Below are 255,821 nucleotides of genomic sequence, written 5' to 3' on the forward strand. Positions count from 1 at the left end.
TTCCATTTCAATATTATCGCTTGCACAGTGCTCCTTGGGGTGTTTAAAGCTTGGGAAATCTTTTTGTATCCAAATCCGGCTTTAAACTTCTTCACAACAGTATCTCGGACCTGCCTGGTGTGTTCCTTGTTCTTCATGATGCTCTCTGCGCTTTTAACGGACCTCTGAGACTATCACAGTGCAGGTGAATTTATACGCAGACTTGATTACACACAGGTGGATTGTATTTATCATCATTAGTCATTTAGGTCAACATTGGATCATTCAGAGATCCTCACTGAACTTCTGGAGAGAGTTTGCTGCACTGAAAGTAAAGGGGCTGAATAATTTTGCACGCCCAATTTTTCAGTTTTTGATTTGTTAAAAAAGTTTGAAATATCCAATAAATGTCGTTCCACTTCATGATTGTGTCCCACTTGTTGTTGATTCTTCACAAAAAAAATACAGTTTTATATCTTTATGTTTGAAGCCTGAAATGTGGCAAAAGGTCGCAAAGTTCAAGGGGGCCGAATACTTTCGCAAGGCACTGTATATATATATATATTTACAACTTTTTTCATACTTTTTTTATTAAAATTTTCCATAAACTCATCCTCAAAACACTCTCCTTACAACCCGCCTCACCAATTTATATTTATAAAAAAGTATAAAAAAGTATTATTTACCTCAAGTCTGAAATCATCCAAGAAGCTAGCCAGAAACTCCAAACTCCAAGAAGCTAGCCAGAAACTAGCCAGAAGCTAGCCAGGAGCTAGCCAGAAGCTAGCCAGGAGCTAGCCAGGAGCTAATCCAGAAGCTAATCACAAGCTGGGTCAGGAGCTGGCCTGAAACTGGCCAGAAGCTAGCCAGGAGCTAGCCAGAAGCTAATCCAGAAGCTAATCGGAAGCTAGTTGGAGTTTTCGTCGATTCTGGAGCGAGCATCGGTTGTTCCGGAGCTAGCCAGCTGAGGAGTTCCACCAGCTCCTGGGCTGCGGTCACCTGTACGGACCCGTTTTGCTGCCTGCGCGGAGCCCCGCCGGGCCTTCACGGCTGGACTGCCGACGTTGTCTACCCGAGGGAGTTATCCGTCTGGTTCCTCCATCGCGACGTTGCCTGGGCGCCCATCTGCGGCCTGCTAGCCATTAGCTGTCTTATCGGCTGCTATCTGAATAGATAATCGGACAATTTATTTATTTATTTTTATTGTTATTGTTATTTTTTTCTTCTTCTGGGCCTCTAGCTATATCTATTGTTTTTATTTTTGTTGTTGTTGTGTGATTTGGATTGGTCCCCTCTACCACACGGAACCCCACTAATCTACTGACGGAGCGCAAGAGGTGGCTAATAACAGACGTCCATCCTATGCTAGCTTGCTACCAATGGCCTGGCTGGCTGTCTGGATCGCCGTGACCCCCAACCAACCTCTCCACTCTGGACCCTTTTGATCACTCGACTAAGCATGCCTCTCCTTAATGTCAATATGCCTTGTCCATTGCTGTTCTGGTTAATGTTTATTGGCTTATTTCACTGTAGAGCCTCTAGTCCTGCTTACCTTATCCAACCTATTAGTTCCACCACCCACACACGCAATGACATCTCCTGGTTTCAATGATGTTTCTAGAGACAATATCTCTCTCTTAATCACTCAATACCTAGGTTTACCTCCACTGTATTCACATCCTACCATACCTTTGTCTGTACATTATACCTTGATGCTATTTTATCGCCCCCAGAAACCTTCTTTTACTCTCTGTTCCAGATGTTCTAGACGACCAATTCTTATTGCTTTCAGCCCCACCCTTATTCTACTCCTCCTCTGTTCCTCTGGCGATGTAGAGGTGAATCCAGGCCCTACAGTGCCTTGTTCCACTCCATTCCCCAGGCGCTCTCTTTTGACGACTTCTGTAACCGTAATAGCCTTGGTTTCATGCATGTTAACATTAAATACCTCCTCCCTAAGTTTGTTCTATTCACTGCTTTAGCACACTCTGCCAACCCGGATGTTCTAGCTGTGTCTGAATCCTGGCTTAGGAAGACTACCAAAAATTTTAATTCCAAACTACAACCTTTTCAGACAAGATAGAACTGCCAAAGGGGGCGGTGTTGCAATCTACTGCAAAGATAGCCTGCAGAGTTCTGTCCTACTATCCAGGTCTGTACCAGGTCTGTACCCAAACAATTTGAACTTCTACTTTTAAAAATCCACCTCTCTAAAAACAAGTCTCTCACCGTTGCAGTCTGCTATAGACCACCCTCTGCCCCCAGTTGTGCTCTGGACACCATATGTGAACTGATTGCCCCCCATCTATCTTCAGAGCTCGTGCTGCTAGGCGACCTAAACTGGAACATGCTTAACACCCCAGCCATCCTACAATCTAAACTTGATGCCCTCAATCTCACACAAATTATCAATGAACCTACCAGGTACCTCCCCAAAGCCTTAAACACGGGCACCCTCATAGATATCATCCTAACCAACTTGCCCTCTAAATACACCTCTGCTGTCTTCAACCAAGATCTCAGCGATCACTGCCTCATTGCCTGCATCCGTAATGGGTCAGCGGTCAAACGACCCCCACTCATCACTGTAAAACGCTCACTTCAGCGAGCAGGCCTTTCTAATCGACCTGGCCGGGGTATCCTGGAAGGATATTGATCTCATCCCGTCAGTAGAGGATGCCTGGATATTTTTTTTAAATGCCTTCCTAACCATCTTAAATAAACATGCCCCATTCAAGAAATTTAGAACCAGGAACAGATATAGCCCTTGGTTCTCCCCAGACCTGACTGCCCTTAACCAACACAAAAACATCCTATGGCGTTCTGCATTAGCATCGAACAGCCCCGTGATATGCAGCTGTTCAGGGAAGCTAGAAACCATTATACACAGGCAGTTAGAAAAGCCAAGGCTAGCTTTTTCAAGCAGAAATTTGCTTCCTGCAACACTAACTCAAAAAGTTCTGGGACACTGTAAAGTCCATGGAGAATAAGAACACCTCCTCCCAGCTGCCCACTGCACTGAAGATAGGAAACACTGTCACCACTGATAAATCCACCATAATTGAGAATTTCAATAAGCATTTTTCTACTGCTGGCCATGCTTTCCACCTGGCTACTCCTACCCCGGTCAACAGCACTGCACCCCCCACAGCAACTCGCCCAAGCCTTCCCCATTTCTCCTTCTCCCAAATCCGTTCAGCTGATGTTCTGAAAGAGCTGCAAAATCTGGACCCCTACAAATCAGCCGGGCTAGACAATCTGGACCCTTTCTTTCTAAAATGATCTGCCCGAAATTGTTGCCACCCCTATTACTAGCCTGTTCAACCTTTCTTTCGTGTCGTCTGAGATCCCCAAAGATTGGAAAGCAGCTGCGGTCATCCCCCTCTTCAAAGGGGGGGACACTCTTGACCCAAACTGCTACAGACCTATATCTATCCTACCATGCCTTTCTAAGGTCTTCAAAAGCCAAGTCAACAAACAGATTACCGACCATTTCGAATCTCACCATACCTTCTCTGCTATGCAATCTGGTTTCAGAGCTGGTCATGGGTGCACCTCAGCCACACTCAAGGTCCTAAACAATATCTTAACCGCCATCGATAAGAAACATTACTGTGCAGCCGTGTTCATTGATCTGGCCAAGGCTTTCGACTCTGTCAATCACCACAACCTCATCGGCAGACTCGACAGCCTTGGTTTCTCAAATGATTGCCTCGCCTGGTTCACCAACTACTTCTCTGATAGAGTTCAGTGTGTCAAATAGGAGGGTCTGCTGTCCGGACCTCTGGCAGTCTCTATGGGGGTGCCACAGGTTTCAATTCTTGGACCGACTCTCTTCTCTGTATACATCAATGAGGTCGCTCTTGCTGCTGGTGAGTCTCTGATCCACCTCTACGCAGACGACACCATTCTGTTTACTTCTGGCCCTTCTTTGGACACTGTGTTAACAACCCTCCAGGCAAGCTTCAATGCCATACAACTCTCCTTCCGTGGCCTCCAATTGCTCTTAAATACAAGTACAACTAAATGCATGCTCTTCAACCGATCGCTACCCGCTCCTACCCGCCTGTCCAACATCACTACTCTGGACGCCTCTGATTTAGAATACGTGGACAACTACAAATACTTAGGTGTCTGGTTAGACTGTAAACTCTCCTTCCAGACCCATATCAAATATCTCCAATCCAAAGTCAAATCTAGAATTGGCTTCCTATTTCGCAACAAAGCATTCTTCACTCATGCTGCCAAACATACCCTTGTAAAACTGACCATCCTACCAATCCTCGACTTTGGCGATGTTATTTACAAAATAGCCTCCAATACCCTACTCAACAAATTGGATGCAGTCTATCACAGTGCAATCCGTTTTGTCACCAAAGCCCCATATACTACCCACCATTGCGACCTGTACGCTCTCGTTGGCTGGCCCTCGCTTCATACTCGTCGCCAAACCCACTGGCTCCATGTCATCTACAAGACCCTGCTAGGTAAAGTCCCCCCTTATCTCAGCTCGCTGGTCACCATAGCATCTCCCACCTGTAGCACACGCTCCAGCGTTATATCTCTCTAGTCACCCCCAAAACCAATTCTTTCTTTGGCCTCCTCTCCTTCCAGTTCTCTGCTGCCAATGACTGGAACGAACTGCAAAAAGCACTGAAACTGGAAACACTTATCTCCCTCACTAGCTTTAAGCACCAACTGTCAGAGCAGCTCACAGATTACTGCACCTGTACATAGCCCACCTATATTTTAGCCCAAACAACTACCTCTTTCCCTACTGTATTTAATTTATTTATTTTGCTCCTTTGCACCCCATTATTTTTATTTCTACTTTGCACATTCTTCCATTGCAGATCTACCATTCCATTGTTTTACTTGCTATATTGTATTTACTTTGCCACCATGGCATTTTTTTTAACTTTACCTCCCTTGTCTCACCTCATTTGCTCACATCATACATAGACTTGTTTATACTGTATTATTGACTGTATGTTTGTTTTGCTCCATGTGTAACTCTGTGTCGTTGTAAGTATCAAACTGCTTTGCTTTATCTTGGCCAGGTCGCAATTGTAAATGAGAACTTGTTCTCAACTTGCCTACCTGGTTAAATAAAGGTGAAATAAATAAATAAATAAAAAAATAAAAATGCATTTACAGTGCCTTGCGAAAGTATTCGGCCACCTTGAACATGGCGACCTTTTGCCACATTTCAGGCTTCAAACATAAAGATATAAAACTGTATTTTTTTGTGAAGAATCAACAACAAGTGGGACACAATCATGAAGTGGAACAACATTTATTGGATATTTCAAACTTTTTTAACAAATCAAAAACTGAAAAATTGGGCGTGCAAAATTATTCAGCCCCTTTACTTTCAGTGCAGCAAACTCTCTGCAGAAGTTCAGTGAGGATCTCTGAATGATCCAATGTTGACCTAAATGACTAATGATGATAAATACAATCCACCTGTGTGTAATCAAGTCTCCGTATAAATTCACCTGCACTGTGATAGTCTCAGAGGTCCGTTAAAAGCACAGAGAGCATCATGAAGAACAAGGAACACACCAGGCAGGTCCGAGATACTGTTGTGAAGAAGTTTAAAACCTCTTACATCTATGGGGGCGCTATTTCATTATTGGTTAAAAAAACATGCACGTTTTAAGCGCAATATTTTGTCACAAAAAGATGCTCGACTATGCATATAATTGACAGCTTTGGAAAGAGAACACTCTGACGTTTCCAAAACTGCAAAGATATTGTCTGTGAGTGCCCCAGAACTGATGCTACAGGCGAAACGAAGATGAAACTTCAAACAGGAAATGAGCAGGATTTTTGAGGCTCTGTTTTTCATTGTCTCCTTAAATGGCTGTGAATGCGCAAGGAATGAGCCTGCCCGATCAATCGTTTCCCCAAGGTGTCTGCAGCATTGTGACGTATTTGTAGGCATATCATTGGAAGATTGACCATAAGAGACTACATTTGCCAGGTGTCCGCCCGGTGTCCTCCGTCGAAATTGGTGCGTCATCTTCAACTGCACGTCTTTTTCCAAGCGATTCAGTGGAGAAAGTAGACATCCACGAACGATATATCAATGAAGAGAAATGTGAAAAACACCTTGAGGATTGATTCTAAACAGTGTTTGCCGTGTTTCAGTCGATATTATGGAGTTAATTTGGAAAACAGTTCGCCGTTTTGATGACTGAATTTTCGTTTTGTTTTTGGTACCCAAACGTGATGGACAAAACGGAGCGATTTCTCCTACACAAAGAATCTTTCAGGAAAAACTGAACATTTGCAATGTAACTGAGTCTCCTCATTGAAAACATCCGAAGTTCTTCAAAGGTAAATGATTTTATTTGAATCCTTTTCTGGTTTTTGTGCAAATGTTGCCCGCTAAATGCTACGCTAAATGCTACGCTAGCTATCAATACTCTTACACAAATGCTTGTTTTGCTATGGTTCAAAAGCATATTTTGAACATCTGAGATGACAGTGTTGTTAAGAAAAGGCTTATCTTGAGAGCGAGCACATTCATTTCATTTAATTTGCGATTTTCATAAATAGTTAACGTTACGATATGCTAATGAGCTTGAGGCTATAACTGGATACAGGTTTTTTTCATAGCCAAACGTGACCAAAACGGAGCGATTTGTCCTACACAAATAATATTTTTTGAAAAACGGAACATTTGCTATCGAACTGAGAGTCTCGTCATTGAAAACATCTGAAGTTCTTCAAAGGTAAATTATTTTACTTGAATGATTTTCTTGTTTTTGTGAAAATGTTGCTGGCTGAATTATAGGCTTATAGCTATGCTAGCTATCAATACTCTTACACAAATGCTTGTTTAGCTATGGTTGAAAAGCATATTTTGAAAATCTGAGATGACAGTGTTGTTAACAAGTCTAAGCTTGAGAGCAAATCTATTTATTTCATTTCATTTGCGATTTTCATGAATAGTTAATGTTGCGTTATGCTAATGAGCTTGAGGCTATAAATAGGATCCCGGATCCGGGATTGCACGACGCAAGAAGTTAAAGCCGGATTTGGATACAATAAGATTTCCCAAGCTTTAAACATCCCAAGGAGCACTGTGCAAGCGATAATATTGAAATGGAAGGAGTATCAGACCACTGCAAATCTACCAAGACCTGGCCATCACTCTAAACTTTCAGCTCATACAAGGAGAAGACTGATCAGAGATGCAGCCAAGAGGCCCATGATCACTCTGGATGAACTGCAGAGATCTACAGCTGAGGTGGGAGACTCTGTCCATAGGACCACAATTAGTCGTATATTGCACAAATCTGGCCTTTATGGAAGTGGCAAGAAGAAAGCCATTTCTTAAAGATATCCATAAAAAGTGTCGTTTAAAGTTTGCCACGAGCCACCTGGGAGACACACCAAACATGTGGAAGAAGGTGCTCTGGTCAGATGAAACCAAAATTGAACTTTTTGGCAACAATGCAAAACGTAATGTTTGGCGTAAAAGCAACACAGCGCATCACCCTGAACACATCATCCCCTCTGTCAAACATGGTGGTGGCAGCATCATGGTTTGAGCCTGCTTTTCTTCAGCAGGGACAGGGAAGATGGTTAGAATTGATGGGAAGATGGATGGAGCCAAATACAGGACCATTCTGGAAGAAAACCTGATGGAGTCTGCAAAAGACCTGAGACTGGGACGCAGATTTGTCTTCCAACAAGACAATGATCCAAAACATAAAGCAAAATCTACAATGGAATGGTTCAAAAATAAACATATCCAGGTGTTAGAATGGCCAAGTCAAAGTCCAGACCTGAATCCAATCGAGAATCTGTGGAAAGAACTGAAAACTGCTGTTCACAAATGCTCTCCATCCAACCTCACTGAGCTCGAGCTGTTTTGCAAGGAGGAATGGGAAAAAAGTCTCTCGATGTGCAAAACTGATAGAGACATACCCCAAGCGACTTACAGCTGTAATCGCAGCAAAAGGTGGCGCTACAAAGTATTAACTTAAGGGGGCTGAATAATTTTGCACGCCCAATTTTTCAGTTTTTGAGTTGTTAAAAAAGTTTGAAATATCCAATAAATGTCGTTCCACTTCATGATTGTGTCCCACTTGTTGTTGATTCTTCACAAAAAAATACAGTTTTATATCTTTATGTTTGAAGCCTGAAATGTGGCAAAAGGTTGCAAAGTTCAAGGAGGCCGAATACTTTCGCAAGGCACTATACTATTAAATGTCTTTGTTCGCCGTGGATCTCTGTTGGAACCAGCTCTCCTTAGGAAGGGTGTTGGGCCTTTCAGTGGCACGCTTGTAAGGCTCTGATTGTCCAAAAGGGATCACCCCTCCCCAGTCTTCTACTGTTGTTCACTCTGGAAGATGCTCCTTGGAAGATAGGCTAGTGTTGACGATTACCATTGGTGATACGAGTAGTAGAATAAGGTGATTCGAGAAGAGTAGTAGAATAGGATGGTTTGAAGAGTAGTAGAATGGTCCTACATAAATTAATTTTTCTAGATATTTAACTAAGGACAGCTTATCAGCCGTACTGTGATTGTCCGGGGGGCGAGCTTCTCACGTCTTTCGGGGCTTGGATACCAACTGTGCAAATTTTATAGAAGACAAATCATCTCTTTAAATCACATTCTTATCTTAACAAAAATAATTTGAAAATGTTTCATATTTCATTTACGAAGTATAGGATGGAGACTTTGTACATGTAGTGTATACTGTATATACAGTATTTCCTTTATAACCTTTAATGACATCACAAAATAACAACCTATATGACATTATTATTATTTAGATTACCACTGACCATTCCCCACGTTGTTATGTTAGAAATATTGTTCCAGTATTCGCTTTAGAATGTGTTAGAGTTTCGGGTGGATTTGGAGAGGGATGTTCTCTGGATTTCCTCTCCTTTTATTAATCTACAACAGGGCGGAAGGTGTCAACCCTCCACCAGCTCCCTCCTCTCCCCCTCTATGGGTGAGAGAGAGTCTGGTTACTGTCATCCATTGCACAGCTGATCTGACCCATTCGGATCCTCACAGGACAGTCATGACAGTCTCCCTCTGGTAGGTTAAATCTTGGAAGGATTCTGCAAGTTGAAATTAACACAAAAAATGACAACAGGATGTCCTGTATTGAAGGGCGACTCCGCAAACGCCGGAGTGAAGGGCGGGTCCCGCAGCTCCTGACTGACGAGCGGCTCCGTCAGCTCCTGACTGACGGGCGGCTCCGGCAGTTCCTGACTGATGGGCGGCTCCGGCCGCTCCTGACTGATGGGTGGCTCCGGCCGCTCCTGACTGACTGGCGGCTCTGGCAGCTCCTGACTGACGTGCGGCTCCGGCAGCTCCTGACTGACGGGTGGCTCTGGCAGCTCAGGACAGACGGGCGGCTCTGGCAGCTCATAACAGATGGGCGGCTCTGGCAGCTCAGGACAGACGGGCGGCTCTGGCAGCTCAGGACAGACAGGCGGCTCTGGACAGACAGGCAGCTCTGGCAGCTCAGGACAGATGGGCGGCTCTGGGAGCTCAGGACAGACTGGCGGCTCTGGGAGCTCATGACAGACAGGCGGCTCTGGCAGCTCAGGACAGACGGGCGGCTCTGGCAGCTTAGGACAGGCGGGTGGCTCTGGCAGCTCAGGACAGGCGGGGGCGGCTCTGGCAACTCAGGACAGACGGGCGGCTCTGGCAGCTCAGGGCAGACGGGCGAACCTGGACGGAGGAGATGGAGAGACAGCCTGGTGGGTCCTGTGGCAGCCCCACGCACCAGTCTGTCTCTCCGTCTCCTCACCCCAGGTTCGCCCGGGCTGTGGGTGTGCACTGGAGATCTGGTGCATACCACTCTCACCTCTCCCTTAGGCTCAATGCCCACATTCGCCCGGCATGGGCAGATCGCAGGCATAGGACACACTGCACCCTCCCAGCGCCCCGGAGACACAGCACGCAGAGCCGGCGGGGGATACCCTGGGCCGAAACGACGTACCGGAGACCAGACACGCTGAGCCGGCACAACACGCCCTGGCTGGATGCCCACACTCGCATGGCACTTGCGGGTGGCTGGCCTATAGTGCACCGGGCTATGAGGGCATACTGGCGACACCGTGCGCTTGACCGCATAACACGGTGCCTGACCAGTACTGCGCTTCCTCCGGTAAGCACGAGGAGTGGGCTCAGGTCTCCAACAACCCCCCCCCATATTTTGGGGCTCCCTCTCGTGCCTGTCATGCTGCCATGCTACCTCTTTATATCGCCACCGCTCAGCTTTCGCTGTCTCCAGTTCTTCCTTGGGCACCGATATTCCCCAGCCTGTGCCCAGGGTCCTTTAGCGTCTAAAATCTCCTCCCATGTCCATGGGTCCAGAGAACGCTGCTGCTCTATACCACACTGCTTGGTGCTTGGTATTGGGTGTTTCTGTAACGATTCTCATTGGTGGAAGGAGAGGAGGACTATAACAACATAGAAAAAATAACCTAGACTACCCACCCCAACTCACGCCCTGACCAACCTAACACAAAGACATAAAAAAGGAACTAAGGTCAGAATGTGACACCTATCCCTGATAACGCACCCCCTACCTGAAGTGAGTGCTCCTGTTCAATGTTCAAAACCGAGATGCCAGGGCTCTTAGCGTGGCTCACTTTTGATGCCTCAAAAGCTGTGCTCGCAAGCTCTCTGAGTTTTGAGATTGGCAAACCAACGTGGGCTGTAGGGCCCAAGTCGTTAATGAATGATACGTGTTCGATAGAAACATTTTTTGAATGGCAATAGCTCTTCCATTCCTGTTTCAGTGAGTAGGCCGAAGTAAGCTGATCGAAGCCTATGATAGTATGCTTGTGGGTGTTAATTCCAAGCTTGTTTGACAGTGTTAGCCAGCGAGCTGCTGTGTTTGGGAGTCGCAGAACCTCTGAATTCTATTTTCAAAGCTGTGGCAAGTTTCGCATAGTCGTTTTGCACGTGCTGCTGTTGTAGACGGATTAACCCTGTCACATGTCTATTCGACATTTGCTTCAACAGGTAAAGCCTGTCAGTACCAGTAGCGTTAGGGTAGCCATCCAAAACGTACTCTATGTCTGCTAATAATGTCTCCATGTCATTTGGCTTCCCTGGAACGGGATCAAAGGTGTGGAGGTTTTTGGCGATTTTTGTCAGTGTTCCTTGCAAAGTGCGCAGAGAGGGTTGGCTTCATCCTGTGGGGAAGTATGGGCCGAAAAGCCAAGAGGAGAAGCCAAGCTTTGGTATTGTTGGCAAGGAGGCGCCATATTACTCTGTGCCGAATGGCCAAGAGGAAAAGACTGAGGGACACCTGAGAGAGGCAAAGTCTGAAACCTTCTATCGTCTACACTCCTTTTTGTACCGAGCTCCAGTTGCGAGCTTGATTGTGTAGGGTAGTCATGCTGTAATGCGTGACTGTTCTGGAATTCCTCCAGATGGTACCTGCTACATCGCAGGGTCCACTTGGGTGCTTAGAGTACTTATTTTAGACATGTGAGTGTCGCACTTATCTGTCATGGTTTGCAGGTAGAGGTCTTGAGTGCGGAGCAAGAGATTCAGTGATGAGATGTCCTCCGCTTGCTTAGAGATCATTTTGTTCACCTGGGTTCTCTCATCATTCATTTGGTCAGCGACTTCAATGAGTTCCGCGGTTTAGTCATCCAACTTGGTTATTGTGTTCATAAGCTGATCGTCTTTGGTCTGCAGCATACCAGACGAGAACATTATTTCTTTGAATGTTGTTTATCAAAACTGCATGCATTCTATCAAGTTGTGTGCCCCTGTTCATAGATATCTCAACAGATTTATCTAGGTTGAGGATTGTGTTCCTGCAGAAGATGATTTTGTTGAAGAGTTTGTGCTCATTCGTCATCATAAGGTTTTGCTATTTCTTTAAAATGTTCCGTTTTCAAACACAGTTCCCTGGATAGCGGTATTTTGCCCTTTACTGTGGTTGTCATTAGTTTCCTGGTTCTCTCCACCTGTCCCTTCATGTCAACCGTGTTTTGCTCGTGCTTCTGCTGTGCACTGTGGTACTGGAACAATGTTAATCTCTGATGGCGGCCATGTATCAGGGTTGAACTGGAGAGAACCTTTACAAGGCTTGCGCCTTGTAAGAGAGAGATATACTCCTCCCACTGGGGTCCATCCGTTAGCACTCATGGAGCTCACCCACCCTCTTCATGTAAGTAATCGCTACCAAGAAAGCCACCTTCATAAAGAGGTGTTTCAGGGAGGCAGACTACAACGTTTCGAAAGGCAGCTTTGCCAAAGCTGAAAAGACCACATTCAAATCCTAGCTCGCCATTGACCAGGTCCTAGCTGGTCGCAGGCGACGAACCCCCTTCATAAACCTGGAGACCAAGGGATGGAGACCACCCTACTGGCATGTCCATCCACCCCACATGGCAAGCAGATATAGCAGCCAAATACCCTCAGTGTAGAGGCTGCTAAGCCTTCATCCAAGCGAGACTGCAGGTATTGGAGGACATACTGTACCCCGCATGACTCAGGCACCACCTCAATACCAGTGCACCAAGAGCAGAACAATCACCAGCTCAACTGGTATGCCGCGGTTGTATCCGGTGCCCTTGCACTCTGAATGGAGTTCATTACACCCTCCTGTAGTCCTAACATGGACCATTGGCACCGTTCAGTGGCCAAGCCCACCGACTGAGACAGCGGGTCCGGTCTCAGGGGAAGTAGCCAAGGTGTCCCAGACAACAGGGAATAGGAGAAGGCTGAACCAGGCTTGTCTGGGCCAGTATGGGGCCACCAGAAGCAGACAATGCTCTGCCATGCTGGTCCTGTCCAGCACAGCCTGGAACAGGGGAAAAAGGGGGGAATGCGTAAAGCTCCAATGTTAGCCAGTTAGTTTGGATGCTTCACTACTGTGATGTCAAAACGTTCTGATCAACCCTACTCATCGGTCATAGCGTCCAGTGTGCGCTCTGAATGCTCCGAGAGCGAAACGCTCTGAAGAATGGACAATCTGACAGCACAGTCGCAGTCACCAAAGCTCTGGATAACATAACAGCCTAACCAGCTCTGCTAGGGCGAGTAATGTTGAGTGAGCTGTTCTCTCATTTGTGTCTGGAAGTAACTAGCAAGTTAGCTTGGGTGCTTGATTGCTGTTGATACTACAGAAAGCTTGGATCAACCCTTAAAGAGATGGGTGGGGCTAAAGCTTAAGAGGTTGTGAACGATGCCGAAGGGGTGTTGACAAAGAAGGGTTCTCCAGTAGTAGTTCCAAAACATTCAAAGGACATTTTCTCAAAAGTGAGTTTACAAGTTTATCAGATTTCAAAGCAAAATTACTTTCCCATTGTTCCTCAACTGTAGTGTATGATATACCATTTTGTCTCTACTTTTATCCAATGTAAAAAACGCAATTTCAAATGTTGCTACATAAGCCCGATTTGAGCCTATCGGTCACATTTGTGAATCACAAAATCCAAAAGACATTGGTTTGATTCATTCTGAAAAGTGCCACATTCAGTTATTCAAGGGAAAGGGGATACCTAGTCAGTTGCACAACTGAATGCATTCAACCGAAATGTGTCTTCAACATTTAACCCAAGAGGTGCGTGGGATGCCTTAAACAACATCATCGGCACCCGGGGAGCAATTGTTGTTGGGGGTTAACTGCCTTGCTCAAGGGCAGAATGGCAGATGTGTTGTTATTAAGCCTACTGACTGTCAATACTGATAGTGGCTAATATTTAACACAATAGAAATAGGAAACAGAGAAAGTTGGGGTAGCCTATAATTAAGATATTCAAGAGGGCCCATCCCTGCAAGTTAAAAGGCTGTACAATTAAAATTCTGCATAATGCATTTCATACTCTTTAATGTGACAAAGTTGATATATCGATATGCTTAATTTTGTTGCCATATGACTGGTTTCACAATTGTCTCCAGTGATTATAGGATAAAATATATCTAAAACAAGTATCATTAATATTTACAATCCCCTTATCCAAATGGATTACTATTTTACCTAGCTCTTTTCAATAGCTCTCATGAAATTGTAAATTACACTGCATGGAGAATGATGTTATTTCTAACGGAAAATATTGAGTAGATACTTTTTCCCCTTGCGTAAAGGTGGCTGAATGATTAGGACATTAAGTCGATGTGAGAATATGGCAAATCTATAGACACCTCTGCCACACCTTCATTAGATATTAGATATCCACCCAAAAAGAAAATCAGGTGAATAGTGTGCTATTCTCATGCCTAAATTCAAGGTTAGAATACGTGTTGAGAGAAAATTGTTTAAAAAGGGAATCATCCCCTTTGAGTATCATAAGGAGCAGAGTCAGCATTCTTGGGCATTCTGGATAGAACTAGGAGTTGGAGGTGCATTACAGATCAAAATTGGTTTGGCGTTCGTACCGTTGTGGTCGTGACCTGGGCACAATGCCAGGTGGAGACAGTCCTTGAACGCCCCCACACAAAACGAGAACAGAGGGGTCATGCTCTCCGCCCCCAGGAAAGACACTAGGCCCGCTGGGAAACTACACAGGACCCCAATACGGCTTAAGTGTTTCGTGACAGGCAGCTGGTGGGGCACCCCACCATGCCAGGCTGTGTACTCCCCGTCAAAGAATTCCATGGCCCAGGAGTCAGAGCCGCGACCCAGCCAGCAGTCCTCGGCCCGGCCCTTGCGGGAGATGGTGGGGTAGGTGAGGCCCAGCTCCCAGTAAGTCTTCCCAGCCACATCTATCTCCCAGTAGTGACGCCCGGAGCTGAAGCCCTGCAGGCTGATCACGTTGAGGGTGGTGTCAAAGCGTCCTGGGAGCTCTGGTAGTTCCTGCCAGGTGTCTGTGTAGGTGACACTGTCACCATGCAGGGAGATGACCAGCTTGGGGTGCGCTGTCTCTGGGTCCAGGGACACCTCTGTAGAATCTGTTGACAGAGGTGTAATTTTCCCATGAGAAAATACTATATTTAAAATACTATATTATAATTGGCTGGATGTTTCAAGGCATAACCACTTTCAAGGCATAACCAGTTTTAATAACATGCAACATGTTTTTAAGTACAAAAACATGCTGTATGTTATAACGGCTTACCTTCACTTATAAATTATAGATGTAAGAAATGTATCCATAATGAAATACACTTTTTGAATTGTTTTAGAATTTCTACAGTATTCTGATAGACCACTAGGTGTAGAGGATCCATGGTACAAAAAGATCCTGCCTATCTCTCCACTTCCAGTTGTACTTAGCTATGTTTCCATTAACCTGTCCAGTAACTTTTTTTGGAAAGAAAGATTGCATTGAAAATAGATGCAACAATTGCCTGCTACGGTGCGTTTCCATTGAACTATCCTGTGTCAATAAAAACAGCTGGATGTAATGATGCCCCCCCCCCCACGAAAGCCACATTTGACATATTCTAATAATTCTCATGTGCCAACGTATCGTCACGTTCCATGCCATGGTGAAACTTGCACTCCTGTAGATCTGAAACAATTGGATCATGAAACTTGCATCTCGCCAACAAGAAAAGCAAGAAGAAGTAATTCAGATATTATTGAAAGTCAGGACAATCCTTGTCCTGCAAAGAAACATATATCTTTTTTAATAGTTTACAGCAGTATACATTTAGAATGGAATGTGGAGTGGATCTTTATAATTACATGATGGCATCATGTATTCCCGAATACCTTAAAAATAATTTGGCAATCATCATTTATTTGTCACCAAAAGCACTCACAAACTTCTACAGATGCACAATCGAGAGCATCCTGGCGGGCTGTATCACCGCCTGGTACGGCAACTGCTCCGCCCTCAACCGTAAGGCTCTCCAGAGGGTAGTGAGGTCTGCACAACGCATCACCGGGGGCAAACTACCTGCCCTCCAGGACACCTACACCACCCGATGTTACAGGAAGGCCATAAAGATCATCAAGGACATCAACCACCCGAGCCACTGCCTGTTCACCCCGCTATCATCCAGAAGGCGAGGTCAGTACAGGTGCATCAAAGCTGGGACCGAGAGACTGAAAAACAGCTTCTATCTCAAGGCCATCAGACTGTTAAACAGCCACCACTAACATTGAGTGGCTGCTGCCAACACACTGACACTGACTCAACTCCAGCCACTTTAATAATGGGAATTGATGGGAAATGATGTAAATATATCACTAGCCACTTTAAACAATGCTACCTTATATAATGTTACTTACCCTACATTATTCATCTCATATGCATACGTATATACTGTACTCTATATCATCGACTGCATCCTTATGTAATACATGTATCACTAGCCACTTTAACTATGCCACTTTGTTTACATACTCATCTCATATGTATATACTGTACTCGATACTTGTATCTTGCCTATGCTGCTTTGTACCATCACTCATTCATATATCCTTATGTACATATTCTTTATCCTCTTACACTGTGTATAAGACAGTAGTTTAGGAATTGTTAGTTAGATTACTTGGTTATTACTGCATTGTCGGAACTAGAAGCACAAGCATTTCGCTACACTCGCATTAACATCTGCTAACCATGTGTATGTGACAAATAAAATTTGATTTGTTTTGATTTGATTTATTTGAAAAACTGTTTCAATCATTATTTGTCACAATAAAGAAACTTAGACAAAATAAAAATCCCCCCTGTCGAATGGATACAAATGTTGTATCTTTAGAAAATGTCTCCTATATCTGCCGTTTACATTACACATGTTGCAAAGATTTGTTTTGCAACATTGCTTTTGTTGAAAAAAACCTGTGTCAATGGAATCCTGCCTAGTTACATCATAGCATCTTGAGATATAAATCATAAAATTGAAAAGATGTCATGGAATACTAAGGGTACTCACAGCTCTTGATGAGTCTCTTGGTAATGGGGGTCTGGGAGTGGATGAGTAGCAGCATATTGTTGGTGAGGGTGAGAATTTGGTCAGCTTTAGGCTCATCCAGGTTCACTTTGCTTGGGTCTGTCCTGCTCAGCAGATCCATCACTCTGGGTGAGAGAGAGGACAATTACCAACATTTAAAGCCTGGTCTCATAGACTAAATGTAACATAGTAAATGTAAATCAAATCAATCAAATGAGTGTGATATGTTACGTTTGGTATGGTTAAATAAGACAGATGGTTACTTAATAAGGCAAAAACAAAAGTAGGGTGGATGGGTTGGCGTATAATGCAAACATCTAGAAACTGAAAGGTTGAGAGTTTGAAATCTCATCACAGACAGTTTTAGCTAACCCTTCCAATGTTAACTAATTAGCAACTTGTCAACTACTTACTACTTTTTAGCTACTTTGCATGTTAGCTATCTCATCTCCGAACCCTAAACTTAACCCTTTTAGCTAACCCTTCCACTAACCTTAACCCTTTCACATAACTCCTAAACTTATCCCTAACCCCAAGCCTAGCTAAATTTAACTAGCTAGCTAACGTTAGCCACCTAGCTAGAATTCGTAACATATCATACATTTTGCAAATTTGTAATATATAACACAATTGTAATTCGTAACATGTCATACGAAATAGGTAATGGACATCCACAAATTAATACATACCACGCCATTCGAAACATATCATACTAAATTGAATGTTCCGGATATACATACAGAATAATATGAAATGCTCTGAGACCAGGTTGTCATTTACTGCAGTGGCTCTCGCATGAACAGTAGGCAGGTTTCCATTGACCCAAAAAGACATGTGTCATGGAAACGGCAGATATAGGATAAATGTTCTAAAGATTGATACCATTTGTATCTGTTCAACAGGGGTGGATTTTTCTTTAGTAGAACTTTATTGCGACAAATGATGATGGAAACAGTGTTTTTCGAACAACTGATGATTGCCGAATGAATCCTTTTGAAGGTATACGTAATTATAAAGCACCACTTCACATTTACTTAATGTCTACTGCTGTAATGGCTTTCCTCCTCTTCGTCTGAAAAGGAGAGGCGAGAAGGATCGGAGGCCCAATATGCGGCGTGTCCATGGTATTTATTTAAACACATAAACTGAACACTCCATGCAAAAACAATAAACTCTACACTCCATACAAAAACAATAAACGTAACGTGAATAACCGAAACCGAAAACAGTACCGTGTGGTGTAAAACACAGACACGGAAACAATCACCCACAAAACATCAGTGAAACCCAGGCTACCTAAGTATGATTCTCAATCAGAGACAACTAACGACACCTGCCTCTGATTGAGAACCATACTAGGCCGAACACAGAAAAACAACCTAGACACACAAAACATAGAATGCCCACCCAACTCGAGTCCTGACCAACTAAAACAAACAATTGACACAAATACTAGGGTCAGAACGTGACAGTACCCCCCTCCCAAGGTGCCGACTCCGGCCGCAAAACCTGAACCTATAGGGGAGGGTCTGGGTGGGCATCTGTCCGCGGTGGCGGCTCTGGCGCTGGACGTGGACCCCGATCCACCATAGTCTTAGTCCGCCTCTGTGGTCTCCTAGGAACGGCGACCCTTGCCGCCGACCCTGACCTGGGAACCCTAAACAACAGGCCCACCGGACTGAGGGACACCTCTGGACTTAAGGGGTAGCTCAGGACTGAGTGGTAGCTCAGGACTGAGGGGTAGCTCAGGACTGAGGGGTAGCTCAGGACTGATAGGTAGCTCAGGACTGAGGGGTAACTCAGGACTGATAGGTAGCTCAGGACTGAGGGGTAACTCAGGACTGAGGGGAAGCTCAGGACTGAAGGGAAGCTCAGGACTGATAAGTAGCTTAGGACTGAGGGGTAATTCAGGACTGAGGGGTAGCTCAGGACTGAGAGATAACTCAGGACTGATGGGTAGCTCAGGACTGAGAGATAGCTCAGGCTGGTTGACGGCTCTGGCAGATCCTGGCTGACTGGCGGCTCTGGCAGATCCTGGCTGACTGGCGGCTCTGGCGGCTCCACGCTGACTGGCGGCTCCACACTGACTGGCGGCTCTGGCGGCTCCACGCTGACTGCCGGCTCTGGCGGCTCCACGCTGACTGCCGGCTCTGGCGGCTCATGACAGACGGGAGGCTCTAGCGGCTCTGGACAGATGGGAGACTCTAGCAGCTCTGGACAGACGGGAGACTCTAGCAGCTCTGGACAGACGGTAGACTCTAGCAGCTCTGGACAGACGGAAGACTCTAGCAGCTCTGGACAGACGGGAGACTCTAGCAGCTCTGGACAGACGGGAGACTCTAGCAGCTCTGGACAGACGGGAGACTCTAGCAGCTCTGGACAGACGGGCAGCTCAGGTGGTGCTGGGCAGACGGGCAGCTCAGACGGCGCTGGGCAGATGGCCAGCTCAGGCGGCTCTGGGCAGACTGGAGACTCCGGCAGCGCTGGAGAGGAGGAAGGCTCTGGCAGCGCTGGACAGAGGAGCTCTGGCGCCCCTGGACTGAGGGGCTCTGGCGCCTCTGGACTGAGGGGCTCTGGCAGCTCTGGACAGACGGGAGACACCGACAGCGCTGGAGAGGAGGAAGGCTCTGGCTGCACTGGACAGAGGGGCTCTGGCTCCTCTGGACTGAGGGGCTCTGGCGCCTCTGGACTGAGGGGCGGAAACTCTGGTAGCGCCGGACAGGCGGGAGCACCTGTATTGATGGGACGGAGAGACAGCCTGGTGCGGGGTGCCGGCACTGGTGATACCGGGCTGGGGACACGCATCTCAGGGCGAATGCCTTGCATACTACGCCAAATCAACAGCTCTCCTCCAATTCTATTAACACTTCCTCGAGTGTCTGTTCATCTTCCATCCGTTCACACTCCTCCAATCTGTCCAATAACTCCTCGACACTCTCAGACTCAGCCAGCCCTCAGCTTTGCCGACAGCTCCAAGTGCCACCCCCCAAGAAAATTTTGGGGCTGCCTCTCGGGCTTCCTTGCCAGTCGCGTTCCCTCGTATCGATGGCTCCTCTCTCCGGGCTGCCTCTGCTCTCCTCAATGCCTCCACCTGTTCCCATGGTAGGCGATCCCTACCAGCCTGGATCTCCTCCCATGTGTAGCAACCCTTGCCATCCAAAACATCATCCCATGTCCAGGAATCCTGACATTTCTGCTTCTTCTGCTGCTGTTGCCTCTCCTGCTGCTGCTTTTGCTGCACTCCCCTGGTTTTTCCCAGGGTCCTCTCCCGTCAAGGATTTCCTCCCACGTCCAGGAGTCTTGTGTCTTTGGCCGCTGTTGCTGCTCATTCCCACGCCACTTGGTCCTTGTTTGGTGGGTGATTCTGTAATGGCTTTCCTCCTCTTCTTCTGAAGAGGAGAGGCGAGAAGGATCGGAGGACCAATACACGGCGTGGTAAGTGTCCATGGTATTTATTTAAACACATAAACTGAACAGTCCATACAAAAACAATAAACATAACGTGAATAACCGAAACCGAAAACAGTACCTTGTGTTGTAAAACACAGACACGGAAACAATCACCCACAAAACTACAGTGAAACCCAGGCTACCTACGTATGATTCTCAATCAGAGTCAACTAACGACACCTGCCTCTGATTGAGAACCATACTAGGCCGAACACAGAAAAACAACCTAGACACACAAAACATAGAATGCCCACCCAACTCACGTCCTGACCAACTAAAACAATCAATAAACACAAATACTAGGGTCTGAACGTGACAACTGCTTGCAAAATCACATTTTTTCAAGTATATAAATAATGTTTCTTTGCAAGAAAAGGATTGTCCTGACTTTGAAAATTCCTGAAATTCTTGAAGGTATATTTGTCAATTATTGCATTCTGTCCATGCTGGCTTTCGCAGGCTACTTGAGACATGAAACAGATAGGTGGGAGGGCATACAGGCTGTCGCCAAATTATTAATGCGCAATTTGCCTAAATTAGTAATGGAAATATTTCAACCACTACATTTTTATTTGACAGGCTTTTGCAGAAAAGTGCTTTGGTTGTTGGTGTAACTTCACTATATCCAACTGTTTTTATTGACACAGCTGGAAACACATTCATTTTCTATGAAAACTTTCTACGTGTCGACAGAAAATCGCCGGACAAGTTAATGGAACCATAGCTATTGACAGTTTATGATCAATAATGATGATTGTAAACATCTTTGTCAATAAAATGATTTATATAAAATATATGTGCATGCGGTATTAGAAACAACAGATGTATTTGGATCAAATTACATACCTGCCTTCTATCTCTGTGTCCTAGAGTCGATGTGGAGGAAATAAAGACAGTGATAGTGAATACAACAGCATCAATATCCATTCAATTCGTTTATGTTGAATAGAACTGAAGAGCCAAATCACCATTGTATCAGGCCGAATGATGTCCTTCTGGGCCAGCTCAGTGGTGAGCCTGGCCAGATCCTGCTCTATCTCCTGGATGATGATACAATTATTTTCCATCAGGTCCTCCAGGGCTGTGACTGCAGCTCTCTCCTCCATCTCCAGCTGGGTCAGAGTTATCCTGAGGTCCTCATTCAGAACCCTCTGGATGTCCTCATACTTCTTCTTTATACTCTCCTTCATCGCTGAGGACTTTTTCTGGTTGTGGGACACAGAACCAGTCAATGCGAAAGTCATTGCAACATTTCACATCTTAGAGTTTATATGCTACCATGTTGTGCATGTTTTTCACCACAAATAGATGCCATAGAAATATAAATGTCAGATGTGACCATAGAAATATAATTACTAGAAGGGACAAAGCCCCTCAGACCACTTCAATTTGACTGGAACACTCATGTGTGCATTCAATATGTCTGACATTTTATTGTGATGCTTGTGACCTCTGTTCACACAGATGAAGCCCCGTGCTGTTTACTTACAATGATTTCAGTTTGCTTTGCACTTAGTTTCTTCATTCGGAGCTTCACAGCCTCTCTTTGCCTCTTCAGACATTCCTGGTGCTTCAACTGCATCTCCTGAGGAGTGAAAAAAAGTAGCACACACCTGATCCTGAGTCTTCATCTTCAAGGCCTTACTCTAAGTGAGATGATCAGTTATACCAATGAAGAAAAGCTGACAAAATTGCAAAGGGAAGTTGTAATAAACCAAAGACTTCTAGTCCTGTGTCAATTAGTCTTAAATCAATATAGACTACCTGGCACTCTTTAACAATACCACGCTTCTAGTTTCACAAGCTCAGGTACTAGAGTATAGTGGGTAGGGTTGTGTCCTTAGAAATACGGGGATGGCCCATTCAATGAGCCATATTGGGTGTACCCATGAGGGTGCAGTCAAATTGCTGTGGTCTGAGGGGATTATCCTTTCTAGTTATTATATTTATATGGTTATGTCAATGGGGCCCTTCATTCTCCCCTAGAAAGTATTCACCTTGACTCCACAGGTACATTATCCATTAGGGAAAGGGGGTTTTCAAGCCAGTTGTACAACTGAAATGTGTCTTCCACATTTAAACCAATCCCTCTGAATCAGAGAGGTGCGGGGGGCTGCCTTAATCGACATCCATATCGTCGGCACCTGGGGAACAGTGGGTTAACTGACTTGCTCAGGGGAAGAACGACAGATTTTTACCTTGTCAACTTGGGGATTTGATTCAGCAAACTTTTGATTTACTGTCTTAACGCCCTAACCACTAGGCTACCTGCCACCCCATTGTGTACCTGTAGGCTGCCACTCAAAAGAAGAAGAAAACAACCCCAGTAAGAAATACATACAGAGTTTAAGTGATAATAAATTCTGTATCAACAGGAAAAGAAAACCCTCCCCATACCACCCCTTCCACATGGGCCTGAAAGCAAAGAACATAAAAAAGGTATATTGATATATATATCCAGCACAAGTCAAAAGTTGGGAGACACCTACTCATTCATTCAAGGGTTTTTCTTTATTATTTACTATTTTTTACATGTAGAATAAAAACTATGAAATAAAACATGGAATTATGTAGTAACCAAAAGTGTTTAAAAAATCAAAACATATTTTATATTTCAGATTCTTCAAATTGGCCACACTTTGCCTGGATTACAGCTTTTCACAGCCTTGGCATTCTCCCAGCCAGCTTCACCTGGAATGCTTTTCCAACAGTCTTGAAGGAGTTCCCACATATGCTGAGCACGTGTTGGCTGCTTCTCCTTCACTCAGCGGTTCAACTCATAACCAAACCATCTCAATGTGGGCGGCAGGTAGCCTAGTGGTTAGAGTGTTGGCCTAGTAACCAAAAGGTTGCAAGATCAAATCCCTGAGCTGACAGGGTAAAAAGCTATGTTCCTAGGCTGTCATTAAAAATAAGAAATTGTTCTTAACTGACTTGCCTAGTTAAATAAAGGTAAAATAAAAAATTGGGTTGAGGTTGGGTGATTGTGGAGGACAGGTCATCTGATGCAGCACTCTTGGTCATATAGCCCTTACACAGTCTGGAAGTGTGTTTTGGGTCATTCTCCTGTTGAAAAACAAATGATAGTCACACTAAGCGCAAACCAGATGTGATGGCATATCACTGCAGAATGCTGTGGTAGCCATGCTGACTAAAGGACAGATTTACACCTGTCGAATGTCCATTGCTCGTGTTTCTTGGCCCAAGCAAGTCTCTTCTTCTTATTGGTGTCCTTTTGTAGTGTTTATTTTTCAGCAATTCGATCATGAAGGCCTGATTCACGCAGTCTCCTCTGAACAGTTGATGTTGAGATGCATTTATTTGGGCTGCAATCTGAGGTGCAGTTAACTCAAATGAACTTATCCTCTGCAGCAGAGGTAACTCTGGGTCTTCCTTCCCGTGGCAGTCCTCATGAGAGCCAGTTTCATCATAGCACTTGATGGTTTTTGTGACTGCACTTTCAAAGTTCTTGAAATTTTCAGGCTTGACTGACCATCATGTCCCAATGTAATGATGGACTGTCGTTTTTCTTTGCTTATTTGAGCTGTTCTTGCCATAATATGGATTTCATCTTTTACCAAATAGGGGTATCTTCTGTATACCACCCCTACCTGTCACAACAAAACTGGCTCAAATGCATTAAATAGGAAAGAAATTCCACAAATGAACTTTTAACAAGGCACACCTGTTAATTAATTGAAATGCATTCCAGATGACTACTGCATGAAGCTGGTTGAGAGAATTCCAAGAGTGTGCATAGCTGTCATCAAGGCAAAGGGTGGTTACTTTGAAGAATCTCAAATATAAAATATATTTTGATTTGTTTAACACTTTTTTTGGTTACTACATGATTCCCTATGTGGTATTTCATAGTTTTTATGAGGTGAGATCACCTTGCCTGTTACTTCTAGTTATTCTGAACAGAACAGAGCCGGTATCGCCTGTTATTACTATGGCTGAGGGATTGGCATATACTGTAGTATTTGAATCATATTAATGAAAACAGAGCCAAGTACCATGTCACAAAACCAGCCAAAGATGACAATTCTCATCTATCAAAAGCTTTTTCTGCATCAAGAGATAGAAGTGCCCAAGGAGCTTTGGTTTCTGATGAAGCATGTAAAATATGTATTTGAAAATAGTTAAATATCTGTGTTTATCAAAGAAAGAGGGTGATAATGAGAGCACTGAATGGATTTTACCTTTTAAAAAAATTGCAAAATTAGTCCTGCATTTACATCCCTTCCAAAATGAACCTTTGTGAACGGCTGTGTTAATCATTGCAAGTATGACGTAATTGGTTCCACATTTTTAAATAGACCTCAGGAGGAACTGGGTGATTTACCTTTATTCATGTTATCCAATGACCTTTTGAGTTCATGTAGAGATTTAGGCTCCCAGCTTCCTCAGTTGCGAAAAGAGGAGATATCTTTTAAAAAGGACTTGATCTGGCTTGGTGTTTGATTTACAATCAGAGGTGTACAATTCTTTATAGAAACTGGATAATTTTTGGTTAATTAATTTGGATTCAACAGTTGCAATTTTCACTAATTGATCATTGATGAAAAACTTGTTAGCCAATAGACGACTGGGTCGATTACCATGGAAGTAATGGTTAAGTCTAACCCGAAGGATGGCAAATTCTCCTCTCTGTCTTGTCAATAGATTTAGTTATATATTTTAGTTATCTTCTGACTTTGAAGAGAGTAGTTGTTACCTCGTCGTTTGTTGACAACTTTTCCAATTCTGATATCTTCTTTATGATTTATTCCACCCAGATGCAAATGCAGTTGCATTGTTTGTTTTTTGTTAAACCTTTAATGGCGTCCCATAAAAATCAGTGGATCAGATTTAATTTTTGTTAATCATTATAAATTCAAAATGTACAAAACGTAGGATTTTGTACTAAGGAAGCGTTAAAGTGCCATCTTGTGGTTATTTTAGGAAATTATGACATTTGTATCTGTCAGAAGCATGTTGATGAGATAGACTCATATGTCGAATTTCTATTTTCTTGATCAAAGAAAATAGAGTAGATTCTAGTACGTAATGGATTCGGGAGAATGTTTTGTGCCTGTTTGAATAGAAAGTGTGCTCTTTTGCTTCAGGGATATGAGCTCGCCAGGCATCAAGGGTTGTAATCAGAGAGCATATGTTGGAGAGCCTTGGTTGCCTTTGGATTGTAGTTGGTCTTATTAGAGTCGTCCCGCATATCCAGAATGGCATTCATGTCTGTCCTGATAACCAGTTGGAATTCAGTTAATTCTAACATAAGCTAACAGAAGTTATTATCCAATTTGATACATAGATATTTAGCAATACTGTATTTCCTCCATTCATACCATACTTTAAAACTATAGGCCTACTATAAACCTGGGTGTTTGTGTATCAGTATGTGTGTGTGTGTTTGAGAGAGAAAGAGACAGTTCCATGGGTGTCTGCCTCTTTATTGGCTGAAGTCCAAGAAGTCAACGGAACACACTGTCTGATTTGTTCCATAAAACTTGACAGGAGAGTCCTCATATTACATTACACACTGTAGTTCCTTGAACAACATATATGAACCACAGTGTTTATTATAGTTTAATAGCTGAGAGGAGAACAGGTAAACTAATACAGGCGATACCTTTGGAGTAGCTGAGGATTAACATACACAGTGATTTAAAGCTTTATTTTTTGCTTATATTTTAGTACAACAAATGGCAGTGTGGGTTTCATTTATAAAACAGTCATTTCAAATAGTATTTCATTTTTATTTTTTACATTTAATGTGTTTGTTAGTAAAATAGGAATTGCTACTCCAATGGGAGCCTGAGAGGCGAAACTGAGTCGAACTCATTTGGCATCAAACCAAAGAAAACAGACTGAAACAGGGAGGGACTACTTGGACTCATCCAATAATGAAGGCTCATTTCCGTTTTCTGTTGAAAAGCAGTTTAAAATGTTTTCCGTTTCATGCCCTAAAGAATATGACCCGGATCTATACGTAAACCCCATTATATTGTTTTGAATAGCAGCTTTTCCAGACTCTGATGCCAGTGAGAGTAACATAGTTAGGAGCTTAGTCTAGCTGGTATGTACTAGGGCCATAAAGAAATGGCAAGACCCAATATTTCCCATGATGAAGACAGCCATTTGATTTGACTTGATAGCCCAAATGAGGGCAAACTGACCATTGACATGTGAAGCTGACAGACATTCAATTTTTGCATGTGAACAGCATGTTTCATATGGTGCCATGAAATTCTACTAACAAGGTTCCACAGGAATCAACAGCAACAAATATGAGGAAACAAGCAGGTCAAGGAAAGCAGTTCCATTCAAAGCAAAGCCAGAAATTAAAACAAGCGCAGCAATCAAAAAGAACATGACTTAATTCATAATTCTTTCTAATTTTTGAACATGGAAGAAATTGTTTTATTTTCTTTCCTTGTAGCCTTTCAAATGTATCTAATAGTAATCACATCATGTATTCAGTCTGCAGAGGAGGCATCGTGAAAAAAGAAAGAAGAGTCTCCATTGCCTTCTTGAACATGTCAGAAAAAAAGGTTGACAAAAATCTAAACAAACTTTACATCTATATTACAGTGTTAAAGTAGAGTGCTATCTGAAAGGATGGGATGAGTGCATTCTGCTCTGACTGCTAGAAGAGATTGGCCTTCTTTTTCATGTTGTTGCGTTTCCACAGTGGAAGCCTGTCAAACTCCTGGATCTCCATCCCAAAGATGTCAAAGAACGTTTCTGGGGCTAAGTGGCGCTAGAGTGAGAAGAGAGGTTGAGAAAAGAAGGAGGGGAAGGGGGGATGTTGTGGTTAACATTTCCGCTCCTATATGGTCATTGAAAAACTCAAGAAGCTATATGGATCTACGGATTCTGTACTTTCCTTGCTAAGTATTTGTGTAGCATTCATGCACACACATGCAGAAATCAAATGATACCTCCAGTCTTGTTCTGTCCACCTCCCTTGGCAGTTTAGCTCGCCCTCTACTGGTTATCATGAGCATTTCATATGGTACAACCTTCAAAACGGAGACACTCATCAGTAAAGGATGTCAATACTGAATTAAGCTTCAAAAGGAGATTGTTGCAAGATGGACCCTTGGGCCATCAAAACGGACTGAGGACCCAATTCAATCAAACCTGGATACTAGGTTTTAACATACAGTGCATTCGGAAAGTATTCTGACCCTTTGACTTTTTCCACGTTTTGTTACAGCCTTATTCTAAAATGGATTAAATAAAACATTTTCCACATCAATCTACACACAAAATACCCCAGAAATCTAATGCTTGCACATTTATTAAAAATAGAACATAAATACCCTATTTACATAAGTATTCAGACCCTTTGCTATGAGACTCAAAATGGAGCTCATTGATCATCCTTGAGATGTTTCTACAACTTGGAGTCCACCTGTGGTAAATTCAATTGATTGGACATGATTTGGAAAGGCACACACCTGTCTATATAAGGTCCCACAGTTGACAGTGCATGTCAGAGCAAAAACCAAGCCATGAGGTCGAAGGAATTGTCCGTAGAGCTCAGAGACAGGATTGTGTCGAGGCACAGATCGGGGGAAGGGTACCAACACATTTATGGAGCATTGAAGGTCCCCAAGAACACAGTGGCATCCATCATTCTTAAATGGAAGAAGTTTGGAACCACCAAGACCTTTCTGAGAGCTGGGCACCCTGCAAACTGAGCAATTGGGAGAGAAGGGCTTTGGTCAGGGAGGCGACCAAGAACCCTATGGTCTCTCTGACAGAGCTCAAGAGTTCCTCTCTGAAAATGGGAGAGCCTTCCAGAAGGACAACCATCTCTGCAGCACTCTACCAATCAGGCCTTTGTGGTAGAGTGGCCAGACAAAATCCACTCCTCATTAAATGGCACATGACAGCCTGCTTGAAGCTTGCCAAAAGGCACCTAAAGGACTCTGACCATGAGAAACAAGATTCTCTGGTCTGATGAAACCAAGATTGAGTTCTTTGGCCTGAATATAAAGCGTCACGTCTGGAGGAAACCTGTCACCATCCCTACGGTGAAGAATGGTGGTGGCAGTATCATGCTGTGGGGATGTTTTTCAGCGGCAGGGACTTGGAGACTAGTCAGGATCGAGGCAAAGAAATGGAGTAAAGTACAGAGAGATCCTTGATGAAAACCTGCTCCAGAGCGCTCAGGACCTCAGACTGGGACGAAGATTCACCTTCCAACAGGACAACGACCCTAAGCACACAGCCAAGACATTGCAGGAGTGGCTTCTGAATGTGCTTGAGTGGCCCAGCCAGAGCCCGGAATTGAACCCGAGCGAACATCTCTGGAGAGACCTGAAAAAATCTGTACAGCGACGCTCCCCATCCAAACTGACAGAGCTTGAGATGATCTGCAGAGAAGAACGGGAGAAAGTCCCCAAATACAGGTGTGCCAAGCTTGTAGCATCATTCCCAAGAAGACCCGAGGCTGTAATCAGTGCCAAAAAAATGTTTTTGATTCGTCATTACAAGGTATTGTCCATAGATTGAGAGGCAAAAAAACAATTAATTCAATTTTACAATAAGGCTGTAACTTAACAAAAGTCATTGGGTCTTAATATTTTCTGAATACACTGTATATCCAAAAAGGGGAAAGAAAGAATACTTATGCTGTAATTATTTTATTGAGTACATGAATCCACACATTCATCGCTGCAGACAACGCATTATCATATTTGAGATCCCACGGAAACCAGGTATCCAAGTTTGATTTGACAGGGCATCGTTTTTACAGTTATAGCATGTTCAAAACTGATAGTCTTGACTGAGACAGGGGAACACTGGGTAGGGACAACAAGTGTGACAGGAGATTGTGAGTGAGGGCTGATGGGGCTATAGACCCTGGGAGCTCAACTATAAGGGTATCAGTTGGTGGGGAGGTGCATGATGCCAGTATCGTTGTGTAGGTACGTGCATTACTGCGCTCATTACTACCAAAACATCTACAATGAGTGTACAAAACATTCAGAACACCTGTTCTTTCCATGATATAGACTGAACATGGGAATCCAGATGAAAGCTATGATCCATTATTGATGGTCACTTGTTAAATCCCCTTCAGTGTAGATGAAGGGGATGAGACAGGTTAGAGAAGTATTTAAGCCTTGAGACAATTGAGACATGGATTGTGTATGTGTGCCATTCAGAGGGTGAATGGTAAGACAACATATTTAAGTGTCTTTGAATGGGGTATAGTAGGTGCCAGGTGCACCGGTTTGTGTCAAGAACTGTAACGCTGCTGGGTTTTTCATGCTCAACAATTTCCCGTGTGTATCAAGAATGGTCCACCACCAAAGGATATCCAGCCAACTTGACACAACTGTGGGAAGCATTGGAGTCAACATGAGCGAGCATCCCTGTGGAACGCTTTTGACACCTTGTATAGTCCATGCCCTGACGAATTGAGACTGTTCTGAGGGCAAGGGGGGGTATATCAGTTAAAATGTGAATATGTTGGAATATCTGACCAGACAAGATTAGGCTTACAGATCGTCATTTTCAAAGAACTGTGGCCCTAAAATAATGCTAAGTTACAAAATAGAGACAGTACGTGTTAAGCAATTTGTTTAAATTAAATTGTCAAGTCATAGATCGAGTCATGGGAAGCAGCTATACTGTGGGCTTTACAGCAAACGTATGTTAGGCCCAGTACACAAACACACCTAGATGAGATCGATTGAAATTTAGAGGAAGAGTTTTGCAAGATCTTATTGAAATGCTATAATAAGCAACCAGGGGAGTGATTTGTGCTTTTTTTCCCGCCCTCTATCTGATCAACTCATAGTAGTCAAACCAGTCATGAAAATCCAACAATGAAGGTGTCTCCTCTTCATTAAGTTGTATCAAAGACACATTTGGTATTGGATTTTCCACTGTATGTTACATACAGTCTGTATTGAAGCCATGTGCGAATGAGCATGGAGAAGCCGGCATGCTAAGCGAGAGGTGACTCAGTTCACTAGCCCCTGTCTAGACTGCAGCACAGCCATAGCCTCATGGGAGATTTAGTACTTTAGAGGGGCTGCCTTTGGTTACAGGAACCCATGAAGGGACTGACTACCAGCTGCATACTGTAGGTAGTTAGTGGTGATATGAGACACCAATCATATACAGTTGAAGTTGGAAGTTTACATACACTTAGGTTGGAGTCATTAAAACTAGTTTTTCAACCACTCCACAAATTTCTTGTTAACAAACTGTAGTTTTGGCAAGTCGGTTAGGATATCTACTTTGTGCATGTAATTTTTCCAACAATTGTTTACAGACAGATTATTTCACTGTTTCATAATTGCGGTGGGTCAGAGGTTTACATACCATGAGTTGACTGTGCCTTTAAACTTCTTCAGGCTAGGGTCTATTTTTATCCAGTTCCTGTCTGACTGACGTGCCCAAAGTAAACTGCCTGTTACTCAGGTCCAGAAGCCAGGAACTGCATATAATTGGTACCATTGGATAGGAAACACTTTGAAGTTTGTAGAAATGTTAAAATAATGTATGAGACTAAAACACAATTGATATGGTAGGAGGAAATCAAATGAAAAACTAACCAGGTTTTTTTTTGAGAGCCATGCTCTTTCAATGGAAAGTTATGGGTCCTATGAAATTCCAGCTCCCAGATTGCAATTTCTATGGCTTCCACTAGATGCCAACAGTCTTTGTTCAAGCTTTCAGGCTTGTTTCTTCCCAAACAAGGAAGAATTTTGAGTTTTGGTACTGGGAGTCAGAGTTGGAAATCAGTCTGTGTGCGCACGACAGAGGACGCGCACTTGCTAATTTTACTTTTCTATTGAACAAACTTCTTTCCGGTATGAAATATTATAGTTAAATTAAATTTTAGGGTACCGGAGGATTAAATATAAATGTATTTTGACTTGTTTTAACAAAGTTTAGGGGTAGCTTTTTGTATTCCTTTGCATGTTGAACGAGTGGACTACTCAAAACGATGGCGCCAACTAAACTGACTTTTTGGCATATAAAAGATTTTATCTATCAAAACGACCATGCATGATGTAGCTGGGACCCTTGGGATTGCAAATCAGAGGAAGATTTTCAAAAAGTAAGTGAACATTTAGTTGCTATTTGTGATTTTACGAAGCCTGTGTTGGTTGAAAACAATTTTGATGTGGGAGCAGTCCTCAAACAATAGCATGCCTTTGCTGTGAAGCCTATTATAATTCGGACAATTCCATTAGATTAACAAGAATTTAAGATTTTAACTGACATAAGACACTTGTACATACCTAGATGTTTAATATTCATAATATCTTCCAATTTCACTGGAAGTTGTCAACAGGTGTCCCGCTGGCGGGACGCCTATCCTCGAGAGGTTTTAAACAGCTTGGAAAATTCCAGAAAATGTCATGGCTTTAGAAGCTTCTGACAAATTATGTCAATTAGCCTGAGTCAATTGGAGGTGTACCTGTGGATGTATTTCAAGGCCTACCTTCAAACCTAGTGCCTCCTTGATTGACATCATGGGAAAATCAAAAGAAAATCAGCCAAGACCTCAGAAAAAAAATTGTAGACCTCCAAAAGTCTGGTTCATCCTTGGGAGCAATTTCCAAACGCCTGAAGGTACCATATTCATCTGTACAAACAATAGTACGCAAGTATAAACACCATGGGACCATGTAGCCGTCATACCGTTCAGGAAGGAGATGTGTTCTGTCTCCTAGAGATGAACATACTTTGGTGAGAAACGTGCAAATCCATCCCAGAACAGCAAAGGACCTTGTGAAGATGCTGGAAGAAACAGGTACAACAGTATCTATATCCACAATAAAAAGAGTCCTATATTGACATAAACTGAAAGGCCACTCAGCAAGGAAGAAGCCACTGCTCCAAAACCATCATATAAAGCCAGACTACGGTTAGCAACTGCACATAGGGACAAAGATTGTACTTTTTGGAGAAATGTCCTCTGGTCTGATGAAACAAAAATATAACTGTTTGGCCATAATGACCATCCTTATGTTTGGAGGAAAAAGGGGAAGGTTTGCAAGCCAAAGAATACCATCCCAACTATGAAGCATGGGGGTGGCAGCATCATGTTGTGGGGGTGCTTTGCTGCAGGAGGGACTAGTGCACTTCAAAATAGATGGCATCATGAGGTACGAAAATTATGTGGTTACAGTGGGGCAAAAAAGTATTTTGTCAGCCACCAATTGTGCAAGTTCTCCCACTTAAAAAGATGAGAGGCCTGTCATTGTCATCATAGGTACACTTCATCTATGACAGACAAAATGAAAAAAAAAATCCAGAAAATCACATTGTAGGATTTTTAATTAATTTATTTGCAAATTATGGTGGAAAATAAGTATTTGTTCACCTACAAACAAGCAAGATTTCTGGCTCTCACAGACCTGTAACTTCTTCTTTAAGAGGCTCCTCTGTCCTCCACTCATTACCTGTATTAATGGCACCTGTTTGAACTTGTTATCAGTGTAAAAGACACCTGTCCACAACCTCAAACAGTGACACTCCAAACTCCACTATGGCCAAGACCAAAGAGCTGTCAAAGGACACCAGAAACAAAATTGTAGACCTGCACCAGGCTGGGAAGACTGAATCTGCAATAGGTAAGCAGCTTGGTTTGAAGAAATCAACTGTGGGAGCAATTATTAAGAAATGGAAGACATACAAGACCACTGATAATCTCCCTCGATCTGGTGCTCCACGCAAGACCTCACGCTGTGGGGTCAAAAATCCCAGAACCACACGGGGGGACCTAGTGAATGACCTGCAGAGAGCTGGGACCAAAGTAACAAAGCCTACCATCAGTAACACACTACGCCGCCAGGGACTCAAATCCTGCAGTGCCAGACGTGTCCCCCTGCTTAAGCCAGTACATGTCCAGGCCCATCTGAAGTTTGCTAGAGAGCATTTGGATGTTCCAGAAGAGAATGTCATATGGTCAGATGAAACCAAAATATAACTTTTTGGTTAAAACTCAGCTTGTCGTGTTTGGAGGACAAAGAATGCTGAGTTGCATCCAAAGAACACCATACCTACTGTGAAGCATGGGGGGGAAACATCATGGTTTGGGCTGTTTTCTGCAAAGGGGACAGGACGACTGATCCGTGTAAAGGAAAGAATGAATGGGGCCATGTATCGTGAGATTTGAGTGAAAACCTCCTTCCATCAGCAAGGGCATTGAAGATGAAACGTGGCTGGGTCTTTCAGCATGACAATGATCCCAAACACACAGCCCGGGCAATGAAGGAGTGGCTTTGTAAGAAGCATTTCAAGGTCCTGGAGTGACCAAGCCAGTCTCCAGATCTCAACCCCATAGAAAATCTTTGGAGGGAGTTGAAAGTCCGTGTTGCCCAGCAACAGCCCCAAAACATCACTGCTCTAGAGGAGATCTGCATGGAGGAATGTGTGAAAACCTTGTGAAGACTGACAGAAAACGTTTGACCTCTGTCATTGCCAACAAAGGGTATATAACAAAGTATTGAGATAAACTTTTGTTATTGACCAAATACTTATTTTCCACCATAATTTGCAAATAAATTCATTAAAAATCCTACAATGTGATTTTCTGGATTTTACTTTCTCATTTTGTCTATCATAGTTGAAGTGTACCTATGATGAAAATTACAGGCCTCTCTTATCTTTTTAAGTGGGAGAACTTGCACAATTGGTGGCTGACTAAATACTTTTGTGCCCCACTGTATATTGAAGCATCATCTCAAGACATCAGTCAGGAAGTTAAAGCTTGGTCGCAAATGGGTCTTCCAAATGGACAATGACCCCAAGCATACTTCCAAAGTTGTGGCAAAATGGACAACAAAGTCAAGATATTGGAGTGGTCAAAAAGCCATCACAATTTGTGGGAAGAACTGAAAAAGTGCGTGCGAGCGAGCAAGGAGCCCTACAAACCTGGCTCAGTTACACCAGCTCTGTCAGGAGGAATGAGCCAATATTCACCCAACTTATTGTGGGGAGTTTGTGGAAGGCTTACCAAAACATTTAACCCAATTAAGCAATTTAAAGGCAATGCTACCAAATACATATTGAGTGTATGTAAACTTCTGACCCACTTGGAATGTGATGAAAGAAATAAAAGCTTAAATAAATCATTCTCCACTATTATTCTGCCATTTCACATTCTTAATATAAAGTGGTGATCCGAACTGACCTAAAACAGGGATTTTTTACTCGGATTAAATGTCAGGAATTGTGAAAAACTGAGTTTAAATGTATTTGGCTAAGGTGTATGTAAACTTCCGACTTCAACTGTACCTCCTGTTATCGGTACCGAGGTTTACCTCACTATTCCTTCTATTATATCACCCAATGGTTGCGGTGGCTCCGATGTGCCAAGCTCACTTGAAGCTCTCTTTACTGACTCAGCATATTTGTTTTTGTAGCGTACACATTTTTGTAGTAAAGTATAAAAAAACTTGGAATGTCGGTCAAATATACTAATAAGGATAGGGCACATACATCAGGTAAATTCAAAATCTTTATAAAGAAATTATATAAAAAAATAAAAGATACTTGCTTTTGTTTCCAACATATTAGGCATAGACACTCCCCTGTCCATTCTTGTTACTGCAGCACTGCCATCCCTAATGTGCTACAGGATAGAACATACAGTACACACACACACACATGTAATATAGTGGTATGGAACTGAGATATATCTACTATCGCTGTCTACTACTATCCCAGCTACCGTATCTTATTCCTATCATATAGAGCAGCATACTGGTACTTATGGTCACTGCAGTACTTTTGTCTTTCGGTAATAGGTCATGGCACTTAAAGATTGGCATTCTTTTAATACAATTACTATCAATAGCATCTTAGGTTACCTACACTTGTGACACCTCGACCTTACAGTGAAGAGGACTGTTACAGTTTAAAATTGAATATGTAAATAAATGAGACATTTCGTGACAACTGGAGACATTTCGCAACAATAAAACAAGCAATGATACAAAGATCATTCTACGTTGCATGTACAGTACAGTGGTTCCATCTAGTCACAGTGAGACTGAACATGTCTGAGCAATGTTGTATGTGTTCCTTGACAAGAACATGCAGGGTCACTGCAATGCATTCACTACAGTTTGGGATAGCTAATAGTGATGCAGGCATTTAACAGGAGTGGGTTGACATTCAGGATAACATGAAGTTTGCGACCCTAGGTATAGAGTGAGCAAACGCATGCAAAATGAAATTGCATAATGAAAGATATTTGTGGATAAGCAAATGAGCGACATACCTGAAACTCTGCAAAACAACATGGGACAGAAAATGAGACTCAGTTAGATTTTCCTGTACTATTTAGATCTGAAAGATATACTCCATTATTTCCAAATCTGACTGTTCAATAATTGGGTCGCTTATTTACAATGTATTATCAGTTAAAGGTACAATCTGGGAGGGGTTACATTTCCCAAGCCCCATTCCTCAACTGTATACCAAAAGTAGTGTCATTTTGCTGAAAAACAAATTTCTAGATTGTAGTTTTAAGAATATTGAAATTGTATGTAGATGTAGAAGTAGCTGTGAACACAACCACAGCTGTATTTGTTGAGCAACACTCACCTCTTCCTCCCCCACACATGTTGCCATGGCTGTTGTAAGGAGTGAAATCTGCGGACTGAGGCTGTATGGGCAGAGACAGTATTGTAACAGCGATCACATGTGTCTATGAACAATATGATCAACAACACTTTGTCAATCAAAGCCTATAAGGGGAAACCATCCACATTAATCAATTATTTTGATTTTAATGTTGGAGTGAATAAATAGTTGTGATATCTGATATGTGAAGCATCTGATCTTACCCTGTGTAATCCATTCCGTCCATAACCAGGCAGCGATGACGTTTTGGAATTATCTGAAAAGTTGAAACTAAAGTAAGCATAATTTCGATGAAACATCTAAGATCGATTTGTCTGTCCGATAATTTGAATGGTTCATGCTGTTTATTTGATAGGGTTGCTTTTGAGGTTGGATCTGACCAGGATATTATGTATTGGTGCACACCATATCAAAAGGTTTCAAAACGTTTTGCGGTGGAAAACCAAAACATTTGTGTTTGTTATGTTAACTTCTTCGATATAGGGGGCGCTCTTTTAATTTTTGGATAAAAAAACATTCCCGTTTTAAACAAGATATTTTGTCACGAAAAGATGCTCAACTACGGGGCAGCAGTGTAGCCTAGTGGTTAGAGCATTGGACTAGTAACCGAAAGGTTGCAAGTTCGAATCCCCGAGCTGACAAGGTACAAAATCTGTCGTTCTGCCCCTGTACAGGCAGTTAACCCACTGTTCCTAGGCTATCATTGAAAATAAGAACTTGTTATAGTAAAATAAAGGTAAAAAATAAAGAAAAAAAAAAAAAAACTATACATATAATTGACAGCTTTGGAAAGAAAACACTCTGACATTTCCAAAACTGCAAAGATATCTGTGAGTGCCACAGAACTGATGCTACAGGCGATTGCGTTATGCTAATGAGCTTGAGGCTATGATTACGCTCCCGGATACGGGATTGCTCGACTCTAGAGGTTATCCAGGTAGGCCAGTTGAGAACAAGTTCTCATTTACAACTGCGACCTGGCCAAGATAAAGCAAAGGGACAAAAACAACATAGTCAATAACACAATAGAAAAATCTATGTACAATGTGTTCAAATGAAGAAGAGTAGGGAGGTAAGGCAATAAATAGGCCAAAGAGGTGAAATAGTTACAGTTTAGAATTAACCCTGGAGTGAGATGTGCAAGTAGAGATAATTGGATGCAAAAGAGCAAGAGGATACATAATATGGGAATGAGGTAGTCGGGAGTGCCATTTACAGATTGGCTGTGTACAGGTAGAGTGATCGGTAAGCTGCTCTGACAGCTGATGCTTAAAGTTAGAGGGAGATATAAGACTCAAGCTCCAGAGATTTTTGCAATTCGTTCCAGTCATTGGCAGCAGAGAACTGGAAGGAAAGGCGGTCAAAGGAAGTGTTGGCTTTGGGGATGACCTGTGAAATATACCTGCTGGAGCGAGTGATACGGGTGGGTGTTGCTATGGTGACCAGTGAGCTGAGATAAGGCAGGGCTTTACCTAGCAAAGACTGAAAGATGACCTGGAGCCAGTGGGTTTGGTGATGAATATGTAGTGAGGGCCAGCCAACGAGAGCATACAGGTCGCAGTGGTGGGTAGTATATGGGGCTTTGGTGATAAAACAGATGGCACTGTGATAGACTGCATCCAATTTACTGAGTAGAGTGTTGGAGGCTATTTTGTAAATGACATCGCCATAGTCAAGTATCGGTAGAATAGTCAGTTTTACGAGGGTGTATTTGGCAGCATGAGTGAAGGAGGCTTTGTTTGCAAAACAGGAAGCCGATTCTAGATTTAATTTTGGATTGGAGATGCTTAATGTGAGTCTGGAAGGAGAGCTTACAGTCTCGACAGACACCTAGATATTTGTAGTTGTCCACATTCTAGGTCAGAACCGTCCAGAGTAGTGATGCTAGTCGGGCAACAATCGGTTGAAGAGCCTGCATTTAGTTTTACTAGCATTTAAATGCAGTTGGAGGCCACGGAAGAGGTGTTGTATGGCATTGAAGCGCGTTTGGAGGTTTGTTACCAGTGTCCAAAGAAGGGCCAAGTGTATACTGAATGGTGTCATCTGCGTAGAGGTGGATCAGAGAATCATCAGCAGCAAGAGCGACATCATTGATATATACAGAGAAAATAGTCGGCCCGAGAATTGAACTCTGTGGCACATAGAGACTGCCAGAGGTCCGGACAACAGGCCCTCCGATTTGACTCACTGAACTCTGTCTGAGAAGTAGTTGGTGAACCAGGCGGGGCAGTCATTTGAGGAACCAAGGCTATTGAGTCTGCCGATAAGAATGCAGTGATTGACAGAGATGAGAGGCTTGGCCAGGACGATGAAGACGGCTGCACAGTACTGTCTTTTATCAAAGGCAGTTATATCATTTAGGACCTTGACCGTGGCTGAGGTGCACCCATGACCAGCTCAGAAACCAGATTGCATTAGTGGAGAAGGTACATTGGGATTCTAAATGGTTGGAGATCTGTTTATTAACTTGGTTTTTGAAGATTTTAGAAAGGCAGGGCGGATATACAGTTGAAGTCAGAAGTTTGCATACACTTAGGTTGGAGTCATTAAAACTTGTTTTTCAACCACTCCACAAATCTGATGTTAACAAACTATAATTTTGGTTGGTTAGGACATCTACTTTGTGCATGACACAAGTAATTTTTCAAACAATTGTTTACAGAGATTATTTCACTGTATCACAATTCCAGTGGGTCAGAAGTTACTTACACTAAAGTTGACTGTGCCTTTAAACAGCTTGTAAAATTTTAGAAAATGATGTGATGGCTTTAGAAGCTTCTGATAGGCTAATTGACATTATTTGAGTCAATTGGAGGTGTACCTGTGGATGTATTTCAAGGCCTACCTTCAAACTCAGTGCCTCTTTGCTTGACGTCATGGGAAAATCAGAAGAAATCAGCCAAGACCTCAGAAAATAATTGTAGACCTCCACAAGTCTGGTTCATCCTTGGGAGCAATTTCTGAATGCCTAAAGGTACCACGTTCATCTGTACAAATAATAGTACGCAAGTATAAACACCATGGGACCATGCAGCCATCATTGCACTCAGGAAGGAGACGCACTCTGTCTCCTAGAGATGAACGTACTTTGGTGCGAAAAGTGCAAACCAATCCCAGAACAGGGACCTTGTGAAGATGCTGGAGGAAACAGGTAGAAAATTATCTATATCCACAATAAAACGAGTCCTATAACGAAATAACCTGAAAGGCCACTTAGCAAGGAAGCAGCCACTGCTCCAAAACCGCCATGAAAAAGCCAGACTAGGGTTTGCAACTGCACATGGGGACAAAGATTGTACTTGAGAAATGTCCTCTGGTCTGATGAAACAAAAATAGAACTGCTTGGCCATAATGACCATCGTTATGTTAGGAGGAAAAAGGGAGAGGCTTGCAAGCCGAAGAACACCATCCCAACCATAAACCACAGGGGTTGCAGTATCATGTTGTTGGGGTGCTTTGCTGCAGGAGGGACTGGTGCACTTCACAAAATAGATGGGAAAGGAAAAAGATGAGGAAAGGAAAATTATGTGGATATACTGAAGTAACATCTCAAGACATCAGTCAGGAAGTTAAAGCTTGGTTGCAAATGGACAATGACTCCAAGCATACTTCCAAAGTTGTGGAAAAATGGCTTAAGGACAACAAAGTCAGGGTATTGGAGTGGCCATCACAAAGCCCTGACCTCAATCCCATAGAAAATGTGTGGGCAGAACTGAAAAAGTGTGTGAGAGCCAGGAGGCCTACAAATCTGACTCAGTTACACAGGCTCTGTCAGGAGGAATGGGCCAAAATTCACCCAACTTATTCTGGGAAGCTTGTGCAAGGCTACCCGAAGCATTTGACCCAAGTTAAACAATTTCGAGGCAATGCTACCAAATACTAATTGAGTCTATGTAAACTGACCCACTGGGAATGCGATGAAAGAAATAAAAGCTGAAATAAATCACTCTGATTATGCTGACATTTAACATTTTTAATATGAAGTAATCCTAACTGACCTAAGAAAGAAAATTTAAATGAGTTTAAATGCATTTGGCTAAGGTGTATGTAAACTAAAATTGTGCAGCTCTTTCAGAACATCAGCTGTCTGGATTTGGGTGAAGAAGAAGCGGGCGGGATTGGACAAGTTTCTGCAGGGGGTGTCGAGCTGTTGGCCCGGGTAGGGGTAGCCAGGTGGAAAGCATGGCCAGCCGTAGAAAAATGCTTATTGAAACTGAAGATAGATGGGGTCGATCAATTCACATATGGTGTCCAAGACAGCTTGGGGGCTGAATGGGGCCAATAACAAGTGGCAACGGTGAGAGACTTGTTTCTGGAAAGGTGGATTTTTTTAAAGCAGAAACTCAAATTGTTTGAGCACAGACCTGGATAATATGACAGCTTGCAGAGTTCTCTGCAGTAGATTGCAATTCCGCCCCCTTTGGCAGTTCTATCTTATCGGAAAATGTAATAGATAGGGATGGAAATTTCAGGATTGTTTGTGGCCTTCCTAAGCCACGATTCAGACAAGTCTAGCACATCAGGGTTGGCGGAGTGTGCTAAAGCAGTGAATAAAACAAACATAGGGAGGAGGCTTCTAATGTTAACATGCATGAAACCAAGGCTTTTACGGTTACAGAAGTCAACAAATGAGGGTGCCTGGGGAATGGGAGTGATGTTGTGGGCTGCAGGGCCTGGGTTAACCTATATATCAGCAGAGGAGGAGTAGGATAAGGGTACGGCTAAAGGCTATAAGAACTGGTCGTCTAGTGCATTCGGAACAGAGAGTAAAAGGAGCAGGTTTCTGGGCACGGAAGAGTAGAATCAAGGCATAATGTACAGACAAGGGTATGATAGGATGTGAGTACAGTGTTGGTAAACCTAGGCATTGAGTGACAATGAGAGGTTTTGTCGGCAGGGGCTCCGTGTCGGCAGTAAAGTTTCCAGGCCAATTGGCAAAATAGGAATTGTAGCCCAAGAATTGGCTGGTGGACCTCTTTGGCTAGCCGGGAAATGGGCCTAGCTCGAGGCTAGCTTCAGGCTAACTGGTGCTTGCTTCGGGACAGAGACGTTAGCCAGGAGTAGCCACTCGAGTAGCAGCTAGCTAGTTGCGATGATCCGGTGTAAAGGTTCAGAGCTTGCGGTAGAATCTGGAGATGTGGCAGAGAAAAAGCAGTCCGATATACTCTGGGTTGATATTGCGCTGTGCAGACTGGCAGGAATTGATCGGGTTGAGGCTGGCTGATGTCCGAGTTAACGGTGAGGACCGTAGATGGGAAGTGAGATTAAAATATATACGAAGAAAACAATATATACATGGGACAGGACAAGACAGACACACGTCTGACTGCTACTCCATCTTGGACGTGTCACGGGATTCTTCCTGGGAAGGAGAGGAGGACCAGAATGCAGCGTGGTTTGTGTTCATCTTGATATTTAATAAAGAAAACACTAAACACTGAAACACACTATACAAAAACAATAAACAAAATAACGACCGCGAAGCTAATGAGAACTGTGCTGACACAAGCACTCAACATAGACAATCACCCACAAACAAACAGTGAAACCCAGGCTACCTAAGTATGATTCTCAATCAGAGACAACTAATGACACCTGCCTCTGATTGAGAACCATACTAGGCCGAAACATAGAAATCCCCAAATCACAGAAAAACAAACAGACTGCCCACCCCAACTCACGCCCTGACCATACTAAATAAATACAAAACAAAGGAAATAAAGGTCAGAACGTGACAGTAACCCCCCCCCCTCCAAAGGTGTGGACTCCGGCCGAAAAAACCTTTACCTATAGAGGAGGGTCTGGGTGGGCGTCTGTCCGCGGTGGCGGCTCTGGCGCGGGACGTGGACCCCACTTCACCATAGTCTTAGTCCGCCTCATTGTCCGGCTCCATGGCTTCCTAACTAACCTTCTAAATGACCCCACTGGACTGAGGGGCAGCTCGGGACAGAGGGGCAGCTCGGGACAGAAGGGCAGCTCGGGACAGAGGGGCAGCTCGGGACAGAGGGGTAGCTCCGTACTGGCTGACGACTCTGGCAGATCCTGGCTGACTGGCGGCTCTGGCCGATCCTGGCTGACTGGCGGCTCTGGCAGATCCTGGCTGACTGGCGGCTCTGGCAGATCCTGGCTGAATGGCAGCTCTGGCAGATTCTGGCTGAATGGCGGCTCTGGCAGATCCTGGCTGACTGGCGGCTCTGGCTGAATGGCGGCACTGGCGGCTCCTGGCTGACTGGCGGCTCCTGGCTGACTGGCGGCTCCCGGCTGACTGGCGGCACTGGCGGCTCCTTGCAGACTGGCGGCACTGGTGGCTCCTTGCAGACTGGTGGCACTGGCGGCTCCTTGCAGACTGGCGGCTCTGATGGCGCTAGGCAGACGGGTAGCTCAGCGGCGCTGGCCAGACTGGAGTCTCCGGCAGCGCTGAATGGAGGAGCTCTGGCGCCTCTGGACTGAGGGGTGGAAGCTCTGGCAGCGCCGGACAGGCGGGAGACTCCAGCAGCGCCGGCGAGGAGGAAGGCTCCGGCAGCACTGGACAGACGGGAGCACCTGTAGGGAGGAGACGGAGAGACAGCCTGGTGCGGGGGGCTGCCACCGGAGGGCTGGTGCGTGGAGGTGGTACCGGATAGACAGGACCGTGCAGGCGCACTGGAGCTCTTGAGCACCGAGCCTGCCCAACCTTACCTGGTTGAATGCTCCCGGTCGCCCTGCCAGTGCGGCGAGGTGGAATAGCCCGCACTGGGCTGTGCAGGCGAACCGGGGACACCATGCGCAAGGCTGGTGACATGTACGCCGGCCCATGGAGACGCACTGGAGACCAGATGCATAGAGCCGGCTTCATGGCACTTGGCTCGATGTCCACTCTAGCCCGGCCGATACGCGGAGCTGGTATGTACCGCACCGGGCTATGCACCCGCACTGGGGACACCATGCGCTCTACCGCATAACACGGTGCCTGCCCGGTCTCTCTCACCCTCCGGTAAGCACACGAAGTTGGCTCAGGTCTCCTACCTGGCTTCGCCACACTTCCTGTGTGCCCCCTCCCAATAAATTTTTGGGGCTGCCTCTCGGGCTTCCTTGCCAGCCGTGTTCCCTCGATTCCTCTCTCCGGCTGCCTCTGCTCTCCTAGCTAGCTCCACCTGTTCCCATGGGAGGCGATCCTTTCCCGCCAGGATCTCCTCGCATGTGTAGCAACCCTTACCGTCCAAAACGTCATCCCATGTCCATTCCCCCTTGCGCTGCTCCTGCTTCCGCTGCCCGTCACCACGCCGCTTGGTCCTGTTGTGGTGTGTGATTGTCTATGTTGATTGCTTGTGTCAGCACAGTTCTCATTAGCTTCACGGTCGTTATTTCGTTTATTGTTTTGTATAGTGTGTTTCAGTGTTCAGTGTTCTCTTTATAAAAATTCAAGATGAACACAAACCACCGATCCTCCGATCCTTCTTGCCTCTCCTCTTCAGATAAAGAGGAGGAAGACCGTGACAGGAAGTGGTGTTGTGAAATAAAGTAGCAGCATCATTGGTATGAATAAACTCTGAACCAACTATATTAATTTGGGGACAGGTTGAAACATTCATGGACACTTAGCTAGCTAGCTTGTTGTTATTTTACCCGAAATGCACAAGGTGCTTTTTTTCTGGATCGTTGTTGAATTGGGACCTATTTTGAGTCACAAAATCGTATGTTCTCTAGGTGCATTACCGGTACTAACTGGACTGGAGTGTGGACCTTGTTTCATCTTTTAAATCACCCACACGACTTTATGCTCCTAAAAACCAATGAGGAGATGGGACTTTCAGCGAGTCAAGCATCAAAAATAGAACCTAGTTCTATTTTAGTGCCTGGCTACGCAGACACTCGTTGAATTGCGCAAACTTATTAACGCGGGCAGTATGGTCAGCATGTTAGTCGTAAGTCAGACTCAAGGTGCAATCCATTCAGAGAGACTCCCAGCATCCCTTATATGATGAATTTACAATGCTTCCCTCAGAGGGCAGATACAGGCTGCCTAAGTTTAAAACGAACAGGTCTAAACTGTCATCCCAGCTGCTGTCAGCTTCCACAAACAAACTGTATCGTGTGCTGTGTACAGATTGCTGTATATACTGGTTTTGTTTTTGTGTAAATGTATTGCTATGTGCTCATTGTGTTTTGTTAACTACGTGCTAAAAAATTAATTGCACCTCAGGGATAATAAAGACTCTATATATAGAGGTACTATTTCAATTCGCTTCTGATCGCTTTCTTCAATTTGGTGCCTAATGAACACCACCATAATTTACAGCTCCTTTGATGTGGTTCTTCTAAACAATGTGCTAATTACTATATGGTGAGGTTGGTTAGAACATACCTCCATCACAGTTCGTCTGATGGGGATCATAGCGCTGAGCTGATTGGCTGTGTTCCCTGATCTGCTCCTTCTCATTCTCCTCCTTCATTATCAGCTTCCCCAAACCAGACTGGATCTGTGGACCCACAGAACATTATGGTAAAATGTAACTTAAAGAGAAACTGTCTATAAAAAGCAATGAATCATTTTGAAAACAGCCTACGTGGCATCAATATGAGTCAGAAACAGTTATTCTAGTATGTACAATGTAATAAAGTGTAAATAGGATAATTTGGGTCATAGTCAGTTTTGTCTAAAACGGAGTTTGGAACATCCGTGTGACACAACGGGTAAATGAAGGTTGGGTTTTGATTTGACCCACTAAGATGGGGTGAACAGCTGCGGTGATAGCTCTCTATCCAATAGCATAGATAGAGAGATAGACCTGCCCAGCAGCCTGACTTTGTTTACATAAGACAACACATTGCACATTTTCTACTTGAGAAATACTGCACCAAACACCTTAGTTAGATGTCCATTCTGTGGATTTTGAGTAAGTGAAATAAGCTTCTGCGTCTACAGTGCCTCATGGGGGAGAAAAATCATTTACCAAATGCGGAATCGGACAGGAAACACACCCCCAAGACCGAAATCTCCATTTTCAAATGAGCAACAGAAAAATGCCAAACGGCGTGATCAGTGCCTTTTTAAAGCCTGTAGGTATAATGCATTATGATCAAGTTATAACGCACTGTAACACTTGTCCTAAGCACGTATGACCATCTTCTGTTTTTTGATCTCATAATGATCCTTACTAAACACCAGATATTTTGAGTCAGTTAAAATGTTGAAACATAACGTAGTGTAAACATTATTATGAGACAGTATGAAGGCTTGATCATGCTTCTAAGCATTATACCTGCAGGAAAAATGTTTTTCAAACATACTGTACAATAGTCTGGCTGAGCTGCCTATCTGGACCAGTGTGTGTTTGTGGGAACAGGTTATTAATGTGCCTTCTCTAACCTTGTTGATATGCTCCTCCTGGAGCTGCTTTCTCTTCAGGGCCTCCTCTTCCTCCTCTTCCCTAGACCATCTCCTTCCTCCTTCTGATCCTAGGTGTAGCATACACAACCCACGAATAAGCCAACAGAAAAACATGCAGGCACACTGACACACAGGTCCATATCTATCAAGGCACAAGGTGAGACACAGATGCAGACTCAGGAGGCAGATGGTTGGAGTCTTACAATGTTTATTAATCCAAAGGGGTAGGCAAGAGAATATTTGTGGACAGGCAAAAGGTCAAAACCAGATCAGAATCCAGGAGGTACAGAGTGGCAGACAGGCAGAAAGGTCAGGCAGGTGGGTACAAAGTCCAGACACAGGCAAGGGTCAAAACCGGGAGGACTAGAAAAAGGAGAATGCAAAAAGCAGGAGAACAGGAAATCCGCTGGTTGACTTGGAAACATACAAGAGGAACTGGCACAGAGAGACAGGAAACACAGGGATAAATACACTAGGAGAAATCGACACCTGGTGGGGGTGAAGACACCTGGTGGGGGTGAAGACAATCACAAGGACAGGTGAAACAGATCAGGAAGGGACACCCCCTCCCCCAGGGACGCCTCCTACCTGGGCGCATACCTGGCTGACCGGGGTGTCGGCAGTGGAAATCGGCGATGAGGGCCGGGTCCAAGATCTCTTTAGCAGGAACCCAGCACCTCTCCTCCAGGCCATAACCCTCCCAGTCAACCAGGTACTGGAAACCCCTGCCCCAAGGTCGAACCTTCAGGAGGCGTCTCACCGTATACACTGGCTGGCCATCGATTACCCAGGGGGGCGAGATGGGCCTGGAAACAGAAGACAAAGGACAGTGAGACACAGGCTTAATTCTGGACAAATGGAAGGTAGGGTGGATACGGAGGGTAAGGGGTAACAAGACGGACAGCAGTGGAACTCACGACTCTGGAGATGGGAAAAGGACCAATGAACCGGGGAGACAATCTGCGGGACTCTACCCGCAGGGGCAGGTTCCAAGTGGAAAGCCATACCCTCTGCCCAATGCGGTAGCGGGGAGCTGGGGTCCGGCGACGGTGCGCTTGTCGACGATACCTGGAGTTGGTCTTGAGAATTGCCGCCCTGGCTCTTCTCCAGGTACGTCGACAGTGTCGGACAAACATCTGGGCCAGGGGTATGCTGACCTCCTGCTCTTGTTCTGGGAAGAATGGAGGCTGATACCCCATGGAGCACTCGGAAGGGCAGAGTCCCGTGGCAGAGCAGCGAAGGGTGTTCCGGGCATACACCACCCAGACTAGTTGGCTCCAGGTAGTGGAATTGGTTGAGACTAGGCATCTAAGTGTGGTTTCCAGGGCTTGGTTGGCTCGCTCCGACTGACTTGGGTTGGGGATGGAATCCGAATGACAGGCTGGCCGATAACCCAATAAGGGTGCAGAATGCCTTCTAGAGCTGAGACGAGAACCTCGATCAGAGACCATGTCTACCTGGAGTCCATGGATCCGGAAGACATGCTGCACCATAAGCTGAGCCATCTCCTTGGCAGAAGGTAGTTTGGGGAGAGGGATGAAATGGGCAGCCTTGGTGATTAGGGAATGGTAGTGGCTACCAGAAGGAGCTTGACGTGGAGTCTTGTCTTGAGCATACACTGGGCATGCGGCAATGAAGGCAGAGATGTCAGGCACCATTGTGGGCCACCAGAAGTATTGTCAAAGGAAAGCCAGTATACGACAGGACCCTGGATGACAGGTCAGCCTGAAGGAATGAGCCCATTCCAGGACCGGATTTTGATTATGGACAAACAGCCGGTTTGCCGGGCCACCTTCAGGTCCAGGCTAGGAGCGTTGTGCCTCGCGGACCAGGTTCTCAATACCCCAATCCAGTGGCAGCAAAGCATGAGGTAGGGAGAATGGTTTCAGAGGTCAAGGGTGTGGCAGAGGAACTGTATAAGCGGGAGAGGGCTTCAGGCTTCACATTCTTTGACCCTGGATGGTAGGAAATGGTGAAGTTAAATCTGGTGAACATGAGGGCCACCGGGCATGCCTGGAGTTGAGGCGCTTGTCTGTATGAAGATATTCCAGGTTTTTATGGTCGGTCCAGACCAGGAATGGCTGTTCTGCTCCTTCCAGCCAGTGCCTCGACTCTTCCAACGCCATCTTCACGGCCAGGGGTTCATGGTTGCCAACATCGTAGTTCCTTTCAGCAGGATTGAGACAATGGGACAGGAAGGTACAGGGATGAAGCTTCTGGTCCTGGGCAGATTGCATTGACAGGATGGCCCCCACTCCAACTTCTGAAACATCCAAATGTGAACCGATGCTTCAGATCCACAAAGGCTTTGTCGACAGCTGGAGAACATTTAAACGGAACCTTGGGAGAGGTGAGTGCCGAGAAGGGGGCCGCCAGGGTGCTATAGTCCCGAATGAAACGGCAGTAGAAGTCTGCAAAACCAAGAAACCGTTGCAACTGCACCCTGGAAGTTGGGTGAGGCCAATCCACCACTACTTTCACCTTCCCAGGATCCATCCTAACATTTCCTTCAATGACATATCCCAGAAAGGTGATTGATGAGTGGTGGAACTCACATTTCTCGGCTTTCATGAACAGTTGGTTCTCCAGGAGGCGCTGACGGACCTGTCTGACATGAACATTTTCCTCTGCGGATTGGGGAAAAAAACAGGACATCGTCAAGGTAAACAAACACAAACTGGTTAAGCATGTCCCGAAGCAAGTCATTGATAAATGCCTGGAAAACAGTGGGGCCGTTGGTGAGTCCAAATGGTATGATAATGTCCACTGGCTGTGTTGAAGGCTGTCTTTCACTCATCGCCCTCGCGTATCCGAACCAGGTGGTAGGTATTACGAAGGTCCAACTTGAAAAATATGGTGGCCCCCTGGAGAGGTTCAAACACAGAGGAGAGGAGAGGTAGGGGGTAACATCTCTTGACAGTAATGTCGTTAAGTCCCGGGTAGTCAATGCATGGACGCAGGGTATTGTCCTTCTCCACAAAGAAAAGGCTGTGCTGATCGAAGGCTAGTGGGAATGGCAAAAAGGACTCCAACCGAGGATGGAGCTTGTGGTCCAGTCAATCACAAGATTGTGCTTTTGAAGCCAGGAAAATCCAAAAACAACTGGAACATGGGGAGATGCAATGAGGAGGAACTGTATGGTCTCACTGTGGTTACCAGAAACCCGTAATTGAATGGGCACAGTACTATGGGTGACTTCCCCTAGAGAGCGGCCGTCCAGTGCACTAGCATCCATGTGAACAGAGAGAGGCTGAGTGGGAATACCATGCTCCGAAGCAATAGTGGCATCCATAAAACTTCCATCAGCCCCAGAGTCAATGAGCACTCAGAGACTTAGATTGGTCTCCCCAGAGTACAAGCACAAAAAAAGGTGTGCAGGTGATGGGAATTAGGGAAATCCCAGTCTGACTCACCATGGTGCTGGTACCCATTAGAGACAAGGGTTTCCTAATAGGGCAGCTATAAAATGACCTGCCCCTCCACAGTACAGACAACAGTTACTGTTCATCCTCCGTGAGTGTTCCCCAAATGATAACCTCGCTCATACCAACTGCATAGGCTCAGGAGTATCCAACTCACCCATTGTAGATTCACGAGACGTCTCGGGTGGCTTCGAATCCTCTCGGAAGAGGATTCCCTTGGAGGTGAACACGCTATAGCGGGTGCACGAGTGTGCCTGAGACCAGACCTCCTCTCACTCTTGCGTTCCCTTAGGTGTCCATCAATTTTAATGGTTAGGGCGATAAGGGAGTCAAGATCAATTCGGCAATTCCCGAGCAGCTACCTCATCCTTTACCTCAGATAATCTGTGCAAAAAAGTATCGAAAAGAGACTCCGGATTCCAGGCACTCTTGGCGGCCAAAATGCGAAAATCAACCGCGTACTGGCAGTCTTTCTCCCAGAAACGGGAGATTCAAATACCTTTCTCACTTCTGCCGTAAATTCCTCCAGATGACCACAAATGGCAGATTGTTGCTCCCAAACTGCCATAGCCCAGAAGTGTGCCCTTCCCGACATTAGTGTAATAATATACACCATCTTTGATCTGTCTGAAGGACACAAAGATGGCTGTAGCACAAAAATAAGCGAGCACTGAAATAGAAAACCCCGGTAGGTATTAAGATTACCTGAATATTGCTCCCGGAGGTGGTAAGCAGGGTTCTCGGGGAGCCGGGATAGGCTGTACAAACTCACTACAGATAAGGGAAATATTACTGGGTGATTGTGGTTTTTCCAGAGTTGACAGGCAACCTCTGAGCTAACTCCCCGATTTGCTCCATAATAGCCTTTAACCCATGGTCATGGTGTACCGTCAAGGACCTGAGCCCTTCCAAATGGCCCTGTACCAACTCCTCATTTCTCCTAATGGTGACTTCCTGCAGGTAGACCACGTGGCAGAGCTGGTCCAAGTCTGCTGGGTCTGTCATGGCCAGTTCGTACTATCAAGGCACAAGGTGAGACCCAGATGTAGACTCAGGAGGCAGATGGTTGGAGTCTTACAATGTGTATTCATCCAAAGGGGTAGGCAAGAGAATGGTCGTGGACAGGCAAAAGGTCAAAACCAGATCAGAATCCAGGAGGTACAGAGTGACAGACAGGCTCAGGGTCAAGGCAGGCAGAAAGGTCAGGCAGGTGGGTACAAAGTCCAGAAACTGGCAAGGGTCAAAACCGGGAGGACTAGAAAAAGGAGAATGCAAAAAGCAGACCGGGAAAACCGCTGGTTGACTTGGAAACATACAAGAGGAACTGGCACAGAGAGACAGGAAACACAGGGATAAATACACTAGGGAAAGTCAGTGACACCTGGAGGGGTGGAGACAATCACAAGGACAGGTGAAACAGATAAGGGAGTGACACTTATCACTGTGTGTGAACTACGGGCATCTTGACCAAGGAGCAGTGCTAGAAACAGTAAAATGAGACTGTCCAAAACTATAACAGAATGCATAATAGAATGCTTCCATCTGTGGTCATCACATTCACAAAAGTACTGTCCAGGATTTTAAAATGGATTTACAAAAGTACTGTAGGATTTATCTTTCCAGCCATTTCAGTGGGATTGAAGAACAGGAGTGTTGGAGAACACAAATGAGAGACATAGTTGACTAGACATAGACAACACCAGGGCAGTACAACTACTCAGCTAAACTGAATGTTTAATGGAGACATTACAACAGTCTTCACAAGATGGACTTTCTACTATTAGTTTAATACACAGAAAAACAGTGTAGGAAAACAGGTCAGTTTGAGACCAGTCTCAGTTACAGTAGTTCTGTCCAAGTAATTTGTGAATGGTGTAGAGACAGGTAACAGTCAAAATAAAGGAAACACCAATATAAAGTGTCTTAATAGGGCGTTGGGCCACCACGAGCCGCCAGAACAGCTGTATTGCGCCTTAGCATAGATTCTACAAGTGTCAGGAACTCTATTGGAGGGATGCTACACCAATTTTCCATGAGAAATTCCATCATTTGGTGTTTGGTTGATGGTGGTGGAAAACGCAGGCGCCGCTCCAGAATTGACCATAAGTATTCAATTGGCTTGAGATCTGGTGACTGAGACACACACAGCCCCTTCAACAACAGAAAATACTAAAATTATAATGTGCAACTGGGCATTTTATACATGACCCTAAGCATGATGGGATGTTAATTCCTTAATTAACTCAGGAACCACACCTGTGTTGAAGCACCTGTTATCAATAAACTAAAAGTGGTTCCATTATTTTGGTAATTACCTGTATATCAATCAATTGATTGATTGTATAGGTAGCTGTAAACGAAAGTAAAACTGGTAAGCAAAAAGTGACATGACGCCAACAACAACAGCCTTTCAAAGAGACACTATTCAGCATCAGCAAAAATAATTGTAAAAGTCTGTGTTCCAGAGTCAAATTCTAGTGAGAGCAGGGATGCAATAAAACTTAGTGGTGGGGTTAAGCTACAAGTGCACAAAAGTGATATTCTGCCCTATTCATAAAGAACCCCAACCACTACATCCTAGACACTTGTTGAAATCTGAGAGAATATGGCAGAAATTATACCTAGTATATCAGAGTGAGCTATTGGCATATTGCTCAAACCTATCAAATCCTCTTGGTTCTCCACAAATGTCTAGGGGGTAGTGAGCCTCTAAGGGGTGGGAGGTAGGGCAGTGCAAGCATGCTCATAGGGAGCCTACTGTACCTAAGGCAACCAGGGCCAGGGAGAGAGCGCAGGGGGACCAGTGGTCGCTCTTGCTCGGTGACGTGTCATCCAGAGGGGGGACATGGGCAGCAGGAAACGTAGCGGATCTGATGATTTCATCAGCAGACTTTCTTTTTGGTGCAGGTGAATCTAGGTTGGAAACCAGGGGAACTGGACTATCAGTGTCTGAGTAAGTCATTTGAAACACAGCTGAACATTTCTACACGGTAAAGATCAAAGTAATCCCGCAACCTTACACTTACACCTACACCTTACACTTATGCTTGTACCTAATTGTACATAGATTATATACAGTGCATTCGGAAAGTAGTCAGACCTCTTGACTTTTTCCACATTTTGTTACATTACAGCCCAATTCTAAAATTGATTAAATTGTTTTCCCCCCTCATCAATCTACACACAATACCCCATAATGACAAAGCAAAAACTGTTTTTATACAATTTGCTAAATAAAATACAACACATTTACATAAGTATTCAGACCCTTTATTCAGTACTTGATGCAACTTTGACAGCGATTACAGCCTCGAGTCATCTTGGATATGACGCTATAAGCTTTACACACATGTATTTGGGGAGTTTCTCTAATTCTTCTCTGCAGATCCTCTCAAACTCTGTAAGATTGGATGGGGAGCTTTGTTGCACAGCTACTTTCAGGTCTCTCCAGTGATCAGGTTCAAGTCCAGGCTCTGGCTGGGCCACTCAAGCACATTCAGAGACTTGTACCAAAGACACTCCTGCATTGTCTTGGCTGTGTGCTTAGGGTCGTTCTCCTGTTGGAAGGTGAACATTCGCACCCTGTCTGCTGTCCTGAGCACTCTGGAGCAGGTTTTCATCAAGGATCTCTCTGTACTTTTCTCCGTTCATCTTTCCCTCAATCCTGAATATTCTCACAGTCCCTGTCGCTGAAAAACATCCCTACAGCATGATGATGCCACCACAATGCTTCACCATAGGGATGGTGACAAGTTTCCTCCAGACGTGAAGCTTGGCATTCAATTTCAAATTTCATAGCAAAGTGTCTGAATAATTATGTAAATCATGTATTTCAGATTTTTATTTTTAATACATTTCCAAAAATGTTTTCTGTTTTCGCTGTAATGTAACAAAATGTGGATAAAGTCAAGGGGTCTGAATTCTTTCCAAATGCACTGTAGATAGTTGTTGTGTGCACCGCTGCAGGGGTGCTCCGTCCTCGGAGTTCAATGTTACAATGAAATCTTGAAAGATGGTTCAGGATGGCAACTTAGGCCTCGATGCAATCAGATTGAGCGTTAACCCGTGTTGGACGACATCCGAATTGCGGATGTTTTGGCTGTGTTGGTGAGTGGCTACTCTTGTGTGTCATCAACCACTCCCTTCCATATTATCCCTACTGCGTTATAAGTTCTAAACGGCAATATAAAGTGTAGGCTCTTATTGATGATAGAAATAATGATAGGTTAATGCATGTTTCCATGTTAATTTGGATGGGGGGGATTTATAACTTATCAGTGTAATCGGGGTGTAGACAATAGAAGATCACGCATTTAAGTGTTTGAACTTGTAACACGGCTGCGTGGGATTTGTCTGAAATAAAGTTGGATGTGGTTTCGCTGTATCCAATGGCAGTGTCCATGATAAGGTAACGCAAGGAGCCGTTTGTTGATTTGACAGCTCTAACGCAGTTCCACCTCAGTCACCATTAAAACAACCTCCATGCAGAGGTCGGCTAGCGCGGATCTGATAAAATCTAGACCTTATTTCCATTAAATATTTATTAGTGACGTGTTTCGAAGCATACTCATTCGTCAATGCACCACTAGTGGGGAAGGAGCAGGCTTCAAAACATGTCAGGATTAAGCATTATTGAAGGGAATTAAGTTGCCATCCTGAAACTTCTTTTTAGATTTTTGTATATGCTGTAGGCTCACATGCCTTGATATTTTGCTTAGGCATTAGATGCTCAGAAGAGAGACTTCAAACAGTATTGACACATTGACATTGGAGGTGGTTACAGTAAGGTGGTGTACAATCAGAGATCAACGTGGTGATCACACGATTTCAATCCAAACAAATAAACCATAATTGAAAGGACCCTATACCTTTAAAAGGTTAGGTGCTGCTTTGTATAGCTAATAATGATGTGTGGGTCAGGTGTTTGTTCACCCACACCCGCCCGAAAATTGTTAATAACACATTCGCAACCGCCCGACTATATGTGATAGTGAAAATCTGAGGCCTGCACCCGACCCTAACCCGTAAATATAGAAAATGCATTGTACAGTCTAAGATGTCTTTACTTTTTTTTGACAGGCATTTTAGATAGGCCCATGTTTCTGCTTATAATTTCAAATATTTTGGTTGGCTTGTTGTTAGTCAACTTGTCTATAATTAGATACATGCAGCTTCTCTTCGGTCATTAGTTTTTGCCCTAGAAGACTAAATAAACCCTATGTCAAAAATCACTAGAATGAATGCTTCAATCTAGTTGACATCGGTAAAGTTTGTTTTCTCTTTCCTCTCCGCAAAGATGTTTATCGGGACTGAAAAGAAAATGCACAACAAAAATAGAAATGGCAAAGATCTTTCGTGCTAAATTTCCAAATTACAACAGTTTGACCAGTTTTAAGGAAAGTCAAAGCTGTTAAAATGACCCAACATCTTTTTGATAAAATTTCAGTTTGGCTTAGATACATATTTTATGTGGTGAATACCCTCAGCTTTTAGCCTACATTTAGCCACATTTTCTATATTAGCGGGTAAGGGTTAGGTATGGGCCGCAGATTTTAACTTTATCACATATAGTCGGGTTGCAGGCGGGTGAACAAACAGCTGATCCACACAGTATTTAATGACCCTAAACCCGCCCCACAGATATAACCGCAGGGACTGAGGGTTATGAGTCAACCCGCGCATCAATAAGCTAAGCTTATCGATTTGTTATAGCCAACGAGGCTCATGACACTATTTGGGAATAATAGTATCAGTATAAGTATTCATAACAATAATGATGCTGTTAATGCTGGTGAAACCAGGTCGGGAGAGTGAATGTACCGTGTTGTTTGTAGATGGGTGGTTTCCTGTAAATGTTGATCCCCTGATCTGAAAGGATACAGGGAGAAAGACAAAACTCAGTCTTTTGCATTTCATGTATACGTATCAAACACTTTTCCTGTGACACAGAGGGCATTGTGAAATGACCAATGAAAAATACCACAGAGGGAGGGTGTCTTCACAATCACACACTGTAAACCAATAAACATCAGCATTTACAATAAAATTGACATTAAAATCAATTATTATTTTATACAGAGAGTCTTATATTCGTGATGTGTCTGGTGAAAAGAGCACACTAAGTGCCAGCATCCTTTAATGGAATGAATCAAAAGCATTATTGAAATGGAAAAAGTGGTAGACAGAAGTGGTGAGGGAGCGATAAGAGAGAGATATAAAAGATCTCATGTGACCAGTAGCAGTGACAGTGACAGGGTGCGCTCCGTGTGTCTCCTACCTGGGAGGTGGAAATGTTTAGGGGTCAGAGAGAGAGGCGGAGTGACAGGCCGGCTGTCTGGCCTTTGGGGTGTAGGGGAGCTCCGCCCGCTATGTGGATCAGTGCCTCCAATGAGAAGAACCAAGAACAAAACATAAGCAGCGCAATGATACAGAAAACATAAGTTTGGGAAAAGCTAATCTCGCAGAGCCAGACGAGGGACTATTGCATATAACTGTAAAGTCTGGCATGTGAGATTAGGATAAAGCATAAAAATGGACGCAAGGAGATTGAAAGAGTAATCTAATTTTGAGAATTATTGAATAATCCCGTGTTAGCAAATCAGTTAGTCACACTATGGAGCTCAGTTACATCTAGAGCTGTTACGGTATTACTGCCACATCGGTGATCACGAGTCATGACGACAGTCAAATTCCATGTGACCGTTTAGTCATGGTAGCTAGGCTTCTCCAAATCTGCGCTCTGATGCCGCTGATGGTCATTAGTAGCCTACCAAACTTTCTAACTGCAAGTCGCTAATGGCCTGGTACTCAGCACTCTATATAAGCAATAAGGCTCAAGGGATTTTATTACCAAAGTCCGCATCACTGGCTTGCATGGAAGCCAGGAGATGCTAAATGTGTTTATGTTAATTAATGGTCAATTACCATAGCCTAGTGTATCCACGGCAGGTAGCCTAGTGATTAGAGTGTTGGGCCAGTAACTGAAAGGTGCTGGATCGAATCCCCGAGCTGACAAGGTAAAAATATGTAATTCTGCCTCTGAAAAATGCAGTTATTCTAAATAAGAATTTGTTCTTAACTGACTTGCCTAGTTAAATAAAGGTTCAACAAATTTTTATTTTTAATTTTTTTAAATACAGTGAGACTGGCAGTTATTTGCATGACAATCACTGGCTGATGAAATGTAATGACAGACCTAGTTACATCCTGTATCCATGAGGTAATACAAGATCTATCAATAGCATGCAGCCAGACATAATGGACATTGATCATTAAACAGGCAGAATGCCAGTAATGTGACTTGGGTAACATTTAAGTGCATGCATGGCCATCACCACTGCCAAATACAAACACTCAGAACAAAAATAAAATATGACATGAACCAAAATGTCCAGAGGTCCAGTAAAGGTCTCTGGACACTTGGTTGGTGTAAGTGAGCTGGGCTGCATGTCTATGTCATCTTATGACTTTGACAGCAGATGAGACGTCTCTAGCTTGGTCCCAGATCTCCTTGCCAGCCTATGGTCATTTGGCAAGAAAAGCACAAACAGATTTTGGACCAGGTTACTCAGCTTCTGACAGCTGTTTTACATCAAATGTGCATGGCTACAGTATACAGGGGCTGGAGATGAGGGTAAGAACATGAGTTAAGCCATAGAGTCTGAGGCAGTAAGACTTGAATGAGGTGACATAGCTTGCCTGGGGAGTGGGGACAGTGACGGGACGATGGGGTCTAAGGCCCTGTCTTACCTTGGCTATGGGGAAAGGAGTGGTGTCTGAAAGGTGAGGTGGGACGGGAGTCACTATGGCTGGAGGAGCCCATACTGTTACTACACAGGGCGGAGCAGAGCTTCTGCATGCCTGTCAAAGCTTCTGCAGGGGAGAGGGAGGGCAGGTGGGACAGAGCCATTGGGGAGACATCATTAAGATGATGTGGAGGGGAGTTGGAGGAGGAAGACCGAGGTGTGGATGGGAAAAGGGAGTGAGACAGTCAGTAGACACACCATCACAGATAGACACAAGGAGGCAGGGAGGGAGGACCGTAGGAGGGAAGAGTTAGAGGATAGGTAAGAGTGGAGACAGAGCCAGTGGATACACACCACCACAGTTAGGGAGGGAGAGGAGGTGAGGTGAAAGAGGGTGAAGAAAAGAAGGAGAAAAGGGAGAAAATCGGAATCATGTCAAAACTAGAAATGAAGAAACTTCAAACAAGGAGGAAGGATTATTTGAGTGAGATGGGGATAAGGAATAAGGGAAAATTGGTATTATCTCTACATTAAAGTGGAACTGGCAGCATTTTAGCAATATGAATGACACATTTTTCTATACATTGTTTTTACAAGCGAACACTTACATGGTCATTTTCACATTTTCATACTTTCATAGAATGTTTGGGAATGACATAGAGGCAAGGCATTTGTGAAAATTTGATAGCAATATAGAGTGGGAAAGCAGATGTGCGTTTGGACAATTAACAGACATTGCGGTAAATAAAAGCTAATAAAAACATCTGTCTTGTCCAGGACCGGACTCAGACAGGTGCACCATAGTCTGTGCACCACACAGACCGGTGCACCATAGCCAATCAGAGCTACAGTAGGCCTATATGCAAATAACCCATTTCCCACATGGGCCTGCCATCATTCACTTTGAACTGGACTGTGTGTTCACAGGCAGTAGCAACAGTGTGACTTTAGATAATAAGAAAGCATTTGCCAAAAGCCACAAAATACATGTAATACCCTTGTTAGAACCAAGTATTTAGTTTATTTGTTATAATTAATTGGTAATGTATAAGTGAATAGGTTGGTTTACTTTTAAGTTTAAGTTTTGACCAATGAGGTCTCTTGTTAATAAGCTGTGGCCAATGGGAGTGGACCTGGTTAACGGAGGGCCTGGGAAAAAAGAGAGGGAGGGAGACGTTGAGAAAAGGATGGGCATTACATTATGACTGTTGGTGAAGAAAAATGATAAAAGAAGACAATAAAAATAGAACAAAACCCATAACTGCCGAGTGTTGAAGGGAAATACAGAATTTATTTTAAAGAGGGTTGTTATAATTTTTGTTAAGAAAAACTTAGTACAGACTGAAGCTACCATCTCATCATGGAGGTATTTGGCAGCCTTGAGGTTAGCCTAGCATTGTGTGTGTAATGGATTTCTTCATGTGAAGGAGAGTCGGACCAAAATGCGGCGTGGCTATTGAAATTCATGTTTAATAAAACAAAGGAAACACGAATCAATACAAAAACAATAAACGTAACGTGAAAACCGAAACAGCCTATACTGGTGCAAAGTAACACAGAGACAGAAACAAGGACAATCACCCACAAAACCCAACACCAAACAGGCTACCTAAATATGGTTCCCAATCAGAGACAATGACTAACACCTGCCTCTGATTGAGAACCATATCAGGCCAAACATAGAACTAGACAAACTAGACATGTAACATAGAATGCCCACTCAGTTCACACCCTGACCAACCAAAACATAGAAACATACAAAGCAAACTATGGTCAGGGTGTGACAGTACCCCCCCCCCCCCAAGGTGCGGACTCCGGCCGCAAAACCTGAACCTATTGGGGAGGATCTGGGTGGGCATCTGTCCACGGTGGCGGCTCTGGTGCTGGACATGGCCCCCACTTCACCATAGTTTTAGTCCTCCACCTTGTCCGCTTCCGTGGCCTCCGAACCACGGCGACCCTACTTAATGACCCCACTGGACTGAGGGGCAGCTCGGGACCGAGGGGCGGCAGCTCTGGACAGAGGGGCAGCTCGGGACAGAGGGGCGGCAGCTCGGGACAGAGGGGCAGCTCGGGGCAGAGGGACAGCTCGGGGCAGAGGGGGTCTGGCGCCTCTGGGCAGAGGGGGTCTGGCGCCTCTGGGCAGAGGGGGTCTGGCGCCTCTGGGCAGAGGGGCTCTGCCGGCTCTGGGCAGAGGGGCTCTTCAGACTCCGGCAGCAGCGCCGGACAGGCGGGAGACTCCGGCAGCAGCGCCGGACAGGCGGGAGACTCCGGCAGCAGCGCCGGACAGGCGGGAGACTCCGGCAGCAGCGCCGGACAGGCGGGAGACTCCGGCAGCAGCGCCGGACAGGCGGGAGACTCCGGCAGCAGCGCCGGACAGGCGGGAGACTCCGGCAGCAGCGCCGGACAGGCGGAAGACTCCGGCAGCAGCGCCGGACAGGCGGGAGACCCCGACAGCATCGCCGGACAGGTGGGAGACTCCGACAGCAGTGTAGAGGAGGAAGGCTCCGGCAGCGCTGGAAAGACGGGAGCACCTGTACGGATGAGCCGGAGAGACAGCCTCGTGCGGGGGGCTGCCACCAGAGGTCTGGTGCGTGGAGGTGGTGACGGATAGACCGGACCGTGCAGGCGCACTGGAGCTCTTGAGCACCGAGCCTGCCCAACCCTACCTGGTTGCATGCTCCCGGTCGCCCTGCCAGTGCGGCGAGGTGGAATAGCCCGCACTGGGCTATGCAGGCGAACCGGGGACACCATGCGCAAGGCTGGTGCCATGTAAGCCGGCCCAAGGAGACGCACTGGAGACCAGATGCGTAGAGCCGGCTTCATGACACTTGGCTCGATGCCCACTCTTGCCCGGCCGATACGCAGAGCTGGAATGTATCGCACCGGGCTATGCACCCGCACTGGGGACACCGTGCGCTTCACAGCATAACACGGTGCCTGCCCGGTCTCTCTAGCCCCCCGGTAAACACAGGAAGTTGACGCAGGTCTCCTACCTATCTTCGCCATACTTCCTGTGAGCCCCCCCCAATACATTTTTGGGGCTGACTCTCGGGCTTCCATCCACGTCGCCGTGCTTGTTTCTCCAACTCCATTCTCTTGTAACCCTCTTCGGCACTGCTCCAGCGAATCCCAGGCGGGCACCGGCACTCTCCCTGGGTCGACCGTTCATGTTCCCATGGAATATCGTTTACTGCGAAGGAGTACTGTCTGCATTGATAGCTGTACTTGCTGTGGATCTTGTGAGGAAACCTTCACGGAAATGCCATACTTCGCTGAGGGAAGAGTAGTGATTAACCACAGCGGTTGCTTTGGGACTTTATGTGCGTCGTCATTTTTTTTAGCTCCAATGCGCGCCAACGGGTTAAGCAAGCTCAAAATCATTTGGAAATGGGTTGTGCACGACTCATTGGCGTTTATTATTTTTATTTATTTTGATGTGGTGCTTTGTAAATGTAATAATACACATCTTGAACCTTATGTATTTTGTCTTGGTGCAGTCATTTCCTGTTTAAATGTAATTTAATGCATGGGAAAGCATATCCTTATACAATAACAAAAATCTATAGTCATTCTATCTGAAGTTAATACCCTAAGTTGTCATCACCCTTGATAGTTTACAATAGGGATTCTTATTGGAGATGTTCTTCTCACCTAACATCCCATGCGGTTGAGATATTCTATATAAGGTAACATTGTGAGAGTCAAATTCGAGCCTGGTGAGAGGGTTACATACATATTTGCAGAAATCCATGTGTAAATACCACAGGAGTCCTCTTACATTTGGAAACTTTACAGTCCTTTTGATCAAACAACCACGAACAGGTAGGCTATCTATCTCTGTTACCTATGCACATCAACAACAGCAAGATCAACAACTAATGCTAGCAAGAGTGAGATTCGCTCAAATCCAACAAGGGAACAGTAGATAAACCCTCTCAAACCTTTTCGGCATGCAGGCCGATAAATGATGGGAAAAGCAGCCTGCTCGCCTTTCTGCAGCTTGCCTGCCAATGCATGCTTGTCCCAACCCACATTTTGACAACTAGGTGGGAAATTTCCTGCCCACCCATTTGAAATATGCCAAATACATTTGACTGACAACTAAGAGATATGCTAACTGTGGATAACAGTTGTTCAAGTTCAGCATAACTACCTAGCAAAGTGATTCACATTTCTTGTTCGCTAACCAAATGACACCTGCATCTCAAGCTGCAGGCAACAAAAAACTATATGGGGTGGGCACTCACCCACTCGTCCAATGACATGACATCCTCCCAGCAGCTCGCTAGCTAACGTAAGGCTCCGTGTTTTCAGCTTGCTAAATAAAAGCTAGCCTATTAGCCACATTATGACTGGCTTGTGATCATTGCAACAAAGCCTCCTTCACTCATGCCGCCAAACTTACCCTAGTAAAACTGACTATCCTACCGTACCTCAACTTAGGCGATGTCATCTACAAAATAGCTTCCAATACTCTACTCAGGAAACTGGATGCAGTCTATCACAGTGCCATCTGTTTTGTTACCAAAGCCCCTTATACCACCCACCACTGCGACCTGTATGCTCTAGTCGGCTGGCCCTTGCTACATATTTGTCGCCAGACCCACTGGCTCCAGGTCATCTATAAGTCTATGCTAGGTAAAGCTCCGCCTTATCTCAGCTCACTGGTCACAATAACAACACCCACCCATAGCACGCGCTCCAGCAGGTATATCTCACTGGACATCCTCAAAGCCAACACCTCCTTTGGCCGCCTTTCCTTCCAGTTCTCTGCTGCCAGTGACTGGAACAAATCACTGAAGCTGGAGACTTATATTTCCCTCACTAACTTTAAACATCAGCTATCTGAGCAGCTAACCGATCTCTGCAGCTGAACATAGTCCATCTGTAAATATCTCACCCAATCTACCTACCTCATCCCCATATTGTTTTTTATTTAATTTTCTGCTCTTTTGCAGACCAGTATCTCTACTTGCCCATCACCATCTGCTCATTTATCACTCCAGTGTTAATCTGCTAAATTGTAATTATTCCGCTACTATGGCCTATTTATTGCCTACCTCCTCACGCCATTTGCACATGCTGTATATAGACTTTCTTTTTTCCTATTGTGTTATTGACTGTACTTTTGTTTATCCCATGTGTAACTCTGTGTTGTTGTTTGTGTTGCACTGCTTTGCTTGGCCAGGTCGCAGTTGTAAATTAGAACTCTCATCTAGTTTACCTGGTTAAATAAAGGTGAAATAAATTAAAAATTACAAATTGCCCTTGCTCGTTTGATTGTATTGACATTCCCAGTCTTCTTTACATTTGTCAGATTTTGTCCAAAATATTGAGTAATTGAAACTGAAACAGTGTATCCCGAATGGCTAGAGGCAGCAAACAATGTACCAGGACAGCTGTGATTTATAACCTGATAGCAATATTTGTTGGACTACCAAGAAAAGTATTGGTGAATAATATGAATCATGCATTGAACTGCATCCATCTATTCTGCCAACATGCATTACTCTACGTCATGGATTTTCTTGTCAAATATAATCTATTTTTAAAACTTCTTATAAAGTTGTTTTTTTAACATAAACTGGGGATTTTATATTTTTGACTGATGTTAAGATTGTCTGTTTGTTTCAAATCTGCAAAGGAGTTAAAACACTCAGTTCCACTTCAATAATAAATATTTAATTATTAGATTATACACCATGTTATAGCATTTATAATGGTAGGCTGTCATTGTAAAAAATAATTTGTTCTTAAATGACTTGTCTAGTTAAATAAAGGTTAAATAAAATAAAAATAATACAAATAAATATAATGGCTTATTCATGACAGTTATTATAAAGTGTCATCAGAGTGGTCAGTGAAGAGTAAAGATATAGGAGGACAGCAACAGAGCAGCTGCAGTGGGGAGTTAAGATTAAGGTGGGGTTAAGAAAGAGTGACAGGCACGAATGATACTCCTGTGAGATGTGAACAAGTGGTATTATGTTCTTGTTAAAATAGTCAAGGAAGAGTGTTGAGGCAGTGCCTACTGAACATCTCAGACTATTTTAAATGATTTTCAAATTACTTTTCTGTGTAACCTGTAAAGACTAACAATACAAACCATACATGCATGCATGCTCGCACGCACACAAAGATGTGTTCGCACACACACCTCTCACCTGGTCTGTGAAAATGCTGTGGTGAGCGTGACAACGGGGTGTAACTATGACGATTGTAGACAGGTGAGCCAATGGAGCCCTGACTGGTAGACCTCTGAAGGATGCGTTCTCTTATGTCATAGCAGCTCTACAGGGACAACACAGTTACATCACCTGTCAATCACTATCAAACCATAGTCAAGAGCTTCCTTTCTTTGTAATTCGATCGGAACATTTACAGTTAAACATGTACAGTTTATTACTGTGTAATGCAGTACCACCTACAGCAGATGGTGTAGGTGACATGTTTCTTGAGGACTGAAAGAGAAAAAAATTGTATTTTTTTTTCAAACTAACTTAGCTAAGAATCCTGACCGTACTGTAAGCAAAGAAACGCCATACAACATACTTTTAAGCACACACCAACACTATGTAATTATCAATGAGAATAGTTGGTGGCTGTCTTACCTTGTCATCTGGCATGGGGGAACGCTCCCTTCTCGCAGTATGGAGCTGTAGACACAGAAAAATTACTGAGCACTCTCGTGTCAATAATAGGTTTCCTTTATAAGGGTGAGTTTGCCATGAACCTGAGTGTGACAATAACACTACACTTTGGATCCTTGAAAAAGTGCTGTATAATTATAATGTATTATTATTACTAAATACGAAATGTACACTAAGTGTTTGCCTTCCACCCTGCAACAACAGATATATTTATTGCTTGACACATGACTCTCTGGGGGGGAGAGATGGAGAAAATCGATATGATTTAGGATAATATAATTTATGCATCACAGCTGTTTTCTCTCAAACCAATACTTACCCGGCACAGCTCGCAACTTCAGAATGAGGGTTTGTTCATTTCAACATGATGCGTCACACATGCACAAGCACATACACGGTCATGCATGGTTGCATGCTAATTACCTCTCCCACACTCTCCTTCCTCTCCTCCCTCTCGTCAAGGGACAAAGTGTACAAAGGCTCGTAGGTAATCAGATCAGGGCGGTCTATATCATAAATGGCTTTGACTTTGGGAATGGCAGCTAGGTCCCTGTATTCAAGGATCTCATTGTCTACTTTTGCCTAGGGACACAGACAGAAAGATAGACAGATCGATACATACATAGAGACAGAGCGAGAGAGGTTATACACAACTAAAAGCACACATCTACTAGCCAGTATTAGCGCAGCTAAAAAGTTCCTCTATAGACCCTGACCACTGGGGTTGCAAAAAAACAACAACCCCAGTTGTCAGGGTCTATAAAGGAACTATAAGAGAGTCTGATAAGCATAGGGCTCCTTCCACTTTAGATGTAAGGCTGACAGAAAATGTATGTATCGGTAAGAATAAGGTCTACAACTAATATGCTGACCAGACCGGCCATTTCGCGTGCGCGAGCATTGCAAAATAAATGTACACATACATGTTATTCAATCATACTGCTCGCGAGCGTCTGCGTGGCCAGGTGCTAAAATAGAACTTGGTTCTATTTATGACACTCGACGCGCTGCAAGTCCTGCCTCTCCCATCTCCTACCCACGTGTCATATCCTCATTGATTTTTAGGAGCATATACCCATGTTATTGCAAGATGAACTGAGGTTGACATTCCAGTCGGTTGTGGTAATGCACTTTTTAAAGTCCAAAGAAGAAGAAGAAGCCTGAAGGAGGAGCAATTACTATTCTGTGGATTAGCTTTTCTGGTAAAATAACAACCCAATGTTTATATCCCAGGACAAATTAGCTAGCAAAAACATGCTAACTAGCTAAATTGCCATAAATGTTTATTGCTTTTCAACCTGTCCCCAAATTAATATAATTGGTTCAGAGTTTGTTTTAATAATTCAACCTGCGTGTCCTGATGGTGTCTGGTGTGGGGGGACAAAAACAACATGCGTGCAATGCTACACGCGATCTGGTCAGCATGTTAGACAAAGTTTACACATGGAATGACAATTTATCTTATGCTTCCCTAGGGATGTGGCCTATAAAAAATGTAAGCAGTACATCCAGAACTCACATATATGGTATGACCTGGTGAGCCATGTATGCTTGAACCAGGTCTGGAACAGATACTATCGGATGACGACCTTGAAGGCTGCAAGAGGAGAACAGAAAAGGAAGTCAAGACAACATCCCAACAACCTCTTGATGAGTTTTATAGGTGTTGGATCAAAGTTGCTACAGTATTGTGTTCGCCTCAATTTGCAAATGAGGAATGAAATGTGTCACGCAATCACTGCTTCATCAAAAGGAGGGGGAAATAAGAATTCATCAGGCCATCATTTTAAAGAACTTGTTCTTAATGAACTCGCCTGGATAAATAAAGGTTCAAGAAAGAAAATACAGTTTAAAACCTAACTTTGTTTTTGAAATTCCACCACATTGTAACATGACAAGTAGATTCAATCTTTAAATAAAATACAATGACATTATCTTGCAATGATGTCATTAATTTGCATCTTGCAAAGTGAATGAGGGTATTTGCATTGTGACTTAGTAATATCCTTAACACTGTAAATACCACATGCAGTCCTGAATTCATGTATTGATTGACATGAATCATGTTTTCACAACCACATGGTTACTATAAATGGAGGCTTTGTAAAGAGTTTTAGGGTGAAAACAACCATCACTATATATTGTTTGATATGTACAGTGCCTTGCGAAAGTATTCGGCCCCCTTGAACTTTGCGACCTTTTGCAACATTTCAGGCTTGAAACATAAAGATATAAAACTGTATTTTTTTGTGAAGAATCAACAACAAGTGGGACACAATCATGAAGTGGAACGACATTTATTGGATATTTCAAACTTTTTTAACAAATCAAAAACTGAAAAATTGGGCGTGCAAAATTATTCAGCCCCTTTACTTTCAGTGCAGCAAACTCTCTCCAGAAGTTCAGTGAGGATCTCTGAACGATCCAATGCTGACCTAAATGACTAATGATGATAAATACAATCCACCTGTGTGTAATCAAGTCTCCGTATAAATGCACCTGCACTGTGATAGTCTCAGAGGTCCGTTAAAAGCGCAGAGAGCATCATGAAGAACAAGGAACACACCAGGCAGGTTCGAGATACTGTTGTGAAGAAGTTTAAAGCCGGATTTGGATACAAAAAGATTTCCCAAGCTTTAAACATCCCAAGGAGCACTGTGCAAGCGATAATATTGAAATGGAAGGAGTATCAGACCACTGCAAATCTACCAAGACCTGGCCGTCCCTCTAAACTTTCAGCTCATACAAGGAGAAGACTGATCAGAGATGCAGCCAAGAGGCCCATGATCACTCTGGATGAACTGCAGAGATCTACAGCTGAGGTGGGAGACTCTGTCCATAGCACAACAATCAGTCGTATATTGCACAAATCTGGCCTTTATGGAAGAGTGGCAAGAAGAAAGCCATTTCTTAAAGATATCCATAAAAAGTGTCGTTTAAAGTTTGCCACAAGCCACTTGGGAGACACACCAAGCATGTGGAAGAATGTGCTCTGGTCAGATGAAACGAAAATTGAACTTTTTGGCAACAATGCAAAATGTTATGTTTGGCGTAAAAGCAACACAGCGCATCACCATGAACACACCATACCCACTGTCAAACATGGTGGTGGCAGCATCATGGTTTGGGCCTGCTTTTCTTCAGCAGGGACAGGGAAGATGGTTAAAATTGATGGGAAGATGGATGGAGCCAAATACAGGACCATTCTGGAAGAAAACCTGATGGAGTCTGCAAAAGACCTGAGACTGGGACGGAGATTTGTCTTCCAACAAGACAATGATCCAAAACATAAAGCAAAATCTACAATGGAATGGTTCAAAAATAAACATATCCAGGTGTTAGAATGGCCAAGTCAAAGTCCAGACCTGAATCCAATCGAGAATCTGTGGAAAGAACTGAAAACTGCTGTTTATTTTTTATTTTTCCTTTATTTTACTAGGCAAGTCAGTTAAGAAGAAATTCTTATTTTCAATGACGGCCTAGGAACAGTGGGTTAACTGCCTGTTCTGGGGCAGAACAACAGATTTGTACCTTGTCAGCTCAGGGATTCGAACTTGCAACCTTTCGGTTACTAGTCCAACACTCTAACCACTAGGCTACCCTGCTGTTCACAAATGCTCTCCATCCAACCTCAATGAGCTCGAGCTGTTTTGCAAGGAGGAATGGGAAAAATTTTCAGTCTCTCGATGTGCAACTGATAGAGACATACCCCAAGCGACTTACAGCTGTAATCGCAGCAAAAGGTGGCGCTACAAAGTATTAACTTAAGGGGGCTGAATAATTTTGCACGCCCAATTTTTCAGTTTTTGATTTGTTAAAAAAAGTTTGAAATATCCAATAAATGTCGTTCCACTTCATGATTGTGTCCCACTTGTTGTTGATTCTTCACAAAAAATACAGTTTTATATCTTTATGTTTGAAGCCTGAAATGTGGCAAAAGGTCGCAAAGTTCAAGGGGGCCGAATACTTTCGCAAGGCACTGTATCTTCATGGCTCAAATTACAGGGGTGGCTGGGTGCCCCCATAACAAATCGGGTATCCTCAAGAGACATTGAGCATCTCCAAAAGTTAATGTATAACTTGAACCATTTTTATGTCGACTTCTCAAATATTTCCTTGTCTTTAACCTTTATTCTATCCATATGAGTGTGTCAGAGAGGGGCTGTCCCGTGCCTCCTTGTCATGCCTTGGTCTTAGTATTGTGTGTTTTAGTTTATTAGTTAGTCAGACCAGGGTGTGACATGGGGTTATTTTGTATTGTATTTTCATATTGGGGTTTTGTAGTAGTTGGGATTGTAGCTGGTTAGGGGTGTGTGTGTGTGTTAATTAGGTTGGCTGCCTGAGGCGGTTCTCAATCAGAGTCAGGTGCTTCTCGTTGTCGCTGATTGGGAACCGTATTTAGGTAGCCTGTTTTTCGCTTTGCATTTCGTGGGTGATTGTCCCTGTCTCTGTGTAGGTTTCACCAGTCAGGCTGTATTAGGTTTCGTTCTGTTTGTTGTTTTTTTTGTATTTATTTTGTTATTCGTGTTAGTTCGTTCGTTTTGTCTTCTTTAAATAAACATGAGTAACTTACACGCTGCATTTCGGTCCGACTCTCCTTCAACAACAAAAGAACGCCGTTACAGAATCACCCACCAAACTCGGACCGAGCAGCGTGTCAACAGGCAGGAGCAGCGCAAAGAAGAGCCGCGCAAAGAGGGGCCTCGTTATAAGGATTTCTGGACATGGGAGGAAATCCTGGACGGAAGAGGACCCTGGGCTAAACCAGAAGAGTGTAGCCGCCCTAAAGCGCAGCAGGCGAAGAGTAAACAGGAGCAGCGTGTCAACAGACAGGAGCAGCGCGTCAACAGGCAGGAGCAGCGCAAACGGGAGCTACACGAGAAACAACAGAAGCAGCTTCAGTGGGAGAGGCTACACCATTTGGAGAATTGGACATGGGAGGAGGAACTGGACGGAAAAGGACCCTGGGCTCAGCCTGGTGATTATCGCCTCCCCAAGGAAGAATTAGAAGCGGCTAAAGCGGAGAGGCGCAAATATGAGGAGGCAGCACAGCGATGTGGATGGAAGCCCGAAAAGCAGCCCCAAATTTTTTGGGGGGGGCAATCAGGGGGAGTGGCTGAGTCAGGAGACAGACCTGAGTCAACTCTCCCTGTGTATTGTGAAGAGCCAAGGAGGAGGTCAGAACCAGTGTTGGAGGTGAGCGAAGCAGAGACTGTGAAGGAGTTAATGGGAAAATTGGAGGAGAGTCTAATGAGGGAGTTGCTAGTTTGGTGCTTTAGATATAATATTCGGCCGACGGAGCGTGTCGGGGATTTGATGGCACCTGGGTCAGCACTCCATACTAGTCCTGAGGTGCGTGTTAGTCGGCTGGTGGAAAGTGTGCCAGCCTCACGCACTAAGCCTCCTGAGTACCAGCCTAGCCTTGCACGTCCTGTGCCAGTCCTGCATTCAGGCTCTTCAGTACTCCTTCACGGTCCAGTCCATCCTGTGCCACCTTCACACACCAGTCCTCCGGTAGTAGCTCCTCACACCAGGCTTCCTGTGCCTGTCCTTTATCCAGAACCACCTCCACACCCCAGCCCTCCAGTAGCAGCTCCCCGCACTAGGCTTCCTGTGCGTGTCCTCGGCCAAATACCACCAGTGCCAGAACCACGCATCAGGCCTTCAGTGCGCCTCGCCTGTTCAGCGCTTTCTCCCTCTCCTGCGCTGTCGGAGTCTCCCGTTTATTCAGCGGTTCTAGAGCCTTCCTCCTCTACAGCGCTGCTGGAGTCTCCTGTCTGTTCAGCGCAGCCAGCGCTTTCTCCCTCTCCTGCGCTGTCGGAGTCTCCCGTCTGTTCAGCGGTTCTAGAGCCTTCCTCCTCTACAGCGCTGCCGGAGCCTCCTGTTTGTATAGAACAGCCTGAGCTGCCAGTCTACCTTGAGCAGCCAGAGCTGTCAGTTTGCATAGATCAGCCTGAGCTGCTAGTCTGCATGGAGCAGCTAGTCTGCATGGAGCAGCCAGAGCTGCCAGTCTGCAAAGAGCTGCCAGTCTGCATGGAGTTGCCAGTCTGCATGGAGCTGCCAATCTGCAAGAAGCCGCCAGAGCTGTCAATCTGCATGGAGCAGCCTGAGCCGTCAGTCAGCATGAAGCAGCCAGATCTGCCAGTCAGCCAGACTCTTCCAGATCTGCCAGTCAGCCAGACCATTCCAGTCAGCCAGACTCTTCCAGATCTGCCAGTCAGCCAGACCATTCCAGTCAGCCAGACTCTTCCAGATCTGCCAGTCAACCAGACTCTTCCAGATCTGCCAGTCAACCAGACTCTTCCAGATCTGCTAGTCTGCATGGAGTTGCCAGTCTGCATGGAGCTGCCAATCTGCAGGAAGCCGCCAGAGCTGTCAATCTGCATGGAGCAGCCTGAGCCGTCAGTCAGCATGAAGCAGCCAGATCTGCCAGTCAGCCAGACTCTTCCAGATCTGCCAGTCAGCCAGACCATTCCAGTCAGCCAGACTCTTCCAGATCTGCCAGTCAACCAGACTCTTCCAGATCTGCCAGTCAACCAGACTCTTCCAGATCTGCCAGTCGACCAGACTCTTCCAGATCTGCCAGTCGACCAGACTCTTCCAGATCTGCCAGTCGACCAGACTCTTCCAGATCTGCCAGTCAGCCAGACTCTTCCAGATCTGCCAGTCAGCCAGACTCTTCCAGATCTGCCAGTCAGCCAGACTCTTCCAGATCTGCCAGTCAGCCAGACTCTTCCAGATCTGCCAGTCAGCCAGACTCTTCCAGATCTGCCAGTCAGCCAGACTCTTCCAGATCTGCCAGTCATCCAGACTCTTCCAGATCTGCCAGTCATCCAGACTCTTCCAGATCTGCCAGTCATCCAGACTCTTCCAGATCTGCCAGTCAACCAGACCCTTCCAGATCTGCCAGTCAACCAGACTCTTCCAGATCTGCTAGTCAGCCAGGATCCGCCAGTAAACCAGGATCTGCCAGTCAGCCAGGATCCGCCAGTCAGCCAGGATCCGCCAGTCAGCCAGGATCCGCCAGTCAGCCAGGATCCGCCAGTCAACCAGGATCCGCCAGTCAGCCAGGATCCGCCAGTCAGCCTGGATCTGCCGGATTCAACTTCCTGGCTGGGCTTCATCTCAGTACTGGGCTTTTTCTCAGTGATGAGCTGCCTCTCAGTGCTGAGCTGCCCCTCAGTCCTGAGCTGCCCCTCAGTCCCGAGCTGCCCCTCTGTCCCGAGCTGCCCCTCAGTCCCGAGCTGTCCCTCAGTCCCGAGCTGCCTCAGTCCCGAGCTGCCCCTCAGTCATGAGCTGCTCTTCTATTATGTAGGGTTCTGGGTGAGGACTATTCGGCCATGGTCGGCGGTTAGGGTGGATTATCTATGGACGCGAAGGGGAGGAACATTGACATTTATGAAGTGGGGTCCACGTCCGGAGCCGCCACCATGGACAGACGCCCACCCGGACCCTCCCTATGGTTTTGAGGTGCGTTCGGGAGTCCGCACCTTAGGGGGGGGGGGTTCTGTCACGCCTTGGTCTTAGTATTGTGTGTTTTAGTTTATTAGTTAGTCAGACCAGGGTGTGACATGGGGTTATTTTGTATTGTATTTTCATATTGGGGTTTTGTAGTAGTTGGGATTGTAGCTGGTTAGGGGTGTGTGTGTGTGTGTTAATTAGGTTGGCTGCCTGAGGCGGTTCTCAATCAGAGTCAGGTGCTTCTCGTTGTCGCTGATTGGGAACCGTATTTAGGTAGCCTGTTTTTCGCTTTGCATTTCGTGGGTGATTGTCCCTGTCTCTGTGTAGGTTTCACCAGTCAGGCTGTATTAGGTTTCGTTCTGTTTGTTGTTTTTTTTGTATTTATTTTGTTATTCGTGTTAGTTCGTTCGTTTTGTCTTCTTTAAATAAACATGAGTAACTTACACGCTGCATTTCGGTCCGACTCTCCTTCAACAACAAAAGAACGCCGTTACACTCCTCTCCAACGTGACTTAGATGGAGCCCATTCAGCGGTCCAAGTCACAGCTCACCGGGGATGGGGTCAATTCCATTTCAATTCAATCAATTACGGAAATAAACATTTTAATTCCAATAAAAAAAATATCAATGCTTTTCAATCGGAATTTCAGTTAATTCAATACCTCATGAATTCACTGAAATTAAATGTAATTGACCCCAAACCTGCAGCTCACACGCACACAACCACTACAGAGTGAGGGACACACACTACATACAGAGGTAGACATAAGACGGACTAAGATTAAAGGGGAGGTGTCTGTACAGCCTAGAAATACATTTTAGCCACCTAAAAACCAGTAACACAGACACAGCCAGTCTCAGTTTGCTCCTTACCCCTTCCTTTTAACCCCAACTCTTTGATTTTTGCAGATCTGAGAGGTCTGGGTAGGTATAGGCCGTGTAGTGGTGGAGCTTCCACCATACTCTTCTGTAGGGCTGCATCACCACCTGTTACGGAAACTGCATCAGGATCAACCACATGGCTCTACAGAGGGTGGTGCAGCACCGGGGGCACGCTGCCTGCCCTCCAGGACATTTAAAACACTCAGTGTTGAAGGAAGGCCAATAAGAACTTTATTAAGGACCTCAGGCACCCAAGCCACGGTCTGTTCACCCTGCTACCATCTAGCAGACAGAGACGGTACAGGCGCATCGGCCGGGACAGAGACTGAGAAACAGCTTTTATGACCAGGCCATCAGACTATTGAACAACCATCACTAGCCGGCTACCTGTCTGGTACTCAGTCCTGCACATTGAGACTAATGCCCCATGTATAAAGTCATTGAATGCTGGTCACCTCATTCATTTAATATACTGTTGTTTACTCACTCTGTCTGTATATACTGTATTCTCGACATAGCTCATCCTAAATATACTGTACCAACTACTGTACATACCATTATCTTTTCAAAATTATATATTGTCTATAGCCACCATGTATTTACAGTATATTCTCAAACATGCTCACTGTAATATATCTACTTTGGATTGTTATTTCTTGATTTTTTGTTTAGATTTTTTTTTTAATATTTGTGCATTTACGAGACATTCTACTGTACTATTGGAGCGAGTAACATAAGCATTTCGTTGGACCTGCTATAAGACCTACAAATCTGTGTAAGCGACCAATCAACTTTGTTTTGATTTATTACTTACACATCTGCACACATCGAAGGTTTAAGTCCAATGGGAAGGGGTATTGGGAGCAAATTGGGACTGGCTGACAACAGAAGAGACACTTGAACAATGCAAACAAGGTCAAGGTACAAGAGGTCATTCATGTCTAGAAAGATTCCTACCTGTTCCCTCTGTTGCACCTCTGTTCTGGTTGTGTTCTTACAGCCAGGGTGCCACACGGTTGATCCTGTGGAACAGAACAGAGACAGATGGTCTTAGAGAACAAAGACATCCAAACCGAACCTTATCCCAGATATGTTTGTGCTATCTTGCCAACATGTATGTTCAAACATAAAAGTTGGCTATACAGCAGATCTGGGACCAGCCAAAACCAACCCAGCTATACTGTAATAACGCTTAAAATGCTTCAATCATAATGTCAGCCCTTTTAGCTACTTACCTTGCAGGTACATCTCTTCTCCTTCTGTGAACATCTGGTTGCACCTGCTGCATCGTGCACAGCTGGGATGGTAGTGTTTGTCCCCTGCCTGGAAACAACACAACACACACAAAACACACACAGATATCATTAAGGACTGGAATATATGATCCACCTGAGGCCATGCAGACTCACTATTCCATCCAGGGCATGGTTTAGTGTAATGTCCAGTGTATGTACATTTCTTCGCAAGAGCAGTCAAGAGACATTTACATTACATCAATGTAGTATACAAACTGTATACAGTTAACTGATTAAATCAACCTTTCATTCACCCATTAATCCAGGCACACTACCAAGGGTTCACTGTCAAGCATGGGGCGGCAGGGTAGCCTAGTAGTTAGAGCGTTGGACTAGTAACCGCAAGGTTGCAAGTTCAAACCCCCGAGCTGACAAGGTACAAATCTGTCGTTCTGCCCCTGAACAGGCAGTTAACCCACTGTTCCTAGGCCGTCATTGAAAATAAGAATTTGTTCTTAACTGACTTGCCTAGTAAAATAAAGGTAAAAAAAGAAAAAAAAGCATGATCATTCAACTTGCCTTCAAATATAGGAGCGGTCTTCCCTTTGTACAGTACTTAAGTCAAAAGTATCCTCCCCTGAAACTGCATAATGAGGTGCTTTGCATACACAGTGACATTTCACTAATGCATTTAGGAACGGGACACTGACCAGAAGAGATACATACCCAAATGGAGCAGCAAACAGCCTTTACCAACCACCCTTCCCACTCACCAGCACTCTAACAGACAAGTGTCACGGATATGGGGCTATGGCCTGGGAAATGTGTCTTTAACCATCCCTGTTGGATCAGGACCACATACACACACACACAAACCACACTAATCAAAACTCTAGTATCGATGTGTTTACACAAAATTCATCTTTAGCAGAATTGTGAAATGCTCGTAAGTAATCTCCTGATTAATCTTCTGCACACACACTCTGTAATGGCCAAATCCCTTGGGAATGGAAGAGTAGCAATGGCTCCATTTCATGTATCCAGAATTGAACAAACCAGCATATCTGTCTGCCTCAATGTAAGTGACACAAATCCTTCTGCTTGCCCACTCTCTCATCTGCTGCTGTTATTACTCTCTGTCTCTCTATCCCACTCCTCTCTCTCTTTCCTGCCATAGTAGGTGTCAGCGTGTCTGCAGACAGAGATGCAATCAGACTATGAGTTATGGGAAATCAAATATTTGGATAATGTCACTGCCTTCCAGGCTTACAGTAATCGTGTCATAAGGCTTCTCTTGGTGATAGATAATAGGAAAATGTATCATCCCTCTGTGTAGCCAGTGGATAAACAAGGCTAAAGCACTCATAACCCATTAGAGAGGTCCCATACCCAGTAAACACTCATTGGCCTGAATGACATATTGTCTGCAGCAGCTAAGGCCATTCTCAGAGCACAATGTAATCGTGATAATAAAATTACTCCTTAAACATTACATGTCACCTGTTGCTAAAGAGGATCTGAAAACTTAGAAAACCATTGGCTGCAAATGAAGGGTCTAATATACCCCATGAATACTCTCTCATTTACTGTATTGTCAAAACAACTCTGATTTTCAGGGTCACTTCCCTTCAGGTAAAAGTAGGTATTGGAAAAATAGTAAAGGATACACAGAGAGAACAGAACATACTGAAATGTATATCAAACAATAAGACCAGACTAATAACCCCAAATAATAATTCAAAAATAAAGAAAACAATATTCAGAATGCAATTTACTTTAAAATATCTATGCCCAGAGAATCAAAAACGACATAGTTCACTCACCACATAAATAATGGCAAGTCGGTTAGGACATCTACTTTGTGCATGACACAAGTCATTTTCCAACAATTGTTTACAGACAGATTATTTCACTTATAATTCACTGTATCACAATTCACATGGGTCAGAAGTTCACACACTAAGTTGACTGCGCCTTTAAACAGCTTGGAAAATTCCAGAAAATGATATCATGGTTTTAGAAGCTTCATTTGAGTCAATTGGAGGTGTACATAAGGATGTATTTCAAGGCCTACCATCAGACTCAGTGCCTCTTTGCTTGACATCATGGGAAAATCAAACAAAATCCGCAAAGACCTCAGATAAAAATTTGTAGACCTCCACAAGTCTGGCTCATTCTTGGGAGGTACAAAAGTATCTATATCCACAGTAAAACGAGTCCTATATTGGCATAACCTGAAAGGCCGCTCAACAAGGAAGAAGCCACTGCTCCAAAACCGCCACAAAAAGCCAGACTACGGTTTTCATCTGCACATGGGGACAAAGATCGTACGTTTTGGAGAAATGTCCTCTGGTTTGATGAAACAAAAATAGAACTGTTTGGCCCTAATCACCATCGTTATGTTTGGTGGAAAAAGGAGTAGTTTGCAAGCCGAAGAACATCATCCCAACCGTGAAGCACGGGGGTGGCAGCATCATGTTGTGTGGGTGCTTTGCTGCAGGAGGGAATGGTGCAAGTCATAAAATAGATGACATCATGAGGTAGGAAAATAATGTGGATATATTGAAGCAACATCTCAAGACATCAGTCAGGAAGTTAAAGCTTGGTCGCAATTGGGTCTTCCAAATGGACAATGACCTTAAGCATACTTCCAAAGTTGTGGCAAATTAAGGACAACAAAGTCAAGGTAATGGAGGGTCCATCACAAAGCACTGACCACAATCCTATAGAAAATTTGTGGGCAGAACTGAAAAAGCGTGTGCGAGCAAGGAGGCCTACAAAGCTGACCCAGTTACACCAGCTCTGTCAGGACGAATCGGCCAAAATTCACCCAACTTATTGTGGTAATCTTTACTAGGATTACATGTCAGGAATTGTGAAACAACTGAGTTTAAATGTATTTGGCTAAGGTGTATGTAAACTTCTGACTTCAACTGTATAAACATGTATTTCTAGTACTTATAGTACAAATCAAAAGTTTGGACACACCTACTCATTCCATGATTTTTCTAAGTGTTTTACTATTTTTTACATTGTAGAATAATAGTGAAGACATCAAAACTATGAAATAACACATATGGAATCATGTAGTAGCCAAAAAAGTGTTATTATATATTATATTATATATTCAAGATTCTTCAAAGTAGCCACCCTTTGCCTTCATGACAGCTTTGCACACTTGGCATTCTCTCAACCAGTTTCATGAGGTAGTCACCTGGAATGCATTTCAATTAACAGGTGTGCCTTGTTAAAAGTTAATTTGTGGAATGTCTTTCCTTCTTTATGCGTTTGAGCCAATCAGTTGTGTTGTGACAAGGTAGGGTTGGCATACAGAAGATAGCCCTATTTGGTAAAATACCAAGTCCATATTATTGCAAGAACAGCTCAAATAAGCAAAGAGAAATTAGAGTCCATCATTAAGTTAGGACATTCATTAGAGTTAACTGCACCTCAGATTGTTGCCCAAATAAATGCTTCACAGAGTTAAAGTAACAGACATCTCAACTATGTGAATCAGGCCTTCATGATCGAATTGCTGCAAAGAAACCACTACTAAAGGACACCAATAAGAAGAGACTTGCTTGGGCCCCGTCTTCTTTTTCTCTGCGCACTCCTGAGAGGATTCTCTTGGTAAGTTCTTAGAGTGTATAAGCGCAGATGTACAGTATATCCAGATATCAATAGCATAGAGAACCTTGCTAGCTTGCCTCTCTATCTGGGTGCTCTGCTGTCCCCCCACTCGGTTTGGCATGTGGCATCTTGTTCGGGTTTGTCCTTCGTTTAATTACTTGTGACAGTGTACCAACCTGGGTGATACTCGTATTGCGGTGCTGAGGGTTGGTTCTAGTTGTCTTTGTCTTGGTTTGTCCACCGGTACTCTCCCGGTTTTTGTTAAGCCCTCGGGCTCCACGCCTACCCTTGCCAAGATCGAGATGCTTTGCATGTTTCCCTCGTGCAGACTTGCAGCTCTCCCCGGTGACGCAAGGCGCGCCACGTTTATCTCCATGGTGAACAAGCTATGCAAAGTAACTAACTTAATGAGAGTTGACCATTGCAGGACTAAGTACTAAGTTGCTAAACATACTTCCCTTACGTCCTGCCAACTTGAACCCCAACAAATAAGCAAGAATAAGCTTATACGTGGCGTGAGTTTACATCTGACCCACACATGCAAAGCTAGGACTAAGCTATAAACAAGTGCGAGTTCCCATGCTCTCCCCGCATTGTCAGGCAGTTCACACTCCATTTACATCTCCTATACTTCAGATAGTGTATGACTTGAGTATTATACAGTATTGCACAGTGTGTACTATAGACATAGTATATTACACTCTTGGCTTAGCATTTACAACTTTGGATGACTCGCGGAGAGCGGTATAAAGCAAACAGATACAAACATCCATTGAAGTATAGTCAATGTGTTGACAGAGATGGATCATTTTTACATATGGTAGCCAGGGAGAGGTGAGGAGGGTAATGTGATTAGTCTAGATCAGTTGTATCCAACCTTCTCTTAGTCAAGATCACTTTCACAATCAAAAAGCAAGCCGAGACCTAGCGTTCAGGTAATTGATTTAAACATTGTTTATTTTTTTTTACATTAACCTAATAAAAACTTACATAGGAATGAGGTTTGTGCAGTAGCCCTAATGCATTATCACAGCATATTGGCTATATGCCTGGCCTTTCAAAACTCTAGCTTTGATAACAAAATGTGTAGCACTTTCGAGGCACAGCTAAGCATACATTTGAATAATTTGCAAATAATTATCTGTTTTATTTTACTGGACTGGTGGTACCTGCATCTGATGGTCATGGTGCTTTCATGGTGCTGGGAACTCTTGGAAAAAGGTAAAATCATGAAGTCAGTGATCTTCAGGTCGGAAAGTCAGACCTCTAGAAAGATGCCAGAGTATCCGACTTGGAATTCCGAGTCGGATGACCTTTCAAAACGATTTTTTCCAGTCAGATAATATTTCCCACCAGTGTTCCAGGTTGTCTTGAACGCATTAAAGTTGGAAGTCGGAGATTTCTGAGTTCCCAGTTGTTTTGAACACGGCATTACTCTCAGCAGAGGGTCCTGTCTTTCCTTCGTTGAGACTTTATTTTCAAGGAATGAAAGCCTTTATCGTTAGCTTTTCTACAGAAATGTCTGGTGATCGTCTAGGAATGCCTTGACTGGTCTAGATAGAACACCATTTCTTAATCCTGGTCCTGGGCACCCAAAGGGGGACACATTTGTTTTTTTGTCATAGCACTACAATGCCAATTTCAATGATCAATTATTATCATGTGTTGATGATTTGAATCAGGTGTGTAGTGCTAATGCAAAAACAATATATCTTCCTCCACTGTCCCACACTGGGCACAAACCAGTTATCCTCTGCTCGCAAACACACAACTGTCCTCCTTGACAACGTACCAACAGTTTGAGCCACAAATTGGATGGCTTCATCCGCAACATTTCAAGCTAGCTGCGGAGTGAGCTTACAGCACATTCTTAACACTGTTACACGTCTGTATGTGATCACGTATTAGTGTAAGTCTGCGATTCCTCTCGTGACACATCTGCCCTCAGCACTACTCATTCATGTCACCTCTCTCTTAGACCATGGTACTGTACTTGTACTCTTGCCTTCTTTCCCTTGGACCTATTCATCCAAGACAGGCCTCTCCAGAGGAAAACTGAGGGGGAGAGAGTGATAGATTGACATTAGAGGGTGACCGATTAGATTAGCATGGACAATTAATTAGGGCCGATTTCAAGTTTTCATAACAATCGGTAATCTGCATTTTTGGACGCCGATTATGGCCTATTACATTACACTCCACGAAGAGACGAGGAAACTCCAGTTTGGGCCACCTGGCTCATTGCGAACTGTGTGAAGACCATTTCTTCCTAACAAAGACCAGAATTTTACATAATTATGACATAACATTGAAGGTTGTACAATGTAACAGCAATACTTATGAATGCCACATTTCACTGAAAGAATAAACATTTTGTTTTCTAAATGATAGTTTCTGGATTTGACCATATTAATGAACTAAGGCTCGTATTTCTGTGTGTTTATTATATTATAATTAAGTCTATGATTTGCTATTTGATAGAGCAGTCTTTCTGAGCGGAGGTAGGCAGCAGCAGGCTCGTAAGCATTCATTCAAACAGTACTTTCCTGTGTTTTCCAGCAACTCTTCGCAATGCTTGAAGCACAGCGCTGTTTATGACTTCAAGCCTATCAACTCCCAAGATTAGGCTGGCAATACTATAGTGCCTATAAGAACATCCAATAGTCAAAGGTATATGAAATACAAATGGTATAGAGAGAAATGGTCCTATAATTCCTATAATAACTACAACCTAGAACTTTTTAAATTGGAATATTGAAGACTCATGTTAAAAGGAACCACCAGCTTTCATATGTTCTCATGTTCTGAGCAAGGAACTTAAACTTGGAATAACCTTTCTGGCGCAGGGGTCGCGCTAGTGACCCACCTCGACAACATCTGGTGAAATTGCAGAGTGCCAAATTCAAAACACAGAAAACGTAATATTAAACCTTCATGATAATACAAGTGTCATACATTATTATTTAGCTTAGAATCTTGGCAATCTAACCAAATCGTCAGATTCAAAAAGGCCTTACGGCGAAAGCTTAGCATTCGATTATCTGAGGTCAGCACCCCACAACAGCATATTATCCAAACAAGCACAGGCGTCACAAAATCCCAAATAGCAATAAAATAAGTGACTTACTTTTGAAGATATTCCACTGATCGCAATCACAAGAGTCCCAGGAACACAATGAATGGTCGTTTTGTTTGATAAATTCCTTCTTTATATCCCAAATAGTCTATTTAGTAGGCGTCATTGAGTTCAGTAATCCACCCATTCAGAATGCAGACATAAGAGTTCCAAACATTACTAGTAAAGTTCATCCAAACAAATCAAACAACGTTTCTAATTCATTATTAGGTACTGTAATATCTAATAAATGATCCTATTTCAAATATTGTCAATAGGAAAGGAAAAGAACGCAGCGCGCTCCTTCGGTCATGCGTGCAATTAGACTAGTTTTGCCATGGGACTTCCTGAGGATAAACAACTTTTCCTCATTGGTTTTTCAGAATACAAGCCTGAAACCATGTCTAAAGACTGTTGACATCTAGTGGAAACCATAGGAACTGCAGTTTGGGAGGCGGAAGTCTTTGGTTTCAATAGCTTAAGCTTGGAATTGGCTGGCAGGTCAACAGGGAAAAAAATTGGTCCTCAGGTTTTCTGCCAAATCAGTTCTGTTATACTCACAGGCATAAACAGTTTTAGAAACTTTAGAGTGTTCTATCCAATACTATCATGCATATGCGTATCCTAGCTTCTGGGCTTGAGTAACAGGCAGTTTACTTTGGACACCTCAGTCATCTAAAATTCTGAATGCTGCCCTCTGTCTCTAACAAGTTTTAAAAGTTAGCTTTTTTACATGGCACATATTGCACTTTGTGGCGAAATCCTGCACGGAGCCTTCACCGTGCGCTGCTACTTTAAGGGTGCATCAGCAATAAGGAAGGAGGAAATAAAGACAGCTCTTTCAGCTCTCTGGGAGGGAGCTCTTGGTTGGCGCCACAGTTTGATTGTGTGTGCTATGCTGCAGAAGTTTTGTTTATTTTCAGTGTGTTTAGTTTATAAAATGTTAAACTTAATCATCGGTGTGACCTCTCTAGGTCGTGGATGTTATCATTTGGGACCGCACCGGTTATGGATCGCATGGATTAGTAGCAACATTGTTGCGAAGCTTTGACATACAAACCAACAAACCATCAGGTGATCAGACAGTACAACTGCACGCCTGGAGACCACAGCTAAGATCTCTCTTGTTCTCTTTCTCTTCCCTCTATCATTCCAGTGCTTTACCCTGCAGCAGTCTTTCTATTTTTCAAATGCACTTCCTGTTGATGTTGATTAGAGCTGTATTATTATTGCCCTGTCAGAAGTATTTGGTTTGGCATTTTAGTTAAAAGGGAGACTGCTTGCAAGTTGAGTATTGTTATTTGAACTGTATTGAGGTGGGGTGTACTAAAGACCTGTGGCCGAAAAGATTGTGGATATTTTTTAAAGGCCTTTAAGGCATTTTGTCTATGTACACCCCCCACATTCATTAGCTTGCACTCCTCCACTGGAAGGGAATACAGAATATTGCAAATCCTCTGTTGATGACTGGGTTCTTTCTTCTAAATTGTTTCAATGAAGTTGCTGTTCAATTGCTCTGCCATTATTATTATATTATGAGGTGTTATTGGTGGGGTTACCCCTGTGCTGTGACGTGGGTTTATATGTGTATCTTCTCTTTTCTCTCCACTGGCTTCTGGCAAACAGGCTATACTCTAGACAGTCTCTTCTGCTGATGTGTGTGGGTCGGGTAGTGGTACTCTATCTATTCTATTCTCTCTATTCTACTCTACTCATTTTTCCCCCCCGGCCTGGTTAATACCTGCCTGGCGCCCGAACAAAATCTTTCTCAAAGCTCAACAAGACAGTCTTGCCATTGCCACTAGGTTTACGTCTCACCAAATGGCAGGCTTCACAAACAAATATTCCTTTTAATTTGATCCACCACTACACTCAACGCTACCCCACAAAGCACACCACAGGTTGTCCCCGGGCCGCGTGACTCGAAGCACACGTTTCCTCGGAGTCGGATAGACAAAAAAATCGAAACAATTCCACTTACCAAAATGCCGCCACCTACTGTACTCGAGTCAATCACACCATATAGACTAAATTAATTAAAAAAAACATGCATTAAGAAAAGCTACCCTCCTACCTAATCCTGTACTACTACCATTTAAAAAAAGCCCTACTTACTATCTTCTAACAAACTATCTCTTCCACATATCGGTACTTACAACAACACATCAACACATGCTTCACGGTTTCATCAACCATACACTCCACACAACTGGCCTTTTCAACTAAATTCTTACAGGGGCCAGATGTAAACAAGTTTAATTGCAGGGAGGACAGACATTTTCCACGTGTGATTATTCTTTAAAAGAACTGTATAAAAACAAAAAAGCAATGAGCACGCACACACCAATAAAGCACTTTTATTAAAGTTAAATGCTGCTAAAATTAATTAGGAAACCAACATGAGTCAAACAAATTTGATAATCATTGAAAATGAAAATGCAATTTTCTTTTTTAAATTTAAACATCTATTTAAAAGCTTCTTAAAAGTAATTGGGTAATTTTAAAATCATCAAAAAATGAAGCATCGCAGTTAATAATACAGAGATATGTAAAATCAGATAATGCCAAATTCCAGTCTGAAGAAAGTATGCTTTGAATTAATTTCCCTCAGTCATAGGTGCATTTTGTCACACTCTCATCTAACGAGTCCTTGTGAGCATCAGAGAGGAAAACAGAAGGCACGTACGTGTCCTGACAGTCATAGCTTTCAGGAATGGGGTCATAATATTTTGTAGCTTAAAGCGTTTAAACACTAGAGCCCAATTCAACATACCACATATTTGCTTTGAAACCCAGGGCCGGCCCAAAGCAGGTCGCTAGCGAACTTGCCACATTGAAACAACTAGCCTATTCCGGGCCTTCCGAAATTGCTGTGCTAATGAGTTTGGGACAGTTTTTAAATTATGTTTCCACTGGATGTATGATATCATCAGATTAGAGTATTTTGCTCTTGGTGATTATCAAGGCCGGGAGGGCTGGAAAGGTTTTTTGAAATACTGAGGAACTATCAATCGCAATGGATGTTACACAAGTTAACAAAGTCTGTTTTTTTGAGGCGAAGAAAACATGACCGAGAAGCTCAGGTTGTTAGTGGTGTACGTGGTGAGTTAAGACAATCAGACATTGCCAAATGTGTCACGACTCATTGACTTGGCTATCCGTCTCGACAACCTGCTGGCTGCCCGCGGGCGTTCGGATCAGGTCCTGTCGTTTCCATTTCCCAGCCCTCCTGCCCCTATCCCTATGGAGTTAGGAGGGGCGGCTTCGAGGGGGACCGGAGGAGGAGTGTCCTCCTGCACCAGTTGTTGTCGGCGACCGGTGCTGGAGGAACTCGTCTGGGAGTCGGGAGGGCAGGCGGAGCACTACTCGATCACCCCAGGTGAGTAAGCACCAGACTCACCCAGAGCTTCCTGTCGGTCATATGTATGTGTTAACTTCTTTCCCTGGGTTTCTTCCCTCTCTACAGCATAAGGCGCTATGGGAATTTCAGGCGCAGCTGGGAATTTCATGGATCGTGGGCTCGCGTTAAGGCTAGGGATTCCCCTGGTGTCGTTAGACCTACCTTTCCCCGTGCACTCCTTAGATAGCCGACCATTAGGGTCAGGAGTAGATAGGGAGGCTACGGTGCCGCTGGACATGGTAACGCAGGGGGTCATAAGGAGCAACTCCGACCACGGTGAAAGAAGTGCAGCGGTTTTTAGGGTTTGCCAATTACTACCGGAGGTTTATCCGGGGTTTTGGTCAGGTGGCTGCTCCCATCACCTCACTGCTGAAGGGAGGACCGGTGCGCTTGCGTTGGTCAGCAGAGGCGGGCAGAGCTTTCAGTCGTTTGAAGGAGCTGTTCACCAATGCGCTCGTGTTGGCGCATCTGGACCCCTCTTTAGCGTTCATAGTGGAGGTGGATGCGTCCGAGGCGGGGGTCGGGGCCGTGCTTTCCCAGCGCTCGGGCGTGCCTCCCAAGCTCCGCCCTTGTGCCTTCTTTTCGAGAAAGCTTGGTCCAGCGGAGCGAAACTATGACGTGGGAGACCGGGAGTTGTTAGCTGTAGTCAAGGCTCTGAAGGTGCGGCGACATTGGCTTGAGGGGGCGAAACACCCTTTTCTCATCTGGACTGACCATTGTAATCTCGAGTATATCCGGGCAGCGAGGATACTAAATCCACGGCACGCTAGAGGGGCCATGTTTTTCACCAGGTTTTCGGTTTACCATCTCATACCGGCCAGGCTCCCAAAACACCAAAGCCGACGCGCTGTCCCGCCTCTATGATACCGAGTAGCGGTCCCTTGAGCCAACTCCCATCATTCCACCTTCATGTCTCGTGGCACCGGCGGTATGGGAGGTGGATGCGGAGATGTAGAGGGCCTCACGGTTAGAGTTGGCCCCCCCTAGCTGTCCAGCGGGGACTCAGTATGTGCCGAGGGGGGTCCGGGATAAGCTGATCCGGTGGGCTCATACTCTCTCCTCCTCGGGTCATCCTGGCATCGAGAGGACAGTGCGGAGTCTTAGAGGGAGATACTGGTGGCCCACGCTGCCTAAGGACGTGAGATTTTATGTCTCCTCCTGCTCAGTGTGCACTCAGAGCAAGGCTCCTCGGCACTTGCCTAGAGGGAAGTTTACAACCCCTCCCCATTCCACAACGGCCGTGGACACACTTATCGGTGGACTTTCTTACCGACCTTCCCCCGTCCCAGGGAAGTACTACGATCCTGGTCGTTGTGGATCAGTTTTCTAAGTCCTGTCGTCTCATCCCGTTGCCCGGTCTCCCTACGGCCCTGCAGATTGCGGAGGCCTTGTTTACCCATGTCTTCCGGCACTATGGGGTGCCTGGGGACATCGTTTCTGATCGGGGTCCCCAATTCACGTCCAGAGTGTGGAGGGCATTTATGGAGAGACTGGGAGTCTCGGTCAGCTTAACCTCAGGTTTTCACCCCCAGAGTAATGGGCAGGTGGAGCGCGTAAACCAGGATGTGGGCAGGTTTCTGCGGTCCTATTGTCGGGACCGGCCTGGTGAGTGGGCACGGTATGTTCCTTGGGCTGAGCTCGCTCAGAACTCCCTACGCCACTCCTCAACTAATTTGTCCCCTTTTGAGTGTGCGTTAGGTTACCAGCCGGTCCTGGCCCATGGCATCAGAGCCAGACCGAGGCTCCTGCGGTTGAGGAATGGGTACAGCGCTCCAAGGACACCTGGAAAGCCGTCCAGGCCTCGCTACGGTTAGCGGGAGAACGGCAGAATAGGAGCGCTTACCAGCACCGCAGTGAGGCCCCCATGTTTGCACCGGGGGACAGGGTCTGGCTCTCGACCCAAAACCTGCCCCTCCGACTGCCCTGTCGGAAGCTGGGGCCGCAGTGTGTGGGGCCGTTCAAAGTCCTGAGGAGAATAGACGAAGTGTGTTACAGGTTACAACTTCCTAGGTATTACCGTATTAACCCCTCGTTTCATGTGTCTCTCCTCAGGCCGGTAGTGGCTGGTCCCCTGCAAGAAGGTGAGGTGCCTGAGGTCCCTCCACCCCCTCTGGACATTGAGGGGTCCCCGGCATACACGGTTTGTAGCATTCTGGATTTGAGATGCCGGGTGGGGGGCCTACAGTACCTCGTGGACTGGGAGGGGTACGTTCCGGAGGAGAGATGCTGGGTTCCGGTGGGGGACATTTTGGACCGTTCTCTCCTGAGAGATTTCCACCGCCTCCACCCGGATCGCCCGGCGCCTCGTCCTCCGGGTCGTCCTCGAGGCCGGTGGCGGCACGCGGCGGGGTGCTGTCACGACTTCCGCCGAAGTTGGCTCCCCTGCCTGTTCGGGCGGTGCTCGGCAGTCGTCTACCGATCCCTTTTTTGTTTGTCTGTTGGTTTTGTCTTATTAGTTCCACCTGTGTGTATTTTGATTTAATTAGCTTCCCTATATGTAGTAGTTTGACCCGCCCTTGTTTTGTGCGGGATTGTTTTTTGTTACTCTGTTGGTTGTGGTTTTCATATTTTTATTCTCCGGACTGTTTGGTCCTGTGTTTGGGCTGGTCTGTTTTATGCGCCCTGTATGTTGGCGTGACCTTTTTTTGGCCAGAGAATAAATCACGATTTACTGAACCCTTAAATCCTGCTCTCTGCGCCTGATTCCAACCCACCACTCCTGGTAGGCTGTGACAAAATGGCCACTTTCCTACATATGCATGTATTCTGGAGAGAGACACACCATATCTTTGCCACACACCACTCTTCTTGATGCAACATAAGTTATACTCGAGACACATTATCTTCACACACATTTTAGACGCTTTTCACTGACAACCGCAACTCAATCAGCTAGACTTATTGCCAGGTGCACTATCCAAATGTCAGGCTTCCCATTTTTAAAGAAGCTAATGATCCTCTGTGGCTAAGTCATGCTCCCTGGTGAAGAATTTTGAATAATTTTGCTTAGACAAGAGTAATTATATAATTTTGGCAAAAAATCTATTTACTTTAGGGCAATCCAGCGTCCTAACTGTGCACTGTGCAACCACCAATTTTACTTTCCAATTCGCAGGAGGCGGAAAACAGATATCTGTATATAATGATGATATGTCTCCACCCTAATTTATTTCATTCTTAATGCATTTGAGGCAATGAGTTGTGTTCTGACAAGGTAGTGGTGGTATACAGAATATAGCCATATTTGATAAAATACCAAGTCCATATTGATGGGTCCTGAGTTCTAAATGTGAAAATATGAAGTATCCTTATTCATGACAGAGGGAGAGAGGCCAATGTAGAATGTTTACATTATGTCAGAATATGTTATTGTTATTTTAGACATCAGGGATATTATGGGGAGGAGTGAGGAATTTGGAGCCGAAGGCAGATGAAGTGAGGAAGAACCGATATCTCTAAGGTTCTGTCTAGCAACGGAGATGTATTGGCTGTTCAGATGTGTAGAAGGAGACTCAGCATAGGAGAAAGGGTTAAATAGCAGTACTTGTGCGAATATGTTTCTCGTCTGTTCAGCTGTCCAACCCTTTGGGTGAATAAACTTGGTTTGGGCATTTATAGTTCCCCGTCAGTTCTTACCTAACAATATTATGTCAAGAACAGCTGAAATAAGCAACGAGAAATGACAGTTCATTACTTTAAGACATAAAGTTCAATTAATCGGACAATTTCAAGAGATTTGAAAGTTTCTTCAAGTCGCAAAAACCATCAACCGCTATGATAAAACTGGCTCTCATGAGGACCACCACATGAAAGGAGGAGCCAGAGTTACCTCTGCTGCAGAGGATAAGTTCGTTAGAGTTACCAGCCTCAGAAATTGCAGGCCAAATAAATGCTTCAGAGTTCAGGTAACAGACACATCTCAACATCAACTGTTCAGAGGAGACTGCGTGAATCAGGCCTTCATGGTCGAATTGCTGCAAATAAACCACTACTAAAGGACACCAATAAGAAGATAATTGCTTGGGCCAAGAAACACTAGCAATTGACATAAGACTGGTGGAAATGTGAGATTTTTGGTTCCAACTGCTGTGTCTCTGAGACGCAGAGTAGGTGAACGGATGATCTCTGCATGTGTGGTTCCCACCATGAAGCATAGAGGAGATGGTGTGATTGTGCTTTGCTAGTGGCACTGTCAGTGATATTATTTAGAATTCAAGGCACACTTAACCAGCATGGCTACCACAGCATTCTGCAGCAATACGCCATCCCATCTGGGTTGTGCTTAGTTGGACTATCATTTGTTTTTCAACCGGACAATGACCCAAAACACCTTCAGGCTGTGTAAGGGCAATTTGACCAAGAAGGAGAGTGATGGAGTGCTACATCAGATGACTTGGCCTCCACAATCACCCGACCTCAACCTAATTGAGATGGTTTGGGATGAGTTGGACCGCAGAGTGAAGGAAAAGCAGCCAACAAGTGCTCAACATTTGTAGACTGTTTGAAAAGCATTCCTCATGAAGCTGGTTGAGAGAATGCCAACATTGTGTAAAGCTGTCATCAGGCAAAGGGTGGTCACTTTGAAGAATCTAAAATGTTTTTGGTTTTAACACTTTTTTGTTTACTACATGATTCCATATGTATTATTTCATAGATTGTGTTACTTCATTTCTACAATGTAGAAAATAGTACAAATAAAGGAAACCCCTTGAATGAGTAGGTATGTCCAAACTTTTGACTAGTACTGTAAATGTAGTCCATGTATATGAAATATTATGACATGCCATAATCTTTTGGTCCAGACAGCCTAGGATACATGGTCTACACATACTGAAACAGAGGGGTGCTGTTTCGCTCGCTCGTATACTTTAACTGAGATTGATGCGTCTTTTTGTCTGAGCGCATCTCAGTCAATTAAATTATCAATATTTTATTTGGACAGACAAACGCCGGCCCTGTAGAAACCACAAAAAAACGCCAGAATACACACTAGACAACCACAATGGTGTTATTCAAATCACATGTTATTGTTGACTGTTACGGATACAGTTATCCTGTGTGTGTGTTTCTTTTCTCTCCTTCTCCCCTCACAGGTGAAAATCATCACTCCCCAATCAGTCAACAATCAATCATCAATCAGAAGACACACCTCCTCATATTTCCTAAACCTATCACAGTTCTTTCCCCATGGTTTAAAAACCCCATCATTTGTTTGTTCTAGAGCTCAGCCCAGCTCAGCTCAGCTCAATCTCTCTGTAAATGCCATGTCTGTAGGTCTCTGTGTTTCACTCTCGCTTTGTGTCGTAACCTCTCTTTTGTTTAAGCACCTCATACCACTTTGTCATCACCTGTGAGTATTGTTTTTGGTTATGGTGTTTGTGTTTGATTGCTGGTGGAAAAGGGGGAAACCAAGACAAGTCGCCCATGGGCATACACTACCCGTAGGTGAACTTTGTTAAATACACTAGTTAGAACTGGGCGGACCACCCACTGTATTTTTGGTTAGTTAGTTAGCTGTTGTTAAAGTAGGCTAGTCTAGCTTAGGGGTGTTTTTGAATACTTATTGTTTCTTTCCTTGGGTCCAGCTCAGCCCCTTTCCCTGCTCCCCCCATTACCGTGTGTTTATAAATAAACCTAGAGTTTGACGGTAGATTTCAGTTGTCGTGCTTATTTCGTTCACACTTTTCCTTTGTCACAATAATAATTTGCATGAGTTATGTTACGAGTCTCATTACCATCCCCCTAGACTGTCGGGCCAAAAGGGATTCGTAACATTGACATTCACATATTTAACAGATGTTATTGCGGGTGTAGCGAAATGCTTGTATTCCTAGCGCCAACAGTGCAGTAGTATCTAACAAAACGAAATATTGCAAAGTTGCTTAGGAGCCAGAAGCAGAGCTGCCATATCTGTCCGCACCATTTTAGTATTATTTTGCCACTGCATGTCGGATTTTGGCTTGGAATATTTGGGAGATCTTTTATTCATGTCCAGAATTTATCAAACGGCAAGTCTAAATTTAATAAACGGGCCGGATCTGGCCCGTGGGCCACCAGTTGAATAGCCCTGCCATACACACAGTTCACATGCTTACCAACCAGATGTAATGATGAGTTAAATGTACAATGTTCTAGACTCAACCGAGCAAACACCACCTCTTCCTGCCTAATCTGACCTTTAAATGACCCCCCCCCCCCCTTAATGATTTAGATGCACTATTGTAAAGTGGCTGTTCCACTGGATGTCAGAAGGTGAATTCACCAATTTGTAAGTCGCTCTGGATAAGAGCGTCTGCTAAATGACTTATGTAAATGTAAATGGACCTTTCTTTGGAAAACATATAAATGCCATCTCTTGGGCTCGCTGTCCCACGTCTTCTGCCACACATCTATCATAATGGCTCTAACCTTACATTTGACGTCACCTACCTGTGGCTATAAAGAAATAGGCTGAAGTTTTCTTACTGCCGTGTAATGTTAAATGCATCTCTATCATTAAAGACTAGGGTGGGATGATTTCTTTTTGTACATTTTCTCAATTGAAACAACGTTTTAAGTGAAATATTAGCTTTTGATTAAAGCCGAAAAAGACCGGAAATTCAAAAGCAAAATTTGACCTATGCACTAACAAGGCTTTTCAGCATAAGCAGCTTGACGACAATACTAAAAACAAAATATGTACTCACATTGGATGTGTTGATTAGGATTCAAACCTTCTCTCATTTATTATACAGTGCATTTGGAAAGTATTCAGACCCCTTTTTCTAAATTTAGTTACATTACAGCCTTATTCTAAAATGGATTGAATAAAAATGCCAATCTACACGAAATACCCCATAATGACAAAGCAAAAACGTGGTTTTATCAATACCGTATTTACCTAAGTATTCAGACCCTTTGCTATGAGACTTGAAATTGAGCTCAGGTGCATCCTGTTTCCATCGATCATCCAGGAGATATTTCTACAACTTGATTGTTGATTGGAGTCCACCTGTTTTAAATTCAATTGATTGGACATGATTTGGAAAGGCGCTCACCTGTCTATATAAAGTCCCAAAGTGGACAGTGCATGTCAGAGCAAAAACCAAGCCATGAGGTCGAAGGAATTGTTTGTAGAGCTCCGAGACAGGATTGTGTCGAGGCACAGATCTGGGGAAGGGTCTCAAAAAATGTTGGCAGCATTGAAGGTCCCCAAGAACACAGTGGCCTCCAACATTCTTAAAAGGAAGAACCACCAAGACTCTTCCGAGAGCTGGCTGCCCGGCCAAACCGCAATCGGGGGAGAAGGGCTTTGGTCAGGCAGTTAACCAAGAACCTGATGGTCAGTCTGACAGAGCTCTAAAGTTCCTCTGTGGAGATGGGAGAACCTTCCAGAAGGACATCCATCTCTGCAGCACTCCACCAATCAGGCCTTAATGGTAGTGGCTCGACAGAGCCACTCCTCAGTAAAAGGCACATGACAGCCTGCTTGGAGTTTGCCAAAAGGCACCTAAAGGACTCAGACCATGAGAAACAAGATTATCTGGTCTGATGACACCAAGATTGAACACTTTGGCCTGAATGACAAGTGTCATGTCTGGAGGAAAGCTAGCACCATCCCAACAGCGAAGGTGGTGGCAGCATCATGCTGTGGGGATGTTTTTTATTTAAATTTTAGCCCCTTTTTCTCCCCAATTTCGTAGTATCAAATTGTTAGTAGTTACTATCTTGTCTCATCGCTACAACTCCCGTACGGGCTCGGGAGAGATGAAGGTTGAAAGCCATGCGTCCTCCGAAACACAACCCTACCAAGCCGCGCTGCTTAACACAGTGCGCATCCAACCCGGAAGCCAGCAGCACCAATGTGTCGGAGGAAACACCGTGCACCTGGCAACCTGGTTAGCGTGCACTGCACCCGGCCGGCCACAGGAGTCGCTAGTGCACGATGAGACAAGGATATCCCTACCGGCCAAACCCTCCCTAACCCGGACAACGCTAGGCCAAATGTGCGTTGCCCCATGGACCTCCCGGTCGCGACCGGCTGCAACAGAGCCTGGGCTCGAACTCAGAGTCTCTGGTGGCACAGCCCTAGACCACCGCGCCACCCGGGAGGCTCATGGGGATGTTTTTCAGCGGCAGGGACTGGGAGTGTAGTCAGGATCGAGGGGAAGATGAACAGAGCAAAGTACAGAGAGATCCTTGATGAAAATCTGCTCCATATGCTCAACATATGTAGACTGTTGGAAAAGGATTCCTCATGAAGCTGGTTGAAAGAACGCCAAGTGTGTAAAGCTATCATCAAGGCAATGGGTGGCTACTTTGAAGAATATAAAATATATTTTGATTTGCTTACTACATGTGTTATTTCATAGTTTTGATGTCTTCACTATTATTCTACAATGTAAAAATAAAGGAAAACCCTTGATTGAGTAGGTATGTCAACTTTTAACTGGTACTCTATTCGTAGTCCATGCTGTCTGGCCAGAAAGAGTATGTCATGCCATACTCTTTTGGTCCAGACAGCCGTAGATACATGTTCTAAGGCTGTTTCAGCGGCAGGGACTGGGAGAGTAGTCAGGATCGAGGGAAAGATGAATGGCGCAAAGTACAGAGATCTTTGATGATAACCTGCTCCAGAGCGCTCAGGATCTCAGACTGGGGCGAACGTTCACCTTCTAACAGGACAATGACCCTAAGCACACAGCCAAGACAATGCAGGAGTGGCTTCAGAACAAGTCTCTGATTGTTCTTGAGTGGCCCGGGCTTGAACCCGATTGAACATCTCTGGAGAGACCTGAAAATAGCTCTGCAGCGACACTCCCCATCCAACCTGACCGAGCTTGAAATGATCTGCAGAGAATAGGAGAAACTCCCCAAATATAGCTGTGCCAAGCTTGTAGCGTCATACCCAAGGCTGTAATCGCTGCCAAAGTTTCTTAAAAAATGCCCGGAGTAAAACATCTGAATACAAAAAAAATCTACAAATTCTACAAAATGTTTAAGGCTGTAACGTAACGAAAATTGAAAATAAATCAAGGGGTCTGAATACTTTCCGAATTCACTGTATAAGTTATATCATATAATAATCAATGAGTGTAAATCATTTAAAACTTTTAAAAAATGATGACAGATTGACGCTTTAATATCAGAACCACCGGAAAACGTGTGGCGAGACCACATTTGCCCATTACTTCTCACCACTTTCAAAGAAAGCATCAGCACCGACCGGGCCAGTACTCTGCACATTTTTGCATTCCAGTTCAACATTTACCTGATCTGTCAGTCTACTATTGAAAACTACATGTACAAAAGTTATGCCATTTGTATTTGAGCAATATAATTGGATGTTCATTCAAGCACCACTACGTTCCCGCAAGTAACATCTTCTAGATCACTTGAGCATCACAGAAATTGAATTACGTTAACACAGCACGCGCTAGCTGTCCTGAGTAAAAAGAAGCGCCCATCAATCTCACTGAGTTTATTTATTTTAGAGAAACTGATTTACAAGAGTAAACCTTCAATAGTGAACATACTGGCAATATGCTGGCTACTGTTGATAGTCTACAAAAAAGCTACAAAAAAACACTTCAGCATTTCTTTTGTCTAGCCTGCTGTAGCCAGGTCTTTTGGAATGAAGTTCTCTTTAAAGGGGCATCGTCCTATTTTGAGACGTGAAAGAACTGTTCTCAAAATGACATTTTAGAAACAAAAATGAATGCAATTAATAAACTCAGCAAAAAAATCCCTTTTTCAGGACCATGTCTTTCAAAGATAATTCGGAAAAATCCAAATCACTTCACTGATCTTCATTGTAAAGGGTTTAAACACTGTTTCCCATGCTTGCTCAATGAACCATAAAAACTAAATGAACATGCACCTGTGGAACGGTCGTTAAGACACTAACAGCTTACAGACGGTTGGCAATTAAGGTCACAGTTATGAACATTCAGGACACTAAAGAGGCCTTTCTACTGACTTTGACAAACACCAAAATAAAATACCCAGGGTTCCTGCTCATCTGCGTGAGCGTGCCTTAGGCATGCAGCAAGGAGGCATGAGGACTGCAGGACTGCAGAGATTGCAATACATTGCAATGTCCATACTGTGAGACGCCTAAGAGAGCGCTACAGGGAGACGGACAGCTGATCGTCCTCACAGTGGCAGACCACGTGTAACAACACCTGCACAGGATCGGTACATCCGAACATCACACCTGAGGGACAGGTACAAGATGGCAACAACAACTGCCCAAGATACACCAGGAACACACAATCCCTCCATCAGTGCTCAGACTGTCCTCAATAGGCTGAGAAAGCCTAGACTGAGGGCTTGTAGGCCTGTTGTAAGGCAGGTCTTCACCAGACATCACCGGCTATGATGTTGACTATGGGCACAAACCCACCATTGCTGGACCAGACAGGACTGGCAAAAAGTGCTCTTCACTGACGAGTTGCGGTTTTGTCTCACCAGGGGTGATGGTTGGATTTGCATTTATCATTGAAGGAATGAGCGTTACACTGAGGCCTGTATTTGGAGGTCGAGCGTCCGTCATAGTCTGGGGCGGTGTGTCACAGCATCATCGGACTGAGCTTGTTGTCATTGCAGGCAATCTCAACGCTGTGCATTACAGGGAAGACATCCTCCTCCCTCATGTGGTACCCTTCCTGCAGGATCATCCTGACGTGACACTCCAGCATGACAATGTCACCAGCCATACTGCTTGTTCTGTGTGTGATTTCCTGCAGGACAGGAATGTCAGTGTTCTGCCATGGCCAGCGAAGAGTCCGGATCTCAATCCCATTTAACACGTCTGGTACCGTTTGAATAGGAGGGTGAGGGCTAGGGCTATTCCCCCAAGCAATGTCTGTGAACTTGCAGGTGCCTTGGTGGAAGAGTGAGGTAACATCCCACAGCAAGAACTGGCAAATCTGGTGCAGTCCATGAGGAGGAGGTACACTGCAGTATTTAATGCAGCTGTTGGCCAAACCAGATACGGACTGACTTTTGATTTTGACCCCTCCCCCCCTTTGTTCGGGGACACATTATCCATTTCTGTTAGCCACATATCCGTGGAAATTGTTCAGTTCATGTCTCAGTTGTTGAATCTTATGTTCATACAAATATTTACACGTAAAGTTTGATGAAAATAAACACAGTTGACAGGGAGAGGATGTTTCTTAAACAGCTTCATAATAACCAAAGGTGATGGCAGGTAGCCTAGCGGTTAGTGTTGGGCAAGTTGTTCGAATTCATGAGCCGACAAGGTGAAAAATCTGCCAATGTACCCTTGACCAAGGCACTTAACCCTCATTGCTCTAGGGTTGCTGTTAATAATGGCAGACCCCACACTCAGGGAGAGATGGGATATGCAAAAAACATTTCAATTTCACACATGTACATATGTGAAATAGGCCAAATATATGCACCAACCAAATGATTTTATTTATTTTTTATAAATATAGCATATTAATAGCTGCATATAGAGAGAAAGCATGCCAAACTATAGGCCCTGCATGACTCCAATGCATTAAAAACTACACCATGTCCGGGCCAGTAGATTTTTGGCGAACTGGCCTGGTCGTGCCAGCGAGGAAAAAAAGTTAGCGTCGGACCCTGTCAGAGCGTACGAATACGATCCAGAGGTTTACCTGACTAGGCCATGAGATGAGGAAGAAGTCCATGTTTAGATTCAAAATAGAAAATCAAATTGTATTTGTCAAATGTGCCGAATACAACCTTACCATGAAATGCTTCCTTACAAGCCCTTAACCAACAATGCAGTTCAAGAAATAGAGTTATGAAAATATTTACTAAATAAACTAAAGTAAAATAATGCAATATAGACTACTGTTGGTACTGAGTCAATGTGTGGGGGTGTAGGTTAGTTGAGGTCATTTGGCGTAAAGTGACTATGCATATATAAATAGTCTGGATGGCCATTTTGATTAATAGTTCAGCAGTCTTATGGCTTGGGGGTAAAAGCTGTTTAAGGAGCCTTTTGGACCAAGACTTGGTGCCCCGGTATCGCATGCCGTGCGGTAGCAGGGAGAACAGTCTATGACTTGGGTGTCCTGGATGGCAGGAAGCTTGGCCCCAGTGATGTACTGAGCCGTATGCACTACCCTCTGTAGCGCCTTACGATCGGATGCTGAGCAGTTGCCCTACTAAGCTGTGATGCAACCGGTCAGGATGCTCTCAATGGTGCAGCTGTGGAACTTTGAGGATCTGAGGACCCATGCCAAATCTTTTCAGTCTCCTGAGGGATAAAGGTGTTATCGTGCCCTCTTCACAACTGTCTTGGAGTGTTTTGGACCATGATAGTTTGTTGGTGATGTGGACACCAAGGAACTTGAAACTCTAGACCCGCTCCACTACAGCCCCGTCAATGTTAATGAGGGCCTGTTCATAATCTGTCAACTACCTTGGCCATTTCCAATCTGAGTAGGCTACTGTGTTAGGCTACATCAAATATAGGGTTAACCTGTTGAAACTCCCCATCCCGGATCCGGGATCGTGACTAAAGCCTGAGGCTCATTAGCATAACGCAACGTTAACGATTTCTGAAAATCGCAAATAAAATGAAAATAATGTGTCTGCTCTCAAGCCTAGCCTTTTCTTAACAACACTGTCATCTCAGATTTTCAAAATATGCTTTTGAACCATAGAAATTGACTAATTTGTGTAAGAGTATGCAAAGCTAGCTTAGCATTTTGAGTAGCATTTAGCACGCAACATTTTCACAAAAACCAGATAACCAAATAAATAAAATCATTTACCTTTGAAGAGCTTCGGATGTTTTCAATGAGGAGACTCTCAGTTACATACCAAATGCTCAGTTTTTCCTGAAAGCGTCTGTGTGTAGGAGAAATCGTTCCGTTTTGTACATCGCATCTGGCTACCGAAACGAACCGAAAATTCAGTCACCTACAACGTCAAACTTTTACCGAATTAACTCCATAATATCGACCGAAACATGGCAAACGCTGTTTGGAATCAATCCTCAAGGTGTTTTTTCACATATCTCTTCATTGATATATCGTTCGTGGAAGCTTGCTTTCCTCTCTGAATCCCATGGAAAAATACTTGCAGCTGACTTTTGCGCACCAATTTCGGCGCAGGACACCGGGCGGACACGTGGTAAATGTGGTCTCTTATTGTCAATCTTCCAATGATCTGCCTACAAATACGTCACAATGCTGCAGACACCTTGGGGAAACGACAGAAAGGGCAGACTTACTCCTCTCGCATTCACAGCCATATAAGGAGACAATGGAAAACAGAGCCTCAAAAATCCTTGTCATTTCCTGGATGCCGTCTCATCTTGGTTTTGCCTGAAGCTCACGTTCTAGGGCACGCACAGAAAATATCTTGGTAGTTCTGGACACGTCAGAGTGTTTTCTTTCGAAAGCTATCAATTATATGCATAGTCGAGCATCTTTTTGTGACAAAATATCTTGATTAAAACGGGAACGTTTTTCATCCAAAAATGAAATAGCGCCCCCAGAGCATCAAGAGGTTAAGGAGCGGTTTTGCAGCCATACACTGAACAAAAATCATAATTTCATGAGCTTTCGTAAAATATCCCTAAAATGTTCTATATGCGCAAAAGTCTTATTTCTCTCACATTTTGTGCACATTTTTTTCACGTACCTGTTAGTGAGTATTTCTCCTGTGCCAAAATAATCAATTTACCTGACAGGTGTGCCATATCAAGAAGCTGCATGATCATTACAAAGGTGCACATTGTGCTGGGGACAATAAAAGGCCACTCTAAAATGTGCAGTTTTGTCACACAACACAACAGATGTCTCAAGGTTTGAGAGGGCATGCAATTGGCATTCTGACCTCAGTAATGTCCACCAGAGCTGTTGCCAGAGAATTGAATGTTCATTTCTCTACAATAAGCTGCCCTCCAATGTCATTTCAGAAAATTTGGCAGTACATCCAACCGGCCTCACAACCGCAGACCACGTGTATGGCAAAGTGTGAGGGAGTAGTTTGCTGATGTCAACATTGTGAACCCATTGTCACCCATTGAGCATGTTTGTGATGCTCTGGATCGATGTGTACTACAGCGTGTTCCAGTTCCAGCCAATATCCAGCAACTTCACACGGCCATTGATGAGGAGTGGGACAACATTTCACAGGCCACAATCAACAGCCTCATTATCAATATGCGAAGGAAATGTCTCGCTGTGTCAGGCAAATGGTGGTCACACCAGATACGGACTGGTTTTCTGATCCACACCACTACTTTAATATATATATATACTGTATATAAACTGGATGGATTTCAGATGACTGGGAATACAGATAAGCATCTGTTGGTCACAAATATATCTATATATACATATATATATATATATATATATATATATATATATATATATATATATATATATATATATATATATATATATATATATATATATATATATACACTGTATATATAAATATATATATATACTGTATATATATATATATATATATATATATATATATTTGTGACCCAACAGATGCTTATCTGTATTCCCAGTCATCTGAAATCCATATCTTAATGAATTTATTTCAACTGACTGATTTCCTTATGAACTGTTACTCATTCAAATCTTCTGTTGAATGTTGCATTTATATTTTTCTTCAGTATAGATTACACCTAGTCCTTGAACTAGAAATTATTCCATTGATCTTGGTTTTTAGTCCAGGACTAGGTTTAATCTGTGTCCAGGAAAACATTCCCATAATGTTTAAATTAGTGTAATCAGATTGCATGAAAAAGCAAGTTTTCATTACCAAGTACATCAATAGGGTAAACCTATTCTAGGAGAATGTATTAGGCTGTTTGAGAGGAGGCTTGAATGTTTGAGTACATCTGTTGTTGAAGTACATTAGATCAATAAAGCTACATTATTCTAGCAGTAGCCAAGCAGCTTTTGCTGAAAAGTCTTGTTTGTGCATAGGTCAAATTTCCTGTTTTTTTTTCTTTAGACAAAAGCTAATATTTCTTATTTAAATGTAATTTCAATTGAGAATATCTACAAAAGAAATTGACCCACCCTAATTGATAGTGTTTCAGGTGACATTACTCACACATTAAGCATACTTCATCTTATTTATTTCTAACCAATATCAGTATCATTTCAACTAACCTGTGTTGGGGAGTAGTGAACTACATGTAGTTCAACTAGTAATGTAGCTACATTTTACAGTAGCTTGGTGGTAGTTGAACTAAATTCAAATCTAGGTAGTGTTTCCAGCAGTTTTTTTGTTTTGCCATGTAGGGTTGTAGCTAACAACTGGAACTACACACTACTTTTTGGGAAATAGAAAATAAAATATGGGTGATGTAGACAATATTTCCTTTCTTTTTCAGCATCACCCATGTCTAATTCTCACTTGAAACAAAGTTTTTGTATTTAAAATGCTAAAATACACATTCTGTTAACATCTTACTCCAGAGTTATTTGTTCTTGCAATTTGTAGTCAATGACACATCTGATTTAGATATGATAATTTATTACGAAGTTGTTTAGATGTAGTAGACTACTTTCTTAAAGTAACTATATTTTTATCTTTATTAAAGGATGCTGACTTTTTAAAAATATATATATATTTTTTTTAGTGGTGGATCAGCTTAATATTGTGGAAAGAATGTTGCTTCCATCAATGTAATTGTCTGCATCATTTCCAATCCTCCATATATGTTTTTGGTAAATGTATATATCCATATACATGCACGCATGCATACATGTACACATACAGTGCCTTGCGAAAGTATTCGGCCCCCTTGAACTTTGCAACCTTTTGCCACATTTCAGGCTTCAAACATAAAGATATAAAACTGTATTTTTTTGTGAAGAATCAACAACAAGTGGGACACAATCATGAAGTGGAACAACATTTATTGGATACTTTTTTAACAAATCAAAAACTGAAAAATTGGGCGTGCAAAATTATTCAGCCCCATTAAGTTAATACTTTGTAGCGCCACCTTTTGCTGCGATTACAGCTGTAAGTCGCTTGGGGTATGTCTCTATCAGTTTTGCACATCGAGAGACTGAAATTTTTTCCCATTCCTCCTTGCAAAACAGCACGAGCTCAGTGAGGTTGGATGGAGAGCATTTGTGAACAGCAGTTTTCAGTTCTTTCCACAGATTCTCGATTGGATTCAGGTCTGGACTTTGACTTGGCCATTCTAACACCTGGATATGTTTATTTTTGAACCATTCCATTGTAGATTTTGCTTTATGTTTTGGATCATTGTCTTGTTGGAAGACAAATCTCTGTCCCAGTCTCAGGTCTTTTGCAGACTCCATCAGGTTTTCTTCCAGAATGGTCCTGTATTTGGCTCCATCCATGTTCCCATCAATTTTAACCATCTTCCCTGTCCCTGCTGAAGAAAAGCAGGCCCAAACCATGATGCTGCCACCACCATGTTTGACAGTGGGGATGGTGTGGTCAGGGTGATGGGCTGTGTTGCTTTTACGCCAAACATAACGTTTTGCATCGTTGCCAAAAAGTTCAATTTTGGTTTCATCTGACCAGAGCACCTTCTTCCACATGTTTGGTGTGTCTCCCAGGTGGCTTGTGGCAAACTTTAAACAACACTTTTTATGGATATCTTTAAGAAATGGCTTTCTTCTTGCCACTCTTCCATAAAGGCCAGATTTGTGCAATATACGACTGATTGTTGTCCTATGGACAGAGTCTCCCACCTCAGCTGTAGATCTCTGCAGTTAATCCAGAGTGATCATGGGCCTCTTGGCTGCATCAATATTATCGCTTGCACAGAGCTCCTTGGGATGTTTAAAGCTTGGGAAATCTTTTTGTATCCAAATCCGGCTTTAAACTTCTTCACAACAGTATCTCGGACCTGCCTGGTGTGTTCCTTGTTCTTCATGATGCTCTCTGCGCTTTTAACGGACCTCTGAGACTATCACAGTGCAGGTGCATTTATACGGAGACTTGATTACACACAGGTGGATTGTATTTATCATCATTAGTCATTTAGGTCAACATTTGATCATTCAGAGATCCTCGCTGAACTTCTGGAGAGAGTTTGCTGCACTGAAAGTAAAGGGGCTGAATAATTTTGCACGCCCAATTTTTCAGTTTTGATTTGTTAAAAAAGTTTGAAATATCCAATAAATGTCGTTCCACTTCATGATTGTGTCCCACTTGTTGCTGATTCTTCACAAAAAAATACAGTTTTATATCTTTATGTTTGAAGCCTGAAATGTGGCAAAAGGTCGCAAAGTTCAAGGGGGCCGAATACTTTCGCAAGGCACTGTATATACATACCTATATAGACACATACTTTTTTTCAGAATATACCTTTATTATTCCCCGCAAACCCTACCACCCTTCCCCCAATTGGAGAAAACCAATAAACACTTAGGCTTCTACATTCAGTTTATACACATTTTACAGACACAATCTATTTTACAATAGTTATATTTTGTTTGTTTTTAGCCCTTCCTCTATTTCTGATGTCCATCCAGTTTGATTTCTATTTGTAACTGCTATTTCACAAAAGTCCTGAACCTATATACATTTTACAGACCCCGTATGTTTTACATTGGTTCTTGTTATTTGTCTCACCCTTCAGCTCCATTCAACCCCTCCCATCTATCTGTCAACATAATCTATTTTGGATTTCTATTTGCCATATATTTTTCAACTGTACAATGATGCTTCACAAATATATTGCACCTTTCTATTCTCATAGCATTCTACAGATTGTAAATTAAAAATACATATTTTTAAAATGAAATTGCAACCAACTTTCTAAGGCTTGTTTAAAAAATAATGATATTTTGGAGATAATTTCCTTTTCAAACAACCGAAAGTGAGCAGGTGTAATCTGAATAAAGAGAAAAATGCCCTCTTGAACATAGCATGAGACATTCTTATCAATTTACTAGAGAACCAGTTTGGACTGAAGTCTTAAGTGAGAGGTCTAATGCTTTAATATTTAATAATTTCTGCCCTCCGAATTCACATTCGTTATTTAAATAGGCCTTTCAATTTTGTCTGGCTTGCCATTCCAAATACAATTGAATATTTTTTGTTCATATAATTTAAAAAGCAGGTCACTAAGGTGTAGGCAAAACCATAAGCAAATAGGTCAACTGTGATATGACTAAAGAGTTAATCAGGGTGATTTTTCAACAAATAGACAGGTATTTTCCATTTCATGGTAGCAAGATCTTATCTATTTTTGCTAACTTTCTATAAAAATGTAATGGTGTGAGATAATTTATTTTGGGATTTGTATACTGAGTATGTCCACATCTCCGTCAGACCATTTAATTGGTAAACTACATGGTAATGTAAAATTAGCAGTTTTTTTGTGATCCAATACTTAACGTAATTTGGTTTTAATCCAGAGAGGATAGCAAAAGTATCTAGGTCCTCTGAGGCTGTGGAGAGATTCTAATTGTGGTTTTAAGAGAACATGAATCATCAGCGTACATTGACACCCGTTTTTAAGACACGGATTTCTAATCCCTTAATATTATTGTTTGATCTAATGTTATCAGCTAACACTTTGATGGCAATAATAAATAGATATGCCAATAGTGGACAACCTTGTTTTCCTTCTCTAGATAGTTTTAAACTTTCTGAGATGTAGCCATTATTTACTATTTTACACCTAGGGTTAATATACATAATTTCAACCCATTTTATAAGAGATTCCCCCAAAATTAAAATATTCTAGGCATTTATATATAAACTCCAGTTGTACTTTATCAAAAGCCTTTTCAAAATCAGCTATGTAAACCAGGCCTGGTGTCCCCAATATTTCATAGTATTCTATTGTTTCCAGGACTTGTCTTATATTATCTCCAATGTATCGTCCATGTAAACAACTGTCTGATTAGGATGAATAATATCTGACAATGCTTTATTAATTCTATGTGCCAAACATTTTGCTAGGATTTTTGCATCACAACACTGAAGTGTAAGAGGTCTCAATTTTTTTTAAATGGACTGGATCTTTATATATAGCATTTGGGTCCTGTTTCAGTAATAATGATATCAGACCTTGTCTGATAATCTACCATTTATATAGGAGTGGCTAAAACATGTTAATAATGGTCCTCTGAGTATTTCAAAAACTGTTTTGTATACTTCCACTGGTATGCCATCCATCCCTGGAGTATTCCCATCCTTAAAGGCCAAAATTGCATCAATAAGTTCCTCTGTCATTTGGCCTTCACATGAGTCTTTCTGTACAGATGTTAATTTTACATTATTATTAGGAACAAAATCCATACAATTAATTTTAGTTAGTGGAGATGGAGGAGACTGAAACAAAAATATATTCTTAAAGTACTTTCTCTTCCAAAATATCATTCAGTGAATCATGCGTGACTCCATTTGTAACAAGTTTGAATACATTTTCTTTGGTAGCATTTCTAAATTGAAGATTGAAAAATAATTTGGTGCCCAAGTCCTCACGTCCTTGGAACAGAAAGTTTAATTTTCGTCAACAGGTTTATATAGTTGTGAAAGAAGGGAGTGTTTAATAGTTTACAACCAATGTCTGTTCACTTGGGTGGGGCCTCTGAGTGAGCAGAGTTTACGCTATGACAACCAATTCTCTCCTTTAGAAGCGAAAATTACATTTAATCTTTTCACAAATAGTTTAATATTAAACATTTAATTTGCCCAACATTTCCATGTGAATCTGATAACTAGCATGTGTAGACTTTCCCAGATACAGTTTGTCGTCCTATCATCAGTAATAATGTCTCAGACGCCAACTGATATGACATCATATTCATTAAGTACCAAAGCATATTTCCAACTGGTTGGATTACTGAAATACGGTTCTGTTTCCCACCTTCTGATGTTACCAGACTCTCTATGCTAACAAAGGGATCTTCAATAGTCACATCGGTAAAGAGAGGGAAAAGGGGGTGGATATTTATGGGGGTCATAAACCTCCCCCAATTGGCCAACGTCATGACACCCCTTTTGAATTTCTTTACCCATGGGAGAAATTTATTTCACCCCCAGTCCATTTTCCACAAAACTTAATCTAAAATTGTTGAATGGGTTTCCTGTAAACAATATATATTATATTCCTTCTCTTTGAGCCAGGTAAATACTGATCGCCTTTTCTTATTATCTGCTAGGCCATTACAATTGTAACTGGCTATACTTATTTCACCACTTACCATTATGAGACACAATTTTCAATTTTATTTATCAAAATATATGTTTGTAAACGTACCATTAAAAAGTAACATGATTGAGTGTCTATGATGTTTGCATTGCTACTAAGTAAACCTCCAATTGGTCCCCACTATTCCACCTTCTAAAAGCCCTCCTCATCCTGAGGTGGGTTGTCATCTCAATGCCCGGCATACCCACCAACACCCCGTATCCCATAGCCCTGAAAAGACTGGGATCCATCCTTCGCCATTTACAGAACAGAAGTAGATCAAATGCCAAATGCATTTCCATCTCCCTCACCTCAATTTGTATTATATATAGCCATAAAAATATGTATATTTTAAGAACCTTGTTTCTTATTTTACATAATTTGCTAATCATATTTGTAGTAATGTAGACCATTTATGGAAAGGATTTTACCTCTCACCAGTCTCGCCATTATCAAAATTACATTATTACAAGCAATTATTATATTAGCAAACAATTGTTGTGAATAATCCTCTATTGTCCCTAACATCTTTTACTCCTTCGCAACAGTTGTGGGATACACACATACACACTCAACCCTTTCCCCCCACACAACCATAGGCTCACATTCTCAACAGTTGCACCATCCCAGAGCCAAACTCAAGAAAGGTCTCGATTTACAGTTGCAGCAAGTAAGGCTTCTCTCAGAACGATGTTCTCCTTTTTAAGTTCATTCACCTCGGTTTCAATCTTATTGACTGTCCCTTTTTAGGTTGTGTGTTTCCTTCTCCAATGTCACAGCTTTTTCATCACTCACCTCGAGGCTTGCCTTCAATTCTTTTCTATCCTTACTGACTAATTCAAGTATACTCAGTTTGTCATTTATTGATTTTATCAGATCGGTTTCGACCTTATTAAATATATTAAATAAATTAAAAGTCATGTTTTCGTTTAGAAATCGGTTCCCCTGTCTTACTCTCCGTCATGTTTGGGTGTTGCTTGTTTTCTTAATATTTTTCGATAATGTCTTAAGATTTGTTTTGTGTTATTATCCAGACCGAAGGTTATCACTCACCAGATTGTGTAGTGCTAATATTTAGTCTAACTTGCCGATATTGAATATTACGTTTTTATCTCGAGGTGCTCTACATAACTTTGTTCAGTCCGCCAATACCTTTCTCAGTCCCACCTCCTCCTGTTAGGTGATTGGTGATTGGCTTACCTCCAGCACTTTGCCTGTGATAAACTGCTGGCATGCCTCGCACTGGACCCCAAAATGGATCTGGTAGTCCTTCTCACAATAGGGTGCGCCATCCCTGAGCAAAGAGATAGGAGAATACAGAAAGACTGCATTAGAATAGGATAAAATAGAATAGTATATTTCACTGTGACTGCAAGTATGCTGTGTGTATAAAATAATATAATAGTGGGTTTTACTTTGTCTGCAAGTACACTGTGTATTTCATTATGTGTGTAAGCATTTCATGTGTATAATAGTTGTTAGACTTACTTGCTGATGTACTCCCCAGTGAGGACTTTTTGACAGGCCTTACACTTAAAGCAGCCCAGGTGCCACTGTCTCTCCAGTGCTAAGAGAGCCTGACCATTCTTAATGTCTCTACCACAGCCCCTACAGCCTGTAAAACACACACACGCACAAACAATAGTTTCCATCTATTCAAAACCTATACGCTAGATGGTGGCATAGGGTCAACAGCCATGGCTTATTAATGGGTGCTTCAATCTTCCGTTAAGGTATATTGAAGTGATAATGCTGAGAAGCCTGTGTTTGTTGGATATATTGGCACCAAAGCCCATCTCATTCCTTGTAAAAACAGACGAGAACGGTCTAAGGTATGTTGTTCATAGCCTGTTTGTGTTATTTCTAAGTTCACTTGTAATTAGGCTACTGGAAAACAATATTATAACAATTACTTCGTCTCGGGCCTAACACCCGTGCCAATATATCCAACAAACACCGGCTTCTCGGGCATTATCACTTAATTACCAAAAGCTTATCCAGGCGATCTACAAAGAAATAAATCACCTCTTCCTAAGCTCCCAGTCATGGCATAGGATCCCAGTGTCATCCCATGACATGTGTGACACACTGAGTATAAAGAGCTTGAAATTATGCCATGAGGAGAATCAGCACCCTTATTTATGGATACCCCTGTATATAAGCTAACTAGCAACACAGAGAGAAACCAGGTTCGTGTTCATCTGACACCTAACAGAAGAAAACAAACAAACAGGAAATGACTGCCTGGACTTGGTACACTCAGCTCTTTCTAAAGTTCCAATGCAGCCTTTTTAATCTCAATATCAAATCATTGCTGTGTAACAATTCACTTTATGCATGCCCACTAGCCTATGTATTTCGGCAAAAATTACAGCTTGATTACCAGTATTGCGCACTCATCATCTTTGATACAATAGCTAGCTAGCAGGGAAAGCATAAATTGTCAGTCTAACAAATCTTATATTTTTATTAGTACCGTTTGTTATATATTTTTGTTCCATTATAGCATAACCTCAAATTAGTTCAAGCAAGGTTTTTACAATTTTACGACAGGTAGCAGTACAGCTGAGCATTGCTGTCTCCCACTGTGTGCGACTTCCTCCAAGATATATGTTGAGCTTTCTCACCTGCACTGGAAAATTTGATGTGAGATTCAACATCACCTCCCATACAAGGGTCTGCAGCTGCCACTTCCAAAGTGATGACTTTATCGAGCCTTTAACCCCCACTGGACGTTGGCTACTCAGAAAGGGAGCTCTCCCCACCCTGTTCCAGTGGAATGACTATTAAGTTACAGTGCCAAGACCTGGGGTACGGCAAAGGAGAGAACAACCAACTTATGAGCTGGCTCAGGTGGTTGAATGACTTCCTCCACCTGTATCATGATTATTGTTCAGCTGCTGACCTGGCACTGGAGCAAGGCAAAGATCTTCATAAGGAGGTAGAGAAACTGAGGAGACAGATGGAGGAAATATCTGTCTGTCAGCGATTTCTGTTTGGAGCGATTTTGCTACCTCTGATACACGGTTCTAGAAAAGGTAGGTTATGGTAATGATAATAATATAGAGAGGATAAAGAGTGCTGCTTTGCTTCTATAAAATGAATAACATATGGTATCAAAAGGTCATTTAAAACAAGGTCTAAATAGACTGAGACCAAAACAGTGTTGTGGCTTGAATAGAAACAATGTGTAAAAATAAGCATGCAACAAATTAAGTAAAAACAACATAAATAAATGCTTTGTTTAATAAAGGCTTTAAAATGTTTGCACAAAAGCATTGCCTTGATCTTTGTTGTAGGTAACAATAATATTTTATTTTCTCATCATTCCTTAATTTATCTGCATTTGTCTGGTGTTATTTTGTTGCCCTGGTGGCAGTAAAAGGATCTTGTGTTCTGTGTAGTGCATACTGTACGTTGGATTTGTACAGTATGCTTCAAATTGTATGCGTCGATGAGTTGACAGAAATGGTAGTAGAATGTGGATGTTAAACTTTTGTGGTACACATATCCAGATGATGCTGCGTACCATGTTGCGCAATGACGCTGTAGGTGTTATTGACGCGTTATATACTCCTGGGTAGTACTTCCCTCTGGAGGCAGTAACAGCACCTAGGATTAGATATAAATTACGTCATTCTCCTCATTCATCATATTTCCCACTTCTGACATATACACTCACAGGCAAGTTTATTAGGTACACCACCCCGTTCACGAAAATGCATCGCATGACAACAAGTTCAGTTTACTTGAGTGGCCTGCACAGTCCCAGACGTCAACCCAATAGAGCATCTTTCGGATGACAGAACGGGCTGTTATCAGCATGAATGTACCACCGTCCAATCTGAACCAACATCCCTGTGGAACATTTCCGACACCTTGTAGAATGACCCAGTACTATATGGGTGTACCTAATAAACTGAGTATAGGTTTGCGAAGTATTCCCACCTAATGGCCTCCCGGAAGCTCATCGAACCGGCATCCCATAACATGGTACGTGTGACCATAGCAAGGGCAGCTGCAAAGAGGAATGAGGTCACACTACTTGAATTTACTATTTACCAGGAAATGCAGTGGTACTTATCAAAGCTACAACTGACCTTAGACAAACACAGAAGGGCCAAATGCCACTTTGACAAGCTTGTTGCTACTTGAATCTACTTTAAGCCATTAAACCAATCGTGATAATGAATCTTTTAGGGGGGGGGGGAGATAAATCATAAACCTATAACAGTGAATAATTTCTGCCCCCTGGAGGCTTGATCATTTCAGTTATAATTTTGCATATTCATGCATCGTAATCCTTTTTTTTCATAATCCTTTTTTTCTGCAGTCCATATACATGTTTTCCTTTTCATGACCCATCTTTCACCAAGTCTGAAGTAGAGGGATCCGGCCCACAGATTCAACATCCACCAGTCGACTGTGAGATGCATCGTGACAACATGGGGCGACTTTCTTTACACAATTCTTGGGTCAGTGTGTATCTGGATGTCCGAGGAAGCAGTCAAGGCTCACCTGCGAGAGGAATTTAAGGAATACACAGACACACGTGGTGATTAGCAACACAACTCTGTGCAGTCTAACACGATCTTCTCTCCTGCTTCAGAATGAAGTCCCACTGCACTTTCAAGGTGATGATTGGCATGGCACCACATAGTAAAGGGCTGCAACAAAGGTGTTTGCACTGAGGTTCTGTAAGTGACAAGGAGATCCTGAAGCAGTCGGGTATCGTGCCTGTGCTGAAAGCAGGGATGTCCATAATCGTGGACGACTGTGTGCCCTGCAATGTCCTACGACCGGCTTTCCTCTCAGAGGCTACAGATGCCAGCAGCAGAAGTCAAGGAGACGCAAGCCATTGCTCGGCTGAGGGTCCAAGTGGAGCGACTGATTCGCAGAGTGAACGAGGACAAGCTGTTTGACATGGTCATCCCTCTCTCCATCACTGGGCGCATCAACTAGCTCTACACCGTTGCCTGCCACCTCATCAACTACCGGAATGGGCCCTTGGTCAAAGCACTGGCAAAGGACTAGTGATGCTGTCAATTTCCATACTATTAGACTGGTAACTGATTGCCCTGTTTTTGCCTCCGATTCAAGATAACGGTGCATTCGGGAAAGCATTCAGACCCCTTCACTTACTCCATTTTGTTACATTTTTTAATGATTTTTATTTCACCTTATTTAACCAGGTAGACTAGTTGAGAACAAGTTCTCATTTACAACTGCAACCTGGCCAAGAAAAAGCAAAGCAGTCCGAAACATACAACAACAGAGTTACACATGGAATAAACAAAAATACAGTCAATAATAGAGTTGAAAAAGTATTTATACAGTGTGTGCAAATGAGGTAAGATAAGGGAGGTAAGGCAATATATAGGCCATGGTGGTGAAGTAATTACAATATACCAATTAAACAATGGAGTGATAGATGTGCAGAATATGAATGTGCAAGTAGAGATAGTGGGGTGGAAAGGAGCAATATAGATAGATAAATCAATACAGTATGGGGATGAGGTAGTTGGATGGGCTATGTACAGGTGCAGTGATCTGCGAGCTGCTCTGACAGCTAGTGCTTAAAGGTAGTGAGGGAGATATGAGTCTCCAGCTTCAGTGATTTTTGCAGTTCATTCCAGTCATTGGCAGCAGAGAACTGGAAGAAAAGGCGGCCAAAGTAGGAATTGGCTTTCGGGGTGACCAGTGAGATATACCTGCTGGAGTGCGTGCTACGGGTGGATCCTGCTATGGTGACCAGTGAGCTGAGATAAGGTGGGGCTTTACCTAGCAGAGACTTGTAGATGACCTGGAGCCAGTGAGTTTGGTGACGAGTATGAAGCGATGGCCAGCCAACTAGAGAGTACAGGTCAGTGGTGGGTAGTATATGGGGCTTTGGTGACAAAAAGGATGGCACTGTGATAGACTGCATCCAATTTGTTGAGTAGAGTGTTGGAGGCAATTTGTAAGTCGCTCTGGATAAGAGCGTCTGCCAAATGACTTAAATGTAAAATGTAAATTTTGTAAATGACATCGCTGAAGTTGATGATGGGTAGGATGGTCAGTTTTACAAGGGTATTTTTGGCAGCATGAGTGAAGGGATGCTTTGTTGTGAAATAAGAAGTTTAATTTAATTTTGGATTGGAGATGCTTAATGTGAGTCTGGAAGGAGAGTTTACAATCTAACCAGACATCTAGGTATTTGTAGTTGTCCAGAGTAGTGATGTTGGATGGACTGGCAGGTGCTGGCAGAGATTGGTTGAAGAGCATGCATTTAGTTTTACTTGCATTTAAGATTAGTAGGAGGCCACGGAAGGAGAGTTGTATGGCATTGACTCTCGTCTGGAGGTTAGTTAACACAGTGTCCAAAGGAGGGCCAGAAGTATACAGAATGTTGTTGTCTGCGTAGAGGTGGATCAGAGAATCACCAGCAGCAAGTGCGACATCATTGATGTATACATAGAAGAGAGTCGGCCCGAGAATTGAACCCCGTGGCACTCCCATAGAGACTGCCAGAGGTCCGGACAACAGGCCCTCTGATTTGACACACTGAACTCTGTTTGAGAAGTAGTTGGTGAACCAGGCGAGGCAGTCATTTGAGAAACCAAGGCTGTTGAGTCTGTCAATAAGAATGTGGTGATTGACAGAGTCGAAAGCCTTGGCCAGGTCGATGAATATGGCTGCAGAGTAATGCCTCTTATCGATTGCGGTTATGATATCGTTTAGGACCTTGAGCGTGGCTAAGGCGCACCCATGACCAGCACTGAAACCAGATTGCATAGCCGAGAAAGTACAGTTGGATTCTAAATGGTCGGTAATCTGTTTGTTAACTTGGCTTTCGGAGACCTTAGAAAGGCAGGTTAGGACATACTGTATAGGTATGTAGCAGTTTTGGTCTAGAGTGTCTCCACATTTGAAGAGGGGGATGATCGCGGCAGCTTTCCAATCTCTGGGAATCTCAGACGATATGAAAGAGGCTAGTAATAGGGGTTGCAACAATTTCGGCAGATAATTATAGAAAGAGAGGGTCCAGATTGTCTAGCTCGGCTGATTTGCAGGGGTCCAGATTTTGCAGCTCTTTCAGAACCTTAGCTATCTGGATTTGGGTGAAGGAGAAATGGGGAACTTGGGCGAGTTGCTGTGGGGGGTGCAGGGCAGTTGACCAGGGTAGGGGTAGCCACATTACAGCCTTATTCTAAAATTGAGTAAATTGTTGTTTTTTTCTTCTAATTAATCTACACACACTATCCCATAATGACAAAGCACAAACAGGTTTTTGGAAATGTTTGCAAATTTATAAAAAAATTAAAAACATAAATGTACATACACTACCGTTCAAAAGTTTTGGGTCACTTAGGGTCCCTGTTTTTGAAAGAACAGCAGATTTTTGTCCATTTAAAATAACATCAAATTGATCAGAAATGCAGCTTAAAGATGGTAGGCAATTAATGTCACAGTTATGAAAATTCAGGACACTAAAGTGGCCGTTCTACTGACTCTGAAAAACACCAGAGAAAGATGCAGAGGGTCCCTGCTTATCTGCGTGAACCTGCCTTAGGCATGCTGCAAGGAGGCATGAGGACTGCAGATGTGGCCAGCGCAATAAATTGCAATGTCCATACTGTGAGAAGCCTAAGATAGCCCTACAGTGAGACAGGATGGACAGCTGATCATCCTCGCAGTGGCAGACCACGTGTAACAACACCTGCACAGGATCGGTACATCCTAACATCACACCTGCGGGATAGGTACAGGATGGCAACAACAACTGCCCGATTTACACCAGGAACGCACAATCCCTCCATCAGTGCTCAGACTGGACTTGTAGGCCTGTTGTAAGGCATGTCCTCACCAGACATCATTGGCAGCAACGTTGCTTATGGGCACAAACCCAATGTCGCTGGACCAGACAGGACTGGAAAAAAGTGCTCTTCACTGGCGGGTCGCAGTTTTGTCTCACCCAGGGGTGATGGTCGGATTTGCGTTTAACGTCAAAGGAATGAGCATTACACCAAGGCCTGTACTCTGGAGCGGAATGATTTGGAGGTGGAGGGTCCGTCACAGTCTGGGGCAGTGTGTCACAGCATCATCGGACTGAGGTTATTGTCATTGCTTGCAATCTCAAAACTGTGCTTTACAGGGAAGACATCCTCCTCCCTCATGTGGTACACTTCCTGCAGGCTCATCCTGACATGACCCTCCAGAATGACAATGCCATCAGCCATTCTGTATGTGATTTCCTGTAAGACAGGAATGTCAGTGTTCTGCCATGGCCAGCGAAGAGCCCAGATCTCAATCCCATTGATCACGTCTGGGACCTGTTGGATCGGAGGTTGAGTGCTAGAGGCATTCCCCCCAGAAATGTCGGGGAACTTGCATGGTGCCTTGGTGGAAGAGTGGGGTAAAATCACACAGCAAGAACAGGCAGATCTGGTGCTGTCCATGAGGAGGAGATGCACTGCAGTACTGAATGCAGCTGGTGTCCACAACAGATACTGAACTTCTTTTGATTTTGACCCTCCCCCTTTGTTCAGGGACACATTATTCAATTTCTGTTAGTCACATGTCTGTGGAACTTGTTCAGTTTGTTTCAAGTTGTTGAATCTTATGTGCATACAAATATTTACACATGTTGATGAAAATGAACACAGTTGACAGTGAGAGGACGTTTCTTTTTTTGCTGAGTTTAGTTGAATATCTGGGGTATCAGCATTTGTGGGTTCGATTACATGCTCAAAATGGCCAGAAACAAAGATCTTTCTTCTGAAACTCGTCAGTCCATTCTTGTTCTGAGAAATTAAGGATTTTCCATGCGAAACATTGCCAAGAAACTGAAGATCTCATACAACGCTTTGTACTACTCCCTTCACAGAACACCGCAGACTGGCCCTAACCAGAATAGAAGGAGTGGGAGGCCCCGGTGCACAACTGAGTAAGAGGACAAGTACATTAGAGTGTCTAGTTTGAGAAACAGACGCCTCACAAGTCCTCAACTAGCAGCTTCATTAAATGCTACCCGCAAAACACCAGTCTCAATGTCAAAAGTGAAGAGACGACTCCGGGATGCTGGCCTTCTAGGCAGAGTTCCTCTGTCCAGTGTCTGTTCTTTAGCCCATCTTAAAAAAAAAAATTATTGGCCAGTCTTATGGCTTTTTCTTTGCAACTCTGCCTAGAAGGCCAGCATGTTCCAAGTCTACAGCCTGTGTTTAACAGCTACCTTCAGACCCTCTCTTCAAAATAAATTGCATTATGTTGGCCTGCACTCAACTATTTTGTCCAGTGTTCTCTCTAACAAACCAACATGTTTCCCAAAAATATTGCTGTACTTATTACTGAATACTTTATATTGGTTACTAGTATTTTACAGAGTTCTGGTGGTTATCACAGACAATGGGTTACACACATCACATGAACTCAAATAAATTGTTTGGAACATTTTTTGGGGGTATTTGAGTTTAAATATTAGTTCAATGTAACTACAGTACTGTAAGTATAGTGGGGACAGAGGCTACTTACAGTTGGAGTCGATGAGGTCTTTGCCAGGTCCTGGGGACGTGGGCTGGACACAGTACTGACACAGACAGTCTTTGCCATTGAAGGTGACCCTATCCCCAGCAGGAAATGGTCGTCTGTGGGAGAGACAGAAAGATACATGGACTAATGATCAGACACCAGACGGATATAGACAGATGTGTAGCACGGGTCACATTAGTGTACATCAGTTTGGGAAAATTCAGTGTATTGATTAACAGTGTATGATGAGGTGAATGTGTGTCAGCATTGTTGGAGTGAGCCGATTGACTCATTTGAAGACCAACGCAATCAATGCAGACGAGGATGCAGGCAGGATGATAAGAGTAAAATGAATGTGAACAATAAGAGTAATGAGATGGATAATGAGTAATTCTGCTAGCTCTTGACCAGGGCTCCTTTGAAAAGGAGATTCTTACTTGCAGATGGTGCAGACAAAGCAGGCAGGGTGGTAAGTCTTGCCTAGGGCAGTGACCACCTCTCCCTCCACAAAGTCACTACAGCCGTTGCAGCGTGTACCGTGCATTCGCTGGTAGTCCAGGGTACACAGGTAGTCTCCATTTTTCATGAAGAAGCCTCCGTGAGCCAGGTCACAGCCACACACTGCAGGGACGCAACAGAAGTCAGTAAGTCATGCTATTCATCTATCCTCCTTGCATCCATATATGTATACATATATATATATACGTATATATATATATATATATATATATATATATATATATATATATATATACATAAATACATAAATACATACATACATACATACATACATACATACATACATACATACATACATATATATATCCATATATACATACATATATACATACATATATATATTCATATATATATATATACATATACATATACATACACACACATATATATATATATATATATACATACACACACATATATATATATATATATATATATATATATATATATATATATATATATATATATATATATATATATATATATATATATATATATATATATATATAGCCGTTGTAAATGAGAACTTGTTCTCAATTGGCCTACCTGGTTAAATAAAGGTGAAAAAAAAATCCATTCAATCATCTGTGGTAGAATTACAACATTATGTTAAGCACATTACTTTTATATTAGAATGTATTCCTATTTACATTCTCACTGCCTTTTTCTGAGATGAGCCTCGGAGGTTTAACACTAACAGTCGATATATGATGGTTTGGTGAGAAGACAACATTCCATTCCATGAGCAGTGTCTGTGAAATGATGATCTGTCTACCAGAGTGAGGAGAACCCTCCCTCTAGGTTATTAATGAATACTGGACTTCATAAATTTAAGGGAAGGACCTAGTGTCCCATGTTGCATTAGTATTTTTGGATATACAAGTAGTAAATGACCTAGAGATGGATATTTGGCACCATGTAAATATCTTGTAAATATGAGCACACAATGTACCTGTGTATAATTTCACATATGTTTTTTGTTACGAGGACTGAGGATGACTATAAAGAGTTGTTTCCGAACCCTGCTTATTTGGGCTTTAACGGTCACCCAATGGTGTAGAGTTAACACTTCATTACTGAACTAATTATTAATAAAGTTTGATGGTTTTGAGGAAATCTGAAAATCCATTTGTTGATCTTTCATGTGTACGACTGCAGGAATGTGTGTTTGTGTCTCCATTTGACAAAGGGTATGACAACAAAACAATCCAAAAAATAAAATGCCAATACCTCTGTGGATATGTAAGGTTAAGTATTGATTGAATTTCCAGAGACAAGAACAATATCTTCCACCTTCAAATAAATCAATTATTAAGATGCCCCCTCCTGGGGTCTTCCCCTATTCCCCTATTGGGTCTTCCCTCAGTAAGAGCATTGAAGATGGGTCGTGGCTGGGTCTTCCAACATGACAACAACCAGAAACACACAGCCAGGGCAACTAAGGAGTGGCTCCGTAAGAAGCATCTCAAGGTCCTGGAGTGGCCTAGCCAGTCTCTAGACCTGAACCCAATAGAAAATCTTTGGAGAGAGCTGAAAGTCCGTATTGTCCAGTGACAGCCCCGAAACCTGAAGGATCTAGAGAAGGTCTGTATGGAGGAGTGGGCCAAAATCCCTGCTGCAGTGTGTGCAAACCTGGTCAAGAACTACAGGAAACGTATGATCTCTGTAATTGCCAAAGTTTTCTATACCAAATATTAAGTTCTGCTTTTCTGATATATCAAATACTTATGTCATGCAATAAAATGCAAATTAATTACTTAAAAATCATACAATGTGATTTTCTGGATTTTTGTTTTAGATTCAGTCTCTCACAGTTGAAATGTACCTATTATAAAAATTACAGACCTCTACATGCTTTGTAAGTCGGAAAACCTGCAAAATTGGCAGTGTATCAAATACTTGTTCCCCCCACTGTATATATCTGACCAGGTACAGGTGTGTTCGTTTTTTTATAGCCCATAACCATGTTTGTGAGGTATATACTTTTGTTTCAAAGTACAGATTTGTAGAAACTCTGTGACCCTGATTTAGTCCACTGCAGTAAAAGGTTAAGTGAGATGTAGGCATTGGTCTGATACACATCGTTTGAAGTACAATAGGTCAACATAGTTACTGTAGTAGGTCAAAGCTGTGTGCTGGACAACCTTGGGGTCCTGGGTGGTGCAACGGTCAAAAGCATTGCCTGCAATGCAGAGGCACTACTACAGCCAGGCTGTGTCACAACCGACCGGGAGCCCTATAGGGATAGGATGGCGCACAATTGTCCCATTGAGGATATGTAGAGATGAGCCAAGGGACCAAATTCTAGGAGAAAATTAGGTTTAAAAAAAATACGCTTGTGGCCATACTACCATGCCTGTTCAGGGTCGGGCCTGGTTAGAAGTGGGATAGGAGACCACCTGTGAATACCAGGTGTAGTAAACAAAGAAAAAAAATTATTAAGAGGGAAAACCATGGGTGGAGTAGGCATTGTGGTGCTCATGTCATTTTTCTTTCATTATACCCTGAAAGTGATTACACAAAATTATTATACACCATAACTGCTGGGTGTTCTCCGCCAGCAGAGGGCCTGTGCTACTTCTCCCCACATCCTATTCATCCACCTCGGTGGAAACGACTTGGAATACATCAAGGTGAATTTAATGGTGGTCATCCGAATGTTTCCGGGACAACGGTGGTTCCGTAGGGGTAGAGTGCATCTGACAGATGAGGGCAATGCTCTCCTCTGTAGCAGCAAGATGGAGAAGGGTGTAATTGCAGCCCACAATTCAGGGCATTCTTGCATGTGGAATGCCCACATTCCTGCACCCGAGGAACCCCTCTTCATACTTCTATTGATCCATTTTTACGTTTTTAAGCTAGTTAAGCTAGTTAGCTAGTTTTTACTTTTGAAGCTAGTTACACAGGCAGGAGCACTCCAGTGCAATAGGTGGCGGTAATGCACCATAACGTTGGATACCAACCTCCTTTAAACCCCATAGAAGAAGAGGTGGGGGCAACAACGCCGTTAGGTGGCTAGCTAGCTAGGACAACGGTAGATGGAGTCCTTACTGGCTCACCTTAGTTGGCTAGCTAACTGGCAACAGTAGCCAAGGATGTTAGCCATCTTATTTGTGCTTATTACACACAGGTGTCAAGTGTCAAGGCCAACAGTTTACACAGATTACTTCATCCATGTGAAAAACCTTCCATAGCAAAATATAGCTAGCTTCCTTTCCTTGTAGCTTGCCTCTAATCCAACTGGTGTTAGCTGGGAACTAGCACTGTTGCTGTGCAACCCAAGTGCTTTGTTCCAGTTTTAGAACTCTTGAGATTCAGCTGAAAATATGTTAGCATTGTCAGAAATGCTACGAAAATGTAGCACATCATTGGTTCTTAATGGACGGAAATGTGAGATCGATAAATTAATAATGTAATAAAAACTGTTGCACCTACAAACCTATTCAGTCCAAATGGATCCAAGTCTAATTATTACCTTATGGATGCTGTAGCCTCGTTTTAATCCGACGTCTAGAATTTGAGCTAAGTTTGTGCGAAACATTGTCTGACGACTCTAATGCTAATGACCCTGTCAAAAAATACAGTATAGTGGTTCTCGGTAACGTCCGAACTGATCATGACGAGAGGTGGGGAGTGTGTTGTGTGGGTTATCGTCTATCAACGATGATTGACAGCCATCGTCATTGGAGACGACATCGTGATGTGACATGATGGCACACAAGAATGGAGTCGGTCAGTTGGCAGCACACGAGTGGCATCCCGAGTCATTTTAATATTTCTATTTGCTATGGCCTATTTCAATAAATATGGTATACCGAATGTAGTCTCGACAGAGCGGAGAATTCCACCAAAACAGAGCAAAATGTCCCGTCAGAAAATACATCTCTCGGGCTTATTCGGACACTTCCTAACTTTCTTGTGTTTAGCTGTTTAAAAAACAGAGACTATATACCCTTCTCTCTCCCTTCGATAGGTTTTGACTATAACTTGGGGCTATATGCTTTCATCGTTTTATGCATCGAACAATGAATGAATCTGGAGTTACATCTCAAAAAGTTGTTTGCATAGCCTAAAAACACAAGGTAGCAAGGAGACTAATAATAAGAGAACAAACAACATCAATAGCCGATAGAAAAATCATTGTGAAGTTTAAGCAGAGTGCAAAATATACAGTGCATTCGGAAAGTATTCAGACCCCTTCACTTTTTCCACATTTTGTTACATTACAGCCTCATTCGAAAATTGATAAGAAAAATATATATTTAACCCATCTACACACAATACTTCAATGACAAAGCGTAGTATTCAGATCCTGTTTCCTTTGATCATCCTTGAGATGTTTCCACAACTTGATTGGAGTCCACCTGTGGTAAATTCAATTGATTGGATATGATTTGTAAAGGCACACGCCTGTCTATATAAGGCCCCACAGCTGACAATGCATGTCAGAGCAAAAACCAAGCAATGAGGTTGAAGGAATTGTCCGTAGAGCTCTGAGACAGGATTGTGTCGAGGCACAGAACTGGGGAAAGGTACAAAACAAATTCTGCAGCATTGAAGGTCCAAAAGAACACAGTGGCCTACATCGTTCTTAAATGGAAGCATCATGCTGTGGGGATGTTTTCCAGCGGCACGGACTGGGAGACTAGTCAGGATCGAGGGAAAGATGAACGGAGCAAAGTACAGAGAGATCCTTGATGAAAACCTGCTACAGACTGGCATGAAGGTTCACCTTCCAACAAGATAATGACGAAGCACACAGCCAAGACAACTCAGGAGTGGGACAAGTCTCTGAATGTCCTTGAGTGGCCCAGCCAGAGCTCAGAATTGAACCCGATCGAACATCCCTGGAGAACCCGATCGAACATCCCTGGAGATAGCTGCACAGCGACGCTCCCCATCCAACCTGACAGAGCTTGAGAGGATCTGCAGAGAAGAATGGGAGAAACTCCCCAAATACAGGTGTGCCAAGCTTGTAGCATCATAGCTAAGACTCGAGGCTGTAATTGCTGCCAAAGGTGCTTCAACAAAGTACTGAGAAAAGGGTCTGAATACTTATGTAAATGTAATTATTTTTTTGCAAAAATGTCTAAAAACCTGTTTTTGCTTTGTTATTATGGGTTATTGTGTGGAGATTGATAAGGAGGGGAAAACAATTTAATCCATTGTGTAATAAGGCTGTAACTTTAACAAAATGTGGAAAAAGTGAAGGGGTCTGAATACACTGTACCTTGACATTCGGGGATCTTTATGCTTTAAACGGGACATCCTGTGTGTGCAGGCCCTTACACTTTTTTTATGGGCCTAATGGTAAAGACATGTAATTTAACACAACACAATCTTTCGTTATGATTCGTCCAGTTGTAGCGCGCTATTTTGAGCTATAGCTCAACGCTGCATTTAATTTTCTTAAAAATTAATTGGCGGTTGGCCAATAAGGGGCAATACCATTGTACATAACCACAATGGGACAACGGTTGACATCATCCAACCCTATAATGTACTATGCTACACTGAAAAGAAAGTGTCAATAATCTGAATCCCAATATTGCCCATATGAGGAAAGTTCATTCCAGAACATCAAGGTTCCTTCGCTGACAATTTACAGATATTGCTTATTGTATTTGTAATTTAGAACTCTAAGTCTGCATTCCAATTGGCCTCCATTACTTATTCAGTGCAGTATTTTTGACCAGGTCCCATGTCAATGTGGCCTACATAAACGCATCCTCACTCTGAATTGACTTTCACATACAGCTTAGTTACTTTCAACTAAAGTTAGTTACAATCAACTAGTCAATGTTATTTAGGTAGTCTACGCAAATGAGTATGGACGCTGATCAATGTATAAATGTGTTGACCTGATATCTCAGTTGAAACGAACACAGCTTGTTTCCAAAGCTAAGCAGGGTACATAGAGGTAGGTATTTGGATGGTAGACTTGTTCTCACTGAAATATAGTACATTATCGCTCATTATCTCTCACTGTTCAGGCAGAAATCATTTTTCTGTGGCTTCACATTCTATTTCAATATACCTCTTTATTTAGGTTGATACTATGACGTTGTTTCAAACATAGTAGAGAAAAAAGAGGAAACCCACACACTGCTCTTGATAGTATCGCTGCTCTTTAATAAGCTTTACGTATCGGCCTCGCAGCCTTCGTCAGAGCTTTATGTTTTATGTATCGGCCGTGAGGCCCCTAAATAGGATCTGGTGCAACCAATTACCTTCAGAAGTCACATAATTAGTTAAGTCAACCTGTGTGCAATCTAAGTGTCACATGATCTGTCTCATGATCTGTCTCGTGATCTCACTATATATACCCCTGTTCTTAAAGGCCGCAGAGTCTGCAACACCACTAAGCAAGGGGCACCATGAAGACCAAGGAGCTCTCCAAACCAGTCAGGGACAAAGTTGTGGAGAAGTACAGATCAGGGTTGGGTAAAAAAAATATCAGAAACATTGAACATCCCAAGGATCCATTTTCTAAAAATGGAAAGAATATGGCACCACAATAAACCTGCCAAGAGAAGGCCGCCCACCAAAACTCACTGAGCAGGCAAGGAGGGCATTAATCAGAGAGGCAATAAAGAGACCAACGATAACACTGAAGGAGCTGCAAAGCTCCACAGCGGAGATTGGAGTAACTGTCCATAGAACCACTTTAAGCCGTATACTCGACAGAGCTGGGCTTTACGGAAGAGTGGCCAGAAAAAAATAGCTTCAAGAAAAAAATAAGCAAATACATTTGGTGTTCGGTCAAAAGGCATGTAGGAGACTCCCCAATCATATGGAAGAAGGTACTCTGGTCAGATGAGACTGAAATTTAGCTTTTTGGCTATCAAGGAAAATTATGTCTGGCGCAAACCAACAACTCTCATCAGCCCAAGACACCATCCCCACAGTGAAGGATAGTGGGGGCAGAATCATGCTATGGGGATGGTTTTCATCAGCAGGGATTGGGAAACTGGTCAGAATTGAAGGAATGATGGATGGCGCTAAATACAGGAAAATTCTTGAGGGGAACCTGTTTGTCTTCCAGAGATTTGAGACTGGGACAGAGGTTCACCTTTCAGCAGGACAATGACCCTAAGTATATTTCTAAAGCAACACTCGAGCGGTTTAAGGGGAAACATTTAAATCTCTTGGAATGGCCTAGTCAAAGCCTAGACCTCAATCCAATTGAGAAACTGTGGTATGACAAAGATTGCTGTACACCAGCGGAACCCATCCAATTTGAAGGAGCTGGTGCAGTTTGTCTTGAAGAATGGGCAAAAATCCCAGTGACTAGATGTGCCAAGCTTATTGAGACATACCCCTAGAGACTTGCAGCTGTAATTGCTGCAAAATGTGGCTCTACGAAGTATTGACTTTGGGGGGTGAATAATTAACCACACTCAAGTTCACATTGTTTTATTTCTTGTTTGTGCCCCAATAAAACATATTTTGCTTCTTCAATGTGGTAGGCATGTTGTGTAAATGAAATGATACAAACCCCCCAAAAATCTATTTTATTTCCAGGTTGTAAGGCAACAAAATAGGAAAAATGCCAAGGGGGGTGAATACTTTTGCAAGCCACTGTAATTAAATCTAAAATTCAACCACCCACTTGAATTACGTTTCTATTTGGAATTTAACACCATTTCAATGGTTACATAGTTCTGATGATTTTGTTGAAATTATATTGATGAAACAACCTGTTAGTCAAGTTAAAGGAAGACTCAGCAAAATGACGTTGCCATAGCAGATATTGAGATGGGTGAGATGCAAGACTTCGCTCACACACACAGTATCTGCGCATGTGCACGGGTTCACTTCAAGCTGTTCACATTGTGATAGCCACTCGACCAAAAACAGCAATAAAGTTGAGCCTCATGCTTTAACGCTCTTAGTTGTTGCGTAAATTTACCCACTACGCTGTTTACTTTCTGCATTTATGCCATATAACTGAAACTAGGTCCATGTATTTAAATTGTAGTTTTACCCTAATGTTTACAACACTGGTTGAAATTAGATGAAAACAATACTGGTTAATTACTTTTTCAAATCCAATGTATTTACCATGATGATTCCACATCACAATACATTGACAAATTATGTTGAAACAACGTTGATTCAACCTATGTGTGCCCAGTGGGAATTGAGCCTCGGGACGAGGTTATCTCCAACTAGGAGTGTCAAAACTGCAACCATTCACTTATTGAATGACAGTTAAACCTCAAGGTATTTATCTTGGACCAGCAGCTCTGCAGACTCAAAATAGACTATCTGTGGCTGGGGATTTACCATGGCCTGTTAGTTCTCAGTCAGTCAGCACATCCCAGACTGCTACAGTCAATACAGCCTGCTGGTCGTCAACAGTGTGAATGAAGATCTATGGCCTCGCACACACTAAGGTTTCACAATTGGATGTACAACTGATTTTTTTTGTTGATACAATAGAGAGTAGATCTGCACAAAAATCTTTACGCAACCATTGTGTGGTGTCTCCACAACGTTTATGTAATTATTTGTGTGCAGCTCTGTTGTATGAAAACAGTTGCGTCAAATGCTGTATACATCAGTGGTAAAAACAATGCGTGGGACTAGATCATCCATGGCTCTCCAACTAGTCTCTTTCCAACAGACGTCTTAAAGCAACACACTCTGAGACTGCATGCAAGGCTACTCTCTACCAGCACCTATACCCATATATCCTTACATGGCTTTAGTCAGTGGGTTTGGATGGATGATTTCAAAGAGGAAGTTCGATTGCCCATATCACTCCCATAGATTTTTAGCTAGCGGTGGCTAAATTTAGTATTGGTTAAATTTAGTATTTAGTATTGGCTAAAGTTTGTATTGGTTGTTTTCGGTGGTTCCTTAACCTAACATCAAGTTGTAAAACCCTGAACTTTAAATGGTCCAACCACAGAGGTCTGAGAGGACCTATGGTGCTGTTGTATTTCTATCTGTTGTAGGATCTGATCAATTACCATTGACCTATATCCCATCATGGGTCAGCTCCCTGTTATCCTCAACTTGAAGATCACTGATCTGTTATTATGTCACAATATTATGTGACCTATTACACTTATATTGCACTTTGTTTTGCATATTTCATTAGTATGCAGAGAGGTTGAGTTGTATAAATGTGACAGAATAACAGTTCTGTGTTCAATAAAACTCTTTCAGTTTAAAGAGACAGTGTTTTGGCAGGTCGGAGACAACTTAATTATAGCCATACAATTACCATATGAGTAATGTACGATACATTGTGCAATTACAAAAGAGAGCATAACAAAAGTCTACCGCATTGGAAAAAGCCAGAGAACTGAGGACTAGGAGCCTGGGACGGTTCAATGCTTGAGATAACTAGGTCTAATCGTCCTTATGCAACAAGCCACATTCAATCCCAGGGATGAATAGGACAGAGAGAGAGAATAACGTTTAATTGGATCAAGGCTCAGAGTTGCGGGTGTGACAAGATTAGTTCTTTACCAAATCGGTTTCAGTCAGAGGTACAGTATATGTGTGTGCCAAATGACATCCTATTCTCTAGTGCACTACTTTTGACCAGAATCCATAGGGCTCTGGTCAAAAGTGGTGCACTATGTAGGGAATATGGTGCCATTTGGGACGCACAGATATTTAATTGGTCCTCAGACCACCTCATCTAAAGTAGGTTTAGGCCACAAAGGCCAGGCTGGTTTGCATGCCAGGTAACGGTGTTTGGCGTTATCATGGCTTGTGTTTGTCTCCCTATGTGAGAAGCTGCGAGTTATAAACCATTCGTTTTTGAAAGTGAAATGCATGCACAGTGCCAAGATGAGCATTTCTCTGAGCGCAGCATGCAATGAGTTCCTTTATAGACAGTCACGCACAAATACCATGTGGGGTTTGTGTCCTGTGTCGGTGTGTACGTGTACATGTGAACAGTATTTGCATGTGCCGGAGTGGCACTGTGGGAGTATGTTTTTCTGGAGACAACACATCAGAAAGTACTCTATCACAGAGATCTCAATAGGACCATGCACACAATTTTAGCTGACATACGTGTAGGAGGGAGCATGTTGCAACAACAATGCAAATTAAGTTAAAGTGGGTGTCCCAAATGGTACCCTATTCCATATATAGTACACTACTTTTGGCTAAGGCTCATAGGGCTATGGTCATAGTAGTGCACTGTGAAGGGTTTCAACTGTTTCAACAAGTTTCAACTGTTCTGCCTGCGGCTATGGAATCCTGACCTGTTCACCGGACGTGCTACCTGTCCCAGACCTGTTTTCAACTCTCAAGAGACAGCAGGAGCGGTAGAGATACTCTTAATGACCGCCTATGAAAAGCCAACTGACATTTACTCCTGGGGTGCTGACTTGCTGCCCCCTCGACAACTACTGTGATTATTATTATTTGACCATGCTGGTCCTTTATGAACATTTGAACATCTTGGCCATGTTCTGTTATAATCTCCACCCTGCACAGCCAGAAGAGGACTGGCCACCCGTCATAGCCTGGTTCATCTCTAGGTTTCTTCCTAGGTACTGGCCTTTCTAGGGAGTTTTTCCTAGCCACCGTGCTTCTACACCTGCATTGCTTGCCGTTTGGGGTTTTAGGCTGGGTTTCTGTACAGCACTTTGATATATCAGCTGATGTAAGAAGGGCTATATTTGAGAGACCTAAGACAACATGGCATGGTAGCAACACATGACAACAACATGGTAGCAACACAACATGGTAGCAGCACAAAACATGGTACAAACATTATTGGGCACAAACAACAGCACAAAGGGCAAGAAGGTGGAGACAATACACCAAGCAAAGCAACCACAACTGTCAGTAATAAGAGTGTCCATGATTTGAGTTTTTGAATGAAGAGCTTGAGATAAAACTGCCCAGTTTGAGTGTTTGTTCCAGCTTGGTCCAGTCGCTAGCTGCAACAAACTGAAAAGACCCAGGGATGTGTGCACTTTGGGGACCTTTAACAGAATGTGACTGGCAGAACGGGTGTTGTATGTGGAGGATGAGGGCTGCAGTAGATATCTCAGATAGGGGGGAGTGAGGCCTAATACCCTGACGACACTGCTCGCATCGCGTGAGCGAGCATTGCAAAATAAATTTAGAAATCTATGTTATTAATTTACTGCACCCACACTGCTCGCCCGCATCAGCGAGCATCTGCGTTGCCAAGGGCTAAAATAGAAGTCCTTTCTATTTCTGACGCAGATCGCGCTGCAAGTCCTGCCTCTCCCATCTCCTCATTGGTTTATATAAGCAGGTACCCACGTGCCAACTCCTCATTGGTTATTCCCACCTGGGTGATTGAAAGACAAACTGTTTTGCCGGTTGTCGTGGTAATACTATGAAAGTTTAGATGCCAATCACTATATAAGTTCAAAGATGAAAAAGCGTGGAAGGAGGAGAGATGACTAGAAATTATTCGGTTGACCGTTTTATGTGTGGATTAATTGTCAGAGTAGAGGACCTTGTGCATTTCAGGTAAAATAACAACCTAATGTTTATTGTCCAAGACAAATTAGCTAGCAACAGCAAGCTAGCTAGCTAAATTGCCATAAATGGTTAATGATTTTCAACCTGTCCCCAAATTAATGTCATTGGTTCAGAGTTTGTTTTGATATTTTAACCTGCGTGTCGGGATCGCGTTTGGTGTAGGGGGACAAAATAAATGTATGCACGATGGCGCACGTGCGCAGCCGGTTTGGGTTCCGTGCAAGAGTGTTTTATAAATTAACATCAACCAGTGGGTCTTGCAATGGGTATACAGAGTTTACAGAGTATAGAGTGCAGTGATGCTTCCTATAAGGGGCATTGGTGGAAAATCTGATGGCCGAATGGTAAAGAACATCTAGCCGCTCAAGAGCACCCTTACCTGCCGAACTATAAATGATGTCTCCGTAATCTTTTTTATTTATCTCATTTACAACTGCGACCTGGCGTAATCTAGCGTAGGTAGGATGGTCATTTGAATCAGGGTTAATTTGGCTGCTGGGGTGAAAGAGGAGCGATTACAATAGAGGAAACAAGTCTAGATTTAACTTTAGCCTGCAGCTTTGATATGTGCTGAGAGATGGACAGTGTCTAGCCATACTTCCAAGTACTTGTAAGAGGTGACCATCTCAAGCTCTTCACCCTCAGAGGTATTAATCACACCTGTGGGGTGAGGAACATTCTTCACATGACCTTTGTTTTGAAGGTGTTCAGAACAAGGTTAAGGGTAGAGACACTAAGAAAGCTTGGGTGTAAAGCGTTTAACACAAAATTTGGGGAGGGGCGAGTTGAGTATAAGGCTATCATTTGCATATAAATTGATGAGAGAGCTTCCTACTGTCTGAGCTATGTTGCTGATGTAAATTGAGAAGAGCGTAGGGCCAAGGATTGAGACTTGGGCTACTCCCTTGGTTTTCCGACTACACTCTTTGAGAGAGGTAGTTAGCAAACCAGGCCAAAGAACCCTCAGAGACACCAATACTCCTTAGGAATGGAATGGTCTACCATATCAAAAGCTTTGGCCAAGTCAATAAAAATAGCAGCACAATATTGCTTAAAATCAAGGGAAATGGTGACATCATTGAGGACCTTTAAGGTTTCAGTGAAACATCCAGAACCTGAGCGGAAACCAGATTGCATACCCGAGATAATAGTATAGACATTGAAGGCCAGTCAGTTGATCATGGACAAGTTTTTCCAACACTTTTGATAAACTGGGCAAAATAGGCCTATAACAGTTAGGATCAGCTTGATCTCCCCCTTTACATAAATTACGAACCGTGGCTGCCTTCCAAGCAACAGGAACCTTCCCAGAAAGGAGAGACAGGCTTGGCGATGATATAGTCAGCAACCTTAAAGAAGAAAGGGTCTAACCATCTGACCCAGATGTTTTTGGGGGGTCAAGTTTTAGGAGCTTCTTTAGCACCTCAGACTGCCTGCAGGGAGAGACTTTGTTGCGGGGCAGAGGACAATGAGGGAAAATCATCAGGGATAGTCGCATTAGACGGGGTGGGAGATGAGGAAATATTGGACGGGCAAGGAGGCATGGCTGAGTCAAATAACAATCCTGACTTAATGAGGTGGTGATTAAAGAGCTCAGCCATGTGCTTCTTGTCAGTAACAAGCACATCATCAACTTTAAGGGTCATTGGTAGCTGTGAGGAGGAGGGTTTATTCTCCAGGTCTTCAACTGTTTTCCAGAACTTCTTGGGGTTAGACCCACAGAGAGAACTGCTCCTTAAAGTAACTAACTTTGGCCTTCTGTATAGCCTGAGTGCACTTATTTCTCATTTGCTTGAACGAGAGCCAGTCAGCCTGAGTATGGGTGTGCCAAGCCTTTTGCTAAATGCAATTCTTGAGGTGGAGTAACTCTGCAAGATCACGGTCGAACCTCGGGCTGAACCTGTTTTTAATTCTAATTTTCTTTATGGGGGTGTGTTTGTTATCAAAAAATATTAAAAAAGAAGGTCCATGCTGATTCTATACCATTTTACAGAGGCCAGTTCATGAAGGAAGGCTTGCTCATAAAAGTTTTTTTAGCAAGCGTCTATGACAAATCAGGACAGGTCGTTTCACTGAGCAGCCATTACGAACACAGGCTGTAAAACAGGGATCACTAAGGTCATTACAGAAAACACCAGACTGATACCTATCACGATTATTTGTGAGGATAACATCAAGGAGAGTAGCCTTTTCTGCGTGTTTGGAGTCATTCATTATAGAGTCCCATTGCTTTCGGACTTGGTCAGGTGGTTTAAGCATGTCCCAGTTTAGGTCACCTAGCAGGACAAATTCAGACTTAGTGTAAGGGGCCAGGAGAGCGCTTTTAGGGCAGTAGGATCTGATGACCTGGCTAGCTAACTAACTAATTGGTAGTCTCACTTTCCGGACTCAGTGCGCTCCATCCCCAGTCTGAGATGATACAGCAGCTGTGGGAAAAGAGTAACTAATTGGATGATCAATCTGTTTACTATCAGATTCACATCAAGGCACTTGTCACCTTTACACAACATGGGATAACAGGCCATCACACACTGTAGTCCTCTGGAACTTGGGTGAACAAGCACAGACTGTGATCCATTGGGAACAGACGGCTTTAGTGACTTCACTTGCACTGGGCTCACACTTGGGGCTGTAATTAGTGACCAGACAATTTTAATGGAAGGAGGAGACAAGGACACACAGCGACTTAACGGTCGCCGATGAGAGGATGAGAGCAACCATAATTGAAAATGTCCTAATATTATTCACTTCTGTGACACAACCACACGACAGTCGATCGGGAGAGGGAAGCTTGTGCGAGACTAGGGATGCAAAACACTTCATACTATTTGGTATAGCGGAACAAGAAAGCAAGAAAGAGATTGATGGCAAAACCAAGCCTGCACGACGATATGCATTGCTATGGGGATTTCAGTAAACGAACAGTGCAAATTAACATCCAGTAGAAAACAACGCTACAGTATAAGGCAAAAGTTTAAATTAGATTAAATCTCATTTTATTTGTCACATGCGCCGAATACAACAAGTGTAGATCTTACAGTGAAATGCTTACTTACAAGCCCTTAAACAACAATGCAGTTAAGAAAATACCTAAAAAAGTAAGAATTAAAAGTGACAAATAATTAAAGAGCAGCAGTAAAATAACAATAATGAGGCTATATACAGCAGGTACCGGTACAGAGTCAATGTGCGGGGGCACCGGTTAGTCGAGGTAATTGAGGTAGTATGAACATGTAGGTAGAGTTATTAAAGTGACTAAAAGAGAGTAGCAGCAGCGTATAGGGGGGAGGGGGGGCAATGCAAATAGTCTGGGTAGCCATTTGATTAGATTTTCAGGAGTGTTATGGCTTGGGTGTAGAAGCTGCTTAGTAGCCTCTTGGACCTAGACTTGGCGCTCCGGTACAACTTTAGCAGAGAGAACAGTCGATGACTAGGATGGCTGGAGTCTTTGACAATTTTTAGGGCCTTTCTCTGACACCGCCTGGAATAGAACTCTAAATTACTTGAACTCTGGCGGGAAGTTCCGTCTACTGTGGCAGCTGACGACCTTTACCGTTGTGCTCTCATTGAAAACCAAAAAAAAAATTGAATTTGAAAAAAAAACTTATGTTTAAATAAAGAATCGTACCGAAACCAAACCGAACTCAAAAAGCACTAATCCCTCAGCACTATTGTCTAACAACACAACTGCCATCATGCATGCTGTTTGAAGGCTACACTCACCCTGGGAGAGCTCAATGACTTGAATATGGATTATCGCTAAATCAGAGTCCCCCGTTACTTAAATCTCCAGGGTTTGGTACTGTACTTACCTTTACAGGTGAAGCACTTCAGGTGGAAGTGCTTGGACTGGACTCGCAGCACCTCACCCTTACATGGCTCCCCACACTTGTAGCACTGAATCTGAGGCTTCTCATTGGAATGGTGTGTGTCCTGCGCATGTTCCACTAGAATAGAACAGAGATAGACATGAACCACTATAATTACACACATTATAGGTCTGGTTTCCCGCACACAGACTAATCCTAGACTTAGATTTAGAAGCATGTATAATGGAGATTCTCCATGTATACTGCTTTTTAGTCCAAGCGTATAAAGCGTCTCAGTGCTAAAAGTGCTAGATCCAAAAGGCAAAACTGATCCTACATTAGCACTCCTACTATGAGATGCTTTAAGAATACGAGTCGTGGACTAGGCTAGGGCTGGTGTGATATACAGTGCCTTGCGAAAGTATTCGGCCCCCTTGAACTTTGCGAACTTTTGCCACATTTCAGGCTTCAAACATAAAGATATAAAACTGTATTTTTTTGTGAAGAATCAACAACAAGTGGGACACAATCATGAAGTGGAACGACATTTATTGGATATTTCAAACTTTTTTAACAAATCAAAAACTGAAAAATTGGGCGTGCAAAATTATTCAGCCCCTTTACTTTCAGTGCAGCAAACTCTCTAACAGAAGTTCAGTGAGGATCTCTGAATGATCCAATGTTGACCTAAATGACTAATGATGATAAATACAATCCACCTGTGTGTAATCAAGTCTCCGTATAAATGCACCTGCACTGTGATAGTCTCAGAGGTCCGTTAAAAGCGCAGAGAGCATCATGAAGAACAAGGAACACACCAGGCAGGTCCGAGATACTGTTGTGAAGAAGTTTAAAGCCGGATTTGGATACAAAAAGATTTCCCAAGCTTTAAACATCCCAAGGAGCACTGTGCAAGCGATAATATTGAAATGGAAGGAGTATCAGACCACTGCAAATCTACCAAGACCTGGCCGTCCCTCTAAACTTTCAGCTCATACAAGCAGAAGACTGATCAGAGATGCAGCCAAGAGGCCCATGATCACTCTGGATGAACTGCAGAGATCTACAGCTGAGGTGGGAGACTCTGTCCATAGGACAACAATCAGTCGTATATTGCACAAATCTGGCCTTTATGGAAGAGTGGCAAGAAGAAAGCCATTTCTTAAAGATATCCATAAAAAGTGTCGTTTAAAGTTTGCCACAAGCCACCTGGGAGACACACCAAACATGTGGAAGAAGGTCCTCTGGTCAGATGAAACCAAAATTGAACTTTTTGGCAACAATGCAAAACTTTATGTTTGGCGTAAAAGCAACACAGCTCATCACCCTGAACACACCATACCCACTGTCAAACATGGTGGTGGCAGCATCATGGTTTGGGCCTGCTTTTCTTCAGCAGGGACAGGGAAGATGGTTAGAATTGATGGGAAGATGGATGGAGCCAAATACAGGACCATTCTGGAAGAAAACCTGATGGAGTCTGCAAAAGACCTGAGACTGGGATGGAGATTTGTCTTCCAACAAGACAATGATCCAAAACATAAAGCAAAATCTACAATGGAATGGTTCAAAAATAAACATATCCAGGTGTTAGAATGGCCAAGTCAAAGACATACCCCAAGCGACTTACAGCTGTAATCGCAGCAAAACGTGGCGCTACAAAGTATTAACTTAAGGGGGCTGAATAATTTTGCACGCCCAATTTTTCAGTTTTTGATTTGTTAAAAAAGTTTGAAATATCCAATAAATGTCATTCCACTTCATGATTGTGACCCACTTGTTGATTCTTCAAAAAAAAATACAGTTTTATATCTTTATGTTTGAAGCCTGAAATGTGGCAAAAGGTTGCAAAGTTCAAGGGGGCCAAACACTTTCGCAAGGCACTGTATATATATATATATATATATATAAATTAATTCAATTAATTTGAATTTACACTACTGTTCAAAAGTTTGGGGTCACCTAGAAATGTCCTTGTTTTTGAAAGAAAAGCACATTTTTTGTCCATTAAATTAACATAAAATTTAGAAATACAATGTAGACATTGTTAATGTTGTAACTGACTATTGTAGCTGGAAATTAACTGACTATTGTAGCTGGAGGTTTAATGGAATATCTACATAGGCGTACAGAGGCCCATTATCAGCAACCATCACTCCTGTGTTCCAATGGCACGTTGTGTTAGCTAATCCAAGTTTATAATTTTGAAAGGCTAATTGATCATTAGAAAACCATTTTGCAATTATGTTAGCACAGCTGAAAACTGTTGTCCATTAGAGTGTCTAGAAACAGACGCCTCACAAGTTCTTCACTGGCAGCTTAATGAAATAGTACCCGCAAAACACCAGTCTCAATGTCAACAGTGAAGAGGTGACTCCGGGATGCTGGCCTTCTAGGCACAGTGGCAAAGAAAAAGCCATATCTCAGTCTGGCCAATAAAAATAAAATATTAAAATTGGCAAAAGAACACAAACACTGGACAGAGAAACTTCAGTGCTGTTTACGCTGTGCACCTTCCTACTCACTCAGGCACCCCTCCACCTGCCACCCACAACACAGATGAAAGATCACTTCTTCCTCTCTGACAACAAGCAGTTTTAGCTCAATAATACCAAAGTAACCTGTTTAAATGACAATTACCCTGTAGATTACCCTGTAGCACTCACATCTGTAGCCATGAAATGCTTTGAAAGGCTGGTCTTGGCTTATATCAACACCATCATCCCAGAAACCCTGGACCCACTCCAATTCGCATACCACCCAAACAGATCCACAGGTTCCTGGACTTCCTGATGGGACGCCCCCAGGTATTTTGTATTTACTATGGATACCCATTAGCTACTCTTCCTGGGGTCCAGCTAAATTAAGGAAAGTTATACAATTTTAAATACAATACATTGACTGTTTGTCCTCAGGCCCCTACCCACCACTACCAAATATACAGTACAAAATCCATGTGTACCTGTGTGTATAGTGCGTATGCTATTGTGCATGTGTGTGTGTATGCATGTGTCTGTGGCTATGTTTGTGTTGCTTCATAGTCCCCACTCTTCCATAATGTGTTTTTTTTATCTGTTTTTTAAATCTAATTGTAATGCTTGCATGAGTTACTTGATGTGGAATAGAGTTCCATGTAGTCTTGGCTCGATTTAGTACTGTGCACCTTCCATAGTCTGTTCTGGACTTGGGGACTGTGAAGAGACGTCTTGTGACATGTCGTGTGGGTTGTGCATGGGTGTCCGAGCTGTGTAGTTCAAACAGACAGATCGGTGCATTCCACATGTCAATACTTCTCATAAATACAAGCATGGTTGAAGTCAATCTCTCCTCCACATTGAGCCAGGATAGGTTGACATGCATATTATTAATAATATCCAGGTGGTGAGTGGGCAAAAACACATTTGCCGTGCTTAGTTCTCTCCTGTACTACCCATTCACCTACAACTATGTGTCCACACCATCAAGTTTGCTGACGATGCAAAGGGGATAGGCCTGATCACTGACGACTGATCGTGGACCAGAGGAAACGGAGGGCTGAGCACACCCCCATTCCCATCTATGGGGCTGTAGTGGAGCGGGTCAAGAGCTTCAAGTTCCTCAGTGTCCACATCACTAAGGATCTATCATGGGAAAAACACAACACGGTGTGAAGAGGGTACAACAACACCTCTCCCCCCTCAGGAGACTGAAAAAAATTTGGCATGGGCCCTCAGATCCTGATAAAGTTGTACAGTTGCACCATTGAGAGCATCTTGACTGGCTGTATCACCGCCTGGTATGGTAACTGCTTGGCATTCGACCTGTAGTGCGGCCGGCCCAGTACATCACTGGGGCCAAGCTCCCTGCCATCCAGGACCTCAATACCAGGCGGTGTCAGACGAAGGCCTGCACGGCATGTGGTACCGATGCGGTCTGGAACCAACAAGACCCTGAACAGCTTCTACCCCCAAGCCATAAGACTACTAAATAGTTAGTCCGTGTAGCTATTTGGTTAACTATTTTTGCACTACCTTTTTTGACTCATCACATAAACTGCTGATACTGTTAACTATCTGCCACTTTATTCCTAGTTATACGTACATATTATTGTGAATTTTTCAGTACATATGTGGCAATTATTTATTTCAGAAGGAGCCAGCAAAACTAGTGCACTAGTTTTGTGCTCTGGGTCATTAGACACCATTAGACCTGGGGGTTGGACACTAATTTGGTTATTCCTGTAACTGTTATGGCCAACTATGTGCTGTTGCTATGGTTATACCCCTTGGGTTTTTTCCAGAACAGGGGTGTCCCTTTCAGAGGAGTTAGCATGATGGCATGTATTGGTTATTCTTGTAGAGGGCCAAGGTCTGTTACTATGTTCCTACATGCATGAAACTATTTCTGTGACTCTACAGGTTCAATGTCCTAATATGAAGGCAATATGATAACGGTGGGTAAATGCCAGAGGTGATGAGCCATTAAAAGGAGTTACTATGAGTATGACGTAAGGAGGATAAATGTATAAGAAGCCTGTGCCAAGACTGGAAGGGAGTTACTTCATGAATTAGCTCAGCTTTTGTTATATTGATTAATAAAAGTCTATTTGAACGCACCTCAGATGTAGGTCACCGAGGAGGTCTCTCCAAATTTGACGAACCAAAGAAATATTGGGAGCTTTTGAGTTCAATGAAATGCATGCTAAATATTGGGGGTAAAATAAAGCTTTTGAGCTTGCAACCGTGAATATAAGTATAGTAATTTGTGTATGACCATTGGAGAGGGAGAGTTGTGTGCACCATCTGTTTTGACTGGTTCAGTTGGGTGGGGTTATTCATCTGATTTGATCAGATGGTTCATCTGACCAGTTGTTCAGACTGGTTAAGTCGTGACTATGTTGTCTGATTTTGTTTGGCCGGGATATGTTTGATTAGACCTGTGTGAGTTGCGCGCAAACTCAGCCCATTTGTCTGATTCAATTGGTCCTTGTCAGCGGGTCATTCAATTTGTCTGGCTCACACAGTCACTCAGCTGGGGAGGGTGATCGGTCTTTTTCAAGTTATCTGTCTGCCCTGTTGACAGGTCTGTTCAATCTAGTTTGAGGTGACAATTGTCCATATGCATGGTCGAATAAAATTAAAGAGCGCTTATCGTGTCGTGGAAGTGAATCAATGAGGACAGCTAGAAAGTGAATCGGAAGTTGCAAATTAAAATCCTGTATACTCAGGTGAAAGATTACTTAGGAAAGTGTCGCTTAGGAAAACGTGAAAAATCACTTAGGAAAGTGTAAGAGTACATTCAGGTCGCTTAGGAAAGCGTGAAAGATCACTTAGGAAAGTGTAAGAGAAATACTATTCAATTACGTATTGTTTTGAGGGAGTGTATCGATAATTAATTAAATAAGATACAAACCCGGTATACTCAGGTCGCTTAGGAAAGCGTGAACGTGATTGTGACAGTTCTCTGCTGTTGTGGGACAAAAGGTTCGTGCCTCTCTTGGTCTGACGAAGGGGACGCAACCAGTTCTGCACTAGGGGAAGTGAATGTGATTGGTACTGTCACGTTCGTTGTATGAAGGAGACCAAGGCGCAGCGTGGTATGTGTACATTTTTATTTATTAAAAGAATGAACACTGAACAAACTAACAAAATAACAAAACGTGAAGCTATACAAACAAGTGCTGACAGGCAACTACACATAGACAAGATCCCACAAACACCAAAGGGAAATGGCTCCCTAAATATGATCCCCAATGAGAGACAACGAGAAACAGCTGTCTCTGATTGGGAACCACATCAGGCAAACATAGAATACAAAAACCCCTAGACCTACAAAACCCTAAACATACAAAAACCCTAGACAATACAAAAAACTAGCATACCCACCCTAGTCACACCCTGACCTAGCCAAAATATAAAGAAAACAGAGATATCTAAGGTCAGGGCATGACAGGTACATAAATACCCATTGAAGGAATATGATACTAGAAGTTTGAACAGTTAGGAGAAATTGTCAAATACATGAACAATATAGTAACTTCATAATAAATGTTGAGACAATATTAGCGATTGCCTGGTGAGACCGTTAAATTATGTACTGCTAAGTGGATGAATATACAGTCTATAGAAATTGTAAGTAAGAATATACTCAAAAAGAGAGAACTTATAAAAAAACGATAAATGGGTAATTACCAATAGTCCAAGTACAATAATAGAGAAAGAAAAATATATAAATAAAAATCTGAATATTATGGCTTGAAGAGATCGCTAACGTTTTTAGCCCTGGATCTATAGGGAGTAATATAAAGAACAAGATAAGGTGTTTTAATAAGGGAATAGCACAAAACATGAAAATAGGGAGTAAATACGTACAGTGGGGAGAACAATTATTTGATACACTGATTTTGCAGGTTTTCCTACTTACAAAGTATGTAGAGCTCTGTAATTTTTTCATAGGTACACTTCAACTGTGAGAGACGGAATCTAAAACAAGAATCCAGAAAATCACATTGTATGATTTTTAAGTAATTAATTTTATTGCATGACATAAGTATTTGATACATCAGAAAAGCAGAACTTAATATTTGGTACAGAAACCTTTGTTTGCAATTACAGAGATAACACGTTTCCTGTAGTTCTGCAACAGTAAACATAGACACTGACTCAGCCTATGCACATGGAGTATGCCACTTATTTGGAGCTGTGTGGAAACAAAGAGTATTTAAGATAAGTGATGGAACCCCCATACAACATCACATACAAATGGTAAAATTAATGACATAAATTAAATTGATAAATTCAAAAAATTTAGAACTAGGAATAGATATAGCCCTTGGTTCACTCCAGACATGTCTGCCCTTGACCAGCACAAACACATCCTGTGGCGTTCTGCATTAGCATCGAATAGCCCCCGTGATATGCAACTTTTCAGGGAGGTTGGGAACAAATATACACAGGCAATTAACCTTTTTGGGATAGAGGGCAGCATTTTCACTTTTGGATGAATAGCGTGCCCAGAGTGAACTGCCTCCTACTCTGTCCCAGATGCTAATATTTGCATATTATTATTATTATTGGATAGAACACACTCTGAAATTTCTAAAACTATTTGAATGATACCTGTGAGTATAACATAACTCATATGGCAGGCGAAAAGCTGAGACAAAATCCAACCAGGAAGTGGGAAATCTGAGGTTTGTAAGTTTTTCTACTCAGCCCCCATTGAAGATACAGGGTGATATTAGTTTCACTTCCCAAGGCTTCCACGAGATGTCAACAGTATTTAGAACCTGTTTTGAGGATTCTACTCTAAAGTAGGAGCTCATAAGGGCTCTTTCAGTGAGTGGTCTGGCAGAGTGCACAGCCTCGGTCTGGCGTGCTCAGGTGAAAGGTAGCTACGTTCCACTTCATTTGTACAGACAAAGGAATTGCCCGGTTGGAACATTAATGAAGTTTTATGTTAACAACATCCTAAAGATTGATTCCATACTTAGGTTGGCATGTTTCTACGGGATGTAATGGAACTTTTTGAACTTTTCATCCGACGTTCGGCGCGACCTGAACGCGCTTTTGGATTTGTTTACCAAACTCCCTAACAAAAGAAGATATTTGGACATAACTGAGGGACATTATCGAACAAATCAAAACATTTATGGTGGAACTGGGATTCCAAAGGTAAGTGAATATTTAAAATGCTATTTCTGAGTAATGTTGAATACCCAATATGGCAGGTATCTTTTTGGCTGCTTTGTTGTCTAAAGGCTGTACTCAGATTATTGCATTGTTTGCTTTCTCCGTAATTTTGTTTTTGAAATCTTGCATTAAGGAGAAGTTAATCTAAAGTTCCATGTATAATAGTTGTATCTTTAACAATGTTTATTATGAGTATTTCTGTAAATTGATGTGGCTCTCTGCAATATCAACGCATGTTTTAGAACTACTGAACGTAATGCGCCAATGTAAACTCAGATTTTTTTATATAAATATGAACTTTATCAAACAAAACATACATGTATTGTGTAACATGTATTGTGTAGTCCTATGAGTGTCTTCTGATGAACATCAAAGGTTAGTGATTGGTTTTATCTCTATTTCTGCTTTTTGTGACTCCTCTCTTTGGCTGGAAAAAATGGCTGTGTTTTTCTGTGGCTTGGTGTTGACCTAACATAATCGTTTGTGGTGCTTTCGCTGTAAATCCTTTTTGAAATCAGACACTGTGGCTGGATTAACGAGAATTTGATCTTTAAAATGGTTTAAAATACTTGTATGCTTGAGGAATTTTAATTATGAGATTTTTGTTGTTTTGAATTTGGCACCCTGCAAATTCACTGGCTGCTGTGGGGGGGTTCTGCTGTCCAAGACAGGTTCAGATAGCTAAGGCTAGCTTTTTCAAACAGAAATTTGCATCCTGTAGTACAAACTCAAAAAGGTTCTGGGACACAGTAAAGTCCATGGAGAATAAGATCACCTCCTCCCAGCTGCCCACTGCTCTGATGCTAGGAAACGCTGTCCTTACTGATAAATACACTATAATTGAGAATTTCAATAAGCAGGTCGTCTCTACGGCTGGCCATGCTTTCCACCTGGCTACCCCTACTCCGGTCAACTGCCCGGCACCCTCCACAGCAACCCCCCGGGCCCCCACCATTTCTCCTTCACCCAAATCCAGATAGCTGATGTTCTGAAAGAGCTGCAAAATTTGGACCGGGCTAGACAATCTGGACCCTCTCTTTCTAAAATTATCTTCCAAAATTGTTGCAAGCCCTATTACTAGCCTGTTCAACCTCGCTTTCATATCGCCTGAGATTCCCAAAGATTGGAAAGCTGCCACAGTCATCCCCCTCTTCAAAGGGGGTGACACTCTAGACCCAAACTCCTACAGACCTATATCTATCCTACCCTGTCTTTCTAAGGTCTTTGAAAGCCAAGTTAACAAACAGATTACCGACCATTTCGAATCCCACCGTACTTTCTCCACTATGCAATCTGGATTCAGAGCTGGTCACGGGTGCACCTCAGCCACGCTCAAGGTCCTAAACGATATCATAACAGCCATCGATAAAGTGACATTACTGTACAACCATATTCATCGACCTGGCAAAGGCTTTCGACTCTGTCAATCACCACATTCTTATTGGCAGACTCGACAGCCTTGGTTTCTCAAATGATTGCCTCGCCTGGTTTACCAACTACTTCTCTGATAGAGTTCAGTGTGTCAAATCCGAGGGCCTGTTGCCCGGACCTCTTGAAACCTGTTTCGTATCTGGCAAAGAATGTTGTCCAGAATATTGCCGTGGTGTTATTGGTAGTATGTGCGAGGGTCTCCTTGTGCTGGGCCTCTGCGTGCGCTGGGTGAACTTGAGATGCGCTCTGTCTTTGTAGATTTGACTGAACCTGCGCCTCTCTCGCTCAATTGTAATAATAGGCATTCCCAGCAGTACAGTTTGCAGTGCTTCTCGGAGCCTGTGAGCCATTGATAGCGCTCGTAGTTGGAACTTTGAAAGTGGCGAACGAACCCCTTTCCCGCCTGTGACAGGCTTTGTAGCGTCGGCGTCGGGCGACCTCTCCTTACAATGTCTAACTTTTCTTGAAAAGTTCGTCTTGAGAATGGTGTTATAATTATATCCTCGACCAAATCGATATCTTCTTCTCCTTCCGCCATTGTGGGTTGAAAAAACAGCTTAGTAGTACGCAAATTAATTTGTTTATCAAATTCAATTTCCTAGTTCTGAGGTTCTGCATAGAACTGCCCATAGGACTTGCCTCTCAATATTGGTAATCCAATCAAAAGACGTGCATGCACTACGCCTGCTAGCTGGCTCCTGTGTAACACTGGAGCCAGCCAGCAGGCGTACAATAGCCAACTCTAAAGCTGATTGGTTGACACTACATTTGAATTCCCATTCACTTTAAGCTACAAGCGCCCGCACTGTTGATTCTGAAGGCCTGAGGGCAGATTTTAGACCCCTGGCAACACATGATGGCTGAATATGATTGGATAAAAGATAAAGACCAGCCCTCCAAATCTCAACCTGGGGCTGGAAGCAGTGCAACCAAGAGGAAAGCTATGAAATGAAGAGTATAACTCTTACTCTGAGGAATAATTTAATACATATTTGTGGGAAAATATATTTAAAAAAAAGTATATTCTGATGATGTTTAGGCCAGCAGAGAAGGCCTTGCTGGCCCTGACGGCCCACCACTGACTAAATGCATGCTATTTAATCGATCACTGCCCGCAACTGCCTGCCCGTCCAGCATCCCTACTCTGGATGGCTCTGACATAGAATACGTGGACAACTACAAATACCTAGGTGTCTGGTTAGACTGTAAACTCTCCTTCCAGACTCACATTAAGCATCTCATCAAAATTTAATTTAGAATTGGCTTTTTATATCGCTATAAAGCATCCTTCACTCATGCTGCCAAACATACCCTCATAAAACGGACCATCCTACCGATCCTCAACTTCGGCGATGTCATCTATAAAATAGCCAACACTCTACTCAACAAATTGGGTGCAGTCTATCACAGTGCCATCCGTTTTGTCACCAAAGCCTCATATACTACCCACCACTGCGACCTGTACATTCTTGTTGGTTGGCCCTCACTTCATACTCGTCGCCAAACCCACTGGCTACAGGTTATCTACAAGTCTCTGCTAGGTAAAACCCTGCCTTATCTCAGCTCATTGGTCACCATAGCAGCACCCACTCATACCTGCTGGAGTGCGTGCTACATCTCACTGGTCACCCCCAAAGCCAATTCCTCCTTTGGTCGCCGTTCCTTCCAGTTCTCTGCTGCCAATGACTGGAACTAACTGCAAATATCACTAAAGCTGGAGACTCATATCTCCCTCACTAGCTTTAAGCACCAGCTGTCAGAGCAGCTCGCAGATCACTGCACCTGTACATAGCCCATCTGTAAACAGCCCATCGATCTACCTCATCCCCATACTGTATTTATTTATTTATCTTGCTCCTTTGCACCCCAGTATCTCTACTTGCACATTCATCTTCTGCACATCTACCATTCCAGTGTTTAATTGCTATATTGTAATTACTTTGCCACCATGGCCTATGTATTGCCTTAACTCCCTAATCTTACCTCATTTGCAATCACTGTATATAGACTTTCTTTTCTTTTTTCTACTGTACTATTGACTGTATGTTTTGTTTATTCCATGTGTAACTGTGTTGTTGTATGTGTCGAATTGCTATGCTTTATCTTGGCCAGGTCGCAGTTGCAAATGAGAACTTGTTCTCAACTAGCCTACCTGGTTAAATAAAGGTGAAATAGAAAATAAATAAATGATGGCATTGATGTATCCTACCAGACTAGCGATAGTAAAATGCCAGGAAAATAAAAAAGGAAATTACTTCGTTGTTTAAGGGAATTAATGCGACTGATGAAGCGTCGAAAAAGGCATCTAAATGCACAATTCCAATTCTAACAGCACCAATGGTTATCCTTGAATCAATACCTCAGCCGGATGATATCATTAGGATGCAGGAACACGCCGGTATGAGCTATCCATGTGGCACCAAAGAGGGGCAACCAAAGATGACAGGGGATTTTGGAGATCCCATGAAGGGGACATAGTGGCACCTACTATATTGCTTAATTAGCTTATTACTGGTGGGCATGGGTTGGACCATTGCACAAGGGGGAGGTGATAAGAAAGATTAAAAAGCAAGGCTACTGGTCACCATACCTACAGGCAATGGTGGATGAGGCAATAGTGAATTGTGCTCAAAATAATGTGCGGAAATAATTGACAGCAATTTGAGTCAGTTGAAATGTTAATACATAGAGGCATAACATATAACAGCCTTATAAGAGTAAAGGCTCATACATCCTTATAACAAATAAAAAATGTAAAAGCATTATACCACAGCATTGTTGAATACTCATTTCTGATTGGCGAGAAGGGCATTCTAGAATGGACATTAAAACCAGACAATGGGACAGTTGGAAAAGATAATCGGGACACCTTGTAATCATGACGCAATATGCGCCTACACATGCTTGCTACAAAGTTACAGAATGCTAAACCAACAACTACACAAACTGTAATTGGATACATTGTAAACGCAGGTCAAACGAAGAAAAATCGTAAGTTAGCTAGCATTGATTTGTCTTTACAGAGGCATATTTCTTTTGAGCATCTCATGACCTGACGTGGTGAGTGGTTAAAATGAATTAGATTAACTCAAAATGCTTGTGCTTCTAGTTCCGACCATGCCGTAATATCTAACAAGTTGTAATGCTCCGGGTGTCGTGGGTGTGGAGTCAAATGCAGGAGACAGAGAGTTCAATGCGGAGCGTCTTTAATAGCACCAACGCACCACAGGGTGCTCACAATAGTTACGTTCCCAAACACAGGGAATCAAAATGTACAACGGAACAAATCACGACCAGGCACTAACACGTACCTCTACAACAGAGCCGAAGGTTACACTGAAATAATCCCGCACAACAACCAGGCGGGCCGGCTGTCTAATTAAGACAAACTAATTAAACATAAACAGGTGCTACCACTAAACAATCCGTGGCAGCTAATAGGCCGGTGACGACGACCGCCGAGCGCCACCCGCCCGGGAAAGGGAACCACCCTCGGTCGGACTCGTGACACAAGTAATCTAAACTAACAATTTCACAACAACAACCTTATACACAAGTGTAAAGGAATAAATAAGAATATGTACGGCATATAAAAATATATGAATGAGCGATGGCCGAATGGCATAGGCAAGATGCAGTAGATGGTATATACATACTGTATGAGATAAGTAATATAGGGTATGCAAACATTATATAAAGTGGCATTGAATAAAGTGGCTAGTGATACATTTTTCATTACACACAGGCAGTGGTTGTTGTCCTGGATGATCTTTTTGGCCTTCCTGTGACATTGGGTGGTGTAGGTGTCCTGGAGGCAGGTAGTTTGCCCCCTCACTACCCCTCACTACCCTCTGGAGAGCCTTACGGTTGTGGGCGGAGCAGTTGCCATACCAGGTGGTGATACAGCCCGACAAGATGCTCTCAATTGTGCATCTGTAAAAGTTTGAGTGCTTTTGGTGTCAAGCCAAATTTCTTCAGCCTCCTGAGGTTGAAGAGGCGCCGCTGCGCCTTCTTCACCATTTTTATTTTTTAATTAATTGTTTTTATTTCACCTTTATTTAACCAGGTAGGCTAGTTGAGAACAAGTTCTCATTTGCAACTGCGACCTGGCCAAGATAAAGCAGTGTGAACAGACAACACAGAGTTACACATGGAGTAAACGATAAACAAGTCAATAACACAGTAGAAAAAAAGAGAGTCTATATACACTGTGTGCAAAAGGCATGAGGAGGTAGGCAAATAATTACAATTTTGCAGATTAACACTGGAGTGATAAATGATCAGATGGTCATGTACAGGTAGAGATACTGGTGTGCAAAAGAGCAGAAAAGTAAATAAATAAAAACAGTATGGGGATGAGGTAGGTCAAATTGGGTGGGCTATTTACCGATAAGACTATGTACAGCTGCAGCGATCGGTAAGCTGCTCAGATAGCAGATGTTTGAAGTTGGTGAGGGAGATAAAAGTCTCCAGCTTCAGCGATTTTTGCAATTCGTTCCAGTCACAGGCAGCAGAGAACTGGAACGAAAGGCGGCCAAATGAGGTGTTTGCTTTAGGGATGATCAGTGAGATACACCTGTTGGAGCGCGTGCTACGGGTGGGTGTTGCCATCGTGACCAGTGAACTGAGATAAGGCGGAGCTTTACCTAGCATGAACGTGTAGATGACCTGGAACCAGTGGGTCTGGAGACGAATATGTAGCAAGGGCCAGCCGACTAGAGCATACAGGTCGCAGTGGTGGGTGGTATAAGGTGCTTTAGTGACAAAACGGATGGCACTGTGATAAACTGCATCCAGTTTGCTGAGTAGAGTGTTGGAAGCTATTAGGTAGATGACGTCGCCGAAGTCGAGGATCGGTAGGATAGTCAGTTTTACTAGGGTAAGTTTGGTGGCGTGAGTGAAGGACGATTTGTTGCGGAATAGAAAGCCGACTCTAGATTTGATTTTCGACTGGAGATGTTTGATATGAGTCTGGAAGGAGAGTTTACAGTCTAGCCAGACACCTAGGTACTTATAGATGTCCACATATTCAAGGTCGGAACCATCCAGGGTGGTGATACTAGTCAGGCGTGCGGGTGCAGGCAGCGAATGGTTGAAAAGCATGCATTTGGTTTTACTAGCGTTTAAGAGCAGTTGGAGGCCACGGAAGGAGTGTTGTATGGCATTGAAGCTCGTTTGGAGGTTAGATAGTACAGTGTCCAAGGACGGGCCGGAAGTATATAGAATGGTGTCGTCTGCGTAGAGGTGGATCAGGGAATCGCCCGCAGCAAGAGCAACATCATTATATACAGAGAAAAGAGTCGGCCCGAGAATTTAACCCTGTGGCACCCCCATAGAGACTGCCAGAGGACCGGACAGCTTGCCCTCCGATTTGACACACTGAACTCTGTCTGCAAAGTAGTTGGTGAACCAGGCAAGGCAGTCATCAGAAAAACCGAGGCTACTGAGTCTGCCGATAAGAATATGGTGATTGACAGAGTCGAAAGCCTTGGCAAGGTCGATGAAGACGGCTGCACAGTACTGTCTTTTATTGATGGCCGTTATGATATTGTTTAGTACCTTGAGCGTGGCTGAGGTGCACCCGTGACTGGCTCGGAAACCAGATTGCACAGCGGAGAAGGTACGGTGTGATTCAAGATGGTCAGTGACCTGTTTGTTGACTTGGCTTTCGAAGACCTTAGATAGGCAGGGCAGGATGGATATAGGTCCAAACAGAGTCGAAAGCCTTGGCCAGGTTGATGAAAACGGCTGCACAGTACTGTCTTTTATCCATGGTGGTTATGCTATCATTTAGTACTTTGAGCATTGCCAAGGTGCACCCGTGACCAGCTCAGAAACCGGATTGCACAGTGGAGAAGGTACAGTGGGTTTCGAAATGGTCAGTGATCTGTTTATTGACTTGGCTTTCGAAGACTTTAGAAAGACAGGGCAGGATAGATATTGGTCTGTAGCAGTATGGGTTTAGAGTGTCACCCCCTTTGAAGAGGGGATGACCGCGGCAGCTTTCCAATCTTTAGGGATCTCAGACGATACGAAAGAGAAGTTGAACAGATTGGTAATAGGGGTTGCAACAATGGCGGCTGATAATTTTAGAAAGAGAGGGTCCAGATTGTCTAGCCCAGCTGATTTGTACGGGTCCAGGTTTTGCATCTCTTTCAGAACATCTGCTATCTGGATTTGGGTGAAGGAGAAGCTGGGGAGGCTTGGGCAAGTAGCTGCGGGGGGTGCGGAGCTGTTGGCTGGAGTCGGGGTAGCCAGGAGGAAAGCATGCCTGCCATGGAGAAATGCCTATTCTTGATTCTCGTGGATTTATCGGTGGTGAAAGTGTTACCTAGCCTAAGTGCAGTGGGCAGCTGGGAGGAGGTGCTCTTATTCTCCATGGACTTTTAAGTGTCCCAAAACTTTTTGGAGTTAGAGCTGCAGGAAAAACCTAGTCTTTGCTTTCCCGACTGACTGCGTGTATTTGTTCCTGACTGGCATATCGCATATCGCAGGGACTACTTGCATATCGCGGGGACTATTTGATGCTAGTGCAGTCCACCACAGGATATTTTTTTTGCTGGTCGAGGGCAGTCGGGTCTGGAGTGAACCAAGGGCTATATCTGTTCTTAGTTCTACATTTTTTGAAAGGGGCATGCTTTTTTAAGATGGTCGTTCTTTAAAAGTAATTTCCTCACCAGGCTTCCCCGACTGACGGGATGAGGTCAGTATCTTTCCAGGATACCCGGGTCAGTTCAATTAGAAAGGCCTGCTCACAGAAGTGTCTTAGGGAGCCTTTGACAGTGATGAGGGTTGGTAGCTTGACCCTGGACCCATAGTGGATGCAGGCAATGAGGCAGTGATCGCTGAGATCCTGATTGAAAGCAGCGGAGGAGTATTTGGAGGGCAAGTTGGTCAGGATAATATCTATGAGGGTGACCATGTTTACAGATGTAGGGTTGTACCTGGTGGGTTCCTTGATAATTTGTGTGAGATTGAGGGCATCTAGCTTAGATTGTAGGACTGCCAGGGTGTTAAATATATCCCAGTTTAGGTCACCTAACAGAACGAACTCTGAAGATAGATGGGGGGCAATCAATTCACATATGGTGTCCAGGGCACAGCTGGGAGCAGAGGGGGGTCAAAAACAGGCGGCAACAATGAGAGACTTACTTCTGGAAAGATTCATTTAAAAAATTAGAAGCTTGAACTGTTTGGGCATAGACCTGGAAAGTATGAGAGAACTTTGCAGGCTATCTCTGGAGTAGATTGCAACTACTTGCAGCTTGACGGAAAATGTTGTAGTTGGGTATGGAAATCTCCAAATTTTTGGTGGCCTTCCCAAGCCAGGATTCAGACATGGCAAGGACATCAGGTTTGGCAGAGTGTGCTAAAGCAGTGAGTAAAACAAACTTAGGGAGGAGGCTTCTGATGTTAACATGCATGAAACCAAGGCTTTTTCGGCTACAGAAGTCAACAAATGAGAGTGGTTAACCACATCATCAGAGGAACAGAGGAGGAGGAGTATGAGGGTACGGCTAAAGGCTATCAAGACTGGTTGTCTAGTGCATTGGGGACAGAGAATAAAAGCAGCAAATTTCTGGGCGTGGTAGAATAGGTTTAGGGCATAATGTACAGACAGGGGTATGGTGGGGTGCAGGTACAGTGGAGGTAAGCCCAGGCACTGAGTGATGATAAGAGAGGTTACATCTCTGGACGCGCTAGTTATGCTTGGTGAAGTCACAGCATGTGTGGGATGTGGGACAAAGGAAGTCTGAGACATGTTGAGTGGGATTAGGGGCTCTACAGTAAACTTAAACAATGATAACTAAACAACAGTATACAAGGCATATTGACATTTGAGAGACATAAAGCGAGGCATAAAGCAGTCACGGGTGTTAGTTAAGACAACAACAGCGCTAGCTAAGACAACAACAGCTAATCAGCTGAGACAACAACAACAGGTAAAATGGTGATGAATGGGCAGAGAGGGATAGTTAACTACACACAGGGCCTGTTCGATAAACAAAAATGAACAAAATGGAGTACCGTGATTATTGAACAGTCCAGCAGGCATCAGCTATGTAGCCAAGTGATTATAGGGTCCAGTGACCAGCAATAGATGGAGCAGGGAAGCCGCGGGGTAGTTGTTACTACGCTAGCACGCGGGAGACACAGCGATTAAAGTTAGCAGGCCGGGGTTAATAGAAGCTTCTGCTTCGACGTCCGGGCAAAGGCCGGGTTGAGGGCACAGCGGATAGCTGACCAGTCTTGGTCGAATGGCGGGGTGCCGTGTCGACAAAGGGTCCGGGACAGATGGCAAAAGAGGTATTGTAGTTGTAGTAGTTTCGTTTGCTAGCCGGGAGATGTGCCTGGCTCGCGGCTAAAAGGTGCTAGCTTCAGAACAGGGGCATTAGCCACTATAGCCACTCGGTAGCAGCTAGCGAGCAGTGATGATCCGATGTAAGGGACCGGATCTTACGGCAGGATCCGGTAAAGTAGAGGAGTTCAAGCCGTGTTGGGGTAGGGTCCGGGAGGTGATCACTGAGTAGGCCGGGATGTGGGCCTGGCTCAGGGCTAGCGTCAGGGCTGGGTTACTCGGTGGCAGCTAGCTAGCTGTGATGATCAGGAGTAAAGGTCCAGGGCTTACGGCAGGAATCCGGCATTGTTGTGAGAAAACAGTCCGATGCTGGCAGGCTGGCAAGTAATATCCAGGCTAAAAAAGGTAAAGGTCGCTAGCAGTGGCTGACAATGACTAAATAGCTAATAGCTAAATCAGCTGGTTAGCTTCTGATGGCTAGCTTCTGATGGAGATTCTGGCTATAAGGTATATAAAAAAAGCGGATCCGTATCATATTGGGTGAGGCGGGTTACTGGAATGTATATTTAATTTAAAAATGGAAAAAATATTTACAAAAAAGACGAAAAATACAAAAAACACACGAGGATGACAAAACCACATCTGCACTGCTACGCCATCTTGGATAAAATATGTCTTCTGCAGAGGGACAAGAAAGAGCCATGAGAAAATTAGATTTGATCAGTCATGGAAATAATAGTGATGAAAACAAATTGGCTACGTATATTAAAAGAAGATGGAAAACAAGCTTTGAAGGAAGAATACTGGAGTTTTGATGCAGGTACATCCAACTTGCGCAAAAACAATATTGTGATATTTTCAAAAATAATATATTTTTTTTTACACATTCCTACAGGGATTAAAGCTTTTTGAGTATTCACTCTTTTGAGAGTTTTCCTCACGTCAGCCTCAGAGAGCGAAAGCACCTGATTGTCCGGAGCAGAGAGAGTCTTCCAGGATGGCTCGTTATTGTCTGCCTTGAATCGAGCATAGAATGTGTTAAGCTCGTCTGGGAGGGAGGCATCGGTACGCAAGCTTGCGTGTGTGGATGTGTGTTATGGTGTGGGTGTGGTTTACTTTTCATCACACAAATATAACAAGATGTCCTTAAACTTCCCTCTTATAAATATGTATGATTTGATTTGATTCACAACCCCTACCCCCATCCACCCACCAGCCCCTGCACTATCTTCCTAGACAAAGCACTTCAAACATTGGATTGGGGGGAACGTATCTCCCTCTACCAGGCCCCCAACCCCTGACAAACTAATCCCTCGGGACCTAACACAGAATAATGATTGTTTCTAAATGGCTGGCTGTCATAGACCAGAGAGTTATTGTTGTTGGGGTGTTCTAACTAACACAGGTACCTGCCATATACTGTATGAATGCAGAATGACTTTCAATTTACCAACTGGTGGTACATACCGTGTGTAGGGACAAAGCCTGTCTTGTAAACATGTGCATGTGTCAAGTGTGTAATGTATAGTTTTTTTTATACAGGAGGACTGTGTCCAAAACTATTTGTCCCCTATTCTATTTCAAACAATGCAAATCCTTGTGTCTGAAATTCATTAAAATGACATTATAAATGCATGGCTCTCTCCATCTGAAAGACAGTCCATTTAAGTCCATTACAGGATCCAAAATCAGACCCAAATCTAGGCTATCTTTTCTATTTCGAATTTTGTGTCACATTTCCTATAATAATCAGAATAGTGGTTCAGTTTTAGCACAGAGCAAATGGCAATAGTGAGGATGATTGTCACTTAGGAGAGAGAGAGATACAGATGGAGAGAGAGGCACCATCCAAAGAGGAGGCACTACTGCAGTTTCTGCAATACTCTGCAAAATCAGAGATGCTGGGAGAGGAATTAAAATGTAAAAGTGAATGTGGTGATGATAACCTATGGGGTTATGTGTATCATTGATCCAACATAAGATTAGACACAGAGACTGTACAGTGCACGCACGCACGCACACAGACACACACACACACTACTGAGACACAAAACTGAAGCAAACACTAATGATGTGATGGGGTAAAGAGGACAAATAGCTCAAAGTAAGTAGATCAGTCTATCTCCTCGGGTGTATGTGGCATACCCTATAAATTGTCAAGTATATCTAAAGCATTCTTAGTTTAATAGGGAAATCCACCAACAAGTACGATCACTCAGTGTAGTCATTGTTTAACTTATTTTTTCATGTGCCACACATTCAGCTCAGACACCAAAGCTCAGTGGGTCTCAGATAGACCATGTCATGTGGTCTGTTTGTCTGTCTGCCTGTCTGTGATTTAGTGGTTCATGGCAAGCTCTTTGGAAAAACATGCAGGCCATATAGTACCACAGTATGAGTCATAATACCCATAAAACCTAGTGGTCAATCTGAAATGCTTCCAATCGTTTTTTTTTCCACCATTCATTTTTGCCATAGGGGACTTTAGAAAGACTTAAAATAAGTGACTTGTTTCAGGAAAATAAGCGTATGTCACACATCATGACTTCACAGGAGAGCCATTTGAACATGAACGTTGTGTTTTTAATCAAAATGCACTTTTGGCAGAAATGCCTTCTGGAACATGTGAACTTTCATTTGCCTACATAACAAACTTGTATGCCATCTATAAATATGAATGAAATTGTTAAATTACGAGACCAGTTGGTTTAACTGCAGAAAAAGCATGGAACCTTCCCACTAGCCATGATTGGCTGAGATAATGCACTCATGTCGAGAGATGAGTTCGGATTGGTCTGCCATGTAGCAGGCTTCTGTCTCTGTTACACACAAATACACAACTGTCACTGTCTGTTCATACACTCTTAGAAAAAATGGTTCCAAAAGGGTTATTCAGCTGTCCCCATAGGAGAAACTTCTGGTTCCATGTAGAACCCTCTGTTAGAGCCCTGCATGGGCATACATTTCAATCCCGAGCTCTACCCATGCCTACTCATGGCGGCTCTCTGAGTCTAAGTATCCATAGCAATGGCTCCGCTTGGGTTGCTCTGCTCAATAAAGAGACATGAGAGAGCAGTTTGCTACTTTTCGTCAGTCTAAACTCCGACAAAACTCAAGGAACATAATTATTTTATGTGAAATAATCTCTTATGTTTTATTTTTGATGAGGTTGAAGCACTTCTGACACCATGTTATGATCTTAGTTAGATATGATTGTACGGCACAGCAGAGCACTCACAAATTTCTTGGCTTCAAAATGTTAGCAATCAATTTAGTTGTACCCAAACCCTGACCGTACCATAGTTATTGAGGAAAAAGCAGGCCTTACCCAGCCCTATAATGTCGGCGCCCGTCGGGCTCGGTTCGGGGTAGCAGAGCTCTACCCTCTGTGGAAAAGGTTCTAACTGGAACTAAAAGGGGTTCTTCAAAGGGTTTGCTTATGGGAATAGCTGAAGAACCCTTTTAGGTTCTAGATAGCACATTTTTTTCTAAGAGTGTATGATTTAAAATAATTTATTGATATGACTAATGTGATGACTGTGATGCAATTTACACTGACATACACACACTGACACAAACACACACAATCACCATACACATTTACATAGATACAAGCATGCAGGCACACAGACCCGCACACAAACACACATTTACATTTTAGTCATTCAGCAGACACTCTTATCCAAAGCGACTTACAGTTAGTGCATTCATCTTAAGATAGATAGGTGAGACAACCACATATCACAGTCATAGTAAGTAAATGTTTCCTTAATAAATAAGCAAAGTCAATGCTAGTAGGAACATTTTTTTACACACACATATTTCACACTTGATACATATTATGGTAGGACATGGATTGATTTTAGTAAGAAATAGCTCTCTATGAATGAGGCCACGGCAGATAACAATGGAGTGTACCTTTTAACCAGTTGCCATGGTTACAGTTGCAGACTGATGAGTGTGTGTGCAGTCCAACTGAGGCTGCTCTGCGCAGTATAGATCCCTACCACAGGAGGTTGGTGGCACCTTAATTGGGAAGGAAATGCTTATAGTAATGGCTGGAACAAAGTCAATAGAATGGTATTGAACTCATCAAATGATACCACTCCATTCCAGCCATTATTATGAGCTGTCCTCCCCTCAGCAGCCTCGTGACCTCTACACTAGTGCTCCACTTTCCACTGTACACAAATGTATATTACCTTACCACAAACTCACCACTCAAACTGGCCATCAAGCCATTAAATTAACTGTTTTGCCAGGAAAGGCATCACTGTCCAACCCAAATATCAACAGGCATATTTCAGCATAAGGAACTGTACTGTATGTTTGCGTATGTGTCTTTATCAGCAGAGCGCTATGCTTCAGATAACTCCTTGACAGCAAAAAGAGATCTTCTAACCCAGGGCTCTCCAACCCTGTTCCTGGAGAGCTACCCTCCTGTAGGTTTTTGCTCCAACCCCCGTTGTAACTAACCTGATTCAGATTATCAACCAGCTAATTATTAGAAACAGGTGCCCTTGATTAGGGTTGGAGAGAAAATCTACAGGATGGTAGTTCTCCAGTAGTTCTCCAGGAACAGGGTTGTAAGAGCTCTGTTCTAACTATTGTAGATTGGTTATGCTTTGGAATGCTCCTTCAAAAAAACAATCCTTACAATATGTGGTTGCTGATTACTAATACTGGTCACCAACTTACATCAGCAATACATGTACAATGTAACATTCATACCAGGACAGATCCACAAAAACACACTGCATATCAGAACCGACTGCGGACAATAATGCTGACAAACAAAAACCACACAGACACAGCAACTACAATACAATTCAGTTACCTTTTTCTTTCACCATGACCATTTATATCCAGGTAAAACTGATCAGAAAATGGGGGGTGATATGTAAAAAATGTGTCCAGGGAGATGGTGTGTCCTTGAGTGAAAAATGAGCTATGCAAGCTAGACAGAGGTGAAACATACAGTAGAAAATCTCTTTTCCGTAATTCAATACGGCAGCATGGGGTATGCCTTCTGCCAGCCTATTTTCTACCCCCACTTCCCCCTCACACTCCCCTTGTTATCCCCTCCCCTCACTCATCACCTCTGTTGTGTCAGCCCTCTCCTCAGTGCAGTGTCTAGGTGGCAGCTGCTGTAGTTTTACAATTATATGACCGACCTGCTCGATTTGGTCTTATGTAGAAAAATTTGAAGTGGTGTTTTTTACATTGGATAAAAGTTGAGACACAGAGCTAGAAAATTGTATCATACACTAAACTTGAGGAATTCTACTTTAAAAGTTGATCAACACATACTGGAGAGGTCTTCTTTGTCTACACCTATTCAGCATCGTTCACACCCTCTTAAGCTTTAGCCTTATCCTGTTAAGGATTCACATATGAGGCCATGCGCTAAACAACAGAATATTTCAAGACTAAAGGCTGGTTTACACCATGGGTGTGTTCATACATTTAATCTGCAGTGTTTTCTGGGCGTTCATAGACTCAGAGTGTTGTCAGATTGTCCGTTTGTAAATTCAGAGCGTTTCGCTCTGGTCAAGGAGTAAGGTTGATTGGAACAGCAGCAGGCAAACACCCAAGTTAACTGGCTAATGTTGGCTAGCTTGCTAGCTATGTCAGCACACAAATGAGAGAACAGCTCCTTCTGACCATTTTACTCGCCCTAGCAGAGTTGGATAGGCTGTTTTTATGTTATCCAGAGCATTGGTGACTGCAACTGTGCTGCTGGTAACAATCTAATCATGCTTTTTTTTACCAACTTTTACTGACACTAGCCATATTCAACGGGTGATGAGCAGTTCTGCTCTCTGACACACTCAGACGAGAGTGAGCGAATTTACCAGCTATGTCTATCGAGGGTTGTCGCAGTGACATCGTGAACATTCTATTGAAATAGTTACATGCATAGTGGAATCTTTTGTTTATACATATACAGTTGAAGTCGGAAGTTTACATACACATAGGTTGGAGTCATTAAAACTCGTTTTTTAACCACTCCACAAATTTATTGTTAACAAACTATAATTTTGGCAAGTCGGTTAGGACATCAACTTTCTGCATGACAAGTAATTTTTCCAACATTTGTTTACAGACAGATTATTTCACTTTTAATTCACTGTATCACAATTCCAGTGGGTCAGAGGTTTACATACATTAAGTTGACTGTGCCTTTAAACAGCTTGGAAAATTCCAGAAAATTATGTCATGGCTTTAGAAACTTCTGATGGGCTAATTGACATAATTTGAGTCAATTGGAGGTGTACCTGTGGATGTATTTCAAGGCCTACCTTCAAACTCAGCGCCTCTTTGATTGACATCAAGGGAAAATCAAAAGAAATCAGCCAAGAACTCAGAAAAAAATTGTAGACCTCCATACTTCTGGTTCATCCTTGGGAGCAATTTCAAAACGCCTGTAGGTACCATGTGCATCTGTACAAACAATAGTACGCAAGTATAAACACCATGGGACCATGCAGCCGTCATACCACTAAGGAAGGAGATGCAATTCTGTCTCCTAGAGATAAATGTACTTTGGTGTGAAAAGTGCAAATCAATCCCAGAACAACAACAAAGGACCTTGTGAAGATGCTGGAGGAAACAGGTACACAAGTATCTATATCCACAGTAAAACGAGTGCTATATCAATATAACCTGAAAGGCCGCTCAGCAAGGAAGAAACCACTGCTCTAAAACCACCATACAAAAGCCAGACTATGGTTTGCAACTGCACATGGGGACAAAGATTATACTTTTTGGAGAAATGTCCTCTGGTCTGATGAAACAAAAATAGAACTGTTTGGCCATAATGACCATCATTATGTTTGGAGGAAGAAGGGGAAGGCTTGCAAGCCGAAGAACACCATCCCAACCGTGAAGCACAGGGGTGGCAGCATCATGTTATGGGGGTGCTTTGCTGCAGGAGGGTCTGGTGCACTTAACAAAATAGATGGCATCATAAGGATGGAAAATTATGTGGATATATTGAAGCAACATCTCAAGACATCAGTCAGGAAGTTAAAGCTTGGTCGCAAATGGGTCTTCCAAATGGACAATGACCCAAAGCATACTTCCAAAGTTGTGGCAAAATGTCTTAAGGACAACAAATTCAAGGTATTGGAGTGGACATCACTAAGCCCTGACCTCAATCCCATATAACATTTGTGGGCAGAACTGAAAAAGCGTGTGCGAGCAAGGAGGTCTACAAACCTGACTCAGTTACACCAGCTCTGTCAGGAGGAATGGACCGAAATTCATCTAACTTATTGTGGGAAGCTTGTGGAAGGATACCCGGAACGTTTGACCCAAGTTAAACAATTTAAAGGCAACGCTACCAAATTATTTAGTGTATGTAAACTTCTGACCTACTAGGAATGTGATGAAAGAAATAAAAGCTGAAATAAATAATTCTCTCTACTATTATTCTGACATTTCACATTCTTAAAATAAAGTGGTGATACTAACTGACCTAAGACAGGGAATTTTTACTCGGATTAAATGTCAGGAATTGTGAAAAACTGAGTTTAAATGTATTTGGCTAAGGTGTATGTACACTTACAACTTCAACTGTAGCTAGCTAGCTAAATAATTAACCATAATCCCAACTCATGACGTTACTACCCTGCATGAATCTGCAGGTTCAATGTTAGCTAACATTAGGCCATAACTAGCAAAATACAAATGAGATATGAATAATATTACTACACAGATCATACATGTAATGTTAGCTAGCGAGCCAGCCAGCTGACGTTAGCTAGCTAGCTATCTAACAGTACACTTTTAACTTGAGTTAAAAAATACTTTGACAAAATTAGAAACGTGTAATATACTTTTACCCCTTTTTTGTGATATCCAATTGGTAGTTCCAGTCTTGTCCCATCACTGCAACTGCCCTATGGCTTTGGGAGAGGCAAAGGTTGAGAGCCATACGTCCTCCAAAACATGATGCGACCAAGCCGCACTGCTTCTTGACGCACTGCTCGCTTATCCCGGAAGCCAGACGCACCAATTTGTTGCAGGAAACACCGTCCAGCTGGTGACCGAGGGTCAGCTTGCAGGCACCTGGTCTGCCACAAGGAGTCGCTAAAGTGAGATCGGACAAGGAAATCCCAGCCAGCCAAACCCGGACAACACTGGGCCAATTGTGCGACATGTCATGGGTCTCCCGGTCACGGCCGGCTGTGACACAGCCTGGGATCGAACCTGGGTCTGTCGTGACACCTCAAGAACTGTGATGCAGTGCCTTAGACTGCTGCACCACTCGTGAGGTCAAGCGAGACTATCTTACCTGTATACGTGGATGAACACTTCTCCCTCTCTGTCACGGATGCCATGGTTGCTGTTAGTTTGAAGATTACAACAGCCTTCTTTGTGTTCTCTTTTCAACTCTGCATATTTTTTAAATATATTTTTTCCACCTTTATCTAACCAGGTAGGCTAGTTGAGAACAAGTTCTCATTTACAACTGCGACCTGGCCAAGATAAAGCATAGCAGTGTGAACAGACAGCAACACAGAGTTACACATGGAGTAAACAATAAACAAGTCAATAACACAGTGAAAAATAAAATATTATTCTATATACATACATTGTGTGCAAAAGGCATGAGGAGGTAGGCGAATAATTACAATTCACAGATTAACACTGGAGTGATAAATGATCAGATGGTCATGTGCAGGTAGAGATACTGGTGTGCAAAAGAGCAGGAAAGTAAATAAATAAAAACAGTATGGGGATGAGGTAGGTAAATCGGATGGGCTATTTACCGATGGACTATGTACAGCTGCAGCGATCGGTAAGCTGCTCAGATAGCAGATGTTTAAAGTTGGTGAGGCAGATAAACGTCTCCAACTTCAGCAATTTTTGCAATTCGTTCCAGTCACAGGCAGCCGAGAACTGGAAGGAAAGGAGGCCAAATGAGGTGTTGGGTTTAGGGATGATCAGTGAGAAACACCTGCTGGAGCGCTTGCTACGGGTGGGTGTTGCCATCGTGAACAGTGAACTGAGATAAGGCGGAGCTTTACCTAGCATGGACTTGTAGATGACCTGGAGCCAGTGGGTCTGGCCACGAATATGTAGCAAGGGCCAGCCGACTAGAGCATACAGGTCGCAGTGGTGGGTGGTATAAGGTGCTTTAGTAACAAAGAGGATGGCACTGTGATAAACTGCATCCAGTTTGCTGAGTAGAGTATTGGAAGCTCTATTGTAGATGACATCGCCGAAGTCGAGGATCGGTAGGATAGTCAGTCTTACTAGGGTAAGTTTGGCGGCGTGAGTGAAGGAGATTTGTTGCGAAATAGAAATCCGATTCTAGATTTGATTTTGGATTGGAGATGTTTGATATGAGTCTGGAAGGAGAGTTTACAGTCTAGCCAGACACCTAGGTACTTATAGATGTCCACATATTCTAGGTCGGAACCATCCAGGGTGGTGATGCTAGTCGGGTGCGCGGGTGTAGGCAGCAAACGGTTGAAAAGCATGCATTTGGTTTTACTAGCGTTTAAGAGTAGTTGGAGGCCACGGGAGGAGTGTTGTATGGCATTGAAGCTCGTTTGGAGGTTAGATAGCACAGTGTCCAAGGAATGGCCAGAAGTAATAATAATAATATAATATATCCCATTTAGCAGACGCTTTTGTCCAAAGCGACTTACAAGTCGGCTGGGGCCACTACTTTTACATATGGGTGGCCCCAGCGGGAATCGAACCCACGACGCTTGGCGTTGCAAGCGCCATGCTCTACCGACTGAGCCACACAGGACAGAAGTATACAGAATGGTGTCGTCTGCGTAGAGGTGGATCAGGGAATCGCCCGCAGCAAGAGCAACATCATTGATATATACAGAGAAAAGAGTCGGCCCGAGAACTGAACCCTGTGGCACCCCCATAGAGACCGCCAGAGGACCGGACAACATGCCCTCCGATTTGACACACTGAATTCTGTCTGCAAAGTAGTTGGAGAATCAGGGAAGGCGGTCATTAGAAAAACCGAGGCTACTGAGTCTGCCGATAAGAATATGGTGATTGACAGCCTTGGCCAGGTCGATGAAGACGGCTGCAGGTCGATGAAGAGTACTGTCTTTTATCGATGGCGGTTATGATATCGTTTAGTACCTATAGCGTGGCTGAGGTGCACCCGTGACCGGCTCGGAAACCAGATTGCACAGTGGAGAAGGTACGGTGGGATTCGAGATGGTCAGTGATCTGTTTGTTGACTTGGCTTTCGAGACCTTAGATAGGCAGGGCAGGATGGATATAGGTCTGTAACAGTTTGGGTCCAGGGTGTCTCCCCCTTTGAAGAGGGGGATGACCGCGGCAGCTTTCCAGTCCTTGGGGATCTCAGACGATATGAAAGAGAGGTTGAACAGGCTGGTAATAGGGGTTACGACAATGGCGGCGGATAGTTTCAGAAATAGAGGGTCCAGATTGTCAAGCCCAGCTGATTTGTACGGGTCCAGGTTTCGCAGCTCTTTCAGAACATCTGCTATCTGGACTATTCGATGATATTGCAGTCCGCCACAGAATGTTTTTGTGCCGGTCGATGGCAGTTAGGTCTGGAGTGAACCAGGGGCTAAATCTGTTCTTAGTACTGCATTTTTTGAACGGAGCATGCTGATCTAAGATGGTGAGGAAGTTACTTTTAAAGAATGACCAGGCATCCTCAACTGATGGGATGAGGTCAATATCCTTCCAGGATACCTGGGCCAGGTCGATTAGAAATGCCTGCTCGCAGAAGTGTTTTAGGGAGTGTTTGACAGTAATGAGTGGTGGTCGTTTGACCGTGGACTCATAACGGACGCATGCAATGAGGCAGTGATCGCTGAGATCCTGGTTGAAAACAGCAGAGGTTTATTTAGAGGGCAAGTTGGTAAGGATAATATCTATGAGGGTGCCCATGTTTACGGATTTGTGGTTGTACCTGGTAGGTTCTTTGATAATTTGTGTGAGATTGAGGGCGTCTATCTTAGATTGTAGGATGGCCGGGGTGTTAAGCATATCCCAATTTAGGTTACCTAGCAGTACGAACTCAGACTATAGATGGGGGCAATCAATTCACTTTTGGTGTCAAGGGCACAGCTGGGAGCTGAGGGGGGTCTATAACAAGCGGCAACAGTGAGGGACCTATTTCAGGAGAGATGGATCATTAAAAGTAGAAGCTCAAACTGTTTGGGCATAGACCAGGATAGTAGGACAGAACTCTGCAGGCTCTCTCTACAGTAGATTGCAATTCCACCCCTTTAGCAGTTCTGTCTTGACGGGAAATGTTGTAATTGTGGATGGAATATCAGAATTTTTGGTGGCCTTCCTAAGCCAGGATTCAAACACGGCTAGGACATCAGGGTTGGCGGAGTGTCCTAAAGCAGTGAATAAAGCAAGCGCCTGGGGACACACAGGGCCTGGGTTAACTTCTACATCACCAGAGGAACAGAGGAGGAGTAGGATGAGGGTACGGCTAAAGGCTATCTAGACTGGTCATCTAGTGCGTTGGGGACAGAGAATAAAAGGAGCAGATTTCTGGGCGTGCTAGGATAGATTCAGGGCGTAGTGTACAGACAAGGGTATGGTAGGGTGTGAATACAGTGGGGGTAAACTTAGGCATTGAGTGACAATGAGAGAGGTTGCATCTCTGCAGGCGCCAGTTAAGCTAGGTGTGTTCTCCGCATGTGTGGGGGGTGGGACAAGGGGGTAATCTGAGGCATGTTGAGCAGGACTCGTGACTCCGCAGTAAAACAAAACAATGAGAGCTGCCCTAAACAACAGTATACAAGGTATATTGACATTAGAGAGAGGCATAAAAGCAATCACAGGTGTTGATTGGGAGAGCTAAGACAACAGCGGGTGAGACAACAACAGGTAAACAGCTAAGACAACAACAACGTGTAAATGGCGATAAATGGGCAGAGAGGGTCAGTTAGCTACACACAGGGAGGGCCTTAGTTCGAGGCTGGCTCCGACAGATAAAAAAAAATGAAGTACTGTGTTACTGAACAGTCCAGCAGGCATCAGCTGTGTAGCCGAGTGATCATAGAGTTCAATGAGCAGCAATAGATGAAACAGGGAGCTGTTCGGTAGTTGATTACTATGCTAGGTGAGCGGGAGACACGGCGTTCAGGAAGCTAGAGGCCGGTTGAGAGCGCACCGGCCGAATTACGTCAGCAGATCAACAGACCAGTCGTGATGGATTGGCAGGGCTCCGTGTCGACAAAGGGTCCAGGCCAATTGGCAAGAGAGGTATTGTAGTTGGTGTACTTTGTTTGCTAGCCAGGAGATGGACCTAGCTCGAGGCTAACTGGTGCATGCTCTGGACAAGGGTGTTAGCCACAATAGCCACTCGGTAGCAGCTAGGTAGCTGCGAATATCCAGTGTAATGGTCCAGAGCTTTTGATAGGACCATTGCTGTTTTCTCTCCGCCCCATGGCAAAATGTGTAGAAATGCAGAAAACATGCTTTAAATGGTCCAATGCAGCTGTTTTTTTAAATCTCAATATCAAATAATTTATGGGTAACAATTAAGTACCTTACCGTGATTGTTTTCAAAGAGCAATTTCTCAAGTAAGATTTTTGCTGTCTGGGAGTGGTCTGGATGGAAAAAAATTGGCTGTTATTGGCAGAGAGGTTTGTAACTCTTTCATAATGATCTATTAACTAATTTACCTCATGATGTCTGTCACAATGGAAGGCCAAAACTCCATCCCACCAAAATAGGCAGACATTTCAGGCGGCCTTTTCAAACAGCTCTTACAATAAAAGGGCATTCTCATCATGCTCATAATTTCACTGTATTATTCCAGCCTCATAGTGTGGAAATATATACTCACCAGCCAGTTTATTAGTTACACCCATCTAGTACTGTGTCGGTTCCCCCTTTGCCTCCAGAACAGCCTGAATTATTTAGGGCATTCTACAAGGTGTCAGAGGGATGTTGGTCCATTCTGAGGTGATGGCATCGCACAGTTGCTGCAGATTGAACGGAAGTACATTCATGCTGCAAACAGCCCGTTCCATCTCATCCCAAAGACGCTCTATTGAGTTGAGGTCTAGCGACTGCGCAGGCCAATCAAGTAAACTGAACTCGTTGTCATGTTCCAGGCAATGTTTTTCCACTCCTCAATTGTCTAGTGTTGGTGATCACGTGCCCACTGGAGCCACTTCATCTTGTTTTTAGCTGATAGGAGTGGAACCAGATGTGGTCATCTGCTGCAATAGTCCATCCATGACACGGCTTGAAGAGTTGTGCATTAAGAGATGCCGTTCTGCACACAACTGTTGTACTGAACCGTTATTTGTCTATTTGTAACCCGCCTGTTAGCTTGCACAATTCTTGCCATTCTCCTTTGACCTCTCATAAACAAGCTGTTTTCACCCACAGGACTACAGCTGAATGGATGTTTTTGTTTGTCGTCCCATTATTGGTAAACCCTAGAAACTGTCGTGCGTGAAAAACCCAAGAGTGTGGCCGTTTCTGAGATACTGGATCCTGCGCACCTGGCACTAACGATCATACCACATTCAAAGTGGCTTAGGTCATTTGGGGCTCCCGAGTGGCACAGTGGTCTAAGGCACTGTATCTTAGTGCAAGAGGCATCACTGCAGTCCCTGGTTAAATCCAGGCTACATCATACCCGGCTGTGATTGGGAGTCCCATAGGGCAGCGCACAATTGGCCCAGCATTGTCTGGGTTTGGCTGGGGAAGGCTGTCATTGTAAATAAGAATTTGTTCTTAACTGACTAGCCAAGTAAAATGTTCAATCAAACAGAAACTGAATGCCTTGATGTCTGCTTTATATAGCAAGCCACAGCCATGTGACTCACAGTCTCTACTCCCCATGGCAAAATGTGTAGAAGTGCAGGAAATTTACTTTACACTTTCATTTTTTTCTCTCCACCGTCAAGAGGGGGGTGGTTCTAAAATATTCAGGCATTACAAAACAGAGATTGTCAGCCATTAGAAAAAGCGGTCTGGGCATTATAGCTCATGTGATAAGAGTGAGTTAGTTATCATGCATACTTTCAATCTGAAGTGCAAAGTATTAACTTAAGGGGGCTGAATAATTTTGCACGCCCAACTTTTCAGTTTTTGATTTGTTAAAAAAGTTTGAAATATCCAATAAATGTCGTTCCACTTCATGATTGTGTCCCACTTGTTGTTGATTCTTCACAAAAAAATACAGTTTTATATCTTTATGTTTGAAGCCTGAAATGTGGCAAAATGTCGCAAAGTTCAAGGGGGCCGAATACTTTCGCAAGGCACTATATGTGATCCCTGAGAGAATTGAACATACAACCTTGGTGTTGCTAGTCATGCTTTTACCAACTGAGGCACAGGACCACATTGATTCAAGTCACAATTACATTGGTTACTACTTCATTAAAACCATAAACACACACACAGCCTCAGGATTAGGGGGATATAAACTATGTAGAGGGTCTTGGATTGGTCTTGTAATCTTGAAACCATTTAATGTTTGGGAGAAATGTATTATCACTAAGATTCCCAAAAAAGGATTTATAATATAGCAGATGTCCCTCTACAAGCCCCCTTCTTTCATCCATCTTTGGATTTGCGTGAGACTTCATGAATTAAATATGATACCTTCCATCTACTTGATTAAGGACTGGATTTTCCTTCCTAAGCCACATTTAGAAAATCATCAGGCTCTCCCGGTGAGATGCGAGATGAACAGGCAAAGAAATTTAACCATTTTCCTACCAGTATGAATTGAGCAGAACCTACAGAGACACGCTTATAGAGAATGTAGATTTAAAATTATTGAATAGGGCAGGCAGCGGTTAAGACCATTGGGCCAGTAAGCGAAAGGTTTCTGATTTGAATCCCCGAGCCAACTAGGTGAAAATCTGTTGATGTGTCCCTGAGCAAGGCACTTAACCCTAATTGCTCCTGTAAGTCGCTCTGGATAAGAGCGTCTGCTCAATGACTAAAATGTAAGGATTAACTATACGCTTTTTGGTGAGTAAGGTGAACCATTTTCAATTGAACACATTTACTGACACGCTACTGCTACCTGCACAAACTGAACACAGTCACACACACACCACTTCTATATAAACCAATATAATATTTTACTAATGCTCTCTTATAGTAACATTGTCCACAAAACAGATACAGTAAACACTGCAAACATCTACATTACACTACCAACTTGAAAGCTTTTGAAAATCATGATACAAGCGAGGATGAAGACAGAGCAGGAACAGACTCTAGAGGAGAACTAGGGCTTATTACTTTTTAATACTGACAATGTTTTATTTATCGGTCTATTTCTCACCCACAAATCTATCCTACATCAATTTCTTACACATCCAATGTACAGTAAAGAGTCCAATAAAATGTAGATAAAAGGATATGGCATGGTAAAGAATAAGGCAGAGGACACACGCACGCACACACACACACACATAGGCTGGTGATCTATGCTAGCTCTGTTAGAGGACAGGCTGGTTAGTTCTGCTGCAGTGGGGCACGGCCCTGCTACCCTATTCTACAGTCTATCTGTGGGTGCAGCTAGCTACACACCCAGTCAGCCCGGCACACATCGATACTCACACAAACAAATACACACCAAGACACACACTCTCACAAACACACCATGACTAGACACAAAAGACAACATTCCTATGTCATCCGAGACATCCGGATCATTGAGAGAAATTAATGTCATATATACTCAGTCATTGGTCTGTTCCTTCCAACCCTCCTCCACATTGTACAGAACAACCACCCCTCTCTGTTACCATCCAGTCCGAAGCAGGAGATGATTTTCTGGGAATAGTTGCAAAGCCCACCATCGTAGGGAGGATGCTTGTGCTGCTGCACCAAACTCCTCTCCCCCATCTCTTCTATACACACCCGCGCGCACACACACACACACACACACACTCACACACTCACACTCACACACTCACACTCACACACTCACTCTCCCGGCACTGCTTTCAAGCCTTCCTTCCTCTTCTCATCAACAATGCAGCCTCCTGCATGGAGTCACACACAGACACGCACACCAACAGTCACACACAAGCCAAATGCACTCACACACATGCAGAGAAAAAAATGTAGAGGTGAAAGGGTCTTCATGCTGCTGAGTGTGAGCAGGCAGCCCTGTCCTATGGTCAAACTTTGGAGAAGCCAGGGGATTGGGTTACTGCTGCGGTGCTGTGCAATGACTTCCAATTCAGCAAGGACTGTGTCGGACAGATTCTGCTGCAGTGCAACAGGTAAGTAGGGCGAGCTTGCTGGCCCTTCCCAGAGGAAGGGTGGTGCTTTGGACCAGAGGAAGAGTAGTGCAGGGCGGGAAGGTTTAAGGACGGGAAGGTAGACAAGAGGACATCCCTGACTATTCTACCAGGGAAACTTCTCCATAGGCCAACAGTGTGGTGAACAGCTTGAAAGCATTCGAGTTGGCTGTGGACAGAACCATCTACAAAATATATGTCTCTGGCTCGAAATATTACCTCCAGTGTCTTTGACTTTGACTAGAACACACACAGTGCATTCAGAAGATATTCAGACCCCTTCACCTTTTCCATATTTTGTTACGTTACAGCCTTGCTCTAAAATGGATTAAAAAAAAAAAATTCATCAATCTACATACAATACCCAATGATGACAAAGCAACAACAAAAAACTGAAATATCACATTTACATAAGTATTCAGACCCTTTACTGAGTACTTTGTTGAAGCACATTTGGCAGCGATTACAGCCTTGAGTCTATTTGGGTATGACGCTACAAGCTTGGCACACCTGTATTTGGGGAGTTTCTGCCATTCTTCTCTGCAGATCCTCTCAAGCTGTGTCAGATCCTCTCAAGCTGCTGCACAGCTATTTTCAGATCTCTCTAGAGATGTTCGATTTGGTGGCTCTGGCCGGGCCATTCAAGGACATTCAGAGACTTGTCCCGAAGCCACTCCTGCGTTGTCTTGGCTATGTGCTTAGGGTCATTGTCCTGAGGTGAACCCCAGTCTAAGGTCTTGAACGCTCTGGAGCAGATTTTCTTCAAGGATCTCTCTGTACTTTGCTTTCTCTCGATCCTCACTAGTCTCCCAGTCTCTGCCGCTGAAAAACATCCTCACAGGGATGGTTCCAGGTATCCTCCAGATGTGACACTTGGCATTCAGGCCAAATAGTTTAATCTTGGTTTCATCAGACCAGAGAATCTAGGTGCCTTTTTTCAAATTCCAAACAGGCTGTCATGTGTCTTTTACTGAGGAGTGGCTTCCATCTGGCCACTCTATCACAAGGGCCTGAGTGGTGGAGTGCTACAGAGACGGATGTCCTTCTGTAAGGTTCTCCCATCTCCACAGAGGATCTCTGGAACTCTGTCAGAGTGACCATCGGGTTCTTGGTCATCTTCCTGACCAAGGCCCTTCTCCCCCGAATGCTCAGTTTGGCCGGGCAGCCAGCTCTAGAAGAGTCTTGGTGGTTCCAAACTTTTTCTATTTAAGAATGATGGAGGCCACTGTGTTCTTGGGGACCTTCAATGCTGCAGACATTTTTGGTACCCTTCCCCTGTGGCTCGACACAATCCTCTCTTGGAGCTCTACGGACAATTCCTTTGACCTCTGCCAACTGTTGGACCTTATATAGACAGGTGCGTGCCTTTCCAAATCATGTCCAATCAATTGAATTTACCACAGGTAGACTATAATCAAGTTGTAGAAATATCTCAAGGATGAACAATGGAAACAGGATGCACTTGAGGTCAATTTCGAGTCTCACAGCAAAGGTTCTGAATACTTATGTTTTTTTTATACATTTACAAACATTTCTACCAACCTGTATTTGCTTTGTCATTATGGGGTATTGTGTATTGATTGACGAGGGGATTTTTTTTTATTTAAATCCATTTTAGAATAAGTCTGTAACATAATAAAATATGGAAAAAGTCAAGGGGTCTGAATACTTTGAAGCAAAATGGTCATTTGTTTATTGGCTAATATTTCTGATTTGGTCTGTGTGCATGCAGCCTAACTCAGCTAGGGCTTCAGAGAGAGACTGGTGTGCGCACCAAATGCCATCCTATTGCCTACATAGTAGTGCACTATTTTTGACCAGAGCCCTATGGGCCCTCGTCAAAAGTAGTGTACTATATAGGGAATGGGGTGCCATTTGGGAGGTAACCGGCCGTTAAATGAACTGATAACGATTGGCTGGTTGAACACTGAACACGCTTTAAGTGATGCGATTCACATCTGCATACTATGGGAGGGTGCCTAACAGAGAGCTCTGAACTGCATCAATCTCCAATAACAGAACATTATAGCCTGTATGCAGCCAGGCACACATTAAAGATGTGGAGATCAAAGAGCTCCTTCAATACAGAGTCAGCTATTCCAGGGAAACCCAGATAATAAATGGCTGGGCATGCTTGCTGTGGGTCTGTGTCTGTATCTGGGTCGTTCCACAAAAAGAGTACCTTTGTGTCCCTTTTGTTGTTGTTGTTCTGTTTTTTTAAATGTGCACCAATATTGAATTTCAAAAGCCTGTTGTATTAAATTAAGTGGCCTTTAATATAGACCACATGGAGAACTCAATCAATAATATGTTTACATTAATAAAGGCTTACTAAATTGCCAAAATAGAGCATTGTAACATGTTCCTCGGTCAACCCGGTGTCACTTTTAGGAAGATTTCGAATACGTAAAAAATAATAATTGTAAAGCCTTAGTCCATCATTTAAGAACAACCCTGTTATGTTACGTGAACTCTCGTTTTAATATGGTGAAACTATTCCTTTTTAAATATTTTGTCAAAAAGAAACATTGAACATCTAATAGTCAAATCATAGTGTAAAAGCAAGTGAGCTGGTTCTACTCGTTTTTTTGTCATTTTATGTTTTGTGGTAGAAAACGAGCGGTTTGAGAATTGTAGCTTGAATTCAATTGCCACTCCCTTTTGCAAACAACAAGCTTCCATTTCCCCTGTCACAAGGGGATTTTGGGCTGATTTAAGATGAAATCGTCAACCCTGTTACGGTCAACTCATTACTTTAATTGGCACTTAGAGTATTTTTTTATTAAACCTCTTGAGATAGGAAAAAGTTATTTTTATGAAGTTAAGTACACTTTTTATGAAGTTACTGTACACTCCTCAAAAGGCACAGAATTAGTGGAACGACCCATCCCACTGGGCACAGACGTCTATTTAACATACAGTCCCAGTCAAATGTTTGGACACACCTACTCATTTGAAGGGTTTTTTACATTTGACATTTTTTACATTGTAGAATAGTAGTGCAAGACATCAACACTATGAAATAACACATATAGAATCATGTAGTAACCAAAACAAGTGTTAAACAAATCAAAATAGAATTTTAGATTCTTTAAAGTACCCACCCTTTTCCTTGATGACAGCTTTCCACACGCTTGGCATTCTCTCAACCAGCTTCACCTGGATTTTTTTATTTACCTTAATTTTACTAGGCAAGTCAGAAAGAACTAATTCTTATTTTCAATGACGGCCGAGGAACAGTGGGTTAACTGCCTGTTCAGGGGCAGAACGACAGATTTGTACCTTGTCAGCTCGGGGATTAGAACTTGCAACCTTTCGGTTACTAGTCCAACGCTCTAACCACTAGGCTACCCTGCCGCCGAATGCATTTCCAACAGTCTTGAAGGAGCTCCCACATACGCTGAGCACTGCTTTTCCTTCACTCTGAGGTCCAACTCATCCCAAACCATCTCAATTGGGTTGAAGTCAGGTGATTGCGGAGGTCAAGTCATCTGATGTAGCACTCCATCACTCTCCTTCTTGGTCAAATAGCCACTACACAGTGTGGAGGTGTGTTGGGTCATTGTCCTGTTGAAAAACAAATGATAGCCCCAATAAGCGCAAACCAGATGGGATGGAGTATAGCTGCAGAATGCTGTGGTAGCCATGCTGGTTAAGTGTGCCTTGAATTCTAAATAAATCACTGACAGTGACACCAGCAAAGCACCCTCACATCTCCTCCTCCATGCTATTGGCCAACGTGCAATCACTGGAGAATAAACTGGATGAGCTCTGTTTGAGACTATCCTACCAACCAGATTAAAAAAAAACTGTAATATCTTGTTTCACCGAATCGATGCTGAACGATGACACAGATAATATACAGTTGGCTGGGATCTCCGTGCATTGGCAGGACAGAACAGCTTCGTCCGGTAAAACAAGGGGTGGTGGTGTGTGTCTATTTGTCAATAACAGTCTGTTACATCTGGAGTATTTATCCTGTCTAATCTGGTGTCCGTCCTGTGTGTATTTAAGTAGGCTCCCTCTAATTCTCTCTCTTTCTCTTCTCTCGGAGGACCTGAGCCCTAGGACCATGCCTCAGGACTACCTGACCTGATGACTCCTTGCTGTCTGTCCCCAGTCCACCTGGTCATGCTACTGCTCCAGTTTAAACTGTTCTGCCTGCGGTTATGGAACCCTGACTTGTTCCCTGGAAGGGCTAACCTGTCCCGTACCTGCTGTTTTCGACTCTTTCTCTCTACAACACCTGCTGTCTCTAACTAAATGATCGGCTATGAAAAGACAAATTACATTTACTCCTGAGGTGTTGACCAGTTGCACCCTCTACAACCACTGTGATTATTATTATTTGACCCTGCTGGTCATCTATGAACATTTAAACATCTTGGCCATGTACTGTTATTATCTCCACCTGGCACAGCCAGAAGAGGACTGGCCACTCCTCAAAGCCTGGTTCCTTTCTAGGTTTCTTCCTAGGTTCCTTTCTTTTCAGGGAGTTTTTCCTAGTCACCGTGCTTCTACATCTGCATTTGTTGCTGTTTTTTTTTTGGGGCCGGGTTCTTATATAGTGCGTTGCAACATCTGCTGATGTTAATAGGGCTTTATAAATACATTTTGATTGAATAACAGCTGGTGCGCAATGTCTAATATTAAGGATGTCTCAAGTTACTGCTCACCTGAGGTAGAGTACTTCATGATAAGCTGTAGACCACATTATCTAGAAAGAGAGTATTTTTCGTTGCCGTCTATTTACCACTACAAACCGATGGTGGCACTAAGACCGCACTCAATGGGCTATATAAGGCCAGAAGCAAACAAGAAAATGCTCTTCCAGAAGCGGCACTCCTAGTGGCCAGGGACTTTAATGCAGGCAAACTTAAATCCATTTTATCTCATTTCTACCAGCATGTGCAACCAGAGAAAAAAGACCACCTTTAGTCCACTCACAGAGATGCATACAAAGCTCTCCCTCATCCTCCATTTGTCAAATCTCACCATAATACTATCCTTCTGATTCCTGCTTTACAAGCAAAAACTAAAGCAGGTAGTACCAGTGACTCACTCAATACAGAAGTGGGCAGATGACACGGATGTTACGCTACAGGACTGTTTTGCTAGCACAGACTGGAAAATGTTCCGGGATTCATCCAATGGCATTGAGGAGAATACCACCTCATTCACCGGCTTCATCAATAAGTGCATCGATGACGTAGTCCCCACAGTGACCATACGTACCTATGCCAACCAGAAGCCATGGATTACAGGCAAACATCCGCACCGAGCTAACGACTAGAGCTGCCGCTTTCAAGGAGCGGGACACTAATCTGGACACTCATAAGAAATCCAGCTATGCCCTCAGACAAACCATCAAACAGCTAAAGCATCAATAAAGGACTCAAATTTAATCCTACTACACCGGCTCTGAAGTTCTTTGGATGTGGCAGGGCTTGCAAACTATTACAGACTACAAAGGTAAACCCAGCCACGAGCTTCCCAGTGATGCAAACCTACCAGACAGACTACATGCCTTTTATGCTCGCTTCGAGGCAAGGAACACTGAAGCATGCATGAGAGAACCAGCTGTTCCGGACGATAGTGTGATCACGCTCCCCGTAGCCTATGTGAGCAAGACCTTTAAACAGGTCAACATCCACAAGGCCGCAGGGCCAGACGGATTACCAGGACGTGTATTCAGAGAATGCAAGGACGAACTGGGAAGTGTCTTAACTGACATTTTCAAAATCTCCTTGACCGAGTCTGTTATACCTACACGTTTCAACCATAGTCCCTCTGCCCAAGAAAGCAAAGGTGACCTGCCTAAATGATTACCGCCACGTTGCACTCACGTTGGTAGCCATGAAGTGCTTTGAAAGACTGGTCATGGCTCACATCAAATGAAACTGGTCTTCTTCTTTTTTTCTTCTTTCTTTCAGTTGAGTATCTAGAACATCAGCATTTGTGGGTTTGGTTACAGGCTCAAAATGAAACAAAGATCTTTCTTCTGAAACTCGTCAGTCTATTCTTGTTCTGATAAATGAAGGCTATTCAATTTGAGAAATTGCCAAGAAACTGAAGATCTCGTATAACGCTGTGTACTACTCTCTTCATAGAACAGTGCAAACTGTCTCTAACCAGAATACAAAGAGGAGTGGGAGGACCCGGTGCAGAACTGAACAAGAGGGCAAGTACATTACAGTGTCTAGTTTGAGAAACATTGAGAAATGTTTGAGTACCAAGACTAGAAAATCATACCACGGGGAGCATTGGCTACACAGCTGGAAATGGTTCAACTCTGAGACTATCGATCCCTATAGAATAAGAGCAAATCTTAGATACTAATTACTAGTCTGCAGCTAGAAATTATGTAAACCTGGGATATGAACTGACAACCACCGAAACATCTAGTCTAAGAACAATGGACGCCTGACGTATCCATTACAACAGACACTACCAGGAGCTGCCGATAGAACAACCACCATTAGTAGCCAGAGACTCTCTGATGAACTGACTCTCCCGCAGATGGACTGACGATTCCAACAGAGAAGACAACAACAACATATGGGCATAAATATAATGATTGCAATTATTCCAGAATGAGCGAGCGTTCATCTGCAAAGGATTCGCATTTCAATGAATATAATTCTCCACTGTGTGTGGTGATCCATTTAGTCTTTCCCGCTCTTTCTCAGTCCACACCCCCTTCCCTTTGTCCACCAAGATGTCATATCGATTTAGCCCACCAGGGGATCTTCCTGTGTCTGGATTAACGAGAATTTGATCTTTAAAATGGTGTAAAATACTTGTATGCTTGAGGAATGTTAATTATGAGATTTTTGTTGTTTTGAATTTGGCGCCCTGCACTTTCATTGGCGGCTGTTGCGGGGGGTTCCGCTAGTTCCCCAGTCCAAGACAGGTTAACCTCTTCTACCCCCAATCCATAAGACTGCCGAACAATTGATCAAATGGCCATCCAGACTATTTGCATTGATCCCCCCTTTATTTTTTACACTGCTCCTCCTCACTGTTTATTATTTATGCATAGTCACTTTACCCCTACCTCGATGTACAAATTACCTCGACCAACCTGTACCCCCACACATGATTCGGTACCTGTACCCCTGTACATAGACTCGTTATTTTATTGTGTCTTTTTTTTTACTTTAGATTATTTAGTAAATATTTTCTTAACTTTATTTTCTTAAAATGGCATTGTTGGTTCAAAATGAAGGGCTTGTTAGTAAGCATTTCCTGGTAACATCTACACCTGTTCTGATCTACCAATCAAAAAGGCAGTAACTGCTCATAGCGTGGAACTGAGAAAAATTGCTTTTATTTACCCTGGTTTCACAGTAACTTTATGCAGTTACTTTTAACATGACCCCCATTTTGTTCAAAAACACAATACACTAGAGGCATGATACTTGTCCACACGATTAAGAACGTATTTAATGTAGAAAAAATGACATTAACTCATTTTCGAACTGCACGCCCTGACCTTAGAGAGCCTTTTTATGTCTCTATTTGGTTTGGTCAGGGTGTGATTTGGGTGGGCATTCTATGTGTTGTATTTCTTTGTGTTTGGCCGAGTGTGGTTCTCAATCAGAGGCAGCTGTCTATCGTTGTCTCTGATTGGGAATCATACTTAGGTAGCCTTTTTCCCACCTATGTTGTGGGATCTTGTTTTTGTACAGCTCTTGTAGCCTACGGAACAGTACGTTCGTTTTGGTTTTACTTTGTTATTTTGTTGCTGGTTCTCGTTTAATAAAGATAATGACCACAAATTACGCTGCGCCTTGGTCTCCTTCAAACAACGGACGTTACACAAACCAAAAGAGCAGTTACTGCCTTTTTGCTTGGTAGGGCAGTGTTGTAATCAGCGCATGTGAACAAATTAAATTTGATTCCATTTTTATTCTGTTGAATTGTAAACAACTGGTATGTCCTAGAAACGTCCTTACAGTGTAAGATATGTATGTTGTTTGTATATAAATATTGTCAATTTAACTCAAATATTACTTTCTTACTAAGTAAAAATCCTTAAACTGTTACTTTGTTTCCCGGTCTCACCAACAGTTTATAGATATTTTTTCTCACCGAAATGATTTGTTTAAGCTCAGACCAAAATCATGGATAAAGCATGGTATACAGTAGACAGTATATATACAGTAGAGGTCAAGTTTGATTTATTTATTTTATCTTGTCTCTGTCAAACCCCAGCTCTTCTACAGGACACACAAAATTCAGTATATCTAATCAGAATCTCTAGCAGTAACAGTTGGAGGTAGTTTACATCATCTGTGTCAAATAATTGCAATCGCCCTCAAATCCAGGACTGTAACTGCGTTCTTCTTTTGTCGAAAGAGATTCGGACCGAAATGCAGCGTGTAAGTTACTCATGTTTAATAGTGAAACAAACAAAACGAACTATACATGAATAACAAAATAAATACAAAACAACAAACAGAACGTGAAACCAATTACAGCCTGACTGGTGAAACTAACACAGAGACAGGAACAATCACCCACGAAATGCAAAGCGAAACCCAGGCTACCTAAATACGGTTCCCAATTCAGAGACAACGAGAATCACCTGACTCTGATTGAGAACCGCCTCAGGCAGCCAAACCTATTTAACACACACACCCCTAATCAGCTACAATCCCAAATACTACAAACCCCAATACGAAAATACAATACATAAACCCATGTCACACCCTGGCCTAACCAAATATATAAACGAAAACACAAAATACAATGACCAAGGCGTGACAAGGACACAACACTGGTCCACATTTCTCCACAATATTGGTGACTGATAAGCAAAGCAATATACTGTATTCACTGTATTTATATTTTCCAAGTTAAAATAACTCCTGATACATTTAAATTCAAATGTGTTAGAGTGGGAAGCCTGCAGCTATTTATTACTAGTTATAAGCATGTATGAAGCTTTGTCTTATAAGGTTTATAACATAACAAAAAATGTTTATGTTAGCTAGTCAGGATCATTATGAGATGATAAGAAAACATAATGCATTATAAATGTATAACAAAGTGCAATACTTGCAGGCTTTAAGTGAAGTGTTCCAAAATGTTTGATTCCACTTATGTGTATTGTTGTTCCTGTTATTTAAGTGGGTGGCACTCAGTTATTGTGTTGTAGTCAGCTTGCCAGGTAACACTGGGAAATGTAAAGACAGATGAGTCAACGCATCACAGGCGAACAGGGTGAAGCCGCAGAGCCAGCTCATAGAGAAACAGCAATAAAACCAGTCATTAGTGGGGTTGTATTCATTAGGCACTAGAAAGAAAACACAAAAACAGGGAGAACCTACCTGAACATGTTCGATAAGAATAGCTAATTTTCCTTTTCACAACGCTTTTCTATGTTTTGAAACGGTGTGCACAAATGAACACAACCCAAACAGTTTCTCTTCACCACATAGGCTGTTCACTGAGAGGAAGAACAGTGCATTTGGAAAGTATTCAGACCTCACATTTTGTTATGTTACAGCTTTATTCTAAAATGGATTCAATTGTACCCCCCCCCCTTATCAATCTACACACAATACCCCATAATGACAAAGCAAAAACAGGGTTTTAGAAATTGACGCTACAAGCTTGGCACACTTGAATTTAGGGAGTTTCTCCCATCCTTCTCTACAGATCCTCTCAAGCTCTGTCAGGTTAGATGGGGACAGCTATTTTCAAGTCTCTCCAGAGATGTTCTATCTGGTTCAAGTCCGGGCTCTGGCTTGGCCACTCGAAGACATTCATAGACTTGTCCCGAAGCCACTCCTGCATTGTCTTGACTGTGTGCTTAGGGTCACAGTCCTGTTAGAAGGTGAACCTTCGCCCTAGTCTAAAGTCCTGAGTGCTCTGGAAGAGGTTTCAATCAAGGATGTCTCTGTACTCCAATTATCTTTCCTTTGATCCTGACTAGTCTCTCAGTCCCTGCCGCTGAAAAACATCCCCACAGCACGATGCTACCACTACCATGCTTCTCCATAGTGATGGTGCCAGGTTTCCTCCAGACATGACACTTGGCATTCAGGCCAAAAAGTTCAAGCCTGGTTTCATCAGACCAGAGAATCTGGTTACTCATGGTCTGAGAGACCTTTATTTGCCTTTTAGCAAACTACAAACAGGCTGTCATGTGCCTTTTACTGAGGAGTGGATTCCGTCATGCCACTCTACCATAAAGGCCTGATTGGTAGAGTGCTGCAGAGATGGTTGCCCTTCTAGAAGGTTCTCCCATATCCACATAGGAACTTTAGAGCTCTGTCAGAGTGACCATCAGGTTCTTGGTCAACTCCCTGACCAAGGCCCTTCTCCCCCGCTTGCTCAGTTTCGCCAGATCAAGGAAATCTTGGTGGTTCCAAACTTCTTCCATTTAAGAATGATGGAGGCCACTGTATTCTTGGGGGCCTTCAATGCTGCAGACATTTTTTTGATACCCTTCCCCAGATCTGTGCCTCAACACAATCCTGTCTCGGAGCTCTACGGACAAGTCCTTCGACATCATGGCTTGGTTTTTGCTTTGACACACACTGTTGGGGGGGGGCTTATATAGACAGATGTGTGCCTTTCCAAATCATGTCCTATCAATTGAATTTACCACAGTTGGACTCCAATCAAGTTGTAGAAACATCAAGGATGGTCAATGGAAACAGGATGCACCTGAGCTCAATTTCGAGTCTCATAGCAGGTAAAATAGAGATCCTAATAAAATACAAAAAATAGCAAAGGGTCTGAATCCTTATGTAAAAATGTCTAAAAACTTGTTTTCGCTTAAGAGGCATTGAGGCATTGTGTGTAGATCGATAAGGAAATTGTTTATTTAATCCATTTCAGAATAAGACTGTAACAGAACAAAATGTGGAAAAATGTTGAAAGGACTGAATATTTTCCGAATGCACTGTATGTGAGGAAAATACTCTACAACGTACAGAGGAATTGACAAATGAAGATATGTGCTGTTTGTCATTGTCCCCCAGCAAAGATAACCCCTCATGAGAACAACAGTTTTTGTTCAGCCCAGGATGGTTCCCCATCAGTCGTCCTGTTTCCTAGCTGATTCTTTTACTTAGCAATAGGAAGTAAAACGCTGAATTACATGAGTTTGTTAAAGGGACAATCTGGCATTTGAATTTTTTGGGGGAAAAAGTGGATGTGCCAGTCCTGGATTGCCCCTTTAAAAAGCACTAAATGGAAGAAAAAATGGTTTGGAGCGGAAATTATATTACATTGAAATTAAGTTACTGCACGCAGCTCCCTCAGGACTGCTGCAGAGAAGAAATATTTGCCAGGGCAGAGAAACACGAGACTGAACTTCACTCATCTTTCTAGTTTTCCCCTTTAGTTAAAACTATCAATATTTCCCTCTACTGTGGGAATTGCCAATATTACCCACTTTTAATACAACACACCAAAAGAAATCGAACTATGCAAGAGATTTTCTTGTAGGCAGAATGCACCAGAGTAGGATGCTATCGCATTGACATGCAGGACTCAGCCATACTCTACAGACCAGTGCGGCATAACCAATCAGATCTGCAGTATCCCTCTATGCAAATAGATCATTGTCATATATGGATCTGTGCCATTCACTTTGAACTTGACTGTGTTTACAGCATGACTAGTTGGGAGTAGATAAGCGTGTATTGAGATCAAAGCAAGAGCTGCAGGTAGCCACGTGTGCACATTTGTTAATATTCTTTGCTAGTAAGTGAGTTATTATCCCAGTTATAGCTAAAAAAAAATCTAGTCAGCAATGGGGAAGTAATTGCTTCATACAAGAGCACAACACTTCTGCATTTCTAGCCATCTTTGAAAAGCAAGTAAGGTAAAGAGCATTTTTTCTGACTTAAAGGGGCAGTGTTGTATTTTGAGACATGCTTGAATAAGCTAAGTAGCCAATAGGCAGAGGATAGCATAATTTGTCTGATTGTAATTATAGTATGGGAATAATAATGAACTTTGTTTTGTAAAGTGGTTTCTTGCATCAAACCAAACATTCAGTCACCTCCTTGTCTGAATGACAAGTGGATAAACAAGCCCTGCATATTTTTTTCCAAAGGTCTCACGGAATGTAGGCCTACATTGAACACCAGACATTGGCTGCTATTGTAGGCTGAATGATAGCTGTTCTATTTCCATGTTACTTTGGGATGCATTTATGTCCATTGTTTTTTATGGTAAACTAAAATGTAAATGGTAGGCCACACTGATAGGCCTACATTATGATCAAATAGCCACAGTAGCCTACTTGGCCACTGTTATAACTATAAAAGTGGGTACAGCCTCGGTGTTCACAGTAAATGCGCTCCAGAAGTTGCACAGAATTTTCACAACGTTCAAGTTTGCTCTCAGCAGACCTGACATTTGCTCAGTCCCGAAAAAATTGAGGGAACATTGGCTACTGTGCCATCAATTTACATTAAGAAATGCAATAACTAGTTCATTGAGTGAAATAATGAACATGGCTATTCAAATAATAGTTTTATTGCACATTAATTGATCAATTTCCTCTGCTGAATATGTTTGCAAGAGAGTTTAGTCTATGTTTGACGAACCTCCTTGGACGGGCACACAGGGCTCAGGACTTTTCTGGAAAGAAATGTTGTCTACCTCCATATTACAGGTGTTTCATCCCCGAAATATAAAAACATTCCAGGCACCGCCACATATTCAACATGGTGAATTGAGGTTGTGCAAATTACAGAGCAGTATGAGCCTTTTTTAGTCACAATTTTTTTATTGACTATAATAAACAGTTTATTATAGTCAAACAGCCTTACCGTTACTGTTTTCTTTAGATCTGTAAGATTATGCATGAAATGATTTGCCCTGGCTGTCTGCAAAAGTGTATGTTTACTGATTAGACTACTATGGTATGGTATAGGCAACTGTAGAAATTAATGAACATGCACCTCTGGAATTGTCGTTAACAGCTTACAGACGGTAGGCAATTAAGGTCACAGTTATGAAATTTCAGGACACTAAATAGGCCTTTCTACTGACTCTGAAAAACACCAAAAGAAAGATGCCCAGGGTCCCTGCTCATCTGCGTGAATGTGCCTTAGGCATGCTGCAAGGAGGCATGAGGACTGCAGATGTGACCAGGGCAATAAATTGCAATGTCCATACTGTGAGATGCCTAAGAGAGCACAACAGAGAGACAGGACGGGCAGCTGATTGTCCTTGCAGTGGCAGACCACGTGTTAAAAAACCTGCACAGGATGGGTACATCCGAACAACACCCCTGCGGGACAGGTACAGGATGGCAACAACAACAGCCCGAGTTACACCAGGAATGCACAATCACTCCATCAGTGCTCAGACTGTCCGCAATAGGCTGAGAGAGGCTGGACTAAGGGCTTGTAGGCCTGTTGTAAGGCAGGTCCTCACCAGACATCACCGGCAACAACATCGCCTATGGGCACAAACCCACTGTCGCTGGACCAGACAGGACTGGCAAAAGTGCTCTTCAGTGACGAGTCACGGTTTTGTCTCACCAGGGGTGATGGTCGGATTTGCGCTTATTGTCGAAGGGATGAACGTTACACCGAGGCCTGTACTCTGGAGCGGAATTGATTTGGAGATGGAGGGTCCGTCATAATCTGGGGCGGTATGTCACAGCATCATCGGATTGAGGTTGTTATCATTGCAGGCAATCTCAACACTGTGAGTTATAGGGAAGACATCCTCCTCCCTCGTGTGGTACCCTTCCTAAAGGCTCATCCTGACATGACACTCCAGCATGACAATGTCACCAGCCATACTGCTTGTTCTGTGTGTGATTTCCTGCAGGACAGGAATTTCAGTGTTCTGCCATGGCCAGCGAAGAGTCCGGATCTCAATCCCATTGAACACGTCTGCGACCTGTTGGATCGGAGGGTGAAGGCTAGGGCCATTCCCCCCAGAAATGTCTGGGAACTTGCAGGTGCCTTGGTGGAAGAGTGGGGCAACATCTCACAGCAAGAACTGGCAAATCTAGTGCAGTCCATGAGGAGGAGATGCACTGCAGTACTTACCTGTCTGGGAACCACTCGCCAACAGCCAGTGAAATTGCAGGGTGCCAAATTCAAACAACAGAAATCTCATAAATCAAATTTCTCAGACATACAAGTATTAGACATCATTTTAAAAATACAATTCTCGTTAATACAGCCACAGTGTCTGATTTCACAGTGTCCGATTATGTTAGGTCACCACCAAGTCACAGAAAAACACAGCCATTTTTCCAGCCAAAGAGAGGAGTCACAAAAAGCAGAAATATACATACAATTAATCACTAACCTTTGATGATCTTCATCAGATGACACTCATATGACTTCATGTTACACAATACATGTATGTTTTTTTTGATAAAGTGCATATTTATACCCAAAAATCATATTTTACATTGGCGTGTTATGTTCACTAGTTCCAAAACATGCAGTGATTTTGCAGAGAGACACATCAATTCACAGAAATACTAATAATAAACATTGATAATAGCTACAACTATTATACAAGGAACTTTAGATAAACTTCTCCTTAATGCAACCACTGTGTCAGATTTCAAAAAAACTTTACAGAAAAAGCATACCATGCAATAATCTGAGTACGGCGCTCAGAGCCAAAACCAGCCAAAGAAATATCCGCCATATTGTGCAGTCAACAGAAGTCAGAAATAACATTATAAATATTCACTTACCTTTGATGATCTACATCAGAATGCACTCCCAGGAATCCCAGTTCCACAATAAATGTTTGATTTGTTCGATAAAGTTCATAATTTATGTCCATATACCTCCTTTTGTTAGGGCGTTTGGTAAACAAATCCAAATGCGCGTGCATGTCCAGCGGAAAGGTCGAACGAAAAGTCCAAAAAGTTATATTACTGGTCGTAGAAACATATCAAACAAAGTATAGGATCAATCTTTAGGATGTTGACATAAATCTTCAATAATGTCCCAACCGGAGAATTCCTTTGTCTGTAGAAAAGCAATGGAACGCTCTCTCTCTCTCTCTTGACCGCGCGTCACAAGCCCGTGCCTCTCTTCACAGTAGAAGCCTGAAACAATGTTCTAAAGACTGTTGACATCTAGTGGAAGCCTTAGGAAGTGCAACATGACCAATATCCCACTATCTTCAATAGGGGCTGAGTTGAAAAACTACAAACCTCAGATTTCCCACTTCCTGGTTGGATTTGTTCTCATGTTTTGGCCTGCTATATGAGTTCAGTTATACTCACAGACATCATTCAAACCGTTTTAGAAACTTCAGCTTGTTTTCTATCCAATACTACTAATAATATGCATATCTTAGCTTCTGGGCCTGAGTAGTAGGCAGTTTACTCTGGGCACGCTTTTCATCCAAAAGTGAAAAGGCTGCCCCCTATCCCAATGAAGTTAATGCAGCTGGTGGCCACACCAGATACTTACTGTTACTTTTGATTTTGATCCCCCCTTTGTTCAGGGACACATTCCATTTCTGTTAGTCACATGTCTGTGGAACTTGTTGAGTTTATGTCTCAGTTGTTGAATCTTGTTATGTTCATACAAATATTTACACATGTTAAGTTTGCTGAAAATAAACACAGTTGACAGTGAGAGGATGTTTATTTTTATGCCGAGTTCATTTTGAACTGTAATAAATGCTGCACTTAGTAGCCCTTTCCTGCAGTCAGATGACCTCGTGGCCTCATGGGGGTGCAATGTTATTCATATTGTTCATAGAAACATCATGTTTATTATGAAATTATGTTAAACGGTTTCAATGTATTTCAGTCTTCTGTGAAATAAAGTGTAATATGGGGATGCAAAATCTAAATGTCATACTTTTCAACTCTATATCTGATATGGTACCGGTGTCTTCTTTTTTATGTCCATAACCAATGTGTGTGAGGTGTTTTATTTTATTTCAAAGTAGATTTGTTTAGCCCTACCAAGAAACACTCATGACAGCAATAAACTGTGAATTATTTTTCAAAATACAAAATAAAACAGCCTTTTACACTTGGATTTGGAGCTGAAAGTAATCCATGTTAGCAGTCAATATCAACAAGGGATATATCATATCACTATGCATAGCTGTGGGAAGTAGGGTTGATGAGAGTGCTGCAGCACCCCCTGAAAAATAAAAATGTAACAATTTAAAAAATGCCACAAACATTTTTTTCACAAAAGTAGTGCACTGGGCCTTTACTAGTCCCGTATAAGTGGAACGATATAGCCATATGTAACCCCCCCCAGCTGTGCATGAGCTGCATATGGCTACTGGTATCCTATCATGAAGTGTATTTCAATCACGCAGCCTACTCCCGCAGGATGACAGTACCTCTCTCGAATTCATCCGAGATAACAAAATCTGACATGTTTTTCCTGTCCAGAATGAGATGACGGCTTTTGCAGTTTTTGCGGTATTGGATAGGCTACTCACCTCTTGCAGACATGTCCGGTAGCCACCTTCTCGAGGGAACAGTTCTAGTGGATCCTAAAGTGCTGCTTTGGAGAGGCCATTAAAATACACTATTTTCCCTGTGTAGGCTAGGCTACACTAGACCGTATATAGGCGTGTGGGCTTGGCGCAGGAAACAGTCCTGCGCGATGGAGAACATGGTAGCGGGCAGCAGGGCGTGTCCTATTAATAAACACAGTACCTCTCTATTTTTAAGTTAAAAACACAAATGTGAAATAGGTCTTGGCTTTTGGGTGAATTGTGGTCTTACAATCTATACGCGTCCCAGAGTTTATTTGTGTTTCAGTGACAGCCCCCACTCGGGCACCTTTCTCAATCTCATCCAGTAGTCCCTCGTCCCGTTATTTATTTTAATTCACATTCATATGTATGGTCAGGAAAAATCCTGGCCCTTATGAAAGAGTGCTGAGTACGGCGCTATAATAGAGATGCACAACTGCACAAAACTACTTGGAGATTTCACTTTTTATTGATTGCACCTTTTACAAGATGTTGAGTTGGCTTATAGCATATACCAGTTGTGTTCTTGCTACCTGCTCTAAGGGAAGTAGGCAGGCTACTTATATTGGAATTTAATTTTCGTATGCTAATGCTTCATTTAGGCCTACCTGAAAATGCTATTGAAGAAACCTTATATTTACTTCAGACTATTATATTGCACATACTAGGCCCATACTAGCCTACTTTTTCTGATCCTTTTTCCTACATAAGTGATTTTGTTTTGTGGATATAAATATTTATATTCTGTAGCCTATGCCTTATGTACTCAGTCCGTTATCTAAAGTTTCAAGCTGTTTTAGAGGCGATTTTCTCCATCTGTACGTGACCTACTGTGTGTGCTCACTTTTCCACATATTTTTATGGTTAGGCAATTTCAAAAACTAAAAAAGACACTTGAATGTTTTTTTGAATGTTGAGAAAGTTGGGTGGCTCGGTCGGGTTGTCACTAGTTACCCAAGACAAAGTCCAAAGCATCGTAAATATTAATGAAAACAAATATGTGCTTTTTTTGTCTTAATATAAGGCTACAGTGAAGGCATAAGGTTAGCAGTGTGGTTAAGGCTGCAGAAATTGTAGAAATAGGCGGGGTTTAGCTATAATTCTGACTTTGTGGCTGTGGTAATTAGTGACGACCCTCGCGCCAACAGCACGTCTTGGACCCCGTCATTCTTATTTATGGATGCATTGGGGTATGAGTGCACCTGGATATTTATTGATCTATTTTTATTTAACCGTTATTTCTACCAGGTAAATTGACTGAGAACACATTCTCATTACAACAACAACCCGGGGAATAGTTACAGAACAGAAGGGGGATGAATGAGCCAATTGGAAGCTGGGGATGATTCAAATCAAAAATCAGCTCTTCCTCACACTGCCAGGTCTCTGACCTCCTCCCTATAGGCTCATAGTTGTTGGTTATCAGACCTTTTGTGTCTGTTGTGTAATTGGCAAACTTAGTGATAGTGTTGGAGTTGTGTTTGGCCAAGCAGCCGTGGGTGAACAGGGAGTACAGTAGGGGACTAAGCACACACCCCTGAGAGGCCCCAGTGTTGAGGATCAGCGTGGCAGATGTGTTGTCTACCCTTACCACATGGATGTGGCCCGTCAGGAAGTCCAGGAACCAGTTGCAGAGGGAGGTGTTTAGTCCCAGGGTCCTTAGCTTAGTGATGAGCTAAGGGTGTTGGGCACTATGGTGTTGAACGCTTTGCTGTAGTCAATGAACAGCATTCTCACATAGGTGTTCCTTTTGTCCTGGTGGGAAAGGGCAGTGTGGAGTCTGTTGGGGCAGTATGCGAATTGGAGTGGGTTTAGGGTATCCAGGAGGATGCTGTTAATGTGAGCTATGACTAGCCTTTCAAAGCACTTCATAGCTACTAATGTGAGTGCTACGGCACGGTAATCATGTCGGCAGGTTACTTTCGCTTCCTTGGCACATGAACTATGGTGCTCTGCTTGAAACATGTAGGTACTACAGACTCGGTCAAGGAGAGGTTGAAAATGTCAGTGAAGACACTTACCAGTTGGTCCACGCATGCTTTGAGTAAACGTGCATGCTTTGTGAATGTTGACCTGTTTAAAGGTCTTGCTCAAATTGGCAAACGAGAGCATTATCACACAGTCGTCCAAAACAGCTCATCCTCTTGTGCATGCTTCAGTGTTGCTTGCTTTGAAGCGAGCATAAAATGCATTTAGCTCGTCTGGTAGGCTAGCGTAACTGGGCAGCTCGCGTCTGGGTTTCCCTTTGTAGTCCGTAATAGTTTTCAAGCCCTTCCACATCCGACAAGCATCAGAGCCGGAAAAGTTGGTTTCAATCTTAATCCTGTATTGACACTTTGCTTGTTTGATGGTTTGTCTGAGGGCATAGCGGGATTTCTTATAAGCGTCCAGATTAGTTTTCCGCTCCTTGAAAGCGGCAGCTCTACGCGGATGTTGGCTGTAATCCATGGCTTCTGGTTGGGATATGTACGTACGGTCACTGTGTGGACAACGTCTTTGATGTACTTACTGATGAAGTCGATGACTGAGGTGGTATACTCCTCAATGCCATTGGATCAATCCCAGAACATATTCCAGTCTGTGCTAGCAAAACAGTCCTGTAGCGTAGCATCCGCATCATCTGACCTCTTCCGTATTGAGCAAGTCACTTCCTGCTTTAGTTTTTGCTTGCAAGCAGGAATCGGTAGGATACAATTATGGTCAGATGGAGGGCATCTCTGTGTATGGAGTAAAGGTTGTCTAGAGTTTTTTTATACCTTATAAGTTTGCCTGCTTTAAAGTTCCTGGCGACGAGGAGTGGCGCTTCTGGATGAGCATTTTCTTGTTTGCTTATGGCCTTATAGAGTTGGTTAAGTACGGTATTTGTGCCACCATCGGTTTGTAGTGGTAAATAGATTGAGTTACAGTCTGTCTGAGAATGTCCATACAATCAAACTAGCAAGGGCAATGATCCCAATTCAGGCATAACGTAGCTAATGGGCTAGCACACGTGTCAAACAAGGCCCACGGGCCGAATAGGACACAAAAGCGACTATAAAAGGAGTTAACAGTTGATTCATCTACTTCATGAAATTACAGCCTGATGCACTCGAATCAGTGAATTCAATTTAAACTGCGCTGCTGTCGTGTGTCCCGTTTACGGTGCACAGTGGAGGGAAAGTGTACAAACAAACACCACAGTCCTAGCTAGGCTACTAAAATGTTGCAGTCTGGCTTTGGTTTTTAAAGCTGGACAATGAATAACCAAAAAACAAAACCTGCAACAAAACAACATGCAAAGGAGAAACATGTAGGCCATTTGGGCCATAGCCTAGGCTGGCTACTCAACTACAATACTTTGAGTGCACCATACAGCAATGCTGCATTCAACACACCAGTGATCCATGCAGTGCTAAAAAAAACATGTTTTAAGTTTAAATGTTACAAACCTATAGCTCCGTTTTTGTTATTTGGAGTTATTAAATACTTTTTGATTAGGATCGCAGCATATTCTTCATCTGCAAGAATAGCAGCAAAGGCTTGACAAATATTATTTACCACTTTTGTTTTAATATGTTAAAATGCTACTGTATATACAGTATCCTATGTACATAACTGGACATTCTAAAGAACCATATTCTTTCTAATAAAACAATGGCCAGTTTGGGTCGCAGTTGCACATTATTTTGGCCTGTGCTGTGATTGAATTTGACACCCCTGCGCTAGCGTTATCTACTTATGTAGCAAGGTAAAAACATTGAACTTGCATTGTAAGTTTAGGAGGTGCTGTTCAGCAACATGATGGTTGTCGGGTAAGGTGTCATCATACTTCCTGAAAGGTAACCTCAGAATGTAATGGCCCTCCTGTAACTTGACAGAATCATTCATTATCTTCATAAATCTTTTGTCTTCCACTGAAATGTTATACTTCTCCTCGTAGGACTTCTCATTGAAATCTGCATTGTATTGACTTTTCAATATCTATTCCAGATTTGAAACAGATTCTGCTAGCTGTAACAGCAGGACGGCTACTCTTGTCCTCATTATTATGGCTTCTAAGGGGACCATTGACAACCCACCCCAGTAGGGTCCTCACAGCATATGGTCCATTTTCACAGCTATTAACCACCTCCCATGGTTCCATGACCTTCGGAGTGTTGGTTCCTTTCAACATCTCCACTTCTGAATTAATTTCAGGAATCTTTATATTACTCAGGTAAGGCCACTTGGGCAGGTCTTTCTCTGTGGTGATGTTTTCTGTACTCACTGGCATGTTGTTCTGAGTGTAGACTTCAGGTAATTCCATTAATGTTTTTCTTCAACTCGGAAATGTCCAATCCTCTGATAAAAGGAAAGTTGATGCACACCCATGTTATTTGATTCATGGTCTTCAATAAGATTTTAGCTCCTCTTCCTGTGATGCCAAAATGTGTCATCAGTCTCTCTGCAGAATGTGGCTGTGCTTCTTGGGTCTAGGAAGGCGCATGTCTGGATAACCATGTTGCCTTTACTGTGCTTTACTGGTACAACAGCAAGTACACTTTCTTGGTCCCCCGGCCCGGTATGCCCATATGTGTTCAGAGAAACCGGTGCACTGCCCACTGGTGCTTCTGATGACTGCTCTGCTGTTCCTCTGATCAACATGAGTTTGGTTACATACACCGCCTATTGCAATCTCTTGACATGTGTCCACTTGACAAGCCACCAAAACAAATTCCCTTTTCCTTTAGGAAACCAATCGTCTCCATGTGGCTCATTTTCCTATATTGTGGACCGATTCACATTTTTTTTTCACATTTTCAAACAGAACATTTATATTTTCCAACTGGGCAATACATTTGGGTGAGGTTTTTTCCCCTCGCCTGAGTACCCTCGTTTCAGTGCCAAAAATTTAATTTAACCAGTGTTCAGCGAAATAACAATGTCAAATACAGGTAGCCTAGTCAAATAATGAACATCCAATCACATTAACCATCACTCTCTCGTGGGAAACATTCACTGTTGCGCAGACATTTAGAAACAAAACATTTTTTTATTCCTTTTTTATTTCACCTTTATTTAACCAGGTAGGCCAGTTGAGAGCAAGTTCTCATTTACAACTGCGACCTGGCCAAGATAAAGCAAAGCAGTGCAACAAAAAACAACAACACGTGGGATAAACAAAAGTACAGTCAATAACACAATAGATAAATCTATATACAGTGTGTGCAAATGGAGTAAGGAGGTAAGGCAATAAATAGGCCAAAGTAGCGAAGTAATTACAATTTAGAAAATGAACACTGGAGTGATAGATGTGCAGATGGTGATGTGCAATTAGAAATACTGGTGTGCAAAAGAGCAAAACAAGTAAATAAAAACAATATACGGATGAGGTACGTAGTCGGATGGGCAATTTACAGATGGGCTGTGTACAGCTGAAGCGATCGGTAAGCTGCTCAGATAGCTGATGCTTAAAGTTAATGAGGGAGATATTAGTCTCTAACTTCAGTGATTTGTGCAATTCGTTCCAGTCATTGGCAGCAGAGAGCTGGAAGGAAAGGCGGCCAAAGGAGGTGTTTGACTTTAGGGATGACCAGTGAGATATATATGCTGGAGCACGTTCTATGGGTGAGTGTTGTTATGGTGACCAGTGAGCTGAGATACAGCGGAACTTTAACTAGCAAAGACTTATAGATGACCTGGAGCCAATGGGTCTGGCGACGAATATGTAGCGAGGGCCAGCCGACAAGAGCATACAGGTTGCAGTGGTGGGTGGTATATGGGGCTTTGGTGACAAAACGGATGGCACTGTGATAGACTGCATCCAGTTTGCTGAGTAGAGTGTTGGAGGCTATTTTGTAAATGACATCGCCAAAGTCGAGGATCGGTAGAATAGTCAGTTTTACGAGGGTATGTTTGGCAGCGTGAGTGAAGGAGGCTTTGTTGCAAAATAGGAAGCCGATTATAGATTTAATTATGAATTGGAGATGCTTAATATGAGTCTGGAAGGAGAGTTTACAGTCTAGCCAGACTCCTAGGTATTTGTAGTTGTCCACATATTCTCAGTCAGAATCGTCCAGAGTAGTGATGCTAGTCGGGCGGGCAGGTGTGGGCAGCGATCGGTTGAAGAGCGTACATTTAGTTTTACTAGCGTTTAAGAGCAGTTGGAGGCCATGGAAGGAGTATTGTATGGCATTGAAGCTTGTTTGGAGGTTTGTTAATTAACACATTGTCCAAAGAAGGGCCAGATGTATACAGAATGGTGTCGTCTGCGTAGAGGTGGATCAAGAATCACCCGCAGCAAGAGCGACATCGTTGATATGTACAGAGAAAAGAGTCGGCCCGAGAATTGAACCCTGTGGCACCCCCATAGAGACTGCCAGAGGTCTGGACAACAGGCCCTCCGATTTGACACACTGAACTCTATCTGATAAGTAGTTGGTGAACAAGGTGAGGCAGTCATTTGAGAAACCAAGGCTGTTGAGTCTGCCGATAAGAATATGGTGATTGACAGAGTTGAAGGCCTTGGCCATATTGATGAAGACGGCTGCACAGTACTGTCTTTTATCGATGGCGGTTATTAAGTGTGGCTGAGGTGCACCTGTGACCAGCTTGGAAACCGAATTGCACAGCGGAGAAGGTACGGTGGCATTCAAAATGGTCAGTGATCTGTTTGTTAACATGGCTTTCGAAGACTTTAGAAAGGCAGGGCAGGATGGATATAGGTCTGTAACAGTTTGGGTCTAGAGTGTCACTCCCATTGAATAGGGGGATGACCGCAGAAGCCATCCAATCTTCAGGAATCTCGGACGATACGAAAGAGAGGTTGAACAGACTGGTACTAGGGATTGCAACAATGGCGGCGGAAAATTTTAGAAAGAGAGGGTCCAGATTGTCTAGCCCAGCCGATTTGTACGGGTCCAGGTTTTGCAAAATAAGCCACAGGAGTTGAGCGTGAATAAAGACAACTTTCGAGTATTAAGACATGTATAAAAGCAACAAATACCATTAATAACAAGGGGCTAGAAGCGTCTTATATGGTGAGATACCGAGTGGCTAGGACAGGCAAGCCCAATAGTATTGTGGAGGACTTAATTCTTCCTGCTGCTGTGGATATGGCTGGGACAATGCTGGGGGTAAAGGCCAAAAAAAACTATACAGACAATGCGTTCATCAAACAACACTGTTTCACGACATATCAGTGACATGACAGGAGATGTTTTGAAACAATTACTGCTTCGCATACAAGCCAGTGAATTCTATACGTTACAGCTGGATGAGTCAACAGCTCCTGGTATATGTCCGTTACGTTTATGGGGGGGTCAAAAAAGGCCTTTTCTGATTAAAGGTCCTCCACTAGCACCATGTCGCCCCCAAACACAACGCTATCTGCAGTGGTATAATTATCTTCAGCCATATTCCCTCAATAGACTATCACAATATATATTTCAATATGCTACCATGAACATAGATCAATAAGCGATCCGGTGCACTGCCGTCCTTTAACAGTGTCACTATGTCATTAATGTTCACACTTCACTGAATTAGGAAGATATGGGAAATCGAATTCTATGCATCTATGCATCTGTGTCCAAATAAGTCACTCGAATAGCAAACTTTCCATTACTTTGAATACATGATAAATGTAGCCATACACTTAAATGTACCCATTAATCAATCCAAAAGTTTGTGCGCTTGTTAGGCTACTTTTCTACTCCGTCGTCTTGAGGTCGGGCGAGTCCCTTGTTCATTGCTTAAGACAATCCAGTTTTCCAATTCCATCTTAGTAAATGTAGTGCCAAAATGTTACAATATAATTGTCCCAACACAATTTCCATTCTAATCCTTTAGCCACAATGGAGAGTGGTGAAATGTTAGTCTTGACACATACAAATCCAATGTCCAGAGTTTGATTTAGGTTGAAAAATAAAAAAGACAATTGTTGGAAAAATTACGTGTCATGCACAAAGTAGATGTCCTAACCGACAAAACTAAACTAAATCGGCAAAACTATAGTTTGTTAACAAGAAATTTGTGGAGTGGTTGAAAAATGAGTTTTAATGACTCCAACCTAAGTGTATGTAAACTTCCTACTTCAACTGTATGGAGCATAATGTACTTAGTTTTATTCAGGTTTTCAACTACTGGTGACAATTCATGCATTCCGATTATTACATAGATTGTAATGGACACCTATAAAGTGTATAAAAAGTTTTTTTTGACAGTTGTACTGATTATGAGGAGCTAATGCTAAGCTATGTGGCAGCTATGTGTGGCACTGTGTTTTTTGACATTATTAAATGCATTCTTGGTGTCATGTAAAAGACTGTCAGACCAAAGATGTTAAAACAAAATGAGGTGAAGGAATGGTTCACTCATCTTTTGAGTAAACTTCGGGTAATGAATGAAGGGAAGTGCATACTGCAAACAGACCAAACTCATCTCGTCTCCTCTTATTATCTTTGGTTGATGCGTCAAATAAACATTAATAGAGATTAATGAACAATTTCCACATTAAATAGTGAAGAGACGAAGTGCCCTGTACCCAACTTTCAAAAGGCTCCGAGCAGAATGTTCTTCTAGTGGTCGATAAATTGTATGTAAACAACCAAATGTTCAAGGACTCAAAGATTACAACGTGCTGAAGTTGTCCCCGATACACATTTGCACCTCATTACACAGGACAATTATGGATACATTTCTTTTATACCTTTTTTTGTAGTATGAAACAGTGGACTATGTGGACTTCTGGTAATGAAAAATGGGTATGATGAATTTATAATTCTTGTATTTAGGCAATATTTAACTTAAAATCAGGTTTTGATTTAGGGGAAGGCGAAGATGGGTAAGGCAGAGCTTTTTCAATTTTTGTTTGATTATTTAATTTGAAGATTGCACAGGCAGTACATTCAAAATACCAAGATTGGCCTAATTGTAGAGATCGGGTATATTATGACTTATAAGCAGTTATATAGTGCGGCCCTTTTTGGCGGATGTGAATCGGAACTAATAGAACTTACGATAAAAAGTAATAAATATGAATAGGTCTAATGTAGGGCTAGGATAAAGGATTATAGAATTAAAAACCTGTCTAGGTTCTCTACTGGAGTAGGCCTAAACGATCCTAAAATAACTAGTGTTGTCTTTTTACATTTAAAAATTAAATCTCAATATAAAAAAATGGAAAGGACATATTATTTTTCCGATAGACGAGACATGCTGCACCATGAGTTGGGCTGTCTCTTTGGCAGAGGGTAGCTTGGGGAGAGGAATGAAGTGGGCGGCTTTGGAAAAGCAGTCCACTACTGTCAGGATGGTGGTGTCGCCATCAGATGGGGAAGACCCGTGACAAAGTCCAGGGATATGTGAGACCAGGGACAGTGAGGAACAGGCAGTGGTTGAAAAAGACCAGCCGGGGCTTGCCGAGAAGTCTTGTTCTGCTCATAGACCGTGCAGGCGGCGACAAACACGAAGACGTCTGGGACCATGGTAGGCCACCAAAATCGTTGCAGAATAAAGGCCAGGGTCCAACGGGAGCCCGGGTGGCAGGCAAGCCTGGAGGAGTGGGTCCCCTCCAGGACCGAGGAGCAGACAGCGTCAGGCACAAACATCCGGTGTACCTCTCCTTAATGCAACCGCTGTGTCAGCTTTCAAAAACCTTTACAGAAAAAGCAAACCATGCAATAATCTGAGATGGCGCTCAGAAAATAAATAAAATTATCCGCCATGTTGGAGTCAACAGAAATCATAAATCACATTATAAATATTCCCTTACCTTTGACAATCTTCATCAGAATGCACTCCCAAGAATCGTAGTTCCACAATGAATGCTTGATTTGTTCGACTGCAACGCTAGGGTGGGACAGAACAACAGGATATGGAGCGGGCTGCTGGGTAGACATGGTGTTTGCCAGGTCAATGAGAACTGCATGAGACTGCTAACTATATGCCTAGCTCAATCTCATTGTCACTAATACCTTGTTCCAGCAGAAGATCAAACACAGTTGAAGTCAGAAGTTTACATACACTTAGGTTGGAGTCATTAAAACTAATTTTTCGGGCCTCCCGGGTGGCACAGTGGTTAAGGGCGCTGTACTGCAGCGCCAGCTGTGCCACCAAAGACTCTGGGTGGCACCCAGGCTGTCTTAACCGGCCACGACCGGGAGGTCCGTGGGGCAATGCACAATCGGCCTAGCGTTATCCGGGTTAGGGAGGGTTTGGCCGGTAGGGAAATCCTTGTCTCATCGCGCACCAGCGACTCCTGTGGCAGGCCGGGCGCAGTGCGCGCTATCCAAAGGTTGCCAGGTGCAGTGTTTCCTCTGACACATTGGTGCGGCTGGCTTCCGGGTTGGATGATGCTGTGTTAAGAAGCAGTGCAGCTTTGTTGGGTTGTGTATCGGAGGACGCATGACTTTCAACCTTTGTCTCTCCCGAGCCCGTACAGGAGTTGTAGCGATGAGACAAGATAGTAGCTACTAAACAATTGGATACCACAAAACTGGGGAGAAAAAGGGGTAAAATTAAATTATTTAAAAACTTGGTTTTTCAACCACACATATTTCTTGTTAATAACAAACTATAGTTTTGGCAAAATGGTTAGGACATCTACTTTGTACATGACACAAGTCATTTTCCCAACAATTGTTTACAGATTATTTAACTTATAATTCACTGTATCACAATTCCAGTGGGTCAGAAGTTAACATACATTAAGTTGACTGTGCCTTTAAACAGCTTGGAAAAATTCCAGAAAAATATGTCATGGCTTTAGAAGCTTCTGATAGGCGAATTGACATCATTTGAGTCAATTGGATGCATACCAGTGGATGTATTTCAAGCCCTACCTTCAAAATGCAGTGCCTCTTTGCTTGACATCATGGGAAAATCAAAAGAAATCAGCCAAGACCTCAAAAAAAATGTAGACCTCCACAAGTCTGGTTCATCCTTGGGAGCAATTTCAAATCGCCTGAAGGTACCACGTTCATCTGTACAAACAATAGTACACAAGTATAAAAAACCATGGGACCATGCAGCCGTCGTACCGCTCAGGAAGGAGACACATTCTGTCTCCTAGAGATGAACGTACTTTGGTGCGAAAATTGCAAATCAATCCCAGAACAACAGCAAAGGACCACAAAAGTATCTATATCCACAGTAAAACAAGTCCTATATCAACATAACCTGAAAGGCCGCTCAGCAAGGAAGAAGCCACTGCTCCAAAACCGCCATCAAAAAGCCAGACTACGGTTAGCAACTGCACATGGGGACAAAGATAGTACTTTTTGGAGAAGTATCATCTGGTCTGATGAAATAAAAATAGAACTGTTTGGCCATAATGACAATCATTATGTTCGGAGGAAAAAGGGGGAGGGTTGCAAGCTGAAGAACACCATCCTAACCATTAAGCACAGGGGTGGCAGCATCATGTTGTGGGGGTGCTTGCTGCAGGAGGGGCTGGTTCACTTCACAAAATAGGTGGCATCACGAGGCAGTAAAATTATGTTAAAGCAACATCTCAAGACATCAGTCAGGAAGTTAAAGCTTGGTCTCAAATAGGTCTTCCGAATGGACAATGACCCCAAGCATACTTCCAAAGTTGTGGGAAAATGGCTTAAGGACAACAAAGTCAAGGTATTGGAGTGGCCATCACAAAGCCCTGACCTTAATCCTATAAAATATTTGTGGGCAGAACTGAAAAAGCATGTGCTAGCAAGGAGGCCTACAAACCTGACTCAGTTACATCAGCTCTGTCAGGAGGAATGGGAGAAAAAATTCACCCAAATTATTGTGGGAAGCTTGTGGAAGGCTACCCTTAACGTTTGACCCAAGTTAAACAATTTAAAGGCAATGCTACCAAATAATAATTGAGTGTATGTAAACTTCTGACCCACTGGGAATGTAATGAAAGAATTAAAAGATTAAATAAATCATTCTCTACTATTATTCTGACATTTCACATTCTTAAAAAAAAGTGGTGATCCTAACTGACCTAAGACAGGGAATTTTTACTAGGATTAAATGTCAGGAATTGTGAAAAACTGAGTTTAAATGTATTTGGATAAGGTGTATGTAAACTTCCGACTTCAACTGTATTTATATATTCTTATTCCATTCCTTACTTAGACTTGTGTGTATTAAGCAGTTGTTGTAGAATTGATAGATATTGCTGCACTGTTGGAACTAGAAGCACAAGCATTTCGCTACACTCACAATAACATCTGCTAACCATGTGTATGTGACCAATAAAATTAGAGTTGATACATGCAGCTATTATTGTTCAGAATGTCATAAATCAATATAATTAAATCTAGTTGACATCGGTAAAGTTCTGTCATCTCCACTTCTTTCGCGGAGAAGAGAGGGACCGGGGAGAAAGTGCAATAATACATTTTTTGTGTGTGCAAAATGTCCAAATTTCATTAGTTTGACAGTTTGTAAGGAAATAGAAAGCTGTGAAAACGCCACTTTGTCTGCCTATTCCCAAAAGCATTTGGCAATAGGCGGGTAAGCTATTTGGCACGCATATAGTTATGCCCGAAAGCTTATGCTTATGCACTAATGCCAGAGCCTCAAAATAATGAAAGAAAAACCTCAATGCTGCACAAGAATGATACATTTATTGATTTTTCAATGTATTTTCTCTTTATTCAACCCGCCCGCCTCCCACCCTTCATCCACACAATATTTCATGGCCCTATACCCGCCAACCCTGTGGATTTCACCGCAGGTACTGCGGATTATGAGTCAACCCACACATTACTAGTGCGTGTGTGTGTCTTGAGTCTCTAGGGTTGGGTCAACCACAGATCCATACTGAGTCCAACTCCAGTCCTGGTCCTGCATCAGAGATAGATAGGCAAGGGGTAAGTCAGGATACACACATATAGCCCCCCCCACACACACACACACCCAAGTCTCGTGGACGCACCATGATACTGCATGTTTTGTCCTGTGAGGTCTCCTGCAGTAGAGAGGTCAGCTGACTCAGGTAACGCTGGTTCTCATCCAGTAGGTGGCATACTGACTCACTGAGAACATGAACGGTGCCAATGTGTTATTTAGTCATTTGTTACTCTTTGGTAGAACTGTAGAGGGTGATTTTACAGATCATATTACATTACTACGTTAGTTACTTGGTATGGTCTTACCTGTGTGTGTGTCTTAGTGGGTTCATGGTGAGAGGAGGGGGACTAGAGGCATCTGAGCTGGGGGTTAGAGAGTTGTGACTGCCATTCTGGGCCTACACACAAAATAAAATGTAAAAAATAGTAAAGACCCGGGTTGTAGTCAGATTACAAAAAAACAAACTAATCAGTTACATTATCAGCAAAAAACTTGTAAACAGATTCCGGTTACCTTTGAAAATCTAGTTGATTACTTCACCGATTACTTATAAAAAGTTTTTTTTTTTTAAACATACATTATGACACTTTTGGTTCTCAATTACATTAAAAAAAGGTGCTATTAAGTTTGTTCCATTGAGCGAGTCTGACCACATGTCAGAGACCACTATGATGACACACCAAATGCGTTTGATGGATCCTTTTTGTCTTAGGTCTCGAGGGGAAAGTAATCCAAAAGTAACTGAAAGTAATCAGATTGTTACAAAATTTGGATAATCCTAAAGATTACAATTTGGACAGGTAACTAGATACTAATGGATTACATTTAGAAAGTAACCTTCCCAACCATGCAAAGACAACTTATGACAACAGTAATAACACTGTACTGCTGGTGTTTTTTGGGCTGTTTGCTTCTAAACAGGAGTTGTGTGTTTGTGCAAGTGTTTACTTACACAGGCAATCTTGAGCAGGTGCCAGAACTCTCTCTGTCTCTTCATCTGCATAGTCATGACTGCAGCCTCTGCTGCCTTGATGCTTTCCACTGCCCCCTCCAACTTAGGAAACAATGCTACAATACGACACTTACACTCCAAGATCTTACTAGAAGGAAGCAGACGGAGGGAGAGAAAGAGAAAAGGGCTTACTAGAGGGAGGGAGAAAGAGAGAAGGGTGTAGGTGTACAGGTGTGTGCATGTGTACTTGAGGCGTGTGTACCTGAGGTGTGTGTACAGGTCTCTGAGGATTCGGTCCTGGTTCTGGACTGTCTGGACAATGGTCTTCACCATTTCTGAACTGTCACTGTAGCCATGAGGGGGGTCTGGACCTGCGCACACACACACGCGCACCCACACAAAACCAGTATAGCCAATGAGAATCCACATTCTCACAGACACACCTCTACCAGCCTATACTAGATCAGTATTGTGCTGAAGTGGTTCTACTCACTCTTGCATTTGGCCTTCAGCTGCTTGTAAAGTTCAATGGCCCTCTCCTCCCTGAAACCACACAGACATATTTATTTACAAAACGATACTTTGTCCATTTCATGGAAATAGTTTAAAAAGCTGTAGAATTATGTGAGACACCTACAGTTGTTCCATGATGTCAGCTTGTCTCCTGGCAAACGGACTCCTCTGCAGCTCCACGATCTCAGAGTGGAGACACACTATCTCCTCATCCAGATAGCCCACCTCTGATACCTAACACACACATACAGGTGCATGCACACAGACACCGAAGCTATGCCATCAAATGCTTCTCTCACAGTCCAATACATGCTAGCAGAAGCTGTTGGTAGAGTAGAGAGCCATCATACAAAACTATATAGTATAGTACCTGTGTAAAGGCATCAGCTTTCTGTTCATTGTCCTGCCAGGCTTTCAGCATCTTTTCAGAGGCTACAGGTTTGGTCAGAGTTCAGAAAACAGTCAGTAACACACACACACACACACACACACACACACACACACACACACACACACACACAGATGCCAGTGTCTCTCTGCTGGTCGTAGTGCTGTAGGTCTTGTTGTATGCTGGTGGTGAAGAAGGCCAGTTTGGCTCTGAGCTGCTGAGACTGGCTAAACAACACGTTCTTATACCGCGTCAGGTTGGTGTTGTAGCGTAGCAGACTCAACCTACATGTGCACAAACACACAAGGTTGTGAGTGAGGGCAGAAAGGCAAGCGTGTGTGTGTTTGTGCCATGCCTATGTGTGAGTGTGTACAAGTGTGTCTGTGCCACATGTGTGTGTGTGTGTGTGCACCTACATGGCAGCTCTCTGTCCCTGGTACAGTCTGCTGTAGTCCCCTCTCAGACCACAGACATAGCTAACAGCCTCTCTCCACACCTTCCTTAGAGCAGCAAGAGGCAGCTGGGTCTTCGTCTCCCTCACTAACACACACATACAGCGAGGAAGAGTTCACATTTAGACACAGAAGCAATATGACATCATACATAGCGGGGCAACTTCCTGCTTACAGACATCAACTTCAATAGAATTGTAATATTGTTCCCAGACATTTACTGTATCTGCACTTTGTTAATAGCCTGGGGATGAGGTTGACATAATTTAATTTTGTCCAGACTTGCTATTAGCTTTTCCCAATGTTTACCCTGCATCAAGGAATCAAGGAATACTCACATTTGGAAGAGCATATAGTGATAGTCTTGGCAGATTTTTAAGCCAACAGTACCTATGGAATTGTTAAATTGTGAAGCCTACCTATGGGGTTGTGTAGTTGTGAAGCCTACCTTGGAGGTGGGGCTGGGTGGTATACCGTATTTTACAATATACAGTTATTGATGCAATGACCGGTTTGGGTTTCTAGTTTATCTTCCATAGTGGTATTTAATGTTAGGTTTGTTAAATGTGATACGCCATGTGTAACGTACATTTTTATAATATAAGCTTTCTACATAGATCAAGCCCCGCCCCTGTTACTCAAGGAACGCATGTTGTTGTTACTCGACCAGGACACACTTGCATTCAGTCTGCATGGATGCAACAATGTTGATGACAACCATGCTGTTTCCAATTTGCGTCTTACTATAAATCCACTAGACCTCTATAATTACAATATCTGCAAACTGCTAGTTTGTCTTTTCTAAGCATGGTGTGCCTAAATCACGTTAGCCGCTAATGCTAATAGCTAGCTAGCTAATAAATGTACTAAGTCGGAGCAAACATAGCTTGCTAATACAGACTGATACCAATTATGGTGTAGGCCAAAGGGCCACACCATGTAGGCCACCCTAGGGTCACGTACTACTCAAAGCAAAATTTAGAATTTGTATTATTCAAAAACATAAAATACTGTAAAAAATGTGGAAAAATACAGTGAAATTATATTTTGGCCATAATCGCCCAGCCCTACCTAGAGGGTTGTGTAGCTTTGATGCGTACTTATAGTGTAGTTGTGATGCCTACCTATGAAGTTGACGCTGTCAGGCAGGGGTCGGGCAGTGAAAGGTCCAGAGTATTTAGTCAGACTCTTATCAAACAGGTAGACTATGGCGTTGTCCCAGCCTCGCTAGAGAAATATGAAAACATGTCAATGTGTGTGTGAGCTGGTGAGTGAGTGATTTGATGTGGGTGTGTGTACACTACCGGTCAAATTTTTAAGGACTTCTACTCATTCAAGGGTTTTTCTTTATTTTTACTATTGTCTACATTGTAGAATAAGTGAAGACATCAGAACTATGAAATAATACATTTGGAATCACGTAGTAACCAAAAAGGTGTTAAACAAAAATATATTTTAAATTTGAGATTCTTCAAAATAGCCACTTTGCCCCCAACCACAACCAAATTGAGATGGTTTGGGATGAGTCAGACCGCAGAGTGAAGGAAAGCAGCCAAAAAAGCATTCCTCATGAAGCTGGTTGAGAGAATGCCAAGAGTGTGCAAAGCTGTCATCAAGGCAAAGGGTGGCTATTTGAAGAATCTCAATTATAAAATATATTTATATTTTTGGGGTTACTATATGACTCCATATGTGCCATTTAATAGTTTTGATGTCTTTACTATTATTCTACAATGTAGAAAATAGCACAAATAAAGAAAAACCTTTGAATGAGTAGGTGTTATAAACTTTTGACCGATAGTGTATGTGTGTGTTATGGTTGGGTGATGTTAACCCTTTTCCTGACTATATACCCATAAAACATAGTGATATACGATGCTATCGCCCCTAATTTTTATTTAAAAAATTATCCGCTAAAACGTCAGTTGGGCTATAGCGCGAAATCAAATGATGAAAGACAATGTTGTTGAAAGCCTGGGCAGAAGCAATGGCAAATATTTTCTAATATTCCTTTCTGGTGGAGGAGCAGAAGAGGTCTGACATCAATAATGTTGTCGAGGGGTTCCGCTGAAGCAGAACGCCTGCCCTAGAAAGGTTAAGAGATACAGTTATGTGTGTTTCCTGTCCTCAGAGCATGCGCAGACCAGCTTGCTGGAATGTTTACGGACATATTCACTCTCTCCCTACCTCAGTCTGCTGGCCCCACATGCTTCAAGATGGCTACCATTGCGTTCTCCGCCCGCTCCTGTACTCCCTGTTTACCCATGACTGTGTGGCCATGCACGCCTCCAACTCAATCATGAAGTTTGCAGATAACACAACAGTAGTAGCCTTGATTACTAACAACGATGAGACAGCCTACAGGGAGGTGGTGAGGGCTCGGAGGGTGATGTCAGGAAAATAACCTCTCACTCAACGTCAACAAAACAAAGATGAAAAAAACAAACAAACTTAAAAAAAACAAAACAAACAAACTTAAATTAAGAAATTTGTCTTGTCACCTAAAACCCTCAAACTTTTATAGAGGCACAATTCAGAGCATCCTGTCGGGCTGTATCACCGTCGGGTACGGTAACTGCACGGCCCACAACCGCAGGACTCTCCAGAAGGTGGTGTGGTCTGCACAATGCATCACAGGGGCAAACTACCTGCCCTCCAGGACACCTACAGCACCCGATGTCACAGGAAGACCAAAAAGATCAAGGACAACAACCACCCGAGCCACTGCCTTGAAATTGTACCCTTCAATAAATGAAACACTAATCACTTTAAATAATGTCAGTTTAACAATGTTTACATATCTTGCATTACTCATCTCATACAGTGTCAAGAAAAAGTATGTATAACCTTTGGAAATACCTGGAATTTTGCATAAATTGGTCATAAAATTTGATCTGATCTTCGAAAGGCTGGTCATGGCTCACATCAATGCCATCATCCCAGAAACCCTAGACCCACTCCAACAGATACACAGATGACACAATGTCAATCACACTCCACACAGGTCTGTCCCATCTGGACAACAGGAACACCTACATGAGAATGCTATTGATTGAACATTGAGCCATAGTGCCCACAAAGCTCACCACTTAGCTAAGGATCCTGTGACAAAACACCTTCTGCAACTGGATCCTGGACTTCCTGACGAGCCGCCCCCAGGTGATAAGGGTAGGCAACAACACATCTGCCATGCTGATCCTCAACTCGGGGGCCCCCTTGTACTGCCAGTTCACCCATGCCTCCATGGCCAAACGCGACTCCAACACGTCATTAAGTTTGCTGACGACAACAGTGGTAGGCCTGATCACCGACAACAATGAGACAGCCTATAGGGAGGAGGTCAGAGACCTGGCAGTGTGGTGCCAGGACAACAACCTCCCCCTCAATGTGAGCAAGACAAAGGAGCTGATCCTGGACTACTGGAAAAGGAGGGCCAAACATGCCCCCATTCACATCGATGGGTGGAGCGGTCGAGAGTTAAGTTCCTTGGTGTCCATATCAACAACAAACTATCATGGTCCAAACAGACCAAGACAGTCCTGAAGAGGGCATGACAACACCTAGTCCCCCCCCAGGAGATTGAAAAGATGTTGCATGGGTCCCCAGATCCTCAAAAAGTTCTCCAGCTGCATCATCGAGAGCATCCTGACCGGTTGCATCACTGCCTAGTATGGCAACTGCTCATCATCCGACCATAAGGCTCTACAGAGGGTGGTGCGTACGCTCCAGTATATTACTGGGGCTAAGCTTCCGGCCATCCAGGACCTACAGTACCAGTCAACAGTTGGTTACTACATGATTCCATATTTCATAGTTTTGATGTCTTTAGTATTATTCTACATTGTAGAAAATAAAAAAAATAAAGAAAAACGCTTTAATGAGTAGGTGTGTCTAAACATTTGACTGGTCCTGTATATACACTAGGCGGTGTCAGAGGAAGACTCCAGTCACCCAAGTCATAGACTGTTCTCTCTGCTACCGCACGGCAAGCGGTACCGGAGTGCTAAGTCTAGGTCCAAAAGGTTCCTTAACAGCTTCTACCCCTAAGCTATAAGACTGCAGAACAATTAATCAAATAGCTCCTCGGACTGTTTACATTGACACCCTCCTTGTTTTTACACTGCTGATACTCGCTGTTTATTCTATGCATAGGTACTTTACCGCTACTTTCATGCATGTACAAATTAACCTGTACCGCCACATATTGACTCAGTACCGGTACCCACTGTATATAGCCTCGTTATTGTTATTGTATAATGTTATGTTTTATAAACATTTTTACTTTATTTACAACATTTTATCTTAACTCTTTCTTGAGTAAGCATTTCATGCTAAGGTCTATTGTATTCGGCACATGTGACAAATACAATTTGATAACATATATATTGAAATAGGCTATAGCAAATAGGAATAGGCAAATTACTCAGAATGCCACTTGTGTGCTGCCCTGCAAGAGTCTGTTTTTTACTGAGCTGCGCCAGTCAAGTTTAAATAGGCTAAACCATCGTCTGTCACATCCCAATGTAGTCACCATGATGACTGTCAGTCATAGATGATGCTATCGTCATATTTTCCAACCATTGTGTGTGTGTGTCAGACCTGGGTTCAAATACGTGCATTTGATTATTTATTATTAGGAGCCTGTCAACTTGAAAAGTTTTAGGGTCATTAACAATGTTCCCTCTTAGCTGGGGCTAAGAGCTCCCCTGCCGGCAGAAGAAATATCAGCTCCCGCAGAGAAACATGAGATTGAACTTCACTCAACTTTCTCAAGTTTTCCTCTTTAGTTAACACTATCAACGTTTCACTCTACTGTGGGAATTGTGCTCAAATAAACGCCACTGTCAAAGTAACATACCAAAACAAAACGAACTATGGAAGACTTATACAAAACTGTGCAAGAAATGTACCTGTACGCAGAGCGAATTGGAGTATGATTGCATTGTATTGACATGCCTGTACTCTACACAGACCGGTGGGTCATAACCAATCAGAGCTGCAGTAGGCCTGAATTGTCATAAATGGATCTGTGCCATTCACTTTGAACTGGACTGTGTTTAAAGCATGAGCGGTCAGAAGTAGATGCTCTTGTTTTGAGATCAAAGCAGGAGCTGCATGTAGCCACCTGTGCACATTTGTTCATAGTCTTTGCTAGTTAGTGAGTTGTAGTTAAATCTCATTTCTAGGGGGGTGCATTTCTAGCCATTTTGAATCTCAAGTCAGGTAGAGCTTTTTTTTTAAAGTGGCAGTGTTGTATTTTGAGACAGTCTTGAATAAGCTAAGTAGCCAATAGGCAGAGCATGCTGCTTCTGATTCTCTGTAATAATGGTATGGGAATAATACTACTTTATTTTGTAGTGGTTTCTTGCATCAAACATTTACATTCACCTCCTTATCTAAAGGACAAGTGGATAAACAGGTTAATGTCAAGCCCTGCATATATTTTTCAAAAGTCTCATGGAATGTAGGTCTCCATTGAACACCACACATTTGCTGCTACCGTGGGTTGAACGATAGCTGCTCTATTTCCATGGTAAAATTTAATGGATGCCTTTTTCTCCATTGTTTTTAATGGTAGGCCACTCTGGTAGGCCTACATTATGATCAAGTAGCCGCAGTACATTTCTTGGCCACTGTTAAAACTAACTTAAACCAGGTACAGCCTCAATGCTCAAATTAAACACGTGCCGGAAGTTGCACAGAATTTCCACAACATTCAAGTTTGTGCTCACATACCTGAAATTTGCTGAGTGTTGATTTTTGTTTTTAGAGGAACAATCTTCTCATGGACAAATTTGTTCTCATCACAATAGTCCCTAAAGTGTTTGAGAAATATATCCAAAATGTCAATTTGGCGCGTTTGATCCAGAAAAACACCGGTTCCAACTTGAGCAACGCGACTACAAAATATCTCAAAAGTTACCTGTAAACTTCGCCAAAACATTTCAAACTACTTTTGTAATACAACTTTAGGTATTTTTGTAAATGTAAATAATCAATTAAAATTCAAGAAGGGATGATCTGTGTTCAATACAGGAGGAAAACAAACTGTAGCATGCTTTCTGGTCACGCGCCTCTATCTAACAGTACACTTCAAGTGACCCTCGTTCAAGATGGCCGTACTTCTTCATTACACAAAGGAAAAACCTCAACCAATTTCTAAAGACTGACACCCAGTGGAAGCGGTAGGAACTGCATGAAAGTCCCTTAGAAATCTGGATTCCCAATGAAAACCCATTGAAAAGAGAGTGACCGCAACAACAAAAATTCTGAATGGTTTGTCCTCAGGGTTTCGCCGCCTAAGTTCTGTTATACTCACAGACATGATTCAAACAGTTTTAGAAACTTCAGAGTGTTTTCTATCCAAATCTAATAATATGCATATCTTATCTTCTGGGGATGAGTAGCAGGCAGTTGAATTTGGGCATGCCTTTCATCCGGACGTGAAAATACTGCCCCGTCACCAAAAAGTTAAAATTAAGATATGTGTAGTTATTTGGATTTTTACTAATTCTCTTTGAAAGACAGGGTCCTGAAAAAGGGATGTTTCTTTTTTTGCTGAGTTTAGTTTGCATTGCAGTACATAAAATGTGGTGAGTAGTTGACTCAGAAAGAGAAAGTTGAACAGTTTTGAACAAATTCATTCCTTTAATAATGAAGCAAGAGCTAGCTATATTTCGTATTTATTTTCACTTTCACTTAACTAGCAAATGCAGCTAGCTAGTTTAGCCAACTCAAACAGAGAGGGATGTGTTAGCTAGCTGGCTATCCAGCAATGACACACTTCCAAGTCAAGATAAGCTGCTTAACTACTTGCTGACTGTGCACTGTACTTCATGATTGTAGCGAGTTTACTAACGCCTTAGTTCTAGTAGCTATTTTGACTATGACGTTAGCTAATATTGTGACAACGACGTAGGCTGTATGTAGCAGTTAGCAGTTATGATATGAAGGTTTGGCTTGGAAAGATTTTTTTGCCTGATCACAGAAAGCTGATGTGTTGTGCACTGAAGTATACAGGCAAAGGGAAAAGGTGAGCGAGCGGAAGAAATCGTATAAATGCGGGAAATAATTATTCAACGAGCAAAATGAACATGCTGTTTGTATGTGGCTGCTATGAAAGTGAACAGTGTTTGTGTATGATCAGGGGTCTAATCATTCCGCCAATTCTGTTGAAAAAAAAATCTTAAAACGGAAGCAACTGGAACGAAACAGGGATTTTGTCCAATAGAAAGTCTTGTTTGTAACTGTTGGACTAATGATTACACCCTAGATCAGCTAGATGCAGGCGAGAGGATGCAAGGCGGTATTGAATGTGTCACTGTCACCTTGATTACTCAAATTTCTCTTGACCTGTGCACCTGCGTTGTAACCTTTCATTCATAGGCTTAGTTGTAGAAACATCATGACGGGTATAGGGACAATTGAAATATCATGTTGTGGCCTAAACCTATCGATGTTACATTGAACTGGGTGAATAGAATAAAAATGACAGTCATCCAGTAATAGAAATAATGCCATGCTCATTAAAAAAAAAGCAATTGTCTTCCATCATCTTTAACGTCACTGACGGCCACTGCAATACACTAACTCAAAAAGAATATCATAACAAAAACCATGAGTCAAATTGATCCCTGAATTGATATATAAACTCAATACATGAAGTCATGACTAAGAATGATTACCTGCTGCATTGAAAGATTACTTGCTGCAGCCAATCTACAGCACTAGACTAAACTTCACTTGTGTCATCCTTCTGTTATTGAGAGATAATCAGTGAAATCTTTACCATGTTTATCAAGTTATCTTAAGATGAATGCACTAATTGTAAATCTCTGTGAATATGAGTCTGCTAAATTACAAACATTTTAATGTAAAATGTAATCGAAATACCCTAAATAGTATTTGAACCCGTCTGGTGTGTGGACGCACGAGCTTGTACCGGTCCATCAGGGAGGCAATGTGCTGGTGGTCTGCGAGGGTCCAGGGAGACTCCAGTCTCCAACAGCAGCTCCTGGCTGAGCGGAGGGATGTGTGTGTGGGTATGTGTCTCCACACGCTGCTGCAGGGAGTGTAACCCCTCCTCACTGCCAAGGACGAAGGAGTGGAGCTGGGCCGACGTCATGTCCAACACATGCATCACCTAGAATGCACACATATGCATAATTATATGGATTTGTTTGACAAGACCATTAGTCACATCAATTTACAAGAGGCTCATGTTACTATCCAATTAATAAGATTGAACAGTCCCTTGCTTTCAGGCTGAATTTGCTAGTGCCGCAACCACTTGCTAAGTTGTTTTCAAGCATTCTAGTGTGTGTGTGTGTGTGTGTGTGTGTGTGTACCTTCATGTTGAGTATGTTCTGTAGGGTAGTGTAGCAACAGGGTGTGTGTGTGTCACGGTCTGTCACTCCTCCTCTTGTCGCAGGGTCCCACAGCAACAGCATCTGTAGCAGAGATTCCACTGGCTCTAACAGGGACCTACACACAGACACACGAAAAAGTACAATTTTCCTCACTTAAAAAAGATAACACATTGAGCAAAAACAAAATAACATTTTAAATAGACGGGATCACAAGTTCTGAAAACTGCTGCTAATATAATGCAATAATATACTGTACATTCCATTTAGCAGATGCTTTTATAGTCATGCGCATACAGTAACAGTCAAAGGTTGACACACCTACTCATTCAAGGGTTTTTCTTCATTTTGACTATTTTCGACATTGTAGAATAATAGTGAAGACATCAAAACTATGAAATAACACAAAGGGAATCATGTAGTAACCAAAATAAATTTGAGATTATTCAAAGTAGCCACCCTTTGCCTTGACAGCTTTGCACACTCTCATCATTGTCATGACAGTCCTGTGAGGATCCAAATAGGTCAGATCGGGGGACTTGTGGGGATTAACAACTCATGTCCTGTTGTAAATCAGGTTGAGAAGATTCAGGTTTCCCTCTCCAAATTCACCAACGGAAAGTTACTTTGTTTCAAGAGACTTTTCCCGCCGAAACTCTGACATGTTCAAAAGCGAATACTGCTCTGTCATAATCCACTCACAGACACACACACCTCTCCATCAGGCTTGGGGCTTGCTATCAACATGAGATGCAACCCTCCCCCTACAATGTGATTCTCTGGATTTTTTTTCTCATTTTGTCTGTCATAGTTGAAGTGTACCTATGATGAAAATTACAGGCCTCTCTCATCTTTTTAAGTGGAAGAACTTGCACAATTGGTGGCTGACTAAATACTTTTTTGCCCCACTGTAAATACATTAATGATTACTTACTCAAGGAGGATGGCAGTTCGTGAGCAAAGCATATGATTACTGTAAGTGAGAGTAGTTTCTAAAACATACATCTCTCCCAATCTCTTTTGTAACAAGCAGCCATATTGTTGTCAGTCTGCTAGGGACCTGTTTTTAACGTATTAACTGTGTATGTTTATCCTGTGTTACCATTTAAATCAGCTAGTAAATAAATAATTAAACCAATTTGTGTAGTTCTGAATCAAAAGCAAGGCTCAGGTTTTGCAGATGCAAGGAGGTTATGACTGTTCAGATTGATATGATACGAGGTTATGATTAATAAGCTGACTGTTTATAGATGTGATAGACAAAGACATTTTTAGAGTTTAATTTGGGAGATGGTAAATCTTTAAACAATCTCTCGTGGTGCCCCAGATCCTAATGAGTTAATTGTTACATGATTAATTTAAAATTGGGTAACAATTAAACATAGCTGGTTGACTAGATCAATAACATTCCTTAGATTCATGCTAAAGTCAAGTCACAACAGCATTCTCTCAACCAGCTTTATGAGGTAGTCACCTGGAATGCATTTCAATTAACAGGTGTGCCTTGTTAAAACTTAATTTGTGGAATTTCTTTCCTTAATGCGTTGTGAATCAGTTATGTAGTGACAAGGTAGGGGTGGTATACAGAATATAGCCCTATTTGGTAAAAGACCAAGTCCATATTATGGCAAGAACTACTCAAATAAGCAAAGAGAAACGACAGTTCATTACGGAAAAATTAAAGAACTTTGGAAGTTTCCGCAAGTGCAGTCGCAAAAAAACAACAAGCGCTAAGATGAAACTAGCACTAATGAGGACCACCACAGGAAAGGAAGACCCAAGATTTACCTCTACTTCAGAGGATAAGTTAATAAGAGATAACAGCACCTCTGATTGCATCCCAAATACATGCTTCAGAGTTCAAGTAACAGACATCAACATTAACTATTCAGAGACTGCATGAATCAGGCCTTCATGGTCGAATTGCTGCTTATGAAACCACTACTAAATGACACCAATAAGAATAAGAGACTAGCTTGAGCCAAGAAACACGAGCAATGGACATTAAGCCAGGAGAAATCTGTCCTTTGGTCTGATGAGTCCAAATTTGAGATGTTTGGTTCCAACCGCTCTGTCTTTGTGAGACGTAGATGAACGGATGATGTCCGCATGTGTGGTTTCCACCGTGAAGCATGGAGAAGGTGGTGAAACGGTGCTTTGCTGGTGACACTGTCAGTGATTTATTTAGAATTCAAGGCACACTTAACCAGCATGTCTACCACATCATTCTGCAGCGATACGCCATCCCATCTCGTGGGACTATAATTTGTTTTTCAACAGGACAACGACCCAAAACACACCGCCATGCTATGTAAGGGCTATTTGAGCAAGGAGGAGAGTGATGGAGTGCTGGATCAGATGACCTGGCCTCCACAATCACCTGACCCCTGACCTCAACCCAATTGAGATGGTTTGGGATGAGTTGGACTGCAGAGTGAAGGAAAAGCAGCCAACAAGTGCTCAGCATACATGGGAACTCCAAGACTGTTGGAAAACTATTCCAGGTGAAGCTGATTGAGAATGCCAAGAGTGTGCAAAGCTGTCATCAAGGCAAAGGGTGGCTACTTTGAAGAATCTCAAATATAAAATATATTTTGATTTGTTTAACACTTTTTTGGGTTACTATATGATTTCATGTGTTATTTCAGTTTTGATGTCTTCACTATTATTCTACAATGTAGAAAATACTACAAATAAAGAAAAACCCTGGAATGAGTAGGTGTCCACACTTTTGACTGGTACTGTACATCTTATGCATGGTGGCCCAAAGAATCAAACCCACAATCCTGGCGTTGCAAGCATGCTTTACCAACTGAGCCATACAGGACCACTATGAGTGATGTGTGTGTGTGTGCATGTGTACCTGCTCAGATTGTTGGGGTAGGGTAGGTGTGTAGAGAATCTCACTTCTCCATTCATATCCTCTACAGCCATGATGTCCTTGGGACCTTTGTTGCGCACTTTATTGGTCCTACACACACACACACACACACACACACACACACACACACACACACACACACACACACACACACACACACACACACACACACACACACACACACACACACACACACACACACACACACACACACACACACACACACACTTACTGGTTCTACAAGAACATACAATTATTTGCCTTCTATTTTAGTGAGACACACACTCACCACTGAACCGGCTGCATGTTGTGAAGGAACGGGCGGAAGCCACAGGTACACTCAAAGATCATGGTCCCAAAACTCCAGTAGTCCACTGACACAGTATAGGGCTTATTCTCAAACAGCTCTGGAGCCTAACATGCGCACACACGTAACACACAATTCCCATTGGAAATAGATTCAAAAGCATATATTGTCAGTGTATAAAAAAAGTTTCGGTCTCACCAGGTACTGCAGAGTTCCGACGAAGGATGTACAGAGACTGCCCTGGTCCAAGTCTTTAGCGTAACCCAGATCTATGATCTTATGGACAAACTAGAGGAGAGATAAATAGAAAGAGGGAAAGATAGGGAGGAGAGATGGACAGCACCAATACTTATTTGAGTTTCCAAATACCTGTTTGTGTGTGTGCACTCACCTTCCCACTGGTCTCCTGCAGTACGATGTTCTCAGGCTTCAGGTCCCTGTGGATGATCTTATTCTCATGGAGGTACTGGATACCAGACCCTGTGTGTACAATCATGATACATTACCTAAAATGAAAAGAAACTCCCAAATGGTGCTTGCAAAGTATCAGTGTACCAGCCTCAACTGGAATCAAACAGAAGTGAATGGGCCAAAACAGGGGGACCAATATCTAAATAAGCAACACTTGTTTGTTAAAAAATGTTTTGTTGCAAAGCATTTTGCTTTGGTGTACACTAATGAATACACCCCTGGAAAGCAACCTCTAGAATTAATGAGTGTATTTCACTATAAAGGGCTAGCTTACCAACATGGCTGAGTAGAGAAAGCACTTGACTCTCCTTCAGTCCACAGCAGTTCTCTGGCTTGTTCAGCAGCTACAGGGATCAGGAAAAACATACATACATCACATACAATTCATTGCCTTTAGAAAGTTTTCCCACTACTTGATTTTTTCCACATTTTGTTATGCAACAAAATGGGAGTCAAGTGGATTTAAATGTAATTTTTTGTAAACGATCTACACAAAATACTCTGTCAAGGTGGAATAAAAAATAATAATTTAAATGGAAAATAAAGATAAGTATTAAACGCAGAGTCAATACATGCTAGAATCACATTTGGCAGCTGTCTTTCTGGGTATCTCTCTAAGAGCTTTGCACACCTGGAATGTACAATATTGGTCAAGTTGGTTGCTGATCATTGCTAGAAAGCTATTTTCAGGTCCTGCAATAGATTTTCAAGACGATTTAAGTAAAAACTGTAACTAGGCCACTCAGGAGCATCGCAACTCCAGTGTATATTTGGCCTTGTGTTTTAGTTAATTGTCCTGATGAAATGTGAATGTGTCCCAGTGTCTGAACCAAGTTTTCCTCTAGGATGATGTCGGTGCTTAGCTCTATTCCATTTCTTTTCATCCCCCCCAAAAACTCCTTAGTCATTGCCGATGACAAGTCTACCCAACATGATACAGATATGAAGAGTGGTACTCAGTGATGTGTTGGATTTGCCCCAAACATAAGGCTTTGTAATCAGGACAAAAATACAATTTCTTTGCCACATTCTTTTGCAGTATTACTTTAGAGCTTACTTACTTCAAACAGAATGCATGTTTTGGAATATATTTTTATTCTGTATAGGCGTCCTTCTTTTCACTCTGTCATTTAGGAGAAAACTCTACAATACTAACCTATCACAGCCATTGAACTCTAACCGATTTAAAATCACTATTGACCTCATGGTGAAATCTCCAAGCAGTTTCCTTCCTCTCCGGCAACTGAGTTAGGAATGGCGCCTGTATCTTTTTTAGTGACTGGGCGTAATGATACATCCTAAGTGTAATTAATAACTGCGTTATGCTCAAATGGATATTTAATGTCCGCTTTTAAATTTCTTTACACATCTACCAATAGGCGCCCTTCTTTGGGGAGGCATTGGAAAACCTCCCTCATTTTTGTAGTTGAATCTGTGCTTGGAATTCACTGCTCGACTGAGGGACACTAGAGTTTATTGTATGTGTGAGGTACAAAGATGGGGTAGTTGTTAAACATGTTTATTGCACACAGAGCGAGTCCACGCAATGTATGTGATTTGTTTTTCTCCTGAATTTATTTAGGCTTGGCATAACAAATAAGTTGAATACTTATTGACTTTTTACCCCTTTTTCTCCCCAATTTTGTGCTATCCCATTGTTTAGTAGCTACTATCTTGTCTCATCGCTACAACTCCCATACGGCCTCCGATACACAACCCAACCAAGCCACACTGCTTCTTAACACAGCGCGCATCCAACCTGGAAGACAGCCGCACCAATGTGTCGGAGGAAACACTGTGCACCTGGCAACCTTGGTTAGCGTGCACTGCGCCCGGCCCGCAACACAGGAGTCGCTGGTGCGCGATGGGTCAAGGATATCCGTACCAGCCAAGCCCTCCCTAACCCGGACGACGCTGGTACAATTGTGCGTCGCCCCACGGACCTAGGAGTCGTGGCTGGTTGCGACAGAGCCTGGGCGCGAACCCAGAGTCTCTGGTGGCACAGCTGACGCTGCAGTACAGCGCCCTTAACCACTGTGCCACCCGGGAGGCTGGGTGTCAATACATTCTGGTACTGGAATACATTCAGGTACTGTACACATGGCATCACTGCAGTTGTGTGTATGTGTGCATGTGCGTGTACTTTGCGTAGGTCTCCTCTAGAGCAATACTCCATGGCCAGTAGTGGCAGGTCATTGAGCGCTATAAAACTCATCTCCTCTGGAACCTCCCTGGCTCTCACCACATTATCATGGCTCAACCTGAAGAGGCAAGGAGATAAGATAGGAGTCAGGAGTCGAGGAGACAAGACAATGAAGATGGACACAGGAGAAAAGGACAGAGAAGGTGACAGTCAAGAGCAGCAAAAGATGATCTATAGTTACTGTACACTCTATCCATGGGATCCCTGTGTTTATGCTTCTATGAAGTAAATCTGTTTGAATTCAATCACCTTTTGACAGCATCCCTTTAGATTTAAACAAAACTTTCCATACATGTTTGCCAATGGAAGTTGTCAGAAAGTGACATATTGGACATAAATGACAAACATTCAGGAGACAAAAGTTGCTCAAAATTGACCCATTTTGCATATCCCACCATATCATGAGACATCTATGGTCTTCATCACTGGAAAATATAAAGGGTTCAGTTTGATTTCATTTTAAAGCTTACAGAGTTGTCAAACTATGACAATTTCTTGGAAATAAAATGTATTCATAAAAAAATTGATTGTTTTTTACTTTTAAGGTCAATTATACAGGGTGGGTGTTATTTCAATCAGAAATAGAAATCATAGAATGGATATTAGCCTTCAGACAAGGTCTGTTACAGTGACCAGCTGCAAGGAGTCATGAAGGCAGTCAAATTCCAAATACAAAAATTGGCAGATTAATCGATACCGGCTTTTTTGGTCCTACAATAATCAGTATCGGTGTTGAAAAAATCATAATCGGTCGAGCTCTAAATTAGAATAATCGTGAAGACATCAAAAATATGAAATAACACATATGGAATCATGTAGTAACCAAAACAGTGTAAAACAAATCTAAATATATTTTATATTTGAGATTCTTCAAATAGCCACACTTTGCCTTGATGACAGCTTTGCACACTCTTTTCTTTCATTTTGATTTTGGCACAAATGGAAATGTGGCACTGACTGACTCCCCCATGGCTTGACGTTTTTAGCATAGTCTCATGAAGAGTTCGGCATTCGACTAGCCATGTGATACATGCAGTTACAAACCTGCTAGAGTTAGCAGCAAGCGGATGAGCAATATCCACCGTCATACGACGGATGCAGCCTGAATGTCAAGCTGGTTAGATTTAGAAAACTCTGAGTAGATCTAGCTTGCTTTGTAGAATACCTCTCTGGAGCGCCAGGTGAGGTGGGTTTGCACTTTGAGGTTTTTTGGGTCCATTTTTTTCATGTCACCTTTATTTAACCAGGTAGGCCAATTGAGAACAAGTTCTCATTTACAACTGCGACCTGGCCAAGATAAAGCAAAGCAGTGCGACAAAAACGACCCAGATTTACACATGGGATGAATGAACGTACAGTCAATAACAAAATAGAAAAATCTGTATTCGGTGTGTGCAAATGACGTAAGGAGGTAAGGCAATAAATAGGCCAATAGCAGCGAAGTAATTACAATTCAGCAATTTACACTGGAGGGATATGTGCAGCAGGCAAGTACAGCTAAAGTATTTGAAATTATTTTAAATAGTATTTGAACCCAGTTCTGACAGTGTTTGTGTGGTTATTACTAGATGTGTAGATGTGACACTCACTTCTTCATAATCTGTATCTCTCTACTCCAGCGTTCTCTGTTCTTTGAGTTTAGCTCCAGACGACACAATTTCACTGCTATCTTCTCTGATGTCTCCTTCACACACACACACACACACACATTGCATTCCTGCTGAGCATCTCAGAAGATAATGTTGCTTGAGACTTTCATCTCCAGATGGCTTTATGTGTATGTGTAGTCATATGATCCGGACTCACCAGGTGCTGGTACAGGTAAACGTGTCCAAACCCTCCGGTCCCCAACTGCTCCTTCAGCTCCCACAGCCCACACACTTGGCTCTGTTTGACCGGGACTTTCTCCATCCCTCTCAGCTGTGGAGGGCTCGAGAGTGTAATGTCAGTTACCCTGGACAGAATGACTTTCACGTGACATTTGCTGTGAAGCCTAGGGAGTAGTCTCCGTAAAGGAGTGTGCAGGACTTTTTTTCAGCCCTGCACTAACACAACATATTCAGCTATGACGCTTCCGACCATGTCCAGTTGATCAGTTCAATCAGAATGTTTTATCAGGTGTGATAGTGTCAGGCTAGTAAAGGCCTTCTCTAGCGCTCCAACAACTCTGCAACTTTTTATTTACCAAGGCAGGAAGGCTGACAGAACAATACAATTGTTGGATATGCCTATATGCCCACAACCATGCCGTGTCCTAGTTCCACAGTGGACCGGAGTGGCTAGCTTGCTAGGTGAAGTTCGTAAAGCAAGACGTAAACAAAGTAGCTAGAGCTGTCCTGTCAAAACTCTTTCACTAACGCGTTAGCTAACGTTACTAGCTAGCCAAATGGCACTAGCGCTGAATACAACAATAAAACCATCTAGAACAAATAACGGAAAGATATAAAACACCGTTGATAGTAATTCATTTCTAGATTAATTAGCTACCGGTATATTTGTTCCGCGCTAAAATGAAACAAAGTGGTAATATTAGCTATGTCCTAAGAGTAAAAAGCGGCTGCTGTTGCTTCTTCTTCGATGAGTTTTAACGGCGGTTAGCATCCAATAAATGTTGCATTACCGCCACCTATTAGACTGGAGTATAACTCCCTTATACTTTGCTTGAAAAAAATATAAATAAACAAATACCCTATCATCTACAGTGGTTCCCAAACGTTTTATAGTACTGTACCCCTGCAAACATTCTACCTCCACCTGGATGCCCACTCTAGCACAAGGGTCAGACTCAGCACATTCTCAAACACACACACACACACACACACACACACACACACACACACACACACACACACACACACACACACACACACACACACACACACACACACACACACACACACACACACACACACACACACACACACACACACACACACACACTATACAATACATTTATTGAACATAAGAAGTTTGTTACATGAGGAGTTTGTCACAACCAGGCTCGTGGGAAGTGACAAAGAGCTCTTATAGGATCAGGGCACAAAAAAATAATATAATAATCAACAATAAATGTTGCTCTTTATTTAGCCATCTTACATATAAAACTTTATTTGTTCATCAAAAATTGGGAATAACTCACCACAGGTTAATGAGAAGGGTGTGCATGAAAGAATTTACATAACTCTGGAATGTTGGGTTGTATTGGAGAGAATCTCAGTCTTAAATCATTTTCCACGCAGTCTGTGCCTGTATTTAGTTTTCATGCTAGTGAGGGCTGAGAATCCTCTCACGTAGGTACGTGGTTGCAGGGGGCATCAGTGTCTTAACCAGCACGATTTGCCAAGGCAGGATACCCTGAGCACAGCCCAATCCAGAAATCTGGCAGTGGTTTCTGATTAAATTCAATCACAGAACCGCTTGTTGCAATTTCGATGAGGCTCTCTTGTTGAGATATCGGTAAGTGGACTGGAGGCAGGGCATGAAAGGGATAATGAATCCAGTTGTTTGTGTCATCCATTTTGGGAAAGTACCTGCGTAATTGCACACCCAACTCACTCAGGTGCTTCGCTATATCACATTTGACATTATCCGTAAGCTTGATTTCATTTGCACACAAGAATATCATACAGTGATGGAAATAAATGTCCTTGTTAATGCAGACAGACAAGAGCTCCAACTTCTTAATCATAGCCTAAATTCTGTGGAGAGTCCTTGTAATCCTAGATTCAGATCATTCAGGTGAGAAAGAACATCACCCAGATAGGCCGGTCGTGTGAGAAACTCATCATCATGCAAGCGGTCAGACAAGTAGCAGTACTACCACTAGAGCTGGTATGTGTCTCTATGGACACGGGCCTTACTTTTGTTAACCATTAATCCATTTTTGAGCAAACAGAATGAGCAGTATGTTTGGCTACATACGGACCGTTAGTGGAATTCCCGCGAGAGAGTAACGGTTAATGTGATTGGATGTTAATTATTTGACTAGGCTACCTGTATTTGATATCACATTGTTATTTCGCTGAACAATAGATGGTTTAATTGTATTTTTGGCAGTGAAACAAGGCTACTCAGGCGAGAAAAACGCTTACCCGAATGTATAGCACCTTTGGAAAATCTAAATGGATTGTTTGAAAATGTGAAGAAAAATAAAAAATTGGTTTAAAGTGTTTTAATCAGGTTTTTATTTGGAGTACCCCTGAAGGCATTGCACATACCCCAGATTGGGAATACCTGATCTAACACATAACTGACAAAAAAATATATAATAATAAAATAATACCACCCTACTCCACTATTTAAATCTCTTTTGTTATATATCAGACCAACAACCGGAAAGGATTGGACAACAACTTGTAACTCTTCTGATGTCAAGTCTCGCACAACCAAATACCTCTCTGCAGCTGCCACCACAACCTCAATTTTCTGTGATTTCCGTTCCATCCCTGCAGTGCAGATGATAACCATTGCTATAAATATCACAAGGCCGCAGGGCCAGACGGATTACCAGGATGTGTACAGCGAGCATGCACTGACCAACTGGCCAGTGTCTTCACTGACATTTTCAACCTCTCCTTGGCTGAGTCTGTAATACCAGCATGTTTAAAGCAGACCACCATAGTGCCTGTGCCCAAGAACACTAAGGTAACCTGCCTAAATGACTACCAACCCGTAGCACTCACGTCTGTAGCCATGAAGTGCTTTGAAAGGCTGGTCATGGCTCAAAGCAACCCTATTATCCCAGAAACCCTTGACTTCCTGATGGGCCACTCCCAGGTGGTACGGGTTGGTAACAACACATCCGCCACGCTGATCGTCAACACAGGGGCCCCTCAGGGGTGCGTGCTCAGTCCCCTCCTGTACTCCCTGTTCACTCATGACTGCACGGCCAGGCACAACTCCAACACCGTCATTAAGTTTGCCGATGACACAACAGTGGTAGGCTTGATCACAGACAACTACGAGACAGCCTATAGGGAGGAGGTCAGAGACCTGTCTGTGTGGTGCCAGGACAACAACCTCTCCCTCAACGTGATCAGTACAAAGGAGATGATTGTATCACTTTGTCGGGCAAAGACTCAACATCAAATCTCAAAAGAACAGACAATGACTTCTGTTTCACCACTCAAGCCACTCTGTCTGTGTTGCACCAAACGACAAGCATCACAAACTCCGGGAATCTTCCTCTTCAGTTGGTCACCTTTTACTACTACCCCAGTAATCACTCCTTTCCTTGAGAACAAAACACGTTTCTTGCCCACATTCGTTTCACGCTGAACGCCTTCTCCCTGTGACCAGCAGAAAAAAAACAATTATCACAAGACTACTTCTGGTTACCCTAACCAATTCCACAGCACCCAACTCTGTTTTCACCCACCCTGAAATCACAAATGGATCAGCCAAAAGGCAAGGATGTTCCAAAAACTTCACTCCTACTGTCACAGACTCATCTTTATCCTGACCCTCAGTGTAAGCCTCAGGCTCCGAGAACTTCACTACACCTACCACCTCTGAGAATTCGCCCTCATTCACTTCCGTTTCTCCTCCTGTCTCCAGCTCACTCTGAGTACACTTTCTACCATTCGTCTTTAACAAACCATCTCACTTTTTCCACAATTTTTAACTTAAACCAGCTCACCCTCTTCCTCTCTCTCTCTTTAGACCTCCTCTGCCTCTCTTTTTCCCTTCACTCCTCTTCCGTATTCCAAGTATATGTCTCCTTATGATAATACTGCACTTCTCCTGACATACATCTTGTTCTTGCCTTCTCAAGGGACTGCACTTAACCGGCTGTCACAATCTCCGTACAATCATCACAAACTCCTCGGGATGTAACGCTCAACAGTGGATCCCACTTATAAAGCAGCTGCTTCGTCTTGATGTTCACCTTTATCAAAAGATTCCCTCAAGGGGCCTCCCGAGTGGTGCAGCGGTCTAAGGAACCACATCGCAGTGGTGAGGCGTTACTACAGCCCCGGGTTCGATCCCAGGCTGGCCGTGAGGGTCTCCAGGTCACAATTGGCCTAGCGTCTTCCGGGTTAGGTTTGGTCAGCCGGGATTCTCTCGTCCCATCACGCTCTAGCCACTCCTTCAAACTGACTTCGGTCTCCAGCTGGACAGTGCTTCCTCCGACACATTGGTGCGGTTGGCTTCTGGGTTAAGCGAGCAGTGTGTCAAGAAGCAGTGCGGTTTGGCTGGTTTGTGTTTCGGAGGTCGCATGACTCTCGCCCTTCGCCTGTCCCGAGTCCGTAGGGGAGTTGCAGCGATGGGACAAGACTAACTACCAATTGGGGAGAAAAGGGGTAAAAGTAACCATTTTAAAAATAGTGCAAAATAAAATGTTTTGTTGATCATAGTTATGCAGCAGTTAAAACAGGTCAATATGCCCCACCAACATTAGGCAACTGTACAGAAACCAGAGGGGCATAGCGGGCACAGGGGCACGAACCCTCTCAGATTTGTCCTGTTAAACTTAAAAATATATATATATTCTCTGTAATACTACCAGCCACCTAGCAAATTGGCAGATTGGGAACCTCTCATAACTAGCTTCCAAGAAGCCACTTCAGGCTATCAATCAAGTTAGAGGAGCTAGATAGTCGAACTACAGTTAACAGCAAAAATAAAGGAAACAAAGTGTCTTAATAGGGCAATGGGCCACCACAAGCCAGAACAGTTTCAATGCACCTTGGCATAGATTCTACAAGGGTTTGAAACTCTATTCAAATCAAATCAATTCAAAATCAATTTTATTTGTCACATACACATGGTTAGCAGATGTTAATGCGAGTGTAGAGAAATGCTTGTGCTTCTAGTTCCAAAAATGCAGTAATAACCAACGAGTAATCTAACCTAACAATTACAAAACTACTACCTTATACACACATGTGTAAAGGGATAAAGAATATGTACATAAAGATATGAATGAGTGATGGTACAGAACGGCATAGGCAAGATGCAGTAGATGGTATCGAGTACAGTATATACATATGAGATGAGTAATGTAGGGTATGTAAACAAAGTGGCATAGTTTAAAGTGGCTAGTGATACATGTATTACATAAAGATGCAGTAGATGATATAGAGTCCAGTATATACATATACATATGAGATGAATAATGTAGGGTATGTAAACATTATATTAAGTAGCATTGTTTAAAGTGGCTAGTGATATATTTTACATCAATTCCCATCAATTCCCATTATTAAAGTGGCTGGAGTTGAGTGTTGGCAGCAGCCACTCAATGTTAGTGGTGGCTGTTTAACAGTCTGATGGCCTTGAGATAGAAGCTGTTTTTCAGTCTCTCGGTCCCTGCTTTGATGCACCTGTACTGACCTCACCTTCTGGATGATAGCGGGGGATATTCGAGGGATGTGACACCATTCTTCAATGAGAAATTCCATAATTTGCTGTTTTGTTGTTAGCGCCGCTTCAGAATCTCCCATAAGTGTTCAATAGGGTTGTGATCTGGTGACTGAGGCCACCATGGCATACGGCTAACATAATTTTCATGCTCATCAAACCATTCAGTGACCACTCGTGCCCTGTGGATAGAGGTATTGTCATCCTAAGTATTATGGAATGTTCATTGCTTAACTCAGGAACCATGTGTGGAAACACCTGCTTTCATTATACTTTATATCCCAAATTTACTAAAGTGTTTCCATTATTTTGTCAGTTATCTGTATCTTCGCTGGCATGTCTGTTGACAAGTTTGGTAGTCTTTAACTGGAGCCTGATCCTGCCGGAACAGGATCCGGCACCTCTTCGTTTTGGACTGTTTAGTTCAGGGACCTATTTGGCCGAATCGGGTACCTCTCATGGCATGAAAAATAATTGAATAACATAAAAATGTTGAATAAAAGCGATCAAAGTTAATTTGGTTTGCCTCTTCATTAATTGTTCACTTTCTATGATCCATCTCCCTCTCTCTGCTCTGATAGACATGAGCCTGCAACTCATCTCTCCAGCGTTGCACTTCATCAAATCAAATGTATTTATATAGCCCTTCGTACATCAGCTGATATCTCAAAGTGCTGTACAGAAACCCAGCCTAAAACCCCAAACAGCAAGCAATGCAGGTGTAGAAGCACGGTGGCTAGGAAAAACTCCCTAGAAAGGCCAAAACCTAGGAAGAAACCTAGAGAAGAACCAGGCTATGTGGGGTGGCCAGTCCTCTTCTGGCTGTGCCGGGTGGAGATTATAACAGAACATGGCCAAGATGTTCAAATGTTCATAAATTACCAGCACAGTCAAATAATAATAATCACAGGCAGAACAGTTGAAACTGGCGCAGCAGCACGGCCATGTGGACTGGGGACAGCAAGGAGTCATCATGTCAGGTAGTCCTGAGGCATGGTCCTAGGGCTCAGGTCCTCCGAGAGAGAGAAAGAAAGAGAGAAAGAGAGAATTAGAGGGCATACTTAAATTCACACAGGACACCGGATAGGACAGGAGAAGTACTCCAGATATAACAAACTGACCCTAGCCCCCCGACACATAAACTACTGCAGCATAAATACTGGAGGCTGAGACAGGAGGGGTCAGGAGACATCATTTTCATAATTTACTTCTTAGTAGATACATTTGTACATTTGCCAAAGTTAAAGAACAACTGCTGTCAGTTCAGAAATAGCCTATTACACCATGAACATGCCCATTATTTAGCCACAGAGGATCAATAGCTTATTTTTTAAAATTGCCTAGCTGTGGGTTGTGTGTATCCTAATAACAAGGCATAGCCTGTACTTGGGACAGCATGGCAAATATGTCAGTGAACAGCATGTATTAATTAAAAAAGCTTCTGGCAAAGTCTCCAGTCAAGTAAAATGATGTAGAATTGCATGAAATGTGGCTACAAAAATGTTCCCCATGTGTAAGGGCCTCTACTATACTGCTCCATGCCACTACACAAATGTGATACTATGCATGCAATGCTTTATTATAAAAGTTTATTTTCTCATGTGTTCTGGTCTTCCCTAGGCTATCCCCCTTTCACGCTCACTTCTTGTTAAGCCACCTCCCGATTTACTCAGCACAAAAAAATATAAAGCTCAAGCTGTATGCTTAGATATTCCTGAAAAATAGACATATTTTGTTCATAGCTGATTTAGGGGTTTAAAAAAAATGCTACATTCTCAAACTTTCTGACCCGGGGGGGGTTACACTAGCCCCCTCCGGACCACTTCCAATTTTGGGATGCATGACACCCCTGCAGAAAGACCTTCAATAACTGAAATAAGTAAATATTTTCAATTATGAGAATAATCAGAATAACTGAAACCTGACATGGTGTTGTATCAGGAAGATCGGATCACCATGAACCAAGAGGTTGTCAGTTCAAATCCCAGGTGAGGACATGTTGAATAACAATTTCTGTATTCATGCACAACATAATGTGTGTTAATTATGTTAAAAGCACTGTGCGTGTGTCCCCCTAACCTTACCAACAGACAAAGAGCTATGAATGGATCAGTGCTTCACCAATCAGGGCCTTGATTGGGTCAGTGATGAGTTATGAATTTGTTTGGACACATTTATGTCCTTGCAACTTTCCCATAAACGTATCTAGGACATTACTATTTTATGTTCTGAGAACATGGCAACCAAGTTCTGTGTATGTTTGATGGGACGTTGATGGAGTATTCTCCTAACACACAGAAAACTGGACACATTACCGTAATTTCCGGACTATAAGCCACTACTTTATTCCCACGCTTTGAACCTCGCGGTTTATACAATGACGCAGCTAATTTATGGATTTTTCCCGCTTTCACAAGATTCATGCACCGTCACTGAGCACCGTCACATAATGTGACGTAAATCGAGCGCGCTCAAACTTCCCATCATTCTGATTACGGTAGTAATTTTGTCACCCTCATCATGGCAAAGACACGGAGAAATGCATATGATGCAGCTTTCAAGTTGAAGGCGATCAATCTGGCTGTTGGAAAAGGAAATAGAGATGCTGCACGGGAGCTTGGCCTTAATGAATCGATGATAAGATGTTGGAAACAGCAGCGTGAGGAACTGACTCAGTGCAAAAAGAAAACAAAAGCTTTCAGAGGGAAGAAAAGCAGATGGCCCAAAGTATTTGCAGCCACTCGACATCAGTGTAAATCGTGCATTTAAGGTGGCGCTCCGTGTTCAGTGGGAGGCTTGGATGACAAGTGGGGAGAAATCCTTCACTAAAACGGGCCGCATGCGAAGAGCAACTTATGGTCAAGTCTGCCAGTGGGTTCTGGCAGCGTGGAGCATTGTCATAAAATCCACTATCATCAACGGGTTTCGAAAGGCTGGACTGCTGCGTGTTGAAGGGGCAGCATGAGCTCAGCGGGGAATTTGCCTCCAGATGAATGTGACGAGAGCGACAATGAAAACGATCCAACATCGGATGAAGCAATTCTGAGGCTATTCAACTCCGACACCGAAGGAGATGACTTCAGTGGTTTCAGTGCACAGGAGGAGGAAGATAGTTACCAATGACTTTCTTGGTAGGCTACTGTTTCATTTTTGTTATAAGCCGTGTTTCGTTAAAGCCTATTTATTTTTGTTACAAGCCGTGTTTCGTTAAAGCCTATTTATTTTTGTTTACAAGCCGTGTTTCGTTTAAAGGCTGTGTAAAGTTAATTTGTTTCACACCATTGTGTAAAGTTCATTTACTTCACACCGTTGACCCTTAGCATTTGTTTTCACTTTGTGCACACTCTAGCCGATTCCATTATGCACAGCATGACGCTAACCAAGAAGCTTGACACCATAATGGCAATTACAAGTGTGGCCACGGTGTACATTGTAACACATGACAAACCAAATTTCTTTTTACCACCCAAGAACAAGTAAAGAATTTAAAATCCAAGGATACATTAGTTGTAGATCATAGCTTTCACCTGGATTCACCTAGTTAGTCATGGAAAGAGCAGGTGTATTTAATTTTTTGAAAACTCAGTGTATATTCTGAGGTGGGAAGATGGACAAAATCCACCGTTTATATACAGTGGGGCAAAAAAGAATTTAGTCAGCCACCAACTGTGTAAATTCTCCCACTTAAAAAGATGAGAGAGGCCTCTCATTTTCATCATAGGTACACTTCAACTATGACAGACAAAATTAGAAAAAAAATCCAGAAAATCACATTGTAGAATTTTTTATGAATTTATTTGCAAATTATGGTGGAAAATAAGTAAAAATATATTATCTCATGCCAGATTTGTAAAGTAAACACCTTTTGGAAGGAGTGAAAAAAAAAACTAAATTCCATCCAAAATGGGTAGCAGTGGTTAAGAGCGTTGGTCCAGTAATCAAAAGGTCGCTGGTTGGAATCCCCGAGCCAACTAGGTAAAATGTTTGTCTCCGTGTCCTCGAGCAAGGCACTCAACCTAAATTGCTTTGGATCAGTCGGCTAAGTGACTAAAATGAAAAAGCATAACTGTCCATCAATTTCTATGCCCAAGCAATAAGGAATTTAGAGTGATTGTAAGAACACAATGTCCTAATGTTTATATTTAGGCAGATTCATGTCTTTTTACCTGTGTTTTTATATATTGTGTGACACATTTTATGTATGTTTCTGCATACTGTATGTCCCTGGTCCCTCTCTGTAGGCTCACGTCCAAGGGGCCATGCAGGGACCCCACCACCAGGGCCAACACGACCACCCACAGGTAGTGACGCTCCAGGCCCCGCCCCCCCAGCATGGCCTTAGACAAGTTTCCCAGCAACCCCAACACGGCCTCCAGCAAGGGGCCCATAGGACATCCCCAAGGTATGAAGGTTCCCTAAGCTTGTATTAGTGCAGAGAAGGGAACCAGAGTGTTATACTAGGGGGTGCGACATTTCCGTAGTGCAAAAATACCGGGGTTTGGGAAGTCAATGGTAGAAGTGAAAAATTCATCCTTAGTTGTTAATTTTCTCTAATATCTAAAGACACAACCTGGATTTGATTAAACGCGGGGTAAGAGTAAGCCGGTCTGGTCCGGCGTCCCTGCAAAATAAATAGTGGGGCTACGCCGTATCCGGTAAAACATGAGCCGATCACAATTAATCACGATTAATACAAAATACCAAGAAAACTAGGCTATTACATCACTATTTTACATTACCGCATGAAATTAGTGAATTAACTTCAAACCGGGTGGTATACGCTCCAACTTGTGTTGTGGTTCGACATGAAAAGGCAGAGATGAGTGGCCGAGATCGAGACGACGCGGAGGTGAGTGACAGACGTGCGAGGAAAACAGTGGATGCAATTCAATTATACAATCGCTGAATGTCATTATAATAGGCATACAGTACCAGTCAAAAGTTTGGACACACCTACTCATTCAAGGGTTTTTCTTTATTTTGACATTGTAGAATAATAGTGAAGACATCAAAACTATGAAATACCACATGGAATCATGTAGTAACCAAAAAAGTGTTCAACAAATGAAAATATATATTATATTTGAGATTCTTTAAAGTAACCTCGATGACAGCTTTGCACTCTTGACAAACCTTAGCACACAGCCAAGACAATGCAGGAGTTGTTTTGGGACAAGTCTCTGAATGTTCTTTAGTGGCCCAGCCAGTGCAGTGACGTTCCTCATCCAACCTGACAGAGCTTGAGAGGATCTGCAGAGAAGAATGGGAGAAACTCCATAAATGAAGATGTGCCAAGCATGTAGCTGTTATGTACTTGAGTGAAGACCCAAAAGCGGTTTTAACAGAAAACAGAGTTCTTTAATGAAAAACAGGAATGGCATAAATCCTCTTCCAACGTAGTCAATGGAACAAAAAGAACGTTAGTATAATGCAGGATGCACCTGCCAGGCAGACTCCGACAGGATAGGACAAGGTGGAAGCAAACGGGACGACAGCCTGCTTCTGGCATCAAAAACACAAACAAGAATCAGACACTGAAAGTAGCAGGAACAGAGAGAGAAATAGAGACCTAATCAGAGGGGGAAGAGAGAACAGGTGGGAAAGAGTGAATGAGCTAGTTAGGGGAGATGTAGAACAGCTGAAGAATGAGAGACAGAGAAGGTAACCTAAAAAGACCAGTAGAGAGAGACAGAGTGAAGAAAAAGGACAGGAACAGACATAACAAGACATGACAGTAGCGTCATACACAAGATGATGAGAGACTATAATCACTGCCAAAGGTGCTACATCAAAGTAAAGGGTTTATGTAAATGATTACTTATGTAAATTAAATATTTTCGGTTCTATTTTTTTATGTATCTGGACTTCTTTGCATATACAGTATATATATATTTTTCAGCTTTCAATCGTCAATAGCTCTTACATAAAGTGTACCATTACTATGACAATTATAAATTTGTAATTTTATTTTGACTCAAAATATTTAATTTCTATAGTCAGGGCACGCTTTTTGTAAGAGCTATTGAAGATTGAAAGCTAAAATGAATAAAACATTGTGTCCATCCTCCCCTGAAGTCAGAATATACACTACATGACCAAAGGTATGTGGACATCTGCTCGTCGAACATCTCATTCCAAAGTCATGGGCATTAATATGTAGTTGGTCCCTCCTTTGCTGCTATAGCCTCTACTGTTCTGGGAAGACTTTCCACTATTTGTTGGAACATTGCTACGGGACTCCTCCAACACTTGTCCATTTACATAACTCTGTAACCCTCCCCAGGATGGACTATGAGCATTAAAATCCCCACACCACATTAATTGTCTCCTATCTTGACCTTCTATATTCTCAATGGCCAGCAACTCTAGTCTCTTACATGGTTGTAAAAGTTCACTACTACCATATTCCCCCCTCTCAACCACACCTCTACCACTACATACTCCTGTTCAACTCCCTCTCCCACACACCTACAGGGGATTCCCCGCTTTATAAAGTTGGAACCACCTCCCCCTGCCACCCTATCTGTACGGACTGCAACATAACCTTGTAGTCCAAAATCAAGAGTAGGTTTAAGCCATGTCTCCTGTCGATATACTTTATCAGGTTTGGCTGGTAACTCTTCAAGTTTCTGAACTCTTGCCCATTAGCCATCAAACTTCTGTAATTCCATTGAACGATTAAGACCATAATGAAAATTAACAAATATATGATTCCTGGCTGAACTGATTCTCAATCTTATTGAGGTCATCCTGTACATTTTCCCATGTCAGTCCTGTGATCCCAAGACACTTCACTGCCTGCTCCACTATACTCTGTATCTTCTTAGTCTTTGATTGTAATGTCTCTGTGCAATTGATTGCTGCTGTCACAAATTTAGCAACCTTCCTCATGTCTACTATCATTCTTGTGTTCTCCCCCATTCTGCTCCCTACATCACACTTAACCTACATCCCAATCTGCCCTGGAATACTTGCTCTTCTAGGTGCCTCGATTGTTTCTGTGTGAACTACCTTCACTGCTCCTGCATTCTCAATGTTTTGCTCACTCCTCCCCTACTGCACTTCCACCAGTCTTTTCATCACTGAACAACCCCCATACGCCACACTATGGGCATCCCCACAGTTACAGCACTTTAACTGGACCCAGTCTCCTCATTCCCCCATATGCATGTTCTCCCCCACACTTCCTTTTGCCTTTACACACCTCCACCACATGGGGTTTTAGCAACACAATGGTTTCGGAACATATGCTCGCACATAGTAACTCATAAACCCTTTTCCTGGCAATACCAGATCCTCAAAGTTCAGTAGCACTGACAAGCTATCCACCTTCTTCCCATCTCTTATCATATGGAGTCTCTTTGCCTCAATAAGTGGTCCTTTCTTTCTTGCATGTTAACAATTTCTGGAACTCCTGTAATAACTCTTTCACCAACTTCCATCCAGTTTGATCCAGTATGGTACTGGATCAAGACAACCACATGTTACCTGCTTGAGTGCCTTCTCATACTTGAGATGAAACACCACCAAACTTCCATCACAAAGAACTTTAGCAGACACAACCTCTCCTACGTTACTCTCCAAATCCCTAGTCAACATGATCAGACTCACCGTTGTGACTCCACCTTGGTACTTGAATTTCACCAACACCTTGAACTCCAAATCGGTGGTTGGCATCCAACATTTTTTATTTTTGTTTACCTTTATTTAACTAGGCAAGTCAGTTAAGAACAAATTCTTATTTTCAATGACAGTTAACCCTAGGAACAGTGGGTTAACTGCCTGTTCAGGGGCAGAACGACAGATTTGTACCTTGTCAGCTCGGGGATTTGAACTTGCAACCTTTCGCTTACTAGTCCAACGCTCTAACCACTAGGCTACCCTGCCGCCCCATTATGGGTCATTACCGCCACCTACTGTGCTGGAGTGTGGGCCAGAGACAGGGAGAAACTTAAATCCTACCCGCCAGCCCCGTTGCTCTTAAAAAAGAAAACAAAATATTTCAGACTATATCTAATGACGTTCTACTCAATATACTCTTTAAACAAATGTCCTGTATCCCCTATCCCTCATACTAGGTCTCAGCCTCTGTCTCTCCTTCTGATACTGCCCACACTGTTGCAATACATGCTCCATGGTCTCTTTTTCACACTTTCCCCTTGGGTGCTTTCCTATAACATTCAAGGACTTATTCAACTGGCTGTTTCCCACCATTAATCTTGTAAAAATAGCCTTCTCTTAACTGTCCCTTCCTGCTGTACTCCCCGACTTTCCTCTGTCATTGAAATAAATGCCTGCCCTTAGTATCTCCATTCCACTGCTTCTGCCATCTCTGCATCATCACTGTCCATATCAGGCTTTTTGTCTCTGCCTTGCTCATTGAAACTACAACATCAACATTCCTACTTTGAAGTGCTTGTTTAGCCAGTACATCAACTGCTCGTTCCCCTCCACCCCCACTTGGGCTGGGACCCAAGTAAATCTTATCTGTATACCCATCTGTCTAAATCTGCCATGGGTTTGTAGCACCTCATAAAGCAGATATTGTCTACTATGTGACCTCAAGGACTGGAGACTCATTAACACTGCACATGAATCAGAGAAATAAATACTCTGTCTGACTTGACTTCCTCCACCCACTGCAAGGACAACAGTATGGCCATCAGCTCCACTGTATGTACAGCCAGATGATCTGTAATATGTCTTCTGACTTCCACCCCATATTCCTGCAATTCAAATGCTGACCCAGAACGTCTTGTCCTTTGATCTTTTTAACCACCTGTGTAAATGGCCACAAAATCTTGATACACGATATCCAGACATCTCTTAAACAAATCAGACGGATCAACACCCTCCCTATCTTTCTGTAGTCTATCTAACACTTCTAGGTCAACTACTGGATTCGGGAGGAGCCATTGTGGATTTACAGGAATAGCTACCATTGGACTAAACTCCCTTCCATATAGTCCTGTCTTCTTCGCCTGTAAAATCACTGTTGCAGGATGAGACACTCTATGTCCACTCCAGCTCACCGAGCTACTCACTGGACCCTATGATCCCTCGGCTACACATGCCTCTCCCTAATGTCAATATGCCTTATCTATTGCTGTTTTGGTTAGTAATTATTGTCTTACTTCACTGTAGAGCCTCCAGCCCTGCTCAATATGCCTTAGCTTGCCCTTATATTCCAACCCTACACATGCGGTGACCACACCTGGCTTAAATGGTGCATCTAGAGACAAAACCTCTCTCATCGTCACTCAATGCCTTAGCTTATCTCCACTGTAATCACATCCTACCATACCTTTGTCTGTACATTACGCCTTGAATATATTCTTCTGCGCCCAGAAACCTGCTCCTTTTATGCTCTGTTCCGAACGCATTACACGACCAGTTAATTTAGCCCTTAGCCGTACTCTTATCCTACTCCTCCTTTGTTCCTCTGGTGATGTAGAGGTTAACCCAGGCCCTGCAGCCCCCAGCATCACTCACATTCCCCAGGCGCTCTCATTTGTTGACTTCTGGAACCGTAAAAGCATTGGTTTCATGCATGTGAACATTAGAAGCCTCCTCCCTAAGTTTGTTTTATTCACTGCTTTAGCACACTCCGCCAACCCGGATGTCCTAGCAGTGTCTGAATCCTGGCTTAGGAAGGCCACCAAAAATCCTGAATTTTCCATCCCTATCTATAACATTTTCCGGCAAAATAGAACTGCCAAAGGGGTGGAGTTGCCTGCCTTTAAAAAGCCACCTTTCCAGAAACAAGTCTCTCACCGTGGCCGCTTGTTATAGACCCCCCTCAGCCCCCAGTTGTGCCCTGGACGTGTGAATGTGAATTGATCACCCCCATCTATCTTCAGAGTTCGTACTGTTAGGTGACCTAAACTGGGACATGCTTAACACCCCAGCCATCCTTCAATCTAAGCTAGATGCCCTCAATCTCACACAAATTATCAAGGAACCTACCAGGTACAACCACAAATCTATAACCATGGGCACCCTCTTACATATCATCCTGACCAACCTGCCCTCTAATTACACCTCTGCTGTCTTCAACCAGGATCTCAGCAATCACTGCCTCATTGCCTGCATGCGTAAGGGGTCCACAGTCAACCAACCACCCCTCATCACTGTCAAACGCTCCCTAAAACACTTCAGTGAGCAGGCCTTACTATTTGACCTTCCCTGGGTATCCTGGAAGGATATTGACTTCATCACGTCAGTAGAGGATGCCTGGTTGCTCTTCAAAACTGCTTTTGTCTCTATCTATATCTATCTGTAAGCATGCCCCATTCAAAAAATGTAGAACTAATAAAAGTTATAGCCCTTGGTTCACCCCAGACTTGACTGCCCTTGACCAGCACAAAAATATCCTGTTGCGTTCTGCATTAGCATCGAATAACCCCCGCGATATGCAACTTTTCAAGGAAGTCAGGAACCAAAATACTCAGTGTCAGTTAGGAAAGCTAAGGCTAGCTTTTTCAAACAGAAATTTGCTTCCTGTAAGCACTAATTCCCAAAAGTTTTGGGACACTGTAAAGTCCATGGAGAATAAGAGCACCTCCTCCCAGCTGCCCACTGAGGATAAGAAACACTGTCACCACCAATAAATCTACAAAAATCCATAATTTCAATAAGCATTTTTATATGGCTGGCCATGCTTTACACCTGGCTACCCTGACCAACATCTCAGCACCCCCTGCAGCAACTGCCCCCCCCCCGCTTCTCCTTCACCCAAATCCAGACACTTGATGTTCTAAAGGAACTGCAAAATCTGGATCCCTACAAATCAGCTGGGCTGGACAATCTAGTCCCTCTTTTTTTAAAATAAAGAAAATTGTTGCAACCCCTATTACTAGCCTATTCAACCTCTCTTTCGTGTCATCTGAGATCCCCAAAGATGGGAAAGCTGTCGCGGTCATCTTCAATGAGGGAGAAACTCTAGACCAAAACTGTTATAGACCTATATCCATCCTGCCCTGCCTTTCTAGAATATTTCGAAAGCTAAGTTAATAAACTGATCACCAACCATTTTGAATCCCACCGTACCTTCTCCACTATGCAATCTGGTTTCCGAGCTGGTCATGGGTGCAACTCAGACACGCTCAAGGTCCTAAACTATATCATAACCGCCATCAATAAAAGACAGTACTGTGCAGCTGTCTTCATCGACCTGGCCAAGGCTTGTCATTAGGTCAAACACAGCATTCTTATCGGCAGACTCAATAGCCTTGGAATCTCAAATGACTGCCTCACCTGGTTCACCAACTACTTCTCAGATAGTGTTCAGAGTGTCAAATCGGAGGGCCTGCAACAGAGTTCAATTCTCAGGCCAACTCTTTTTTCTGTATATATCAATGATGTCACTCTTGCTGCTTGCGATTCTCTGATCCACCTCTAGACGACAACATTCTGTATACATCTGGCCCTTCTTTAGACACTGTGCTAACAAACCTCCAAATGAGCTTCAACGCCATACAACACTCCTTCCGTGGCCTCCAACGGTTTTTAAATGCTTGTAAAACTAAGTGCATGCTCTTCAACCGATTGCTGCCCGCACCCTCCCGCCCAACTAGCATCCCTACTCTGGACAGTTCTGACCTAGAATATGTGGAAACTACAAATTTCTAGGTGTCTGTTTAGACTGTAAACTCTCCTTCCAGACTCACATTAAGCATCTCCAATCCAAAATTAACTCTAACTCATGCCGCCAAACATACCCTCGTAAATCTGATTATCCTAACGATGCTTGACTTCGGCGATGTCATTTATAAAATAGCCCCCAACACTCTACTCAGCAAACTGGATGTAGTCTATCACAGTGCCATCCATTTTATCACCAAAGCCCCATATTCTACCCACCACTGTGACCTGTATGCTCTCGTTGGCTGGCCCTCACTACATATCTGTCGCCATAAAGCCCCGCCTTATCTCAGCTCACTGATCACCATAGCAACACCACCCCGTAGCACTCGCTCCAGCAGGTATATTGCACTGGTCATCCACAAAGCCAAAACTTCCTTTGGCCGCCTTTCCTTCCAGTTCTCTGCTGTAAATGACTGGAATGAATTGCAAAAATCTCTGAAGCTTGAGTCTTTATGGAACAAAAGGAACATTTATTCTGTAACTGGGAGTCTCGTGAGTACAAACATCCGAAGATCAAAGGTAAGCAACTATTTTTATTGTTTTTCTGACTTTCGTGACGAATCTACTTTGCTGCTAGCTCTTTGCTAGCTCTTCGTAATGTCTGCTGAGAGAGATGTCCTTACATAAACGCTTGGCTTGCTTTAGCTGTAAAGCTTTTTTGATATCTGACACGCCAGGTGGATTAACAACAAGCTAAACTGTGTTTTGCTATATAGCACTTGTGATTTCATGAAAAGTAAATATTTTTAGTAATTGAATTTCAATTTGGCGCTCTGCAATTCAGCGGATGTTGACAAAAATGATCCAGCTAACGGGTTGAGTGCGCCAAGAAGTTAAAGGTGAAATATATAAAATAAATACAAAAAATGTCCCTGTAGGTTAACGAAATATTCATTGCCAGTTGCTGTCTCCTAATCTGCAATGGCATATCCCCCATCTCCACCTGTAGTGCAGCCACTGGGGACATCCGAAATACCCCACTACATATAGTGCTTGCCCCTGTGTGACATCTAGCCTTTCCAATGATGTCTGGGCTTCCGAACCACACACTATACTGCCATAGTCTTTTACTGATTGGATCAATGCAACAGACAGTGCATCACATTTTGCACCTTCTTACACTTTCCCACCACTGTCTCAATGTGTTCTGCCCAGGTTAGTCTAGTGTCAAAGTATACCCCAACGAACCTGAGGGCCCCCATTCTCGCCAAGCTTCGCCCATATAACCTCAAGCATACTTCATCTCCCACCTTCCTCCTGATAAAGAACACTGAGTTTTCTCTACAGAGAACCTGAATCCCCACATTAATGCTCACCGCTCTACCTCGTCAATTGCTTCCTGTACCTTCCTAAGTATGTATGGCACATTTCTTCACCTCTTCCATATGGCCCCATCATCTGCAAATAACGAACTCCCAATATCTGGCTGTACCTGAGAGTAAACACCATTGATCACGATTGAGAACAACGGAGGTAGCAAGTGAACAACGGAGGTAGCAAGCATTTCGTGAGTGTAGCGAAATGCTTCTGCTTCTAGTTCTGACAGTGCAGTAATATCTAACAAGTAATCTAATAATTCCCCAACAACTACCTAATACACACAAATCTAAAGGGGTGAATGAGAATATGTACATATAAGTATATGGATGAGCGATGGCCAAGCGGCATAGGCAAGGTGCAATAGATGGTATAAAATACAGTGTATACAGTTGAAGTCGGAAAGTTTACATACACCTTAGCCAAATACATGTTTTACACAATTCCTGACATTTAATCCTAGTAAGAATTCCATGTCTTAGGTCAGTTAGGGTCACCACTTCATTTTAAGAATGTGAAATGTCAGAATAATAGTAGAGAGAATGATTTATTTCAGCTTTTATTTCTTTCATCACATTCCCAGTGGGTCAGAAGTTTACATACACTAAATAATTTGGTAGCATTGCCTTTAAATTGTTTAACTTGGGTCAAACATTTCAGGTAGCCTTCCACAACCTTCCCACAATAAGTTGGCCCAATCCTCCTGACAGAGCTGGTGTAACTGAGTCAGGTTCGTAGGCCAACTTACGCACACACTTTTTCAGTTCTGACCACAAATTTTCTATAAGATTGAGGTCAAGGCTTTGTGATGGCCACTCCAATACCTTGAATTTATTGTCCTTAAGCCATTTTGCCACAACTTTGGAAGTACACTTGGGGTCATTGTCCATTTGGAAGACCCATTTGAAACCAAGCTTTAACTTCCTGACTGATGTCTTGTAATGTTGCTTCAATATATCCACATAATTGTCCTTCCTCATGAAGCCATCTATTTTGTGAAATGCACCAGTCACTCCTGCAGCAAAGCACCCCCCAACATGATGCTGCCACCCCCTTGCTTCACGGTTGGGATGGTGTTCTTCAGCTTGCAAGCCTCCCCGTTTTTCCTCCAAACATAACAATAGTCATTATGGCCAAACAGTTCTATTTTTGTTTCATCAGACCAGAGGGCATTTCTCCAAAAAGTATGATCTTTGTCCCCATGTGCAGTTGCAAACCGTACCCTGGTGTTTTTATGGTGGTTTTGGAGCAGTGGCTTCTTCCTTGCTGAGCGGTCTTTCAGGTTATGTCGAGATAGGACTCGTTTTACTGTGGATATAGATACTTTTGCACCTGTTTCCTCCAGCATCTTCACAAGGTTGACTTGCACTTTTCGCACCAAAGTACGTTCATCTCTAGGAGACAGAACACGTCTCCTTGCAGAGCGGTATTAAGGCTGCATGGTCTCATGGTGTTTATACTTGCGTACCATTGTTTGTACAGATGAACGTGGTACCTTCAGGCATTTGGAAATTGCTCCCAAGGATGAGCCAGACTTACAGAGGTCTATATTTTTTTTCTGAGGTCTTGGCTGATTTCTTTTGATTTTCCCATGATGTCAAGCAAAGATGCACTGAGTTTGAAGATTGGCCTTGAAATACATCCACAGGTGCACCTCCAATTGACCCAAATGATGTAAATTAGCGTATCAGAAGCATCTAAAGCCATGACATAATTTTCTGGAATTTTCCAAGCTGTTTAAAGGCACAGTTAACTTAGTGTATGTAAAATTGACCCACTGGAATTGTGATGCAGTGAATTATACGTAATACTTTAAACAATTGTTAGAAAAATTACTTGTGTCATACACAAAGCAGATGTCCTAACCGACTTGCCAAAACTATAGTTTGTTGACAAGAAATTTGTGGAGTGGTTGAAAAACAAGTTTTAATGACTCCAACCTAAGTATATGTAAACTTCCGACTTCAACTGTACATGTAATATCAGTAATGTAAGATATGTAAACATTATTAAAGTGGCATTATTTAAAGTGACATTGTTTAAAGTGACTAGTGATCCATTCATTAAAGTGGCCAGTGATTGGGTCTCAATGTAGGCAGCAGCCTCTCTGAGCTTGTGATTGCTGTTGAGCAGTCTGATGGCCTTGAGATAGAAGCTGATTTTTAATCTCTCGGTCCCAGCTTTGATGCACCTGTACTGACCTCGCCTTTTGGATGGTAGCGGTGTGAACAGGCAGTGACTCAGCCTTGCGTTTGAGGGCAGTACAGTTGCCGTACCAGGCTGTGATACAGCCCGACAGGATGCTCTCGATTGTGCATATGTAAAAGTTTGTCACGATTTTGGGTGACAAGCCATATTTCTGATAGTGACTTTCCCACCCTCACCTGGATAGACCTTCCAAACAGGAAATCCTTTATCCAGTTGTACATTCTTCCTCCTACCCCCATAATATCTTTGGCCATAATCTCCTCATCTGTTACTGCCACATCCTTCCCACTCGTCAACACTGGATAATCCCACTCCCTTCTGACCCCACTCATCCTCTTAATCATGCCCCACACTTCTCCCATAGGTGTCGTCCTTCCAATGTTGTCACAGAAATTACGCCAACATGCCAACTCAGAAACAACGCCAACATGCCAACTCCGTCCACTCCCTCCGGCCTACTGTGCATACTATGGGGTAATGATTACTCCCTACTGTCAACTCCTCCCATACCTCCCACTCACAGATTCCTGACATTGCACTAGAAACCAGAGTGAGGTCCAAGGCAGACTCTTTCCCTGTGACTACATCAGTCCTAGTCTCTCGGCCATCATTCAAGCACACCCGATCTTTCAAATCTATTAGATTTTCCATCACTTGGACATTTGCATCCATCCAACCATACCCCCCCCCCACAGAATGTGTTGTGGGCATTAAAATACCCACACCACATCACCTTACTTCTATCCTGGATCCCCACCCTCACCAGCACTTCCAGGTCAAATATCTGACACAAATGAAAGTAGTTCACTTCCACTATCACCCCTCCTCTCAACCATATATTCCTGTTCAATACCTCTGCCTTGCATCCTGTAGGATAGTCCTTGCTTTATGTAGGTGGCACACCCCCCCCTCTCTATATCTCTATCGCTACAAACCACTACATATCCCTGTATGATAAACTCCACATTCGGTTTGAGCCATGTTTCCTGCACACAAATCATATCAGGCTTAGCTGGCATATCTACAATGAACTGCTTGGAATCCTTCCCATTAGCCAACAGGCTTCATGCATTCTGTTGTAGTACTACCACCATATCTAAGATCAAGTAATACATTACTCCACCCTCGGCTGATTGAGGTCATCTCAAACCTCTTCCCATGTCAACCCTGTCATACTCAGACGTCTCCCAGCAGCTTTCATTATTAGCTGAATCCTCTCTGTTTTAGACTCTACTTTAGCAGTGCTATTGACAGCTCCTGTTATAAATGTCACCAGCTTCTCTTATCTATGTATACCATATCGCCTCCCACCTGCCCCGTAACCCCCAGTCTAGATGCTCCTACCCATCTCTCCTTCGAACCAGTATCTCCCTGGACCTGGACCACACTCACTGTCTCAGCATATGACAACACTTTCTCTCACTTGTTGCACCTCCACTGCCTGCTTTATAGCTTCACACCCACTATATGCCACACTATGAGCACCCCAACAGCTGCAGCACTTTGGTTGTACACCATCCCCACACTTTCCATACTCATGCTCCCCTCCACACCTGGCACACCTCTTTTTCTCTTTACAGGCTGTTGCCACATGCCCAAACCTCTGGCAGTTATAACATCTTATAGGCTTCGGTACATAAGCCTTCACATAATAACTCATATATCCTATGGTTACTTTATTTGGCAGTATCTTGTCTTTGAAGTGCCCTGTCCTTGAACTTTCCTATTTGCTTTGCTCTGAGAGGTTTTTCCATCTGCACCATGTCCTTACAGAACACCAACAAGCTCCCATCTCTTAACATGGGCTATTTTGAGCACTTTTCTTCTGGGATGCTTTACTGGGAAGCTTAGCAGCAGTAGATGTTCTCATGTTCTTTATGTTAGTGCAAGGTGAGCTGCTCACAGTGTACTTCCTCCTAGGGCACACCGGCTTAGTGCTAACAGTATAAATCTGGTTCGTAGGCACATTATTACTGCATACAATAGCTATAGGATCAGTAGAGGCATTCAGGGAAGTTAAAGGGACATAAATTAGGTTACTTATATTGTGTCTACTGACGCCCCTGGTGTAATGTACAATTGCTGAAGCATTATGACTACTCTGCATCACAATGGTAGGGATTAGTCATTGATAAGTCATTGTCTCAAAGCAGCCTTATAGTTCAGTGAAATGATCCAGGATCCCAAATGATTTGGGTGGATCCCATCCTTCTTATAAAATGGGTTTTGTTTCCAAAAGGTATTGAAATTGTCAACAAAAGTTACACCCATTGAGCTGCAATAATCTCGTAGCCAATTGTTAAGAGAAAGAATCCTGCTAAAGCATTCAATGCCGCGATTCAGAGATGGCAGAAGGCCAGATATGATGGGTATTTTGTTAGTATTTAGCAGAGAGTCAATCAACTGCCCTTCATAATGTCATTAAAACCCACATGGACTATGATAGAATCTATTTCCATGTGCTGGTGTAGTACATTCGGGAACAGCTTAGTAACGTAATTTACTTGAGCTCTGGGATAAGACATTGTTTTTGCACCAGAAACGGTCAAATTTCTCACCATCGAGCTGCCCAGAATCACGGCTGGCGAGGAAATCCGCCCACGCTTCTCAGGATTCTGAGAACCCTTTATGGATGGGAGAGAGGCAGGATAACTTGAGCCCTTGCTCCCAATGCCTGTGGCAGGCCTCAGACAGACGGAGACACCTTAGACTGCTGCGCAGCTCAGGAGGCCTAAAATAAAACATTTTCATTTATATTTTAATTTTTACAAACAAATTGATACTTTATCAACTTTTGGTTGCGATAGACCTGCTGTTAATTCGATTAGTTCGATATTTAAGGATGGGACTCAATCGTTCGTTCTTTATGTTCCGTTGCCATTCTCGCTGACAATGTCCTTATCCCTTGCTTGCTCACTAGCCAATTAGCTAAGGCTAACACACGGTCATGACCTCTTAAGCCAGAATTTGTATTTATTTTATTATTTTGTTTAACAAAATATTATTAATAAAAGGTTATTAATACAAGGTGGGTCACCATTGAGACCAGGGCATCATTTGCAAGGGAGCCCTGTGAACAGGAACATACAATAAATAATATCAATAAAATAAATACAACCTCTTTTGGACAGCTTTTCCCAGTTTTTTTCTTGACCTTTACGATTTGTATAGGGTTTTCCCGCATCCCGTAAGATCTTCCTTTGCCTGTCTTTCCATTCTTTTAGTTTTGTTTTACATTTCTTTCCCACATTTTGGCGTTTTTCATCAGCAACAGAAAAATTGTGCGCTTGTCTGTCCATTCTGAGTGGTGCACATAAACAGTTATTCCACGAGAGCCTATCTTTAAATTTAAAAGGATTGTTAATTAGCTTGTGGAAAGCTTGTGAAACCGGTTCACTATTGAAAAAGTGTGTCCAATAATGATTTTTCATGTATATCTCTTTTTTTTTAAATGTCACATATATGGTTTTTCGTCTGTAGGATTCAAATAACAAACTGGATTTATTTACAAGAGTGATAGCCCCTCTATTTAAAGTAAGTTCCTGAAACACGGAGTCCTTCTATACTTATGTGAAGAAGTCTTTAATAAAGAAATATTTTGACTGTTTTGACCAAGTTAATCTCCTCATGTTGTGTGTGTTCAATTATTTGTGACATTGTGGTTACAATGAATAATGTAAACAAAATAAATGAAATAAATCCTATTCATAATGAATAATCAGATGCGTGTTGCAAGCTTGATTTTTTTGACTTACTATATTAAATATTTGATCACAAAAAAATATTACTTTTACATTACTGTGTAGTTTATCAATAAAATGGACTGACAGGGATGTGGACATATGTGGTATACATATCCCGAAAGAAGAATAATTAATGTCACGGTCGTCCTCCTCTTCATCTGAAGAGGAGAGGCGAGAAGGATCGGAGGACCAAAATGCGGCGTGGTATGTATTAATGATGAATATTTAATTAAAGAAAGCAATGAACACTGAATACAAACAATACAGAAACAAATAACGACCGTGAAGCTAATTATAACTGTGCTGACACAAGCAATCAACATAGACAATCACCCACAAAACCCGACAGAAAACAGGCTACCTAAATATGGTTCCCAATCAGAGACAATGACTAACACCTGCCTCTGATTGAGAACCATATCAGGCCCAAACACAGAAACAGACAAACTAGACATCCAACATAGAATTCCCACTCAGATCACACCCTGACCAAACAAAACATAGAAACATACAAAGCAAACTATGATCAGGGTGTGACAGTTAAGATCTTGCTACCATGGAAAGGAAATACCTGTCTATTTGTGGGGAAAAAATCACCCTGATTAACTCTTTAGTCATATCACAGTTACCTATTTGTTTATGGTTTTGCCAACACCTACTGATTCTGCAAACATCAAGCAACCGCAAAATGTTGAATAAAGCAATTTCACAAATCCGACTGTTTTTAAACTTTGCTACGGGAGTGACTAAATGTATTACAATTTAATTTGAATTAACTGAATAATGAGTATGAATGAGTATGAAGAAGAATCCCATTGAATTTAAAACAATAGTGTAAGAATTGCTCTCTGTCTCACACGCACGCAAAAAAATGACTTGTTTCTACTTTTTCAGAAGAAGCTGTAACTGGACCATGTAACACGCATATAGACACATCCTTTTATGGATGCTGTACCTGTACAGGAACCAAATCAGCGGAAATTCCAGAGCGCCAACTAATTGTACTCCATACAACTCAAACTTTCATTAAAACTCACATGCAAGGTACTCAATTAAAGCCACACTCGTTGTGAATCTAGCCAACATGTCAGATTTGTAAAATGCTTTTCGGCAAAAGCATGAGAAGCTATTATCTGATAGCATACAGCCCCCAGAAATACACAAAGGGGACGAAAACAAAGAAATTAGCGTAGCCGGCGCTACCCAAAACGCAGAAATAAATTATAAAACATTAATTACCTTTGACGAGCTTCTTTGTTGGCACTCCTATATGTCCCATAAACATCACAATTGGGTCTTTTTTTTGATTAAATCGGTCCATAAATACCCAAAATGTCCATTTATGAAGACCGTGAAATCCATGGAAAAAGTCACGTTTCCCAACGCGACGTCATTTTTTAAAATTCATAAAGTTGCCTATAAACTTTGACAAAACACTTCAACCTACTTCTGTAATCCAACTTTAGGTATTAGTAAACGTTAATAAATGATCAAATTGATCATGGAGCGATCTATAGTCAATAGCTAGAAGTTTTGAAAACGAAGTCCATTTTCTCACCAACATTTTTTCCAGCTGCGGACCTGAAGACAGGATGTGCCATTCACTAATCTGACCAAGGATAAAGGGCCCTGGAAATCACAACACTGGCGACATCGTGTGGAAGCTGTAGGAATTATTGCAAGCCCAGTCCCATCAATTATGGCAAGCCATAGACAATACCGAGACTGGCGGATGGATTTTTTCTTTGTCGATTTAGTGATCAGGTTTTCTTGCGATTTTGACAACTGAACTCGTTCTGTTATAGTCACAGACACCATTGAACCAGTTCTAGAAACTTCAGAGTGTTTTCTATGCACACTTACTAATCATATGCATATACTATATTCCTGGCATGAGTTGCAGGCTGTTGAAATGTTGCGCGATTTTTAACAAAAAGTTTAGAAAATTCACTGCAGCCATAACATATATACAGTTTTTGTTCATCAACATCTTTATGCTTTCGTTGATAAAATAATGATAAAAATACAAAACACAGTGGTTCTTCCTGTAAAAGTTGCGTCATACTGCACCACAACTTGAAGGCTGCCGCAGAATTCTATGGCACGTTATTTAATCGTTAGACATTTTTACCATTAATGCTAGTTTGTGCTAGTTTGACCACCAGAGGGCATCTTTGAGAAGCATTTGATTGCCTTCAATATTGGCTGTGCAAGAGAATTTTAAACCTTTTTTGTAAGAATATAGTATATGAGATTGATTAAGAAATGTTGCTTATTTAATTTTATTATTATTATAGTGTTTCTATTCCAAGAAAACACAGTGGAAATCAGTGAAATAATCAGTGAAATAAATAAAAATCTCACTGATCTATCAAGACCAGTCCCCATATGCTTGCCTAATTAATTAATAGTAATATTAATAATAGCTTTGTTTAAAAAATAACAATATTTTGGAGATGATTTCCTTTTTAAATAACCTAAAGTGAGCAAGAAAAAGGCCATTCTTGAATATGGGGTGAGACATTCTTACCTATTTGTAAATAAATCCAGTTTGTTATTTAGAATGATTTATTTCTGTTTATAGAGGGAGAGAAACCAAAAGACCACCTTTTCCCTCCTTTCAGTGTGGGTAGTTAACTTTGGTAGAGGCATCATAGCCCTGTGAAGCTTCACGGTCGTTTTATATTATTTATTGTTTTTGTTGGAGACATTCTAATAAAGAGGACTATGTACCACGCTGCACCTTGGTCCTTGCACCTTGGCTGCACCTTGGTCCGCTTCTTACGACGTCCGTGACAGAACTACCCACCACAAAAGGACCAAGCTGTCACGTCTAATCAAGGTGGGTGGAATCAGGCGCAGAGAGCAGATAGCAATATAAAGTTTATTCTCCGGTGAACAAAAAACAAACAACGGTCAACCCAAATACAGACAGGGTGAATATATCCAACACAGGATAAAGACTAACCGGAGAATAACAAACAGCAAACACCGACAGACAAAACGAAATGACAAAATAAACAATCCCGCACAAAACAAGGGCGGGACAACCTACATTAAATACAGACACTAATTAACTAAACAACACACAGGTGAAACCAATTAGACAAAACCAACAGATACACGAAAAAGGGATCGGTAGTGGCTAATAGGACGGTGACGACGACCGCCGAGCACCGCCCGAATGGGCAGGAGAGCCAACTTCGGCGGAAGTCGTGACAGTACCCCCCCCCTGACGTGCGGCTCCCGCAGCGCCCCACCACCGTCCTCGAGGACGACCCGGAGGACGAGGTGCTGGGCGATCCGGGTGGAGGCGGTGGAAATCTCTCAGGGGGAAGGGTCCAAAATATCCCTCACCGGAACCCAGCATCTCTCCTCCGGACCGTACCCCTCCCAGTCCACGAGGTACTGTAGGCCCCCCACCCGGCGTCTCGAATCTAGAATGCCTCGAACTGTATACGCCGGGGACCCCTCGATGTCCAGAGGGGGCGGAGGGACCTCAGGCACCTCACCTTCTTGCAGGGGACCAGCCACCACCGGCCTAAGGAGAGACACATGAAACGAGGGGTTAATACGGTAATACCTAGGAAGTTGTAACCTATAACACACCTTGTTTATTCTCCTCAGGACTTCGAACGGCCCTACACACTGCGGCCCCAGCTTCCGACAGGGCAGGCGGAGAGACAGGTTTCGGGTCGAGAGCCAGACCCTGTCCCCCGGTGCAAACACGGGGGTCTCACTGCGGTGCTGGTCAGCGCTCCTCTTCTGCCGTTCTCCTGTTAATCGTAATGAGTCCTGAACGGCTTTCCAGGTGTCCTTGGAGCGCTGTACTCAATCCTCCACCGCAGGAGCCTCGGTCTGACTCTGATGCCATGGAGCCAGGACCGACTGGTAACCTAACACAGACTCAAAAGGAGACAAGTTAGTAGAGGAGTGACGTAAGGAGTTCTGGGCTAGTTCGGCCCATGGAACATACCTTGCCCACTCACCAGGCCAGTCCCGACAATAGGACCGCAGAAACCTGCCCACATCCTGGTTAACGCGCTCCACCTGCCCATTACTCTCGGGGTGAAAACCTGAGGTTAAGCTAATCGAGACCCCCAGTCTCTCCATAAACGCCCTCCACACTCTTGACGTGAATTGGGGACCCCGATCAGAGACGATACCCCATAGTGCCGGAAGACATGGGTAAACAAAGCCTCAGCAGTCTGCAGGGCCGTAGGAAGACCGGGCAACGGAATGAGACGACAGGACTTAGAAAACCGATCCACAACGACCAGGATCGTAGTACTTCCCTGGGACAGGGGAAGGTCGGTAAGAAAATCCACCGATAAATGTTTCCACGGCCCTTGTGGAACGGGGAGAGGTTGTAATTTCCCTCTAGGCAGGTGCCGAGGAGCCTTGCTCTGAGCACACACTGAGCAGGAGGAGACATAAAATCTCACGTCTTTAGCCAGTGTGGGCCACCAGTATCTCCCTCTCAGACTCTGCACTGTCCTCTTGATACCAGGATGACCCGATGAGGGAAGAGTATGAGCCCACCTAATCAGCTTGTCCCGGACCACCCTCGGCACGTACTTGGTCCCAACTGGACAGGTAAAGAGGAGCCGGCTCTGACCGTGAGGCCCTCTCTATCTCAGCGTCCACCTCCCATATCACCGGTGCCACGAGACATGACGGTTGAATGATGGGAGTTGGCTCTACTGACCGTTCCTCGGTGTCATAGAGGCGAGACAGTGCGTCAGCTTTAGTGTTTTGGGAGCCTGGCCGATATGTGAGGGTAAACTGGAACCTAGTAAAAAACATGGCCCATCTAGCCTGACGTGGATTTAGTCTCTTAGCTGCCCGGATGTACTCGAGATTACGATGGTCAGTCCAGATGAGAAAAGGGTATTTAGCCCCCTCAAGCCAATGTCTCCACACCTTCAGAGCCTTGACTACAGCTAACAACTCCCGGTCCCCCACATCATAGTTTCGCTCCGCTGGGCTGAGCTTGCTCGAAAAGAAAGCACACGGGCGGAGTTTGGATGGCACGCCCGAGCGTTGGGACAGCACGGCTCCAACCCCAGCCTCGGACGCATCCACCTCCACTATGAACGCTAAAGAGGGGTCCGGATGCGCCAACACGGGCGCATTGGTGAACAGCTCCTTCAGACGACTGAAAGCTCTGTCCGCCTCTGCTGACCAGCGCAAGCGCACCGGTCCTCCCTTCAGCAGTGAGGTGATGGGAGCAGCCACCTGACCAAAACCCCGGATAAACCTCCGATAGTAATTGGCAAACCCTAAAAACCGCTGCACTTCTTTCACCGTGGTCGGTGTCGGCCAATTACGCACGGCTGTAACTCGATCATCCTCCATCACCACCCCGGAGGTGGAAATACGATACCCCAGGAAGGAAACGGACTGTTTGAAAAACTCACATTTCTCCGCCTTGCAATACAGGTCATGCTCCAGTAGTCGCCCAAGTACCTTACGCACCAGAGACACATGCTCGCGCGTGTGGCAGAATAGATCAAAATGTCATCAATGTACACTACCACTCCCTGCCCGAGCAGGTCTCGGAGAATCTCATCTACGAAAGATTGAAAAACGGCTGGAGCATTCTTCAACCCATATGGCATGACGCAGTACTCATAATGACCAGAAGTAGTACTAAATGCGGTTTTCCACTCATCTCCTTCCCAGATACGTACCAGATTATACGCGCTCCTCAGGTCCAGTTTTGTGAAGAATCGCGCCCCGTGTAATTATTCTATTGCCGTAGCGATGAGAGGTAGTGGGTAACTAAATCCCACTGTGATGGAATTTAGACCTCTATAATCAATACACGGACGCAGACCTCCATCCTTCTTCTTCACAAAAAAGAAGCTTGAGGAGACGGGTGATATGGAGGGCTGAATGTACCCCTGTCCCAGCGATTTGGAAACATATGTTTCCATCGCAACTGTCTCCTCCTGGGACAATGGATACACGTGACTCCTAGGAAGTGCAGCGTTTTCCATAAGGTTTATCGCACAGTCCTCTCGACGATGAGGTGGTAATTGGGTCGCCTTCCCTTTACTGGAAGCGATAGCCAAATCGGCATAATCAGAGGGAATGCGCACGGTGGAAACTTGGTCTGGACTCTCCACCGTAGTCGCACCAACGGCAACTCCTATGCACCTACCTGAACACTCCTCTGACCACCCCTTAAAATCGACTAGCGACTAAACCCCTGAATCGACTAGCGCCTTATGCTGTAGAGATGGGGGAAAAACCAGGGAAAGAAATCAATACAAACACATGACCGTCAGGAAGCTCTGAATGAGTTTGGTGCTTACTCACCTGGGGTGATTGAGCAGTGTTCCGCCTGTCCTGCCGACTCCTAGACGAGTTCCTCCAGCACCGGTCGGACGTGTGCCCTCGTCGACCACAACTGGTGCAGGAGGACACTCCTCCTCCGGTCCCCCTTGAAGCCGTACCTCCTAATTCCATAGGGATAGGAACAGGGGGCTGGGGATTGGAAACGACAGGACCTGATCCGAACGCCCGCGAGCAGCCAGCAGGTTGTCGAGACGGATAGCCAGATCGATAAGTCCATCCAGTGTGAATGTGGTGTCCCGACATGCCAGCTCCCTGCGGACGTCCTCCCTGAGACTACATCTAAAATGATCAATCAAGGCCCTGTCGTTCCATCCTCCTGCTGCCAAAGTCCTAAACTCAAGGGCAAAATCCTGTACGCTCCTCGTCTCCTGACGCAGGTGGAACAGCCGTTCACCCGCCGCCCGACCCTCGGGTGGATGGTCAAAAACAGCTCGAAATCGGACTCGAAATTGAATTCTGGGTAATTATCCTTAGCCGAGTCCGGACCATTCCATACTGCGTTAGCCCAATCGAGGGCTCGCCCAGTCAAGCAGGAGACGAGGGCGCACACGCTCTCCTCTCCAGAGGGAGCAGGACGCACGGTAGCCAGGTATAGTTCCAGCTGAAGGAGGAAACCCTGGCACCCAGCCGCCGATCCGTCAAACTCCCGTGGGAGTGTCAGCCGAAGAGCCCCAGAGCCAGATGTGGTCGCAGAAACAGGAGGTGCTGGAGAAGGGGTTGGTAGAGATGATGTGGGGAGGCCACTCCTCTCCCATCGATCCATTCTCTCCATCATTTGGTCCATAGCAGAACCAATCCGGTGAAGCACGCTGGTATGATGGAGGACCCTCTCTTCCATCGATGGGAGAGGAGACGCAGAGAGCAGATAGCGATATAAAGTTTATTCTCCGGTGAACAAAAAACAAACAACGGTCAACCCAAATACAGACAGAGTGAATATATCCAACACAGGATAAAGACTAACCGGAGAATAACAAACAGCAAACACCGACAGACAAAACAAAATGACAAAATAAACAATCCCGCACAAAACAAGGGTGGGACAACCTACATTAAATACAGACACTAATTGACTAAACAACACACAGGTGAAACCAATTAGACAAAACCAACAGATACACGAAAAAGGGATCGGTAGTGGCTAATAGGACGGTGACGACAACCGCCGAGCCAACTTTGGCGGAAGTCGTGACACAAGCAGCGTGGTAAAAAAGAGGACTGGACATGGGATGACATCCTGGACGGCAAAGGATCCTGGACATGGGAGGAGATCCTGGCCGGAAGGGATCGCCTTCCATGGAAACAGGTGGAAGCAGCCAGGAAGGCGGAGGCAGCTGGTGAAGGGGCCCATCGTTACGAGGGAACACGGCCAGCAAGGAAGCCTGAGAGGCAGCCCCAAAAATGTATTTTGGAGGGGGCACATGGGGAGATTGGCGGATTTGGGTTATAGACCTGAGGCGGAGTTGGGTTGTAGACCTGTTTCTTTATTTCTATGTTTTGGCAAGTCAGTTAGGACATCTACTTTGTGCATGACACAAGTCATTTTTCCAACAATTGTTTACAGACAGATTATTTCACTTATAATTTACTGTACCACAATTTCAGTGGGTCAAAAGTTTACATACACTAAGTTGACTGTACCTTTAAACAGCTTGGAAATATCCAGAAAATTATGTCATGCTTTAGAAGCTTCTGATAGACTTGACCTCATTTGAGTCAATTGGACGTGTACCTGTGGATGTCAAGGCCTACCTTCAAACTCAGTGCCTCTTTGCTTGACATCATGGGAAAATCAAAAGAAATCAGCCAAGAATTGTAGACCTCCACAAGTCTGGTTCATCCTTGAGAGCACCTTCATCCTGAAGGTACCACGTGCATCTGTACAAACAATGGTACGCAAGTATAAACACCATGGGACCATGCAGCCGTTATACCCCTCAATAAGGAGACGCGTTCTGTCTCCTAGAGATGAACGTACTTTGGTGCGGAAAGTGCAAAGCAATCCCAGAACAACAGCAAATGACATTGGGAAGCTGCTGGAGGGAACAGGTACAAAATTATCTATATCCACAGTAAAACGAGCCCTATATCGACATAACCTGAAAGGCCACTCAGGAAGGAAGAAGCCAATGTTCGAAAACCGCCATAAAAAAAACTGACTGCGGTTTGCAACTGCACATGGGGATAAAGATCATACTTTTTGGAGAAATGTCCTCTGGTCTGATGACACAAAAATAGAACAGTTTGGCCATAATGACCATCGTTATTTTCTGAGGAAAAAGGGGGATACTTGCAAGCCGAAGAACACCATCCCAACCGTGAAGCATTGGGGTGACAGCATCATGTTGGGGGTCCTTTGCTGCAGGAGGGTCTGCTGCACTACACAAAATAGATGGAATCATGAGGTAGTAAAATTATGTGGATATATTGAAGCAACATCTCAAGACATCAGTCAGGAAGTTAAAGCCTGGTCGCAAATGGGTCTTCCAAACGAACAATGACCCCAAGCATACTTCCAAAGTTGTGGCAGAATGGCTTAAGGACAACAAAGTCAAGGTATTAGAGTGGCCATCACAAAGCCCTGACCTCAATCCTATAAAAAATGTGTGGGCAGAACTGAAAAAGCATGTGCGAGAAAGGAGGCCTTCAAACCTGATTCAGTTACAACAGCTCTGTCAGAAGGAAAGGGCCAAATTTCACCCAACTTATTGTGGGTAGCTTGTGGAAGTGTACCCGAAACGTTTGACCCAAGATAAACAATTTAAAGGCAATGCAACCAAATACTAATTTAGTGTATGTAAACTTCTGACCTACTGGGAATGTGATGAAAGAAATAAAAGCTGAAATTAATCATTATCTCTACTATTATTCTGACTTTTCACATTCTTAAAATAAAGTGGTGAACCTAACTGACCAAAGACAAGGGATTTTTACTTGAATAAAATGCCTGAAAAACTGAGATCAAATGTATTTGGCTAAGGTGTATGCAAACTTCTGACTTCACCTATATTGTCCTTTTAATAGCCCATTCTAAATATGTTGTTTGCAGAATTCACAGCCTGCTACGCTTGTGAATAACAGGGTTAATAATAATAAATAAATAACATTCCCCCTTCCACGTGTTAAAGGTTCCAATTGATGACTTTAAAAAATCAATTAGTATACTTGAGTTTATCTCTTGTCTTTTCTTGTGGATTAAACTGAAATTGCAACCAACTTTCCATGTCTTGTTTTAAAAATAACAATATTTTGGAGATTGTTTCATTTTCAAATAACTGAAAGTGAGCGAGAAAAAGGCCATTCTTGAACATGAGGTGAGACATTCTTACTAATTTGTAAATAAAGCCAGTTTATCATTTAGAATTATTTGTTTACGTTATCAGAGGGAGAGTAACCAAAAGTCCACTGTCGCCTCATAAAACCTTTTTTTTGTAAGAACATAGCATATAGGATTGATTTTAAGAAATTTAGCTTAAATAATTTGATACATTTTACGGTGTTTCTATTCCAAGAAAAAACAAGGGTTTACGTTAGGAAAATGTGGTGCTGTATAGCTTAACCTTTATTTAACTCGGCAAGTCAGTTAATTAAGAACAAATTATATTTACAATGACGGCCTACACTGGCCAAACCAGGACGACGCTGGTCCAATTGTGACCTGCCGAAGGGACAGCCGGTTGTGATACAGCCAACCTAACTAAGAAATACATTTCACTATACAATTCTCCCCCTACTCTCCTTTTTGGCAAGAGTCTATTGTCCTACTAATAGCCCATAATGACGCTGTACAACGTGACTGGTCGGGAGTAGGCAATAGTACTACAGTGAGAGCAAAATAATCCTATGATTTCAACACCCTAACTGTAGTCTAACCAATACCCAAAATGTAAATTCAGTGAAAATGAAAATATTGTTGATTTATCAGGACCAGTGCCTGTCTTGACCTCTGATTGCTGTCTCTTCCATTAATTTTGAAAGAGTATTTTCCAGTAAGCAACATTTTGTTTACCTTCATTAGCCTATATTTTTCCAATATTTCTGTCATTCAGTGATATTTATTCCCAAAGTAATTTGTTATGAATACTAACAAAATAAACATCTGCATTTTTAAATATTATTAAATCACTATTTTATTAACAAAAGCATAAAGATGCTGATGAAGAAATACAGTACTGTACAGTATACGCTTTTTGAAAACATTTTGCTGTTGCATGAGGTTGCCCACGCGCACTTTAAACATTTTGGATAATGACGCATTTAAAGCATTTTGAAGATAGAAGCAGGCTGCATTTGTTTATTAATTTTAAATTCCGTAAAGTTAGTGTGGAAGAGGTAAATTTTTTATCGTTGTCTGTCAACAATGACAAGCCACCGGGGTCTGACAACTTGGATGGAAAATTACTGACTATAATAGTGAACGATATTGCCACTCCTATTTGCCACATCTTCAATTTAAGCCTATTAGAAAGTGTGTGCCCTCAGTCTTGGAGGGAAGCAAAAGTAATTCCACTACCTAAGAATAGTAAAGCCCCCTTTACTGGCTCAAATAGCTTACCAATCAGCCTGTTACCAACACTTAGTAAACTTTTGGAAAAAAATGTGTTTGACCAGATACAATGCTATTTTACAGTAAACAAATTGACAACAAACTTTCATCATGCTTATTGAGAAGGACATTCAACAAGCACAGCACTTACACAAATGACTGATGATTGGCTGAGAGAAGTTGATGATAAAAAGATTGTGGGGGCTGTTCTGTTAGACTTCAGTGCGACCTTTGACATTATCGATCATAGTCTGCTGCTGGAAGAATTATGTGTTAATAACATTACACCGCCTGCTATATTATTGATAAAATGTTACCTGTTACTTGTCCTTTTGTTTTTTGTTAGACTGCACAGTAGCCTAATAACCATATGCATTTTAAAACAGTTATTTCCACACCCTAATTGTAGTCTAACCAATAACCAAACGGAGATGTGTGTCTTTATTTTTAGAATACAGTTCTCGGTGTACAGTAGTAAGGGAAATCCCCCTGAAATGTACAAAAATGAGCACTGTACAAACCATATACACTGTGCCCAATACCACTCAAGTTGGTGTTGTTTCATTCAAAGTTGATTGCAAATGCCATATGGCAAATGCCAAGTGTAAAACTGAAAAAATCCAACAGATGGCGAGTGCGCTCCACCGTAATTTATCATATTGCAAATGTAACACAAGTCAAGACCCAAAAGTAACATTTAAAAAAACTTACATTCTTTTCAAAAACTTATCACCCCTTTAGAAAAGTGCTTTCTGGACCATTTTTCTAAATTCTTTAGATTTTTTTGTCAATTACACATGTGTAAGAACTGTATGACTATACTTTTGTCCAATTTTATTATCATTATTATTTTATATACTTTTTTTTTTACTTGTGCATAAGGCATATGTTTTGTCCATTTGCAATATGATTTCATAGGAAGTCAAAAGTCGAAAATGGGAACATTTTTCAAAAACTTATCACCCCCTTAAAAAAGTGCTTTCTGGACCGTTTTTCTAAATTCTTTCGATTTGTTTTGTCAATTACACATGTGTAAGAACTGTATGAATATACTTTTGTCAAATTTTATTATCATAATTAAAAAAAAAAAATTTAAACTTGTGCATAAGGCATATGTTTTGTCCATTTGCAATAAGATTTCGGAGGAATACCATAAGAAATGTCCAAATGCAATATGAAAGATTTGAAAGATTTGAAAGTGCCAAATCAGGATTTTATGTCCATTTGCCATGTACCATCAAGAATTTGACATGCTCAAAAATACTGCAGAAATGCAAAATTGACTGGCCTGATGAACTCGGGATGGCCGGGCAGTGATAGTGGTTCCTCTCCATCGCTCGTTGTGTTGATTTCATCATGTCCATTTGGTGATGTTCTTCACTGTTGAATCATGTTGCAAATGCACTGTGCATTTGCAATATGTTTCAATGGGAATTTACCATCCCAAATTTGTAATGCTCAAAAATCCTGCAGGAATGTGAAATTGACTGGCCCGATGAACTCTGGATGGCTGGGCAGTGATTCTGGGGCAGTGTCATTTTTGGATAAAAAAACATTCCCGTTTTAAACAAGATATTTTGTCATGAAAAGATGCTCGACTATGCATATAATTGACAGCTTTGGAAAGAAAACACTCTGACGTTTCCAAAACTGCAAATATATTATCTGTGAGTGCCACAGAACTGATGCTACAGGCGAAACCAAGATGAAACTTCAAACAGGAAATGAGCAAAATTTTTGAAGCGCTGTTTTCCAATGTCTCCTTATATGGCTGTGAATGCGCAAGGAGAGAGCCCACAATTTCTGCCGTTTCCCCAAGGTGTCTGCAGCATTGTGACTTATTTGTAGGCATATCATTGGAAGATTGACCATAAGAATCCACATTTACCAGGTGTCCGCCCGGTGTCCTGCATCGAAATTGGTACGTAAACCTCAGCTGCAAGTATTTTTCCATTTAATTCAGAGAAGAAAGCAGACTTCCACGAACGATATATCAATGAAGAGATATGTGAAAAACACCTTGAGGATTGATTCGAAACAACGTTTGCCATGTTTCAGTCGATATTATGGAGTTAATTTGGAAAAAAGTTTGGCGTTTTGGTGTCTGAATTTTCGTTTTTTTTTGGTAGCCAAAAGTGATGTACAAAACGGAGCATTTTTCTCCTACACAAAGAATCTTTCAGGAAAAACTGAACATTTGCTATCTAACTGAGAGTCTCCTCATTGAAAACATCTGAAGTTCTTCAAAGGTAAATGATTTTATTTGAATGCTTTTCTTGTTTTTGTGGAAATGTTGCTGGCTGAATTCTAGGCGTATAGCTATGCTAGCTATCAATACACAAATACTTGTTTAGCTATGGTTGAAAAGCATATTTTGAAAATCTGAGATGACAGTGTTGTTAAACATATTGCACATGGATAAAAGTCAGCCAGCAATTCACCGTCCATCAGTCAATTAGATGTCATTCTGACACCAAACTGATACAAACTGACACCACACCCACTTTTTCCAACTCATTTAGAAGCCAACAATCACATATTTCAGAGCAGGCCCAAAATTCACAGCGCCTTCTGTTCAAACCATAATAAAAATGTAAAACACGTAGTTACATTCTAGCTGCAGGTCCAGTTCTGACATTATGTGTAGGCCTAGCTGAGGTGACCCCGAATCCCAAGTTTTGGATCGATAGGTCATTCGGTGCCCAAGCTGGACCTTAATTGGTGCTGAAAATCCACTTTTTTCCATGCCTTGCTACGGGGTCCTTGAATGAGCTATCGGAAAGAAACGTTGGGGTTGTCTCTATGGGCCGAGCTGGTTTCAATGCACCTAGTCTTGCGACTCTGGGACTTTTCTAAATGTCATCATTTTCGTATTGGTCAAAATGAATTTGAAGTCATTGCAAATGTTTCTCGGTCCGAGAACCTTCTAGAGCCACAGAACAGGTTTCTAAAGTTTCAGAACTCTAGGTCTGACGGTTCTTTTTTAGTTCGAACAAAGGTAACTATTGCAGGCTCTGTCTGTCTCTATGCACCACACTGTGTCCCTCCGTCCAAGCTGTGCGTGTGAGTGTGTGAGTTTTTCTTGGAAATTTGATGGGAGACATGACTGATTTACATTCATGAGGGTTAACTAATGACACATATGAAGTTTTGGAAAGATCTGACTTTTTTAACCCTTCGAAACATCCCCTATGACACCAATTAACTGGCTGATTTACACAGGGTTGAATTCACTATTTCTATCAAACATTAGGTCGGGTATGGAAAAAACATTTTAGGGTGATTTTTGACCACTTCCGTTTGCTCCAGGAAGCTTAGAATCAACACAGGTAGACCTCATAGTGGCCTGATGGATTGTCATCAAAGACAGGTTCATAAGGCAATATTAACCCACATAGGCTCCAGGTTGAATGTAGGGGAGCAGGCAATGTATTCCTATAAATAGAGATGTCATTGTAATCTGTGAGATCAAAACAAATTGATTCACTATTAAGGGTTAATGCCACACGGTCAAGGTTAGGCTTGCACAGATCAGGAGGACCTCAGGAACGTTCCTGAGGTCAAATTGTGCTTCTCACCCTAAAGGTTCTCCCACTGTCACCCAAAAGCAAATGAAAATTAGGGCCAGGCATCATTATGGGCCTACTTTTTCTCATGGTTGCTGTGCTTAGACCGAGCGAGCTATGGTCAAGCGGGGCATCTCGTTGAACTCGGCACAGCCTAGAGATTATGGTAATGCCATTGCAGGATCTGAGTGTCTTTAAGCACTGCACTTTGTCACTCCATCCTTGCTGTGTGTGTGTGCGTGTGAGAGAGCTTTTCCTTGACATCTGTTGGAAGAAATGACTGATTTACAGTTCATGAGGGTTGCCTAATAACACATATGAAGTTTTGAAAAGATCAGACCTTTTTAACCGTTCGAAACAGCACCTATGACACCATTTTAAGGCACTTCCGGTTTACACAGGAAGCTGAAGGTGAACACATATCCTCCTTGGGGTAGGCACTTATAGAATTTTGAGTTTTAAGTCTTTACATTAAGAACTGACTTATTTACGGAGGGATCAGTGAGTGTGTATTATTTCAGAAAATCATAGAAAATCACAGAAATCTTGCAGAGCTCCGAAGCACACTTTGGTTCCAAGAACACAGGATGAGATATTACTATCCTTTGTGCAAGAACTTCCAAGAGTTCATGAACAGTGAGCCTGGTGAAATTTGGGGAGCGCATCGTCAGTAGGGTACCTTTGGTTCCTAGGGTGTTTCGGCCTTTCACACTATACACCCTCCCCAAAGGCGGCCAGCGACAGGGTGATCAATCCTACGCTTGCGTCCCATTCCCAATTAGTCATAGGAGTTGCCCTGTTGTTGATAGCCAACATCCCATGGGACTATGCATGGCAGGGGCGTCCTCCTCCCTGAGTCAAGCATTGTTGACCGCATACCTCCTGGCCCTCTCACTTCGAGGCCCAGCTGGGGTCTTTCCTCTTCATCCAGAGCCACTGACTGCTGCCTTCTGCAGCCTCTGATACAGCTTTAATTGCCGAACGCTGGCTCTGGCCCTTAATTCCCAGGTCTCTAAGCAGTCTGGTTGTAGATGTTGCCACAAAACCTCTTCAGCCCACCTCCACTGGTCGGACTTCTGTGTTCCAGCCAAGATGCCGTGCTTCGGCAGCTAGATTGGCATAGCGCAGATGTTTTCGCTCATAAGCCTGATCTACTGAGTCCTCCCAGGGTACTGTGAGCTCAATGATGAAGACCTTCTTGAGCGAACGGGACCAGAGCACCATGTCAGGTCTTAGGGTGGTGGTTGCGATCTCCAGAGGAAACACAAGTTGCCGGCCAATGTCAGCTAGCATTTTCCAGTCGCGGGCCAAGCGCAGCTGGTCTCGCTCTAATGGTGTAGAGCTGCTCTTCGGTGGTTTAGCCCCTTCGCGGACAAAGGTCGTCCGTAAGGGGTGTGATGTTGCTGGCGGTGGTAGGGAGTTGGTGGCAGCTTGCTTGTCCTCCAGGGCGGACGCAAGGTTTTTAAGGACTTGGTTCTGACGCCAAGTGTAGCGTCCTTGGGTGAGGCTTGTTTTACACCCTGTGAGAATGTGTCTGAGGTTAAAAATATTTGTATGAACACGCTGCAACTGGATCTGTAACTTAAAAAAACAAAACTATTTTTGAACATCACCAATTTGACATTGTACGATTTCTCTTAAATGACGATAGATAAATGGCTGGTTCTTTTTTTATTGACACCGTAGGTTCATTTAGATTGACGTGAAGTGGAAAAATTGTTGCTCTATTTTCATTTTTGACCTTTAATCCCAGAAAAATGTCCATAACTCAAAAACCGTTGAGGCCTAGACATCATCTTGTTCGGGGCCAACTGCCCATTATGCCAAAACTATGCTCACCAAGTTTCGTCTTCAAAATCTTTTCCGTTTAGGAGATAAGGCCACGTCGTGATTGCTGATGTTTTGTACATTTGCAATATGATTCCATTCGCCATCTTGTGGGATTTACCGGGAGAGCGGAAAAATTACCAAAATTTAAATTTTTATAAAACGGAAACCGAATGTCCGAGAGAGTTCATTTGATGACTTCCTGAAAGATCCGGCCCTGACGCACGGCCGACACTGTCCACGAATTTTAGAAACGTTGTCGGATGTCTAGTAAGGGACCGTACATGTGCAATGTGGACTTTCTCACTAACCATATGGCAAATGTCAAAATGTTCCCTTAAGGTATGTGATGGACAGTTAGAGGCATTTTGAAAACATGTTCTCAAACACTTGTTTTTCCCAAGTGTAGCAGGTTGTGTTTTTGTTTAATGGCGAAGCCATAGAAACGGATAAAAAAATGTAAATTGAAGTCTCACATATTTTGAAGTAATTCCTGAATTATTTTGCTTTAGCTGACATGTTGCAGTTTATTTATTGTTTCATTATTCAAGGATTATTTTTCTAGGAATAGAAACACACTTCTCTGTGCTGGAGTTATTTTAAGAGCACAAAAAAATGATCCACCCATGATGAGCTATTAGCAGGATAATAGAGTCTTGCCGAGTTTAGGGACTTTAAATGTATTAATGGATGTAGTGAATTACAGTGGGAATAAATATCACTGAATAACAGAAATATTGTAATAAGGTAGGGTAATGAAGGCAACAAATTGTTGCTTACTGAAATACCAAAAGTCACCCAATTGTTGTAATAGAATTTGATGCAATAGCCTACCTGCATGTGGTCAACTATTTCAGCACTGTTTTGCGCTGCTTTAGGACAAGCATGGGGACTGGTCTTGATAAATCAATCTGATTTTTTCCCCCACTGAATTTCGGTTTGGGTATTGGTTATATATTCATTTATTATTAACCCTGCATTATAACTGTATAAAAGCCCCTAAGATATTAATTTAGAATCCTCCAATCCTTTAAATTTACATAAAATCTACAGGGACTTTTTATTGATTGAAGTATTTTCATTTAGAAGCCGCCTCTTAATGAGTTCCGAGAGCCTTGTCATACCAATTATTATTGGATTATTCACCATGGTAATCACTTGTTAAAATAACATTTAACATTATGTGCGTTTGTATTTTTTTATCGAATTTAATAATATATTTGTACCACTGTTGTGTTTTTATTTACGGTAGTGATGGACAGCTGTAGGCATTTTGAAAACATGTTTTCAAACACTTGTTTTTCACAAGATACCTCCATTTATTTACAAAAGGATAGTCTAATAGCTCGGCAAGGTGTGACCCCCCCCCCCCCCCCAACTTGCAATGTATTAAGTATGCAAAAATGTTACATTTCTAACTACAAACCTCATGCAACCGCAAAATGTTGGATGATGCATATAATGTAAAGTATTTGTTTATCAACATCTTTATGCTTTCGTTAATAAAATAATGATGAAAAAATACTATTTCAAAATGCAGATGTTAATTATTTCATCTACTTTACATTTTAGTTGCTCCACGACCACGGGTAAAACCTTGCTGAGACTATCAATCTATTTGTTGTATTGTTGTATCATCAGTTTCTCAAGCCAATACGTCTTGATGGCCTTCACCAGTTCATCTTTGCTTGTAGGTTTCACAGAGTTACTGTCACTTTCTGACCTTAGTTCCTTTATTATGTCTTTGTGTTAGTTTGGGTAGGGCGTGAGTTGGGGTGGGTAGTCTTATTTTTTCTATGTTGTATTTCTGTGTTTGGCCTGGTATGGTTCTCAATCAGAGGCAGCTGTCGATCGTTGTCTCTGATTGAGAATCATACTTAGGTAGCCTGTTTTCCCCATTTTGGTTGTGGGGGATTATTTTCCGTGTCAGTGTTTGCGCCATATGGGACTGTGTCGGTTTCCATTTATTATCTTATTCTTTTGTTTTCTGTGTTCAGTTATATTTAATTAAAATGATATTATGGACGCTTACCACGCTGCGCATTGGTCCGATCCTTCCTACTCCTCCTCAGAAGAGGAGGTTGAAAACCGTTACAGTTATGGATTAATGTTTTCAGTTGATGTCAAACAAGTTTGATCGGGTTTACACCAGGAGACCTACATGTCATGGAATACAATGTAAAAAATGTGCAGCATACAGTAAAGACGAGCAGTATGTTTATTTAAGCATTATTTTTTAGCATTATTAGGCCAACTTTTCAATATTGCAGTCTACTGTACCTGTTCATTTTCCTGGGCTCAGCATAGCAATTGAGAAATCATGTGACTAAACTAAAAGAAGAAGAAACTGTATTATTAAACAATTCTAAATGATATAAAGAATGATAGTAAAAAGCTTTGGAGCACCTTAAATTAAACTTTGGGCAAAAAGAAGGGTGCACTGATATTGCCAACTGTAAGCTGACCAAAATATGAAAGACTACCTAAAGAAAAACATTGTAATTTTGTATTTTGTAAAGTGTGGAAGAGGTGAAAAAAGTATTGTTGTCTATTGATTAACAATTACAGGCCACCTGGGTCTGACAATTTAGATGGACAATTACTGAGGATGATAGAAGACTATATTGCCACTCTGATTTGCCATCTCTTCAATCTAAGCCTACAGGAAAGTGGTGCCCCTTAGGCCTAGAGGGAAGCAAAAGTCATTCCGCTATGCAAGAATAGCAAAAGCTACTGGAAAGTGACCTATCAGCCTACAACTAACCCTTAGTAAAATGATTTTTGAGCAGATACAATGCTATTTCACAGAAAATAAATTAACAACTGACTTTCAGCATTCTCATAGGAAGGGGCACTCAACATGTACGGCACACAAATGACTGATGATTGGCTGAAAGAAATTGATAATAACAAGCTTGTGGGAGCTGTTTTGTTAGACGTCAGTGCAGCTTTGGATATTATCAATCATAATCTGCTGCTGGAAAAATGTACAATACATTTGTAAAGTATTCAGACCCCTTGATTTTTTCGAACATTTTGTTATTTTCCAGCCTTATCCTAAAATTGATAAAATATTTTTTTCCCTCATCAATCTACACACATTTCCCCACAATGACAAACCGAAAACAGGTTTTAGAATTTTTTGCTAATTTTTCAGACCCCTTGAATTTCTCAACATTTTGTTACATTAAAATGGTTTAAAATGGATTAAATGCATTTTTCCTCTTCAATCTACACACAATACCCCATAATAACAAACCAAAAACTGTGTTTAGAAATGGTTGCAAATGTATTAAAAATAAAAAAGGAAATATGACATTTACATAAGTATTCAGACCCTTTACTGGGTACTTTGTTGAAGCAACTTACAGCCACACGTCTTCTTGGATATGACATGACAAGCTTTGCACACCTGTATTTGGGGAGTTTCCTAAATTCTTCACTGCATATCCTCTCAAGCTCTGTCAGGTTGGATATGGAGTGTCGCTGCACAGCTATTTTCAGGTCTCTCCAGAGATGTTCGATCGGGTTCAAGTCCGGGCTCTGGCTGGGCCTCTCAAGGACATTCAGAGACTTATCCCGAAGCCAGCATTTTCTTGGCTGTGTGTTTAGGATCGTTGTCCTGTTGGAAGGGGAACCGTCGCCAGTTTTCATCAAGGAGCTCTCTGTATTTTGCTCCATTCATCTTTCCCTCGATCCTGACTAGTCTCCCAGTCTTTGCCACTGAACAACATCCCAACAGAATGATGCTGCCATCACCATGCTTCACCATAGGGATGGTGCCTGGTTTCCACCAGATGTGATGCTTGGCATTCAGGCCAAAGACTTCAATCTTGGTTTCCTCAGACTAGGGAATCTTGTTTCTCATGGCCTGAGTGTCCTTTAGGTGCCTTTTGGCAAACTCCAAGCGGGCTGTCATATGCCTTTTTCTGAGCAGTGGCTTCCGTTTGGCCACTTGACCATAAAGGCCTGATTGGTGGAGTGTGCAGAGATGATTGTCACTCTATAAGGTTCTCCCATCTCCACAGAGGTATTCTGTAGCTCTGCCAGAGTGACCTTCAAGTTCTTGGTCACCTCCCTGACCAAAGCCCTTTTCCTCAATTGCTCAGTTTAGCCAGGTGGCCAGCTCTAGGAAGAGTCTCGGTGGTTCCAAACTTCTTCCATTTAAGAATTATGGAGGCCACTGTGTTCTTGGGGACCTTCAATCCTGCAGACAGCAAAGCTTTCATCAAGGGAAAGGGTGGCTTCATTGAGGAATCTCAAATATAAAATCTATTTAGATTTGTTTAACACTCTTTTAGTGACTATATGATTCCATATGTGTTATTGTTTTCACTATTATTCTACAATGTGGAAAATAGTAAAAATAAAGAAAAACCTTTGAATAAGTAGGTGTATCAAAATTTTGACTGGTACTGTATGTACACTACTGTTCAAAAGTTTGGGGTCATTTATATCTACATAGGCGTACCAAGGCCCATTATCAGCAACCATCACTCCTGTTCCAATCGCATGTTGTGTAAGCTAATCCAAATGTATAATTTTAAAAGCCTAATTGATCATTAGAAAACCCTTTTGCAATTATGTTAGCTTAACTGAAAACTGTTGTTCTGATTATAGCAATAAAACTGGACTTCTTTAGACAAGTTGAGTATCTGGAGAATCAGCATTTGTGGGTTCGATTACAGGCTCAAAATGGCCAAAAGCAAAGTACTTTCTTCTGAAACACATCAATCTATTCTTGTTCTGAGAAATGAAGGCTATTCCATGTGAGAAATTGCCAAGAAACCTTCCTTAAACTCAATCTAAACTGTCCAATGGAGACCTGCAAGTCTAATTTCAAGGTGACCTGAAGGCTATTTCATGAGCTGGAGGCAAAAAACTAAAAGCACCCCCCCCCCCCGGTCAGTAGGAGACACGCGGGACCTCCAGAACCAGCCAGTCCAAAGAGCTGGTCTGAAAATTGCTGGATCTCCAATTAATACATGAACTGAGGTAGTGTGGGAGTTTCTGAAGAACTGCTTTATATACAAAAAGTATGCTGTATCCCAATGAGGGGCCCTTTTGGTAGTCAGAGACTCCCAGCCAACAGAACTATACAAAATGCAGTGATGTGTACGACAATTGTCCCCAGTGATAAAACACGGTGATAGACTACATGCCATAAATCCCACTAATTTGTTGCACACGGTACCCAAGAATTTAGTGAGGAATGTACACACTGTTGATAAATGATGCCCCATGTGGTGGATGAGAAGACAGCTTTATAGTCTCTTGGTTGACAGAAACCAGTGTGTGTGTGTGTGTGTGTGTGTGTGTGTGTGTGTGTGTCTGCACACCCCTGTTGGGAATTGGCACTGATCTCTTTGAACCTTTGGATCAGTGAAGCTGTTTTTCCCAGAAGTGGGGGTAGACACAAAATCCACTGTTTGTCGTCACACCAGAGTTAATGAATGATGGAGGCATCAATGT

The 255,821-nt window shown here is 42.8% G+C and overlaps 3 protein-coding genes across 5 annotated transcripts; all 3 read right to left on the minus strand.

Annotated features, from left to right (window-relative positions):
- Window positions 1–14,288: 14,288 nt before the first annotated feature.
- Window positions 14,289–21,866, minus strand: LOC135559378 (probable E3 ubiquitin-protein ligase TRIML1). The gene is made up of 4 exons (XM_064993538.1): window positions 21,774–21,866; window positions 21,258–21,489; window positions 16,817–16,981; window positions 14,289–14,878 (listed from the first exon to the last, which is right to left on the minus strand). The coding sequence occupies exons 1-4, from the start codon at window positions 21,864–21,866 to the stop codon at window positions 14,289–14,291; spliced, it is 1,080 nt and encodes a 359-aa protein (XP_064849610.1).
- Window positions 21,867–26,028: 4,162 nt separating this feature from the next.
- On the minus strand, window positions 26,029–178,532 carry LOC135504731 (actin-binding LIM protein 1-like). The gene is made up of 23 exons (XM_064923550.1): window positions 178,399–178,532; window positions 128,311–128,445; window positions 112,924–113,107; window positions 112,486–112,602; window positions 104,468–104,587; window positions 104,180–104,273; window positions 72,680–72,767; window positions 72,402–72,466; window positions 64,621–64,698; window positions 63,525–63,683; window positions 63,063–63,107; window positions 62,880–62,912; window positions 62,616–62,742; window positions 54,981–55,085; window positions 54,524–54,571; window positions 45,261–45,349; window positions 44,256–44,370; window positions 36,115–36,167; window positions 35,873–35,933; window positions 35,547–35,554; window positions 34,821–34,895; window positions 27,223–27,303; window positions 26,029–27,041 (listed from the first exon to the last, which is right to left on the minus strand). Exons 1-23 carry the CDS (start codon window positions 178,409–178,411, stop codon window positions 26,928–26,930), a joined length of 2,007 nt encoding a protein of 668 aa, XP_064779622.1. The 5' UTR covers window positions 178,412–178,532; the 3' UTR covers window positions 26,029–26,927.
- A 12,510-nt stretch (window positions 178,533–191,042) lies between these two features.
- Window positions 191,043–210,354, minus strand: LOC135504732 (inhibitor of nuclear factor kappa-B kinase subunit alpha-like). 3 transcript variants are annotated; one of them, XM_064923552.1, is made up of 21 exons: window positions 209,578–210,354; window positions 209,361–209,452; window positions 207,712–207,829; window positions 205,843–205,912; window positions 205,489–205,577; window positions 205,296–205,385; window positions 205,080–205,204; window positions 204,773–204,880; window positions 201,892–202,027; window positions 201,486–201,686; window positions 194,668–194,770; window positions 193,508–193,631; window positions 193,224–193,375; window positions 193,074–193,135; window positions 192,828–192,937; window positions 192,684–192,733; window positions 192,453–192,561; window positions 192,191–192,338; window positions 191,544–191,635; window positions 191,324–191,423; window positions 191,043–191,232 (listed from the first exon to the last, which is right to left on the minus strand). In XM_064923552.1, the coding sequence occupies exons 1-21, from the start codon at window positions 209,680–209,682 to the stop codon at window positions 191,155–191,157; spliced, it is 2,262 nt and encodes a 753-aa protein (XP_064779624.1). In that variant the 5' UTR covers window positions 209,683–210,354; the 3' UTR covers window positions 191,043–191,154. The 3 variants fall into 3 exon arrangements, with proteins under 3 accessions (XP_064779624.1, XP_064779623.1, XP_064779625.1); XM_064923551.1 differs by having other exon boundaries at window positions 209,361–209,455; XM_064923553.1 differs by lacking the exons at window positions 191,043–191,232; window positions 191,324–191,423; window positions 191,544–191,635 and having other exon boundaries at window positions 192,206–192,334; window positions 209,361–209,455.
- Window positions 210,355–255,821: the final 45,467 nt, after the last annotated feature.

This window comes from Oncorhynchus masou, chromosome 18 (genome assembly GCF_036934945.1).
Source record: "Oncorhynchus masou masou isolate Uvic2021 chromosome 18, UVic_Omas_1.1, whole genome shotgun sequence".
Taxonomy (NCBI): Eukaryota; Metazoa; Chordata; class Actinopteri; order Salmoniformes; family Salmonidae; genus Oncorhynchus; species Oncorhynchus masou.

Bases quoted from the DNA above. Each gene is read 5' to 3' on its own strand.
- LOC135504731 (XM_064923550.1), bottom strand. The intron at 72,768-104,179 runs GTAAGCCAATCA...TGTTGTTTCCAG, and splicing joins TCACAGGCAAAGTGCTGGAG to GCAGGGGACAAACACTACCA. The intron at 64,699-72,401 runs GTAGGAATCTTT...CTCCTCTTGCAG, and splicing joins AGGTGCAACAGAGGGAACAG to CCTTCAAGGTCGTCATCCGA.
- LOC135559378 (XM_064993538.1), bottom strand. From the start codon at position 21,866: ATGCAGTTGAAGCACCAGGAATGTCTGAAGAGGCAAAGAGAGGCTGTG. The intron at 16,982-21,257 runs CAATGGTGATTT...TTAAATGTTGGT, and splicing joins GGACATCATTCGGCCTGATA to AATTGTCCTCTCTCTCACCC. The intron at 14,879-16,816 runs GTGAGTACCCTT...CTCTGTCAACAG, and splicing joins CAAGAGACTCATCAAGAGCT to ATTCTACAGAGGTGTCCCTG.
- LOC135504732 (XM_064923551.1), bottom strand. From the start codon at position 209,682: ATGGAGAAAGTCCCGGTCAAACAGAGCCAAGTGTGTGGGCTGTGGGAG. The intron at 207,830-209,360 runs GTGAGTGTCACA...TTGCCTCTTCAG, and splicing joins GAGATACAGATTATGAAGAA to GTTGAGCCATGATAATGTGG. The intron at 201,687-201,891 runs GTACACACACAC...TGTGCATTCTAG, and splicing joins AGAACATACTCAACATGAAG to GTGATGCATGTGTTGGACAT.